Raw genomic sequence first — 288358 nt, 5'->3', positions numbered from 1 at the left:
TTCTAAAATTTATCGAGGACCCCAAAGCACTGTTGTTTATGAGGGCTATTAGCAATTAGCGCTAAGAAAATTTTTAAATATTTATATATTAACTCATTTTAAAATAACTATAATAAGCCAATTATATGTTAACGTAAAAATATTTTTTTATGAAAAGCATCCATTTTTTCAAAAAAAAAAAGGCTTTGTTTTACAGTTTTGAAAATCTCTTCAATGGCTGGCTTAATAGAAAACAGCTCAATTCTCAAGGAAAAAAAGAAGAAATAAATGGAGTCACTATAGTCAAGTTGCTTAATTATTAAAATTAAGTAGGCTGAGGCATGAAAAAATTATTCTACTCTTGATTTAATTAGCCTAGAAACTTAAACTTTTGCACTCTCCAGTTATGCCTGGAGGGGTGTGTGTGTGTGTGTGTGTGTGCACGCACGCGTGTGTATTATTATATAACTCTCTGATCCTGAAGGGCTGAGGAAAGAATATTCACATAACCAGACCACCAGACATCTGGAAGATTATCATCTTGGGCAAATTCAGAAGCTAAAAATACAGAACCGATTCTTCTCAAGAATGTACTTTTTACTACAAGAACTCTTAGCTTTTCTTTCTTCTTCAGAACACTATGGATATTGCCTAGTTCTGTTTATGGTTTGCAAACTCTAAGACCCTTGAATAAATTTTCATCACTTATTTCTAGACAAAAATTCCTAATTCATTTGTGCTTGGTCAACATTCTCATATCTGTCTCTGCTTTCAATGTGTTGCAATATATTGTTTTGGATGAATCATGTGAAGACAATTCAGCATTATAAAGATATGTAGTTAGAAAAGGGAGGAGTATTTTAATAGCCTTTTGTGGATTTTTTTTTTTTGATATCACATCAAAAGTCAAGGAGTGGCAGTTTCTAAAAGGTTAGTTGCAATGTAGAATCTGAAAACATAGCAATGACCGTTACACTAATATCCATTAATTATTCTGTCTTGCACTTTGAGTGAATCTTTTACATGTGCATGATTTTATAATATTATGCATTTGTAATTTGGAAAAGATTGATTGAATTATGAGTCTTCCACATTTTAACATATTCCATTATACAATATCAATAATCACATCTGTTATTATTACTACTAATCTCATCAGAAAAGTCTTTAAGTACTAGTAAAAGAAAAAAACAGTTTTCCTCTCTACTCACAACACTTCTAATGTCAAATGTGTGTTTCCCCTCTCCCATCAACTAATTCTCTGAACACCAACTGGGGTTCTTAAAATTCAATTCTGACACTAACTAATGGAGATAGAGCAGACCTCATAGATTACAGGCTCAGTCCCAGAACTATCCCCCACTTCGGATACTAGCCAGAAGTCCCAGGCTTTCACCTGTATTTCTGACTAACTGGCTACAAATCTGGGGTTCCCATACCTCTTTTCAGGTTGAATAATTTGCCATAATTGCTCACAGAAATCAAAGAAACACTAATATTTACTGCTTTGTAACAAAGGATATAAGAACGAGCCCAAATAAACAACTTAATGCTTCATCTTAAAAAAAAGTAGAAAAGGAAGAACAAATGAAGCCTAAAATCAGCAGAAGGAAATAATCAAAATCAGAGCAGAATTAAAGAAAATTTAAAACAAACAAAAAAATAGAAAAAATAAACAAAACAAAGAGCTGGTTCTTTGAGAAGTTTAATAAAATAGACAAAACCCTGGCTAGACTCACTAAAGAAAAAAGAGAAAGGACACAAATAAACAAAATCAGGGATAAAAGAGGAGAAATACAAAGGATCATACAATAATACTATGAAAAAAGTATACAAACCCAAATTTAACAATCTAGAAGAAATGGACAAGTATTTAGAAAGATACAACCTTCCTAAACTGAATCGAGATGAACTGGAAAATCTAAATTGACCAGATGGCTTCACCAGTGAATTCTACCAAACATTCAAAGAAGATTTAGTACCTATTCTCCTCAAACTCTTCTAAAAAATTGAAGAGGAGGCAATACTTCCTCATTTTATGAGGTCATTATTACCCTGATACCAAAACCTGGAAAAGATAACACAAATAAAAGAAGACTATAGACCAATATCTCTCATGAACATAGATACAAAAATCCTAAATAAGATACTAGCAAGCCGAATGCAGCAACATATTAAACAGATTATACACCATGATCAGGTAGGTGGATTTCACCCCAGGGACACGGGGATGTTTCAACATACACAAATCAATTAATGTGATATACCACAAAAACAAATTAAAAAATAAAAATCATATGATCATATCGATAGATGCAGAAAAAGCCTTCAACAGGACATAGCATCCATTTATTAGCAAAACACTTAACAAAATCAGTATAGAAGGAGAGTACCTTAACATAATAAAGGCTATATATGACAAACCCTCAGCCAAGATTATACCTAATGATGAAAAACTAAAAGCCAGTCCTCTAAGATCAGGAACAAGGCAAGGCTGTCAACTATCACAACTGTTAGTCAATATAACATTGGAGGTCCTAGCCAGGGCAATCAGGCTAGAGAAAAATATAAAAGACATCCGAAAAGGAAATGAAGAAATAAAACTGTCACTATTTGAAGATGACATGATTCTCTATATAGAAAACCTAAAGACTCCACAAGAACGCTACTAGAAACAATAAGCAAATAAAGTAAAGCTTCTGGATACAAAAATCAATGTTCAAAAATCCATAGCACTTCTATACTCTAATAACAATTTGTCAGAAAAAGGGGTGGAGAAAATAATTCCTTTCGTAATCATAGTAAAAAGAATGAAATAGGTAGGAATAAATCTAATGAAACATGTGAAGGACCTATATAGTGAAAACTACAAGGCCCTATTAAAAGAAATTGAAGAAGATACAAAGAAATGGAAAGATATTTTGTGTTCTTGGATTGGAAGAATCAACATAGTTAAAATGACCATATTACCTAAAGCATTATACAGATTTAATGCAATCCCCATCAGAATCCCATTGGCATTTTTTAAAGAAATAGAACAATAAATCATCAGATTTGTATGGAAGCAAAAAAGACCCTGTATTGCTAAAGCCATCCTGAATAAAAAGAACAAGGTTGGAGGCATTGCTCTGCCTGACTTCAAATTATACTACAAAGTGACAATAATCAAAACAGCAAGGTACTGGCAGAAAAACAGACACACAGACCAGTGGAACAGAATCGAGTTCAGAAGTGAACCCATATTTATATGGGCAAATAATTCTTGACAGAAGAGCCAAAACCATACATTGGAGAAAAGAAAGCCTCTTCAATAAATGATTCTGGGAAAGCTAGAAAGCCACCTGCAAAAGAATGAAACTAGACTGTTGTCTAACACCACACACCAAAATTGGATTAAGGACCTAAATATAAGACCTGAAACAATAAACTGCATAGAATAAAACATAAAAACTAAATTCATGGACCTTGGATTTAAAAAGGATTTTATGAATTTGACTTCGAAGGCAAGGGAAGTAAAAGCAAAAATAAATGAATGTGACTACATCAAACTAAAAAGCTTCTGCACTGCAAAAGAAACTATCAACAAGGTAGACAATCATCTGAATGGGAAAATACATTTGCAAGCAATTCCTCCAGTAAGGGCCTAATATCCAAAATATACAAAGAACTCATACAACTCAATAACAACAACAAAAACACACACAGAAATGATCCAATTTAAAAATGGGCAGAGGACCTGAACAGACACTTTTCCCAAGAAGACATACAATGGCCAACAAACATAGGAAAGGATGTTCAACATTGCTAGCTATTAAGGAAATGCAAATCAAAACCACAATGAGACACCATCTCACACCTGTTAGAGAAGCTATTATGAACAGGACAAGTAATAACAAGTTATAGAGAGGATGAGGAAAAAAAGGGACTCTCATAAACTGCTGGTGGGATTGCAAATTTATACAGCCACTATGGAAAACAGTATGGAGGTTCCTCAAAAAAACTAAGAAATGATCTACTATATGATCCAGCAACCCCTTTACTGGCTATTTACCCCAAAGACTTGAAAACATATAATCGAAAAGATATTTGCACACCGATGTTCATAGAAGCATTATTCACAGTGGCCGGGAAATGGAAGCAATTGAAGTATCCTATGATAGATGATTGGCTAAAGAAGCTGTGGTACATATATACTCAATCATAAGAATAGATTGTTGTGGTGTGATCAAATTTAAGACTCACGGAGCCAATTGAGATGAATTGTGAGCCTTTATTAGCCCGCCGGAGGTTAACTCTCTACCACGCAGGGTTAGAGGAGATCAACCTCGAGCCTCCAGAAGGGATAGCTTAAAAAGCCCCAAAATCCCCTCTAGCAAGCAAGCAGATTTATAGAAGCAGAGGCCGACCATTAACATATCTTTACACAGAATAACTACACCCTTAACATTAGCATATCTTTGCACAGAATATCTCCTAGAACTACAGCCTGTTTAACATTAAACAATGGAAGCAGAAGTTGGCCATTTGAAAATTTTCCACCCTTAACAAGATGATATACTGCCATTTGGGAAAACATGGATGGACCTTGAGATAATTGTGCTAAGCAAAATAAGCCAGACAGAATAAGTTGAAAAACGCATAATATCAGTTATATGTGGGATATAAACCTAAAAGCTAGAAACAAACAGGACAAACAGAGACTCATGGACATGGACTGTAGACTAGTGATTACCAGAGGGTGGAGGAAAGTGGGGAGGAGGGAGGTAAATGGGGTAAAGGAGGTCAAATATGTGGTGACAGAAAGAAATCTAACTATGGATGCTGAACACATGATACAATATATATGCCTGCTGTTGAACTGTACACTAGAAACTTACTGAATTTCATTAACCAATGTCACCATAATAAAAAAAAAAAGAAAAGAAAAATAAATATACAAAGGAACAGCCAGATAAGGAGGTATACAGGGCAAGATCTGGAAGGGTCCTGAATGCAGAAGCTTCCATCCCCATAAAGTTGGTGTGTGCCACCTCCCAGCACATGGATATGTCCACCAATCCAGAAGCTCTCTGAACTTCTTTAGTTAGGGATTTTATGAAGGCTTCATTATGTAAGCATAATTGATTAAATCATTGGCTACTGGTGATTAAGTCTATCTCTAGGCCCTCTCCTCTCCCAGAGGAGGGATGTGGAACCAAAAATTTGGTAATGATTGGTTCCTTTGGCAACTAGGTCAGATCCTCCAAGGATCACTCCATTAGCACAAACTCTGATAAGGTCAAAAGGTGCTTATTATGAATAACAAAAGACCCTCCTCTCATCCTATCAGGAATTTCCAAGGATTTTAGTGGCTCAGAAACAGGGAGGAAGATCAAACACATATTTCTTATTATATCACAATATTATAAGTAGGAAGCTGTCAAGCTCACAGTGGTACATACAAGTTTTCCAAAATTCCAACTTTTGCCTGAAAACTCATATTTTACCATAAACAACAAATATGGTCAGTTGTTTTTCATGGAGTGACAGGCTCACTTTATTTATTTTTGAGAAAATGTGTGCCAAATGTCAGAGACTGAATCACCACCGTTCTGTCCATGTAAGAAATGTCCAAACTTGTAGAGAATTTTTATGACTTTAGTTGAGCCAAACTAACAATTGCTGGGAAGCAAAATCTCAATGAATTGAGAAAATGCTCCAAAGAATGACAGTCTCGCAGCTGATTTTACATATTAGAATCAAAGAAGGAGATGTAAGGAGGGTTACATAAAATCCATTGGTGGTAGATTAAGTGGGGGGACTTTCTGAGATTGAATAAAAAATAAAAGGAAAGAGACCCATATTTCTTATACATTGGGGTACAGGATAGTTAATAATTAACACAGCACATAGAGATGGTGTGTGGGAAATAAGATAACAATGAGGGATCTTGTGCTCTGATGGGTGGTCATGCCCTGAGGGGTCTGAGAAAAGGGGATTACTCTGACATTTCAAAGGTATGTTATCTTTGATGCAAAAAGACAACAGACTGGCTCATTTTAAGGTAAAGATTGACCTTTGTCAAGGAAGCTACAGGACTAAGACGTGACTAGCTGCAATGACTCACTTCTGGTTAGGAATTTTTATGTTCAGACCATCCTTTGTGGTTACTTTGGGTCTCTAAGTTTGTAGAGCCTGTCATGCAGGCCTCCCCTGAGCTTCTCAGGTTCAAGATATGGCCCCTTTTTTGTCCACAATTTGTCAGTCTTTCTTTCAAGTAAAAATAGTATTCTATGAAAAAAAGGAGCTAGTTTGGCTGGCAACTCAAAGAATAACAGAGTGCTTTTCCTTGAGACAACACACATCCTTTGGTAAGCGGCAGAAGTATTTCTCCCTTTCTCACACAGAATATTAAAGAAAAAGATGTGTACTACTCAAAGATTGAGATTTAATAAAATTAATACTTTCTACTCTTCCTTCAAGGACATTCAAAAGTAAAACACTTTTTAAATTGCAAATATATGGCAATAAAGAATACAATGACTACCAGTACACTTTGGTGTGTCAGGGAGGAAAATTTATCCTCTACCTACTTAGGTTCAGAATCTGGGGCCTATTGTTGTGGTGTGATCAAATCCAAGACCCACAGAGCCAATAGAGATGAATTATGAGCCTTTAGTAGCTGGCCAGCGACTGACTCTCTACCATGCAGGGTTAGAAGAGATCAGTCCCAAGCTCCCAGAAGAGGCAGTTTATATAGCCACCAGCACATCCCTGAGCAGATCACCACACCCTGGTTAACAGAATCAGAAGTAAATATTTAATACTGGCTTACTGGAAAATTGTCCACCCATAACATTCCCCACTGGTTTTCTAGGGGAATTCAAATCATTGAACAGTAGGTCTAGGCCTCATCTAAAGCCATACAAAGACCCCCTCATTTTAGGACAGAGAGAATCAAGATGGTCCAGACTGGACCCTTGACAGTCTTATTTTAGTGGGTCCTCTGTCCAACCCAGAGTCCATTGTTCTGATGTCTGTGGTGGATGCACAGCCTTGATTCTGGTACGGTGAATCCAATGACGGCGTCCAGCTACCTTGGCCGCTGTGGGTGTTGTGACGATGACAGGAAAAGGTCCGTCCCAGCGAGGCTCAAGAGAAGCAGGCTGTACCTTTCTCACCCAGATCCAATCACCTGGAGCATGGTTGTGTGGCTGGACTGGATGCTGACCAGCTGTTCTGGTGGCAGAGCCTGCAAAGATTTAAGCAGTGAAAAATTATTAATTTCTGTTAGCTTTTCCTCCCCTAACTTGGGGAGGAGAGGTGGGGGTCTTCCAAACATTATTTCATAAGGTGTGAAGCCCTTACAATAGGGTGTGCACCATGCCCTTAAAAGGGCAAAGGGGAGGAGACTCACCCAGTTTTCGCCAGTTTCCAGCTTGAACTTAGTTAAGGTTTCTTTCAAGGTCCTATTCATCCTTTCTACCTATCCTGAACTTTGAGGCCTATAAATTGATCCCTAATGCCTTTGCTAGAAATTGGCTGGTCTGGGCGATGAACACCGGGCCATTGTTGGACCCCAGTGTTATGGGCAGGCCAAATCGAGGCACTATTTCTGAGACTAATTTCTTGGCTACTACCTGAGCGGTCTCCTGCTTTGTAGGGAAGGCTTCAGTCCATCCTGAGTTGGTGTCTATGAACACAAGCAAGTACTTGAATCTGAAGTTTCCCGGGCTGACCTCAGTGAAATCCAACTCCCAATGTTCCCCTGGTGCTTGTCCATGAAGTCTCACCCCTTGTTGGATTTCCTTGAAGGGCCCTGGATTCACTTGTGTGCAGATATGGCACCGGGCTGATATCTGCTTGGCCATTCGTTGCAGCCCCGGAATGTAATAGTCTCTTTTTAACAGTTCAGTTAACTTGGTTCCTCCCAAGTGAGTGCTCTGGTAAACCTGACTCCTTCTGAGACGAAGCTGCTCTCATCCGTAAATAGAGTAGAGTACGGTTTCAGCCAAGGGCTGTCTGTCAGGTCCAGTCTGGTGCAGGTGACATTCTCTAGGACCTCAAGGCAGTCATGGAAGGGTTGGCATCGTCGGGCAGTAGGGTAGCTGGGCTGAGTGTGGTAGTTTTCAGGAATTGTATGTGAGGTGGGTTGAGAAGCATGACCTGATACTGGGTGATTCGAGTGTTGGAAATGCACCGGTCCAGTGGGCTGCGAAGCATTGACTAAACTGCGTGTGGGGCGATAATCTGGAGAGTCTGCCCCAGTGTCAACTTTAGGGCTTCCTTAGAGAGAATAGCAGTGGTAGCAATTGCCCTCAAACAGTTGGGCCATCCTGCTGCCACATGGTCCAATCTTTTGGAGAGGTATGCAACTGGTCGCTTCCAGGGCCCTAGGGTCTGTGTCAGGAGCCCTTTAAAGTTATTCTGGGCTCCCGGGGGCTCATTATGTAAGAGCCCTGACCTCTTCATTCTGCATCCTCGAAAAGGATGAGGAGGGCCTTCTTTTGGGGAGCTTGTCCTTTTTCAGGGCACTCATTCTTCCGATGCCCCTTTTTCTTCCAATATGTGCATTGGTCCTTCTCTAACCTGACTCTCCTGAGTCCATTGTTCACCCTTGGTGCCTGTTTTCGGACTCTGCCTTTACCTGGCATTCCCTTTGGCTAGGCTCCTTGCATGATTGCAAGCAGGACCTTGGTCATCTTCTTAGTCTGCACTATATCTAGCTCATCTCTATTGTTGAATACTCGTTGGGCTATCTCGACCAGCTCAGATAGGTTCTTTCCTTCTTCCATCCTCTGTAATTTCTTTCTAATATCTGGGGCCAACTGACTCACAAAGGCTAAATTCACAGCCCTCCTATTATTAGGGTCCTCCAGGTCAATAGGGGTATATAACCAGTACGACTCTTAAGAGTCATTCCAGGAACGCCGCCGGCGACTCGTCCTTAGTTTGGATGACCTCGCTTACCTTAGATAAGTTAATGGGTCGTTGGCCGGCAGACCGGAGGCCCTGGAGCAGAAGCTGGTGATACCGTTGGAGAGCCTCCTTACCTTGGTTGGTGTTGGGGTCCCAAGGCCGACGGGTGTTCGGGAGAACATGTCGGATGCGGGTCAGGTCAGTGGAAGGCTGCCCATTGGGCTCTAATATCGCCTTCGAAGCCTCCCTCTGGATCCACTCCCGCTCCTCTGAGGTAAACAGGACCTGGAGGAGTTGCTGACAGTCGTCCCAGGTTGGCTAGTGGGTAAAGAAAATAGTCTCTAGGAGAGAGGTTAATCCCTGGGGTTTCCCTGAGAATGAGGGGTTCTGGTGTTTCCAATTGTACAGATTGCTGGTGGAGAAAGGGACATAGACCATGAATGGCCTCTGAGTTTCTCCCCCAACTAGGGGAGCCAATCGCCGGAGTGGGGCCAGGACTGCTGTCCAGTTCAACAAGTCAGGGACAGTATCAGGGTATTGTCGGGGTTGGTACACAACCCCAGTGTGGGTGTGGGGAGGACTCAGGAGGGGTTCTGCCTCCCTGTTAGATGGAGATAGGACCGGGTCATAAGGGGCGTAAGGGCGAGGATTAGTGATCTCAGTGTCCTTAGGGGGCGCCTGTAAGACGGGGTAAAGAGGGTTAGGTCTTTGTCTGGACGGTTTCTCTTTTTGCTCCTTTGGTGTAGAGAGAAGGACAGACTTGGTAGTTATCTTTGATTCTTTTCCGCTGTGGCAGTCCTTCAAATACTTGGGGGCATCAGAAACAATATCGATCCACACATTGATATATGGAGCCTGATCAGGGTGGCCAGGATTTCGGTAGATAATATTCCACACCTGAAAGACTGTTTGCAGGTCAAGTGACCCCTCTGGTGGCTACCCTGTTCCAAATGTGGGCCAATCTAACTGGCAGAACCTCTGGAGGTCAAAGGGAGTGACACAGGCTCCATATGCGTGGGCTCGTCTCCTGAAATCCTTAAAATGATTAAGGAAGCACTGAAGGGGGGTAGGATGATTCGAGGAAGAAGCTTGAGTCATGTTAATAAAAACAGGCAAGACCCCCACAAAAGCCAGGGCTAGGATCAGCTTCTGACCTAGCGTCCAATCAGATGGGGCCACAGAGGCCAGATCTAAGGAAAGAATTAAAATACCACACATCAATACATGGAGTATGCTTATGAAAGCCAAGGCAATAAGAAGGTAACAGTGCATTTAGATCAGTCCGGACAGACAGACACAATACAGACAGACAAAACAGACTACAAGTAACACAAAATGCTAGCATATCAGGCAGGTACTGGGTCAGGATCTGACATCTCAGACCTGACCGTACTAGGGAAGTTGTGTTGCGTCCAGCCTTCCACTAGTTCTTAGGGCCCACAGACAGGAACAGGTCTAAGCGAGGCTTAGATGAACTCTAGGGCTTACCAGCAGACAGGCCTAAGCCGAAACTTAGATGTACCCTAGGGTTCACAGACAGACAGATACTCAGAAACCTGAATACCTGTAGTTCCAGAAGTCAAGTCTGACGTCTCAGACCTTGACCGAACTAGGGAAGTATTGCTGCGTCCAGCCTTCCACTAGTTCCCCGACAGATACCCAGAAACCTGGATACCTGTAGTGCAGTCTGACTCACCGGTGAAGCTGCTCCAGATGGCTCATGCCCAATTGTTACAGAATTGTACCTTTTGTCCACCTGTCCTCCTGGGCAAGTCCTCCTGGCGTCTGGGGCTGAGGAACGTCTCTCAGCGGCCGGCCTCTAGACGGGGCAGGTCCTCGCCCAAGGTGGCCGGGGTCGTGGGTCTTAGAAGATCTCCCCCTTTGGAGATATCTCACTGGGGCCTCCAAATGTTGTGGTGCAATCAAATCCAAGACCCACAGAGCCAATCGAGATGAATTGTGAGCCTTTATTAGCTGGCCAGCAACTGATTCTCTACCACACAGGGTTAGAAGAGATCAGCCCGGAGCTCCCAGAAGAGGCAGTTTATACAGCCACCAGCACATCCCTGAGCAGGTCACCACGCCCTGGTTAACAGTTGGCCATTAGGATATCCTTGATCAAATTACCCTGGTTAACAGCATCTCCTTGATCAGATTACCACACCCTGGTTAACAATCAGAAGTAAATATTTAATACTGGCTTACTGGAAAATTGTCCACCCATAACACTATGAATTAAACTAGACAGATTAATAGGAGAAAAGGCAAAGAATTTTTATTAATATTTACATGTATGGTAGTTCGTAGAAAAAAAGTGAAACAAAGAAGCGGTAAGACTTGGGAGCTTATATACCATTCTAACAAAGAAAAGGGGGTTTGGGCTTCAAGGGACATTAAACTGTGAGAAAGCAGCTAGGAAATAGATGAGGGAACTAATGGAAGATAAGGGCAATTTTAATAGGATCTGTCTATGCAGACTCATCTTGATGTCTACTTTCCATCTCCAGCTATAAGAATTGCTCTTACCTTCCTAGAACTGGTAGAAACACCTTCACGAAGAGATATTGATGCCCTGCTTTTAGGAGCTAAAGGAAAGACAAAGAACTCTTCCTTCGTCTGTTGATTCTCAGTTGCCTTCAGGTCAAAATAGTCCTTGTGCCAAAGTGGCATGTTTTTTTTTTTTTTTTGCAGGGTTGGGGGGACTATACTAATCCCTTCAGGTGCCACTGCCTTAACTGTGTTAAGGCATTAACAGTTTTATCCATCATTGCTTCTGAGTGATCACTCAAATGATAACATAATGAAAACAGCAAATAATGTCTTAAAATTACTATGGTTATGGGTGGACAATTTTCCAGTAAGCCAGTATTAAATATTTACTTCTGATTCTGTTAACCAGGGTATGGAAATCTGATCAAGGAGATGCTAACGGCCAACTGTTAACCAGGATGTGGTGATCTGCTCAGGGATGTGCTGGTGGCTATATAAACTGCCTCTTCTGGGAGCTTGGGACTGATCTCTTCTAACCCTGCATGGTAGAGAGTCAGTCGCTGGCCAGCTAATAAAGGCTCATAATTCATCTCTATTGGCTCTGTGGGTCTTGGATTTGATCGCACCAACATTATGAAATTAATTTTGACCTTGTAGATCTCCTGAAAGGATCTTGGAGACCTCCAGGATCCATGGACCAGACTTTGAGAACATTGCCCTTCTGTATTGTGTTCCTCGTTTATTTACCTTTACCAACAAAGATATACTTTTTAAGTCTTTATTCCGTGGCTCCTACTGCCAGAGATAAGTGCAAAGTCCTTGACATAAGATCCAAAGCCCCATGTGACTGGCCTTTGCCTCCCAGCCTCCTCCAGATCCTCACCCCATATCAGAACACCAGCCACACTAAGGGAGTTACTTGGAATCGCCAGAAAGTATTGGCATGTGTTGCTTTCCTCCTGTCCATCTCCATTTTCTCCAAAGCATTCTTTAAGCCTAGCCTAGCCCTACAATCATCTTCCCTGACTGCCCCCAAGCAAGGCTGGTGCCACAGAGCTCAGCGAATGGCTATAGATGCCCAAGTGGGGTCAGATAGAGTGAGATCAGTCAAGCATTTTCCTGGGCCTAGGCGGTCATAGGATCTCTGGTGTCAAATCTGAAAATCTGGGCAGGGCAATGTGGCAGGTGCAGAGGAGAGGTGAAGCCTGTTGGAAACTCTGGAGTGTACCACAGAGGAAAATCACTCCTTTCTGTTGCCAAGGTCATGGCTCTCTCTGTGCTTTAGGGAGTGGGTGTTGGGGGATGGTCCTTGTGAGAAAGCACAGGTGATCTGAGTGGGACTGGCCTAGTAGAGCCAGATTAAATACAGAATGTCCAGTTAAAACTGAGTTTTAGATAAACAGTAAACTTTTTGTATAAGGATATCCCAAATATTGTATGGAACATACTTATGCTAAAACGTTTATTCAGTGTTTATCTGAAATTCAAATTTAACTGGAAGTCCTGTATTTTTATTTGCTAAATCTGGCAACACTAGGCAGACCATTACTATTCAGTGCCCCAAGCAAGGTAAGCTCCTTTTTATATACTATATTACCTCTGTCTTTCCCCCACCCAGTGTTTGCTGCCTCCAAGGGAAGGGAAGCTTAAAAATCTTACTGAATTGAATCCTTTCGGTCCCAAAGCTGCCTAGAACCAGGAGACAGAGGCAAACTGGGCTGGAATAGATACTAGGGGTAAGGCTATGCCTTTGGATAACTATTCTTGATAAAGGGGTCTCCCCCTTACACTTGAGCCTTCTCGGGGTACCTACGGGGACACAACCTCCTTCCTTAACCCAATTCTCCACCCTCCCCCCAAGTCCTCTCTCTAACCTTCCAGGACTGGTGGCTCTGCAAATTCTTCCTGACAGGACTGGCTACCACTCCCCAAAGAGCATTGAGACCCAGTTTTAGCTTCTCTGAGGGCCCCCTGGGTACCCGGCATCCTCTAGTGAAGTGGACTCTAATCTGAATTTGAGAGGGGATGGGGCCTTCCTCCTCAGCTGGTCACTCTACCAGCCACAGCTGTCTCCGGTTTTTGCCTTTTAAGGATCTGAAGCAAACTCTCCCCACTATAGGAAGACCCTCCCTTCCAAAGATCTGGGGTGGAAGGTACCCCCACAGCTTGCTTGAGGCCCTGATTTTCCTCTGATTAACATGACCTTGACCCTCTTCTCTCTGGAGAGAACAAGCCCACAATATTATGCTGAAGTTGTCTTTCCTTCCTTCCTGCCTAGCATTCCCAGCATTCTCACAGGAACTGAAAATACCTCTTGATAAACCATCTGATCAAATAGTGTAAATCTGCCCTCTCCTCCAACACAGGGTCCCCTCTGAGAAGGTCACAGCAGGAGAGGTCTGGCTGGGGCAGCCCCAGCCATGGGCCAGTGCCTAGGAGAGGCTGCATAGAAACAGGCCCAAGACAGGTTAAATGCCCCAGGCTGTGAAAGTCAGGTGCAAGGAGCATCCCCTGTTGCTGGGTACTGATCTGGAGAAGTAGCCCTGGTCAGAACCGGCACAGGTTTGCCCACATGGAGGCAGGGATGGTGTGTTCTGGAAGGGTGATGTGTTCTTCTAGGGAAGGTAACAGGAGAGGTGAGGTTGGTGTGGGGCCATATGGTCATTAGTGCTAAGTATAGAGGAGCGAGCAGAGGTTTTAGAGCCAGCCCCAGACCCAAATTTTTGATTCACAGCTGAAGAATGAGTGAAGTCCAGAAGACAGATGAGTTGCCCAAGATGACACAGTGACTGAGTCAGGCCTAAAACCCAAGGGTTTGGCCTCCCAGTCAGGATAGGAGGCCTCATGACCATGTGGCACTCTCCCTCTCCTCCTGGAAAGAAGGCTTCCTGGTGAGTCCTGTGCCAGAAAGAACTCCAGGGGGCCAATTCAACATGCCTCTCCTTTGAGGCCCCTACCCTCAGTGCTGCTGTTGCATTTACAAGGTCAGTACTCAGAGATTGGCTATGGGATCTGGCTAAATGCCTGCTGGTTTAAACAGACTGGTTTCCCACAGGTGTGAGCACCTAGATCAGAGGGACCTGGGAAGCACCAGACTGCTATTTCCTTATCAGGTGCCGGCCTGGAGTCCATCTGAAGGCTGTTCCCCACGGCCGGCACCCCATCTCTCCTATGACATATTGTATATTTCAAAGCAATATATCCCAGTCCCTGTGCTCTTCTTACAATGTACTTTGACACTTGTCCCACCTACAGATGGAGCCCATGTGCCCTGCCCTCTCATGTGACAGCCTATGACTATAGTAGAAATGATGCTATATGATTTCTGCCTGATTCTTTTTGGGGCTCTTGCCCTTGGTCCTCAGCCGCCATGTGATGAGAACACCCAGGCCTATGCCAGTATAGGTAGAGGTGCTCCGCCCACAGCCAGCGCCCGAGTGAGCAACTGTTGGATTGATTTTCACGCCAGCCACCATCTGACTGACACCATATGAGACCGCAAAAGAGGACCATCCAGCTGAACCTGGTCAAACTCCAGAACTGTGAGAGATAATAAAACAATTGTTCTTGTTTTATGCCACTAAGTTTTGGAGTGGTTTGTTACACAATAGTAACAAACTGGAACGTATCCTATCATGGGTTTCATCCTCACCATGAGCGGCCTCCGGTATGGGCATCCCAGAAGGTCTGTCCAAACTCTCTATACTCTCCCCATGTCCTCCTACACAAACAGCCCCCATTAGCCACCCCTTGGGCCTAGAAGTACATGTCCTTGCTGCCCTTGAGAAGCCAAGGTGGGGCAGAGGTCAGCTCAGGTCTGGAAAGTGGGCTTGGGGCCTTATAGGCAGAGGACGCAAAATGTAGTCTAGAAGGGAGTATGGCTCCAAATGGGTTCTGCTGTTGGTCCCAGAGGAGAGGGTAGCAGACAGGGTAGGACCAGAGTGAGCCTCTCTAAAGCATAGAACCCAGGCGCTGCTGTGTTCAGGGCAGTACGAGCCAAGTACTTTCTACCTACCATCCCTTGATCCTCCATCAGCCCTGCCCGCTGAGCTCATTGTCTTCACAAAGAAAGTAAGTCACAGGGCACAGGCATGTCATCTGCAGCCAAGGCCAGCTCCTCTCCATTATTACACAGTGCTTCCAAGGCCTTGGCTCAGAGACACTTGATTGAGCATTTCTTAGAAATATAGTCTATATACCTTTGTTTTAAAACAGAACACAATTGTAACAGCTTTAGACTAAAAGGGAACCTGAAATAGAAGGACCCAGCCTTGACCCTGGGAGATGAAGCCAGAACTCAGCAGGCTGGAGGCATCCAGCTACTGTCTAGCCGGGAGCCCATTCCCACTGGAGGTCACCAAACCAGCTGGCAGAGACCCATTTATTTCTTTAGCTCCCCACCAAGGGATCTCTTTATGGGCAGCCCAGTTCTTAACGTGTCTTTTAAAACACGTTGGCCTTGAGAGAGGTGGTCTGCTCCTTATCTCTGTTTTGTTCTGTGTCAGTTTCCTAACCAGTTGTCAGGAGAGCCTTTGGTTTCTCTGTCTCCTGTTATCTCCCTGCTGGGTTTCAAAGCCACTTTCTCAGCAGCTCTTGGCCTGAGCTGGTTCCTGACCCTGCAGAGACCAGATAGCTAGAGAGAGGAGACTTCCTTCCAGCTGGGGTCCCCTGCGTGTAGATATCAAACTCCTAGAATTGCCTGCCCCTTGCCCACCAGCCTCGGCTCTCATTAAGGCTGGATGGATGTCACCTGTGGCTTCTCCAGAAACAGACATATGGACATCAAAAGGAAGAGCTCCATGGAGCCTAGATTTAGGGAGTTTACAGAGTAGTCACTATTTTTTTTTTTAATTAGGAAAAACAACATAGCCTTCTCACTTCACTTTTTTATGTTTATTTATTTGTCAAATACATTACCAAAAAACCCAACTAATTTCTTAAGAAAGAAAGGACAGTTATACTCCCAACAAGTAACAAGGCTATAATGTCTGAATTAAATGACTGTGTCGCCCTACTCTGAGCATCCCCCCCAACTCCCAGCCCCACTCCCTGCCAAGAAAGGACATCCAGCAGCTTCATGTGATCCCTGGGAAAACCTTATCTAGGCTGCATCTACCCCTGCACAGGTATTAAGACCCAGATCTGAAGAAACTAGGCTCTGGGAATTTCACAGGGATGCTGGGTCCAGAGCTGGCTTCAACGCATTTCTCTTGCTTTGGGACTAAGACAATCAATCATTCCTGCCCTCTTGCTCTCCTGAACAGTGGCTAAAGGCCCTGACCAAAGCCAAATAGAAATCTATTTTCCTGACCCAGACCCCAAACGAATGTATTTTGTTTTTCCCAAAGGTATTCTGCCATTTTCTAGAGCAGTTAAACATCCATTTTCTAGCACATTTTAACATCCTCAGCTATCCAGAACTGGGTGGGGTGGAGTTGGGCTGAGAGCCAAAATCGACTAAAGAGGACTGGAGATTCTACTTGGTCATGAGAGACTCAAACTGGGTCCCAGGTATGAGGAACTGATGAGTGACAGGCAGTCTACACTCTCGTATGTGTGCGGGCAGGGGAAGCAGCAAGTGCTGAGGCTAGATTTTATGGGAGCAAGGAAAGGAAGAGTATGACTTATACCAGTTTGGCTGAATCCACCATGCAATCTCCTTTAATTTATCCATCCATCCATCCATCCGTCCATCCATCTATCCACCCATTCATTCATTCATCCATTCATACAGAGGACGTGTTACATGTGAGGAAGACTGACAGGTCCTAATCTTTTTGATGCTTAGATTCCAATCCTCTTTGGAATAAAGCAGAGTCTATAAATATTATGGGGGCAACATGCCATTGGTGCTCACCTGGCTCCCTGCACTGAATAGAGGTTCCACAGAAACACCACCTGAGCTTCTGCTATCTTTAATGGCAGCCTTTCTCTTGCTCTGGGACACAGACCCAAGTCCAGAAGCTGGGTCAGGGCCAGTGGTTATCTGAATGTGCAACAGGCTACATTGTGCTGTGTCCTGAACTTCCCTGAAAGTGCCACAGGTCCCTCTCTCCTTCCTCAGCTGAGTTCTCACTCAATAGGCTCTGGGCCCCATCTGATCAGTCTCTAGTGGAGGCCAGACCTGCAGCCACCAGATCTGTTTTGCCTGCCCTGGAGGCCTGGGAGGTAAAATGGGCTGTGGAACACGCTCTGGGTACCCAGCTCTGGGCTCAGTTACCCTGAAGAGTTTGTATCCAGTCCCAGCAAGGAAGGGCCCTGGTCTACCTTCTAGAACTCTAGTTTCTGCTATGGGCACCCAAGAAAGAGTTGTTAAAGGAGTGAATGACCAGGCCCAGGCAGACTCTAACTTCTGGGCCAGATGATCAGTGCTGAGCTGGTCAGAGGCAGAAGTCAGAGGAGTGTAGAAGGGACTGAAAATAAAACATTTCTATACTCTCAATTCAAGAAAGAAAAGACTTCTGAGCCCAAGTCCTAAGCCATGAGCAAGTCACACTACACATCCATTTTAAACTTAGCCCAGGTAATCACTGGCAGCTTTACTTTAGTACTTTGAGAGCCAGCCAATTAGTGGCAGCCTCACTCCAGTGACCGTGCTTCTGAGAGCCAGCCAATCAGCAACAATACCGCTCCCCAGCAATACTGCTTCTGAAAGTCAGCCAGTCCTTAAACTCCAAGGCTGAAAGTCAGCCAATCTGCACAATCCAGCTTCTAAAAGCCAGCCTATTGCTGAACAGCATGCTTGGGTTGCATAGTTTCTGTGCTTTCTTTGCAGGTAGTTTTTTGGATTTTTACCCCTGCAATTAGTGAATTCAGCTTCATTGTTTCAGATAAATATCCCAGAGAAGGGGAACTTGCACTCAGAACACATGTCCCAGCTGCCCCTGGGGGATCTGTGGCATCATTCTCCACATACACACTAAGGCTGAGGCAAGCTCCCTGGGACCCTTACTGGTAGTTTCAAGGTCTCCTGGCCACTTTTCTAAAATCTTGCCCTCTTCTCTCTCTCTTGAGAACCCAAGAAGGAAGGGGTAGCTGAGGGGTTGGGGGTGTTGGAGATATCTTTTGTTGGGCCCCACAGGCCAAGGAAGAGGCTCATCCTAAGGGGGATCCACTGAGGGGGAGACAGCCCTGCTCTCTCAGGGCTGGTCTGAGAGGGACACTGACGGATGAGGGGACATCCACGTCATCATCTCTGATTGGGATAACATGGTCTGATGAGGGAGACAGGACGACTAAGAGCACTCAGCAAAACAACTCCAGAGCTCCCAGGCCACGTAGTCAGGCCCCTCATGCACCAAGTGCTGGGGTGGGACTGGGGGAGTGGTGAGTCAAGGAAGGCTTCCCATTGGAAGTAAGGCTCGGGGACCAGATGCCTCACCCAGTTGTGCTCACATTACTCCCCAGCACTTTGGGTCAGGGAAATGAAAAGGACAACACAGCAACCCCCTCTCCATCTTCTCCCAATCCCAGCTCCCGATATCCTACAGGCTAAGCCTCTGATGGGGTGAGACCAAGGCAGGAAACTCTTTTAGAAGGGAGCTGCTGCAAGCTTCAAGGAAGAGAGGCCTGGGTTGGCCTGGAAGGAGGGCTGATTACAGCACTTGGATAGCTGGTGTAATAAGCAAAACCAGCCTCTGTGAAGACTCCATCTCATCTGCCTGCTTTGCCTCACTCCTCCCAACAAACACCTGTCTCTGAAGCTCCCCTTCCTATCAGAGTCTCAGATTTCCCGGTGCAATGGGAGCAGCACCTACTCCTGCAGTCTGTCTACTGGTGCTTCATCCCTCAGTCTCCTAACCCCCATCCCCAAGCAAACCTCCAAGAGGCTGATTTGTATTACATTTCACCTGTTTGTCTGGTGGCCCTTTTCTTCCTTTGGAGCCAGAGGGGGAACACTTGGGTTCTGAATTCCAAGAATCTCTACTCCTCCATGCCTGCCTTTGGGAGGACTAAGTTCGTCAACCCTTCTGCCTTTTTCTTTTTTTTAATATAAAAGGAATTTATTTTTGTTCTTTGAAAAACTTAACAGATGAATAGCAAAACATGTTTTGTTAGTTTTCAATCATAAGGCAAGAAAGGAGTTCATACTCTATTCTACAGAGGAAGTTTGCAGAGGACACAAACGAAAGCTTCTGGAGATCAGGCTGGAACCAAGGTAAGGCCACAAGGTATCTCTGGCAAAAAAAAAAAAAAAAAAAAAAAAAAAAGAATGAGGCACTTACTCTCAGGTGCCAACCCTGCACTTGCAAGACCCTGAGGTGAGTGACTCCTTAAATTTTACCCTCTAGGTGCCCCACTTGCCTTACCTGAGCCCCTGCTGGGAATGTCTGGCCTCTGGGGTTTGAAATCAAATCTCATCTAATATGCCCTAGAAACTGTGAGCTCTGAGTCTGTCCGTGAGCTGACTTAGGAGCCCCCTGCCCTGGCCTCCCACGTTTCTTAGAGGGAAAATTAGAAGGGGTAAGAACATCTGAGGTGGTTAGGACTGTAAGGATCAAGGATCAGAGGGGAACCCCCCTCACGTCCACCCACCTAGGAACTGAAAACTATAGCGAAGGAACTTCAGAGTGACCAGCCACAGAGGGAACAAAGCAGGCCAGGCTGTGATCACGAATGCTGATGTGAGTCCCAGAACCCTGAGCTAAGCTGGACCCTACCACGGCCTATCCTGACTCCTTCCCAGAGAAGCCTGGAGGAGTCTGGAAAAGGCCAGGCTGAAGCAGGGGGTTTAAACCCCAGGTCTCTGATATGTGAAAGGGGACTGTTGTGAGACTAGGATTGAAAAGGCAGTAAAGGACCCTGCCTGCATGTGTATGAGCATGGTGGTATTCGGTGGGCATGTGTCCCCCATCTCCATACTTAAACCTCAGTACCTGGTCATGCACTGGGGGGACTGTCCCCCTCTCAGCCATGCCAATACTTCACTCTGCAGATAGCTTTATCATGCTTGACCACTTGGATGTCAGTCTTGCTTCTAAAGCTCATCTCAAGCTTGAAAACCCCTCTGTGCCTGGTCATCATCGTCTGTGGCTTAGGGAAGTGTTTTCTTGAGTCTGGCTGAAGGAGTACATGCCCTGCTCACTGGCCTCTTCTAGTGTTTAGGTGTCTACAGGCCCATGAGGGAAGGACAGGGGTAAACAAAGGCAGACTGAGCATCTTCCTGTGTCTGGGGAGGTGCTGAGCCAGAGCTGGGGTGTGTACATTTGTGTGGAGGGAGGCGATCCCAGATTATTCCAAGCTGAGCCTTCTGCACTTCCTGTGTGTCTGGGAGGCCTGAGCTCATCGGCCAAAAGCCATCAGGGCTGCTGGCAGGCAGGACATTGTTTCAGGAGGTGTTTCCTCACTTCCCTTTGGGAAAAGTGCAAACAATAATTTAGTTGGCTGGTGGTTCTGAGCCTTGCTTCCCAGCCTGTGAAGTAATCCCGAACTCCCTGCTTCTCCTATTTCTTCTCCCATCTCCTTCAGAGCTCAGGAACCCCTAGGAGGATCTAGACCCAGTTATCACTTGACACCTATGAGGCCTCTAGCCTTGGCTTGTATCCCTCCAGTGACAGGGAGCTCATTTGCCCCCCAGAGAGTGAGGTAATAAAAAACCAGAACCAACTTTGGAGATGGGCTGAGAGGCTGAGAGCCTAAGGAGGGTGGGTGGACCTAATCATAAACCAGAACTGGCAAGGGAGATCCCACACCATTGGCCCCACAGCTCTGACAGTGAGAGGAAGCAGAAGACGCCATCCCAGAATGTGCCACTTTGGTATGTGGATTATTTCAAGCTGAAGACAACTGGAGCCCAACAGACTCAGGAAGAGCTTTTTACCTCCCCCTTAACTGCCTAAAAGAAATTAGGTAGGTTGTCTGTACCAGGAAGAGTGCTATTAGCAGAGACAACTTTTTTTTTTTTAATTGGAAGTACTTATCTGCAAGTAGGGCAAACATTTGTTTACCAAACGTTTGCTCTACTCATATTGTTGTAAATTGTCTTCATCCCCTTCGAACCCTCAGACCCTTACACCCTTCTTAGCATAGAATGGTATTAAGCCTCAATTATCTGCTTGTGAAATTGTCATATTTTTATGAGGCTCCCATACATACAAAACTTGTTTTTCTCCTGTTATCTGTCTTGTGTCAGTTTAATTATTAGGCCAGCCAAAGAACCTAGAAGGGAGGAAGGGAAAAGTTTTCCACCACTACAATGGTGTCTGGGGCTGTGCTGGCCAATGGGATGAGTTCCAACTTAAAAGGAAGAAAGACCTCTCAGCAGAGCTGGTGGCCAGTGCTCAGGCATTTGGGAGCTAATGAGCTTTCTGTCAGTGAGGGAGTGCAAGTTGAGAGTAACCCATTGGTGGGGTTGTGAGGGTTTCCAGAAGGGACTCCCAGAGGGGCCTCCGCTGATTGACAAGATCCTACTCTGGGAGGATACCCAGCAAGGGTATCTCTTCCCCAAATCCTTGCTGGCCTATCTGAGAGAGGGCTTTGGGCTAGAAGGATGAGGCAGCAAGCCTGGGCCTTGCCCGGACAGCCTGCTCTCAGCACAGGCTTCTCCTCTGCACGTCAGTAGTTGGCCCTTGGATTACCCTCTCCACACCCCCACAGCTCTATTTCTATCCCATCTTCTGTATCCTGACTCATTCTCACACCCAGATGAAGGCAGGACTGGCACCTACGTTCCCCTCGGATTCATTAGGAGTGGGCCTCACCTCCTTCTAGTGTCTCTTGGACCCAAGTGAGTGAAGATCCTCCCAGACCTGCTGCTCTGGTGAAGTGTCTGGGGTCTGACCAACAGACCTTGCCTCTCTTGTGCTGCTGGCCTCACAGCCAAGCTCCAGAAGAGCAAGGCTGCTTCATGGACAGGTACTGCACAGAGAGGTTGTGGGGGCCAGAAGGAAAATTCCATAGTCCTAGGATAACTATCGGTGGGCCTGCTCCGGGTGGGAGGCAGCAGGGGCCTCTTCAAATGAGTTGCAAATCAACCCTGAGTGCCCCAGTTCCCAGACTTTCTTCCCCTTCCTCCTGACTGACTGTTCCAGAGAAGCCAAGCTGGGTCTGAGCAGTGACCAAGGAGGCTCTGAGTTCGGTCATGCTCCTGCCCTCAGCTTCACCCCCAGGAGAGGTTCCTTCCCTCTTGCAACTTGTTTCCCCCCTTGAACCATCTCTAAGAGCTTGTCTCAAGTGAAGCAATGGGCCACGCCTAGGGGCGGGGTGCAATTGGGGGTGGGGAGGTCTTGGAAGCCAGAAAAAAACAGGAAATGGTCCAGCCCTGGAGCCTCACATCCCAGCCATACGGTGGCCACCTTCTGGCTCTAGGGTGACAGGTAATGGGCCTGGCGTGGTCATGAGGGTGGGGACAGGTTATGCTACTGGCATATAAAGGTCAGGATAGTGGGAGCTATATACCCCAAGTTCAGGCAGTAAAGGGGACATTGTATGCAGAAGATTTTAAAATAATAATTAAACAGAATAAAATCTATCTGCCTTTTATTCTCACCATGCGGTGGCAGTTATAAACCATGTCAGTGATAAAATACTCCTCTCTGAAAGTCTTTTTATCAGTCAAAGTTTTAAACAACTGCTACAAGAATGATTTGATTTTTTTCTGTTGAATTTTTATAATAAATAAAATAAACCTGAGATTAGCATCTTTTACTGCTTGTTCATTAATAAATATTGTATTCTACATGAAAGTTCATTCAGAGAATCCCTGTTATACGCATGCAGATGGAGCTAGAAGCGTGGGTTTCATTTGTGGTTCCTAACCATCCCTCTTGCACTCTTTTTCATTTTTATTTTTAATTTTCGATTCCTCCTGGGTTTTTGATGCCATTCTTGTCTCCAGTCCCTGTGGCATATAGTCCTATGCTTAAAAAGTGGGTTCTAAGTAAGTAAGGATAGCACAGTGATTGTAAAGACAAAGAAATAGAGCGTGAATGCCTTCAGTTCTGCCACTCTGTGTGACAGCTTCAAGGTTTTAAAGTGCTTAAATAGTGTAAAATAGAAGGTGTAATATTTTTGTTTGATAAATGCAAAATTTACTCCAGTGTGGAATATATATGTTTCATTTGATGATCTTTATGGTATAATCCTGTAGGGGAAGGAAGTGTGAGAGAATGGTGCACTATGAGAATCAAATGTGCTCCATGTGACACTGGCTGTGCAGCTCTGCAGAAGGGGACCCAGCCAGTTCTCCACCCTAGGGGACCTGGTGGGGAGGGCAGGGAAAGTAGTCAGCCTCCTCAGACAGAGGAATGGTCTGGGTGGACCTTTGCAGCCCATCATTAGCCTTCCTCCCTCCACACACACACACACTATCCCAGCTTTATTCTCCTGTGGATAAAGTTCCCCAGTATAGCCTGCAGCCACCGCATTGCAGAGGCTGGGGAGAGGCTTGGGTGGGAAGATGGAATGGCTCTAGCTTAGCCTTGAGCAAACTCTGATAAGGAGCAGAGGCCCTCGAGTGCCCCAACCTCAGCCAGGGAGGGCAGCCTGGAAGGTGTCTAGAAAACGGACAACTGCCCTCCAGCCTGGGCCTGCGTCACTCATCCTACCCCCCCCCCCTTAATGATTGGAGAGGTACAAAATATACCACTATGTCATAAGGATTATTTTGAGCTGGAGGTATTTGAGAATCAACAGATGCAGGAAGAGGCTTTTTTTCTGAATTTCCCCTTATCTGCCTAAAAGGGGAGCCTCTCAAAAGAATTCAAACATCATAAATCCCCTCCTCTGGTAGTTTTGCAACCAGAGACGACTGAGTCCCTTCATTTGAGTCCAGGATAAGAAATCACCTAAACAGACATTGTTGCAAAACCAACGTATCTGTCATCTATTCTCCTGAGGGCCCTTTATCTTTCCTAAAAGTCACTTGTTTTCCCATCAGTGCCCTTTCTCCCTTCCTGTTCCCTTATAGTATATAATATTTGATAAAGTGTTAACATTCAAAATATGTAAAGAACTCATACAACTCAATGACAAAAACAAAACAGAACAACAAAAAAAAAATCCAATTTTGAAAATAGGCAGAAGAACTAAAAAAAACATTTTTCCAAAGAAGACATACAGGTAGCCAACAGGCACATGAGAAGGTGCTTGGCTATTACTAATCATCAGGAAAATGCAAATCAAAACCACAAGGTGACCACCTCACGCCTGTCAGAATGGCTGTCATCAAAAAGACAAGAGATAATAAGTGTTGCAAGGAGGCGGAGGCAAAGAAATCCTTGAGCATTGTTGGTGGGGGTATAAATTGGTGCAGCCACCATGAAAAACAATATGGAGCTTCCTCAAAAAATTTAAAATACAACTACCGTATGATGCAGCAATCTCTCTGCAGGGTATATATTCAAAGGAAATGAAATAGATATCAAATAGATATCTGCACCCCCAGGTTCATTTTAGAAGCGCTATTCGTAGTACCTAAGACATGGAAACAACCTAAATGTCCATCAATGGATGAATCCATAAAGAAGTGGTATTTCTACACTGGAAAAGCATGAAAAAGAAAAAAATTCTGCCATTTGTGACAACATAGAGGGTCCTTGAGGGCATTATGCTAAGCAAAATAAGTCAGACAGTGGGAGACAAAAACTATATAGCATCTCTTATATGTGGAATCTAAAAAGCCAAACTCATAGAAACAGAGAGTAGAATGGTGGCTACTAGGGGCTGGGAGGATGGGGGAAATGGGCAGATGTTGGTCAAATGGTATAAATTTCTGGTTATAAAATAAGTAAGTTCTGCTAAGCAGGGTTGGGCCTGGTTAGTACTTGGATGGGAGACCACCTAGGAAGACCAGGTGCTGTAGGCAAAAAAATAAAAAAATAAGAGATTGTAAGATGACAAGGTCCTTGCAATCTGTGAGGTCAACCAAGGGTTGCCTCATCTAAAAATAAATAAATAAATAAATTTTTAAAAATTAAAAAGAAAAAGATAAGTTCTGGGGATGTAATGTATATTACAGTGATTATAGTTAACAATTCTGCATTATATGCTTGAAAGTTACAAAATAAAAAGTTGCTAAGAGAGTAAATCTTAAGTGTTCCCACCACAAATATCCATATATAAGCAGATCAAATCAACACATTGTACATCATAAACTTACATGGTGTTGTACGTTGATTATATCTCAATAAAGCTGGAAAACAAATAAGATGGTATATAAACACCAAATTCTAACTGCTTGTTTGAGTCACATTTTCTGTGAGCTCTTGCATTGGTATGTGAAACTGTCTTTTCTCCTGTTAATCTGCCTTTTGTCAATTTAATTCACAGGCACCTAATCACTAAATCGAAGGGGGTAGAAGAAAAGTAACCCCACTATAAATCAAGGAGCATCTGCGTGTGTGTGCGTGTGTGTATATATTCCTAGCACAGAGCTCCTAAAACCCTTTAAATTTCCTAAGTGATGGGAATGTCTTGTTATTCATGACAAATTACTTTGACTATACCTGATTTTATACTAATGAGGTCACTCAGGGTAGAACCCCTACAGTTTCAGGATGGGAGCTGGTCACCAGAATGACCAAATAGGTGATTAGAGGGTGGGAGTTTTCAGCTCCATCTTTCACCCCATTTCTGACCTGTAGGGAAGGGAGTGGGGACCTGGAGATTGGACTATAAAAGCTCTTAAACAATGGGATTCAGAGACCTTCCAAGCTGGTAAATACATCAAGGTACTGGGAGGCCGGGGCACCTGGAGAGGGCATGGAAACGCCAAACCTGACCCCACCATAGCTTGCCCTGTACATCTCTTCCATTAGGCTGCTTATATTTATCCTTTATAATAAACCAGTAATAAACCAGTCAATATAAGTAAAGTGTTTGCCTTAGTTCTGTAAGTCATTCTAGCAAATTATTGAACCTGGGGGAGGGGGTGTGAGAACCCCTGAATTTGTAGTCAGCCCAGCAGGAGTGTGGGTAGCCCTAGACACCACATTTGCAACTAGCATCTGATGTGGGGGCAGTCTTGTGGGACTAAGCCCTTTAACTTGTTGGATCTGACACTAACTCCAGGTAGTGTCAGAATTGGATTAAGTTGTTAGACACCTAGTTAGTGTTGAAGAATTGTTTGTTGATGTGGAAAAAATGCCCAGGAACTAATTACAAATAGAGTTCCCCATGGCAGAGTGTAAGAACACTGAGCTTTCTCAGCAACATGCACAAAAAAGTTTGAAAGAAAGGGCAAATCTGTGGCAGGACGCTCTGAGCACTGCTATTTAGAGCTTCAGCCCAAATCTGAAGCAGAATAACATTCTAGGGAGCACCACTGTAGGCAAGAGAGAGCACTCACACCAGCAAAGTGAATCACTCTGGCATCTACCTACAGCTTAAGGTACTGTGGTCCTTTTACTCCTGCCCCAAAGAAATGTGAAGGTATGATGTCCTGTTAACAGACTGTTATCTAAATGGATAGGATAATTCTATACAGGATCTTTTATATTGAAAATTCTGTAATAAATATGAATAATTTATTATTCATATTATCCTGGGTCCTCTGAAAAAGAGCTTGATGCAAGAATGGAAGTGCTAATACAGTATGCCCCCATTATCTGTGGTTTCACTTTGCACATTTCCAGTTATCCTCAGTCAACCAAGTTCCAAAAATATTAAATGAAAAAGTCCAGAAATAGACAATTCATAAGTTTTAAATTACATACAGCTCTGAAGAGCGTGATGAAATCTCGAGCTATCCCACTCCATTCCACCCCGGATATAAATCATCCCTTTGTCCAGTGTATCCACACTGTATACACTACCCAACCGTTAGTCACTTTGTAGCTGTCTCTGTTATCAAATCGACTATCTTGGTATCACAATGCTCACTTACTTAATAGTAGCCCTAAAGTGCAAGAGTATGATGCTGGCAATTCGGCTATACCAAAGAGAAAGTATAAAGTGCTTCCTTTAAGTGAAAAGGTGAATATAGTACAGTGAGGTATTTTGAGAGAGACAGACCATGTACATATAACTTTCATTACAATATATTGTTATAATTGTTCTATTTCATTATTGTTGCTGTTAATCTCTTATTCTGCCTAATTTATAAATTAAACTTATAGGTATGTACATATAGGAAAAACATAGTACATGTAGAATTTGGTACTATCCACGGCATTTTCAGGCATCCACTTGGAATGTATCACCCTCTGGTAAGGGGAGACTGCTGTACTTTCTTTAGGAGGAGCAAGCCCAGGGCAATGAGGGGGAAGAAAAGGAAAGTAAGGCCAGAAAAGGTAGGATGCAATGCGTGATGGGTCAGTGCGCTGGCTACAGCTTCACAAGCCTCGGTGAGACCCAGCAGGTCATTCAGCACTCTCTGACTGTGTCCAGAGGGCTCTGCAAGAAGGAACAGTCCAAAGAGATGGGAAGCCCATGTTTCGCACTGGGCAAGATTTACCCTGGGAAACAAATGTATCCATGCTTTGGGGTTCACCACCGAGCTCCTTGGTGGCTGGATCCATGTCTTGTGGTATTTTATCCAATTCTAAAAAGTTGAGAGTGGCCCAATGCTGGAGGTGCGTAGGCCAAGAGCAATAAAGCAGATCGCTGAGGGTAGCAAAGGTTTGCACCCTCAGAAGCTTTTCTGGTTGCATTCCAAAATTACTCTGAAGCCGGTAAAATTAATGTAATGCATTCACTGCAGGTTAACACACTGTTTCTCCATGTGTGAAATGAGGGAGCTTACTGAGGATACCCCTCCCCCCTCAAGGCCCCCTACCCCGGTTCTAACTGTTTCTTGGGGAGGAAGGCAGCAGTTCACTCACACCTTCATCTTCTCCTGCCTGTGGCCACATTCCCACAAGCCATTCTCACAATGCAGCACAGCCTAGGCCCAAAAGTTTAATTTACATTCCCCAGTACCATCTACTGTGCACCAGGGACCCAGCAGTGAATCAGACCTTGTCTGTCCTATTTGATTGACAATGATAATAATAATAATAGCTAACTCTATTACTATCTTTTATTGTAGCAGCGGCTTTGTGTCTGACATATAAACATAAACATACAGCCATGCATTTTGTTTAATCCTGACCACAACCCTGAAGATATGCATCACTTTCCCATTTGACAGATGGAGAAACTGAGCTTGGATATGCTCTCAAACTTGGCCAAGAGCACCAAAGAGGAGGAGGGGCTTGGTTTAGACTCAAAACACCTTACGATTTCAGTATTTATGAGTAAGCCAATTAAAGAATATGCCAGAGGGATGCCCATTGTTCCTTAATCATGCAGGTTTTCTCAATCTGCTATAAAGTGGTTTGTGGCCATTTAACCCACGTACACTTCATGCTTCCTGTCTGGATATTTCTGTGTGAAGGAAGTGCTCATCTGGAACAGCGAGGTCCACTTTCCCTGCAACCACTGGCCATCTTTCCCTTGATTGGAAGCAAGATGGCCCCTTCAGCAGGGCGACTTGGACAGGGCAAGCCTCTCTCCACTCATAGCCAGGTGCTGAGCATACTGGCTCGGAGACCAGGTCATAGGTTGGGTCTGCAGGTCTGTGGAAGTGTAAGATGCCTGATTCAACTTCCTGTGGCATTTGTCTGGTGGCTGGAGAGAGGGACAATCTGGTAGTCAGCGGGCCCCCATATGCGCTTGCCAAATCTTGGGGCTTGCCCACCCCCATCTGTGAGGGTCGGCACTTGCCCTGTGAGTATCCTCATGCTGGAAGAAGTGTGACATTAAATAAATGAAAAGAACATTATGATGGATTGAGACGGAAATCGTAGAAAAAAGAAAAAAGGTTTCCCCTCCTTCTTGGACAAGGGACCCTGCGATTTTATTTTGCACTAGGCCTGGCAAATTATGTAGCCAATCCTGTCTCCAGTGTTGTGCTGAGCTATCTCACTGGCTCCTGATTCCACATTCAGTTATGTCCTGTTTGAAGCTAGAAAGGGCCATGGCAATAATATAAACAACACAGAAATCAGGCAGATACTACAAAACAGGACTCTTAAAGAGCCGGTTGTTAAACATTTACCAGCACATTATTGTACAGAGCACTCAATAATGCTGAAAACTTCTTACTCTTATTTTTATTGGCTAAACTGGGCAGGCCCAAACTTCTAGGGGTACAGTCTAAAGCCATGGAAGGAAGACTAGGGAAGAAAACAGTTACTAAGTACCAAACATTGACCCAAACCATGTCATTGCCATTTCAGAGATGAGGGAGCCAGCTCAGTGAGGTAACCCGACTCACCCAAGACCACAGAGCAAGACAGATGCTGGGCTCACATTTGGACTCAAAGTCCTAGTTCTTAGGGGAGGCTCTTTAGAACTCCATATCTTGTCCCTGCCCAGTGCCAAGCACAGGGTTCTGAACTTCAGGAAAAAACTGGAATGAGGGATTTCAGGAGGATTAGGCAGGAGGGGAGTTAGGGGAAGGACCCAGAAGTCCCAGCCCTGCACTTTGTCCTCTTCCAGGATCTTTACAGCCTGAGGCAGAAGCCTGGAAGCCTGAAAGGGCCATGAGAAGCAGGACAGAACATTCTAGCAGCCATTGACTAAACCAGAGGCACAAATATTTGCTAGATATGCTGGCAGGGTTGGGGGTGGAGCAAGCGCATGGGGCCTCTCCCTCTGGGGCCAGTGAATCCAAGGGAGGGAGACACCGCTCAGAGAGGTCTTGCCTGACACCATTCTCTTTGTCACATTTGTATATGAGCCCCTCACACATTTCAAGCATGTAAAGCCCAGTCACAAAGCATCTTTTCAGTCATGAGCAGAACAGGGTGCTGACCCCATTTTGTGGATGAGGAAACTGAGGCCCAGAGAGGGAAGAAAACACATCCAAGAGCTGAGAAATGGGAGAACCTGAAGTGGAGGCAGAATCAGAAAGTTTAGCCCCAGAACCAACAGTATTCCATCCTGCATCTGGTCTGCCATCACTACTCAAGAATTTCCCTTGACCCTCACCGACCTGGACTAGTTGCTAGTCCCCAATTGACCCCAGACCCTCATCTTTGGCCAGACTTCTAGTACCCTTGCTTCTTACAGCTCTACCAGGCTGTTTTCTTCCCAGGATACCTGCCTATCTTCTTCCCAGCTCAGGGAGCCCCTCCCACTCTACACTCTCTCCAAAAACAGACCCTTCTGCCTTGCCTAGCTCAGACCTGGCCTCCACTTGCTCCTGTTCACAGGGCTCTGTCTGGCCTCTCAGGAGCGGGAGCATGACAGACTGGGAAGCAGGGGTCTGGGTCCTAATTGCAGCTCTGTCACCAACTCACTGGGTGACCTGGGGCTACCCTCTGACTCTTAGATCTCTCATCTGGACTCCACTCACCTGCCTCACCAGGGCATTGAGAGTCTGGGAGATAGAACACTGGCAGTGGGCATAGGGCACAGCTGCTGGGGTTCTTGCTGGCATCAGCAGTGCCCCAACCTTGGGCTCCATTTGGACCCATTGTCATCCAGCCACACTCTGTCTTGACTTCTGCCTCTCCTTTGGGGGTCGAAGGCCTGTGTCTGGCCTGCGAGCTCAGCTAAGGTGTATGCTGTGAGTGCAGGCACTCCTCTCCTTCACTGGCCCTAGTAGGCCAGGCCTGGGCATGGAGGGGGCTGAGAGGGGATACAGTTAGAGAGTTTGGAGGCCACATTAAGTCTCAGCCCCTTGGCAATTCTGCCCTTTAACCCTCCAGGGTGTTAACAACATTTTCTAATCAAGAGCAAACTCTCCACGCAAGCAAATTAAGAAGGGCCCCTATAAAACGCTGGAGTTTTTCCCCCTGAGGTAGACTTTTGGAGAGCCTAGAATCAGACAGTGTCATGTCAACGTGCTCCGCATCACACAGAGAAGGAAATCGAGACTAGAGAGATGTGAGGACTTGCCACCACTGCAGGGCAGACGCTGGTACGTTCAGATCCAAGAGCCCTTGTCTTAAAGCTGAGCGGGCACGGCAAGCTCCAGCTTTTTATTTGGTTTGAAGGTTATTTTGAGTTGCTTTAGGGCTCAGGCCCTTTCAGAGTCACCCCTTGGCACTGCCACTGCTCTAGATCTTAGGCTGAAACAGGACCAATCCCCGCGGGAGCCGAGAGACCCACTGGGGTTCTGTAACTAGGATCAAGACCCTTGGATTCCCCGGAGGACCTTATAGCGCACCCAGAACTAGGGGTGGGAAGCTCCGGGGGCCGGGGCGGGGCAGCTGGGGCTACACTCCCTTCACCTCCAGCTGCAGTAAACAGGCGGCAGCAGCCCTGGGGGTTTCTCCTGCAAGCCAGGTGCCGAGTTACATCAGGGTTCCCGGGAGCTTCCCGTCCCTGGCGGTCCTTGCCTGCCGCTGTGGCCAAGGAGCAGAGGGCTGGCGAGGCGCCTCCTTCCCCGGGCTGCCGGACAGGAAGGCCTCCAAGTTTTCTCTGGAGGATTCTGGGACTTGGTTGAAACCCGGTTGGGATCGAGAGTGGGGGTTCTGCAGTGACCCCGTAGGAATTACGCCTCGGTTTGTGAAACCAGGGTGCTGTGTTAGGTTTCTGTGCCTCCCAGTTGGGGAAGTCGAGATCCGCTCTGAGCCCGGGCAGGGGCGGCAGGGGTGGCAGGGGTGGCGGGGAGAAGGGCTGGGACTCCAGATACCGTGATTCAGCACCTGCGCAGTAGGATAAAGTTAACCACATGTGGCCATTGGGCACTTGAAATGTGATGTGAGGAACCCCTCGGAATTCCAGGGTTGGCATGAGATTATTTTAAGATGAAGACATTTGAGATGCAACAGATGTAGAAAAAGTCTCTTGGGATCTTCTCTTATCTGACTAAAAGCAGCAACTTCTGGGAAATGAGGCTGCCATGAATCCCCTCTCCGGTTTTACTGCCCTGAAGAAGATGAGAGACCATTCATACTTATAGACAAATATTATTACAAACCTTATCTTCCATCTGTTTAAAAAGTCATTTGTCCTCCTAAAGAAATCTATTTGTTTTCCCATAGAAGCCATTTCTCCCCACTCTTTTTCTATCTTTAATCATTTAACAAGGCAGCTACTTTCTTTGCTCCTATGTACATATGAAATACACTTTTTCCCTCTGTTAATCTGTCTTTTGTCAGTTTAATTTGCAGTTCCCAGTAACTGAACCTAAAACGAAAAGTTTCTTCCTCCCCTACAGTGGCTAGTCCTCACTGATATGTGCAAGACGTATATAATACACACAGGATTTCAAAGACTTTGCATGAAATGAAAGACATTAATAACTTCATATATTGATTACGTGTGAAATAATATTTTTGATAAATTGTATTAAATAAAATATATTAAAATTAATTTCACCTTTTTCTCTTTACTTTTTTGTGTCTACTAGAAAATTTTTAAAAACCATGTGGCTGGTATTATATTTCTATTGGATAGCTGTCAGCTGATCTTGTATCTTCAGGTTTGCTTTTACCAGGCAACATCAACACAGCTTTATTAACTGAATGCTCTGTGCCAGGTTCTGACCAGCTTGGGCAGTCAGGAATGGAGAAGGAGGAGGCACTGTGCCAGTTCTTGGGAAGCTGCCAAGCCCCTCTTGGCTCCCAGCTCAGCCTGGCTGGCTCTTCCTGCAGTCTTCCCCTCCTCCACAGGACACTCAGGCCAGCAGAAGGCTGGGCAGAGGGTTCTGGAGCCTGTCAGCACTCTGGGAACTCAGGGAAGGAGCTCCATGCAGGCCATGCAGTTCAGAAGACAGTGCGGCCAATGGTTAGGAACTCTGGCTGGCCCTGGAGAGCTGTTCCCATGGTCAAGACCACAGACGAGGCTTTCAGTTGCTCAGTTCCGGGCCTCACTGCCCAGCACCTCCTAAGTAGCAGCAGGGCCCTCTACCAGCCCTGCCAGCACCACCTGGCTGTGATGAAACAGGCTTCTCACCTCCTTCATCCTCTTTGCCATCTCCCGCTCCCCAGGCTCCACTTGATTAAATGATGTTCCTGATAATCATTCAGGGATATGGGCTGGTGTCTGAGAAACAAAGATATCTCAGACTCAAAACCAAAACCAAACAACAAAAAACTTCCATAGCTGGTATTTCTGATTAATAGCCCACACCTGGAAATTTGGAAGGACTGTCCTGGTTGGTATGACCCAGGTTTAACCCATGCAGCTGATATAAAAGTGACAGCTTTACAGCCCTGTAAAGCTAACCAGATCTGTACATAGTTAAACAACCTTATCTAGTGTTCCTTTTTCTTCTCTACATAAACTTGCTCATAATATCTAACACTCTTATCATGCATATTGTATGCCAGACACTGTGCTAGTAGCTTATATATATATTAATTCATTTAATTTGAATTCAATTAGCTTTCAGCCACAACAACCCTGTGAAGAAGTACTATTATTATCCACTGTTCATGGGTGAAGAAATGGAGGCACAGAGAAGTTAAGTAAACTTGTTCACGGTCACACAGCTAGAAAGGAGCAAAACTGGAATTGAAACCAGGTAGCCCACCTTTAGTGTTTGTGCTCCAAATCACTTTATTACACAGCTCCTGCCATGATTCTGGAGGAAGCTAATGTGTTTTGTTTTCCTTGACTAGTTCCTTTGCTAACCAGTTTATGGTAAACCTGTGACATGTGCTCACAATCTAAAATGTGTCTTATGTTGTCTTTAACAGATTAAAAATCACGAGATGAGAATGTGACCATACCCATGGAGAAGAAAAAAATAATAATCCCGGAAGAGTAAATCTATTATTCTTTTTCCGTTTCTCTATGTGGTGGGCAAGGGGACACGGTCTAAGAGTGGGTGCAACTTGTTAAAAGATACACTGCAGCTGAAGGTTGTTGTGGTTTGAGTTGATAGGTGCCCTAGCATACCAAGCTGCCTGGGTGGGCTCAGAAATGTAGAGACACATCTGGTTTGCAGGGGTAGGGGTGGAAGGCTAAATTGCTACAAATGAGAATGGGAGAACAAGCATTTCAGACAAGGGTGAGGAGTGGAACCCAAGAAGAAGTTGTCAGCAAGCTGCGACCTGAATGGGGTATGGCAGGACAGGAAACAGATGATGGGTTTTAAAATAAGACAGCCAGCATTTGATTGGTCTGTGTTGCTAGTGCTTAGCTAGGATGTTGTTTTTCTCCTTCATCCTGACCTTAGGCCAAAGCCTATTACTGATGCTACTCTGTGCCAGTCCACTGAGGAGCTAAAGGGCTGGGGACTGGGAAGGTACGGGGAGTTCCAGCTTTGGAGAGTGGGCATGGAGGCCATGGGCACAGGGCGAGCTGCTGAGTGTGAAGTCTACCTGAAGAAACATAAGCCACTCAGCAATCTTCAGAGTTACCTGGGAAGTCACTGGTTTCCTGCCAGTTGCAGGCTGGGCAATGCACTATGGTATCCAGCCAAAATGGCATCTAGTTCCCGAAACCTAGCACATGCTCCGGCACTCTGGCACAAAGCTCTATGTACCCAGAGTGGTGCCTTTTCCCAATCTGTTGTGGCACCATCAGTTCTAAGACCCATGGAGCCAATTGAGATGAATTATGAGCCTTTATTAGCTGGCCTGCAACTGACTCTCTACCATGCAGGGTTACAGGAGATCAGCCCCGAGCTCCCAAAAGAGGCAGTTTATAAAGCCTAGAACCACACCCTGGTTAACATCAAACAAGCAAGCAGATTAACCACACCCTGGTTAATATCAAACAAGCAAGCAGATTACAGAAACAGAAGTTGGCCTTTAGCTTATCTTTGCCTAGAACCACATCCTTAACAAGTCCATGTAAACTGGCAGCTACTCTGCGTGGAGCCTCTGCTGAATGATAGAAAGCTGAAGAGTTGAAACCCTTCAGGCAGCAACCACTTGGGGCCCACCCACTCTCAGGCCTGAGCTATTGCTCTAGATTCTCCTGAGTCAGGGAACCCTCATCAGGCCTCTTCAGGCCTCATCCTGACTCCTAACGCAGCCTCCCACCTCTGTCTTGGGCAGCCTGCCTCCGCAAATGTGTCTAGTATGTGGGACCTCAAAGACACAGATAAGGGGCCCACGATGGGAGTACTGAGTGACATAATATTAGAAGTAGAGGATGTGAGTTTGCGAATTAGGGTTTTTAAAAAAGAAGTTAGAGCAGACTCAAGGGTTTGTTCATTTACTTATCCCTTCATTCCTATTGTTTACATTGACACATACACCAGAGATATTGGTTTTCTAATTTAGCCTCACAGCATACTGTTGATGTTAAGAACATCCAAACCTGTAGAAAATGTTTATGAGAATTTAACTGAGTTTATTTGAACCAAGCTGATGACGTGCTGGGAAACAAGTTCTCAAATGCTCCAGCAATGATAGTGTTGCAGTTCTTTGTATACATTTGAAGGTAAGGAGGGACCAAAAGGAAGATTACCTGAAAGTGGGAGAAAGGAGGCAGGGAAATCTCTATGATTGGATTACAGGATAGTTAACGAGATTATGTGCTCCCTTGAGGGTGGTTATGCCTGCCTTCAAGTGGTCTGAAAAAGAGGATTACTCCGGGCATTTCAAAGGTGTATTAACCTAGAATGCACAAGGACAATGGATAGGGCTGGCTTAAGGCAAAGATAAACCTTTTAAAGGCCTCGGGTGTGACTACCCACCATGACTTGCCAGTTAGGAATTTATGATCAGATCACCCTTTGAGGTTATGTTCTGTTACTAACTTTATAGGATTTATTACAGAGTACCTTGTTCATTCACAATAACTTTAGGTACTTTTATTCCCAAATTACTGATGAGGAAACTGAAGCAAGGGGTGGCTGGGACTCCACCCCCTGGATTGTTCTGGTCTTCCAGTTTGGTAGGGATGGGGTGGTAGCAGCCTAGGCTCCAATGCTGAAGTAGAGGAGGGGATAAAGAGAACTGGGTGCCCACCCCTGTGGGTTATACCCAGCAGAAGAAGGAATTTTGAAAGAGAAAGCAGGCAGGGCTCGAACAAAGATGGGAAATAGGGAAGGAGGAGACAAGATGCCCTCAGTGCCTTGCAGAAGCAGGTGGAGGCTAGATAGGGTGGGACAGCAGGAGAGTGGGAGGTATCCAGCAGAAATCATCCTGCAGAAGTCCCCCTGCAAAATTTTATGGGACCACCTTGAGGGTGGGGTGGAGCAGGGAGGGAATCCAGCTGGGTGACCTAGGTATTCATTCATTCCTAGAGCTGTCCAGGGTGGCTGTTCGGAGTGGAGGGCCAGTGCATTCCTGGCAGGTGGGAATGGGTGAGAAAGTGAGGACTATGTCATTGCTTTTCATTCAAGATTTTTTTCCTCCCCTACACAATAAGAAGAAAGGCATAACAGCCCCCATTTTAGAGATGAGAAAATGGGTCAGCCGTGTCCAGTGATTTGCCTGATGTCACCAAGTTAAGCTGGGTGCAGCCGGGATGCAAACCTACCCTTTGCTTGTCTGGTGGAGGAACCTGGTATAAACCCCAAAGCAGTGGATGCTAGGGACAGGACTAAGGATGAGGGGACAAAGTTGGAGGGGGTATTGGCGACTGAACACCCCCACCCCAACATATACCCTCCTACCACCTCCTGATTCTGGTCCAGGAGGGAGAGGCTAGGGTCTTTTAGGGCCCTCCTGCCTTAGGTAACTAGTTAGTGGGTCCTGTGGGCACACGCCGAGGTCACGTACTCCTTGGCATAATAGGCCTGGAAGAACAAAACACAATGTGAAAGAAAGAACAAGTGAGTGAGTAAATGAATGAATGGAGGAAAGAGTGAATGAAGAGCCCTATTTGTAGGTCTGGGTCTGCCCCAGCGTGGGTGTGTTTCTGCATGGACACAGCCTTGTTCTCCTCTTGGGTCTTCTAAGCTCCTGGGCATCCGGTCTGGCTGGGAGGGCTCCATCGGGGCCTGTCAGCTGGAATACTGGGCTGGGAGTGAGAAACTCTAGGCTTCTTTGACTCCTGGATCTGCTGTTTCCTGGTGGTGAGACCTTGAGCAAGTCACTTCACCTGCCTTCCTCCTCTGCACAACGGCCTGCTCAGAAGACTGCTGTCTCCTGCAGTCCACTAAGCTTCATGAATTGTCAGGCTCTGGACTGATATTATCCTTGTCACAAGAGTAAACAGCCCTGGACAGAGTTCATAGGAGGGGGCTGGACAGGAGATTGAACAGGGAGTGGGGAGGGTAGAGGAGAAAAGGCTTCAGGCTGAGTGAGGGCTGGGGTGGCATATAACGGGGAGGCTCTTGGTTGTCCCAGGCCAGACAGTTCCTGGCACGCACTGCCCCTGTGCACCCTGGCCGCACAGCCCAGCTCCTGCTGGGTTCCTCATATTCACAGCTTCACTTAGTCTGCTTAATTGTCCCATGAGGTAGGTAGCAATTATCTTAATTTTATACCTGTGTAAACTGTGCTTCAGGAAGGTGAAATGACTGCCTACGGTAACAGAGCTTAGAAATAGCGGAAGCTGGATCTTTGCTGAGGACCGGGCATCAGTCTTCCCCAGCCCCTCTAGCACAGAGTGTGGGCCCCCTGCCCTCCAATCCCCTGGCTCCAAGAGCACATCCTCAGTCTCAGGGAAGGCCCTCATTCTGCTCTGTGAGGCCTATCTTGACTTGTCACAGCGTGGGGAGCCTGGCATCCTGGTGGAAGCATATCAGGTCACAGTGACAGTCGTGACTCCCCAGGGACTAGCTCCCAGCCACAGCCCTGGGGAGTGGGTAGCACTCTACCCCTACTGACCTCTGGAGCACAAGGACAACCAATCAGGGAGCCCCTCAAAGTCCACAGGTGTGCTGGGGAAGAGAAGGGTTGATGGGGTAGATGAGAGATGGCCCCTCTCATTCTGGGCAGGCCCTGACTGAGAAATAAAAAGGGCTGTTCATGGACAGAAGACATGGCATGTGGACAGGTAGGTCCCAGGAAGCTGGGCAGACCTTTCATTTCCAAACCCAGATCCACTTCTTGGGTTTGCTAGCATTCTCTACCACCTCTCACAGCACCATAGCCAGCTGAGCAATGGGTACAGTCTTCCCAGTTGCCCCCAAATGCCTTCACAAACCCTTTGTCCCCAAGGGCTTCATGCTGCCCCTTCTGGGAACAAACAAGGACCATGGATGCAGCCCACAGCATCCACGGTGTGGGTCATAGGAAGCCCCTGTGGACTTCTGAAGGGTGCCACTCAGAGGATCATCGTGGGCCAGGCAGGCCATGCTGGGATAGCAGGAGCCCCTCTAATTGCCCACTGGAGATAAGGAGCCATGGAGTTTGAGTTCCTTTCCCTTAATCAAACAAACCCATCTCAAGAAGGTTTTTTTGTCCCTAATATCAGGATTGTCTTGGCACATTTCCTGGTTATTGCCTAGAAATCAGGATAGGACTGAGAACTGAGAGGTAAACTGGACTGGGCTGGGCTTGGGATAGCTAAGGGAAGGCTGGGAGCCAGAGGCATGAAAATAGGAGATGTTATTGGAAGGAATTGCCTGCCCCTCCCCTCCAGCATTGACCTTTTAGAGGGAGGAGAGATGGGGGATGTGGTTTTGGCTTTCTGAGATTTCTACCTTGACTCGCAGAACTCTTCCAGAGCAAGTAAAGCAGAGTTCGATTCAGCACTTTCTCAGGGTCCCAAGAGCTTCTGAGGAAGGAGAAAGAACACAGGCTCCCTGAGTGCTTACTGCCTGCCAGGCCCATTCAAGTGTGTGGGAACACTAGGCATTTGACCCTCACCATGAACTTGGGCCAGGATTATCGTCCCACTTGGGGTTCAGAGAGGTGAAGGGCCTTGCCTGAGGTCTCACAGCCATGAGTGGCAGCTTGTGGTCCGAGCCTGGATTAAGTGGTTGGTACCTTTTTTCACCAGAGCATCCCTAAGAAGGCAATGCTCATCTTAAGGAAGGAGGCACTAACAGGGTGTTTCAGTGCCAGGACAGTGAGGCAGCACTGGGACTTTTCTGGACTGAACTGGAGACTCACCCGAGAAGCAGGCCCTCCCCTAGCCAAGCCTCTCCCCAGCTGCAGGCTATTTGTCTCTTCTGCAGCTGGGCTTGAGTTTCATGAGTGACCACAGCCTCAGGTTGCCTCAGTCTTCAGGCCTCAGTTGGGGAGGTTGAATTCCTGCCTGTCTGGGTCTCCTGTGCCATTCACACTTGTTACCAAGGCCTGACATGCTCACCCTCTCCCCAAGTCTGAGCAGACTTTGGTGGGACCTTCACTCCCCATCAAGACCTCTGAGCCAGTTCAGATCTGAGTCAGGGGAAGGAAGGCAAGAGGTGTCTTCTCTTGATGCTCACCTCCTGGCCTGGGCACCACTGCCACCAGCCTCCCACCCCCATAGCACTGTTGCTTACCCCACATCCTGCTTCTTATTACCTCTCTAGAACCTGGGGGTCGTTACTATTATTGTCCTAATGTTAAAGGTGAGGAAACTGAGCTTAGTTAGGGGACATGTTGGCCTGCCCCTGACTCTAGAGCCACTCTGCTGTGCTGTGGCCCCACACGCTCTCTGTCAGTGCCTCATATCTGGTAGGGGCCTTCTCTGCCCCTACCAGCCACAAGCCACCCCTACCCCACTCTACCCTCAGTGACCTGATCTGACCCCAGCTGGTTTTACCTCCTTTCCTAGGGGACCTTGGGGACTTGGCTGTCCTCCTACCCTTCCCCTGCCCTGCCCATCTCCCTGATATCCCAGCCAACCAGGGGTCCCCAAATAAGCAGGGCTGCTGAGGAGGTGTGTGAGCGTGCTGAGAGATTGCTTGGAGAAGCCCTGTCCTGAGTGGGGCTTCTCTGCCTTCCAGTCCCTGAGGAGTTCCTCAGGTGGTGTCATTACCCTATGCTGGGGAATCCACATCAGTGAATGCTGAGGGGCACCCATGGGTGCAGGGAGACCGACAGGGGCCTTGTAGACTGGCCCCTTGGCCTGCCTGGATTTGTCTCAGCCCTAAGCTCTGATGTCATGGAGATCTCCAGAAACCCCTTCCCAGGGGAGCTGTGCAAAGGCAGACAGGCTTGATGAGGTGCTAATTACTGAGCTAATTGGAGCTAAGCGAGCTACAGATGGCCTGGTTGACAGGAGGTGGGGACTACACAAGCAGGAGACGCTGCCGTCAGAGAGTAAGTAGTGAGGCCCAGGCCTAGGTCCAGAGTAAAGTGTTTATTTACTAGGCTAATTTACTAGGGCTGACCAGCTGCCTTAAAATGCATTCTGGTCTGCTCCACACCATGGCCCCGGTCCTGACCCAAAAGGACTTATGTTCTGAGGCCACACTTGTTGGAAGCATTCATGGAGCACATGAGGGGCAGAATGCTCTGCTCTGGGGGAGCATCAAGGAAGAGGGAGGCCCACTGCCCTATCCTGAGGCCTCCAGGCCTACTGTAGCCAAGGTAGACATGGGCTGGGTACCATTAGAAGCAGCCTGTGAGAACAGAGGCGACGTCACTGAGCTGGACCATTTTGGAGGGGTCTGGGGCTACCCCATGCCAACTCTAGTCAGAGCCTTGGTCTGGGCTCTGTCCCTCTGAGTACAGGCCTGGGTGGCCTCCCAAAGGTGCTGGAGAGCCCAGGGAGATGGACTTGTAGCAAAGGCCTCACAGATAGGGGATGAGACTGACCTCCAGACAGAGGGCAGGAAAATTAGTGAGCTCCACTTTGCTACCACCAAAAAAGAAACAGGTAGAGCACCCTCTTCCCTCCATATTCCCCTCTTCACAGCCTAAGGCCATACCCCAGGCCTCATCGGGGTATGGAGTGGCTATCAGTCACATTGGCCTAGGTGTCTCAGCTCACCCCAATTCTGGTCCTATTGGCTGCCTGTGGCTTCTAATGGCATTCTGAACTCTTTAGTCTCTAGGCCTTTATTTAGGCCATTCCCCCCACCAAGCATGTTCTGCTCCTTTCTGTCTAATTAGGTCCTCTCCATTCTGTGGCCTCTGGTTCTGTCTGCAGCCCAGACTGCTCCTTGACCTTCTGCCTGATGTCCACTAGCACCCATAACCCCTGATCCTGCTCCTCCACATCCCTCATGGGGCCCAGGACCCAGACACAGGTCATTAAGAGAGAAAGCTGGGAAGCTAAACACCTCCCCCAACTCAATGCTTGTTCCCACTCTCCTCCTTTCCAGGATGCTTTCAGAACTAGATGAGTTTATGGGTATGAAAGGTCTTTGGTAGTAACACTGGTTTAATAACATGATGAAGGTCTTTGGTAGTAACACTGGTTTAATAACATGATAATAACTGTTCCAATTTTATGAGTCCCCACTTCTGAGGTAGGTACTTTTCATATGTATTTCTCTCAGCAACCCTCTAGGGCTGGAGTTTTTATGATCTCTATTTTTCAATGAGGAAACAGAGACTCAGAGAAGCCAAGCAACTAATCCAAAGTTACACAGCAATTAAGTGACAGTCTGGGGACTCCCAAGTCATTACCCTCACACTGGGAGGAAGGTTGTTATTATTTTTTTTGCCAACCTTTTTCTTTCCTCTTTTTTCCTCCCTCCCTGCCTGTTATCCTCTGCCTGGTGAACTTGCATCATTACTAGGGCCCAGGGGTCCAATTAGAGATCCTTCCCAGAGGAACTGACTGAGGCAACCCCAGCCCCAAGGGGCCCTCCCCAAGCAGAAGTTTTAATTAGCCATCACTGCTCTTCCTAAAACTCTGACCCGCCTGTGGGCTACACCAGCCCAGCCTGGCTTTCAGGCAAGACGTAGGACTAGTGCCCAATCTAGCAGCACAGCTGAAGCCACCCCAGCATGGGAGAGAGGTGTGCCTAGGCCCCTGTCCCATCACAACTCCCTGGGTCCACCTCGGCACTACTTTATTTAATACATTAAATGGATTAATAAAATAAATGAGTTAAGTGACTTAATTATTTAAATGAATTTTATAAATTAAATGCATTAATATTTGTAAAGCATTTAAAACAGTACCTGGTACACAGTAAAGGCTATATGAGTTTTAAATTTTTTTAAAAAATCAAGTCAGCAGGCATTGAGGGAGAAAAAGGCAGAATGGGGCACAAAGATACCCTTGGACATGAAGATAGCATGTTCCTGGGTCACCTGGCAATGCTGAGTGGCCCGTGTGGGGACTGTCAGCATCTGTTAAGTTTATAATCCTGCCCCTCGCAATGTGGGAAGTCTGGGGCCAAGTACACAGCAAGGCTTGGAAGAAGTAAATGAACTAGTGTGCACTGCCTTAGAGGACAGCGGTTATCATCCCATTCTACAGATGAGGCAACCAAGGCTCAGACAGGCAATCATCATGTCCAGGGTCGCACAACAATTGAGAGGCAGAGTAGGATTTAAACCCAAAGCCTGAGCCCTATGTACTGGAAATCATACTCCTCATGGTCCACACCTCAGGCCACAGGGTGACGATCAGTAAGGCCACAGAGCCACAGAGCCCAATCCCTAAAGAGGGGAAAATGTCCCTCTGTGCTCCTACTCAGTCTTCTGGAAATCTGAGGGCTCTGAGCGCGGGTGTTTGTGTGGAGGACCCTGGAGTCTCCTTTACTGGGGCAGATATGAGTCTAAGCTGAGATAATGACAAGGAGTATCTGAGGCTACAGAGTTGAGGCAGTGCCCCCACTCCTCCCTGGAGCTTCCCTACTGTGACCCTGGCCTCAGCCAGCCTTGCTCTACACCTCCCCCATCATCAGCAGCCACTGTGCCAGCCACAAGCCAGAGCCAAGTCCTCCAACGCCGTTGCCTGGTAACCAGCCCTAAGTGACAAAACCCCAGAGGTCTGCTAACAAGGGGGAAGAGCCAACCACCTGGACCAGACCCCACTGCCCCAGCCAGCCTTAGGAAGGCTTCTATGGACAGTCCACCCAGCCTGCCCATGGTAGGAGGGGAGGGTACTACAGCATTAGGGAAAGGGGGCCCCACAAGGCCAGGAGGAGCTGCATTATCAGGCCCCCCAAGACCTTTGAACTGGGGAGCTGAAGGAACATAATTCCTGATGGTAGCCAAAGGCCTAGAGAGGCGGACACTAGGCAGAACTCAGAGTTGTGGGTACAGGCCACCCAGGCCCAAACCACCATCCTGGGAACAGCTGTGCTGCTGGCCCAGGGCACAGAAGCTGGGGGAGGGGATCCCCAGAGAGAGGCTCTAGGTGGGAAAAGAAAAGGAGGTGATTAGAGAGGCTGGCAGAATTCCAGGTTCCGGGTAGGGGGAGCAGCCTGCTGCAACATTTAGGGGGAAATGCATCAGCCTCTCCCCATTTCTTGGGGGCTCCCCCTCCTCTTCTCACACCCCCAGCCCCAGGCTGGGGGCCTCCAAGGATGGGTTTGCAGGCAGCATGAGGCATGCAGGTGGAGCTCAGCCAGGTGTTTTTCCATCCTGAGCCTGGGGGGTGGGATGGGGAGGGAGAGGCAGTGTCAGAGGTGCTGCCAGCCCCTGGGCATGTGGCTGCCCCTGTCTGAGCTTCAGTTTTCCCACATCGAAATGGGGGCTGGCCTGAGTTTTGGTGTTGTGGATCCTGAGGGGCTGAGAGGGCAAGTGCAGGAGCTGTAAGGAAGCTTTTGGAAGCTGAGGCTCCTTTTAGGCCCTTATTACTGGGCCCGGGGAGGGTTTTCTTTCTTTCTTCCCTTTCATATATACAGCGTCCTCCTTCACCATGAACCCTGCACTCCATAACCATGGCCTGACTCAGTCCTGTGCTGGGCACTGGAGTCACTGCGCTCAGGAAGACGCAGGTCCTGCCCTGGAGGAGATCCCTTCACAGTCTAGTAGGGGAACCAGGATTGTAATCAGGCAATTTTAACACAGGGAGCTGCAGCTAGCACCAAGATGCGTTTGGAATACTATGAAGCCTCAGAAGACGTGATCAAACCCAGCCTGGAGCTCTGAAGCCTTCTTGGAGGAAAGGATCTAAGCTGAATCTTGAAGGCAGTCTGGAGCAAAGAAACAGCCGGAAAAGCAGCTGAGGCTAAAGAGAGCATATGCCAAAGCATGGAGGTGTGACCCAGCAAGGAAATTTGGCTGGCTCTGGGGAGGAGCCACAGGAGGCTCCAAGCTGGGGGTGACAGGGTCAGAAGTGTGCTTTGGAAAGACCTCTCTGGAGGTAGGGAGGGGCTGTTTCCCACTGTTTCCAGTACCAGAGCAGACCTCCCAGTGGCTGGGCTCTGGCACAGCCAGAATGGGGGACCCTCCCCTGAGTCAAGGTCCAGCCCCTATTCCTCAGACCTCTCTCAGGCCATAGCAGTCACATCCCCACACGAGCACATCTCACACTGGAGAGCCATGGGCTGTTTTCCGTCTGTCTCTCTCACTGCACTGGGAAACAGCTCCTGGGCTCTCTCACTGCCAGCATAAGGCCTGGGCATCCGCAATATTTGATGGAAGGAAAAATGGGAAGGACAATCAACCCACCCTGGCTGTAAATTAATCAGAGAGCTCCCCCTTTCCTTGTAGGAAGGTCCCAAGGTCCCAAAATTATTATGTGTGGGCTCTTTTCTCTCCTCTCCTCTCCTCTCCTCTCCTCTCCTCTCCTTCCCTCCCTCCCTTCCTTTCTTCTTTCCTTTCTTTTTTTTGATAGCCAGTAGGCTAGCAGACTTAGTTCTCAAAAGGGGCCCATTCTCCTTTCTCGGTCTTTGGGATCCTCCTCTGAGAGGCTGATTTCCTCTGGAGGTGGGGTGGGGCTCCCCTAGAGTTTGGGGCTCCCCACTCCCAGCTCACCATGGCAGGACAACAAGTTTACTGTCTCCCAGGCCCTCCCTGCAGAGGGAAGCTCTAGTTTGCCAGTATAACTTGGGGAAGTGGCTCACCTCACTCCAATCAGATCCCATGACCTTGCCCTGCCCCAAGCCCTCATCCAACATGGGCACTCGGAGCCCATGCTGCCAGCCACTGGTACAGCTCAACCCTCAGGCTCTGAGTGGTTGGGTGGCAGGGGGCTCCTGACCACCCCTGTGCCTGAGCCTTCCCTCAAGAGTTTGTAGGCTGGTGGGGGGGAAGGGGGGGGTCTCAGCTCCTCCATTTCTTGGCTATGTGGGCAAGCACTTCCCTCCTCCTCCTCTAGAGCTACCATTAGTTGAGGGCTTACTATGAAGGAAGCTGTGAACTCGGATACATACAACTCCTGGGACATGTTCTAATCTTGCCCATTTGACTAAGGAGAAAATTGAGAGGTCAATGGGCTTGTCTAAGGTCACACAGCTCAGTAGGTTAAACCTCAGTTGACTTGTTATTCAAAGTCCTGCCTTTACGGTTTAAGAATTAATTGACATAATGTCTATCAAGCGATTGGCAGAGGGCCACGCTCCAAGTAGGAACTCCTTACCTTCCTTACCTACCAACACTGAGATATTCCTCTGCTGGGTGGCAGTAGGGGAGGGCTAAGGAAGTAGAGAGGGCAGAGAGTGCTATAATAGCAGTCCGGGGCTTCTCCAGAGGAAGCCATGTCTATAGCTGGGAAGGACTGGGGAGAACACTGCTGTGTGTCTTGGGAAAAAGTGCCACACTTCTCTGTTTCTCTGCCTGTAGGGTGGTTGCCAGCACCACATCTCCCTCCTCTGGGGTAAGAAGGAGCTTCTTCAAGGAAAGAAAGAGATTTGTAAATAGCAGGTGTGGCCTCATTAGAGGGAGCCACATTGTTATTAATAACCTTGTAGGTAATGAGCTGAGGTTCAGGGAGCCGACCTTTTACCTTGCCTTTCCAGAGAGCCACGAGGAGTAATCAGTGTATGAGATGGGGAGGAGGAGGAGTGGCCCGTGAAGCCTGTATAGACCTCCTGGTGGTGAGAATAAAATCTCCCTTCCAGGTTCTTCTATGCTACTTTGTTAACTCTGCCCAGGAAGCCCACAGAAGGACAGACTGTTCCTTCAGACCCTAATATCATTTCTCCTCTCCCAGACCACAACCTAATAAACAGGTGGAGGCTCCCAGGGGAGTCACCTTGTATTGATTACCTTCCTTCATCCAACAAAGGCTTAATAGTCACCTCTCTCCACAAGTTCTACACATGACCGTTTGGGTAGAGAAGGGCAAGGGCAAGGCCTCTAGGAACTTACAGTCCGCTGATACCGTACAGAGCTTTTTACAGTTTATAAGCAATTTCCCACACCAATTTTTTTGAACATGCACCTCAGTGGTTTCCATTTACCAGATGAGGAAGTTGAGGCTCAGACTTTCAAAGTGGCTGCCAAGTCCCCTATCCTGCACCCTTTCTTTTATATTTCAAGGTGTTTGAGTGATGCTGAAAGGAATGGACAAGACACTGATTAAGGAAACTGCTGTCTTTTTGAAATGCCCCTGCATTAAGACAAGACTCAGTGGGATAGAAGAATCTTAACTGGCCCCTAAAGTCTTATCAGGCTCATCCTAGCCTGGGTGGGCCTCTCTCAGGCTCAGAAAGATTGGAGAGAGCACCCGGCCACCTGAGCACACAACCTGAGAGTTCTAGACCCTAAGAGTTGAGAACACTGCCCTCCTCCCACCCCGCAATAGCAGTGTGGAGGTGTTGGAGGAGGTGGAAGAGAAGGGAGGGCACAGTTGGTGACGAGCAAGAGTAAAGAACAAACAGCCTGTGACCGGAGGCTTGGTCATGACCCTTAGTTATCAGCACACGGATGTGCTTTCCTGATGCTAAGGTATGACAGCAGGAGGATCCCCAGACTGGGAGCCTGAAGATCCCAGCCTGCTGTGCCAAAGGATCCCAGCCTGCTGTGCGGCCTTGGGAAAGCTCCACCTGTCTCTGGGTCTCTGCTCCCCAGATCTCTTCAGACTATTTCTAAGGACCCTCCAGCTCCCAACTAAGTGATATGCCCTCCCTGCCCCTCAGGTGGCCTCCCTTCCTCTTCCTATTCCTACCTGCAGTGTCCAGCCCCTCCTCCTCAGCTCCAGCTGCTCCAGCTGCTTCCGGACTCTTGGAACCTGAGGCCTCATGCCTGTGCTGCCTTCTGACTCAGGCAGCTCTGACCTTTGGGATCTGAGCAGGTGCCTGGATGGTTTTGCCCCATGAACTTCCACTGCACACACCTGTCCCCAGTTCTTGGAAAGCCCAGGAACTGTGAGGGACCAGGTTTCTTCAGAGAAGGTAGCAGCATCAAGGGCTTATCCCAAATCAGGTGGCCCAGAGAGTCAGGGAAAATGGGGACAGCTCTTCCACATCACCAGACCCTCTCTTCTCAACATACTGAAGAGGAAATTTGAGGAATTTTAATTAAGAACTAATCAGCCATTTGTTCTGCTTCTGTAAATATGCTTGCTGCATGCAAGAACTCACTTGCAGAGCTCACTTGCACTTTGCTAGACCTAAGTAACAAATGTAACTGCTTATGCCCCCCAGCAGCTCCTGCCTCTTGTAGCTTTGTACCTTAGCAGCCCCCCTTCCCGTAACAATTTGTAACCATCAGTAACCCATAATAACTCCAGCTCCTTTACCAATGTTATTACTTGCAACCATAACAACTCCTGCCATTTGTAACATCTGAGCTCAAATTAACCAATCAGCTTGTGTAGAAAGCCTGTATATAAGGAATGTTGCACTGCACTCTTGGCTCAGACCTTCAGAGCATTAGCTCCTCTGGGACTGTGTGTAATAAACCGTAATAAACCTGAGTTCTCCTTCTCTCTGAGTTACTACTGTTTGGTTTTTCGCTAATCTGATTTTGGAACTTTTCCCGCAACAATACCATTGCTGGCTGGGGATGCTCACCCCATTCCACCTCCCAGGTTTCATGTGCTCAGGCTTGTCTTATTGAGGGAAATTTGCCAAAAGGATTCAGAGGTACCCAATGAGGCCACTAGCAAAACCCCCAAGCACCCTCATTCCTGGCTCACTACAGGGATGGGGAATTCACCCCTTCCTCAGATAGGTGTGGTGCTGAAGAGAAAATTGGGGGAATTTCTTTAACAACTAATCAGCTTTCTGCTTCTGTAAATATTCTTGCTTTCTGCAAATAAGTTTACTGCATACAGGGCTCCTGCAAAAGCTCCCTGGCACTTCACTGTGCCTTTGCTCCAAGAACGAAGGTAACTGTGTACCCTAGCAGCCTCTGGCTTTTTGTAACAATTTGTATTTGTCAGCATCCCTTGACAACTCCCAGCCTTACTGATGTTACTACCTGTAACCTCCCATCATTTGTAAAAGTTTGAGTTTAAACTGACCAATTAGCTTGTGGGAAAATTCTGGTATATAAGCAATATTTCAACTGCGCCCATTGCCCAGATCTTCAGAGCACTAGCTCATCTGCGACCGCGCTAATAAATTTGAATTCTCCTTCTTTTCAAGTTACTGCTTGGTTTCTTGTTGGACTGGGTTTTGGAGCTTTTGGGATATTTTTTCCACAACAGTGCCCTAACAGGAGTTGAGATACATTTGTCTGGAATTTGTCTTCACTGGGTGCACAGAGATGAGGGAGGGAACAGATTAAGGAGCTTCTCTCCACACCCCTAATGCCACTAGTACAGACCAATGACCTACTGGCGTGCCAGACATTTTAATGCAATCTCTTCTAAGCCTGACAACACCACCACTATGATACAATTCCAGTTTTACTAAAACGAGGAAACTGAAGTTAAACAAGGTCAAGTGGCATGCACAAGGCCACGTAGCTAGAAAGTGGCAATGAATGAATGATCTAACGAAGTGGCTGAAGGCCTGTGATTAGCGCGATCCTTATTGGTTTGTGGAGTGCAGTGAGTACACGCAGTGCACAGCGTCTGCGGCCAGGTCCCGGGAGGGCTGGTCCACGCAGGCCCTCCGCATCGGGGCCCAGGGGAGCACAGGCTCCCAGAGGCACGGCCGGGCTCTGCCCCTACCGCGCCGGCCGCTCCGCCCCCGCTCCGCCCCCAGCCCGCCCAGCCCCGGACCGCAGACGGCGCCCGGCGGCGGCGCGAACGGCAGCGAGGAGGGTGACTCTGGGCTTAGAACTCACTGCGACTTCCCGCCCAGGGCCTGGCCAGACAAGGATCCACGGCCTCAGCGGCGCTGGAGGATGCGTCCGCGGGCCCGGGCGGCGGCAGCGGGCAGCCTGGCGACCTGCGGGTAGGAGCTCTGCGGGCGCCGAAACTTGGGCCGAGTTTGAGCGAGGCGCGTGGGGAAGGGTCGAGCGGCGCTGTCCCAGGGCGCCCCTGCCGGCTGGCCCGGGGATGGAGCGCGCCGAGCCTGGGCCAAGGCGGTGCGGCTCCCGGCTACCGCCAGCCTCCGGCTGACCCGCTGCGGGGTCGAGGTCGCGCCGCTTCTCCGACTCCCCCTGGACTTCGAGGTTCCCAGGGTCAGTAGCGCCCTGGAGCTCCGGCGGGGCCCCGGCGCAGGGCTGGTGGGAAGGAGCGCGGGCCGACCCCTTGGGCCTCACGCGAGGTCCGGCTCACGTGGACTGCCCGGGTAGAGCTAGGGGGTGGCGAGCGCTGAGGCGCCGCGGGGCCCTGGACGCGCCCTGCTGGGACGGGACGGCCCTGCGGTTTCCTCGCTACGGCTTGACTCACCCTCTGGCCGCAGCCCAGGCTGGCGGGATCGCCCCGAGGCGGTGGCTGCCCGGATTCTGCGGCTGGGCCGCCCCCTGCTCCAGGTCTCCCGCCAATCTTAGGGTGTCGGTCGGTGGGCCTCTGTGCGCGGGCCTGCCTGAGTGCACACGTGTGCCGGGGCCCGAGCGAGGGGAGAACGCAGTTCTAAAGGGGCATGTGTGCAGATGTGGGCCATGTACATACTTGCAGGCACGGGTTTGTATGCGTGGCAGCGGCCTGTATATCAACCTGCTGGGGTGCACGTGCGCCCCAGTACCGCCGGACAGGGCTTGAGGACACCCGGAAAGCCCAAAGCCAGGTCGGCTGAGAGCCGCAGGCACCAGAGATATAGGCGGGGCAGGTAGAAGAAAGCGAGTGGACACCAGTTACGCGACCCTTTTCCCTCCACTGTAGCGTGGGCTGCCCAGGTTTGGTTGGAGCGATAGCAGGGCCCAGAACCTCAGATGGGGGAGGTGTAAGTACACGGGGTGGGGTTGGGGGAGGGTGATTCAATGCTCTGAGAGAGGCCAGGCGCTGGCCACAGCTGGACAGGATCACTCACTTCCTGGTCTTTCCTAACGTCTATCCGGAGACCCCCTAGAGGTGGAAGAGGGAATTGGGCCACGGAGCTCTTTGCCTCCCTGCTTCTTAGGGACAGGATGGCACAGAGGTGGTGGGCTCTTCTGGACCCTGCCCTGGGCCCTGGCTGAGGTTGGTCCTCCCAGCCCAGCTCCAAGCTCAGCATGATGGCCCAAAAGGTGATGTGATCCTGCTCCCTGGGGTCCAACCCTTCTCCAAGCAGTTGCTTGCCTCTTCAGTAGGTGTGTGTCAGGGGAAAAGGAACCTACTTTGGGCTACTGTCTTGAGTGGGAAGGGACCTCACTTGAGGGAGTGTATACTGGACTCTCCTCCTACTGGTAGGAGGTAAGGTCACCTCCATATCCTCATAGTCCTTTGACAGCTCCCTGGAGCAACCATCTCGTAAAGACTCCTGAGGGTCCCAAGTGGCCTTACCTCTTTTGGCTGGGTCCTGGGAGGATGGGAGGTGGGGTGTCTTAGGAAGTCTCTAGGGCAAAGGGCACACAATGGGCAAAGACCAAGAGAGAAGGACTCCTGTTACTGGGGGTGGGTATGGATGAGGCCCCAAAAAACATGTGAGGGTGGTAACACCAGAGCCAGTATTTAATTATTCCAGAGCTCCTGGAGGGAGTGCTCAGCACCCACAACCATACAATCCCTTCTCGCAAAGCTGCATCCCCCTAGGATACAGGTCCCTGTCACAGGGCACTGCTGTTGGTACTGTGGTCCTGACGTCCCCTCTTGTCTTCTCTGGAGCATCCCTTCTCTAGGCTGGTCTGCAGTGTCAGTTTCTGGCCAGGAGATGAGCCAGCTTTCTGAGAATCCCACCTAGCTTCTTTTGTGCAGTTAGGCTGAGATGAGAATGGGCATTGGCCCCCATATCACCTTTGTCTTTTCCTGTCCCCCAAATATGCTAGTCTAATTCTGAGCCTGTGGCTGTCATTGGAGAGGACTGGAAGAGGGGGCTGGTCTTGGCTTATTAGTGGTGGAAACCTGTGACACTTGTCCCATGGGCTAATCGCAGCAAGATTGAGCTGATTCACCCTTCCTAAGCAACCTGAAGATTTTAGGGAACAGGATGCTGGGGATGTGTGGCCCTAGTTGACTAGCCTCATGACCCTTCGTGCCTTGAGAAAACCCATGCTCCACCTCTCTGGGCCTGGGTCCCAGTCCTTTCTCGGCTTTGCCTCAGGGCCTTAGCCTTTCTCTGGCACTCAGTTTTAACATCAGTACAAGGCGGGTAGTTGCCACCCAGCACTCTGGGCCATGGAGGCTCCCTCCCTGAACATTCACATCCTCCCAGCTCCCCACCTGCTTGTCCTGGTGCTGTGCTGCCCCATGTGCCTTGGAACAGCCCACTGCAGCTTAGAGACTGGGATGGACACAGGTTCTCCTTCCTCCCCTATAATTTTGGCACCTTCCTGCTGGTGCCACAGCACCATCTACAGGACAGCCTTGGCTCTCCTGCTGGGGTTGGGGCTAGAGTCAGAGGGGTGTGGCTTCTACAAGGTGATGCACCTGGCCACCTCTCCTGGGGGACCACCCTCTGGAACCAAGCCCAGTATCTGTGTCACTCTGGGCCTAGACACCTGGATTCCAGGCCTGCTTTCTGCCATTTTTTGATAAGATTGGCTGGTCAGTTCTTGTGTGGAACAAAGCGACTCCATCTTAAAGCTAATCTACCATCTTGACATCTGAGTGAACCCAGACCCTTGACCCCTTTGCCTTCCCCTGCGTGAGCTTTGGAATATGTGCACAGAGCTCTGGGCTGATCACAGGATTCCCATTAGTTCTCTCTTCGGCGTGAGTTGCCCTTGATGTTATCTATTTCTTAACTTGCTCTGGCACCAGAGCCTCCCGGCACCTGATCCCTTTGATCATCTATACATTCTCACTGCTTAGCAGATAAGCACGTGGTCTGGGAGTGGAAGGTGCCAGGATTCATTTTGTCTTGCTCTTGCCCAGGACTGCGTTTCCATACTTCAGTTCCCTACTTAAACTCATTAACCAACAAGCTGGACTTGTCTGCCTTGTTCTTTGGTCTCTTGGCTCCCTCAGCATTTGGGAGCCACTTTGCACATATAGTCAGTCCTCTTTTGAAACATCTAAAGAATGTCACAGGAGATGTGAATTTGTAGACAATGCCCAATTCTACATCGTGGCTGCAGTGGGCATCTTGAGATAGCAATGGCATCTTGGAAAAAGCTTGTGGGAGCTAGGAAGTCTGCCTCTTGACCCATCTCTTTCATCAGTTACTTTGGGTTGAATGGGTCTCCTCATCTGTTTATGGGGGAGGGGAGTTGCCCATGAAGTGATCCTCAGACTGCCCTGCAAGATCTGAAAGCTCGAGGAAGGGGTCTTGGGAATCATGTGGAGAAAAACGGTTGAGTGGCTCCTGGAGTCGAGGTTGGTGGAGTATATGTAGGGCTGCTGTATAAGAATTTATTAACGAAGGGTTCTGCAGCTGAGGAAATTAAGTTGGGAACCTCTGCATTATATGGGTCATGCATACATTGATTCATACAGCCTTTATTGAGCATCTACTAAGTTCCAAGTTATTAGGCATGGCAATGAGCCAGTGAGAGCAGCAGCCCTCTATTGCTTGCCTATAGCCTCTTCTGACAACCCATGCCTCTCTCCCTCTGTCTCCCAGGTCAGCAGTTGAGTAGCTGGGGCCCTGGAGGGCTTGAAGCCTTCACAGTGATGTCGGAGAAGCGGCCACTGGGCACCCTGGAGCCTGTGATGTATGGCAAGCTGCCCCGCCTAGAGACTGACTCCAGACCCAGGCACAGCTTGCCTCCTTCTGCTGGTAACCAAGACCCCTGCAACTACAAGGGTGCCTACTTCTCCTGCCCCATGGGGGGTGCTCCCAAAGCAGGGTCTGAGCGGTTGGCATCCTGGACCCCGTACCCACCCTTGTATCCTACCAGCATGGCAAGACCCCCACTTCGGGCAGACAACCTCTTGACCAGCTGCCTGCTCTACCGCCCACCAGCAGAATGCTCAGAGAAGGTGCAGGACTCTGGTCCTGTTGAGCTCCTGCCCTTCAGTCCCCAGGCTCATTCCTACCCAGGCCCACCGCTGGCAGCACCCAAACCTGTCTATCGCAGCCCTCTGTGTTACGGGCTCTCAACTTGTCTGGGGGACGGGGCAGCGAAGAGGTCGCTGGATGTTGACTGGACACTGGTGACTGGGTCCCTAATACCCCCAGCTGACCCACCTTGTTCTCTGACCCTGGCTTCTGGCAAAGGCCAGTCCCTGGATGGCACCTTCTTGCGTGGGGTGCCAGCTGGGGGATCTGGCAGAGACTCCTCAGGGAGCTTTTCCCCATGCCAGGCATTCCTGGACAAGTATCGGACCATCCGCGGCACGGGCTTTCTGGCTTCTAAGTACGTTGGTCCTTACTCTGGGGACCCCAAGCAGGCATTGTCAGAGGGATCCCCCAGTCCTTGGACCCAACTGGCCCAGCCTCTGGGGCCAGCCTACCAGGATACAGTACCCTCCCACTATCCACTGCCCCACCCTCCACAGGCCCTGTCTTGCCCTCCAGCCTGTCACCACCCAGAGAAGCAGAGCAACTATAGCTCTGTGCCCCCACTGCAACCTCTGGGGGCCCACAAGGAGGTTGGGTACCCAGTTGTTGGGCTGAACAGCCCCTATCTGAGGCAGCAGGCAGCCCAGACACCCTGTATGCCCCCAGTGGGGATGGACACTTATTCCTACACCTCTGCCCCGCTCCCAGCACCCTCACCAGGCCTTAAGCTGGAGCCACCTATTGCTCCACGGTGCCCACTGGACTTTGCCCCCCAAACACTGGGCTTTCCTTATGCCCAGGATGACTCCTCTCTCTGTGGAGCATCCCCAGGGCTCAGAGGAACACCTCCTTCCCAGGCTATGCCACAGCTCAGTTCCTTTCAGCGGGCATGCCAGCCTTCATCTTCCAGCCAGCCATGCCCAGAGCCTGTGAGGGCTCCAGAGAAGCCGGTTCAGGGAGCCAAGGAGATGATGTGGCTGCCCAGCTGCAGGAAAGAGCAGCTCCAGCCCCAGCTCAGTGAGCACCCCAGAGCACCCATTGTTATAGGAGACAGTCCAGTTCCCCACACCCCACCAGCACTCCCACCCTGTGCCCGGGAGCACCGGTCTCTTCCACAGAATGAGAGCATGCTGCCGCCTGGCTCTCCACCCATGCCCATCATCGACAATGTCTTCAGCCTGGCCCCCTACCGTGACTATCTGGATGTTCAGGCACCTGAGGCCACAGCTGAGCTTGATCCAGTCACAGCCCCTGCCCCCAAGGACAGCTATGATCAAGACTCCAGGGGGACCCCACCTGCTCAGGAGGCACCTTCAAGGGTGCACTGCTCACTGAGGGAGGAGGTAGCACTGGACTTGAGTGTGAAAAAGCCTGTGGCAGAGGCTCCTATCAAGGTGCCTAGTCCTGCAGTGCCCACCAAGCCTCCTGCAGCTGTGGATGTGCCAGGTGTGGGGGGCACAGTCTCTGGGGAGCCAGTGACCACAGAGGACACCCCAAAGACCAACTTCCACAGCTCCGTGGCCTTTATGTTCCGAAAATTCAAGATTCTCCGGCCAGCACCCTTGCCTGCAGCCGTGGTCCCATCCGTGCCCACCTCAGCCCCTGCCTCTGCCCAGCCTGCACCCACCTCTACATCTGTGCCCATTGGACTGCAGCTTCTTACCCAGCCATTGCCCATGGCCTGCTTTGACCTGGCACTGCCCAGTCCTCCAGCTGTAGCTGTGGCCACCCCAGCCCCTACTCCCACTCCATCGCCTGCTCCAGCCCGGGCTCCAACTCCAGTTTCTACCCCTGTCACAGCAGATTCCCCAGAGCAACACTTCGCAGGACTGCATGAGTCCCTGTGTGATGCCATCTCAGGCTCAGTGGCCCACTCCCCACCTGAGAAGCTGCGTGAATGGCTTGAGATGGCTGGGCCTTGGGGCCAAGCAGCGTGGCAGGACTGCCAGGGTGTGCAAGGGCTGTTGGGCAAGCTGCTGTCCCAGCTGCAGCGCTTTGTGTGCACTCAGCAGTGCCCCTTCCCCCATGTGGTGCGGGCTGGGGCCATTTTCGTGCCCATCCACCTGGTGAAAGAGCGGCTCTTCCCAAGGCTGCCACCCGCTTCTGTGGACCATGTGCTGCAGGAGCATCGTGTGGAGCTTCGGCCCACCACGCTATCGGAGGAGCGGGCACTGCGGGAACGAGCCCTGCGTGGCTGCACCTCACGCATGCTGAAGTTGCTGGCACTGCGCCAGCTGCCTGACATCTACCCTGACCTGCTGGGCCTGCAGTGGCATGACTGCATACGCCGCCAGCTGGGTGAGCATGGGACAGCCCCAGTTGCCACCGGAGCTGTGTGAACGGGTGACAGGTGTGTGGAATGTGTGAGTGCTCACAGCCAGAGGCTGAGGGATTCCTGGGCCTCTGGAAAGGGCAGGGAGGCCCTAGAACTCGGGCCAGGGGAGGGGGCTGGATTTCCTGGGTTAGCTCTACCCTTCACCTTTAGCATCAGTGAGAGCCTCCATAGCCTCTGAACATACCATCTACTCTGCATGGAAATACTTTCTTGTCTATCCTGGCACTGTGCCCTCCCAGATGTGTCCCTCTCCTCTACTGTGCCTTCTCTGTGTTTGCGCGAAGCTTCCCTAAGCTCTGGGGCTCTGCCCGGGCCCTGTTTTCTATCTGAGGTCATTTCCCCCCTGTGTCTGTGTCCAATCCAGCTTCCCCTCTTCTGAGCTCCAGCCTCAAATAGCTGACTGAATGCTAAACTTCTCCACCTGGTGCCCGTAACCCTTAACTCCTCCCAAACCACACTCCCGAGCTGGTCCCTGAGCTCATTTCACACCTCAGTGAACTGGCACCTCCATTTTCCCAGCGCCTCATTCCTGAAACCTGACAGGGGTCTTCCCTCCCTCCCAACACTGTTGCCTTCTGAATGTGCAGTCTTCAATCTTCCTAGGTATTTGCATTCATGGAAGTTTTCCAATAAGTCAGGGTCTTGTTTCGTGGTTTGCTTTTCCCGACTAAATGATTGTTCTCCAGCTTGCTCCGTGTATGTCTTGGAGCATCATCTGATCAGTTCAGGTAGCTCAGCCTGGGAACTGCTGCAGTGTTGCATGGTGTGTACCATCTCACTTCTTCGGCCAGGACTCTGGTGATGATGGTACCCGTTGATCTCCCTTGATGCCTCCCCTGACGGCATCAGGAGCCCCGGCATCAAGGCCTGCTGTCTCTCCCTGCTTCCCTGCCTTACCCACCACCAAAACTCTATCTAGACTGTCTCTGTAGAACTGTTCCTTGTCTCCTCCTCATTCTGGCAGCCTTGCCCTGGTCTCTTACCTGGTCCAGGCACCAGGTCAGGTGGAAAAAGGGGTCTGAGGCAATGAGGGCAGATGTGGAGCTTGGGGCCTGTAAGCCTGGGGCCTGGTGAGAAAATGATGGGCTCAGCTTCCTCCCTTTCTGACCTCTGGGTCCTTCTCCATATCTTTGGGAGGGTGGTATTCTTAGACAGTACTCCCTTGGCAGCCTCTCTTCCATAGGCAGCATTTGGTCATGAGCTCCCTGCCATCCTTTCCACTGCTCTCTCCACCTGCCTCTGGACATTGCTTTCAGAGCAGTCCTTGCCTGGGCTCTGGCTCCAGCTGCAGCTCTGGAGGGGGGTAGGGGTGGCAGAAAGGTGATGGCAGTTTGTATGGCACAGCCCTCTCTCCATGTATTATTTTCCCCACCTGTACAGCAGTCCTTGTACTAAGGCAGTGGTTCCTGGCCTCTTGGGTCCCTTTCCTCTTGTGCTTGCACCCAAACAGCTTCTGAGTAGCACTCATCAGATAAGAGCTCTGTCATCACCTGGGGAGAAGCACACCCTCTCAGCTTAATGGTCCGTCCTTTGGGCACATGTAAGGAAGAAGAGTTGTGATATCTATGACCCTTTTGAAGCCATCCTGGCCTGGAACATAGCATAACCACTGGTCTAGATGGTTTTGGAGGCCAGAAGATAGGATCTGACATTGTTGGGGTCTATAGACTGATTGTGTATTTGTTTTCCAGGTGACTTTGACACTGAGGCTACATCTGTGTCCTCAGAACCCATCACGGACAGAGATAAGCCGGAGAGCCTAGCCTTGGCTCAGAAGTCACCTGTCCCCAAGGCCAAGAAGTCTGGGAGGAAGCCACAAACCCCTCACCCAGAGAAGACAGAGGCAACTACTGCGGGAGGGTCCTGCAGTGCCTCGCCTGTCCCTGCTGCCAGCACCAGCCCACCCAGCCCGATGCTGAGGGCCCGCTTTCGCAGCCTGCTGGAAACTGCCTGGCTCAATGGCCTGGCATTGCCCACTTGGGGCCACAAGGCCTCAGGACCAGCTCAGCCTGCACCCCGCCCACAACTGTTGGGTGGCCAGAGCCATCAACTGTAGTGCTGGTGGCTGGTGCTGTTTGGACAGCCACTGCCTGCGGATCACTCTCTTTACCCCCCGCTTCCACTGGCCCAGCTGCCCAGGGCCAGGAGTGGGCATCCCTTTGGAGTTCCTCCAGCTCTCACCCTACCCTACCTTCCCCAGGGCCTTTATTAGATAGGACTACTTCCTATTTCTTCCTTAGAGAAGAGACACAGGCTTTGGAGCCTGACCAGCCTGGGCTTGGATCCTGGCTCCTGTGTTCCTTGCTGTGTAACCAGGCAAGTCACTTCCTCTCTTGAGCCCTCAGTTCACCATTTATAAAACAGGACAACGCAGCCTACCTCACAGGGTTGTTGTGGGGATGATGCCTGACACACCCACTATGGTTTGCTCTCTACTCCCTCCCCAGAACAGGGTCCCAGATCCCAGGTGGAACCTCTCTCCAGAAAGTCTTTATGTCATAGGACTTGATTATCTTGGAGTGGTACAGTGTACAGTTTATATAACTCCCATACTTTTAAAGTCATCCCCCAGGAAAGCCTGGGGCTACAGCCCCAGCGTTTGGAGTTAGGCCCTAAATCCCATTCTAGCTCCCTAAGGGAGCCTGCCCCTCAGAGGTACAGGGATACAGCGTGGGGCTGGCAACCTTTTCTAGGCCTGCTGCTGTCACCCCTGGAAGGTCCAAGGCCTGTCCTGAATTGACACCAGTGACTTCTCTGAGCTGCCAACCCTACTTGGTGCATCATCCCAAGAAAGTTTTGTGTTTCCTAGAAGCCAACCAGCTATAGGGACTAGAAGGGACAGACTGAGTGACCAAAGTCTCTGAAGATATGGACTGAGGACCTTGGAGCTCACCAAGCTGGGGTCCCATCAGCCAGGCCTGCTGTGGGTTACCTCCTTGTGGTGCAAAGCTGGGCCCTTGGCTAGTTACGGTTTATAATAAAGCTGTGGGCCCTTGAGGCAGCCCATTAAAAATTAAAAGCATTTGGGTTGTTTTGGATCTGTGGCCTGGCTGTGTGTTAGGGTGGGGGTGGGGGGGGGGGTGTAGGTTTAATATGTCATCACTAGGAGCCCAGCCCTTTGCTGGAAGTCTGCAGCTGTCCCAGTTCCCAGCCAAGAAGGCTCTTCAGCAACCTTGTCCTAGCTAGCTCTGGTCATGTGGGCCCTTATCACGTGTACTAAGTAGTCACTTCCTGTTCAGGAAAGCTTCCTCTTGAGACTTCTGCTCCTGTTGGTTGCTAGTCTAGCTCACTGCCAGGTAAGAAATGCTGGTCACCAGACCCCAGTACATGATGTGCCCACCAAGGTCTAGGTAGAACAGAACTGTCCCTTCCCATGCTGGTGTCTATCTGCTGAGAGACGGCCCCTCCCCTCCCCCAACACATACTTTGGGCTCTATTCCTGAAGAGGTTTGTTCTCAGAGCTGCTGAGGTACCTTCTTGGACATGGTTTCTACTCTATCTATCCTAGGGGCCAGGCCAGGAGGGCTGGTCAGACCTGCCTGACAGGGACCCTAACTGTGGGTTTCACTCAGCCCAGTTCCTATACACAGCTACATTGGGACTCCTGGCAGCTGGAGCCTGGCCTTGCACCAGGCCGGGGTTTGGAGTGGTAGTATTCCCACCCCCAGTACTGGACAGGCCAAGAGATAGGTAACCCCAACACATTGTGGTCACAGTGACAGCCTAGAGGAAAGGTGCTGTGGAAGCTCAAGAGGGGCCTCCCCTAGCCTGGAAATGAGAAGGTGTCATGGGTCGCAGAAGAGTTGCTGCCTGAAGTGAGCTTTGAAGACCAGTAGGAAGAAGTAGATAAAGGAGGTGTGAAGGTATGGTGTGAGTTGAGCAGCACGTGCAGAGGCCTAGAGGTTCGTTTGGGGAAGGGAACTAGAACTACCCTGTGTGTCTCCGGTACAGGGAAACTCGAGCGTGGAACCAGAAGACATGGCTCCATATCCAACAAAAGCATGTCAACTTGTTCATTCCTGGAACCTGGAGACTAGGGCGTGTGGTGTATGTCCACAGGAAACTAGTGTGGAGACATAGAATCACTTGAGGCTACTCGTGTAGAAGGAAATAGGATTGTGATATAAGTGGAGTCACTCTGGATCTCGGGCCAAAGGCAGCCTCACCCGCCTCACTGCCGGGTCCTTGCTGGATTTGGCTGTTTCTTTATTTTCTTTTTCTTTATGTCTTTTTTCCTGCCTTTCTTCTTCCCTCCCTCCCTCCTTCCTCCCTCATACTTCTTTGCACCCCTGTGGTGCCCCTGCTCCCTGCCAGGCATACATCTTGCTAATGGTTAGCATGGTTACAGGGCAGGGTCTGAGGCCTCAAGAAAGGTGGGGCTGCTCAGCACCTGAGTCCATCTGTCCATTTGTGTCCTAGAGGACCATAATGGTGCAGAGGCTGGGTTAGACTGTGGAGCTGGACCTGACCCGGGGAGGTGGCATTCTCCACAGGACAACCCTGTCCTGGGAGCCCCATTCTTAGGGGAGATACCTAACCCTGCCCTAAGGGCTCTGCTAAGAGGGACTATGGTGGTCTCCAGAGGAGCCCAAGCCTGAGGTGATGGGGTGGGAACAGAACTGCCCAGGATTCCTACCTGAGGGAGGCCATGCTACCCACCCCCTCCCAACCACAAGTTTTCACAAAGCCTCTTCCATCCTTTGGGAAAAGTGTTGATGTCTGAGAGCTGAGGGTAAGGAAGGTGTGTGGGTGGAGCTGAGTGTGCTGGTGCCTTCCACCTCTCAAGTGAATGAGGGGGGTCCACTCCGCCTTGGTTGGAGGTGGCTCTTCTGGCCCACAGTTCCCCTCTGATCATCCAAGTCTTCTGGGTTGTGCTGCACCTGAGCAGGACTACTTAAACTGAATCACCTGGAAAATGGTTTCCAGGGCCCCATCCAGAACTGGCTTAGACAGAGAGCCCAGGACTGTGTTTTAATCGAACTGTTGAGGTGATTCTGAGTCAGGTATTCAGAAATCATTTTGACCCACATGGACCATTCCCTCTAAGTTACAGATGGGGAAACAAAGGTCCAGGAACTTGCTGATGGATCAGTTGCTGATGGTCACATCAAGGCAGGGGTCGTGTCAAGATCCAGAATCAAACCTGAGGGCGCTGGGCGGGCCGGGAGACCGGGAACTAAAACGTCTGCACCTGGCTCTACTCCACCCCGACTGCCCAGAGCTGCCCTGGCTGGGCTTGCCCTCAGCCCCAGGAGCCTTGGTAGGCAATGTGTGCATCTCTTGCCCTGAGGTTACAAAAGGAGGACGGCACTCAAGGCTCCCTCTTGAGTGAGGCCCTGCCTCTCAGCTGCCCCACTTGGCACCCTGGCCCAGTACAAAAGGCTGAGTAAGGGGCCAAACTGGCTAGCTTTGCTGTCAAGAGTTAAGCCTGAAAAGTGAGAGAGAGGAGAGCAGAGCTGTATGTGGAGGTGATTATCATGAACCTTCTCCCCTCAGTAACCTCCAGGTGCTTCCAATCCTGGTGGTTCTCACTGAGGGGTTGAGATATATGAGCCAGGTGTTCCTTAACCCCCTCAGGGGAATGGAGCAGGGCCCAACTTTGACCCAACTGAATGCGCCTCTTAGTTCCCCTGGTAGAGAAGGGAGTGGTACCTCCAGTCCACGGTGTGGCCCTCTCATCCGGACTGCTGCCCCTGAGGCCCGGCCTCAGCTCAGAAAGCCTGAGGCAAGCATGCATGCCAGGAAAGCCATGGGCACACTCCAGCCAGTGGGGCACTGGGCCCTCCTTCTGGCTGTTCTCTGTGTTCTCTAGACTATGTCCCTAGCAGGTAACCCAGTCCCTACTCCTGATGGGGATCCCACGAGGGACTGGGGCAGAGTCCCTCGTGTCTCCTCCTTGGCTGGACACAAGCCCCTAGACTGGACCAGGGATGGCAGGCAGATAGGCACTCCTCAGGTACACTGCTATCTGTAGTGTACCCCCCTATGTAGAGACACTAACCCTGAGCATTCTAGCCACTGCCCACTCAGAGGCTCCTGCATCAGGGAAGGTAATCACCCCATCTTACAACCCCTGTTCTAGCCTCAGTCCTGTCTGCTCACGACTTCCAGCGCTCCTGCCTCTGTCCTGAAGGAACCCAGCTCTCAGACCCCATATCTTTTGGGGCAGTGAGAAAGGGACGGGCTCCTGGGAAGGGGGTACCGAGCCCCTGAGCCCCTGGGGAAGACCTCAAGAGACCCTTCTTTATATTTATGTGCTTCAAAAAATGCTGTCATGATCGAGAATTTATTGGTTGTTTTGAGAATAAGTACACAAACATTTCAAGTTGTATACAATTCTTAACATATGCACCAAAAACCTAAAAAGTCATATAGTTGTGATTTTTTTCTAAATAGTTATTCCAGTGACTTTCCAGGTTAAAACTGGGAGGCCAATTTTCCTCAATAGAATATCAAGTACCAGTATCTTCGAATGTTGATATACTGTTATACAAAGTATCACTAACTCACACTTTAATATCACATACACTATATAATCAAATTTTCAATCTTTCACAGCACGTTAACAAAGTTACTAGGAAAACTACCAACAAAGATGTTTCAGAGTGCACAAAATTCTGACGGAGAGCCAAGATCAAGGAGTAGTTTGCTTTAGGAAACAATTCTACCAAAAACATGGGAATAGAAGTAACTTAAAACGTTCAATACCCATTAAATGCATGACTGACTCCAACTGCCATTTAGTACGCTTCACGTTATAGGATATGAAAACTACCCCCACCTACGGGATGTTAAGCTGACACCCAAGATAATCAAAGCCTTCCATATTCAATAGCCCACTATTTTCTGGTTGCGCCAAAAAATAAACAACCAGCAAATGATTTCACCTTGTAAAAAAGTGTTTACATTTAAAAAATGGGATGCAGCAGAATTCCCTTTCTTAAAAATGTTTCTAGAGCTGCTAAAAGACGCATTTACAAAATAGTTGATGAAAGTATTCTTCCGGATCGTACAAGAAAAAAAGACAGAGACCACTGATAAGACATGGTGTGTGACAATCAAACTTGGCTTCTTTCTCTCTTGCCTCATCAGAGGCTGCACGCCCCTGGTTTTTACTTTCTCCATGTTCTGCTGGTAAATCTTCGGTTTCTTGGTTAGCCGCTTCAGCCTGTTTTTCCCTTTGTTCCCCTTTTCCTTCTTGTTTGCACTTTTTTTGTTTGCAGATTTATCCTTTCCTGCTGCCTTTTTTGACTTCCTTTCCACTTTTTCAGGAGCAGGTTTAGCTGACAACCTCGCTAACCTCCTCTTGGGCTCCTCCTTTGCTGCTTCCTTGGCAGAGCTGACCTTCCTCATGGGCATCATGGCTTCAGAGCAGGGGTTGTAGTGGGTGCCTGTGGGCCGTGGTGCACCAAGAGCCTCTGCAAAGCTGGGCTGCTTGCCAGCTGCTCCTCCTCTTACCCTGAGCTGCTGGGACCCACCAAGAGGCCCCGCTTATGATTGTCGGGCTTTGCAGGGGGTCCCTGCCACTAGATAAAGTCATCTACAGACTCCTTCCTTCTCAGAGCAGGGTGGTGGGGCCATGGCAAGCCCTAACTGTAGTTCAGAGCCTGGGACTCCAGGTGCTTCTCGGACTGGTATCTGTTTCTCTTCAAACCCTACAAACATCTCAGACTCAAGCCCCCCATCAGAAGGATTGGGCCTTCGGCCAGTCTCTCGTCTGCTGAGCTAGGACCTGCCTCCTGAAGTATCCTCAGTGAGGCCTGGGCTCCCATCTGCCTGAGTGGGCCAGAGACTCTGGAGACTGGCCCTACTCAGGAAAGCTTGGGTCCCTCACAGAGCTGGGCCCTGCCTGCCTTTCCGCAATGCTTGGCACCTCCCCTGTGTGGCAGAGCCAAGGTAGTCCTGTCCAGCCTTCCCTGCCACCCCTCAGCTTGCCACCTGCTGGTCCCGAGGACACACTAGGGCCCAGCTTACAGAGGCCAGGTCTTCCCCAGTCCTGCCTACCACTACCCCAGTGTCCTCAAGTCCAGCAGGCGGCAAGGGTCCCCAGCTGCTAAAGGACCGGTCATTATTGGATCTGCCTGGTGCTTCCCCAACACTGCCTTCCAGGCCCACTAGGCATCCCAGGCCCCTAGCTTCTGGGAGTCCAATCCTTTCCAGTTGCTGGCACCTTGGAGCCTTCTTCAAGACCCGTGAGTTAGCTTCCCCTTTGCTGGCCTCATGGGCACCTCTGACCCCAAGCCTCTGGTGGTCTGGTCTCCTCCAGCATTCCTCAGGACTGGTGGGGCGGCCTCTCCTGGCTCAATAGATGCCATTCTCTATACACCAGACTTGCTTTCTATGAAGCTCCAGCAGGTAGCCCTTTTCCATTCTGGCATCCAGGCCCACTCCCTTACAGAGGAAGTGTTGAGGCTTCTGCATTACCTCCTCTAGCACTGATCTCCCAGGGACCCCTCTGGAGCCTAGTGCCATAGATCTCAGGGGGACACAGCCCAATTCCTCTTTCCCCTCACCCATAGGGGCTCTGTGTCCACCACAGCCTCTGACTGCTGGGGGATCCACACCAAGACCTTGAACAAGGCCAGACCCACAGCCCCTCCTTTCCGATTGCTGGCCCTTCCACAGAGTGGACGCTTGAGCTCCTGGGAAGAGGTGTAATGACCTCCCAAATATTCTTCTCAGAGAGGCTGCTTGGCACCAGGCACTGGCTCGCTGGGCTGAGCTGGGCAGCAGGAGTGTTTCCAAGGCCATCTGGGCAAAGGGACTCAGTCCTGAGGAACAAATGTCCGCAACTCCTGCCATGTTCCTGCCTGGTATTCCACCCCGGGGACCCATCACGGTTTCTGGGACCCCTTCCCAAATCACTCAGGTGTCATAGAGACCAGCTCAGGGGACCACAGCCAGCTGGTGCCCTCTTTGACAGGAGGGAACACGGACTCTGGGGACACTACGAGTCCCTTCTTACCTCTCCCTAGGTGGGTGGGCTCTCAGCTCAGGAGTCTGACCAGAAGATGAGACTGCCCTAGTCCAGGCCCAGTTCTATCCTCAAGCAGGGCTCCCCTCTATGCATGCCTTTCCAGTTGGCCACAGGCCCAGAGCCCCAGTGATATCTGGGTAGCCTGTGTCCCATGCCCCCAAGAGGAGTCTGGCTCCAGTCCCGACCTGAAACTTGGATATCTTCAAGCTGGAGGCCACAGCTGACAGGTGGTTCCAGCATGGCCTTCCCATGGCCAGTGCAGGTACCATGGCAGAGGCCCCAGGCCTGACTCCCAGGGCTCCTGCGCTCCTCTCCACTTCCATCTCATGCACGTTACCTGTGTGCAGCTCCTGATGAATCCAGGCTCTGTCTTCTCCTGGCAGCTCAGCCATAAAGTCGGACTGACAGTAAAGAGAGTAGTGCCATCTGAGCTATGGCCAAGTAGGAGAAGCCCTGTTTGGGGGTAGTGAAAGAGGACCTGAGGCAGACTATCATTCTTTCTCCTTGGCCCTCAAAGAAGGCGTTTTCCCCCATGTCTCCTACCCTGCCCCAAGTATGCACGACACTTCCCCTGGTCTTTCCACCCTAGAGCATACCCACCTATCTCCCTGTGAGATATGGGCTTTGTTCTGCCCCAGAGTCCATGTGAAATGCAATTGTCTCTGCTTTCCTCAACAAAGAGGGCCAACTGATATAGAGAAGTGGAACAGTTCCTCCACAGCCCAGCTTTTACTGGCAGTGTGAAGACAAGCCCCTCTCTGAGTGGTCAAGCCCAGTGGATGCCAAGCTTAGAGGCCTCCCTCTTATCAGAATCTTCTCTCCTCAGTTCAAATGCCTGGCTTCTTAGAAATGCAGTTTGTTTGTAGTAAGTCTTCTTGGCTACATGGGTTTAGGTGGGGCTACTAGGCCTAGGGGTTGGGGCCCTGCCCATCTCTCAAGTCTTTTCCAGTCTGTGGGGTGGGTGGCTGGGTCCTCTTCACACCTACTCCCTACAACCAGAGGTCAGGTTGGGTATAGAGCCAGCTGGAGATCTAGAGGCAGATTCTGCCCGCCAGTTCAGACCTCCTGTGCACTGCAGCAGCCGAGGTGTGCTAACGCATGGACACCTACTTCCTGGTAGAGGGACCTGGCCTCGCTGAGTCCCAGTGGTGACTGGGAGGGTGCCTGCTATCTTTGAGAACATGCATACCCCTTAACTGTTCCTGGAAGTCTTTCTGAAGGTGCCTGTTCCCTTAACCCTCTGACTGTCCTGGAGCCCAGCTCAAACCTTCCCTACCTCCAAGAACCTTTTCCTGAAGGGTCATACCCCACCCTCACATCCCTCACATCCCTCACATCAGAGCTTTTGGTGGGGACGCCTATAGGTTGAATCAGCTCTACCGGTCTGGTAGGAAGTGTCCCTAGGGTTGAGTTTTAAGGGGACGGCATATGAAGTTAGTAGTAATTCCCATGGAACAACGCCCTCATCTTCCCCAGCCTAACCTCCTGGGATGGGCCAGAGCCCTGCTTCCTTTGGTCCTGTGCCCGCTGAGAATGTGGTTGCCTTTGCTTACCTAATTTGACTTGCAAGGCAATGTTGACATCCCCATGAGACAGAAGGGAAGACTGAGGCCTAGCATGGGGTTGCCCCAGGTCAGAGTCCCCAGGACCAAGCAGAGCTGGGATTTGGCCCAGGGTAGCCTAGGGGTCCTGTTCAAGCTCCTCCTCAATCACCCTGCAGGGTATTCCCCCGAGCACCTTGGGCCTAAGAAGCTGCCCCATCACCTTGCTGATCCGAGGATCAGCGTCCTGCTCATGATGAAGGCTAACTCAAACCTGCTGAGCAACCCTAAAACAGGTGCAGCTCCTCTGCCTCTCATGGCCTCTGAGTTAGGAAGACATTGTGCCCAGGGGCCCAGGGTACAGGAGCAGAATCCGATCAGAGCCAGCTTCACTGTCCTCAGCAAGCATCTCAAAGCCTTCTAGTTGATGATTGTCTGTGTTGCTTAAAATTAGCCATAAATATTTTTGTTAGCAACCACCAGAATGGCATGACAACTGATAAATACCAAACCGGTAAGTGTATTGATTATAAACAATCTATCACAAAACCACCTAGTGATACTGCATTCTTTGTTCCTTTGTCTTGTCAATCATTAGTACCCAAGTTATACTATTTAAAAAAAAGTACAGTAACAGAAGTCTGTGGTGCAGAATTATCTATGCAGAATCACTGAGTCCTCTGTTTTGCTCCAACCCAATCTTCCTAGAGGTAAATTACCCTATAATAAATTCTGTTATAGTCTAAGGAATTGCCTGCTTTATCTCTTGGTCTGAAGATATCTGTTTGTTATAGGTGCAACCGTGGGGCTGAGCTCTTTCCCTGAACCCCTGAAGATCCCAATGAGTGTCATGGGGGTGGGCCTCAGCATGCTTCCTGGCCGTTAGGCCCTGGGGAACCACTGACACAGTGGCAGCTGGGCTTGCTTGTTTCCTGAACTGCCATCTACCAAAACCAGGGGCTGCATGCCCTGTCCCCGGGGTGTGTGGGGGAATAGTGTTCCCATCCGCCAGGTTCAGAGTCTTATAAAGCCCTCACCATGGGAATGTGTGGTGGTCAAGAAGGCACACTCTGGAGTCAGACAGCTGGGGTCTGAGCCCAGCCCTCACTTTGTGACTTTGGGCGAGTCACCGAACCTCAGTGCTTCCCTTTCCCCAGCTGTAAGTTGGGGATAACAGTACCTGTCTCATAGGTACTTGATGAGTGCAGGTTGTTAGCATAAACTGAGTTCTGGAGGAGGTGGCAGGAGAGTGATCAAGGCAGCACTGCATGTTCATCTCTCTGAGCCTCTGTTTATTCATCTGGAGAGTGGGACTACTCAGCTCTGGGGCTGCTGTGAAAATGAAACGAGTCTGTGTTATGCTGGTGGTGAGAGGTGTGTCCGGTGTGCCCCATTCCGCCCACAGGGAAGATTCCTCAGGAAAGACTCCTCAGCCCACCAGGCCCCTCCACCAGCCTGCAGACTCTGGTGGTGGCCATCAGCCTGGCTGACTCACCTTTCTAGGTGGACCCTTTCTCTTCATGTGTTGCAAGTTCTGCTGCATCACTTCCACAGAGGCCACATGAGGTGCATGCGTTCTTTTCCCTGTACCTCCTCCTAGACTGTGCGCCACCTCCTAAAATCTGCAGCATTTATTGGGTGTGTCTGATCTCTATCTTTGTGCAAGGCATCCATGAGGTTCAACACAGTCTGGGTTGGGTAAGGCCAGGAAACCGAAACCCAAAAGAGGGAGGGGCTCAGCTCACCTGGCCAGCTTCAGCCCTCAGTTTTTGTCCCTGGTCATCCCACCCCCTTCCCTCCCAGGTCACCTCCAACAGCTCCTGTGGTAAAGGAGGTAGCTTGAGAGAACAAGGCTGGCATACCCTTCCTACCTCCTGAAGATGAGAAGCAATAATGGGGAAGTTTTAGGCATCTTCTAGGATTCCCTTCTCCACCCTGGTCTGCCAGAAGTTGTGGGTAGGTGGAGAAGGGGGCTGGCTGAGATATATGCATATATAAGGGTGGAGCCTTAGGGGTGGGGATTAGGGACAGGGGTAGGAATGGCGGTAGCATACTTCAGAAATATAGAGAGACCTGCCACCAGCTACAGTCAACCTCTGCAGGGTGACTTTCCTGCCATCCCTCTTTGGCATCTTGGTACTGGCCACTGTGTTGAGCTGAGACAAGCCTGGCCTGGGCCATGGGCTCCTAGGTCCCCTCACCTGGCCTGCTGGCTCTTCTGCAGGTGGGGGAGACTTTGGAGCAGAACTATACTTGTGTCCCCCTCCCTTTCCGAGTCCCGGTTTCAAAGACCGTTCCCTGAACCGCTGTTGACAAATACCTCCTGCTTCCCAGGGGAACCTAGAGCTGTTAGAGCTTTGAGGGTATGCCCTAGGAGATCGCCAAACCTGCTTTGCCTGCCACAGCGCCCTCATAGGCCCATGAGAGGCCACTGGGTTCAGCCTCAGTCCCAGACCTCCCCAGCCAGGATAGCCTGCTCTCTGAGCTTGGCTAGCCTTTGCCGCCCCGCACTTTCCCTGGCTTAACCCACATACCCAGCGACTCTGGTTTGCTGTGTAGCAGCTAGGCTTTACCTTGGCCACCAGCACCCAAGCCTTCTGGTCGGAGGCTGCCCCCAGCAGCCTCCATTCTCACCCTTGACCCTGTCAGTTTCCTGCCCCCACCTTCTACTCCCATAGATTCTACTCTGGGCCTCTCATGTCCCCTTGGTTCTTCCTCCCCTGACTGCTCCCTCCTCACCCCTGTACCCCAGTGTGAGCACTAGCTGGCATTCCTACCTCCCCAGCGTGGTCCCTGTTACTGCAGGGAGAGAGGGCAACACAAGAGGAAGCAAAGACTGGAGGCCCCTCACCTGGGCCTAGATCCTTGTTCTGTCACTGTCTAGCCGTGTGTGTTGGGAGTGGCTCTTGCCCTCAGTTTCCTCATCTGTAAATGAAGTGGAGAGGTGGGAGGATCATATGAGTGTGTAAAGCACACCCAGTGAACATGGACATGGTAGCGAATGTTTTCCAAGATTTAGCCACCTTGGATGTGGGGAAACTGTGGTTAAAGCATAGCTGGTCTCTCCAGTATGGGTGACAAGGTACTGCTTTCCCCTAACCCACCTCTCTCCTGGCCCTGGGAGTCCAGTCCTTGGGGGTGTGATTACAGAAGAAGCCCCTTTCCTCTGTGACCCCGCTGGTGCCTGCCCTCTCTGGCTGTGGGCTTTGTCTGTGGAAGGCTGGGGCCAGGAGGTTGGAGGAGGAGAGGCTTGGAGTTGGATTTCAGTGGAAGGAGAAGCAGGGTCACCTGAGAGCAGAGAAAAGGGGGCAAAAACCAGGAGTCTGTAATAACTGAATGTGCCCTCGAACAGGGCCGTCTGCCATCCTTCACACCAACCTGGCCCTGCTGTCAAGGGGGAAACTGAGTTGGGGTCACACATGTCCCTACTTCTTCCAGGGCCTGGAGGTGCCACACCCTGGTGCTCATGTGGGGAGAGGTGAGGAAGGCAAGCTCCCCGCTCCCGGGTCTCCACTGCCCTGTCCCATTTTCCCTGGCCACCTGCGGTCCTGAGTTCCGTCTTCGTCAGGCCCCACCCTGCTACCCCAGAATCACTTCTGGAGGTCATGGGAGGGCAGTTGGAAATGGGCTGAGGGTAAGTGGGGCCTGTTTGGAGGATTCTGCTTGACCACTCCTAGGTCACCCTCAACGGCAGAGCTTTAAGCTTTTGGGGCAAATTGACTTCACCACTGAGGTTCTGTCAATACCCTCTGGGAACTGTCTGCTCTAAGGCCTTGGTGGTGGGAGGGCAGACCCTGTCCACAGAGCGAATGCTTCTCGGAGGCAGAGAGGCTTGACCTCATACCTGTTTGGAGATGATCCTTGGGCCTCAGCATGTAGCTACTCAGAGGATGGGGCTTTGGTCCCCCCAAGACTGAACAATCCCAAACAGGCCTTCCACTTCAGCATCTGGGATAGGAAGGGTGGGGTTTCTGGGGTCAGGTCGAGGTCCCTCGCTACAAACTCCTCAGCTCTGGCTGGAGGGCTCAGGTGTAGTAAGTGGTAAAGGGGCAGCTCACCCCTCAGCTTGACTCAGACAATCAAGGCCCAGCCTGTCCCCCAGGAGTCCTGGCCCAGCCAGACACTCACTAGGACAAGGGAGAGGCTGATAAACAGGACAATGACAGCCATGGCCTAGTTGGGGATAGAGGTACCCAGCCAACCTGAGGCTTCAGAGCTGTGGTTACCTAGAGCAGAGCAGGAAGATGATAGCTGGTGTGGGTCCCCATCCTCCCAGACCACAGGCCTCTGAGAAGGCAAAGCCAGGCCTGCAGAGAAGTCCTAGAGGTAGGGTCTTGACCCAGAAGCTGCTCCAGGAACAGAGAGCTGGAGCTGAGGCTGCCTTGGAGGGTTCCCAGGAAAGGGCAGGGCCAGGCCTGGGCCCTGAAGGGCAGTCCGCTAGGGGCTGAGTCCAGGAGAGTGGGAGGGCAGGCAGGGGAGGTGGTCTTGGGAAGCAGGGAAAGCAGCAGCAGGAAGGCAGCCTGAGGCAGGAGGCAGATGGGCAGAGGACACAGACAGAGTAAAGGGACCTGCAGGGAGAGGGGCACTGGCTGAGGTTTGGGACAACCATCTCCTCAGCTTCCTGCAGGTATGCAGACCCTGGAACACACAGTCTTGCGCAAGGGCCTGGACTGGTGCAGCCCTGGAGAGGGTGGCATCCACTATAGCAGTCAGTAGGTGTGGCCTGGCAAGAGAATCATAATGAACAACAGGGGCAGGACAACCTGGCAACGCTCGAGGAGGTCATCTCTTCCAGACTCCTATGCCATCCTCTGAGTCAAGTCCTGATCTCTGGGTAACCCAGAGCTACCATGAACTTACTGGAACTCCTCCACCATGACTTGGTCAAAATTCTACAGAGGTCTGAGGACAGTGGTTGCCTGGCGGGTCAGAAAGACAGAGTGTCACAACTCTACCCAAGCCATGGTAGGTCCCTTCCATGACGTTCCTCCCTCCCCTTCCTCTACCTTTCACTCATCTCATCAGAGGCCCCCAAAGTTGCTGGGACTCAGGGCTAATTTTGTCCTTCAAGGCCTTGATGAAGGGTTAGTCCAGACTCTGCAGCTGCACCTCATACAGCACCAGCTCTGACTTCTCCCCTAGAGCAATGCAGGGCTTAGCATCAGCCTGGACCCCTCTCCGGGAGCCCCGGGATATGACCAGGCTCTAATGCTCTCAACTGCCTATTCTCGTACAGTCTGTGAGTTATTTTTAAATAATTGAAAAACATCAAAAGTAGAATAACATTTTGTGGCACATGAAAATTAAGCGACATACAAACTCCAGGGTCCATCAGGTTGTTGCTGGCACACACAGCCGCACTCACTTGTTTACAAGGTTTCCGTGCTGCCTTCTCACTACAGGAAGGAGCGGGGCTGTTGGGACGAAGACCCTCTGGCCTGCAGAGCTTACAGTATTTCCTCTTTGGACCTCCACACAAAATACTTGCTGACCCCTGCTCTCATCTAACTGATGGAATAATGCCACCTACCCTACTCACACTCAGGGCTGATGTAAGGAGGTCTTGCTGATAATTCAACTTATGCTTTTTTGGTGTTTTGTTTGTTTGTTTGTTTGTTTGTTTGTTTTACCATTCCCTGCACTCTCTGGTCAGGGTCCTGTAGGGACTTGTGGACATAAACAGTGCAGCCCTCCTTAAGAGTGTGGGTGGCCCGGGGGCTTTTGTGTCTACTGACAGGCCCCCTCTGTGCTTTGAAGGTTGAATAGCGATCATGCCCCCTCGCTGGAACCTGGCTTCTTAGGGAGTGGGAGAGACAGTGGTTCCCGCCTGCGGAAGGTGGAGCCCCAAACCAATTCCACTGTACCCTGGGCTGCTGGTAGCCAGGGCAGCTATGTGTGGAGTACAGGGCAGAGCTGGCAGGAGGGCAGTACCGAGTCCCCTGAAGAGGATACAGGGATGGGACACGGTAGGGCCAGGAACCACAGGCACAGTCAGTGGACCAGAACTCTCTGTGGCCGAGAGGGCTCCCAAGAGCAATTCCAGGCTTGTAGCGGAGTAGATTGATTGGACCCAGAGCTCTCCTAACTTGGGTGTTGAACTGATGTCCTTCTGTGTTTCACAAGCTTATATAAATCTTACTATTGGGGGTGACCCCAGGAGGAAAACTTCTGGCATTGGGTATAGAGCTGAGCACTTTCGCCCCTGACTTGATGGGACAGTTTTTGTTCCTTATGTGAGGATTAACTGAGATCCTGGGCAGTAAGAGACTTGATTGGACCATCTTTTCTTTCTGATTTGATCTTCTCATCTCCATCCAGTTCCCCATGAAAGACCCCATATCTGATTCCCCTCTGTGGCCCCAGCACACATTTGTTGTTGAAATGAAATTCTGTCCATTCTCCAGAAGAGGAACACTGAAGCCCAGCAAGATTAAGAGACTGCTGGCCAAAGACACTGGAATTCCAGCCCTGACTCACCCTTGGTTATGATGCTGGATTTCTAGACAGTGGAGTTATGTTTTAGGCTAGGTAATTGGCCAGGCCTTGGAAGTGAATGAGGATGGGGGTCTGAATGTTGTGTTAGGTGTAAACACTCGCCCACTGGTCTGAATTTCTAGGGCAAGTACAAAGGGAGCGTGCAGGGGTCACAGGCTCTGCCAACACTTGTCCCCAGAGGAAGGCATCCAGCCCCACCAGCATTCCCTCAGGCATGGGCTCCCTACCTGCTGAGTCTGAGCTTTACAGGACTAGCTGGAGCTACGTGGGACAAAGTCCTCCCCTGTGTGGCTCCCATGTCCTAGCTTGGAGTCACTAGCTGGAGCTGCCCCCTCTGCCCCAGGACAGCCCCAGGAGAGGAGCACGGCGGGTTGGAGGGAGAACCTGAGCTACCTGAAGAGGAACAGGGGACTTTCCTGAGGGTATACCTTATAGAATCCTGACACCATGGGCATGGCCTGCGGGGAGTCATGGAGGTCGGTGTGGGCATGGGAGCTGTCTCTCCTGAGCCCCATTGTGGGGTGGGGTAGGGACAGGGCTGGGCTAGGTGGGTAAGACGTGACCCCAGGAGTGAGTTCTCCTCACTGGCTCACCCTAGTGCTGCCCCTGGGTAGGGAGGTGTGGTTACAGAGCTTGGCCCTATGCTCCTGAGGACAGAGCTGTCACCTCCTTCAACAACCCCCTCTCCCCGGGCAGGGCATCACTCCTCTAATGGGGGCCCATGTGGCAGGCCTGTGTGCCCTCCATGCCTGCCTTCCCCACAGAGCCATGACTAGGTACTGTCCCCATGGTGTTCCACCCTGCCCTTCACCCCAAGCATGGAGGTCTGCAGTCAAGAAAAATGGAATGAATATCCCAGGCCTCAGAGGGGGAGCAAGAGGCCAGCCACCACACCTGTCAGAGGATCTGCTTTCCCAGCAGGACAGAGGGGGCAGAGCCAGGCACGAGGAGCTAGGGCAGAAACGGCCTCAAGGCTGCGAGGCCAGTGCTGGTGATTGCCCAGGTCAGGTCAGGCAGATTGGACATTGCAGAGCCACAGGGGGTGTTTCAGGAGGCCCCAGGAGCCTCCTCACCCACCACACCTGCTTTGGGGCAAGGGTAGGATGAGGAGGCACTGGGGTCGGAGGTGGGCCAGGATAGAGACTCACCATCAGAGGCAAGGGTGCCCTCATCCAGAAACAGGTTCCCAACACTTGCCCTGTGGCTTTCACATTGCGGTACAGAGTCCAGAGGATTTCACAGGCAGAAGGACCTGGGCCATGGCCCCCAAATACAGGGGGCATTTACAGCTAAAGAGCCAAATCCTCACTGGGGTCCAGTAGGTGCAGGGAGGGCCCTGGGACTGGGTGGGGACCTGGCTGGTGCATGAGTTGGCCAGTGTCCCCAGGGAGGGAAGTCCACTGTGGAAGCCATGGACTACCCAGAAAAGAGCCTCCTTCTGTGACATCACCTGTCTGGGCCTCAACTGCCTCCTCAATAAAATGGGAATGATGGCTCCTTTCCTGGGGAGGGGGTTTATGGGAGGACTAATGGTGTAGCTAGCAGAACAGAAAGCAGGTGCTCAGGGAAAGTAAGTTCCCAACAACCTGGCTCTAAGAGGAACACTGTGACTCCCCAGCTGCAGCTGGCTGTGAGCTATTAGGAAGCTATTCTGGGCAAGACTGAGAAAAATATGCTTGGCTATATCACAAGGAGTAGGGGCTCAGGAGAAAAGGAAGGGACATGCCTGAGGAATCCCTGAAAGTCCATGAGAGGAGGACCAAATGGTCATGTTCTGATGAGATAGCTGGGCCTCGACATGGAGTTGAAGAAGTTTGTGGGGAGAGACCTAGAAACCAGCAGTCTCAGGATCCAGAATCACTTTCCTTCATCCTTCCCTTGAGTTTTGTTCTGTGCCATCCTGGAGTTGGGGAGACAAAACATCTGTTCAGATCCAGGGCAGGGAAGTCATAGAGGGAGATTTCAGTTCATTAAAAGGGGATAGTGAGCTTCCCATCACTGAGAGTAATCGAGCCTTGAAATTCTTACACTGGGAGGGATTTGCCTATAAGACACAAGGTCCACACTGAGCTCACAACTCAAGCGGAGCTCTGAGTACTTGGATCTCTCATGAGATTGCAGGGCTGTTATTCACTGGTGAACCTGGCTTTGGGTCTCCCTAAGCATTCCTAGAGGTTCAGAAACAGAAAGAGTGCCACCCCAGGGGATTTGTATCCATTTACTTGTCATTTAAAGACCCTTGGGCCCAGGGAAGTGCCCTGATGCTCTTGCTGCCCTTGCCTTCCTCCACCACACTCAGACAATGGCTGGCACCCCTGCCCAAATCCTGCAGCCAGAATTGGGGCTCAGAGCAGGCAAGTCACACAGCACAGCCAGTAGTAAAACCAAATATGGGCCTCCTGCCTGCCTGTCCAGGGCTCTTCCTGGACCCCAAGGTGTTCCTGACATGGTAGAGGCTGGGCAGGGCTGGCAGGGCTGGGCAGGCTGGAAAGTGCTCTCATGGTCTCCAAAGGTGCACACCGGGTGGAAGGCAGCAGGTATAGTCTAAGAGACTTGCTGACTCACATGAAGAGCAGGATGCCAAAGCCCTTGAAGCTAGAGAAGACTGTGGATAAATGGGCTGAAGCTGAGCACAGGCGGAGGCATTGGAGGGTCAGCATGCCCCATCCCTGACCTCTCTCAGCATCGGTGCACCCTCACACCACCCTCATTATCTTTGGCCTGGCCCCTGCAATGGCCTCCTCACTGACCACCTGGACTACCTGGGACCATCCAAGCCATTTCCCCCACAGCCACCAGAGATCACCTGCCAACCACCCTCTACTGAAAACTGCAGGTGGCTCCAACTGTCCCCCAAACACACAAACTTCCTAGGCCTTTCCTTCTCTGTCCTTTTCTTGACAATTGTTCTCCAATCCAATCGTCCTACATCCCTAGAGCTGCCACCTTGGCCCAGACCTGGACCTCTCTCACTGGGATGACAGCCCCTCCTCATAACTAGTCTCCCATTCTCCCCTTCTACCCCCTGCCCCATGTGGTTCTCCAAACTGCCCCTGGGCTTCTGCCCACCTTTTCACCTGCACACCATGTTCCCTCTGCCTAGAAAGCCCCTCCCTGTTTCATCTGGCTGCCTTCTCTCTAACCTAGTTAAAATTTCCCTTTCAGGGCTGGAACTTTCTGTCCCACCCCAGACCTCAGGGGAAAGGAAAGGGCTAGAAATTGAGTCAATAGTTTAACTAATCATGCCCAGGCAATAACATTTTTTTTAAATTCCCCTTTCTCAGAAAGGTGTTCTCTGGGCAACCCCCATGCCCTAGATCAGTCTTCTGCTTATTCTGTCTATATTTCTCCTGCATGTAGATTTCCATGATTTCACTTACATCTGGATTTGCTCAATCATTCCTTTGTTTTGTGTCTGTCTTCCCCTCCAGAAGTTCTGGCTCACCTTCACCTGAAGTGAAGGGAGATGTTGGCTTCATGAGGCAGCGGCCAAGCTTGTCTTGCTCACTATTGCTCCACCAGGACTTAGCACAGTGCCTGGTACAGTAGACACTTAGGTAGTTGTATGAGAAAAGGAAGTAGTTGAATGAGTGAACAAATGAACTAATGGTCAGAGACTCAGATAGAGTGCCCCGCTGGATGACAGGCAAGAGGCCAGGGCCCATTTTCTGTCCATGATTCTGAGGCAGGAGACAGGTTTTGTTTGGGAACTCTGGCAGGGCAAGGGGTGAAGGTGGGACGAGTGTTGAGGGCCTGCTGGCCCTGATGGTGCTTCAGGCAGAAAAGAATGCCAGGCCCTGGAATCCCTGATTAGCACCCTGGTGGGCGGGGTCTCGACCGGGGGGGGGGGGGGGGGGGGGCGGGGGGGGAGCCCTCTCTCCACACCATTCCTCAGAAGCATTTCTGTCTAGGCTCTCTCCCTCCCTGCTGGAGCAACTCAAGGGACAGGGTCTCCAATTTCTATGTCTTAGGTTCCCACCCCACATGCTCCTTCCCACTCCCAAAGGAGAGGCACACTTCCAGAGCCCCTGGGTGTATCCATCTCTGTGCCCAGCTGGCCTCAGGGAGGTCATGGTCTTGGGAGGTGAGGGTAGGACAGCCGCCAGAGGGAGAGATGCCGACTGTGGGCCAGGGGGGTCTCAGTCAGCAGTAATGCCTCAAAAGAGGCAAAGCCTTCACCAGGCAGAAAGGGTAGTGGAGGGCGCAAACTGGTCCTGAGTGACAGAACAGCATGCACCAAAACACAGAGGTGTGGCTGGGCCTGGTGTGCTCAGAGAGTGGGCGGGCAGGCTGGGGTCAGCATCCAGAATGGATGGGGAAAGAGGCAGGCATCTCAGGTGCTGTTAGGAAGGCTTCCTTGAAGATTCTGAAGGTCGCAGAGCAAGTCGCATGCCTGGGTACTGGGGAGAAGAAGCCTGAGCCCTTCACTGAGAGGACCTGGCCGGGATAAGGCAAGGAAGAAGAACGGGTAGGGGCAGCTACCCCAGGGGTGCCGGGCAGCCAGAGGGAAGTCGGAGGCACAGCTGAGGGAGAGGATGGCCAAAGGGGCTGGGCTGCCAGGGACCACTGGCTGAAGCTGGGCTGTGCACAGAAGAGTGGCTAGCCCTAGAACCTTCCAGTGTGGCAGGATAAGGGGAGGCTGGAGGCATGAATGAGAAGGTCTGTGGTTGTTGGGGAAAGTTCAGACTCGGAACAATCTGGAGAAGTTCTGGCTCGCCTTCACCTGAAGCGAAGGGAAATGTTGTTGGTGACTGAAATGGTGGTTGTGGTGGTGGTAAGGAAGTTGATGGTGACAGCAACAAAGACAGAAGTGCAGGTGATGGGGATGACAGTGGCAATGATAACTATGAAGAGGGTGTGATCAAGGACGATGGCAACATTAAAGGGCCATTGGGCCCTGGGCCCAGACTGGACACCAGACCATTTCCAGGTGACCCTGAGCCTACTGTGAGGACTTGGGGAGACCACCAACCCAAAGTTTCTAGTCCCTAATATAGACGATATCCAGGCTTTAGGTCTGGTGTACCCGCCCATGAGCCAGGTCAACAGTTGTAGGGATCCAGATGTAGGTGCAGAGCAGGAAGGCAGGGGATACTCCAGTTGGCTGACACGTTGGTCCAGAGGTGACAGATGTCTTCAGAGTTGCAGGGGCAGCAGCATGGACTGTCTCAGACAACCCAGGGAACTCACTGGACTTTGGCCCAACTCTGGGGTACTTTGGGCCAAGAGAAACCTGCAAGGGTAAGGTGGCAGCAATCTCTGGAGATTCAGGGACCAAGTACCCTCTGAAGGTCCAGCCACACAGGATGCTGGCTGGGACTTGGTGGTCCTGTAGGCTGCAGGCTCAGCCACTATTGGTAGAGCTGGTACTGCCAGAGTCCCCAGCAGTTCCAAAAGGGGCATGCTGGTCTGAGTGGGGATGCAAGGCCAGGGGAAAAGCTAGAGGAACGTCCTGGGGAAAAGGCTCCTTTCCCTGTGCCAGGAAGCCTCCTGTCTTCTCAAATGTGGAAGCCACGGGGGTTCACTGAGGAGAACTCCTACACGCCAGGTGAGCCCACAGGGTGTAGGAAATGCCCCCAGGGCCAGCCTGCCCCACCTCCACTTACCAACCAGAATGCTGGCAGTGGGAAGCCGCTGCCCACTCATGCTGAAGCCTCCTGCTTTCATCTCCCCCATTCTCACCACCAGCCTTTTCATAAGCCCCTCCTATCCTACATGTCTGTGACCCCGTCCCCTAGGCCAATCAACCCACTGTGACACTCTCAATTCTGTCTCCCTTGCCTGCTGCATGCCCGTGTCTTACCTGATGGACCTGGTAATACCAGTAAGCCTCTGTTTCCAGAAGTGTTAAGTGCCTCACAGAGGAGACTATGAGCTGTGTCAACCTCTACCCACCCCCACCCAGCCTGCAGGGCCAGGAAGATTTGGTTTCTGATGGCTTCAATCTGAAAGTGAAGGCTGCCCACAGCAGAGGACACTGGGTCCTTGTCTCCTGGACCTTCCAGCTCCCCGCCGGGCCAGGCTGGGCTGATGCCCAAGCTGGGGCAGGGCTCTGACAGACCTAGACCCCTGCTAGAGAGTCTCAGGGCCAACACCTGCCTCAGAGCAATGGGCAAAGCAGGAGCTCCACAGGACGGGGTAAAGGATGTAAACAGGCCTACACTGTGGAAGCCCTGTTCACGTCTGCTGAATTGGGTGCTGCTGAGTGAGAGAGTGGGTAGGGGTCAAGTATAATTTCTATCTAACACAGGTGTATACGTCATGGCTAGGGCAGTGAAGAACAGAAAACTCTAAATGACAGTGGTTTGAATGAGCTAGAAATTTATTTCTCTCTCACACCAAAACAAGTTTGGAGGTAGGCGGTCCATAATTGGTTAGGTACTGTTTGACTTGAAATACAAAATAAAGAAAACCAAGAGTTGCAAGCAGAAGGCTGCAACAAAATATTGTGATCCCTTGCCTTGTTTTCAGACTGAGACAATTGAGACCTAGAGCCCATTAATCGCAGGGGAGGCCTGGTATTCTAAAGAAAAGATCCTGCAACATTACCACAAGTATATTCAATAAATATTACCTCAATCCTTCTCCAAAGGGATATGTGGTCATTTACCAAAGTAACTATACCTAGTGAAAGGGACTACCTGGACCTTTTGAGGTGTATTACTATAGAATTGGAGCTGACAGTGGCACCATGAAACTCACTATGCCATCATGACCCCCCACCAAGAGTGGACATGTGGGGGCTAGATAATAAATGGAGGCCTGGATGAAGTCAGTCTCACAGTGGATCTGGTGCGGGCCTTAGCCCCACCCTGTTGCCATCTCTCTTCTCTCCAAATATGTAATGGAGATAAGTATGCTTACAAGCTAATAGAGCTTGCACATATATTTTTCGACCTGTGGATATAAACCATTGTAGTAAGGGCCAAGTGAACATCTCAGAAACTGCCTCCTCCCCATTGCCAGGAGCCGTCCAATTCCCCAGGCAGAAGTACAGAGATAATTGCCACTCTCAGCAGTAACTGCTACCTCACAACAGTATGCTCCCACTTCCCCCTCCTGTCTGTTGTGCTGCTCTCATCATTTTACTTCTACATTTGTTATAAACCCCACAGTATATTGCTATTACTTTTGCTTTAAACTGTCAATATTCTTAAAGAGGTGAAAAATGAGAAAAATATTGTCTTTTATTATGTATCCTCATATCTATCATTTCAGTGCTCTTTTCTCTTTTTTGTCAATCCGAATTTCCATCTGGTATTTTTCTTCTGACTAAAGAACTTTTTTTAATATTTCTTGTATCTCAGCTTTTGTTTGTGTCAGAGAGTCTTTATTTGCCTTCACTTATAGAAGTTTTTTTTTCTGATTATAGAATTCTAGAAGGATAACATTTTTCTTTTGCACACTACAGATAACAATCAACTAAAATCTTTTAGTTTACATAGTTACTGAGGGGGAGTTTGAGGCAATATTTTCTCCCCTGTGCATAATGGGCCTTCATTCTCCACCTTTGAAGAGATGTTTTTTATCACTTACTTAAATGCAATTTTTAAAAATTATTTTTTAATTTAGTTTCAGGTATATAGTATATTGGTTAGACATCTATGTAGTTCATAAGACAATTCCCCCAATTGCACCCTCCCTCCCCTGACCCTCCACCTAGCCAACATATTAATGTGAACTGCATTTCCTATGTCGTGCTCCCCATCCCTGTGACCATCCATCAGCTAAAATTAGCCCTTCACCCTGTTCTCCCAGGCCTTCAAAGCCCCTCCCCTCTGTCTGACACTAAATTGTCCACTGTATTTGTGAATCTGTTTTTGATTAGTTTGTTCTATTTATTCCTTAGATTCCACATATAAATGAAATCATATAGTGTTTTTCTTTCTCTGTCAGACTTAAATACCTCCTAGGTCCAGCAAAGCAATGTCTTTTACTATCCCTTTCCTTTTCATGTGTAGCGGTCTCGTTTTCTCATCCTTTCAGCCACTCTCTTTGGGTTGGAGCACTTAATTCTTTTCCATTTAAGGTACTTATTGATAGAAAGTAGTCGTTATCATTCTTTATTCCTGTTTTTGATACATGTTTTTTTCTTCTTTAAGAAGTCCCTCCAACATTTCCTGTAATACTGGCTTGGTGGTGATAAACTCCTTTAGCTTATTTTTGTCTGGGAAGCTCTTTATCTGTCCTTCAACTCTAAATGATAGTTTTGCTGGATAAATTATTCTTGGTTGTAGATCCTGGGTCTTCACCCTATCGAATATTTTGTGCCAAGCCCTTCTGTCCTGCATAGCTTCTTTTGAGAAATCAGCTGCCAGTTTTATGGATGCCAGTCTTGCTGCTTTTAATATTCTTTCTTTGTAGTTAATCTTTGGCATTTTAATTATTATGTGTCTTGGTGTGGGCCTTTTGGACCCCTGATTTTTGGAATTCTCTGAGCTTTCTGGGGTTTTTTGTCCATTTCCTTCACCAGGTAAGGGAAGTTTTTTTATCATTATTTTTTCAAACGGCTGTTCAACATCTTGATTTTCTTCAGTTATGCTGATCAGACGAATATTTGGAGCCTTAATAGTGTCCCATATGCTCCTTAAATTATTTTTATAGTCTTGGCATCTTTTTTCTTGCCATTATGATTGAGTGTCCTGATTGGCTTTCCTGTCCTCTAGATAGGGCATGTGATCCTCTTCTTTATTCACTTTGTCCCATTTAATATACTTCTCATCTCAAATAATGTGTTCTTCATTTCAGACTGTTTCCCTCTCATAATTTCCATTTCCATTTTTATGTTTTTTATCTCTTTGTTGAAGTTCTCAGTGAATTTATTTACACTTCCCAAAAGTTCATTGAGCATCTTTATAACCAGTGTTTTGAACTCTGCCTTTGTTAGATTACTTAACTCCATTATATCTGGATCTCTGTTCTGTTCTCTCATATGATTTCTGCTTCTTTGTCTTCCCATTTTGGCTGTCTTTCTGTGTCTGTTTCTATGTACTAATCAAAGTCCCTAAGTCTCCTGGTCTCATTAATGTGGAATTGTGTAGTAGGTGTCTGGTAGCACAGTCCTGAGAGGGGTTCAGCCCAAGCCTCTGCCCCTCCGGGGCGTCTGTTAAGATTCTCAGCAAGCCACCCACAGATGCTGTGCTTACGATTGCCTCAAAAGGCCACACCAGAAACCAAGGCCAGCTGTCTCCAGTGTGAGTCTCAGCAAGGAGCACCTGACTCGCTGAGAATACACCTGGATGTGGCTTGGGCCACGAGTTGGGGGAGGTTGGGGTTTCAGGGCCACGAGTTGGGGGAGGTTGGGGTTTCAGGGATTCCACTGGGCTGAGTGACATCTGTTATCCAATTTGATGATATCACGGCTATGGTGGTGCTGTGTCCAGCGCACTGGGTTGGGGGAGGGCTCAACAAGGAACAATAGATACCAGCGGCGCTTCTGTACCCAGCGAGTCTCGCCTAGGCCTTCACTCCCACAACGTCTCCCAATAAGTCCCTGGTGCCCCCTGCACGCAGCCAAATAGGCACTGGTGCTCAGAGTGAGCGGGTCCATCACCCTGAAAATCCGTTCATGGATGCGGCCTCTTTAAGAGGCTTTTGCTGCTGCCGCTGCAGCTTCCATCTCACTCAGCCACTGGGGATCTGGCAGCCCCACGTCCTCACCCTGGTTATATGGCTTGTTCCTCTAGATCCCAGGTGATTTTTCCTTGCTGCTGCTCCTTGTTTCTGTCACAACTTTGATTTGGATGCCAGAGGGATGAACAGAGCCTCTATCATCTATGCCATTTTTTTTTCTCCTCTAAATGCAAGTTTTTTAAATGATATTCCTCAGTGTCATTTTCTTCTGCTTAGGCTTCTTCGAGGATCTTGGAACTCTGGGATTTCAGTTTTCACCAAATATTGCAATTTTTGGCCATGATTTCTTCAAATGTTTTTCTGTCTCTTCTCTCTTCCTAGGATTCCAATTGCATGTATGTTAGGCAACTTGATATTGTCTCACAGATCACTGATGTTCTTTTCATCTTTTTTCAATCCTTTTTTCTCTCATTTTTGATGGCTTCTAGTGAAGTTCATTGCCTTTGGGATCATTTATTTCCCCATCTGTGATGACTAATCTGCTGTTAATCTCATGCATTGCTGACTTTTTTATCTCTAGATATTTCATTTTATTTTATTTTATATCTTTCATTTATCTCTTTTCATCATGTTTAGGGTTTTCTCTACCTTCTCGAACATATGGAGCATATTTATAACAACTGTTTTTAAATGTTCCTATCTGCTAATTACAGTAGTCCTCCCTTATCCATGGGGGATATGTTCCAAGACACACCCTCCGCTAGTGGATGCCTGAAATTCGGATAATACCGAACCCTATATATACTATGTTTTTCCTATTACATATTGATAATAAAGTTTAATTTATAAATTAGGCATAGTAAGAGATTAACAACAATAGTCAATAATAAAATAAAAAATATAACAATATACTGTAATAGAAGTTACATGAATATGGTCTCTCCCTCAAAATCTTATTGTACTATACTCACCTTTTCTCTTAAAGGAAGCACTTTATGACTTCTGTTTGGCATATCAAAATTGCCAGCATCACTCTTCTTGCATTTTGGGGCCATTATTAAGTAAAATAAGAGTGACTTGAACACAAGCACTTACTGCAATACCGCAACAGTCAGTCTGATAATCTAGACAGCCGCTAAGTGACTAACAGGCAGGGAGTGTATACAGCATGGATGCAGCATGAATACACTGGACAAAGGGATAATTCACAAACACAGATAATTGAAACCACAGGAAGTAAAACAGCAGTAAAGGGGGATCTATTGTACATCATCTCTGTCATTCACGGTCTGTTTCCACTGACTGATTTTTCTCCTTGTTGTAAGTCCTATTCTTTCTTTGCATTCTTCGTAATTTTTGACTGGGTGATAGACATTGTGATTTTTATGTTGTGAATGCTGGATTTTGTCATTTTCTATTAAACAGTTTGGACTCTGTTTCAGCACCATTTCAGTTACTTGAAATAAACTAGATCTATTTAAGACTTGCTTTCAGGCTTTGTTAGGACAGTTTCAGAGCAGCCTTTAGTCTGGTGCTGTTTGAGTCCCACTGCTAATGCAATCCTTTTCTAAGTATTCTTTCCAATGTCCTGTATTAGGAGCTGTTTCTAATCAGACTAATGAAAATAGGAATTATTTCTAGTTTCTTGTGAGCTCTAGAAACTGGTCTTCTGCTTTTTGTGGTTTTTCCCTCAAACTGTGGTTCCCTCTCACAAATGTATATTTTCGCATATATCAGTACTCAGTACTGACTTGAGGATTCTTCTGTAGTTATCCAGAATGCGCTAGTTCATGCTCTCTCTCATTTGAAGTTACCTCACAAATTCGATCTGCCTTGATCTTCCTAAACTTTGATCTCCACCTCCTTAACTCATCAAGACTACTTGGCCTTGTTTAGATTCCCCCTCCCTGTATTGCTGCCTATAAATTGCTTCCTCAGTTTACTGAGGAAACTGTAAGTATAACCTTCTTTTAGTCATCACAATTCTTCTCCACCTATTGTCCAATGTCTGAAAACTGTTGTTTTATATATTTTTGTCCAATTTTTCTAGTTGTTCAGGGGAAGACAAATTTGGTCCCTGTTACTGCATCGTGGTCATAAGTAGAAGTTGTTCCATATAGTTTTAATTTGTATCTTTCTTATTGTCAGTGAGGTTAAACATCTTTACATATGTCAGAATAATTTGTGTTTTTCTTTGAACTTTCATATATCTTTCCCATTTTTCTTAGAATTGTTGATCTTTGTCTCCTCTACTTTTAAAATAAAATAAATAACAGTAGCACTTCTAATTATGACCATGATAGAATATCGTATTGATTATAGCCTACCATTGTAAAACTAAAAAATTGAACAAAATATATGAAGAAACTGTCTTCAGGCATTGAGCATTAGACAGTGCAAGGTTACAATCTTTGAGAGAAGAGGTTCACATGAAATGAATTTCATAAATTTCTACCTGGGAAACATTTCCAAGCCCCAAATGATGACACAAGGAAGTGGAATTCAAGTACGGCATCAACTCTGCTTTTTGGAGGATATAGAAATTGGAATTCAGGAGTGCTAAAATGTGTATAGTAGAATAGCAGAGAGGATAGAGTTACAGAGAAGGACCCCCAAGAATATTATAGAGGTTCTTCTCAGATCCCTGGTCAAATCCTAAACTATGAATGTGCAGACTGAGACTCTGCAAGGCCTAGCAGACAACAGCTGCTGGGAGCTGAAAGATATTTCAGAGGTCACAGAAAACTGGAGAGACATTGGATTTCTAATGCAGCCAGAGTGGAGAGGTCTCAGTGAATATCCGACATTCACATGAGGGCCTCGAAGGGTATGCTTTGGGAATTAGGAAGATTCCCTAGGAAAGAGGGCAAAATAGAAAGACACACATTAACAAAACCTAAAACCATCCTTGACATACATGATCAAGTTAATCCATCAGTAATTTTATTGCCTGTCAAAACATAACTTAATACTATTTAGAATTAAATGACATAATTCAAATCTCTACAATATATGTTCACAATGTTCAGCATGTCAAAAAATATTTACCAGACATGTGAAGAAGAAAATGTATCCCAAAATTAAGAGAAAAACCAGTCAACACAAGCAGACTCATAAACAGTACAGATATTAGAATTAGCAGACAAAGGCTTAAAAAATAACTATGTTAAATACATTAAAGAATTTAGAAAACTAATTTTTTTAGTCTAAGTATGTCCCAAATAAGGCATGGAACAAACTTATACTAAAAAAATTATTTCTTGTTTGTTAGAAATATAAATTTCGCTGGGCATCCTGTATTTTATCTAAAAACCCTGCCCCAGTGCCAAGGAGGAAGAGTGTATAAAACCCGTCTCCTATAGGTGGCCTGGCCTAGAGCAGGGCCTGGTGGTGGTGACTGTTCGTTGAACGAATTAGAGATGCCAAAATTTTTGCCAGATCTGCAGACTATCAAGTATTATTTTTTACTTAATACTTTCACCTAATTTTCCATTTTAAATCATCATAGATTAGAAGAGATTTCAAAGATAGTACAGAGAGGTTCCATGTGCCCTTCACTGCGTTTTCTTCAATGGTGACATTTGATATAAGTACAGTACAATATCAGAACAATGTTAAATGTATAGTTCTACATCATTTTATCATATATGTAATTTGTATATCCACCTATAATCAAGATACAGAACTATTCCATCACCATGAAGAGCTCCTTTGTAATCAGACAGTGGTCAAGGTGTACAGGAATTTGTTTGAGACTGGCTGCCTGGTCCAGCCTGAGGAGCTGACCCTGGGCCCTGGGGCCTATGCCCCAGCCCCTCAGAGTCCCTCAGGCAGGCACTCACCTTTGATATGGGGCTACATGAGTTTAGCAGCAAGCTGCAGGTGAGAGGAAATAAAGCGAGGTGGGCCTTGGGGTTAGAAACCGAAAAATCACATCCTGGCCAAAGGTTGGACTGTGGGACAAAAGGATGAGGTCTTTAGATAGCTCCAGGCTTTCTGGGTTCTGAATGTGGCCCTCCTGTTATGGGTTCAGTAACCTGGGCTGACCCTGCCCCACCTGGGTCTCACCTCCATAGGTGAAATCAGTGCTGGGCTAGGGCTCTTAAAACCTCCTAGCTCTGACCTCTGGTTTTCTCTCAGGTGGGCAGAATGTCAGACAGATGTGGCCTGGGCTCCTCTGCTTGCCTCTGACTCTTTGTGAAGCCTCCCTCTCTTCATTTGTGAGGTGGGTGGGGCTGGAACGAGCTGGTGCTCACCTGTGGGTTTCTGACTCCTCTGCACCAGCTGGGCCTGGAGGTCCTGGTCTACACGCAACGCTCCAGTACACCCCACTGGCCATGTGGCATTCTGTGACTTCTAATTTTTCTTATTTCTTAGATAGACTGTCATCTGCAAATACTAGTTTATTGTTTTGCAACATTTATGCTAACCATTATTATTTGTCCAGACTAGTTTCTCAATAGCAGCACTATTGCCATTTTCCCCTGGATAATTCATTGCTATGGGAGACTGTCCTGTGTACTTTAGGATGTTTAGCATCCCTGGCCTCTGCCCTCTAGATTCTGGCAGTACTCCCTAGTTGTGACAACTAAAGATATCTGTAGACATTGCCAAATATCCCCTGGGAGGCAATATAACCCCCAGTTGAGAACTGCTGGCTTAAGAACCTCTAGAACAATGCTGGATCATAATGGTAGCACATTACTGCTCCTGACTTTAATGCAAACACCCCTAGTATACTAGTGTTTATTTGCTGCTGTCCAGAGCTACTATGCTAGTGTAAAAAAATAATAAACAAAGCCATTTTAAAATAGAGCCAGAGCTGCTGTCCCAGAGGAACTGCCCCGCACAAACCTTTAAAACATTAAAACAGGGTGAAAGGAACTAAAAATTTTCCCCCCTGAATTTGCCTTTTTGAGATATTCATTTTAAGCTGTCTATTAAGAAGCAAGACTCAGAAAGAGCTTTTAATCCTCTGCCCTTTACCACCTAAGAGATTCTGACCAGAAAGCCTGTTTTAGGAAAGGAGCCTTGGCTTAATCACTTTAAGAATCTTCACCCTAGCTTTAGTCAGGAAGACACCAAGCCTGCTAGCTAGATGCCCCTTGTTCCCATTGTTTCTGAGTTGCCAAGCAAGAATTTTCCTGCCTAGTGTGTTCCGCTTTTCCTTAACTACCTATAAATCGCCCATTCCCCCTTTCCCTTTTGTTCAAAAAATGTCTTACGAAACAACGTTGCCTCACTGTCTCTGGAATTTTCATGCTTACGCGAATTTCCCATGCATATGTATTAAAACTGATTTTCTCCTGTTAATCTCTCTCTGCTAATTTGATCATTAGCCCAGCTAGAAGTTAGAAGGTGAGAAGAAAAGTAGTAATTTTTTTTAGCACCCACAAGGGCAAAATAGTAACCTTTGGATTGGGCCTAAAGCAACATTATATCCCAAAGAACTGTTTGCAAGGATTACAAGAAAGCAGATATTATGACTACCAGATTGAAAATTAAAAACATTGTTTAGAATTAGCATATCTATGTCAGCTTATCTGCACTAATAGAAATTCCTTCCATCTATTTATGTAATCTTTCCCTTTCCCTCATAAATACCTCCTGCTTTTGTCTCCTGTTCAGAACACTATTTGGGTTTCTGTTTGAATCGATGATTCTCAAATAACTATTTCTTTTTTTTTTAAGATTTTAATTAAAATCTAGCTAGCATACAATATTATATTAGTTTCAAGTATACACCATAGTTATTCAACATTTATATACCTAAAGAAGTGATTACCATAAGTCTAGCAACCATCTGATACCCTACAATGCTATCACAACATTATTGACTATATTCCCTATGCTGTACGTTATATCCCCATGACATTTGTTTTCTACTCAGTAATTTGAATCTCTTATTCTCCTTCTCCTTCACACTGTCCTTTAAAAAAATTTTCAATTACAGTTGATATTCAATGTATTTTATATTAGTTTCAGGTCTACAGCATAGTGGTTAGACATTTATATAGTTTATGAAGTGATCCCCCTGACTAGTCTAATACCCATCTGACACCATACATAGTTATTATAATATTATTGACTATATTCCTTATGCTTTACTTTACATCCCCATGACTATTTTGCAACTACCAATTTGTACTTCTTAACCCCTTCACCTTTTCCCCCCAAACCTCCAACCCCCTCCCATCTGGCAACCATTAGCTTGTTCCCTGCATCTATGTGTCTGTTTTTGTTTTGTTTGGTCATTTGTCTTGTTCTTCAGATTATACGTCAGTGAGATTATATGGCATTTGTCTTTCTCTGTCTGACTTATTTCACCTAGCATAATACCTTCCAGGTCCATTTATGTTGTCACAAATGATAAGATTTTCTTCTTTTTTATGGTCGAGTAATATTTAATTATACATATGTACCACATCTTCCTTATGTATTCATCTATCAATGGGCACGATTGCCTCCTTATCTTTGCTATTGTAAATAATGCTGCAATGAACACAGGTGTTCATTTGTCTTTTCAAATTAGTGTTTTAGATTAATTCGGATAACTACCCAGAAGAGGGATTGCTGGGTCATATGTTAGTTCTATTTTTAGTTTTTTGAGGAAACTTCATACTGTTTTTCATAGTAGCTGCACCAAGAGTACACAATCAAATAGTTATTCTTATTGATTTCGAATAAATGCTTATTTGCCTCTCACTTTGAAAGGCCTTTTTATTTTTAGGTTAACACTAGTATACTGTATCAAAGTTTAATTTTCTAAAAGTGAAAAACATGACTTTCATACAAATAATGAAGGAATGTGTGTTAAATATTTTATTTACTTAATGAGGGAACACTAAAATGGTAAAGCTGGTTCAAGAAACTGAGAAAAAAATTTAGAGTACACTTAGAAAAGCATTTGAAATATGTGCTGAGTTACAGGCAAAACTCGTTAATGTCCTGTAGGGCAATAAAACTGTAACCTTTGGGGTTATCTTTCCTACTGAACAGTAATCTGTAAGTTAACATTTTCCTACATAGTGGTTTTCAAAGTATAGTCCCGAGCTGGAAGTATCAGTATCGCCTGAAATGTTGGAAATGCAAAATTTTAGGTCCTCACCAGACCTATTTAATTAGAAATTCTGGGGGTGGGGCTCAGTGCTCTGTTTTAACAGCCCTGCAGGTGATTCTGGTGCACTGTAATTTTTGAGCACCACTGCTCTAAATAGTCTAGTAATCTTTATTTGCAAAACAAATATCACACAATGCTCCAGCATGACATTAAAAGGACATGCCACCCACCTTTTTGCCTTATTTCCAAATTTAAATCATTTGACTGTCAGATGTTAAAGTTTGCCCTTTTGTTTCTCAAATATTCTATCAACTTAAGGTAGTTTTCATTTATTCCTAATTTTTCTTTTCACCTTTTTAGTAAATATGGTTTTCCAAGTCTATCAATTTTTTTCGTCTTTAACCTACTGATTATAAAATACAAGCTGAACCATTCTTATATTCTTAAAATAAAAATTTTCTTTGACATCGTGTGGTATTTTAACACACTATTCACTTCAACATGCTAATGTTTATGACTTGCAAAAAGCTCTTTATAAATAAGATCAATTTTAGAATGAATTGGGAAGCTTTCCACCTCTTTCTATTTGTGGAGCAGTTTAATTGTCATGGGCTTTATCTGTCCTTTGAAAACTTGAAAGGCTGTAACAATAAAATCACCTGGGCTTGATGTATGGAGGGAGGGACAGGGCATGTCACTGAAGAGAGATCTCAAACTGTTCAATTTCTTGCTTGATTATATTATTTTATTGTGTATTTCTGTTTTTGTTGCTGGTGTTTTGGTTTTTTACCTCTTCAAGTGAATATTTGAAACAGTTCTCCTAAACCATCTTTTGCTCAAACTCGCCAGTAAGCAAACTAATGCAATTTAAAACAACCTATTTCTCCCATTACGAAAAATTAAAATAAAACGCCTAATGTGTATGAGACCACAGAGATTGTTCATGAGTATGCCAATTGTTACCGCCCTATTTCCTAGGCAACTAAGGGGGTTCATCAAAATGAAAGAAAATAGCCCTGCACTTGAAGATGTCCGGGGTCGTAGTAATATTGTTCCCTTATATGGGTGCCGGTGATATGGAGTGTACAGTTTATAAAATTCATTGAGCTTTGTACTTACACGCACAACTTTCTGCATGTGTATTATATTTCCGTGACGTTTTTAAAATATGGCTTTTGCAACAGCTGTATACATGGACTTTGCTTACCCAATGAGACTATGCACTTCCTAAGGGAATTACTAATGCCAGACCCAGCTCCGGGACTCCTGCTCCCCTCACTCAGACAAATTTAACGGCTTCTGCTCCCTATTTTCTACTGCTTTGGCTTCCTCCGTCAAACTAAGGTTGGCGCCGGTCACCTCCTAGGGAAGAAGGTTTCTGGGGAGACGCAAAAGGGCCTCTGCCATTTTGCCCAGGGTAGCTCCGCGAAGTACGACCTGCCTCCACCCCTGCACGAGGAAGCTCCGCCCCCGCCCTAGGGAGGCCGCGCCCGACGTCACGTGACCGTCGCCTCAGCTGACCCGGTGAGACCGGAAGGAGAAAGATTCGGGCTGGGCTTCCTGGCGCGATGGTGAGGGATGAGGGAGGGGATGCGAGGCATGGGGTGCTGGGTGGGCAGGGCAGGGTCCCCCAGATCTCGTAGCCGTCCCTGCAGAAGGGTGGGGCGCGGGTGCGCGGAAATGGGGAGGCCGCCCCGGCCCCTCGGTGGACTCTATGGGTGCAGTCGTGCGGATCAAGGGCTGGGAGAGCAAAGGCCGTGTCACCCAATGCACAGCCTGGTGGGCAGGATAGGTCGGCAGGCTGGGCCTCCCGGGCTTTTCTTGGGCGGAAAGGAAGGGCCCTGTACCCCGGGGCAGGACCTGAGGCTCGTCCAGAGCGGGAGTCCTTCCAGGTCTTCCCCGGTTCCAAGAGGACCTCTCAAAGATGCCCAGTTCCCAGCCCTCCCGTGGGGACAAGAACTTGCTAGGAATTAGGTTCAGCCTAATTCTTCACTGTTAAGCCCCTTCTCTCTTCCCAGAGCCAGAAAGGAATAGGTTTTGGGTTGGGACTTCCCAACTCAAACGTTCATTCACTCCTTTAACAGATTTTGTGTGCCTGTTCTACACTGTGCACTGTTCCAGGCACGGGGACTTCAGCTGCAGGGAAGAGCAAAGTTGGAGACTTAATTTGGCAGACATAGTTAAGACTTGAGGGGTAGGGACCTAACAGCGTCTTGAGCATAGTGTTAGGAAAGCTTGCTGAGGGCCTGGGGGCAGGGAAGAAAGCTGGCTGGGTGCAGTGCAGTTGTGTACTAGGCGTTAGTAGGCATGGTGGGGTGAAGCTATATCTTTAAACAGAATAGCATGTTCAAAGACTTCACAGGATATGGAGAGCATGATTCTCTAAGAAAGAATGCATATCCTCAGCTGGAAGAGTATAAACTGGAGGTTAGTGAAAGATGAGGCTGGGCAGGTAAAACAAAGACAAAAGCTTACTGGGTCTTGAGAGCCATATAAAGGAGTTTGGACTTCAAGGCTGACTTGTGGAAAGAACATGAGGAGAGTAGAGAGCCCAGGATAGGGCAGCAGAGCCTCAGGAGATGGTGGTGACCTGAGATGGTGGAGAGAGTGGAGATGGAAGTGCGGGTGAGTCAGCAGGGCTCGGGGGGAAATGCATGAGGGAAAAGGAGAGGGAGGTAGTCTGGGCTTGATTCCCAGGTAGTGGTGCTTAGTGGGCTGGGGAGCCCAGCAGGCGGAGCAGGTTTCAGTGGAAGAGCACCAGTTACTTTGATACACTGCCAAGTGAGGTGACTGTGAGCTGCCAGTTAACAGCTGGCTATGAGACAGTCTAGATTTGACAGTCTGGAGCTCAGAAGAATCTACATTGGCAATTGCAAGTTTAGGACCCATCAGTCAAAAGCGATTGTTGAAAATGTGTAACCTGAGTCAGTGAGAATGTGAGTTTGGAAGAGGGGGCTTAGGGCAGAGCCTAGAGAAATGACAGCATTTAAAGAAAGTACTAAGGAACTCCTCGTAAAAAATGTAATAGAGATGGCAGAAACCAGAAAAATACAGAGATGGTAGAAGACTTCTGTGGGTAGAAGCCAGGGGTCCACAAACTTGGGGAAAACCTTACATCTTAATTTGCACTACATTTCAAACTGAAATTTAGTATTTCCTTCAAGTAGGGATGCCAGCCACAAACCCAAGTATTATTAGCAGCATCTCTTACTTTGTCACTAATAGAAATCGGAGGTATTTTCATGTCACGTCACAGATGTTGGCATTGTATGTGTAGTGTTTATGCTCATTTCTAAATTACAAAGGTTGTTAAACTTGAAACATATACCATATCACCAATTTGTTTTAAGATTTTGATAACATTTGTTTCCTTTGCAATCCTATGTATTTTATGCATGTAAAACCATTGTTTGAGAAAGGCCTATAGACTTTACCAGATGTCAGATGAGTCCATGGCACAAAAAAGGTTAAAAACCCTTGAAATAGAGGAAGATGTGCAAGACTGTCCTTAACACTCTATTACCTCACCAGCAGTCACAGTCCATTGCCCTAGAATAAAGGCAGCAGGCAGTCTGCAGAGATCATCTCTGGGGACTGAGGGAAAAGGTGAGCCAGCCAATGAGACCGAGGTCAGGCCAGAGGGAAAAATCTGAAAGAGTATGCGGCTTCAGTATGCATGTCAGATGCTGCTGAGTTAAGGGGAAGACTGGATTTAGTGATAATAATCACATTTGTGACAGTGACTAAAGGACTTTACTGGAGGCCCATGTAGAAGCCCCAATGCATTAGGGTCAGGTATGATCAAGCAGTGTGGCAGGTAAACAAAGAGCAGGAGGGTTGGAGGTGGAAAGGTTGTGGAGCAGGTCTGAAGTGGCTGATAAGGTGAACAGTAGGGCCAAGTAGAGGATGTATAGTTTCCAGGCTCCATTGAGGGCCCAGTAGAATCAGGTGAACCTAGATTTGTGGTATTCTTAGTTTGCTGGGTTTGTTCCCAGCATCAGTAAGCAGCCTAGGTAGAAGTGTGGAAAGATGAACATGTATGTTGCTGTAGGTTAGAGTTTTTCCAGACAAACAGGACAAAGGACAACTGATCAGGGGAATGGAAGATATTGGCAAGACGTGGTAGACAGGGTAGGTTTGCATTCTAACAGAGGAGAAAGATCTTAATAAGATGTTATATATGCCGTGATAACTGCCATGGAGATCAAGAAAGAAACATAAGGAGCTAGGGTATGACAGTAAAGAGCAATTTTTTAAAACTTTATTGAAAACCATGTAAATGTACAGTTCAGTAAGATTTGACATGTATGTGCACATGAAACATTACGAGGACCAAGATCATGAACATATCCCCTGGCCCCTGAAATTTCCTTGTGTGAAGGGTTGACTTAGAAAGTATGGTCAGAGAAGGCCCACTGGACGAAGTGTGGTTTGAGCAGAGACCTGAATGAAGTGAGAGAATAAGCAAGCCACAGGGACAATGGTGAGGGTGTGCCTGGTATAATAAGAACAGCAGAGAGGCCAGTGTGACTGGAACCTGGGAGGAAAAGGAGGAGGTGAGAGATCTTTGGCTGTGAGGTGAGGCCAGGGACTTTGTTTTGTTCTGTGCTGTACCCCAGTACTTAGAGCGAGACCTACCATAGAGAAGGCACCCAATCAATGTTGAGCAGATGAATGCCTGGAATAGGGTTTGGTGGCAGGGTAGGTCAGGGAGAGGGTTCTCTAAACAACCTAGTAATCAAGAAAAAAAATTGACAGAGGGCATCCATCTTGGACAGGGAGCAGGGGTCTCCGAGGAGCAATAATGTAGGAGACACCTGGCCATACCTGAGCCTTCCTTCCAACCTGACCATCTGCCTCATTCCTGTGCAGAGGTTCCGGTTCTGTGGTGATCTGGACTGTCCTGACTGGGTCCTGGCGGAGATCAGCACGCTTGCCAAGATTGTTGAGTGCACAGGGGCTTCTTGGGAGTGGGGGAAGGGAGGGATTGTGAATGGGGACTCTGGGAATGGAGGGTGGTGAGGTCACTCTGGGGTCTGGGCCTCATGGCTCTCAGCCCATTCTAGCATGCTGTGTGACTGATCACGTGGCTAGCCCTCTCTGAGCCAGCCCCGCAGCATGGAGGGCTGAGGTGGGCCAGTCTGGCTGAGGTAAGGCCTTTCTCTCCAGTCCTCGGTGAAGCTGAGGTTGCTGTGCAGCCAGGTGCTGAAGGAGCTTCTGGGACAGGGAATTGACGTGAGTGCCTGGCCCAGCACCCCATTGTCCCATGACCCTATGACCGCCCACTGCTATGAAAGTGTACCAGACCCAGGGAGGTGGGCGATCAGCTTCCTGCCCTCCTGGATACCTCCCATCCTTACCATAGGATCCAGGCTAGGAAGGGTGGGGGCTGGCAAGCAGGGATCTGGCACCCCCTGAGGGCCTTCTCTCCCCACAGTATGAGAAAGTCCTGAAGCTCACTGCTGACGCCAGGTTTGGTGAGTACCCCACTGAGTCCATAGACCTTTGGGCAACTCTAGGTACTCAGCCCATGACCTGGCACAGAGGCCCCTCCCAGCAGGCCACCATGACCCACCTGCTTCAGCAAAGATATCTGAGAAGAAGTTGACAGTTCTGCCCCCAGTGTCTTCTGCCAGCAGTAGCAGTGCTAATGGCTCAAGGAGACCTGGGGGCTCTGAGCTGAAGATATTAGGACAACAAGGAGATGGCTGGAGCCATAGTGACACCCCCTATCCCACCCATGGGTCCCCCCAGAATCGGGCGATGTGAAGGCCACAGTGGCAGTGCTGAGTTTCATCCTCTCCAGTGCGGCCAAGCATAGTGTGGATGGAGAGTCCTTGTCCAGTGAATTGCAGCAGCTTGGGCTGCCTAAAGGTACGGGGACTTGGGCAGGCCAGTCAGTGGGTCAAGAGCTGCAGGGCTGCAGGCTAGGCCGAGAAACCCACGGAGATGCACTCTCCTCTCCCTGGGCCATAAAGCTGAGACCTGCCCCAGCCCCCACCTGCTACCTCAGGGGACCTCCATTCTATCCCCAGAGCATGCGGCTAGTCTGTGTCGCTGTTATGAGGAGAAGCAAAACCCCCTGCAGGAGCACCTGCGGGCCTGCAGCCTGCGTGGTAAGTGTGGAGCGGACCCAGGTGGGGTCTGGGCTCCATTCTAGAAGGTGCATGTAGCATGGAAGGTACTCGTCCTCAGAAAAAAAGTTACCCATGGTCACATGTCATAGCCACAGAGCTGGAACTATTGACTCCAGCCAAATTTCTTTCCTCAGATCTAGTGTGGATAATTTGAGCTCCAAATTGAGCACCTACCCTGGTGCTCAAAGGGATAAGAGCTTCCCCAAGGTCACACGGTCTTGAAGGGTTATGGGCTGCTTGGCCCACCTGCCATGATCCTGAAACCCCCACCCCATCCCACAGTGAATAGGCTGGCAGGTGTGGGCTGGCGGGTGGACCATACCCTGAGCTCCAGCCTGCTGCAGTCTGTGGAAGAGCCTATGGTACACCTGCGCCTGGAGGTAGCAGCTGCACTGGGTGCCCCAGCCCAGCCTGTTGTTATGTCCCTTTCAGCAAACAAGTTCCAGGTCCTTCTGGCAGGTAAGGCTCAGCTGTACTTGGAGGCGTTAAGGCTCCTCCCAAGTCTCACCTGACTGTTGCTCACCTGCCTACCTCTTCCCCTACAGAACTGAAGCAGGCTCAGACCCTGATGAGCTCCGTGGGCTGAGGAGAAGAATCTTTGAGACCCTCATGAAGCTGTCCTACCCATGTTGAGTTGCTGCCCTCTGAACTTCTCTTCAGGACCCTGGGGGCCTGTCCTGTATCTCTGGCTTCCTAAGTACCTACTTGAGAATTCAGCATAGGGATTCCAGCATTGCCTTCCCTCCCCTATGAAAGACACTTGTCAATGGTTTTCCCGAGCAGGAAGAATAAACAGAAGTGTAAAGAAGTGTGTGCTAGGTTTCTTTTTAGGTTCAGATCAAAGGTGTTTGTGAGGGGGACCAAGTGACACATGGACCCATCACTCATTTTCTCTCTTTAACTGCTGATTGAGGCAGGTCAGGGCTGAGGCAGATAGAAGACCAAAATGGAACAACTTATCTGTAGATGGGAAAATCAAGGTTCTAGCTCTCAGTCCTATGATGCTCTTGGCTCTGCCTTCTCTGTGTGGCCTTGTCTTTAGGCTGGCAGCAAGTGGTGCCCTATTACCAGATGCCCCACGTGGAGAAAGGAAAGAACTCTTCACTTCCTGCCATCTTTAGGAAGAGAGGAATGAGGTTATGGGCTGAATGTGTCCCGCACAAATATATATGGTGAAACCCTAACTCCTAATGAGATGTTTTAGGAAGTGGTGCCTTAGGGCAGTAATTAGGTTAAGATGAGGTCAAGAGAGTAGGGCCCTCATGATGGCATTAATTGCCCTTATAAGAGAGAGATCAAGAGACTCTTCACAAGCATGTACCAAGGAAAGTCCGCATGAGAACACAGCAAGAAGACAGCTGTCTACAAGGTAGCAGAGGATTCTCACCAGGAACTGAATCTGCCAGCTCCTTGATCTTGAACTTCCAAGAATCATGGAACTATGAGGAGCCGATGTCTGTTTTTGAAGCCACCCAGTCTATGGTATTAGCCTGAGCAGACTAAGGAGGACTGTCTTAGACCAACCAGGGCTCCTTGTAGAAGACTGATTCTAGGGCTAAGGTAGGGAGAGTACAAGGAGAGTACAAGAATATCTTGGGGTACAGAGAAGCAATCAAGGAATAATGAGTCATGTCAAAGGGAGCCAGTTTGTCCCACTGGCCAAAGACTGGACAATTTAAGGATCAAAAAGATAAGGACTATTTCTGACTTCTGCTTTTAGAAGAATGGGGCAGATGAGCTTTTCCCTATTCCTCCCACTAAGTACAGCTAAAACCCTTGGATATTGCATATAAAACAAACATAAGAAGACTAAAGGGTAGAAGAAGGCAGACTAGCTAGGACCCTCAGGACCTGAAGAACAACATGGCAAAGTATTCCTTAGATCTTCTTTTTGCTTTATGTATCCTGAGCTGGGTGTTGGAGAAGCCAGCAACCTGGAAATACCAACACAGAAACAAAAGCACCAGCAAACGCCTGCTCTCTTACCAAAGAACCAGGAAAGGGTGGTCCAGCAAGACAGAAATCTACGGGCAGGAACCGCTGCACTCCTGCCACACACAGTAAGTGTAGCCCCTCTTCCAGCTGCCAGCAGAGGCCTAGACTCCCATTGGGCTGTAAGCAGGTGGCATCCCCCTTTCCCCACTGGCACTGTGTCAAGAGGAGGCCTGCTAAAAGAGACTATTAAGATCCAAAGTGTTATAAAACCCAAAATGTCAAGGATTCCAAAAAAAAAAAAAAAATCATACCAAGAACCAAGGGAATCTCAATTTGAATGAGAAAAGACAACTGACACCAACACCAAGATGACTCAGATGTTAGAATTCAGTGCCAGAGATTTTAAAGCAGCCATCATGAAAATGCTTCAAATCTCGGCAAAGAAATAGAAGATATAAAGAACCAGATAGAAATGTTAGAACTGAAAGGTACAATAACCATAGTAAAACTTTCAATGGATGGACTTAACAGCAAAGAAACATCAATAGAAATTACCCAATCTGAACAACAGAAAATAGCTTGGAGAACAAACCAAAAAGTCCAAAAAAACAACTTCAGGGACCTGTAGGCCTGTAACTCTGTGTCATCACAGAGTCCCAGAAGATGAAGACAAAGCAGGTGAAACACAGAAAGAATGGCTTACAAACTCCCAAATATGCCAAAAGACATAAACCTATATAATCAAGAAGCAGAATGGACCCCACAAAACAATGCAAATAAAGTAGATTTCTCATTAGAAACCATAGAAGCCAGAAGGAAGAACAACAGCATTTTCAGGCCCTGAAAAAAAAGAATTATCAATCCAGAAATCTATGTTCAGCAAATATTATCTCAAGAATAAAAGGAGAAATCAAGACATTCTCAGATAAAGGGTAACTGATACAATTTGTTATCAGCAGAACTAACCTAAAAATGAAAAGGCAAAAGGAGGATCTCTAAATAGAAAGGAAATAAAAGGATTCTTGGAAAGAGTAAAAATATGGATACAGTAGACTTCTCTCGAACATTTTAAATTACGTTTGACAGTTGGAGCAAAACTTGTAAGAGTTGGACGTGGTTCTCTATGTAGAGGAAATACTTAGGGTTATTATAAACAGAAGAGGTTAAAGGGAGGTAAAGTTTCTACACTCAAAACTGACAAAATGACACCGGTGAACTATGTGTATAATGTAAAACAGTAAGTCCTCTACATTGTTGATAAGCTCTCCAGCTTAAGCGAAATGACATGCAACAAAACCAATTTTATCATAGGCTAACCAATATAAACAAGAGTTAAGTTCCTACAGCATCTCATTGATGTTATAACAAAACCATATTGAATGAAACATTTGAGGACCCTGCTGTACTTAGAGCAGCCCCTTCAAAGGCTCTACAGTGTAACACACTCAAACACAATTTAGTTAAGTCAAATTGGAATTCTGAAAATGTTCCAGTAGCCCACAGGAGGGCAAGAAAAAGAAAACAAAAATGAAAAATGGAATAAACTAAGTGGCAAAGTCACAAGGAAAGTTCTAGGTCTCACCAAATATATAATATTAGCTTCATTTCCCAGGTAGCATACCCACTTCTGTGTTATCATAGAATCCCACAGACAGTTCTCTTGTTGCTGTTGTAACATTGCATTGTAATTTATATTTATTCATTTGCCTCTGTTTACCAGCCTGAGTTTTTTAAAGATGGGAATTATGTTTCTATGGTTGTATAGCCCCAATGCCTTATTACTCTTAAGAATAAATGGGGTGGGGAGAGATATAGGGCTGCAATGGATTTAAAGATGTTGAATGTAAAAAAATCCATGAGTCCATAAAAAAGTCCCTGCCCCGCCCAAACCCCAAATCAATCCTAATTTGTCACCATTGGATGTTGTGATTGCACCAAATTCTTAGTCTGAAAATGGGTCATTAAGGGAAGGAATTCAGAATTTGTCCTGTCTTTTTAGCATTTCATGACAACCAAATAGCTGTAGTCAATGAGGTAAAGCTCTTCTTTTCAGAAAAATTCCAACTAATGTAGAAGGAATGACAGAATTTGAAAATAGCCATTTTGTGACTCCCAATGAAGTACTTGATTGAAGCAAGGATAGTCAAGGATGCTAAAGTCATTAGGTGAAAGGTGAATGTGATGTGAACCCAGGTATTTGTGTAGTGTTAGATAATCACCTCACACAAACCACACAATGCCCCTCAGCCAGTAGTAAGTGGATAAATACTCTGGTACATCCACATAGTGGAATACTACTCAGCAATAAGAAAGAATGAGCTGATAAGCATAACAACCTGGATGGATCTCAAATGCATTATGCTAAGAGAAAGAACCACATCAATGTATGTCAACTATGATTGAAACAATTTAAAAAAAAAAACAGACTCAAAAGGCTACATATTAAGGATTCCATTTATATGATAATATGGAGAAGGCAAAAACTAGAAGGACAGAAAACAGATCAGGGGTTGTCAGGAGGTTGGGTGGATTACAAAGGTGTATGGGAAAACTTTAGGGGGTGATGGAAATGTGTTATCTCTTGGTTGTGATGGTTCCATGAGTGTATGTATTTGTCAAAACTCATACCCTAAAAAGTGTGCATTTTACTCTGTAAATTATATTGTAATTTAAACAAAAAGACCAACAAAAATCACCCCATAGATTATTTAGGAGTCAGAAGTTTTGAAATAGACCTTTACAACGCAGAGGTCTGGCTTTCATAGCCTTACCCATGAGCAAGTTCAGCCTCGCTAAAATGGGATAATCAGACCTTGAGTGCCTTCTAATGTGATGCAATATGCAGTACAGAGCAGCATCTAGGAGGTATCCTTGAATACATATAGCCAAGTCTTTAGATCTGATTCCCAGTGTGCAGAAAAAACTAAGAGGAACAAGTTAACAACATCTGAGAAAACATTCAGACAAGTGCAGAATGTGATAGGGCATCTCAAAGGACAAGTGGCTTGAACTCTTTACAAAGGTTAGTATCATGGAAAGCAGAAAAAAGGGGTGAAGGGGTGGAGCGGTGGGAAGGGTGATTCCATTGAGATTAAAAATGATTATAAAGAGACATAATCTTTGGACTCTGCCTTGAACAAACAGCAATAAAAGACATTTTGGGGACAAGGAAATCTGAATGTGCACTGTGTTAGATTATATTAATTTATTGTTAACTTCACTAAGGATGATAAAGGTAGTATGTAGAAAGTTGCTTTTTAGAGATGCATGCTGAAGTATAAGGGATGAAATGTTATATTTGTCTAATTTACTTTAAAATACATCTTTAGAAATAATTAATAGGTGAAGGGAGAGGAAGAAGTCCTAATATGAAAGGGGTAGATCATGGCTCTGGGGCAGGAACACAGGATGAAATGCAAACTCCTTACAGAATACTGAGACCTGACCTGACTTGGCTTTGCTTGTGTGTCTGTTCTTACCTCCCAGCATTTACCCAGCTACACAGGCAGGCCTTCTTTGAATGGGCCAATTGCTTTCCTTCCTCCAGGCATGTGCGAGGGTCTTCCCTTCCACCTGGCATGCTGTCTTGTCCCCACTCTTTGCCGGCTCTTCCGCGGTATCAGCCTAAATTTCACTGCAGAAATTCACTCCCCTACAGAACCATCTGATGTGGGTTCTGCTTCTAGGGCCCCTGTTTTTTGTTGCTTGGCTGCACTTCCCACACGCAGGTGGTGATGATGTTTGTTTATGTTTCGTCTGTGCGTTGATATTTAGGGCCATCACATGGTCCCCAGGGCCTGCGTTTACTGCGCACCTGCGCACTCTCTGCGTACATCTGCATTGGAATGTGCCTGCTGTTTTCGTGCTCAGAGTGCCGACCGGGTCACTACCCTGGTGATTTCCCCAGCCACAGACAGTTAGTTGCGAAGTGGGACCGCGGACTTGACCCCAGATCCCGCTGGCGCCATCTCCCAGCCCTCTGACTGCCCCAAAGCCTTTCCCACACCTCGGAACCTCCAGCTCGGGGACCTCACCCTGAAGACCTCTGCTCCTGCCTGAGGAACTACACTTTCCAGCGGAAACTGTAGCAGTGACTGCAGCTCCCACTGTGCTCTTCGGCGTGGCTCCGCCCGCGAAAGTAACTCCTAAGTGGCTGAAGTTTGGTGGGCGCGGGGAGCAGGTACCCCGGGGCGGGGCACGGCACCGGCCATGTGTACCGCAGAGCTGAGGGGAGGATGGGATTTGCGGGCCTTGGGGAGGAACGGAGTCAGGGTGTATGAGGGACAGGCAGCGGGGGCGAGTGGTGAGGGTTGGGGGAGCCAGCCACAGAGCGCCTGCTTCTCGCGGAATTAGAAATTTGGACTGTCACCTTTTCCCGCAGAACGGAGTTGGGGGAGGGGAAAGGTGTCTGCTCCGGATAAACTCCCCTTCTGTCCCACAACACCTGCGCCTTTGATCCCTCCGCTTCCGGGGTAGGAGAGGGAAGCCGCAAGGTCTTCAACCGCTCCGAGAGGGCAGGGTTAGGGAAAGGTGGAGTGTGTTCCCCTCCTACCTGAGCAGTGACTGGGTGTGGCTTCATCTGGCTTGGACCTTGGCCTGGAGCTCGTGGAGACTCTTCTGGAGCCTCTGTTCTCCCTCGCAGCCCTGGGGACCTGGCTCCAGCGCAGGCACTTGCATCCCCTCCTCTTGTCCTCGCTCCAGCCCTGACTCAGCCTCACTTCCAGCTGAGTCTCTTTGTGTTAGTTTCCCCAGCTTCCAACTCCCAGGCCGGGTCAGGCTCATCCCCTCAGTGGTTGTGGCAACCACAGATGAAGTTTCTGTGGGGTGATGACCAAGCTGAGCTTCCATTGGGGTGGGAGTGGAGGTAGAGGCAGATAACAGACAATAAGACAATTTCAGATTTGGGAGTGCCATAAAAACAAGAAAACGTGTGTCTGGGGTGGGGGGAGGGCACGCTAACTAGGAAGGGTGGTCAGGGAGGGTGGCTCAAGTGTTCTCAGACTGAGGGGACAGCAGGGGCATAGGCATGAGGATGGAAAGAAGAGCAGTGTGCTTGGGGCACATGAGTGAGGGGGAGCCTGGGAGGAAAGAAGATGGCAGTGTAGGCCCTGGAAGGATCTGGACTTTATTCTGAAAGCAGCAACAGTATGGAAGCCCATGGAAGGTGTTAATGAGCAAGTCAGTCACCCTTTCCTAGCCTGAGCTCCCAGTGCCCTGGGCTTTCCCACCATTTTCAGGCCAGCTGACTTTCCTGCCAATCCCAGCTGCCCATGGTCCCCTATAATCCTCAGGGCCCTCCTCTGTAAAATGTGGGTCATAATTCCTACCTCACAAAGTGCACGCCTGGCCCAATTTGCTGTTATCCTTCCCCAACAGGGCCTGGCCATTCCTCACACAGAATGCCTGAGGGACCTGAGCTGCATCTTGCCAGCCACTTTGTGAACGAGTCATGCAGGGGTCTGGTGTTTGGTGGGTGTGTGGAAAAGTCACCCATCAGCCGCAACCCTGAGGTGCCCTTTGAGAGCAGTGCCTACCACATCTCAGCCTTAGCCCGTGGCAAGGAGCTGCGCCTGACACTGAGCCCCTTGCCTGGGGCTCAGCCCCTACAGGAGCCACTGGCTCTTGTCTTCCGCTTTGGCATGTCCGGCTCCTTCCAGCTAGCCCCCAGTGATGCGCTGCCGCCCCATGCTCATCTGCGCTTTTACACAGCTCCACCTGGGCCCCGACTTGCCCTCTGCTTTGTGGACATCCGCCGCTTCGGCCACTGGGAGCTTGGAGGAAAGTGGCAGCCAGGCCGTGGGCCATGTGTCTTGCTGGAGTACGAACAGTTCAGGTAGGTCAGCACCAGGTGTAATGAACACAGCCCTGGGCTCTGGGCCTGGCTCTATTAGTGCCTCAGTGGCCAATCCCAGCCCCTTCTGAGCCTCAGTCCCTTCCTCTGTACTAAGACAGTGTACTTCCCTGAGGACAGCTCCAAGCTAATGGATGTGGAAACCCAAAACTGACGTAGTAGGATTTGGGGGCAAAATGTGGATGGGTAGGCATGCCCTGAGCACATGACCAGTTAGTGTCAATGCTGAGGTTGGATCAGCACCCCACACTACTTCTTGGTGCCCTTAGGAGGCTAAGAAGAAAGGTAGAGGGCTTTAACATAAAAGGGAGGCTGAGTGGGAAGGAAGCCTCAAGGCAGTGGGGAGGGGACTGCCTGACATGGTTTCTGAATGTGGTCTCCCACATTCTGCCTACCCACTGGTCTGTGTCCTGTGGTCTCCTCTCTGACTGTCTCCTGCCTGTGGGAGAGGTAACAGCCCTACCTGGGATGTGATGCAGGTCACGTAAGATGGCAGTGTCAGCCACTTCCCTTCCTCTAAAGAGAAAATGTGTATGAATCCCCGCTTCATGCAGGCTCTGTTCTAGGTGCTGGGGATACCGCAATGATCAAGATGGATGTGGCCTCTGCTACCAGAGCTGAAGTTCAGGCAGGGCAGGAAGAACAAGGAAAAAAACTAGATAAATTCAAATAGACACATGCCTGAAGAAAAATCCAGAAAGGAGAGAATGACTTTTGGCCAGGATGTAGGGGGCATTAGGAAAGGCCACTCTAGGAGGTGACATTTGAGCTGAGGCCTGCCTGAGAGCCAGACATACAAACCTATAGAGGGAAAGCATTTAAACTGACATAATCTCAACACATAAAGGCCTGGAGCAGATCTGGCAGACCCTCCTTTACTTAAGGACAGCCCACTTTAGGAGAATGGGCTGCCTATTGGGGTGGGTCAGGGTGTCTAGTGTCACAGAAGGCAGTTGACTCCTGGCCTTCCTAGGCATAACCCTAAGTGCACCCCCAGGAAAATATCAGTGGTCCTGAATTCTTCCGTTATCACCTCTCCTGGGGAGTCATGCCACAAGTCGACTCTTTGTCAACCGGCTCTTAAGTTTCTCTCACATGATGAGCATTTTGGTTTTCTTAGTCCTTTAGCTGAGGAGCCTGTGGGGATTTGCACCTCTAAGGGAGCTGGCCAACCAGGCTAAGCTTCCATTCTTTTATCTCAAAACTCTCTTCAGGTCCCCTATTGTATGTGCTTCTCAGGTCCATCGGTCTTGACATGACCCTCTTCCATAAAAAAGTAAGATGTATTTGTTCTTCATGTGGTGAAGAGAGACTCATGGCCTTGAAAGTGGGACGGGGGCTGTTAGGGCTCTCATTTGCCAGGACTTGCCCCCACACACCTGCTACAGAGAGAGTACCAGCCTTCTTGAAATCTTCAGGTCTTGAGAAGAATTGACCCCACCATGTCAACTCCTATCTAACTACCCAGAAGTCCTGGTCAGGGAGCTCCAGACTGCAGGCACTCCTGAGGTCTTGTGTTCACTTTGCTCTTAAAAATGCCTGGAGTCTGAGGTACTCTGGTGGTATACACACAACAGATAGACTCACGTGTGTTCCCATGAACCCGTTGCTTTGGATCAGAAATTTTCACTTTTTGTAATGAATTAAAATCCCATGTTGTTGTTCCCATTTAACAGACAGGAAAACTGAGATTCTCTTGCCAATAGCACTGAGGCTGGGAAAAGGGGAACTGGGACTCTCAATTTCCTTCCCCTTGCACCAGGAACAGGTTCCTCTAGCTCCTCTCCCCAAGCCCATGGCAAGGTGAGGGGATGGGAGGGCAGAATGGCTCTCATGTGCCCAGACTATATCCCTCCAGGGAGAATGTGTTACGAAACCTAGTGGACAAGGCCTTTGATCGGCCCATCTGTGAGGCCCTCTTGGACCAGAGATTCTTCAATGGCATTGGCAACTATCTGCGGGCAGAGATTCTGTACCGGTCAGCAGGCAGGCCATGGGCAAAAGGGCTAGGGGTGGACTGGGTGTGTCCACATTCCACATTGCTTAGGATGGCTCTCTCTCTCCATCCCACTGTAGGCTGAAGATACCCCCCTTCGAGAAGGCCCGCACAGTTCTGGAGGCTCTGCAGCAGCGTAGGCTGGTGAGGATGCAGTGAGGGAGGCATGCACCTATTAGTGAGGACCAGCAAAGGTCCTGGGTCAAGTGTCTCCAGTGTAACTCAAGCAGGTCCTTTCTGGGCTTCAAGCCTGATTCCTCTGCTCTATAATGTGTGTATTAAGGGATGGGGGCAGGGGTGGTGCGGATAACCATCTCTTCAGTCCTGCCAAGCTCAGAGAGGATCTGCTCCCTGGGGGATCAGCTGCCTTCTGAGTGGCCCTGCCTCATGCTGACAGCCAGGCCCTGCCTGTGTCCCTTCTTCAGAGCCCAGAGCTGACCCTGAGCCAGAAGATCAGGTCCAAGCTGCAGAACCCAGACCTACTGGAGCTGTGCCACTTAGTGCCCAAGGAAGTGATCCAGCTGGGTGAGGCTCAAGAGACAAAGATGGCCAACTACCTCTGCTTCGGCATGTCGTGTAACCGTGGGACAGTTGCTCCCGTTCTCTGGCCTTGTTCCTTGCCTGGGGAATGGAAGTTTGTAGACCTAGTTCTTGCTAAATGGACTAGTCCTCCTCAGTTGATAGGCAAGGCAAGGATTCTTAACCCCACTCCAGGATGGGCAAGCCACGGCCCAGAGTTGGGAAGACACAAGCCTTGGCCTCTGATTCATCAGGCTCCTACTCCTAACAGCCTGAGTCTGACCTCTGCCTGGTTTCTCTGTCCACAGGGGGCAAGGGCTATGGTCAGGAGAGTGGAGAGGAGGACTTTGCGGCTTTTCGAGCCTGGCTGCAGTGCTATGGCATGGCAGGCATGAGCTCCCTTCGGGACCGGCACGGCCGCACCATCTGGTTCCAGGTTTGGGCCCTAATGTTCACCCAGGCAAACAGAAACAGGTGTGGTGGAAAGACTTGAGGTCAGAGCCAGGCAGGAGCTAGGGTCTCTGTTTGTGCTCCCAAGGATCACACTGTCCCTGAGGGTCTAAGCCTTCCCTATGTTATGCCCCTCCCATCCTTTGAGTCCCAGGGTCCCAGCTAGTGGAACAGCCCAAGGCAGGGTGGTCTTGATGTTGGTTCTGACCTGGCAGGGAGGGTCAAAGAGGCTTCCTAGGAGAGGAGCTATATTGACCTGGAAGGACAAACACAAATCCTGCCTCTCCAAGGAAAAAATCCCTGCCCCAAACTGGCAGATTTGTGAATTCTCCCCATTCCATTTTAGGGGGATCCTGGACCTCTGGCACCCAAAGGTAAGCTACTCCTAATGTAGTAAGCAAAGAATGCAGAAAGGATGAGTTGCCTGCAAGGGCTGCAGCAGTCTCCAGTCCCCACTCCAACCCTGGGTGTCATCCCAGAATGGGAGAGTGGGAGACTGGAGAAAGGGCCCGAGGCCATAGGACCTTGTAACCCCAGCATCACTGTCCTGCAGGGGGCAGGTCCCACAAAAAGAAATCCAAGGGAGCACAGCAGAGTCCTGAGGACAAAATGGAGGTATGGCTCCCTGCTCCTAACTCCTTCCTGTACTTTCTGCTGCCCTGGCCACACCTCCCAGGCTAGGCTTTGGGGCAGCTGCCTTTCATTCCTCTGAACTGCTTTCTGAGCCCCTAAGGAATCTGTGTCTTCTCCACTCAGGACCCTCCACCCCCTAGCAAGGCCCCTTCCAAGACACGAAGGACACGGAGAGGCCTTCCTGAGCAAACTACAGCCCAGCAGCCCAAGAGGACCAGCCTCCAAAAGGACTCAGAAGTATCCCAAATCACTGAGAAAAGGAAGAGGAGGGGACGACAGGCTTCAGGTGGGCCTTCCTCCTCCTCCTCCTCTGGGGTACCACTAAAAGGTGCTCTCTAGGAGGAAAGGATGGTAGTATGGACAAAGGAGAGAGGAAGGAAAGGAGGCTGTAGGGGCAGTCCTCAGCCTGGGGTCTGAGCTGCCACCTCACCTGTCCTCTTTCCAGGCTTATGCAGACCCCAAAGGATCAAGGCTGACACCTCATCTTTGGAGACGGAGGGAACCTCAGCCTCTTAATAGGATCTCCTTACTTGCATCTACCCCATCCTGCTGCCTTGTCCTGGATCTGGGGGCCTGTGTGTGGCTTCCTAGAAGCAGGAAGTAGTTGAGGAGATTGGATACCTATGGCCCTATTGCTGTTACCTACACAACTATGTTTTTAATTTTACTCCACCTTCCCCATTTTTTAAGCCCATGTAAAAGATGCTGTTTTATTATTATTTTTCATAAATTGATGAACTTCTTGGGCTGGCTGCAGGCCTCAGATGTCCAAGTTAGGAGGGCCTGTTGCCTGGCCCTGAGGACAGGAGGGCTACCTCCTCAGCAAGGGAAACTGAGCCCTAGCCCAGTCCTTAAGGTCCTGGCTCGCAGGGGACAGTCTGCCTCTGCAGAGACAGCCCCTCAGAGGTAGTGCAGAGACCCCAGCCCCAGGCAGCCCAGGCTCCATAGCTCCTCCAGTCTAGGATTCCATCTGGGCCTATGGTTGCTCCTCAGCCTGGCCCTGACTAGTCAGTCAGTGTTCCCCTCCCAGTGAGGGCCAGCTGGAACCTACCCAGCCACTCCGCCCTCTCCGCCACACACACAGGGGAGGAGTTTATCTCATGCTCTTAGTCAACTTGTGATAATCGGTATACCCACTCTAACAGGGGCTGCAACCCAGACCCTGCACACAGATTACCTTAGATTTTGTCCCTGCCCCCAAATGCCTGCGAAAAGAGGATGGGCTGAAAAGGGACAGAAAGAGAGCTACCAGCAGGGTTCCTGAGCCAAGGATTTATTGTTCAGGAGGCTCCTCATTCTTGCTTCGGGCTGGGGAGGCAGAAACTAGTCTTCCAAAATGTAACCCTAGGGAGTATAGGTCGATGGGGGCTGCAGCACAAGCAACAGGGACCGCACTTGGAAGGGAGAAAAGGTGAGCTTCAGGCGGGCATCCCTAAGGGGCAGGTAGCCAGCAGGGTCACGCCTTTCCAGGAGGTCGCAGCTGGAGAACAGGAGGGGCCATGAGGACCCTGCGAGGGCAGGACTCCCACCTCCCACCCAGCACCCCACTCACAGGACAGCCTCCTGAACTGGCAGCGATGTGTGCAGCCAGCAGTCCACATGGCTGCCATGGGCCTCATACAGCCTGAGGACCAGCGTGTGGCGCTGGGGACTAGTCTCTGCCTGCGGAAGGAGGTAGGCGGAAGGAGGTAGGCGGTGGGTGGTGGGCGGGACCCAGGACAGACCCAGCCTGGACCCCGCCCCATTCCGCCCCTTGCCTTCTTGACCGTCTCCAGCACAACCGCAGGGGAGGACACTGAGAAAGCGCTCCAGGAAGTAGATGGCGCCGGGCCCGGGGTGGGCAGCACCAACAGTGGAAAATTGAGGCTGTAGGCTGCACGGATAACGCCAGCGTCCTGGAGGGAGCCTGGGCCGGAAAGGAACACGTAGTGGAAATGGGGGTAGGGGTACCGCGCTGCTGTTTCTCCATTGACCACTGGAGAAACCGAGGCTCAGAAAAGGGCAGCGAAGGGACGCAGCAGCACTCACCCTTGTGTGGCATCAACGCATAGGTGAACTCGTGGCGCCCCATGTCGGCAGTGGCGTCGGGAGCCTTAGGTGCCCGCAAGCTGGCGAGTAGGAGGAATGAGCTGGGCTGGAGTTCTGGCTAGGGAAGACCTGCGCCCCAATGCCAGCCTCCAGACACAGCAGGTACCCTACTCACAGAGAAAGGCTGAGGACATTGCCTCGCACTGATGCGCCATACTTGCAGTCATTGAGCAAGGCCAGCCCAAAGCCGTGCTCTGACAGATCCATCCAGCGGTGAGCCCACACCTGGAGGCAAATGAGGCCCACCTCGTGTCCCCTGCTCCTTTTTATGCTCCTGAGCTCCTCTCACTAGAGTGAGAGCAAGCACCAGGACCCCAGACTGAATTCCAGCTCTCACAATAAGAGTCCCTGGACACACCACCCAAACTTTCTAAGCCTCAGTACCTCATTAGTGAAATGGTAAGAAGAGTACGTACCCCACCAAATGGGCACAAGTATCAAACTAAACATAAAGCATTTAGCACAATGACTGGCACACTTTCGGAACTAGCAAATATTCTTCCTCCTCCTCCTCACCCCAATCCACACAACTAGTCTCTAAGCCTGGGTGGATCCAAACCCCCTACCCTACCCATGTCAGACCTCAAATCGAGCCCAGTCCCAAGAGGTGTTGTAGTGGGTAGGCCTCTGCAGGTGCCCAAACTGGATCTCATAGGTGGCCTGGGGGCTCCGCACACGGGCAGGGAACTCCACCTTCAGGAACTTGTGGGCCTCGTGCCAGTGCACCTGGGGTGGTAGTAAAAGAGTGAGGGGAGGGAAAGACACACAGGCCTGGGGCTGGCCCGTCTTTACCAGCCACCCTACCCTCTGCTACCTCAGTGTGGAAGCGGACATAGGGGCAGCCGACATCCAGTACAACTTCCTGGCTGAGCCGACTGTTGGGGCTGATCTGCAGCAGGAACCAGGCGCTGCCCCGCACACCACCCTCAGTTCCCACTGCCAGGGTCCCTGCCTGTCCCAGCACTGGCTTCCTGTGGATAGGAGTGGGAGGAGCTAAGCCAGGGTCAACTAATTGGGGAGGGGGGGGGAGCAATAGACCAGGACGCCTACCACTACCACCCCAAGTTCCGCCCGCACCGTGTCTCCAGGTGGTAGTCCATTACGTCCCAAGCGTCCCAATATAGGGGAACATCGTCAAACAGCACGAACTGGTTCCCCACAGCACCCTCAGCAATGGTCTCCCTGAAAGGAGATGAAACTATATGACCTTGGTCTCTCCAGCTGCTTGAGGTGGGGTGTAACTAGGGTGAGTAGGCCCAGGGCACAGGGGTCTCCTAGTCCAGCCTACCCTGCTCCATGAGTGGGTACCAGACTAGAGCCAATGGTGGGCTGCTGTGGGCAGTGCTGTGGCTAGGGGTCTGGGAACCATCTGCCAGACACTGGAAGAGGGCAGTGAGGGGTTGGCACCTGCCAGAGGCCACCAGCACCAGGGATGTCAGGCGGCCAGTCGCGTCCAGCCTCACTCGGATGATGCCGTTGTCCAGAGTCACAGAACCATCAGTCTTGGTAGGAAGGGGCCTTGAAACTGAGTCGGCAGGGGCTTCCCACGACCAACAGCCCCCCACCCCAGCCCCAGCCCCGCTTCAAGACTTGCTCCAGACTGGGGAGCTCAGGACCCCCATGTTGTAAAGGATGGTCCAGGACAGCCCCAGCCCCACCTAGGCGTGCCAGCACTCACCTCTTGCACGACAAACACAGGCTGCTGGGGCAGCAGGGGCTGCAGTGAGGTGGGGGCAGGAGCATAGCCCATGCTGGGAACTGTCACCAGGGCTGGGGATGAGGCCTGAGCATCAATGTAGCCTCACAACTTCTAGGAGCCTTGCTTAAAGGTAATGGGGTGGGGATGGATACTACTACTGCTGCTATTCTCCCGCCTGAAGCACCCCAGGGCACAGATTCCCAGGGATTCCTGGACTCTCAGTCCGGCCTTGAACCCTCCTGCAGTAGTAGCAGCCCCTCTCCCCAGCTCATACCTAGGCTGTGGGCTCCACCCGGCCTAGGCAGGGCCAACACTTCAGTGCGGTTCCAGGGCAGTGTGTTGACAATGAGGAGGCCCTCGGGACCTGGCTCCCCAGCACACAGGGCTGCGGCTGCAGCGCTGAGCAGTGTGTTGCCATGGGAACGGATGTCTGAGGAGAAACTGGTTGGTCACAGGTGGGCAATGGGTCTGAGATGACCCAAATATCCCACAGGGGATACTCTAGGCTCAGCCCTGGGTGTTGGAGGGAGCAGTGGGAATATTGTCAGCCTAACCTTCATAGTGGCACATGGCTTCCTCTGCCACCAGCTGAATGCAGCTTCCAGTCACTACATCATGGAACTGGTTCAGGAGCAGGAGCCTGCAGGAGCCAAGGGCAGAGATGGGGAAGGATGGAAGGGTGAGAGGAATGACAGCTGGGAGGGGCTTAAGCCACAGAGGTATCTGGGGTGAGGTCAGGTGGGTGGCAGGGGGCAGAGCCAGGCTGACCTCCAGAGGTCCTGCAGCTGGGCTGCTGGGTATAGGAACAGGACATTGCGGGCCAGAGCCAGGCTGCTGAGCAGCTCCACATCGTGCAGGATGCGCTCACATTCCCGGTTCCCCTTCTTGATCTGAGCCCAGGCCGGTGGGAGGGAGTATCAGAATCTGCTCAAGCATCCCAGAATACCTTCCAAAGCCTTCCCTGGCTCAGAACCCTTGATGGCTCCCTAAGGTCTCCTGGATTAAGCCTTTTGTGGGTGATGTGTCCCAAATGTCTTCCTCCCTCAGTCCAAGCCTCCTTCATGCTCCTGACCTACCCAGCTCTTATATACTTCTCTCCTCTCAGCTCCTCCTTGGAACACAAGTCTCCCCCACCGCCCACCGCAGATCTGGGTGGCTCTGTCTCCTGCTTCCTCCCCTGACCCTCTATAGATCAAGGATACATTCTCCTTGCTCAGTTGAGTGACCAGCTCTTGACCTGGGCGTGGGTGGTATAGGTGCCATTATGCAGCTCCAGGAAGAGCTCCCCGACCCATGTGCACAGCTGCCCCGAGTCACTCTCCAGAGCTGAGAAGAGTCGTGCTGGAGAAGACAGCTGCACCCTGAGGAAGACCACAAGCCTGGCTCACCCTTCCTCCATACCGGAGTAGACAAGAGATCCAGACCCTAAAGAAAGGAGCTGCCCCCACCCGGAATGCTCCCTGTCCAAATAAAGCCAGTTCTGGACACCCCAGGAGAGTTCTCTCTCTGGTGAGATTAAGCCCTTTCCCACCCTTAGCTTTTCCCTTACTCCACCCCCAAGGTGGAAGTTGGGAGAAGGCGATGGTCCAGGATTAGAGCAGGACAGGCCCAGTGGAGGGGTAGGGCCAAATGTTTAAGCAGGAAGAAGGGCTTAAGGCAAGGGCTGTGGACAGGGCTGGGTGAGCAGCTCAGTGAAGGCTGCAGGCAGGCCAGGCCTGACCTGGGCAGCCCATCTGTATTGCACAGTCGGGTCAAACGGTCCACCATGGTCTGAGTGGGGCCACCGCCCCCATCCCCAAAGCCAAAGAGAAAGGCACTGTGGTTGGTCCGCCCTTTGTCCCGGTTTTTGGTCACGGTCTTCAGCACCTAGATAAGCAGGGGTAGGTCAGCATAGGTCAGCCCAGGACAAAACACTCAGCCCTCTCCACCCTTCCCTCCCTTACCCCACGCCTCGACCACTATGTGCTGTCTCACCTCCTCTACACTGCCCTCCATCCCATATGAGTCACCAGGTGGAAAGTGGACCAGCACACGGGAGCCATCCAGCCCCTCCCAGAAAAAGGTATGGTGCTTCAGGCAAGGATACAGAGGTAGAGGAAAGGCCAACATCAGGGTTGAGGCACAGCCAGGCCTTCCAGACCTGCCCTGCCCCTTGTGTGACCCTGAATAGGGGCCGAGTTGTTCGTTCAGGACCCCTGAATAAGCATGGGGAGAGATGAACAGGTCAAGTGGGACTCAGGCACACTCTGACATGATCCCCTGGGGTCTGCTCACCGGGAAGGAGTTCACCAAATTCCAGCTCAGTTTTTGGGTCAGGAAGTGCGTGATGCCACAGCTGCGCATGATCTGGGGGAGCTGTGCTGAGTAGCCAAATGTATCTGGCAGCCAGAACTATAGGAAAAGGGCTTTTGGGGCACAGGAACTGGAGCTCTTGGTGGAGCAGCCCCAGCCTCAGCCCCTGATCACTCAAGGTCAAGCTCTAGCCCTATCTGTCTGCAAGCACATGTAAAAACAACAGCTCCTAGCCTACCTGGGAGCACATCTTCCCAAACTCCTGCAGGAAGAAGTTCTGGCCCTGTAGGAACTGCCTCACCATGGCCTCTCCACTGGGAAGGTTCCCATCCTGGCAGTGAGGGAAGAGGGAGACAGCCAAGGTCAGTTCCAGATGGGGAACGGGCAAGAGCTCAGGCCAACCCCACCCCATCAGGAGAAGCCAGGGCTCTGACCCAGGGGTTACAGCCATCACCCAGGAAGGGTCCATCTCCAGATTTCAGGTCCAACTGTCTATCTGCCAGAGGGAAGCTGGGTGATGCAGACAGCCCATCACAGTACTTGAGACCCTCCTCCCCCTTGGATTTCCAGGACTTGGAATTCCAGGGGCTAATAAGTGCTGCCACAAAAGGGTGTAAAGGGCCTGCAGAAAGTCACAAAGCCAAGGAAGGAAGCCCATGACAGTGGCCTGAGGCTGAGGATGTGCAGACTGCGCTTACCATCTCCACCCAGGTGCCCCCCACAGGCACAAACTGCCCACGGCAGGCGAACTCCTGGAGCCGGGCATGCAGGCCAGGATAGTGGTTCTTCACCCACTGCAGCTGCTGTGCCTGTGAGACAGATGGGGCAGGAGTTGCACCAGGAGTGACAAGGACCCCACCCAAGGTTGAATATCTGGGGCCCAGTGGCCAGCTGAGGGTGGGGAGAAACACTTCCCCCCCAGGCCAGAAAAGCCCTCAGAACCTTGCTCTTAGACGTATGGGGTTCCTGGTGCCCCCAATATGGCTGTCCCTCTGACCTGGGAGCAGGCAAAGATGAACTCAGGGTTCCGCTCCATGAGCTGCACAGCTGTAACCCAGCTCCGGGCACATTTCCGCACGGTCTCCTTGTAGGGCCAGAGCCAGGCTAGGCAGGGTGAGGCATGGAGAGTGGACGGAGAATGGAAAGGCCTCCAACCCCACACAGATCTCCAGCTTCGACCCTGTCTCTCTACATGCTGACCAGGCCCAGCCTGGGCCTCTGGGGTCATCCTAGCCCTCCTCTCGTCCCAGGTCCCTTTCCTTTTGCAGCCCTGTGGCATCCCTCCTGAGCTGTCACTTCAAACCACTCCTACAAGGTGGAAGTACGGGTTGGGGAAAGGAGGCCACCAGGTCAATTTTACAGGTCAGGAAATGGAGGCCCTGTGCACTGGAATAGCCTCTCCCTGACGTTTAGGCACCCCGAGAGGATCCTATAAGCAGCAGCAGGGGTTAACCCTTTCCCTAACACACACTGATGGATATTCCAGGACAGAGGAGACAGCTTCCCAAGATGGACCCTGCCTGGTCAGCCTGCATGAAGTACTACAACTTCTGACCACTAGGCTTCAGCTCCTTCCTTATGAACCCAGAGACCCCACCTTCCACTCCACACCTTGGCATAGCAGAGAAAGCCTTTGCTCTGTGGTCCAGAAACTTTAGTTGTATCGAATTCAATACCTTGGGGAGCTTGTTAAAAAAAATGTGGATTTCCCATAAGCCTCACATACTGCAAACTCATTAGGTTCAAAACTGAACCCTCGATCCTCCCCAGGAAACCTCCAGCGCTTGAGCCCCCATCTCAATTACATCCATATCACTCCTCTCTGACTTGGGCACTTTGCCAAACCCTTATTCATTCTCACTCAGTTCAGTCACTTCCTCCCTAACATGTCTCTTGAATACCCACAACCCAACTAGGTTAAGTGCCTCTTCTGGGCTCTCCAGGCCCGCATACTTCCCTCTATGATGGCACCAAATGTGTCTGCATATTTTGTGATCATCGGTCTCTATAATTCTACCCCCTCGCCCCCTCCCCCCCGGTATTTAGCATGGAGTCACATGAGGCATCAGATTTTGTTAAAAGGATAAATGAAGCCACACCTAGCAAAATCCACAGTCCAGCCCCCTTGCCCCATTTTACAGATGAAGAAAACTGAGGCCCAAGAGGGGTGAGAATGTGCTGAGGATCACACTCAGCTTCCAGGGCACAGCCAGAGCTTCAGGGGCACTCCTGCCTCCCCCAGCCAACCCAAGCAGCTGCCCTGCTACCTGTATCAATGTGGCAGTGCCCCGTGGCATGGATAGTATGTTGGCTGTCCCCTCCACGTTGGCCAAAGAACCTGGAGGCCAGATCCTGGGCCACTGGAAAGGTCTCAGGCTGGGCAGGGTCACACACGTTCACGATCTGATTGGCTGTATACAGGGCCTGGAAGCTGCGCTGGTTGTCCTCCCCGAGGCCCTGCAACAGGGTTCTGCCCCTTAATCCCCATTTCTAGCAAGCAGAGTCTCCAGAACTAGGCCCTGGCTGATCTCCCAAGGGTTCTCAGCAGAGCTCTTCCCTACTTTCAGCTGTTTGCCCCTGCTGATACCCCTGCTCAGTACTGTCTTGCTCCCCACCTTTACCGAGAAATCTTCTCAACACTTGGGCAGGCAGAAACACTCTCCCTACTCTGGATTCCCAGACTCCCAACTATCTGACCCAAGAAACAACCTGCCTGGAGTTCTACTGAGTGAACAGGTGGGGTGGGGGTGTCAAGTACCTTGGCTATGCCCAGCAGCAGCTCCAAATCCACCAAGAGCTTGTAGACATCCCGGTGGAACGTGGCCAACTCGGCCCGGCTCACCTGGAACATCTTCTCTGGGTCAGGGGCTGCGATCATGTTGCCCTTCCCGGCCCCTAGGAGCCCATTGCAGGCTACTTCCACATAGAGGGTCAGGCTACAAATGTGGGGAGGCAGCCTCAGGCCAAGGGATTGGCAGAGACCTCTGGGGGGTTGGGGGAGGAGGATCAAGGAGGCATCCAGATGACCCCTCTACATTCACCTCCAGGATCCACCACCCAAAGGTTCTCATAGTACCTCAGGTGTGTGTGCGAGGAGGCCACAGTAGTAGCAGCCTGGACCCACACTGTGATGGTGAGCTCTGCCACAGTCTGCAAGAATAAGCAGCCCAGTCTGGAACTGTAAATTGTGTTGCTGTCTTTACAAAGCTCTGTCTTGGTCTCAGAACACTCTTTGCATATTAAAAACATGTTTGTATCTCCCAGAACAAAGACCCATCAGCTAACATGGGGCAGGTCATCCTTTGGAGCAGCATAGTGGGTTGTGGTGCTGTTCTACTTAGTCTTCAGAGAGCAAACACAACTTCCTCAGGGCAGCCCTCCATGACCCTCCTCTCACCCCTCTCCTAAATCTGGAATAGAGTTCTCACATTGAGCTCCCAGTGTTTTTTCTCAGAGTCCTCATCAGTTTTATAATTATATATATGAGTCCCCTTGCTGCAGAGGACCACATTACTCACCATCACAGTTCCAGTGTCTGGAGGCATCAGACATACAGTGTTCAATGAATATTATAACGTACAATCATAATGTTTAAGAAATAATTTTTAATGATGTCATAAAATGCCCATGTTATAATATGGAAAGAAAAAAAAATCAGGATACAAAATATCAAAGAAATATAGCCTCAACCAGTAAAAACTGCCTAGAAAAATTCCTGAGATGAATGCTGAGATGAGAATAATGGTTATCTCTAGATGGTAGATAATGGGAGGTATTTATTTATTTGTGCTTTTCTGTATTTACAAGAAGGCAAACGTTATTTATATAGCCAGAAAAGAAGATCCTGCTTTTAAAAAAACAAATTTTGAGATTTGAGGATGGTTATGTTAGAGGTAGACACATATTCAAGATCATTCTCGGCCTCAACTCCTCCTCACCCATTGTTGTCCCCGCCCCCACAGCCCTGGTAAACAAGGACACAGGGACTCACTCACCTCCGGGGGTCTCCTGCCTCTAGCCTGTCAGTCAGGATATAGCTGATCTTCTCCCCCTCTTTGGTCAAACCCTGGTGGGAGTGGAGGAAGAGACCAGGTCTGAGGTTTTTGGACAGTTCAGGAGAAGTATAAGCTGAGGGAGACTGGGCTCCTCCACCCAGTCCCCAGCTCTCACTTCTTTCTTCCAGGCAAGGCGAAGATTGATAAATTGGGGACCCCTGGTACCAGGTTTGGTTTAGCACTAATTATGGCCACTCGTAAGCCATCCATTTAACTTCCCAGTATGAGAGGGACCCATTACATAGGGTCCCATGCAGCAACCTCCTTAGTCCTAAAATGCTGATACTGCCCGGCAAGCAGAGCCACTCAGCTGTGGCTTCTCCAGAGACCAGAGCTGAAATGTGGCCATGCCTATCCCTAGGGCAAGGACTTACCTGGACAGGTTCCCCATCTCGCCATACCAGACCTTCTCCATCACTTTCCCAGCGAAGGTGAACTTCACGACCAACCCATGCCTCCGGGATAGTCAGCTCCACCCGGAACCAACAGGTCCACCATCTGCAAGAGAGCCACTGAGATGGGCTTCAGGATTGAAGCCCTGTCCTTTTTGAAATAGTACTTCCTTGAATTAAGGGTCAGTAGGGGCTTGAGACTTTCCATAAGCATCTGCATCACAAGGTATACAGATTTGATCAACAAGAAAGGAGCCGTGGGGTGTCCAGTAAGGTGAGGAAAAGAGGCAGAGGAGTCAAAGGTCTGGGATCCATCCTCCAATGCCCTTCTTAAGGGGTGTCCGGCGACTGGGAGAAAGGGGAAAATGAATCTCCATGAAATCCGAGGGACCAGGGAACTGTTCCCAGCAGAGGGTGCTGCTCTGCCTCAAATGGCTATCTAGTGCAGAGGGCGGACAATGTAGATATGGCCCTTAGAGATGAGCCAGCCCGGAGTGGGGGATCCCTTTGGTCCGCTGGCCCCACCCACCCACTGGGCATTCGTTACCCACGTGGGTCCGAAGCTGTCGCCGACCTGCGCAGGGCGGAAGTCCTGCTGGACTGCCTCCTGGTAGGGAAGTCTTTCAGGCGTTAGGAAGCTGGAAAGCGCAGCCACCGGACAGCTTTCTCCGAAGAGCCTGGGCGAGAGGGACCAGGGAGCACGCGCTCGAGGCCAGCTTTCCGGCTGTGGACCCACTGTTGGGTGGGACGCGCGATCCCTTGATCGACCTCCGCGATGGTTGCCCCATAGCACAGCCTCCCTGCCTTCTCCCCTCGGTCCCTGCCATGTCCGCAGCAGGCGGGCACTTTGTCCCTCAGCCCGGGTGGTGGCAGCTTGGGTTTCCCCCTGGGAAGGAAGACTGAGGCGCGTGGACGCGACGGCCGGCGCCCTGAGAGAGGGGGCCACACCTGCCGCGGAGATTACAGTCAGTAAAGTAGCGCGGCGACACGAATTTCTCAACCCGTTCTAGTGTAGTGCGCCAGTTCTTCAAGACCGGTGCCGCCGCCATCGCCATTGCTGTGCGCCCAGTCCTCTCCCCGGAAGACCTCGGGCCCTACCGGTGTGGTCCCGTGCGCTGCCCGTGCGTCCCCGCGGCCTGGAAACAAAGGTTCCGGCAGCCGAAGGCGCCTTCCAGCCGCAGGCCGCTGTTCTTGCAACACCGCAGCTCGCGGAAGCCCGGCAGTTCTGAACTTTGAGCGGGGCGCCTAGAGCTGAAAGCAGCACTTCCGGGGCTCTCCTCTATTTCGTCCGGGCCAGTGGGCCACCACTGGGCGAATCCATAAAAAAAAGTTTTTGACGCTTAGGTGCTCCGAAATTCTGGGACAGGGGATCATTAGGCACTACAGACACAATCACCCAGCCTCAGCAGCAGCAAGCAGGTATCCCCTGGTCCTGTAGTCCCAGTCCAACCTCTGGCTTGTTCTGGCTATCTCGAAAATCTGTCTGCTTAACGTAGAAAGAGCCGGGGAATGGACATTGTGTTAAATAAAGGCGGCTCTGCACCCCAGTACCCTCTGCTTCCTCTACTACCTGTTTTATGCATATGGCTGTCGGTCATCACCAGAAATACTGGAAAGATTTTGAGAGGGCATTTTACAGCCATAGCATTGAAGATCCTAATACTGTATTTCACCACACAGGTCTGAAGAGAAGCCATTATAGAGACACCGCCAATTTCATTTTCATGTTATCCTATTAGGCCATTGGCAGCTTTTTTCCTCCTCCTAGGATTGCCAGGGAGCCTGTTTATAAAATAATTAGTAATAAAAATATATACACAACATCAGCCCTGATATTTTAATGGAAATACCAAGTCAAATTGACATTTCAAATACAAATCACACAGAAAGGTGACTGAGAACAGGTTACCAAACATGAATCAGACCAGAGAACTTGCTATGTAATACAGGCTGGGTTCAGAGCTTGGAACTCAGCTGTTAGGAGGCAGGAGGTAAAAAATGCTGCTTGTGAAAACCCTGGTTATAGGTGAAGCTCCCGTCCATCGCCGACCCCTTTTGGTTGCACTGGTGGGTTGGGATTTTCTCCTGAAGTAGCCCTGAAACCCTATCCTGACCTGCAAACAGGTAGGTGCTCTGGATATAACATGTGCAGGGACAGCAACAGTTGGGTCCCCAACAGTTCTCCTGCCATAATTCCAAGTCAACATTATCTTTCTTGAGCAGAGGGGAATAGGTGAGTTATTGCTGGGAAAACCTAAAGCTCTTACCTCCCAATCAGTATCACTCTATCCCCAAGTTAGGCACTGGGCCAACTTTAAATCTCCCACAAGGCTCTTTTGCCATTCTACATTTCTGGGTTCGGCATCCCTTCTATTGTCTCCCCCTGCGCCCCCCCCCCAACAAAAAAGTCTAAAATCAGAAGTCTACTATGTATTTTGATAAGTCCAGAAGCCAAAAATTTGTGGGCTTTTAGTGGTGGTGGTGGTAGTGATTTTTAATTAAAAAGCAACAAAACCACACAAAACACTGTTAAAAATATGACTAGGGTGATGGCTGCTGGAAGAAAATCCACCAGAAGTCCAGGCTGACTACATATAAAAATCCTAATCACTCATATTTGTCTGCTAGTTTAAATTTGTTATTAAAAATATATATATATTCCATTTGCAGTTGCTAATGAAATGCACCAAATCTTCTCCCTCCCAACCCCATTTATGCCATACGCCTTATACACATTTCTTTCAAATACTGGTTTTGTATTTAAGTTGTTCACCTCCATTTCCAATAAGGATAAGTAAAAATATAGAGAAATACGAACTATATAGCTGGACAACTTACCCAAATATAAAATATTTCCAAACAGTTGAAACACGATGGGGGAAAAAACATGCACTAAAAGAATCAAGTAATCTATTTTGAACATCTGAAATATTTTGACTTGAGGCAAGTGCAAGTGACTGATATTTAAAGTAAAATCCTGTTTTATACCGTGGATAAGGAATTGAGCCCAAATCCTTGCTTCGTAATAGTTCTTAGCTGAGGACAAGGGACTTGGGTCGCAAATTTATTCCTTAAGTAAGAACCAAGCTTTATTTATTTACAAAAAAAAAAAAAAAAAAAAAAAAAAATGGGGTAAGGGGGAAGACAAATTTTACACAAAAGTACTACAACGGTAACTCCCTTTGGTAAAAAGTGTAATAAATGTCTTGTACATCTGTTCATAGGTACTAAATCTGAAGCCACATAGAACTATGGTACACAAGAAGCTAGAGCAGTTATGCTAGCACATCAAAGCATATCTTTTAATAAAAAATTGACAGTATGTACATTATTTACAAAAAAGGAAAAACCAAGTTAAAATCGTGTGTGTGTGTGTGTGTGTGTGTGTGTAAGAGAGAGAAGCTGGTGGATGGCACTAGGGTAGACTAATAAAGAAGCAGGTACAAAACAGTTCCACTGGAGCTAAAAAGGACGACTGATTTGAACTTGTTGAGGCTGAGAACCAGAGGAGGGGAGGCAGCAAGGGATTCGTCAGGAATCAAATCCACAAAGTGATCAATCCCAAAGCCAAACTGCAAGTCCCAGATAAAATCTAATGGCTGATCTACATGTGCTCGAGTGGCCAGGAAAAAAAAATCAAATCCAGTTTTTTCCCCTTTCTGTGGGGAGAGAAGAAGAGCAGTGACCATCAGAGTTACAACCCATCTTGAGTGCTGAGTCCTTCCCCAGTTGTTTGTCAACGCACACCCATCCAGTCAAAGTGTGAACAGCACCTGGTTTCCTTATCGAAGGTCAGGTCCCAGGAAACTCCAGTCTTAGCTCTGCTGGTGTGTGCAAGCAAGCTGAGTGTCTCTGTGCTTGCATGGATTTCCTTCCCCTCCGGACAGGATAATATCCAAAACCCCTTGAGGAAAGTTCCAGCTCTGGCTTTATAAGGTACCCATGTTTCTTCCTTGTAGCCCACTTGGTGCCAGGTTGCACCGGCCACACACACATCAGGTGGCCATGTCCCAGAGAGGCCCAGTGAGGCTTGAAAGGCATCTTCCTCATTTCTTCAGTGTGTGAGGACACATGAACCCCACCCCCATCCCACACACAGCTCCCTCAAGTTGTCTTCTCTGGCCTTACAGTTATGGGGCTTTGAACACTGTGCCGTATTTGACACGGTACTTGTTAATGCTCACAAAGTGCAGGGTCTCTGTGTCACAGGTGGTGGTACAGGGCACCAGGCCCTCCAGCCCCTCACCCATGAGCCACTTGCTGGTCTCTGCTGCCATTTCACGGGGCACATGCTCCTTGGTCCATTTATCTACCCAGGCCTGGAACCTCTGATGTAGTCTCTTGCTTACACGCTCATGGGACTGCAAAACAAGAAAAAAACCAAACCAAAACAAACAAAAAACCATGAACTAGGACCAAAACAAAACCAAAACTCTTCAAATATAAAGCCAAATTTTCTCCTAAAGTAGCAAAGGAAGGATGGGGGCTCGAGTCTCTGATACCATTGGTTAAAAAGGGGTGGGGGTGGGGGGCAATAGGAGTCTCTGTTTAAAGAAAATTAAAAATGTTAAGAACATAGAGCATATAAGGAGTCAAAACCCATTAAGCCCCCAAAGAAATGCCAGCACAGGGTCTGGGCAGAACTAGTTCAGTGCTTCTCAATTTTAGCATTCGTACCACCTTGTATACTTGATAAAAATACAGATTTCCTCATTTTCATCAATCTACATTTTACTATCAGCAACCCGGCTGATTCTAATGTACCCCAAGTGAGATATAAGTTGTGACTGTTGCTCATTAATCCACTTCTTTGAAAGATGGTGCAAAACAGCAGAGGGCTTAAACCCCATTCTCCCTTCACAGCATTACCCCCACCCCACCCACCCAGCAGAGTGCCAGACACAGCAGATCTTCAGTGCAGGTTTATGTTCCTACCTATGCATCCTATACACATTTATATGTGCAAGGCAGAGTAGGGGATGAGGATAAATTAGGGGTTGTCAGCTCTCCAAATAATCTGAATCAAAGACATACAAACAACATACAGCATCATGAGAGAAGTACATTAAACTGCTCACCCAACATCTCCCACTTGAATGTTTTATTGTCCTTTCCAAATGTATCCAGTTCAAAACAGAGTGCGTGATCTGCCCCTCAAACCTTGTAACTCCTTCCTATTAACATATGTATGCCTAAATTTCCCATTTACTCAAGCAAAACAAACAAATCCAAACAATAAAAACTGCCAGGCATCATCCTTGATGTTCTCTTCTCCTACGTCAAATATTGATCTGATCATTATCACATCCTGACAATTGTATCTTCAAATTATATCTCCAGTCTTTCTAATTCTCACAATTCCACTGCCACCCTTCTGCTAGCCTGGGTTACCATCAATCTCATTTGGACAAGAGCAGTCTATTGAGTGCTCCCTGCCTCTCCAACTTTATGCCTACACTCAGTCCCATTCTCCTCACAGCAGTCCAAGCCATCTTTGTCAACGATGTCCTAATGTACCTCGAATAAAATCCAAACCATGGCCCATAAGACTAAGCGATGTGGCTTCTGCCCAGCCCTCCAAATTCATGCATCTCACCTTCCTTATGTCTCAAACCACAGTGATGGTTTCATACCAAGTCCTTTTTCCAGTCTTGCACTTGCTTGTTTCCTTTGCCTAGAAAGTCCCAACCCTCAACTCTTCACCAGGCTGGAACCCTGTCATTGTTTAGGCCTTAAGCATCACCTCCTTAGATCTCCCCAACAAAAGCTGGGCCTACGCACCAGTTACCCTTGATTGCTTCACCTAGTTTCTTTCCTTGGTAGTGAGTATCACACTGTCTTATATGCTGTACTTCATGGTTGTAGTCCAGGGCCTGGCACAATATCTGGTACATAAGCGCATCAGGAAGCTTTCACAATTGAGACAGTGTATGAAAACAGTCTTCATACAAACCAACACCACTTGACAATGCATGCAGAGAGTAGCTTCACTGAAAGGTACCATCTGCTGAAATGTGCCCTCCACCTTCAATTCCTATGTTCAAGTCCTCACCCTTAGTACCTTTGAAGATGACCTTATTTGGAAATAAGGCTGTTGCAGATATAATTAGTTAAGGTGAGGTCATACTGTAGTAGGGTGAATCCATAATGTAGTACGACTGGCATCTTTAAAAGGGGGAAATCTGGACACAGACACACAGGGAGGACACCATGCGAAGATGAAGGCAGAGATCTTCTAGCCAAGGAATGCCAAAGACTGCCAGCAAATGATCAGAGCCTAGGAGAGGCATGCAATAGATTCTCCCTGATAGCCCTCAGAAAGTTTGAACCCACTTTGCCTAAACTTCAATCCTGGACTTCCGTCTTCCAAAACACTGAGACAATACATTTCTGTTTAAGTCACACAGTCTGTGGCACTTTATTATGGTTTCCGCATCAACCTAATATAGCTGCTTACTCAACAATTCTCAAATCCAAGTGGCAGTTTTCATAAAGGAAAACACCAGAAGCCTCTGGGGTAGGCTGGTCCTGGTTGGAGGGGGAAGGTTCTCACCTGATGAGCCCGGAGCAGGGCGGTCCTCCGATACATGTAGTCCTCAGACTTGATCACATATACCATCTTGTACGAGTTCAGCTTGAACCTACACTCCAGCTTATCCAGGCTATCCACATTCTCCATGTTCTTCTTACTGTTTCCTTCCTTCCCTTCCTTTTCCTGCTGTTCTCGACCACGCTGACACTTCCGGATCCGCCGCAGGTTCCTACAAAGCAGAAAGCCCTGCAGGTTAAGAGCTCACTCAGATAGACTCTCCCCAAAAGTTATCCTTATTGTATGCCTTCACAGCACTCACCATAATTTTAGCTGCATACATATAAAAAGTGTCTAATGGTATTACTGTAAAATACTTTTTCAACTGCATAGATACATCAAATAAAAAATAGAAATCTTCAACCATCCTCTACCCCCAATTCTTCAAATTCCACTTGCCTTGGCAAAGGTGGTTGGCCATCATTAGCAGTTTTGATTTAAAACCTCCAGGCCTACCAAAATTAAAATATGTAATCGCTCATTATAGTTCTGCTTTTATTGTTTTTACGACTAACCAGATCACGCTATAAATATTATTCTATTATCCTCAACTTTTCACTGAATTTCATGAAGACTTTTTCATTTCACTACACATAGATTTGTCTCATTTCCTTAATGGCTGCAGAGGAATGTACCTAAATTTAACCATACCTTTACAAAAATCAACTAGACTTCCTCATCTGAACAAGAGCACAGAAAATGATTTAAATGTCTATTTTTTCAATTATTCCAAAAACATGATACATAACTAATGCTATTCTACATATATAAGAAAATCATTCCCATCAATGGATGCATTTGGGTATTTAGAGTTTAATTCTCTCCAATAACAGCAGAGAGTGGTTGTTAGCTATACAATTATACTGTTTCCAATACTTTGCTATCAAAAACACTGCTTCAGTGAGTATCCCTGTATACACGTATTTCTGTAGGACAGCAACTCTTTGGTCCAAGGACTACTGGCGGTTCCAAGACCCTTTTCAGGTCTGTTAGATCAAAACTACTTTCATGATACTACTAAAACATTACCTGCCCCCCCCCCCTTTTTTTTTACTGCATTAACATTTGCACTGTAGTGCAAAAGTAATGGTGAATAAAAATGCTGGTGGTGGCACCAAACTGTCCTTAGAAGTCTTTATATTCTTCTCTGGCCATGCACTGGCAATTAAAAAGAAAGCTGGTTTCACAAAAGAATGTCCCTGATGAAGCAAAAACATTTTAAAATTAAATCCCAGGCCCTTAGTTCACATTGTTACAATATGCTATGTGGTAAAACGGGAACTACACATGAAGCACTGTCATGTACTAAAGTATAATGGAATCCTTGAAGTACAATGGAATCCTTGAAGAAAAGCACTTCACCGCTGCTTGAGTTGCAAATGGATCACCAACTTTACCTGAAAGAACAACTGACTAGCCAGCCTGGGGTATATGATCCATTTTTTCTCAAAAATGAACAAGAGAGCATGGCACTTTAAGGAAAACAACTACACATATTTATTACAATAAGATTTAAGCTCACAAGTAAAACTTTTAATTTTGGTAATGAGTACTTGCCACCATGAGCAAAAAGCTTCCCACTATTTAAAGATGTGTTCGAAGAAGTTGATGGAAACATTAATAAATGGATGTTGTAAAATGAAAATGTGTAAACATCTGGTAGGTCTGTATAACTCAGTAAATTAATATTTTCTGAATAACCAACTACATGAAGTTGCATGAAAGAAAGATTTATTCAAAGTACAAGATAAACCAATGGATTTTGATATAACTGTATGAAAAGCTCATTAGTATTTTCACTGATACTGCCACTTAACCTTTAAGAAACTACCACTTTAAGAGTTTATTATCATATCAAATAATATCCACAATTACCTGAAAGGATATGAAAATAATTCTTTTTCTAGCTACATATTTGAGTAAGGCCAGATTTTCTTCACATTTTTCAACCAAACAACACAGTGCGACACATAGAAGCAGATAGAAGAATCCAGTTGCTCTTCTATTAAGCAATGCCATGTAACGCAATGCCATTCTTCACTAATTTTTGTTTTGAAATAGCTTTAATATATTATTTATGATAACATATAATGGGTTTAGTATTGTTACTTTTAAAATGAATTCATAAACATTTTAAACATTTCTCGGTTTTAATTTCCAATGTGGTAAATATTACTAGATATAATCCATATAAGCAAAAGCTTTTGGAGGTACTTAATCTCTAAGAGAAAATGGGTCTCAAGGCCAAAAAGACTGAGAACTTTATAAGGCAGATGATTAGAAACCAAAGTTCTACGGTAAAGGTCCCACACATTAATGGCCCTGACCCCAGAATTATTATATCAATTTATATCTTTCCCCACATAATGTGAAAGTGCCTCCCTTCCCTGCACCGTCTATAACACAGATGACGAATATTTTAAAAACTACCTATCTGGTGAGAAACACGATATATGTTTATTGTACTGTTTCAAAAGCATGGAGATTGTTTTGTTGCACAGCCCTGCACAGAGCAGCTGCCTGACATCTGTTCAATGAATCAAGGAATAGAAGAACCTGGAAAAACCTGGTGGCATAAGGATCTGCTCACACCCCTTTCATGTTCTGATTAGGACTAAGTCTAACAAAACTGGGATAATACCTTTCTGGAAATGTAAGGCATAAGATTTTAATTCCAAACTTTTGGGAAGGAAGAAAGCCACTCTACTACAGCAAAACCAACTTTCTATTCCTGAAACGCTTTTTCAACCTCAGAGGACCAGCATTATAATCTGCCCATATATGCGGATGGGGAAAATTGAAAAGATTCTCTGAAGCGAGTTAATGGAGCAGGCCTAAGACTGTTATCCTTTGGAAGGCCTGCTTATAAGGCTGTCCCCTGGCTGGGTTCTGGGATCTTGAATTTTGGGAGTTTCTACCATTCCCTGAATGATGAGTGGCTCACTGTATGTAAACTATCTGTACAAAATTTATGATTTATGCTGAAAAAATGTGCTCTTCTTCTGGAAGTCTAAAATTTTGGTACACACTAGGATAGAGGGTACCTATATGACTAGCACCTAATAAAAAACCCTGGCACTAAAAGAGTCTCTAATGAACTTCCCTGGTGGACAGTTTTTCAAATGTACTGTCATCATGTATTGCTAGAGGAATTAAGAATGTCCTGTATGACGAGGTCCTGGAAGCTTGTGCCTGGTTTCCCATGATTTTGCCACAGGTGCCTTTTCCCCTTGCTGATTTAGTTAGCTTTCTTTCCTTTCACTCATTCCCATCCAAATAAGGGAAGTTACTATTGATTTTCTAAAACTCTCACTTTCCTGATGCTTTGGCATGAGATCCAGGTAAGTTCCTGGTGTAACAGTGACACAAACCTTGACTGGTGTCCTTAGCAGACAGAACAATGAACAGAGTAAGTGAAAACCAAGAACGTGAGTCATTCAGCTCTCCATTTCTTAACCATGAGCAAGTACATACTGCTGATCTGGACTGGGTTCACTTACCTTGGAAGAAATACTGGCTTCCGTGCCAGATGTTCACGAAGCTCAGGAGAGGTAGTATCAGAATTCATATATCGCTCCACATATTCTGACCAGCGCTAGGATTATAAACAGAAAATAGGGGTGGGAAGAGAGCACAAAAACTGAACTCTATCCTCATCAGGTAGTCTAGCAAATTCTTTGACCAATATGTCTGAAATCTCTAAAATTTCAAGATAAAAAAAATCTCTTTCCATGACATGCTTGTAACTTGGTATCGACACAGTTTAGAAATTGTTAGACAGCAAACCCCAGAGTTTCTCTGAGATACTTAAGTTACCAGAAGTCATGCATGTATAGAATATGGCTCACTGACAAGTTTTAGTTTCCCAGAGCATTTTGTTAAAGAATAAAATGAGTGGCAAATGCTTGAAAATCAGTATCTCTCCCATTAAAATCTGGACTTCTGGTATCTCTTAGAAATATTTGAAGATTTGGCAACCATGAGCCAATATTCCTACAAGATAACAACCTCCCTTCTACCTCATCCCAACTTCATACATGTGGCTTGCATCTCTCATTACCAGTTACACACAGCTAGGATAATCAATTCACTGTCTACTCTGTGAGATTGAGAACTCCTGGCTTCACTTATCCCAATAAAAAGTAAACATGACATAAAGAGCCAAGAAAGATGATATCAGGCAAATGGCACCTCATTCATTGTTTCTTATACTTTAGGATAGAAACAGAAAAGTTGCCAACCATGATATTTCCTCACAGGAGATGGCTTCAGTGAGAGCTGTCATTAACTCTAAATATTTACAAGCAGCCCTTCTATTCAGGCAGAAGATATGGCTGGAATGACCTGTACTTTAAGCATCAGGTCCAGACCCTTAAACAGACCTCAGGCTGGTGGTCTTGGCCTTCTAGAAGACAGTCCATGGGCAGACCCCGAGGACATGACAGCTCTCTCAGCCCAATTTATGCATTATACTTGTCCATACCTCTGCTTCTACAGGGTCATCTGAGTTCTCCTCTTCTGTGTCCAAAAGTTCAATGGTCAGCTGAACCTGGCCTTGGCTCTGAATGAACATAAGCTGCAAATAAGAAACCTGAGTGTAAACAACAGGCCATCTCCAAAGCTATAACCCAGCTTCTCAAAGGTTGGGAGGTGGGGAGACGATGTTATAAAACTCTGCTCCAATGGAACAGATGAAGATAGTCAAAAGCTTAAGAGGTAAGTGATAAAGCCAAAACTTTAATCTTGCTATCAGCAAAATAACATGTTAGAGCAAAAAACACCATTTTATGTTTCATACTTCTTAAATTAGCTAAAACAATAATCGATACCAGTGAAAGTGCTTTTAAAGTAGTTTGTTCATTAGAAAGAAATATAGCAAAGCCAGAACTTTAAAATGTCAATGCCCTTTCACCTGATAATCCCATTTCTAAGATTTAATACAAAGATGTAAACAAGTCTACAACATTTTTCTTTAAAAAAAAAAAAATGGGGTGGGGGGAAGAAAAGGAACCTTCTCAGACCAAAGTGAAGTGGAAAACAACACAACAGAGAGCAGCAACCACATTTCTACCGTAATAAAGACTACCCAAGGTGTCACGCCACGAGGTAAGGAACACACAACATCGACATATTAAGAAGTGATCTGCTGTAATATATTGGACAAATTGAAAGTTTCTGAAATTCTTAGTTCTACTAACATTATTTGTGCAATTTAAAAAAATCATATTTAAAAGCAATATACTGATAGATGCATAGCAAGTCATGTTTTGCACAACAGAGCTATCAAATAGTGATGGCACATGGATTTCTTCTTTCAGAACCCTGGGATTCTCAAAGCCCCTATTCTAAGGGCTTGCTGCAGACAAGATCGGTACTCGAATGACAAGAAAGAAAAGTTTAGAAGGAAAATTGAGAATCATTTATTTCAACCTCCTTGGTTTACACAGGGGAAAATCTAAAATTCATAGAGTTCTGATTACTCAAGGGCACATAGCTAGAGTAAGGGGACCAGAAGCCAGTTATTGTTCTCAGTGTTCCTCTGAAGATTTAAAAATTCCTATCTGCTAGTAAAATTTAAAACATGACAAGAACGTAATACACACAAATGCCAACATAGTTACTTCCAAAATAGATTTGAAAAGAAGTGCCCCTAGAAGTTTGCTAAAATTCCCCTGCCTAGGATAACCGAGAGTTTCTAGATTATTCCTATTGCTCTAAGGAAATCACCCTTCGAAGTGATATTGAGCAGACAGTCTACTCTGTACATACCTAAACCCGAACTCAGTCTCACCCCAACATACGTCTACACCTGTCGACTGTCTTGTTAAGCCGTTTACCATGTGTTCACAAAATTCTCTCACTTCTGTAACTACTCTCCAGTCTTGACTAGCTTCATTAGTAGACTGTCCACATCCATCACCCAAATTTGGTAATTGCCTCCAGTAGTAAACAATAATCTGGTTCCTCCACTCCTCATTAATCAGTGCTACACTAAACTGACCTTTCTAAAATCTAAAATCCAGTGGGATATTTAGTCCCTAATAATGCCTCGCTGCTTACCAACCACTAAAAAATTCAAACCATTTACTACCATTTGGACCCCACCCCCTGCCTTCTACACACCTTCCCCATCAATATCCTGTACTTCATTCTCTCAACCCATAGTTACTGAATGTCCGTTATTTATCAGGCTCCAGGAACACGCTCAGAAGAGAACATGGTTTCTTGTTTGGAGAAGCTCAATTTAGTAAAAGAAAAAGGAATATAAACAGCTATATTTACATTACATTTAAGTAACTACGAAGGTACTATTTTAGTGAGTTGAGAAAGAATTGACTTTACTAAAGTGTCACTCAGCTAGGCACTGAAGGATACAGGGAAAGACAAATCAATTTCAGAGAAATTATGAAAAAGTTTTTTAATAAGTATATAAAAAGTACCACCACCCCCTCAAAAAACAGGAGAAATATATGAATAAGTAATACAAATACGGGGGAAAAGGGAACAGTGGAAGACAGGGAAATGCAAATTTAAATAACATTAATTTTCTAACCATCTAACTGGCAAAAATAAAGAAGTCTGGTAATATCAAATGACTAAAGATGAAGAAATAAATGCTCTTATCAAAATGTACACTGGTATAGCCTAACATTTGAGAGTGAAATGGCCATATCCATCAAAATTAAAAATTCAAAATATGCATACCCTTTGACCAAATAATTTCATTTGTCTCTACCCTAGACAAATACTAACATATGCACACAAGGACAAGAAAATGCTGTTCAATGTAGCACTATCTGAGGTGGTAAAAAATGGAAATAGCGTAAATGTTGACCTATAGGGGAATGATTTTTAAAAAAATATGATACATTCATATTATTAAGTATGACACAGTAGCTGAAAAAAATGAGCTAAATCTATACAAACCTAAATAGAGCAATTCTAAGACATGTTAAGTGAAAAGATGTAGCATATGCAGTCTATTATTATTTCTACATACATATACATATGTATGTAAATGCACAGAAAGGGTCTGAATGGACATAAAGAGAACCAAACATGTCTGATTTTTAAAAAGCAGTGTAGAATGTGCACAGGAAAAATAAAGGGAAAGGAGGCTAGAGCTGGAGAGGTGGTGGGGGATTTGAAGGGATGCTTATGTTTAGCTTAGTGCTAATACTATTAAATTTTATTCTCTATGTAAACATTTTAATGAAGAGGATCACTGTGGTGACACTATTTTCCTAGTTACCACCATTGTTCCTGCTATTCCCTCTGCCAATCTGACAACTATTCTTATCTACGAGTGAGTCTGTCCATTTCTTCAGACTTTACACCCACACAATTTAATACACTGTTAATTCATTGTGGGCAGGGATGGTAATTGTTTACCACTGAAACTAAACACATAGTAGATTCATAATAAACACTTATAGATTTAAAATCCTGAAAAGCTTAGGAGACCTCTGCGGTGGTGAGAAAGTCCTCAGGTAGCAGAACATCAGATCTGAGGACTGAACTAAAAAAACTCATTTCCTGTTTTTTGATTCTAAATTAAGCAAAATTATAGGTGATGGATTAGAAACTAAAGAAACAGTTAAAAGTAGAAGCAGACAACTAAGTGAACAATTTGGGGGTCACATCATTAAAGTACATGGAACATACCCAACAAAGTCGAACTTTCACTTAGCTTTATTTTAGCTTTCTCTGCTTGGCCAACTACAAACCTTATTCTGGGCCACCTGATCCTGCCCTTCCTGTGTAAATACATACAGGTTTTGTTTAACTATACACATTTATTACATAGCTGCAATCATAATATACATACTTTTGTATCCTTTTATTTCAGTATTTTTATAATTTAGAATTAACTTTTAAAGGCAGCAGAATATACCATTTGGTATTCACACAGTAGACTACCATTAACTACTCCTACAATGGGTTGGACATCTAAGTTTTTTCTAATGATATGCTATTACAATGGTGTAAAACTGGAAACAATCTGGATGTGAAACGAGAGGCATAATTCTCTACAAAATGAGGTATCAAATAGTCACAAAAAGATAAAGACTCAGAGGTGTTGCTAATTGAGCAAAATAAGTTACAGAACATGTGGCTAGTATTAACTCTTTCAAAATATATGCAAGTACAGAAAAATCTGAAAATATCAGTGATTAATTCTGGAAGAACTGTAGGTAATTTTTCTTTTCTCTGTATTTCCTATCTTTTCTACAATGATCAAGGATTACACTTAATAAACATTTTTAAATAATAAATTTACAAAGCACTATTCACATAAAAATGTTTGAATAAAGCAAAATACAAAATTGTAAAAATCATATATAACAACTAATGTTTTGAAAAGCAAGGAAGTAACAGGCTGTCATTGGGAGACTTTACTTCTACTTTTCCATGTTCTTGTAGTTCTTCCAATGAGCTCACAGAACTCAAAGGTGTTCCAGGAGTGGAATCACTGGGTCAAAGCAACCAGGTATGGCTTTGACTTCTGGTGAAGACATTTGCAACAACTTAAACTTGTCATCAGCATAGTCCTTGGCTACATGAGTAACTCTCACCTTAAAGCAGTTCTCATCTGACATGAGCTGCTCGGCCTTTCGCTGATATGCTGACTCTAGGAGACTCCTCGAAGTCTGCGTGTTCAGCTGGCCTCCAGTGGCCCCATTATTGTTTTCTGCCAGGTAAAGGTCAGTCACCTGTACACAGATCTCATCACTCACAATGTGCTGCAGCTAAAACCAAGCAAAAGCAAGTTATTAGTGAACCAAGAAACCACTTCTCTCTGTCACACAGTCAACCTTTGTTTGACAGTTCCAGTCAATAAGTTCAAAAGAGGCTTATTTCTAGGTTGGTAATTTTTAAAAATCACACAAAATCACTTTTATTTTCTGGGAGAAAAAACAAGCCAAAATATTCAACTGTTTTAAAAGCAAAACCATAGGCAACTCAGGTTAATATTCTAAGGAACTTAAAATTTTTTTTTACATTAAAGAAAATTTCCATGGCTTCCTATTTTTATAGCACTTCTTTACTATTTACAATTTGCTTTCACACATTTTCTCATTTGATCCACACAACTACTCTGGGAAAAGACTGGAGAGGGGTGTTGTGTTATATGAGACAAACCTACATGTTAAATGAGAAAACTCACTGTGTGCCAAAGTGAGGAGAGGGGCCTTAGAGAACCAGGAAAGTGGGATCGATGTCTGTATTCACAGCCCTAGTACAAAGTCTGAAACTCATTAGGCATTCAAGAAAGTGTTGCTGAAGTAACTGCCCAGGGGCGCTCAGCTGGACTAATATTCAAGCTTCCTGACCCCTAGGCCAATGTCCTACCATATCACCTATTTTCCTACAACTGATATATAGTACTTAAATTGTATGTAATGTTAATTAACTCATTTTCAGTACAGGTCAATCACAACTGATTACAACTATCTTATCAAACTGATGACTAGAAAGTTAAATCAGAATTTCCACTGTCATGGATCATGACAATATTTCTATTGTGAAATAAAAATTCCCACCAATGAAACTTACCATCGAAATGCCAGTGTAAAAAAACAGGCACAAAAAACAAGCAAAAAGTTCATTGTAACTAACATCAATTTGTCTATTTTACTTTGAAATCCTCATAACCACTAAGCCATTCTATTTTTAGAATATACAGTCTTTCCGAAGTGATAGTAACTATGAAAATTATTTACTTTTAATATGTTTAAAAAGTCTTAAATGACAAGTAGATAAATGGACATAATGCAAGGTCAGAGGGTGAGTGATCTGATGGTACTAAGAAGGCAGCAACTGGAGGTGGTTAAATAAATAACTAGTTTAGACAATGGATTCTAATAGATCATTAAAATAATGATTATAACTTGCTAAGGTAGAGAAAAGCTTAAGATACAGTGTTTCAAAGAGAAAAAAAAGTAGTGTAAAGAAAGTATATTCAGAATGTGGTTCCATAGTGTAGCAGTTAGCACATCTGCTTTACATGCAGGTCCTGGGTCCGCGCTCCAGTGGAGCCATGGTCCATGGTTTATGGCCATGCCACCCTGATGTCTGATCTTGGAAGCTAAGCAGGGTTGGGCCTGGTTAGTACTTGGATGGGAGACCACCTAGGACGACCAGGTGTTGTAGGCATAAGTAATATATACATATTATTATTTATATATTTAAATATATATATAAATGTATATATATAATATATACATACATATATAATATACATATATATTTAAAAAAACTAACATCCAAGGCATGGTTTCTACCATACAGATAACTGTGCTTTGTATATTCTTAGTGAAGTAGACCAGGTCACTGACTCACTACCCATACCTTCTTCTTGGACAACTAGCCCCTTCTGGAGTCTTTGGAAAGGGCAGCACTGTAACCCGGGGACAACTATGCAACTCCATCCCCAAGCTTGGCTGGTCAGATTCTTGCTCCTGCTAATTTGAAATGACACAATGAGTGTGTCTGGTAGACAGGAGAGAATCTGGATGAAAAGGTCAGCTGATGTGGGAGCCAGAGGCACTGCCATGGCAAGCCAAAGCCTTGGGAAGTTGGAAAAGCCTTGAGAATGTGCTGGATGTCTGTCTGCATAGTGAAGTATGAAAATGGAGCATATGTCCAGAAGGAAGGCATGCAAACAAGGAAAAAAAAAATGTCCCAGTCCAATCTCTATGTGATCAGGCCATATTTTGGGTTCTGTGAGACCACCTATTATATTTTTAAGATAAATCCCTCAAACTATTCTGGAAATGGTTAAGATAAATGTATGGCTTGATCTTAAATTATATGTTTTACCTCTAGTCAGCAATGAACTCTTGGAAAACACCAACTGAGATAGGCGGAGGAGAAGAGAGATGCCTCCAACTGAGGGGTTCAGAGTGAGAATCATGAACATATGTTTTAAAAAATACTGAATTTGGTTTTCTGGATAAAATCTGTTTCCCTAAAAAAATGACTGGACATTACATCCTATTGACTAAAATCATAACCAGGTGCTTCTAGTAAATGATTATATCTATTGTTTCAAAAACAAACCTCGGTTTATAAAAAGTTAATTTTATTGAATTTATAAAGTTGTTGTGTGGGCAGTATGAAAGATTTTACTTCTAGCTATAGCAGCAGCAAACCTGCAATCAGAAACTAAGCAGACAGCAACTTTCAGGGGATGTTAATAGAGATTAGTCTCTCAAAAATTATGACCACAGCTAATTGTACTCATACAATGATTTCTGTCAGTCACCATACAGATCCTTCAACAAAAGGCCTAATAAACCCTTGAACTTTCAGGAAAAACACTGCCTGACAACCTACATGAAGATGCCAAAATTCAGTTATGTGATGTGTTCTTCCCTGACTGAGTAGGTCCTGTGAAAAGGATACAGAGCCATGCGTCCTTTCAAATTTAAGACAAAAGCATGGGTTCTCTGCAAAGGATTCAATATTTACCTAAGAGAGCTCTGAGTAACAAGCTTTTCTTTCCAGTGTAGACTCTAGAATTAGATTTTTTTCTCTAACAAGTTTTCAATCTAAAGATAGTGCATCAACAACAGATTCCCTTTGGGAATTCAGAACTCAAGGTAAAGAAGTGGAAACTTACTTATTGCATGCTATTTACTATAAAATTATCATTACTGTAGAGAACAAAAGATTCACAAACTCCCAGGGTGCCACAGGAGCAAACCACAAACCAACCACAACCTAACTCAGAGGGAACCTCAGATACTGAGGTGGGCAGTAAAAAAGAAGGTATATAAAACCTCCTATAAAAAGTTCTTCAAATATTAAATGAGGAAAATACACAGAATCATCAATACCTACTAAAGAGAAAATGTTACCCGCTGATACCTCACCCAACAGATGAGGGAAGAGCGAGGCTGGTAGGGCAGAGAGCGGGGTCAGAACCAATGCTGGCTCTAGAAGCAGCCAGTAAGAAAGGAGTAAAATATCAGGTTTGAGGTATGAACATCCAACTGTGAGAGCACACTAAGCAAAGCAGAGGAGTCAACCATGTGGCTGAAATACTGCCACTTTGTTAACATCACATTAACTCCCCCTTCCCCACTCATTCATAAACATTAGTATAAACCTTTTCTCTTGCCTGGTCCATCTTTACAGAAGGACATCTTCCCTGATCAACCCTAGCCCTCACCTGTCTGACAATGCTCTGAATTAGTTTGTCCATGGTGAAGGCAATGTAGGCATGAATGGTGAACATCTCTCGTAGAGAATCTTCGTACTGTGATGAATCTATGTTGCCATCCAGCAGGCTCCGCACCATATCCAGGAAAGCTGGGTAATAATCTTCTACATCAACATCCACTGTGGGAGAGATGGGACAGGTGAGGCTTTACCCTGCTAGGAAAAGATCAGGAGAGCGGGGAAGGCAAGTCCCACAGTTGGTCTAGGCCTAGGTACTCAAAACATACCCATGCAATCTGCTGTAGACACACAAAATCTAACAGGTGGCTATAATCACCAGCGCTGTTTATCAAAGGAGAATGACTTTGCAATTTACCAGCAGCTTCCACTACTCTGACCATGCCAGAAAGACACCTGACAGTTCTGCTGGGCTCTGCATGATGAGAGTAAAATATCCTAGGAAAAAAGTTTCTTCAAAGAGTTGCTGGCTCCTCTGCTGAGAGAGGAACCTGCTCTTCTGGACTGCACAGAGCATTCCTCACATGAGTCACTTATTCACAAAGCTATTTCAATAAAGTATGGAGTGCAGATGAGGAAAAGGCAGACAAGAGTCACACTAGGAAACCTTTTGGGCACAGAAAAACAGGCGTGCAAATTAAATCTTCTATGAATAATGAAGTCACTTGCATTTGTCAGTCCTTCTGTTTAAAAATGGATTCAAACTTGTACTCCACAAACTGCATGAAGTGATATCTGTACCTGTTGTACATAAATCACTTCTGCCACCAGCTAGAATCTTATCAGTTGATATGGAGATGTTGGCAATTAGCAAATGGTGAAAGGACTATACTTTCCACTTACTAAAATAAGACCCATTTACATAAGACTCAAAAACAAGCATATCTGATTTCATTAGCAACCAAAACAGTGGCATGAGGGGGTGAACCTGGAGTACTTGTTATGTTGTTTCTCGACCCAGGTACTGGTCACTTGTAAAAATTCACTGAGTTATACAATTCAGATTTGTGTACTTTTCAGCACATGTGTTGTACTTTTAATAAAAAGTTCATCGAAATGAAAAAGTTACAAAAGGAACTCTGTCACTGACATTTGGTTACCAGTTTGTAAAGTTTGTAGAGTCAAAGAGGCTGAGAGGAAAAGCTGAGTCCATATCTGTTTATTTGAAGTGTGATGGACTTATTCAAGACACAAAAAATAGGACAATTGTTTAAAAGTAGCAATTGGCTTGAATTTCATCACAGAATATCACCTTGTTCAGAGCCACAGCATAGGCATGGTCTGCATAAGTGCTGTGAAAAATTGCTGTTATGCCAGAATAAAGCTGAGTGAAAACCAGACTTGTACACATGCTATGATCAGTGTTGAGGCTGGCATTATCACTCAAGGCCAAACGACGTAACCCTCAAACCAGGGTTAAGTCAGTGGTCAAGCCAGGACTAGGCTGTTTTCTCTCTTATTTCTACCCAAGCAGATGGAATCACCACACTGAGGTCTAAAAGTTGTCTCTCTCAAGCTAGGATTAATAGAGAGAAAGGCTTTTAGAATTAATTCCCAGTGTCATTATCTCTTCAACAGAAGGCTAGGGCCACACATGAGCTTCTTGTATCAGCAACAGTTAAAAAAAAGAAAAAAAAAGATAATTTACTTCAAGAGCACAAAAGAAAGGCTCCATGAAAGTTTTTTTCATGAAAAAACTCAGCTTAAACAACTAATTTAGGAACTGAACAGTTATCTACAAATAAGTGAAATAGAAAACACACGGTTCCTTAACCCTGAATTTTTTCCCTTTCCTGAGTTCTCTATCTTCATTATCGCTCTGCCTATTCTGCTATCTCACACAATCTCTTGGGTTCCAATCTCCTTTCCATAGCCTATTTTATTATGAATAAGCCATGAACCCTGAAGGTTAACGAGATGTTCTGCCCAAACGCATCAGAAAATTCAGATTTTAGGCATGAACACTAGGAATGTATGTTCTGTCATGGAGTGAACCAACTATGCCATTTTTGTACCTCTCTGTCCTTTGAAACATTCTGCAATAACTCAGATATCTGCCACCTGGGAAAAGGATGGTAACTGACGCCCCCTTCCCTGATGTCCATAGTACCAGCCATCGAGTGTCCATGATCCGAGCACTGCACAGGTAGTTTGTATTATTTTCTGCAATTTTCTCAACCACCCCACAAGGTAACAAGTTGCACTTCCATTTTGCAGGTAAACTGGTTCTAAGTAAACCAAATAACCAGCAAGTTTTAGAGCTAGAATTTGAACCCCTCTAAGGCCTGTTTGTGCTCCATTTATAAAAGAAAGCAATCCCGAGTCTACCTAGGTATTGAGGCCCTCAACCCCTCACATTCTGTGAACACACTCTCTGTAAATCAACAGTCTAGGCACTCACTAGGTTCTTTGAGACGTAGCTGGATGGCGGGGCTGTCGCTTTTGTCTCGCTTTATGCCCAGCACTTCCCGTTCCCACTCTCTCTCTCGGTTTTCTTCTTCGATTTGCCGTTCTGCTTGGGAACAAATCCGCAGTAGCCTCAAGCACAGAATCTGGTGCAGCCGCATAAAAATATACCAGTTGTTATTAACATAGAAGAGATTATATACTTCATCCATCCCTCTTAACTTTTGCGCTGTTGTGTTACTGAACAATAGCTTTGATTTAGGGGGACTGCCCCCGACACCATTGTGCTTCTTAGCTGCTCCTGTGGCTTCGTCTACATCCATCTCTTCTTCTTCCTCTTCTTCCACATCCGAGAGATCACCCCTCTGAGCAAAGAGCAGATCTGGAATGAAATGATGCATTATTTGCTTGATTTTATATTTGTCCTCCTTCTGAATGCCCGTCTGCCTCTTCACATGGTGGATAATCAGAGCAGCAGCATCCTCCAGGATCTGTTTGTCTTCATAGGCAAGCGAGAGGTGTGGGCCGACAGGTACAACAGCATTTTCTTCCGTAGCCTGCTCTTGCCTCTAACAGGAGAGACACACAAAGTATTAAGTAATATATCTAGACGAACGATAAACAGACCCATGAGACTAAATCATCAGTACATTCCATTATCAACCATTCTGGCTATTATTTTCTAATCCAAAATTTCAGGGGACAGTAAGGTAATGTGGAAGATGTGGTCTGATCCCAAAATATTGGTAACCTTCTAGACTTTGAAGACTTATAGGGGACAATGGGACAGAATTGGGACCATCTTTTAAAATTGTGAATTAGTATTTATGGAGGATACAATATGAGGTCTAGATTTACTTTAAAGTACTTCTGGGGTAGGCATGCAGAAGATGTTAGATGTGACAACACTGGCAAAATAAAGATGATTATTTACATTTATGTAAGAGCTCATTTTACTATTTCCCCCTCTTTTGTGTATAGTTGACATTTTCACAATAAAAAGTTTAAAATTCAAGATCACACCATTTCTAGAATTGTCACACAGCATTTACGGTTTAATCCATCACCTAAGACTGTAATCTTGAAGAAAACAAGATTAATATCTTATTCATCTCTGTATCCTAGCTCCCATACTAAATATATAATTCTTGTAAGTATGCTCAATAAACAAGGATTAAAAAGTTTGGAGATAAGTGATAAGTGTTTAAGTTGTGGGAAGTTGAGACAGGCTTTACAAACAAATACAAAGTACTGTCTGAGGTAAATATATGGAGGGAGAAGCAGGAGAGGGAGGCACCGGGCGTAAACTGAAACCAGGACGGTAAATTGGGAAACCAGTAAAACAGCTTAGGCATAAAGGTGAGGTTTAGGTTTAAAATGGTAAAATCAGGAATTGAAGTCTATGACAGTTATGTAGCAAGAATCAACAATTCTTAGAGGGTCTCACTTTCATATAACAAAAGTAATTTTCAGGAATTAAAGCTATGCTGAACACACAGATTGGAGTCCTCTTACAGATACAGAAATCTCCAGCTCACCTCATCATAAATACTCTCAATCTCGTTGAGTAAGCTCTTAGACCTCAGGACCTTGGTGTCATTCTGTTTAAAGTTGATGCCCTGGTGGTCCAGAGACTTCAAGTAGTATTTCTCATTTTGCTCTCTCCACACCTTGTTAAAGCCCCTCTGAGCTTCTCGCCATTCTTCTTCTTTCATCTTCAACCTAATGCGGTGTGGAGGAGGGGTGAAAACAACAAGACATGGGAATTATAAGGTGAGGAGTCAAACTCCTTGGACTGCCACACTAGCCACATAAGAATATCTCCTTACCAGTGAAATCAAGATAACAGTGCCTACTCTCCTAAGAGTTTAGAAGTGAGAAATGTTACACTTACTTTATTTCAAAAGTCAAGATATAACAGGCCCATCAAAACTATTGGCAACTTGAGATAAATGTTATTCAAAGCAGTCTTTAACTCTGTTACATGAGGAAAATTATTCATTCAGGACTTATTTTAGGGAAGTAATTTGTCCCAAAGTCAGAAATACTACTTAGTTATTTCTCAAATAGCATTCCACAGAATATCATTGAAAAAGGAGTTTTCTCCCTTGGCCAGCTAAAACAAAATTAAATAAGTTTCTTTGCTACAGGACTAAGAATGTTTACTATACTAATGTAAATGCAAAAGTCCAAGGGCAGAGAAAGTGTACAGTAATGTTCCTTTGAACAGTTTGAAAAATTCTGATGAGAACAACTGATACTAACCCTTTAGAAGAGGAGAGTAAAATCAGGAGAGTAAAATCAAAATCAGCATGAGAACTGACATCTACAAAGCCAAGTTAAATCCCACCGGCACAAAGAGGAATAACCTGTGCCAGCACCTCACAGGAAAACTAGAGAACAATAATAAAATCAGGGCAACTCTGAACTATACAGCAGACAAGAATTCCTTTTCACCAAGTGATACTGAGTGAGGACCCAACTCTTCGCTGAGATTCACAGTGTGGTCCAGAGAGCCATGGATTTGGAGGAACCTGGGGCTCTGTCCTAACTCTGGCCCCTTGATACTTGGCCTTTGGTGGGCACAAAAGCCCCTCTATACCTCAGGTAAGAGAAAGAAGAAAGACATCCTTGGTAGAAACGGCAATCTAAGTTTTTTAAAATTACATACATCAATTTTATAGACCAAGAGCGATCCTTCTTATTAAAAACTAAAGATGTTACAACAGTTAGTACTGAATGGCAGAAACATGGGTTGGTGGTTCTCTTCTTTGTTCTTTTCTATACTTTAAATACAGTCTCCAACACAGAGCATTCCACTATGGATTTTCGAGGGTTGTCCTTTACTGTTGGTTACAAAGAATCGTATCAAGAAACTCAATTACCGTGCTGTTTCAAGAGCACATATATTAAAATTGGAATGATACAGAGAATAGCATGGTCCCTGCAGAAAGATGACATACAAATTCATGAAGCAGTTTTTTATTTTTGTTTTTTGGTTTTTTTTAAAAAAAGAAGCTCCACTATCCCAAGCTGCACCTGATTTTCAGCAACCATAAAGAGAAGTGGAGGTCTCATGAGATAAACAGGTCAAAAATGAGAGTTTTATCTAATGGGACACAGACTCTATCACAAAGTACACGAAAGCATGAAGAGCACATTTGCTCGGATACCTTTTAAGGACAATGGGGACAGCAATAGAGGGGTTCTTCCTCAGACCATCAATGATGTCGGCTGCTTTGTCAGCATATATCCTCTGGAGTGCTTTTCTATGGATGACTTCCGATGTGCCCCCAAGGGTATTGTCCAAGCGAAATTTGGCTTGTTCCTCAGCAGAGAGGCGGGAAAGCTTCTTCTGTATTGCTTCCAGAACCCGGATTGTTGCCAGATTGGTCTCTAAAACTACATCAAGCTAAAGACAAAGACAAAGTGTGCTCAAGAGCCAAACCAGAATAGAATCTTAGGAGTATAAGGTCCAGTCAAACTCCCTGAACTGGAATCCTGGCTCTGCCATACTAGCCATAAAACACTGTTTCCGTATCAGTAAAATAGGGGTAACAGCGCCTAGTCTCATAAGGTTGTTTTCTGGATTAAAGGATATAATCCACATAAAGGGTTTAGCACAAAGCCTGGCATATAACAAATATCATTACATGATGGGTAAGTGGTAGTCATTACTTCTACCACCACTAGTGTCTTTGACTTAGGACTACTGACCCAGACTAACAGGATCTAACAGGAGGCAACCTTACTGACACTTTTCCTTGAATGTTCTTGAATTGCTAAGATCTGTTGCAAACAATAACAATCAAAACCAAAAAACAATCCCCCAAAAATCATTCAAGTCTCATAAGGTTTTTCAGAATAACCTGAAATATTTAAATATTTAATAGCCTTGTTCCACATCTAGTAGTAATAACAGCAGAAACTATCATTCCTTAAGAACATCAATATTATACATATGGAAATCCACGTAAATTCTTACTGAATTCCTGAAGCTATTTTCTGGCAAGGGTCAAGCCTGACCTGGATAAGTATATGATTGGCAGCCTGAGTAAACTTTTTTCCTAGACTTAACACAAGATTCTCTAAATGAGAAACAACAGAAAATGAAGTAAATGAGCAGCCTCAAGGGCCTATGAGCAAAGGCCTGTAAAAGTTTCCCTAAGTTTTCTAGTCTGGGGACTTTAGAAGTAATTTTGTCAAATATTTCTGCCCGCACCCCTTTTCCCCAATTTTGAAGATGGATTGAACTTCCTGGCTCCCTTGTGACTGAATAAGGCCATGTACCTAGTCTGGCAAATGAGTTGTAAACAAGTAAGTCAAAGCAATGTTTACTACTTGTAGGCTACAGTATTTAAGGGTGCAAGACCCTTCTGAGCTTTTATCCTCCAGGGACTGACAATGTTTAAGATGGTGGCATGCTGTCAGTCTGGGTCCCCAAGTAATTCTGATGAGCAGAATTTTCTGCTAAGCATCAATGTACATGTGGCAAGATCAAGGAATAAATGTTTCTTCAAGCCGCTGAGATTTGGGGGTTGCCTGTATTGTAGATCTCTAACCTATCCTTATGTATAAAAGTATACTCTTTCAAACTAGCCCATCCCAGCTAATCCTAAGCATGTACGCACACACCACACTTTTGTCATCTTCACTCCTATAATCACAAATGGAAAATGAAGATGTTGCCTCTCATTTCCAAGAATGCCAGCTGAGAACAGGAACATCCCATTAAAAAAAAGATGCCGATCTCTGCTAACTCATCTAACCTTACTAAACGTAGGTAACAAATAAATGCTTTCTTTAGCCTGAAAAAATTTTCCATGAAAGTTAACATCTGCCATGATTTAACTTTTTGCAAATGATTGAACCTCCTCATAAACTCTGTGGCAGAGATGGCCAATCACCTGCCACTGGCCAAGTAACACGTAGATCTTCATTCAAAATATGTCAGAAACAACTGAAGCAAGTGTGAGGGGGATAACTACCAGAGATAACTATCAATATGGATTAAAAACAGAGCAATATATCACCCAACCAGAGGAATAAACGGGGCCAGTTTTATATAATAATTAAATAGAATACATGTAATTTTAACTCTTTAGATATATTTAACACACACGCCCCCACCTTTTTTTTTTTTGGATATCAGTAAACTAGACACACTGGGGATTCTGATCTTAATTTCAGCATTCTTACTCCAGGTATAAGGGCTCTACCAGCTCTTCCCTTCCCAACTACTTTAAAGTCCCTAATTTAACTTTCTTTCAAGAAGAGCCAAATCAACATCAGAAATATTTAAGAATTCCAGTTCTTATAGGAGAGCTGGTTTGCTAACTACCTAAGAATAACAATACACATTTTAAAATAAACATTTCAAACCGCTTCAAGGAAGCCCAGTAGGCTATATGATAGATACTAAGTTTCTATACCATGTAAAACACAACCTTAAAAATGCTATTAAAAATTCAAAGTGTTAATAAACCATGAATGGATGATTTCAGTTAAAAGGGTTAATGTGGCCTAAGTCACTTTTGCCATAGAAATAATACTAGCACATTTGACGAACTCAAAAAGCAAGGAAGTACAAGCATTTAACACAGAAGAATGTAAGCCTCTGGCTTTTCAATTTTAAAAGCTGACCCTCACAGACAAGCTATCTTATCATTTATCATCTTTGATTTTCCCAAACTTCAAATGATAAAGGAGCTTGTACCTCAAAGCGTTCATCTTCACAACGATAGATATGTTCTTCATACTGAGTTTTCTTAGAACTAACGAAGGTAGAGTCCTCAGACCAAGAAGGGAAGGAAACCCAGGTATCATTTAAAACCTTCGGGTAAAAGAAGAGAAATTGAAATAAAAGTGTAACAAAGCTTTCTGAATATTCTCAATAAAAAACAAAACTCTAGGGGAAGGAAGAAACAGTTGACAAGTTTCACTTTTAGAAAGTTTACAAAAGATATTAAGGAAAAGGTTCTGAACAAGGGTGAAACACCATTGCCATCTTTTTTTAACACAGAAGTATCTTGATTTCCTCACTCATATAACTCTTAATCCTTGGGACCACTCCCTTCTACATAAAGCTGAGGATCTGGGGTTGATCCTTTTGGGAGAGGCCTTACCTCTTTACAGAGAGGAGTCCGTCCTGTACACTTGGGCTGCTGGTAACTCTTTGGGAGGGCTCGGTAGCTGGAACCCAACCGTTTACAAGAGGCATAATCTATCTCCATGGCAATGCCCTCTGTGGCTCGTTCCTTTTGAAAGGTTTCCAGATGTACAGACTCCTTATAGCCCAGAAAGTTTTTAAACCAATTAAACAATTCAGGGAATTTCCTGAAGAATCAAACCAAAAACTGGTGAGCAATTAGAAGCATGATATAGTTATCATGATGTGTGACTGCTACTATCTGGTGTTAGGTCAGAACTCTGCTACCAGGGACATTCCAATAACAATGATTATTTTCTGCCTCAGAAGCATTGCTTCTGAGCATTTGGCTCCTTTTCTGTAAAGTGCTCAGTTAAACTGGTCTTTGAGGAGCTGCACTAAAACTAGACAATAACTAGCCATTCTTCTAATCAAGAATATTGCTTCGGTATTCAGATAATTCTTAGGTTGTCAAATACAGTCAAGATTCTAGAACCCTGGAAGAGATTGGTCTCCATTAACACATTAACATCCAACATTGGGTCAGGATATCAGGAGACCATTAGTCTTGGTTGCTGTCCTTTTTTTTTTTTAAAACTCTAGAGCTGAACTAGGAGACTTCCCAGAGAAGTCTTCTGACATTTTATGAACCAACTGACCCAGCACAATCAAATTAATTTTGCCTATCATATACTCTAGCAAACTAAGTTTTATTTCACTTTCATATCATGCATCAGAGCTAAGCCCCCGCAACTCCACTTACCCCAAGAAAGGAGAGACTAACTGCACAAGTTCAGCCCGAGAGATCACCTCCTGGTTAAAGATAACAAGACAGCGTAGGAAATTTTCATAGGCCTCTGCACTCCGCAGAGCCTTTCGGACCTTATAGAAGCAACCAAAAGAGAAACAGTTAAGTAAGGAATCAAGAGATCCTAGGTTGCTTTTAAATAACTGGGGAAATTTGAAGTTACCCAAAACTAAGGAATTAATGCTAGCTTTTTTATATGTGATAATCATCATGTTTGAAAAAAGGTATTATTTCAAAAGGAAACGTGGTAAAATAATTATGGATGAAATAATATCTGGGATCTGTCTCCAAATAATCTGGGGTAGGTGAGAGTACATATGAAAGAAGCTGCACGGTATGTGCACAAAGAGACATTTTATTATTTAATTTCACATGTTTAAAATTTTCCGTAATAAAAATTTTCAAAATGAGATCCCGTAATAAATAAGACATTTACTTTTCCATATGCATGATTTTCCAAATCAAAATCAGAACTACCCAAGCTTTTGTTTCATCTCTTAACAGATGCTTACATCAAGAACCTTTGTCAATACTGTTTTTCAAACCCTGGAAATCTTGAATAATGATCTTTTTAAATAGATACCTCTGTCCTCTAACCTAACCCCTTTCCTTCCTCCATATAATATTGAGCATTCTAATATCCGAAAACCTAAAAATGTTCAATGACATAAAGTAAAACTAGCCTGGTTAGATGAGCAATCTGTAGTTTCAATTTCAAAAGTAAATATCTAGCATTGTGGTCCTTCCATGGAGATTGCAGACTGTCACCAAACCAAGCGGTTTATCAACAACCCCATCTCCAGGCTCCCATATACTTTTTGTAATTATTCATCAGTAGACACTATATGGAATATGTATGTACCTTCAAAGCCAAAGATGAAAGAACACTGTTTTGTACTATATACCATATTTGTTTTTCTATTAGCTTTTAAACATACAATAAATAGAATAGTTTAATGAACTCCATGTACTCGCCCAGCTTCAACGATCAATATATATAATACATTTTATTTCATCTATACCCATTTCCCTCACCAATGAATTTTAAAATGAATTCCAGACATTTCATCTGTACTTTAGTATGTAATTCTAAAGAAAAAAGTACTCAAAAAACAACAACAACAAAAAACCACTTTAAAAAATGAACTTTTCAGTGCCCACCCAAAACCCTTTCCTTGTCATTTGCTGGTTGTGACCCGGACTTCTACCTTTATCTTAAAAGCATCAAGGGACAGGGCAGCCCTCAAAAATGATTCAAGTCAGAGTCAGGGACTCTTGAGGATTTGCAGAACAGCTCACATAAGCACAGTAGGCTAGAGAGAGATTAGGAGGCACCAATCATGAAGGTGCTAAATCATTTGCCCTTTTGCAAAAATCCAGAGGTGCAAGAAGGTAAATCACCAGCAGATCAATCCAAGCTGGGTCCTGCCAGTGAGAAGTCTGACAGTTGTCAGCTACCCTGATGAAAATAGCTTTCTAATCATCAACTTGATTCTAAGGAGGACATGAAACATAGGAGTCAAACTAACACACCCCACAACACCATTTATACCAGTGATTGCAACTCAGGCTGCTCATTAGAATCACCTGGGGAGCTCTAACAACAAATCAGAATTCTCAGGATCCCAATATGGAGTACTGCAAATAAGCATCACAAACAATTAGAAGACTCCAAGTCATCTTAAGTCCTCAACAACTGATGCATATACTACCCATTGTACAGGACATCTGCAACTGGAAGCACCAAACAACTGGAGAGTATTTAATACCATGCATTTTATTAAAGTTGTCTTTCACCGTGGAAAACGCTATTATTTTGCGGCAGACTTAATTCACAAAACCAAAACAGACAATACTACCATTCCTTCAGCTGTGCTCACAGCTGTGCTCACAGTTCTAGCAGACTGAAAGGATCTACAATATGTTAAATAGTAGAAAGTCCTAACCAGTTTGATGCCTCTAAAGCAAAATCTTCTCGGGGATGGGTTGATGTTCTTTTGGCACTAATAGCCAATGTTAAATCTAATTCATTCATTTACTCACCTTATCGAAAAATAATGATTCAGTTCCTACACCATGCTTACTGGCATCTGCTATAGAAGAATCCTTTAGGCTGAGCAGTTTGGGTTTCTTCTGCAAAGACGGAAAAATACAAACACGTAAGATTCGATGGGTGGATTCCTCTGAATTTTCATCTGTGTTCAATGCTTCCCTCATTAACCATTGCTAATTAATAATTTGCAACAAATGAGGAAATTCAAATTACTAACTCACTTTACACCCTACAAAATTTCCACCCGTCTTCTGTGTTTGTCTGTCAGTTTTTTCCCAGAGGTTCACAAATTATTCTACTCCCCAAATATACTCTCTACAAATGGTCACAGCATTACTGTGATATTAGAATTAATATCCTTACTTTTTCCATGGGCCAAAAGTAACTTTATTTGGAACCTAATGCCACTGCCTTGTCTTCCTAGCTGTGGAGGCAGAAGAGGCCGTTTGTAAAAAGAGCTGGAGTACACAGCCTAGAGTAGACAGAAATCAATCTTTAACCTTTAATTATAGTTCAATTTAAAAATCCATGATAAAAAGCATAGTTTTCCTAACAGGAAAAATAACTGTCTTGTCAATAATATTTACTCAGACCAATTTAAGATTGCTCTTTGAAAGGGAACGAATAGGCCACAATGTAACTTGTCAGGCAAGAATTTACTTTTAAAAGGCCACCTCAACTATCTGGGAAGAAAAGCACAAACTTCGGTAGAAGCAGCACATTTACCTTTACTACCCCAGAGTTCACTTGCTGAGGAGCCATGGCCACTGCTTACACTGCCTGAGGAGAAAATAGGCAGGGAATTCTAATTCCCCAATATAGTCTTTCCACCTGCGTGTAATTAAGTGTGGGAGGAGACCAAATGATGAGCAGATCTGTTGACCCGATTCTTGCTACCCGTATAATACTCTTTACCAAAGTGAATAGAAACTATTATACATTCAACTCATTTTGAAAGGAAAAACCATTACAAACACTAAATAACAGTTCTTCCAAAATGTCAGCACCACCTAACATGTCAGTCTTTGTAGTTATTTGCTTGTTCACCAGTCACCTCATTCTTTTAGAAATTCCTAAAACTAGCTTTTATTAATTTTAATTAAATTCTGCAGACATGCCTCTCTCCTCCATGTTATATACTGCTTTAGAATTCACTAAAGCAATATTCGATACCTACATCTAGTCCTTTCCCTAGGCCAGCTGCAGTACATCAATGAGGGAAGGAGTGGGCTTAGCTTTCCACAGGCAGATCAGCAGCATTTACTATTAACGAGAAGTATCATGAGACAGGTCACTAACAGGAGTTTAGGACCTCCTTCTGCTATATATAGCCCAAAGGTCCTACCTTAGAGATTAAGATCTGGTAACCCAAAAAAGAACTTTGGGAAGGATAGGCCTCTAGACCAAAGAAATCTCACAAAGCACATACATTCTGCTCACAGGAGGACCTCAGAGACCACTGACTTATTTCTAAAACAATTATCAAGCTTAATAACTTTCTTAGTGTAAAGCTAAGGAATCTAACAGGAAAGGAAAAATTAGTAAGGAACCCTTGGCAGAAAACAAACAAAAAAAAAACATGACAGCTAATAGCAAAGCAAGAGAAAATACAGGGGTAAAAAAACTCAAAAAAAGCACAGTGACCTGAGTAATTAGTGGTATTCTAACATTCTTCTGCAAAGCCAGATAAGGTTTGCACTGAGATTCTGTGACATATACCAACTCACTCCAAATATTCAGGATATGATGGCCAATAAACTTAGGATAAGAACACATGACCAACCCTAGAGTACCTGTCCACTAGAACTGCTCCTGAAAGTCAAAGTGAGGAGCTGCTGTTCGTTCTCACCTTCACTGGAGGAGTGGTTCCCGTTCCAGAGTGCCTACGAATCTGGCAGCCATTCTGGCTGGGCCTCTGTGGCTTGTTGTTCAACTGGGGCTTCTTCACAGTGCCTCCATGGTCATTTCTCACAGAATCTACCTTCTCAGCAGTTGTTTTGCTTAAAAGCTAATTAAGACACATGAAAGAGATTAATGCTTTCACCAAAGCAAGTATCATTTAGAAAAAGTCTCCTTCTGATTCCAGCTTCCTAACTTATCTAAGATAATAATTTTAAATAGTATAGTTCTTCTAAATAAAACTTACCACAGAGCTGTTGGCATCTGGTAAGAACTGTCCAAACTCTGACAACAGATCTTCCTGATTTTTAAAAAGACGAGCCACCTGGGCATAAACCTCTTGCTCAGTTAATGCTGGGGTGTAGTTTCCTCCAGCTTCCTTGGCATTTCGCTGCTCTTTCTGATAAATTGCAAATGGAAAGAGATCATATTGGAGGGCATTGTTTTGAATGACTCACTTTTGCACGTTTTATGAAATGTCTGATAGAAGCGCTGCATATTATCTACTTGGACTGCACTTAAGAAGAAAGTCTATATTCTTTGCAATTGTTTTGAATGCAAGTCGATAAAAGAGTGGAAGATGGTGGCTGACGATTCTTTTTAAAACTAGGGCAGTTACTATGTGAATGCTCAGAGGACTACAATCAATTGAGTAAAGAAAACAGAGAAATTTCCCCTTCTACTCTTCCACTGTAGATTAACTATATACTACACAAGTCATCCTCTAAACTTCCCACACAAATAAGCATTAATTTTACAGGGCAAACTTTAAAAATCCTGACTGCCTGCTACAAGGCAATTAAAGCCAAGCAATCAAATACTTTATAAACACGTGCCGGTTTCTAACTGGTTCATTTCCAGTAAGAATTAGTGGACACAGTAATTGTTATTCAACTTCTTCTCAGACTAGATGCCTTTGGAAGGTGACCTGCTTAAGACAGGTTGAAAGGGCAACTGTCTTACCTGATACGTGTGCAAAATCTCCAGGAATGCTTTGTAGATGTCTGGTTGGCCCTGGAACCTGTTCTTGATCTTATTAACATAGTTGATGGCATGATTAAACTCCACAGGCTGATTGTTCTGCAAGGATGGGGCCGTTCCCAATGAGATTGTCACTGGTGTATGTGGTTGGACAGGTGGAGAACGTGGGGATGCATATGGTGGGAGTGGGGGAGTCTGCTGACTGGCTGGAGTATGTGCTTGTAGTTGGGAAGGCTAAAAAAAAAAAAGTCTTTATTCTCCTCAGGAACACAGATGGTTTGACATAGGAAAGAAAGTTCAAACTAAAGAGAAACAAGGTATCTGATCAACTTACATCCTTTATTCACTCTGGCCAGGCCATTTTAGCCCAACTCAAATCACATTGGGCAGGGGCAGGAAGGGTAGAGGGTTCACACGTTCTAATACAAATATTTTAGTCTGAAAATTTCTAAATACAACCTTAAAAGTAGATACAGGGAAGAATTTTTCATATGCAATTTTAAGCTCACTAGCTCAATAGGTGATAACAGAATAGGAAAAAAACCTCATTCTATACAGATCTTTAATATCGAAAAAGACAATTTAATTATTGCAGTAACTTCATATAAAAATCTTCTAAACCAGCTCTGCCCAATAGAACTCTCTGAGATGATGGAAATGTTCTTTATTTACATAGTTCTGTATGTTACCCACTAGCCACATGAGGCTACTGAGCATGTGAAACAAAGCCAGTACAATTGAAAAATTGAATTTATTTTAGGTGACTTAAATTTAAATAGTCATATGTGGCTAGTGGCTTCTGTATCAAACAGTACAATTCTAGACCAAGAACATCCACACTGTCATTACCATCAGCAGCAGCAACAGGATCTTTTGTTGAGCTTGATATGACCTAATCTGGTAAATGGAGTAACTTTTGTAAAACGATGACCATGCAGGCAGTAGCATAATCTGATCACAAGATGACCATTTCTGCCTTTGCTGTCAAAGTACTACTATGCCAAGCTGCCACCTGTTGTGATGCTTGTGGGTTCAATAAGCAGAAGCTGGAGGCAAGAGGTCCTTTCAGGTGGTTGATGTCTTGATTTAAATATCTATCTTAATATGTGTAATGGAAATGTGAACCATTTTATAGGGATGTGACTACTGCATCTTCTTTGATAAAATTATTGTAATAAGTGTATCTAAGGAGAAATGTCAAAGAAGGGCGGGTGCTTTCTAGGGATCCATATTTCATGTGATATAAAGTTTTCCAAGCGCTCACCTTGCTGACTTTGGCAGGTGGGGGCTGAGGAGTTGGCTGGACAGGAGCTGGGGCTGACTGGGCTGAAGGCTGGGAAGGATGTTGGGATGGTGGTTGAGGCTGGGGCTGGATGCCATGGGTGGGGATCTGATGGACCTGGCCAGGAGTTGTCACGTTCACCATGTCATTGGTTTGCACCTCAATCTTGTAGCCAGGAGGCAAGAAGGTATTGAAGCCCATGATCAGGTCAGGGTGGCCTTTGAACAGCTGGGACACACGACTTATCACTCCTGGAGTGTCGATGCTGATAAAAAATGAAAATTAAAAGTGACAAGCTTGACAAATCATCTAGTAAGAAAAAAATTCACATTCCACTAGGTTCTCTAAACAGAATAGATAAAAATCAACCTGTATATTACCAAAAAAAGAAGACACAAAGAACTCTACAATTCTAAAGACATTTAGATTCATATTAAATAAAATACACATTCATGATAACAGCAAATCTAAGACCGCAATTCGATGCAAGATGCAACTTGTGATAAACCAGTATAAATCATCATGTATCTATAGTGTTCAGATGAGTTACTCTCTAGTAATAGTGAATCGTGCCAGAATATCAGCATATCTTAATTTAAAGAACAAGTAACCCAATCATTACCAGTCTACTTCCCTGATTGCGATCACGTTCTAAGAAAAATTTTAATTAAGAAAAATTTACCATAGGGAGAACACAAAGATCTAGGACCTATATAATTTTCGCCGACAAAATACACAAAGAATGACCCTGAAATTTAAACTCTCAAAAGGGGGTATCCTTTATCTTTCCAACATTCCAAGCACAAAGCTTGAGTACAATCATATATAGCTTTTACCTCTGAGATTTAAATTCCTTCATGATGTCAAGGAAATCATTGTAGACCTGTGGCTGACTACCAAACTGCAGTTTCACCTGGTCAAGATAGGACAGCGCATCCTCCACCTGAGGCAGGTCATAAAAAGAAAATAAGCCAAGAATTATGAAAAAACAAAAGATTTATGCCTAAATAAAATTAGCACAGTAAATGAAATAGAAATATATAGTAAATACATATGAAAGCATTAGAAATTAGTATGGATGCCAATAATAAAACTCAAGCTTCAAATAAAAATCAACTCCTAAAGTCTATAGCCTAACCTCAAATAATTTGAGAGAGAAAAACTAGTGAAAAATAATCAAATTACTATATCATTCGCTTATTCATTTCACAAGTCTACTAAAGCCAAAACATGCTACACAGGCCCAACGTGAGGTACTATGGAGTCAGTGACAAAAAGCCACAGTCTCTGCTCTACGGAAATTCATTCACATCTAGCTGGGAATCGTAACGCAGTGGGAAGTGGGTAATCACTGAACACTCAGAGAACACAGGAGAAGGGCACAAAAACTTTCCCAGGAAGTGATGTCTAAGCTGAGTCCTAAGGATGAATACAAATTAGCAAAAGTGAAGACCCATGAAGAAAGTCAGAGGAAGCAAGGCAAAATCCTAGATAGGACACCATCTGGTTCACTTGAAAAAGTGAAATCAATTTAGTTTGGGTGGAGAATTTGTGGTAAAGAGGAGAAATGGTGGTAGAAAGAGCAACAAGAGATGCAACAGGAGAGAAAGCAAGACCTAGATCCTGAAAGTCCTTGTAACTTGTTAGAAAGCAACCGAGATTTTTATCACCTGCATTTTAGTGTACTCAATTTTGCTACAGTGCTGAGAACAAATTGCAAGGGCAGGATAGTTTGAAAAGGGGCAAGAAAACCAGGAAGTTATGCTCTAAGGCTAACTCACATGTGAACAATAGTGACTTGAAATAGTTCTGACCAAAAGAACAGAAAGAACTGGATAGATTCAAAAGCTTTTGAGGAGGTGGCAGTGACAGAGTTTGAGGACTGTCTGAGTATGGGAAATAAGAGAAGGAGCATTCATTAAATTATAAATTACTTGGGAATTCACAAAGAGGAACAGTTTGAAGGGCTAGAAACTTATGAGTCTGATTTAGAACAACTTAATTTTTAGTTACTCAGGAGACATCCAAGGAAATTACCTACTAGGTGTATCCTATATACTCGGGGATTATTTTAAATTATACAAAATATCAAGTTCAGGGAAATTTCAAAAATAAACATTTGACTTGATAAGCTCTACTCCTGTGATAAATATTGTGAAATAGAACATTTATGTTAAAATAAACCATTAAATAAGATTTCAAGAGTTGCCCAAATTTCCACAATGGCCATAGTTTATCAGAATATTCTGGTGTTGCTAAAGCAAAGACTGTATACTTGATCAATACCCACTCATTTGATGGTTGGTTTTTCTGTACTTTACACATAACATGGCAATTTCTGTTGAAATTCAATGAACTAATTTATATGTTCAGAATTTTCTATATCAAAATGTTTCATTAAAGGCAAGCTGATGGAAAATAAAACTCATTAAGTTTGCAGAAGGAACAAACACTTTGGAAGCTATTGAAGAATAGCATTCACAGCCACATGACTAAAGAGGTGTTATCAAAAATAAACACCAAAAACTTAAAATTAAAAAAAATAAACAAGAGCATGCTATGGTATAATATAATTATTACACAGAGAGAAAAAGTGCAAAAACCTGAAGGAAAGAATGATATGTGATGTGTGTATGTCTCGAAGAAAAGGCATAGATCATATAGCAAACCACTATTTATAAAAATGTGTCATAATATAGCACTATGCTTTAAAAAACAACAACAGCTTGATACCCATATTATAAATGAGATGCCTAACATGTAAAAATAGTGAGGAAATCCTCCTCACTTCCTATAGTTCAAAAGCATGTATACAATTCTAGGAACCACAACTTAGAAAACCACTTGGAACTAGTCATTGAGAAGTTACACATTGAAGGAGGTACTAGGGGAGACCCTTAGACACTGCCTATGTATTTTCCTAGCTCACTTCAATAGGCGTTTATTTTTAAGGTCTCTAACCTCCTGAAGTTCATAAACTTGCTGGAGAGACAAAAACAACTGTAAAAAGAACTTGCTAAATATGTGCCAAATATCTATGCTGCTGGCATTCAACAAATAACTAAATTACACCAAACAAGCCTCAAATTATTCAAAAAAGTATAGACAATGTTAATTCTTGATAATCTATGTGTTTTCACTGGACACTTCCTTATTATAGGATATAAATGGTTTACTGAAGTTGATTCAAATGCTTATAGAACATTTTAAGACTGATCCAAAAATGGCAGACAATGTGGGAATACCGAATGAAATTACATGGAGACACAAGAAAGCATTTTATCTCTCATTAGAAAGAAAATGCAACAGATTATTGTGTTCAGGAATCATTTTCAAGAGCTTATAACTAAAAAAAACCAGAACAATAAATGGTAATTCTACCCATGACTCACTCTATAACCCCAACTCCAAAGCCCTTTCTAGCTTCCTTGACAATTTCTGTAAAACAGACAAAACACAATCTTATACCCAAGTGAGGAAGGTGAGTAAAAAAGTGTTGTGCTTTAATAGAGCTGGCTGACAAAAGCTATAGAAATCAATACATTGTTAGTTTAATAGCAAGTTTATAAACTCTTTTGCAACACTAAGGTATTAACTGCTGAATACAGTATTAATATGGAATTAAATAACATCAAACCAACTCTAAAAAAATATTTTCAGAGCTTGGTGATGTGCTAAGTTATAGCAATAACACATTTTGGTACAAAGATATCACTCTACAAGCAGAGAGTAAAAATGCTATAAAGAAAACATCAATATAGCTTATATACATTTTCCCAAAGACAGAGCCCAGAGTGAAGTTTCAGGCCCAAATAATTTGTACCCTTAAAAGACTATGCTTAAATATAGTCAACTCTTAATTACTTAAGCTAATATAGACAAAAGTAAATTTTACAAACTCCCTCTACAAAGCTTAGCTTTTAGTATGTTTTATATTTATGTATCATTTACTTTCCTTAGGTCAATGTTAAACAAGTTCCTAAGAATCCAAACCAAGAAGGACAGGGTCAGAGAGAACTAGACTGAGTAACAAGGAAAACAGAAGACCAAGGTATTTGTTCATTCCTACCTGCAAACTACTTGATACAATTAGGCTGACAGGACCAAATAAAGATCCAACATCGTATCTCTTTATAGTTCTTTAATTTTATATTTCCTGCACCTGAGTTTAAATTTTATGTAAATTAAAATTAGAAAAACTGAAATCTGGAACACTTGCCACAACAATCACATATTTTAAAAAATAACACTCAAGTAAGCAGAGAAAAAAGGTTAGATGAGAACACAAGTTTCACTTTTCTACAGATGCCTCATGAATTTCAAAGCACTGAAAACCAATGGCATATATTCAGTAGAACAGATGAAAACACTAACACTTCATTCAAAATTATAGTCTTCTCTAAACTTCATAAAGGTTCCCCCAAAAGGAGCATGTGTTTCACTAAGGATGGACTTGAAGATGCCAGCCAATTCAAAACAGGACTAAAAAGATTAAACCATAAGATAATACTGGGCCCACTTACTATATAGGACTGTAGCCAACCATGTGTATGCTCAATAAAACCTATACCAAGCTAAGAATTAAGAACTAAGAGTTCGAAAAGAGGCATCCAAAAAATAGACTTTGTTGATTTCATGTGAAAATAGCCCCTCAATCCTGATATAATTGAATGCCATGCATTCATACATTCCAAAAACGTTTCTTGAATATATTTTCTAGATCAGGCTCAGATGACAAATCTTAGTAGGTTTCAAACCAAAAAAAGTAAAACTACTTGTGATTCAACCTCTAGTCTAGTATGTTAAAAGTTGTACCACCACCACTAATAGACAAGCCAAGCCAATACTGCCTGCTATGAGACAAACTTTTTGATGGAAGAAAAGGAGCTGAATACTATACCTTGAGCCTCTGAAATTGCTGCTGTCCCTGCACTGGTGCAACTGGTGGGGCTGGATGAGCATGACTCTGGACCACCTGGCCTCCATGGGGCTGTACAGCTGTTGCGTGATGATGGCTGCTATGAACTGCTGCTATGGTGGGCCCATGACCGCCACCAGAGCCCTGTGGCACAGCAGAAACCTGGAGGGGACAAAACATATATAAGAAAGTTCAAGGCTTGTGCATTCTTCCCCAAATGTGTCTAAAGAACATGCATGTGTATCTTTGCATATACAAAGATATTAATTAGAAACCCAAATTTCCCACAAGTTGGGATTGGTGAAATAAATTATAGTCCACCCATATTATAACAGAATTCTCTGCATTGTTATATATTATATAGCTCAGTACTTCTCAAATTACCTGTGATTAAGCATCAGTTTTATTTTTCTTAAATTCCAATCCATCATGGCCACTACTTTTGCAAATGCAATAAAAATGAATTACTAGGAAAGTGAAATAAAAAATACAAAAGCCCCCAATTTTCATTACTGTTATTTTACAGATATAAAATTGCAATGTCCAGTCACTATAAAGTTTCTAAACACTTTCAATTCTATACTCACCTTATTGTAGGTTAGTAAAAAACTATACACATCAGCTATCTGTGAACCACATTTTGAAAAGCCCTGACAGAGATGTATATATTTTAACATTAAAAAATGTTCACAATCCATAAATTGAATGCATTCGAATGTGGCACATGAATTTAAACTTTTAAATAATTTTTAAAAGCACATTATAAAAACAGTACATATAATATAATAAAAAGATTTTAAATACCAGACAACAAACATACAATAAATACATCAAAATGTTAGCATTTTCTTTTGTGGAAGTGGGGCTGGAAAAGATTTTTATTTTTTGTTTATCCTCATTTACTACTTCTAAAGTAAAACAAAAATTTCTTCCAAATTGTTGGTGGTTTGACCTCAAACATATCTTTGCTATTCTTTCATTCATACTCATTCTCTCTCTCTCTCATCTTCTTATAAGTTCAGGGGTGACATAAAAGCACAAGCTCCTTTCCTCCATTTGCATTGTAAGAAATGTCATATAAAATTTTCCTATTTCAGAACTGTTAATCACTACAGAAGACAACTAAGGACATATTTAACTGATATGCCACACCTCCAAAATAGGGAGAGTAAATAATTTACATTTTCTCTAAACAATGTAAGTTATGTACTACAACTTGAGAGAATACTTTTTTTTTCAAGTCCTCACAAATTTATAAAGATCACCCTGGGCAGAGGGGAGGGTGGGAAATAGAGTAACTACTTACAAATCCACAGAAATAATACAGTACACATTAGGAGTAAAAAGAAACTAGACAATTCTAAAAGCTCTGATATATGTCTCATAAGAAGGGTTATCATTCTGAGCTTCTAATTCCAACATGCCTATGTTGGACAGGTTTTTACAAGACTTAACTGGAGTTTATAATTATTTGAGATGGTTGGTTTTGTACGGGTACATTATAGTTTCCAGTATATGAAAAGATGTAACTTATCCCAAATATAGGAAACAATCATGAACCTGTTCATATAAAAGTAATCACCCAAGGAAAACAAACAATCTTTCTTTCTTCTAAGTCCTAACTTAAAGATTTCATCTGTAGCAGTCCTCTGACAGCTACACCAAACCCCACATGAAGGACCACTATACTGCTTCAAGGGGAACTCCTGAGGAAGACACCTAAGGAATCACCATATCCTACTTTACCTGGTTTGTCTCTTGATTGTTTTCTTATTACTAAATAATTTTACACAAACTACAAAACTGTCTCAAGAAAAATTATACCAATTTATATTCCCAGTACTTGTCATATCTTAAAAGTCACTAAGAAGTTAGATTGAAGAAGACCTCTGCAAACCATTTAAATAAATTATTGTTCAGAATGACCTGGAATGGAATATTATAATGCAGTGATTTTTTAAAAAAGTTATCTGGATCTATACATATATATTCAAGTGGAAAGCTGTCTACTATATGTTAAATGAAAAGAGCAAATAGCAGAATAGTATATACTGTATGATCTAAATTATGCAAAAAGAAGTGTATCTAGGTAGCTAGGTGGGTAAACATACATGTGCTTGTATACGCATTAAAATTTTAGATATCCAAGAAATGCACGAGTGGGATAAGGTCTAAGGGTTCAAAGGAAAAAGTAATCTTCTATTATTTTTTTTTAAATGGTGATATTTACTTTCATAATTAAAAAGGGCAAAAAAATGTAAATTTCTTCCATTTTTACAAAACAGAGTGAACAGACAAATGAATAATCAGTGTTGGGTCTGGATGTGGAACGATAGGAATATACAGTGCTGCTGGAAATATAAACTGATACAACTTTCAAAAACAATTTGACATTAGCTGCAAAGGGGAAGATGTGCACACCCTGTGACCTAGCACTTCCCATATATTGGAGCAACTCTTCTTTATGCGCACTTAAACCTGCTGAGTGGTCTGCAAGAAGAAAAGGAGTATGCACCAGAACGTAAACCAACTACTTCACTAATAACCATCCTGTTTACTTCAGCTGCCCTTTTCCCACCATAGCAAGACTCTTCTTGATAAAAGTAGTGCATTCATTTAAATTCTGGTGAATTTTATTTTGTCATGGATTGCCACTGTGAGTAGCACTGCGCTAAGAACTACCTATGAATGTTCACAGTAGCATCTTTATAATAGCATAGGTCTGGAAACAGACTGTCCATCAACGGAAGAATAAATAAATAAATAGGCTATATTCATATAATTCATAATAGTAAAAAATACCCAGTTACACACAAAAACATGGCTAAGTTTTGAGAACCACAGTGAGTAAAAAAAGTGAGTTAAAGAAGAAAATATGTTTTCATTAATATAAAAGTTCAAAAATACCCAAACTAAATAATTTTCCTGTCTAGAGGTATAAACAAAATGACTTTAAAAAATAAAAAAGTCAAGAAAATGATAAACACAAAGTTCTAATTAGTGGCTACCTCTGAAGGGAGCGGGAAAAGTTCAAGGAATGAGGGAGGAATGCACAGTGAATATCAAAAGTCATGACATTCTTTTTTAAAAAACTTATGTAGTAACCACACAAGCGTAGATTTTTTTCATTATTTTGTATACCTTACACATATCCCATAAATATTTCTTATATCTAACTGAATGCTTAATAAAAATCTTTTAAATGGATGAAACCACCAATGCTCGCCTTTCATGCCTAGTCCATTGGGGAGCTCTAGCTTACCTGATAGCTGGGTGTGACAGAGTACTGAATTCCCGTGGCTGACTGCATTGTCTCGGACACGGCTTCATACACGGGAGGGGCAGGGGCAAGAACCCGGTGCTGGTGAGGAAAAGCCTCTGTACTACCAGGGATCCGACGCTGCTGGGCCGCATACACCGGTGACTCCTGGTCATCCAAACGTCGCTTCATTCTGCGCTCATGCTCAGAGATGCACTACAAACCTGCGGAAACCACGAACAACAATATGCAAACCAATTCATGCTCCAGTAAGTGTGCACATCTTAGGATCAGTTGCCCAAATTTAGTACGAACTCAACTCCCAGAGCCGATTTATCTACTTCATCCTAGAGATGACTACTAGGTAATGTAAAGTGCATTCTTGTGCACACACTCCCCACAGTGGACAGGCTATCATAACTGAAAGGCAAAAGTTTTAAATAACAGTTCAATTTGGTACTGCAAAGTTGAAAAATAACCTCCAATTTAAAAACACACAAATACACCTTTCTTTATTCTCTAGTTTTCTTTCAAATGCCATCGTTCCTAAATATTAATTACATATTCACATGCTACTCAAGTGCTTCCTAATTCCTCTCAAAACCTAGAACTATAATTGTCTAATTTTTTAAATATCAACTGCTTCAGCAATTAAACGGTATCATGGAAAGAGCAATGGGTGAGGAGTAAGAGGACAATGGTTCTACACTTGCCAATTTAAGAAAATGTGTACATTTCAACAAGTTCCTCAAACCATGTGAGTTTATTTCTCCAACTATAAAATTAAAAAGTTGGAATAGGTAATTTCTAAGGTTTCTTCTGACTCTAACATTTTTGAGCACTAAGGAGATTCCAGAATCCTTTAGGTCAATAATCCCTCTGTGGGGGTCACTTTCTTTTCTGCAAGACACAAAAAGTCTAGTAATACTGGCTAAGAATCCAGTTGAGTCTTTTCAGAGGTATTCCAACACAAATACTAACACAAGCACGTCAATAAGAATGTTCCAGCCATCTGAAGACAAAACGGGGCCAAGTCTTACCACCTTTTTAGTCACAAAAAAAAAAATCTTAAAAAAGATACCACTCTTGTGGTAAGATAAAAAATACAGTAACATGAGATCTCACAAGCCATTCCCCCTCCATGTGTGGCAAAGCTCTTTTTGTAAATGGAAAAAAAAAAAAAGGCTTTACCTAATTTCTAAGTCACCCATCCCTCTTCTCTTCATTCCCTGGGAGCATGCAAGCCATGAAGGTGAAGCTGTCCTCACAAGGACTCCCCAAGGCCTCTTCAGCTCTTCTCTGTCCTCATCATCATCCTCACCCTGCCTTGCTCTAATCCTCAGCCTTGAAATAGTGTCTCAGTTTTTCTCATACCTCACAAACCTAAGTGAACCCTGACACAGCAGCACAACTGTTTTCTTTTGCAAGCCGTCCACTTTAATACTTTTTGTAAATTTCAAACCACAGATAACCTCTTTCTGTTGTCCCTAACTTTAGATCAAAGGATTAAGTCTCCCAAATTCACGTGTGACAATTTGTTGAACTCAGTTAACTAGAATTGAAATAGTGCTGACAGCTGCTAAGGGGAAATAATTTCAATGTCTTCAATGGTTGTTTTCTTAGGCTTTTGTAATAAGCAGTATGTTTAGCTAAATATTTCAAAACTTTTCAGACATAGTAAGATGTTGGAAATACAGATTTACCCATGTTATTAGTACTTACAGGCCACCAGTCAATTGACTATGAACATTCAACCTCAACTTATTATTTTGGGATGAGGAAATAGGTCTAATAAATGCACAGAGCAAAAAGTCTTAAAGACCTTTCCGGCTGCCACCTCTATGTACACCGATGATCTAGACCATTGTTTGGTCTTGGTTTCTGCTGGTTTGAAACCCAGATGCTTCAACTCTACCTGAGATTAATCTCTGTAACCAAAAGCCAATACTTCATAAATGGAAAACCAAATTTTGATCAGAAGAGCATAGCATAGGACTATGAAAAAAAGATTAAAGTACCTGTTAAGATCTGGATTCTAGTTCAAACTGACAGGAAGCCATACAACTTTGGTCCTGTTTCCTGATCTGTTAAAAGGATCACTGCTATCAGTTGATATGCTCCTCACAACAGTCCTGTCAGACGGGAAACTGATACTCAAATTAAGTAACTTGAAGGTCACATAGCTGGCTGAAGGAACACAAGGCTAAACTTTCTCATTGGCATACATGACCAATCTGGAGTAGAATAATGGACAAACTATAGAATCCTGCTTGCCGAGAGGTACCGCATAACTCCAGAATATAAAGTATTCAAATACCAAATGATGGAGCCACAAGTCAGACACAAAGCTACTTTCCAGCTCTGCTTCAGCTGACATGATTTTTATGTGCCACTATGGTCTCCAACTGTTTTCAGATTTGGAGCTTACACTGTTAACAGAATTCCTATCTATAAAAACGGATTTTTTTTTTTTAAAGCACTTAGAATTTGAGGGATGGCGACTAGTGAAAAAGACTAATGTGAACAATGTCAGCAGAACACAAAAAAGTCACCTGGCCATGTGTGATAATAAAAAATGGGAACAGCTCCAAATCATCCTGCAAAGGAATCATAATGCCCAAATAAAGCAAGCAGAGCAGAGAAACTCTGATAATGCAGGGGAGTCTTTTGGAATGGGGTAGAACTGGGGAACGAATGTGACAGATTTCAGACAAAAGTTAGAAGATAAAAGCTAACCATGCCAGAGTAAGAAAAATAAAAACCAATTTTCTAATTCCACAACCTAAAATGTCTTTAATAAAGAGTTTGCCTCCTAAAAATCAAAACATTTCTCCACGATTAAAATCCAAATAGAAAATCCAACTTTAAAGAATCTTATGTTTTCATTTAGATTAAATTTCACAAATTGGTTTAAATGGAGACAGAATTATTTCAATCAAGATAAGCTCAAAGAAATAAGTGTACAAAACAAACTACCCTATTCTGGACGCTTTTAGGTATACAATACTGTACTTTCTTTTTGAAATAATTTATGGTTGACCCTTTTGTTCCTCTTGATTTCTGTACTGAAATCATCTTGAATTAGACATATTTTGAAGTTCTTTTATTTATATAATAAAAAAATTCTCTGAAATTATTTTTACTGATGGTCAGCATCATATAAAATCACATAAAATGTGTCCTGATCAGTTTACTTCAATGAATACTCTTGAAAAATGGTAAGTTTCTCTTTAAAAGCTAAATTTTCTTTTTTTAACCAAAGTATTAAGTGAATTTAATTACTTCAACCCACTGCAACTGCCCACCATAGTCTTCTTCAAAACCTGTCCAAAACTCCACTCTGGATCTAACTCTGCTAGAAAATGAAAAGTATTCCAGAATAAGTCAAAAAGGCAATCTAATTTACATTTCCCATATTACATAAAATAATAGTTCAATAAAATTGTCTTCTCTAAACACCACAAGATCTAAAACCCAAGCCTCCCCTAAAATCGGTTTTATATCCTTCTAATGAAGTGGACCTCACCCAGGGAAGATCTTGTGCACCCCCCACACCTGCCCAACCCCGAGGCACATTTGGCAATGTCAGAAGACATTTTTGTCACAATTAGGGGAAAAGGGACGCTACGGGCAGGCATATCATGAATAGAGATCAGGGATGCTGACAAACATCCTACAATGCACAGAACAGTCCCCTACAAGAAAGAACTATTCAGCCCAAAATATTAATAGTGCCAAGGTTGAGAAACCGTGATCTAATACAATGATAAGTCCATTTGGTATATATCTTTTGTGAGCTTTGGTGAAATTATGTGATGCTGTGGTGTGACAAATTTTACCAAGGTGGCTTAGAACAATAATCTTGGTTATGCAAAAGATATCACTGATTTCTTTATGACATATGATTCACCTTTTACCTTCAGTATGCCAAATAAAATCATTATCACTTATCATTTGGGTGAAAAATCTATTAAAAATTTTAGTAAAAATTTAAAGACAAATCCAAATTTTATTATTTCATGTCTTCCTGATTTTGAAGCTATAAATACCTCAAATAGGCAATATCCATTAAAATGCAATTGACTAGTCATTAACTGGGATGCATGAGCTTGGAACATAGTGATTTTATAAATTTTGATTCCAGATTTCAGGTACATCTCTATTAAAATTCTATCTTATTGTTTTTGGGTTTCCTTTCTTCTTTCCTTCCTTTTTTTGGCCTTGTATCATCAAACACAATGGTTTTAAAACTCGGTTCTTAATTTGGTAAAAAAAAAAAAAAAAAAAAAACCAGGACAACCATCTTTTCTCCATAACTGCAAACATTCTCGGTTTTAGACTAATATCAATTGAAATAATCCAATAATTTTATTTCTACATCATGTTTCCTTCCAATCGCCTCTGTACACACTACCTGCGTACACTTAAAACCATACCAATTAAGTTTTGGAACACAAGTATCTTAAAAGATGAAAGAAACTATTGTGCATCCTTTCAGCAAACTGGAATGATTTTGATTCTTGTTGAAAATATTGCATTCTGAAGTGCTCACTGAATGATTACCTGGATGAGTCATTTATGAGGAAATATGAGGACACCATTCTTTATCTTTTCCCTCAACTATATTGTGCACTCATAAATTCTTCAGTTTGAGAAAATTCACCTAGGTTATTGTCATCTGAAGACTCAAAGCCTGTAATTTGGCTTATACAATCACTTTCACCAACATCATTAGTCTAGAGTGCTAGCTACTGCACTACATTCATCTACTAGTTCCTCTAATAATTGTGAAATGTCTTCCTCTCTTAGTTTCCTTCTCTATTATAAGAAAATGAAAAATTATGAATTATCAAATATGTTCAATGAAAGCTCTAAAAAGTTATGATAGTATGAAAAACTGTCATATAATCTTTATCCAGGTTTCCCAAATGTTAACATCTTACATAATATTTAAGATGGTATCTCCCAAATTCTTTTATACTTTCTTGAGAAAGATGCTGTAATGCTTTGGGCAAGGCAGTAAGAAAACTGCAGTGTAACAGTGATGATTTATTTTACTACTGCACCATCCTTCTAGGCAATTCTATCACCCTTCCACCTTCCATTTTCTTATCATTTTAGTCTTTTTTGGCATATAACTAACGAGTAATGATGAAATAATTCCCAGGAAAATGAAATACCAAAATGCTTCAAAATATAGGAAAACTAAGATCATTAAGATTCCATTATTAGCTCAGATGTATAAATAAAATGAGTTTATTCCATTAAAAAGAAAAGAAGTATATTTTCTCCATTCTTTCGAAGCCCTCCAATAAAGAAAAAAGGTCATGAAATAGGAATCTTTACAAGTAGTATTGCTCAAAAAAGAAACTCAAAAACTAAAATTGGATCAAATTGATAAAGATATTATAGGTAGAAAATGAAGAGGAAGCTAGTTCAATTCAAAAGGTATTGTACAAATATTAACTATGACTTAGATCACTGTAGTATGTTAAGATGCATTCGGAAAATCTGGGTGAAGGTTATATAGCAATTCTTTGGATTATTTTTGCAACTTTTCCGAAGTCTAAAGGTATTTCGAAATGAAAAGTTAAAAAATATTTAAGTAATAATCATAGGGGAATAGAAAAGGAGGAAATAATCATGTATCCCTATTCTCAAGGACATTTAACATTTAGTTTGTGGGACAAGATTTCTATAAATTAACTAAGAATAGGAGAACACAAAAGACTAAGTATAATAGAAGATATGCTAGCTAAAAGTACGAAGAAAGCATTATAAAGAACAGGACTCGAGAAGGTTCTTAAGAGGATACGTAGATGTGTCACTCATCTTATACTAACTTTATCCTATTAACCATATTTCTGACCTTACAGACATGGGCACACATGCTTTAACGATCTTTGTATCCTCCACTGTGCTTAGCATATTTGCCTTGTCTGTGGTGGAAACTAAATCATTCATTCATGTATTCATGTATGCAAGCACCCTCTAATATTTATTGAGTACATATTATATACTAGGCATTGTTATGGGAGCTGAGGCTATAGCGGTAAACAAAACAGAAACTATCTCCCTCGTTAAGTTTATATTTTCGTGGGAGAAACAGATAATAAGACGCTAAACAAAGTATTCAGATTATTAGATAGTGACAAGTATTAAGAAGAAAAAACAGAGGCTTTTGAAATTTTAGATAAGAGTGACCAAAGAACACTTTGTTGATAAGGTAACTTTTGAGCAAAGGAAGCAAGGAGTTAGCCATGTGGAAACCAGTAGGGGAAGCCTTACAGGCAAAGGGACAGCAAGCAAATGCAATGACCCTGAGGTACACATTGTGCTTGATATTTTCCAAGAACAAAAAGGTTGGTTAACTGCACCAGAATAGAGTAAAGAAAGACTAGTATTTGTTCTCAGAAGTCATAAGGACCCTCCCTGACTTAATAACTCAGACTGAAATGGGAAGTCACTGACAAAGCAGAGAACTGACACGATTTGACTTAGGTTTTCTAAGAGTCACTTATATTGATTCCTGCATTAAAAAGAGACTGAAGAGGAACAAAAACAAAGCAGAGAGAACAGTTAAAGTGCTACTGAAATGAGTTAGAGATATTAGTGGCACTCACTGCTGTAGCTTGGGGTTGGGAGAATGAAGTGGTCAAATTCTGGATAGTATTTTGAATATAAAACAAATAGGATTTTCTAATAAACCATATATGAAAAAGACAAAGATGCCTAGTAGATATCCAAGAGGAAATATAGAGTGGGCCATTGGACATGTTAGTCTATAGTGCAAGGGAGAGGTCCCCAGTTAGAGATAGAAATTTGAGAACATCATTTGGATTTTAGAAAGGTAATACAGTGCCTATGGTAGCTCTCCAAAATCAAGCATGTTTCTGCACCAAGCCAAGAGTGACGGCTTAGATCAAGTTGTGCCCCTAAATTAGCTGTGAAACCAAACTTACCAACGAACCAATAAACTAAAATTTTTGCATTTCAGATAAGGGACTGTGGATCTGCATATGTATGCTTCAACAGCCTGCAAGTCAGCAAGCCTAGCCCTGGAGGTTACCAGTAGGACTAAGGAAATGTTTACTGCCAAGATGCTGGTAAATATAAATGACATGCAGGCATACAAGCCAGAAGCGGGGTGGGGAGTACAAAAGCAAAAACATGGAGGGGCAAATAAATAAATAGAGAGAGAGAGAGAGAGAGATATTATCAGTTAAAAATTACTACCAATTACTAACTAGGTAACCTCTAGTTAGCAAACTTTAAAATACCATTAGACTTCAATTTGTAAACTATTTATCACCTACTGTATCCCAGCACTGTCCTAAAACTGAGGCTATCAAAAAAGTTAAGTCCCAATCTAGACAGACTGTGCACCACTAGGTGCAGTGCTCCTTGAGAAAAACCAGTAACAGGAAGTTGCCCTGATGTATGAGGACAAAACCCTCTATGCATTTGGCTATAACTGACAACAAATCCCACTGGGCACATCTTTTGAAAAAAGAGACCCAAAAAGAAAGTTACATAATTAAATAAAACCCAAGTTTTGGTTTTTTAATGTGTTGTTAAAAGACCATTAGGTAACTGTGTAAAGACAATTAGAATTCACGCTTTTTAAAAGTGTCAGGAAAACAAAATTCTTTGAAATATGTGGAATGAATATTATTTAATAATGGCAGAACCCTGTCTCATAGACTATCGAAGTATGCTGCTGGATGGGTTTCATTATTTGACCTTAACCTCAACAAAAACATAAATATCCAGAATTATTTACTTAAATTGTAACAAAAACATAAAAATCCTAAGATATTACTTCTACTACACACGTTAAAGAAGCAGAAACATGAACCCATTTTGTAGAAAGTATTAAGAAACAATAGTTGATCATATTAATAATATATCTTGAGCCTGACAGGGTAACAGTAACATATATGCCAACTTCACAATTTCATTATTGTGATTTTTTAACTTCCAAAGCAGTAGAAGCAATCAGGTCTGCAAATTGAAGAGAATGGGATTCACAAATTCTGAAAAATAGACTATAATCCACTTGGCAATTTCAACATGATGCCATCCCTTCTAACATTTCAAAGCACTCTCTGGGGATACTTTGAGTGAGATGTCTAGAAGTCATTTAACAACTTGCCTAAACTGGATCTATGGTTTCAGACTTCACCTTCCTGTTTCTCATTCCATGGCCCCTGTTCCTCCATCCAAAGGTGGTAGTAAAATCATCAGATGTATATTTGTCTCTCCTTTTAACTTCTTGAGGACAGAGATTCTTCCTGTGTCAACCCAGAGCTCTTTAAGGTGGTCAATAAATGGGTGTTGACTCAATCCACCTTTAAAATCTGAGTCCCAATCTTTTCTCTCAAAGCTGCTTTCAAAAACATACTACTGGTTCCTCAAATAAATAAACAAACAAACACAGTACTGCCATATGATCTAGTAATATCACTTCTGGGTAAACATCCAAAAGATTTTGAAGCAGGCACCTGAAGAGATGTTTATACACCCATGTTCAAAGCAGCATTATTCACAATAGCTAAAAGGTAGAAACCCAAATGTCTATCAACATATGAACAGATAAACCAAACTGGTTTGCACACACGATAGAATATTTATCATTAAAAAGGTAATTCTGACACATGCTACAACATGGATAAAACTTGAAAACATTATTCTAAGTGAAATAAACACACAACTGACAAATCCTGTATGATTCCACTTCTATGATGTACTTAGCCACATTCAGAGACAGAAAGTAGAATAGTGGCTGGCAGGGACTGGGGAGAGATTTATATTATTTACACGTCTATAGTTTCTGTTTGGGAAAATGAAAAAGTTCTGGAGATGGAGGGTGGTGACAGCTGCACAACAATTTTAATGTACTTAATGCCACTGAATGGCACACTTAAAATAGTTAAGATGGTGAATTTTGTTTTATACACATATTTTTACCAAAATTAAGAAAAAACATACTGTTCCTTCACTGTTTATTATCCTGAGACCAGAGGTAGCTGAAATGGAGAGTTAAGAGCATGAACTCTGGAACCACAATGCCTGGATTCAGATCCTGGCTTGGCCACTTACCATATATCTAACCTCTCTGTGCCACTCACCTTTAAATCATGGATTTCACAGTATCCACTACACAGGTTGTCATGAGGATTAAATGGGTTAATAAATGTATGGTCCCTAACTCAGTGCCTAGGACATAGTAAGGGCTCAATAAATGCTGAGTTCTGAATGTTCAAGGAGATAGAGGGTGTACTTTGAAAAACCATGTAACTATAACTTTTTAAAAGAACTACAGAAAGTAAAGCTTAACAAACTCTTGGTTGGTAGAGTTAACCAGAAGAATGAGAAAGCCTTTTAAAGCACTGCACTAGATTACTGAACTCCATGAACATAATCTTTTAATTCCAACTAAAATTCACAGGCATTAACATCTGCCTTGCACAGCAATCCAGTATCTTGTCTGTTTGGATTAAAGATGTAAACAGGACTATGCTCTGCCAGGAATCTTATCAAATCACTATACATCTCCTTCCTTTAAAAAAAAAAAATCTTATTCTTTAGGTGAAACCTTAATTACAAAATGCCAATCTATCCAGGGTCTCTAATTTTGACAAAACTATATAATCTGTAATACTGATATCTGAACAGACAAGCATTTATGAAAACTTTCCTAAGACAGTATAACCAGGTTCTTACTTGAATTCTTAAAGTCTCTGTGGAACTTGTGACTCTGTTACACCAATAGGCAAGAGATTCTTTAAGAGCAAGAATTAGGTCTTCCATTTCCCAGCACACCTGTGCTGCAAATGGTGGTGACAACTACATGTGGACCAAACTTTCCTCAATGGTAAATCCTCCACTGTCTTCACTATCTTTGCCAGTATATAGCATCAGGAAAAACACCCAGGTTTTCAGTATCCAGCCCAATTCTATTACAGCCACCATTAAAATAAAAAGATACTGTTGCCACTCCTACTTCCTTAGCTGAGGTGAGACTTACTCTCTTCACATATGTCCAGTACAGGGCACCAAGCTCTCTGTCTCAACCAAGCAAAGCACAATCCAGAATTTAACTTCAGACATTTAGCCAGAGGACTTGCTTGGATGTTAGTGAATAAAAAAACTTATAATTCAATGTTTATTTTCTCTTGAAAAGTTTATTTGTCATAATAGACTATCAAGTCAGAGCAAAGACCTCAATCAAAATGGTTGTCCTAAGGCAATTCTCCAATACAGGTTGGAAGGCAACGTTAGATGTCACATACACAAGGCCACACTAGTTCCCGACTTCACCCCACTTCCTGTAATAAAACAAGGTTAAGACCAGTATACTTGAGAGAATATAAAGTGGTCCGAATGTTCTAACAATAACATAAGACCAGAAGACTTTTCAAGAACACCTGTAGTTACCTAAATTGTAACTTACTTCTTTGTGAAATTAGGTTTATATAGCAGAGCCACCTGTACAATGAAAGCACTAAAAAATGCAAGGGTGGAAGAAATCAGGATATTCAGGGTTTTTTTGCAAATCACCATCTTTTAGAATCAAATCATTTTAACAGTAAAATGTAAATTCAAAACTTCCTCTTTTAAATCTGAGCCCTGTGAAGAGCAGGAATTTCCAAAGCCTTTCATAGCTAACTGGGTTTGAAGTCCTAAGGCACCGAAACAGTGGCCAAATCTAACTAACTACCCACCACCTCATTGGCTCAAAGAAAGCCCCGCCCCATACAGCGACGGTAACTGAACCTCAAGGAACTCCAGGAAAGGTCCTCCGCCACATTTCCAGTCTCTGATAACTCTCCATCCCTCCCCCCACCATCACAGCTGCGGAAGCATGGTCACATAGCGAGCAGCAATCGATCGCACACTTCAACGCAGGGACTTTGAGCACATTGCCCCAATAATTACGAGTGGTGGTGACCATGCTCGCACTCTCCAAGCTGCACAGTGCCATCTCCACTGCAAGGATCAAGGAGGAGACAAAAGCTCCGACACCAGGCCCTCGTGCCCCAAGCAAAAGGCACCGCCGAGTCACAACAGTGCGTCCTGACACCGCCACAGCTCCGGACGACTGGGGCCCCTCCCACTCTCCGAGACATAGGGCGGGGCAGACCTAGGCGCCCCGACTCTCAGCCAGACCGACAGCGGGCTTTCCCGAGTCCCGCCTCACTTGCCAAGGAGGCGGAAACCGCGAGGAGGGGGGAGAGCGGCTAGGAGGCGTGGCATCGCCGCTCCGTATGGCCCCTCCGGCCAACCGGATCCCGAGAAGGCGGAGGAAGGAAGACTTCACTCCCCCTCCCTGCTTCGTCCCGAAGCCACACGAGGGAGACCCCCCGCCCGTCCCCCAACCCAGCAGCAAGCCTGGGCGCAGCAAACCGAGGCCCCACCCACCCCAGGATGGGAGGGGGTCGGCCGCAGACAGCACTCAGCACAGGGCCGGCCCCGCCCCTTTCTCCACAATCGCACGCGCGCGCCGACCCCGCCCCTGAGCGGCAGCGCGAGAGTCCGCCCCCTCCGCGCGCACCGGGACTACGCTCTCCTCCCCCCTCCCGCACGGAGCTACCCTGCTCCGCCCCCCACCCCCCTCACACATCCACACACCTCCCGCCCGGCGCGGCTCTACGGGAAGCCGAGGAGGTCAGCCCCCCCTAAAAATACACACCCTCGGGTCCCGCATTACCCGCCAACAGGCTCCCCACCCCGACCCCGGCCCAGCATGCTCTCACCGCAAAGCTGCTTCGGCCGCTCCTTACTGCGTGTCCCTCTCGGCGTGAGCCTTGGGCTCAGCAGGAAGGCCCCGAGAACGGTAAGGAGCATAGGCCCGCCGAAGCGGACTGGCAGCCTCCTCTCCGCTAACGAAGCAGTCACAGGCCCAGGTGCCCAGACTGGGAAAGAGGGAGGGAGGGAGGGAAACTCCGAGGGGGGAAGGGGAGGGGGGGAAGATGGAGAAACCGTCTCCGCCGCCTCTACCGCCGCGGCCGCTTCTCTGTTACCCGGGAAATCCCGCCCACTCCGCCGGCCCGCCCCGCAGAGGAAAGACTCAACTTCGCTCCGTCACAGGGTGCACTATCCGTCCGTCAAAGGTTTAGCCAATCGTACTGCCTTGCCTGCCGACTGCCCGCCCCTTTCCCCTCTGCTGGGAGGGGAGAGGGAGCCGCTCACCTTCTCCACGCCCCTATTGGCGGGGAGCGTCCCTAACTCAACCCCGCCTATTGGAGATGAATTGCTGAATCCCACCCCCAAGCCGCAACACTATTGGAGGAAACAGGGAAACTATTCACGTTTCATTGGAGGACTCCACATAACCCGCCCTGTGCCTTCTCAGCCACAGGCTCAACAAGTCAGCTCCCGCCCTCACCGGTCATTGCATTGGAAGGCTACCCCTAGCTCGCCCGCTGCCCTAGGAAGGTAAGTAACCGATGTGGGGTAAAATGTCGGTAAGTAAGACAGAAGCCTCCTACCACACTGCCGGCCCATGCCCCGCCCCCAACCATCGGATTGGATACCTCGTGCCCGGTAGAAGCCTCCATTGGCCGGGATGCCCGTCTAGAAAGGGGCTGACTCCGCCCTGCGCGAGGAGGCTGAACCTTAGCAGTCCTTTTGTGGAATGTTTACACTAGAGACAGCGCAGAGTTCCAGGGCCCGAGACAGGAGGAGCCGTGGAGCTCAGCAACCGAGATCCAATCCCTAGTATTTGAAGGAGAGAGGCAGCAGCATTTCCACCCTAGAATGCCCCCTTACTAAAAAAGAAAAAGAGAACCTCATCCTTCCAATGCCGTTCTCTTTTTACAATTTACATTTCCACACTCTGCCTCCTGGTAAACACAAATATCCGGAGCAGCCACAACTCTCTTCAGTAAGTAGAGAACAGAATTAAGGATTGTAACCATTGCTGAAAAATAGCCCCAGGGGATGCCAACTCGCTGGTAAGGTGGCTACACACTTCTAACATTGACACTCCCTAAACCTGAATAAGCAGTCTTAAAGGGCGGAGATAACGAAAATGAAGGCAGGGGCCTAACAGCCACCGCCCTGGCAAGCCTCCGGAAGGCGGAGCATGAAGCGTACGGAAGTCGGCGATCGGCAGGGCAGATCTGGTGGCATCCTCAGACTCTAACAACTGAGAAAGAGTCCGGACAGGCATAATTAAACCACCCCACACTTAAAGGTTAAAAATTTCAGAGTTGAGGACAAAAGATACTAAGAACGACTATTAACCTCCTCGTTGGCAAATGAGTGTTAATGGCAGTCCCTAGGCCCTCTGTAAATTATAGTGCCTCGGACACAAAGTGCTTGCAGTACATAGGTTGCTTTTATTCACCAATAAGGCGGAGAAATAACGCCGTCTTGCTTTGGAGGGCGCTCAAGGAGCGCAAGGAGAGGGCGGGACTAGAGTTTCCCGCTCTTCAGCAAAAAAGGCTACTCCAAGAAAACCCAGTCCACAAGTGGCAGGCACCAGGGGAACTCGGTCCTGTTTTGTCCTCCCTTCGCAATCCAGCGGAGACGGCAAGAAGCGAGAGCTTGCAACAGGTGGGCCGGACTCCAAGGATGACTTCTAGCCGCAAGGACAAGGCAGCCGTGAACCCCATGAGCGGCCGACAAATGGGAACAGCCTCGCCGGAAGCCAAGCCCTGTCCCAGGACGGAGCACTAAATATAAGTAACAATGATGAAAGCGAACCCCAGGCCAAACCCTTAATAGGTTTCGAAGAAGCAGCACTTCTGCAGAGCTGACTGAGGTTTACCTTTAACACTGGGTTGTCCCCACTCCTTGGACTGGGTGCGACAACTGCGCTCCCACCTGACATCAAGAACCACTTCGAACCCAAGCAGGATTTGGCCACCCCACGACTTCTCTGTCGACAGGGGATGAGCTGCCCGAGATTCTGCCTAAGGCATCCAGGCCAATTCTAGGTTTCTTAGTTTTAGATAAACCCTACAACTTAAGGACAACGGCTGCTTTGCGCTGGGAAAACACATGTTCGCAGCGTTCTCGAGCGTAAGCTCAGGGCGATCTTTGGAAGATAAGGGGCGCAAGAATAGCCAACCCGCAGGATCAAACCTTTCTTTAGTACTTGGCCCGAAAAGAGATCCCACTGGCTACAAAACCCCCGAGCTAAGCCCTCCAAATCCATTCCACACCCTCAACCTCTAACTTATTCGCAAAGGCTACCAGATTTCGAGCCTTGAAGGAGTCACTGTATTATTGGTTCTCTCCTCCCCGCCTTGCCAAGGGATCCAAGCCCGCGACTTCCGCGCGGGAGGGCATTTTGAGGAGCAAGGCGGGCCTCACACATGTGCGGAGCGCGCACACAACTCAAGGGAGGGGGCGGAGAACATGGGTCGACTTGCCCCTCCACGCTCGCAACGCCGGAGGCGGGGTTATCCGTCCCACCAATGAGGAGTAGGGGCGGGACCTTGCGCCTCACGTAAACCGCAGGAATCCGCCCTCCGCCCTTCACGGAAAAAAATCCTAGCAACTTAAAACTCCAGCCCGGCCTCCGATAGGCGGAGCTCGGGTGAATGTCAGCCAATCGATAACCGAGAAGGAAAAAAGATAGTCTTGTCCAGCCAGTGGAAGACAAGAGAAGGCGGGCCCTTGGATGAGCCGGAGGTGGGTGGAAGACAGAGGAAAAGGCCCCGCCCCCTAGCTGTCCTCGGCGCCAGTTGCACAAGCCATCGTCCGAGTAGATAGTAAACAGGATAGGTCATGGAGTGGAGGCTAGAATGGCCATGCGCTCTATTGGCCCAGGCCCCTGCGACTTCTCTACCGGCGGCGCTCTGCCCGACCGCAGCGGTTCGCGCCGGCGCCCCGCCTACCAGCTCGCGACCGCCATCCGGCTGACAGGCGCGCCCCCCTGCGCCCCTCCCCGCCCGCTGATGCATTTCCTTTTCCCGAGTCCGAGCGTGTAGACTGTTTCCCCAGTTTCCGACCTTCACTGCCCCTTTCAGGCCATCCCCTCGTGGGCGCGCTCACACGCCCGGCTCCCGCCCCCTCCACCGCCTTGTAGTGGGCGGGGAAGGAGGCAGCTCCTTGTTTGCCGGATCAGCTCTAGCACAGGTCAAATCTGCTGAGTTCCTGGAGGTTTTCCACACCCCCGAGTCGAGTTCCTCGCGGGCTCGCGGCCTGGCTGGTTCCAGTACCGATTGCCGGCTCCACCGCCATGGCCAGGAGTTCCGAGCGCCCACATCGACGCGGGGGGCTCTTTCCGGTGGCCCCTCCGCCCCTGGCCTCCACTCCTGCCAGGCCTGCGTTGCTCCCGCCCCCAGAGTCCATAACAACCTCCTGCCGCGCCTCTCCGGAGCGCGCCCACCACCCCCTCCGACAAGTTTGCGGACATAAACGAAACGCTCGGGGCGGCAGCCGTTCTCGCCCCGCGTGGTTAGCAGGGAAAGCTGCTGGCCCTGCTCGCTCGCGAACTCTAGTCTGGACCCACTCCGGCACCGACAGCTCAGGCCGCCGAGCCCAGCGCCCCAGCCCGGCCCGGCTCCTGTCGGTGTGCAGATCTCCCCCCTTTTTTTTTTCTTTACAATCATTTTTAAGGCATTCCGGGAGCTGGGGGAATCTCCTCCTGCCCGCCCCTTACCTCCACCACCGCAACCTACCGGTGAAATAAACTAGGCAGCACGGCCGGCATACAGGCGACCCCGGGCCGGGCTGGGCCGAACCCCTCCCCACAGATCCCGCCCGGCTGGGAAACACACTGGCGAGCAGGCGGCACCAGGAGCGCTCCTTCCTGGCCTGCCCCTCGCCTCCTTCGGACTCCGAGCCTCCCCTAGCTCTGTCCCGCAGCTTACGGCGCCCGCACCGTGACGGACCAGCCAAAGCTATGGGCCTGCGAACTAGCCCCCCAAATGCCAGAGATTAGGGAGACCAAATTAAAAGCAGCTGTTTAACATACCTTGCGAGCCAGGCGAGGAGTCCTGAATGGGGGGGAACGCCCCCCGCCCTCCATTGGCTCCTAGGCGCTCGCGTCAGTCACCCTCGGTCCGCCTCCTCCCTTCGCCCCACCTCTTCCCTTCATTGAACGCCCCCTCCTCCAAAAATTAATAGAGATAAACTCGCTGCGCGTGGGAGAGACATCTGTGGCATAGGCCCCTATCTCTCCGGCACCGCTGCCTGGAGTTTGAGGCCTTTAGGCTGGAGGGAGACCACCTGGAACTTGATCCATTGGGTGGACTGGGAGGAGGAGCTAGTGGGGTTACCCCCTCCGCCCCCCACAGTACGTTTAGAAGTGGGCAGAGGGAGGCTATAGGGACACCCTAGTGACTGGCTGGAATGTCTAGGCTTCACTGGCTGTGTTACCTAACCGTGTATGGCTCATTCTGTTAGGCGCCTGCCTTAAAAATGAAAGCACTGTATAAGCAGGAAGACCTGCGTTCAGGGCAACAGGCACTTGTCTGAGCACCTACCACGAATGAGGCAGACACATTCATACCGCACCTGCTACTGGGTACAATCACAGAGACTGAATGAGATGCTCACTCTGTACCGCTCACTCTGAACCGAGCTAAGGAGATGCTATAGAGAGCTAAGGCAAGGCAGAAAGGTATGTATATATAAATAGGTATCCATAGTACCTCAGAGCAGGGAGATTATAGCTGAAGAAAACTGAGAAAGTCTTCACGAAGAGGTGGCATTCAAGTTAGGTCTTAATAATTTCATCAGGCAGAAATGGAGGAGCAAGTCATTTTCAACAAAAGGCACAAAAGAGTAAATGCCAAACATTGTTAAGGACCTTCAAGTGTGGCTGTAGTCATGAAAGTTAGGATTGGAAAGATGGAACCAAATGGCAAAAGACTTTAACACTGGTTAAAATTCTTCAACTTGCATTGCAGAATGTGTAAGCAGCATGGTCATGGGACCACAGGCCCAGAACTATGGTTTAAGATACTCAACATGCCAGCAGCTGGATGTATTCTAAGGGCAGGTTGAGTGAGTGTGCCTAAAGGCAGCAAGGTGAAGCACAAAGGCTGTTGTAATACTGGGTTTGGAGACTGCAGAGGCACATCTTTTGGGGAGAGGTATAGGTCGGGGGAGCAGAGAGGTCTCTTTTCTCTCTCCCGGCCACCCAATTCAGAAAGCCTTCAGCAGCCGTCAAGTCAAAGCTCTGACTCAGATTCCTCCTTGAATCATTTGCAATTTTTGTTATAACTTTCAACCAAAAGGAGTTTCTGGGAGACAGAAGCTACCCCACACATCTGTGCTCAACAGAACTGAGCCTGAGGCCAGGGCGTACAATGAGTGAGTAAGAAAGACTTGTTGATTGAGGTCTTCAGGAAAGGCAGTTAGTTTGGATGAGATGGTGAGCACAGAATGTGAAGGGCCTTAAGAATCCTGTGGTCAGAATGGGGGCCTACTACCAGTTAGGCTGTCCCAACAATTCAGGCGAGACATAATAAGGACTTGATCAGGGCTGTAGCAATGGAAAGCAAGGATAAAGAAGTAGAGATGTGTATGAGACTCAAGGGTACTGGGTGACTGATTCAGTGGGGGTAATGGGGGAAAAGGAATCAGTAGCCTGGTATGTGAAGAGAGAGAAGAGCTTGAGGCTAGCGGTTAGGAAATCTGGGTTCTAGATTTAGCATGGCCAGTAACTAACTGATGGTATATCCTCAGGCGAATCCCTTTCTCCCTCTGGGCCTATTCCTCCCTGTGAAATGGGGTTGAAAAATGGAAAGACTGGCTCTAAGGACCCTTCTTTCCTCACTTCGAGCTTATGGAGCTGGAAGGTCAGGCGGGGAGGGAAGCTTGACACTAAGAGGGAAGGGGGGGGGAAATATTGATTTGGAAAGGGCAATGGGTCATATAGGTGCATTGTGGACTAGAATTTTGGTGGTAGCTTGATTGATGGAATCTTGAGGGGTAGGATGTGGATAAAGAAAGGCCAGGAGAGAAGGACTGTGTATTCAGTGGGAAGCCCAGCACCTGATAGGGCCATAGAGGTTGAGGTTTATTCTCAGACTGGAGGCTCCTTAGGGTGAGGACCAAGTTTTACTATATCAGAACAAAGATCCCCTGATATCTGGAGCCCCATCTCAGATTCCTGCTCTATTTCCCAAGCAGCTGTGGCCTAGATGAAGGCATAATAGATACTGTGTGAATGTGAGATGAAGCAGAGTGGTAGAGCAAAAGAAACATTAGTAAGAAGTTGAGTTGCATGGTTCCCACTTAGTCTCTTATCTGTGGATCAGCCTCCTGTCCTGTACAAGAGTTTAGTAACAGCAATCCTTGCTCTGTTATGAAGATCAAATCTAATGATATTTAATACACTTAGTGAGGTTCTCAGCTTCTGTGGAGGCCAAAGGCCCAAGCATTTGACTGTAAGCCTATACAGCACATGGTATACTGTGAATGAAGTTACTTATGGAGTATTTACAACTAGGATAGTTAATCCCACTCAAGAGGACCACTTTGCTGACACACTCTACCTTCCTAAGTGCACCACTCTGGTGAAAATCCCCTCCTGAATACCCTTAGATTGAACTCTTCTAGGATAACCACTCTAATTCACCTGAGCCCCCAAGTGCCTATAGCCCCTTGGAAGAGGTCTAGCAATTGTATCTGACTCAGTATATTGATGTCTACATAGCACAGTGAGTACCAGACTCTCTAGGAAAGTATTTCATTTGGCAACATTGGTCTCCAGCTGCTCTGAAAATTGCATCCACCCTACCTCTTCCTTACCCTATCAGTGAAGACAAACCAGTGAATGAATTTAGGTGAGGGCCTTCTTTGGAGAAGTCACAGTGAGAAACCAGGTTGATGCCCAGGAGGCCTTTTGTATGAGTTAGGGATTACTATCCTGTTTGTAGTTGAGCAAACTGAGGCTCAGAATAGTAGAGTGACTTGCCCAAGTCAAGTAGTCAAGGAAATATGTTTGGGCCCAAAGCCTGCGCTTTATCCAATTCCCAACGTGCTGCCTCTATACACACTAAGGCCTATGATCCAGGTTGGGGCTTCTGGAGAAAAACAGCCTCCCTTCTTGCTCTACCCTCTTTACTTCCCTAACTCCAAGAGGAATCTGTCCCCAGATCATTCTAAAAGATTTCTGGCCCATCCAAAAATATAATCCTCAAAGAAGCAAGATTTGTCTTCCAAGCACACACACACACACACACACACACACACACACACACACACACACACGTTTTCAGCTCACATATACTCAGTAGTGTCATACCTTCAGACACCCTTAAGGGCACACACATGCCTTCCTTCATTTATAGAAAGAACTCACTCACAGTTCTTTAGGATACTTATGGTAGGTGGTGACTAAGCCATTGAAGGCCTGCACTTCAGTAACTGTCAAAAATATGTCAGTGCCAGTGCCCTGACAGAACCTCATCCAGCCAGACCATTCTCGGTTTCCAGGCAGGGGGCATCTGAGGCTTGATCCCCACCCCTAACCAAAATCACCCTATAGGTTCAAGGGGAAAACCCCAAGCTATTGGTTGGAATCCATTTAGCCACTTCGAGCTGGATGACTTTGGCAAGTCATTTATTTATCTCTTTTTATTTTCTTATCTGTAAGCTAAGAATAGGAATACCTTCCGCAGTGGGCTGTTGTAAGATTAGAAATAGAATATGCTTAGCATTTAGTCAAGAGTTCTCAGATCTTTTTCTCCTTAATCCTGTTGCCATGCCCTCTTCACCTGCCTGGCCATTCGAATGCAAGTCACTTTCTGGTGCTGCAGTCAAAGAAGCCAGCATGGGCCCAAAGGACCCAACAACCCCACTGTGTGAAAAAACTCCATTTCTCAAGCAATCAGCTGGCTTAGGGTGTACATATTCCATACTTTGGGTTTCGGGGTGGCTTTGGAGACTTGGAATCTTTTAGTGGATTTTAAGATTGCTACTCACTGCCTTGAAGTGTCTTCCCCTTACTGACCATTAATTTACCCTCTAGCCCACATCTAGAAAACAGACAAAACAATATGTTCCCCAGTTTACTGGACTTTATTTTCAAAGTGTTTCCTTTTGTCTATCAGTTGCTTCTTGATTTTTTAAAGCAGCAAGTTCCATTGTTCAAATGAAATCTTTGAATCAGAGACCTAAGAGAGAAAGGTAGGCCTTGCTTTGGTGAAGTAGGGACAGCCCAAGCATTGTTGTCTCCTCCCTGTCAGCCCATGAAGACCACTAGTGAACTTACATTTCTAAATCCTGTTTGTTCATTCCAGCTACTCCCTACCTCTTACCAGTCTGTGAGAACATAGCCTGGCCTTGTTGGTTTCCTTTATTATTCAAAATCTTTCACAGGCTTTTCTTCCTCCATCCTCTCTTAAATGTTGGTGGCTCCCAAGGGTCTCTTCTCTTATTGTTTTCTTCAACCTTTTCTGTTCTTACCCATTTTCAAGGATCCTAGCTTCTATCTAAACTAATCCCCCAACTGACATCTCTGGCCCAGAATATGCCTTGAACGTTAGACTATATGTTCACTGGCTGTTGGCCATATTATAGGTATCTATTAAAGGTCAAGTAAGTAAAACAGAGACACCACAGATGAACTGGTTGACCTAGGCTCAGCCGTGCATCTGGGCAGTCATGAAGTTTGGACAACTACATTAACTTAGAGAAGCAGCCAGGTTTTGATATGGGAGGAGGGAAAGAAGGAAGTGAATCTGGAGTAGGGGAGGGGCACTGTACCTTTTTTGACTATTTTTTTGGTCTACATCTGTCTTGCTTTCCTACTTTCATCTTCATCTCAGTCCTAACAACTAACAGGAACATATTACCTTAAATTGTTGAAAAATTCAGTTTCCATCCAACACTTCTAGCTAAGATTCTGGTGTAATTAGTCTACCTCGGTCCTTGCCAGAAAAAATATGGGTATTTAAGACTGCAGCATGCAAACTTAGCTTAAACAGAAGGATTTTACAAAAGCTATGGTGACAGATGGAGAGAGGTTAAACATTGCAACAGGTTTCTGAGTGCTAGATTTCTATTTGTGAAGAAGACCCAATCTTCTCTATGGTTAAGAGCAGTATAGTTGAAGACACTTAATACAACTGTCGTGATAACTATGGGGCAGACACCTCCCAAGAGAAAATCTGTTTCTCAGGCTGGTGGGAACTTTAGTTCCTGACCTTGGTACGCTAACAGTGGTCTGTGGGTAGTGACCAACACCTGTGACAAATCTTAAGAACTTGGCTGGGAGCTCTGGGTCCTTAGTCAGTTCATTCCATGTTTCTGAGTCACTGAGGCTTTAAAGCATAAAAGCCTTAAAGGTCTATGGGTTTGTCAGTTGATTATAAGGAAGACTTGACCTGCTTTCCAAGTTGGGGGACAAGTGGGAAGGGAATATAGGAAAGTGACAGCAGCTTGAAAGAGACTTTGAAAACAAGCTAAAACTGGAGATTCCAAGTGGGAGCTGACCCAACTGGAGAAGAGCCTTATGGTTCCTCTGCAGGTGCACTGTCCAACAAAGGACTAGAGGCTTAAAAGTTGGAGGGCCTATAGTATAATCATCTAATGCAGCCCTTTATTTCACAAAAGGAAGTTAGAACTTAGCTTGGGTTGAGTGGTGAGACCTCAAAATTACTGAAGAGCTCAGTCACTCTAAGAAGGCTTTTCTACCTGGTCCATCTCCCTCCAGGTCTGATTTGTGAATTTCCCTATGTGTAACTGATTGTCTCTAGAGAAGGAAAGCCTTTATGGGCAGGAGTCCCATCTTCCTCAAGCTATGATGCTAAAATAGTCCAGTGTCCCAAGAACCAGTCCCATTCTGTCATTTACCTGCAAATGGTGACATGGAGATTGACAATGGTGGGCCTCCTAGGTTGAGGATGCTGGGGAACCAACCCTTCACCTCAAGAGTCCTATCCTAGCTGACAGGGATGGGCAGGATGAGTTGACCAATGCTAGAGGGAGTAAGTTAGGTGAAAAAACAGCAATCAATTTAAAAGTACAAGCCTGTGTTAGCCCACAATGCTCTCTCTCCCCTGAATACTTTTTCTTCATCTTATGTTCTCAACGGTACACTCCAGCATTTGACTGGGTTCTCTTGCTTTGTTCACCAAATACCCTGTGTGAAAGCCTTGACTTCCTGAACAGATTAGGGGCTTCTTCTGTCTTCCCCTTTCTTTACCTCCTTTAACACCTAGCACAGGTAGGCTCACACTGAGTATTGATTATCTTGCCAATGGTAAAAGCTATAAGTAAACTACGGGGGGTGGGGGCAGGAGGGAGAGGGCTATTGATCCTTTTCTCTTAGATTTGTAAGACATCAATTTGCTAACCTTCCTGAATCAGGAACATGGACAAACACAATGCTTCCGAAAGCTAGCTCATTCTGTCACTCACTTAACCACCTACTGTGTAGGATCCTGGAATTTGCATCTTTATGGAGCTCTTATAAGTGATAACCTCAATCAGATGTGCCATGAGGAACTCATGCTTGTAACATCTGAATTTACAGAGCAATGGGTTACAGCCTCTTCAAGTAAATGACAGTTCAAGTCTACCTTGTCCAGATCTTTTACCATTAATCCTGTTTCCTGTGTATTTCTCCAACCCCCTAACCTCTCTGACTTTGCAAATTTCAAGTATCTCTGTACACTTCTTACGCTTGCTTGCCCCCAAGATAATAGAAGCTCATCCAGAGAAAGGACTGGCTTAATCTTTTGCTGTACACTTCAGCTCTTGATTAAGTTAAGAAACTCAAGAAAAACTTGTTGGCAGATCAGGAGATGAATCCTTAGAGGGAGTCTAGTGTAATAGTTAACATTAACAGCAGGAACTTTGGAGTCAGATGGTTTGGGTTCTTGGCAGTGGCAAATTAATTTTCCTGTGCTTCAGTTTTTTTGTTTTGTCAATACCTACCTCAAAAGATTGTTTTGAAAGTGAATGAAATACCTAGAAAGCACTTTAAACAGTACCTAGAACAGAGTTAAGCACTCAGTAAATGTTAGCTGCTATTACTTTTAAGAACACCCCAATATCTGTACCAACTCCAAGCCAGAACAATCCCCCAACTAGGCAGGCTGTCACTGGTAAACAGGGTGCAGCTACATGGCAATGGGGGGTGGTCCTACATGGACAAAGCTTCTGGTTCCATTCTGAGATGCAAATGACTCAAGATCTTCCCATAAAGCCTAGTGTACCCACAGGTATAGTGTTTCCCTGGGAGAAGGACCACTTTGGTACTCTACAGACCTGAAGACCCTACACTCTAGGAGGTCCTTTCTGGGAGAATCAGTCACCAACTCTGTCACCCTTCTAGTCTACTACATGCCTCATGGGCTTCTTAAGATCAATTACTTGGAATTTTAAGAACTGTTTATACTCAAAGAGAGCTACAAAAAAACCCCTCTGGTTTCCAAAGACGCAATTTTATCTTGATCTTGCGAGACAGCAATGCAGTGAAGAGGCCAAAGGCTTTGCTTTCCAAGCAGACCAACTTGGGCTCTAGTTTTAGAGCAAATCACTATAGTCCTCTGCATCTTACCTGCCTCATCTATATAGAAACAGAATGGAGGGAGAATAATTACTCACTGAATTATTATGAGGTCTGAATAAGGTAATGGGGGAAAAGCACCAAGCATAAAGATTGGTACCCAGCAAGCACTTAACTAGTGTTGGTTCCTTATCTCTGCTCAGAGCTAAGGCCATGGCCTACAGAAAATGTGGGTGGCTCTCAGATCTGAAAGTCTCAAATACTGAGGCCTTTGGTCCCTCCCTGCCTCCCCATCCCTTCCAGACTAGATCTGGATACCCTCCTCACTTTCCCAGCCCCACACTGCTACCAAATTAATGAAGCTAATAGGGTTTGATCATGTTGGTATATTTGTATGTAAATACAAAACTGTATCGGTGTAAGATATTGAATATGAACATTTACAATTATGTTCTGAATCTGACTCAGTCCATTGACATTAAATACAAAATGAAAAGATTGTAAAAATAAGAACATATACATTCAAAGAGCTTATTACAGTATAAAATTATTGAGGTCTGATCAGCTAGCTGCCAACCTCATCTGTGATAGGGGAATGTGTATGGGTTCCTGGGATTTTTTTTGTGGGTAATGTGGAGTGCTAGGGACTCTTGATTCCATCCCTGGCATATTAGGCTGGATAGGCTGGGAACAGACAGGGACAGGTTGAGTGAATAGGGGGAAAATAGAAATTTCAGGGGACTGCCTCACCCAGTCAGGAGTTAAGCTTTTTATTAACATAAAACTTGAGCTCCAGGGTCTGGCAGGCTAATAGGCAGAAAAAGATGGGCATCTGAGGCAACAGGGCCAAGATGCATAAGGAAAAGAATCTTCCAGCAAAAGAAAAAGGGGCCACCAACTCATTGTCCCAGGGAGAGCTTCTCGTAGTGGTCTCCTCTCTCTCATACCTGAGCTCCTTTTTTCTTCTAAGACATTGTACCGATTACTTTTGGCTCTGGCTGTTCAGTGAGTTCATCTCTACCCCCAGACCCCAATCCCTAAGGGATAGCGAGAAGAAAGAGAAGGTCTGGAATCACAGTGGAGGTCTATTCACAAAATCAGCAAAGTAAACAAAGGAAAATAATTAAGTAATGGCAACCCATGCTATATTAAACCAGTGTCACCACAAACCAGTATTCTTGGCTCTGACAGGCAGCATCCTGGAGAGAGCTAAGTCATTATGTAAGGATGAGGGCCTGTGGCAGGAGCATGGAGAGTGGATGTGTGTGTGTCCTCTTCCACCACTTTGCAGTCTAACAACAGGAGACGTGATCCAGTCCAGGATAAAAGGGAGGGTCCAAGAAGCAATGACTCCTGAACCAGAACACGGAACCCCAGGAACTTCTACGAAGGAATAACTCTGTGTATATGTATTTATAGAATACGACCATATTATCACATACAATATATATTATAACACACATACATGTGGACCCATACACTTAAGTGCACATACACACACGCACACACACAGAAAGACTGGAATACACGCCCTAGGTATAAACGTGCTTGGCACTCGGGACGCTTTCTAGAATATGTAACTTGGTCAAGCTTTCTGGGAAGGAAGGTAGATGCTCACCAAACCTCCCCATCAAATCCTAGCAAAGGGAAGGAATGAGAAAGAGACCTCGAGAAAGAGAATGGCATTGGGAAAGGGGGGAGTTCCTTCCCCACTTACCTTAGGGCCCCTGGCAAAAATCAATAGCCACAATTTGGTTTTAATAAGGCACAGTTCGATAGCAGGTGCTAGGAATTAAGAACACATTGCTGCGGCCCTTTCTAGTGACAATTTCACCATATCTATCTAGCCAAAGGGAAAGGCTGCCTTGCGTGCACCGGGAAACACAAGAGGTTGGTCCATGGCTTCAGCGTAACTGATGGCAACCTATAGGCTCAGCGATGTCCAGGGTGGTTTAAAGGAAGGCTGGCCAGCATGTAGGAGGCTCATGTAACAGTCATTGACCCTCCGTGGCCAGGAGGTTGTGGCTGGAGGGCACCATGCCCTCCCTCTCTGCGAACTCCAGGATTGCTTTGTAGCAAAAATAGTACTGCTCAGGGGTCTGGATGCTGAAGGCCCTCTGGGTCCTCATGCGGGACACTGTCTGGAACACATTAAGGGTACCAAGCTCCTCCAGCTGTGCCAGGCAGATGTCCAATGAGCAGAAGGTACCTGAAGGAAGGAAGGAAGGAAGTGGTCATACCTAATCTACCTCCCCTCTCCCCTCCCTCTCTACCAAATAACCCAGGGAGGACTGGATGACTGAATTCAAAGGCAAGGGACCTCCGGCCTTAAAAGACTTGAGGAGGAGTGCACAGTGAGTGCTGGAGTCCAGAGAAATGAGAAGGCCTTTTGTCTCTCAGGATGTATATGGAGGTAACAGGAACGGCAGGTGGGAAGGTGACAATCCTAGACAGAACAACAGCACTCCCACACTGGGCTCTAATTTTCAGAGACTCTATAACTTCTCCATAGAGATCTAATAACATAAATGTATTCTCCAAAAGGAACCTCTAACTAGAAAGGCCAGTGGTCCTTGAAGTGCACTTCTCCTTAAGGTGAAAGCTGCTAACTGGCTCCTGAATGGAGAGCACAGAACAGGGTGGAGATCTCCCCAAGGAGGGGGATGGGAAGGAGGCGAAAGCCCATCTGAACATTCTGGGACACCCAGGTAACGTGATTGGTTCAGAAAAAAATCATGCTGATGGGATGTATAAAGCATCCCCCAGAGGATATAGCTTATGAAGTGTATATTCTGGCCAGCACACTTAGCACTGGGAATACCAAAAAGACATTAAAGAAGAATTTTTCATGGCAATTCAGCACCAATGGATTAAATTTTCCCAATCTGGCAACAAAGAGCTTGTTATCTCTCCTTCACTGTTACTGCCTCTAGAGGCTCCGAGAGCTGCACCAGGTGCATTACCTGTCCTGCCAATGCCTGCACTGCAATGGACCACAATGGGTGGCTCAGGGCACTGCCCTTTGGAACGCATTCCCATACTGCTGACAGCCAGCCGCTGCTGGCTCCTGACCGCTCTCAAGAAGTCAATGAGGGAAGCTGCTGAGGAGGGGACACCATAATCTGGCCAGCTCAGGAACTGAAAGTGGGTCACCTGACGTTTCTGCCGCTCCTTGGACAGAAAAAGAAGCAAAAGTTAGTGAGGTCACTTCTGCTAACTACCTTAGGCTTTTCTAGTTCTCAATCCCCTGGGATCTCTACTATCAAGGTTCCTGCCTACTACCCTCAACTTTTTCTACAACTGCTTCTCTACAAACTTGAAGAAAAGGTTAAAGGTCTGGAGAAGGCAGAATTCCTATTTGTAGGACCCAGATTTCTTCTAAGTTTTATGCCACTGTGGTGTTGAAGTAATATGGCTATATTGGCTTTGATTTGACTACCCTGATCCTGTTCCTAGAATAATGGAAGCAACTTTTAAGATCCCTGGAATCCTGCCTATTCTCTTTAGAGATTTTCTTTATAGTAAAGAGTCTTCCCTAGCTTCAAAAAAGAGAAAATAGAAACCTGGATTTACCTCTGTGTTATGAATTTCTAGTGTTGTTTTCTTGTAATGGTTCATGTTCTCCACGCCTAGATTGGTCACTGTGAGAAAGCCAAATCGGATCCGAGAGTCTTTTTCTAAAGGCCAGTACTGGCCACACTTCCTCCTGCCGCCCTCCTCAAAGCTGAAGACACATAGAGCAAGGTAAGTATTCCATCCTTCCTCTCTCTCCACAGCACTAACCCTGCCCTCCCCAGGACCTGCTATACCCCTAGGCAGCAACATCATCTCTTGAATTCCTCTTGTCTAATAATGCCTTTGCTTCTTGAACGAAAGGAAAGGAAACCTTCATTCTAAACAACAGCTAAAGTTTCTGCATGTACTCATTTAGCAGACATTTACTGAGCACCTGCTATATCATTTGGCCTGTTTCCTGATACCTCTTGGTACTCCTCACACACCTAAGGTAAAGACAAGGTGGACAAAGAAAGAGTGTAGAGAAAATGGGGTGGGCCAGATTGAACTCTCTGCCGTGTATCTCAGTCACTGTTCGTTCTCTTCCCGAATAAGGGCCCTTGGTTGATAGAGGAGTACGAAAGGCACAGCTCCTGGGATACCAGCAGGTTTGTGTAAAGGCCTAAAGTCTACCTCACTAGTTTTCAGTGGCTCCAAAGTACTCCAAGGTGGTACTTCTTCCACGACCTTTCTCCAAATCAAAGATGGCTATAACAGTGCCATGAGAAAGGGAACTGAGCTAACACTCTCGTTAATTTATTTTTCCTCATCTGATGATGAGGACAATAGTAATACTAATGAAATAGTAATTTCTGAAGTTTTGGCAGATGTGTGACAAAATTTTCAAAAATATTCCTTTTAATAAGAGCTTCCTGTCTAAATGAGAAGAAAATGCTCTAAAGTAACAGGGAAAGGAAGAGCAAAGAGGAACTGGTGATTCAGACACCAGGAAGACAGCTGCCCTTTGCATGTATGGACCAGATTAAAAGTGAATTGCCCATGTTTCCTAATACTTCCTTAAGTGGATGAGGCCAGGACCTAAGAATAGGCTGCAACTGGAATAGGGTCACCAGAGCACCATGAATTAATTGACAAGTTAGGTCTATCAATCTCCACCATACCCTGGCTGTGTTAACTTTGAGTCCGCTAAGAAAAAGCAAAGACATTCCAAACTGTTTGCCATGGCCTTCCTAACCCTCATTATTTCTAAAAGCTAAACTCTACTCTTTTGAATCACCCATGCTTAGGGACAGGGTAGGAGCAGAGGGTGAGAAGAAGAGAGATAAACTCACCGAGTAGTCATGACAATCACCAAGACTTTTTGCTCCCATACCATAAGCCAGAAATCACGATAGGTATTCTCCAAAGGTCCTGGAATGAAAGGAGAAGACAAGGTACATGACCCTGGGAATTACTTTTCTTTTTAGTCTCTTCAGTTTTTCTCCCAAGTACTATCTCCAAAGCACAGAAACTGGCTCTCTGCTCTTCTCGCTATATCATTGCTATTCAGCATGGCCCCTTGAACCACTAGCAGCAGCATCATATGTGAGAGTATTAGAAATGCACATCTGCATTTTAACAAGATCCTCAAGTGACATTGTAGGTAGGTTAAAGTTTGAGAAGCACTGTTAGAGATAATCTCTCAAAGCCTTAAAATTAGGGCATTAGCTATCACTTCCAGACTGTCAATGGTGTACACATCTCTAGCTTTTTTCATCTCATCTAAGCCTTATAATATACCAGTTGCCTACCGAACCATTCCCCTTCTGTGTCCCATCATCTTCTCAGATCCAACATGTTTGCAATTCAGTCTCCTCCTTCAAGACTAGCTTGCTTTCTCTACTTTCCCAACTCTGTTAATAGTACTGGCATTCTTCAATCATTCAGTGTTAAAGAGTTGTCAGTCAATTCTGACTTTCCCATTTTCTTTATCTTGTAGAATCAGTTACCAAGTCCCAGAGATTTTTTGCCTTTGAATATTTTTGGTTTTTATCCTTTTGCCCCCATCCTGATCTCCCTGCCCAATTTCACTGCCATGAGGACGATATCAGCTTTTGTCTGAGCTACTGTGCTACCATTTTGGTTTACTTTTCTAAACAAAGCTCTCTCTTCCAATCTATTCTGGATACCCTAGCTAGTTTAATCTTTCCAAAAAATTGGTTCATCTACTTCTATTCCTTTGCTAAAGCATCTCTCTCACCTCTAAGGCTGTTCACTTTCTACCCATTTTCAAGTGCTGCCTCTTTCTTGAAGCTTTCTTTGACTACCACATTCCTTGTGGATCTTCCTCTCCTCTCAGATCTTGATGGCACAGCTAGATGAAAACACCTTAACCATTTACTATATATGGCCTTACATCAGTCATTTTACTTTGTGAGAATTACTCATGTCTCAGCAAACATGGGGCTGAGGGCAAAGGCCATGTCATCGAGTTCTCCATCTGTGTTAGAACCTGCACAGGGCTGGGCACTCAGCAGGAACTTTGAAGATACTTGTAAGCCAACCAAGGGAGTAACAACTCAGGATAATTCCTTGTACTTTTCCAGTGCTTTTTCCTCCTCTGGTTTCAGGGAAGTAGTAATAAGGGTTGACTTTGTCCCAGAAGTCTGCTGGTTTCACTACCTTTTTTGCTAAAGCTTTTTTAGCACATACTAACATTTTATAATACTAGAATTTCCTCTTTGCATAAGTGGACACTACTAAAAGCATGTGAGGTATTGGAAACAAGCTAAACGTCTAACAAAAGAATAAATTATGGCATACCGCTAATTTAAACAGTCCATAAGGTGATATTATAAAAGCTGTATTTTTGCCATCGAAAGGTATTCACAGGATACTATCAAATAAAAAAAAAGAGATAATGTATACAAAGCCTATTTTGCTAGATATTTTCTATGTCTATATTTTTACACATAGAAAAAGGTTTAGAAAGAGACACAAAATGTTAACATTATCTCTGGGTCTTAGGGTTATGGATGATTTTCATCTTTGTTTTCTAAATTTTTTCTTAACAGCTATGCATCACCATAGTACATACATTAAGAAGACAATAAGAACATGCTTTGTCCATCTCTGACTCCCAACCTTATCCATATCCCACTATCCTGTACCACAGCAGTTCTCATATACTTTACTTTGCACATTCAAACCACTGACAGATTGGTGTTGCCTATCAGAGGACCTGATAACCCAGATACCACTCAGGCTCAGGCTGGGCAGAGAAGGGTCATAATTTTCCTCAAAGGCATGAGAGATTTGGAAGGAAAAGTTGTACTCCCTAGATTAGACTCTTTAACAGTAGATTTTTCTGAAGAAATAAAGTCACCAGTTTGTGCTGACATGGGTAAAACAATCCACTGACTTAGCTTACTCCAACTTTTGACCCAAATAGACATGCATTCAAATTCTACCTCTGTCACTTGCTAGCTGTGTGATCCAAGGTCACCTAAACTTTCTAGGCTTCAGTTTGTTCATGGATTAATAAAACTTCCTTGCAGAGTCCATAATAATTAGATGGAGATTATATACCTGATACATAATATATATTCTCAAGAGATGACAGGTATTATTAGTAGAAATATTATTATAATTAAGAATCAGAATACTAAATATAGCCAAGAAGGTTAACCAGGCAAATCAAATTAGCCTTCTCAGCATCACAAGACCCCTATATTCTAGTGCTGAGTATTGATACTCTCTAAAGGTGATCAGTGTTTGACTCAAGAAATCTTCTGACCCATACTCTGGAGGGGTCTCTTCTGGACAGGGCCTCCAGAGCCAGCCTAAAGGACTCGATCCCTGCATAATTCGCAACACTAAGCAGTGCCCTTGCCTTCTAAACCTCAGAAAGGAGCATTCTGAGCCCTCTAAAGCCAATCCTTACCCTCCGTAAGCCCAACCATGCCAAAGCCATCCTCCTCAACAAAGCCTCTAGGCTCAGGCAGATCACATGACATCCTATACCTGCCAAAAATCTTTCCTGATAGTTCTCTTATTTCTTCTTACGATCTTGAAAGGACTCCTTTTGGAGGGAGTGGTCCCTCCTAGGGGAAAAAAATAAATCTGTGACCATAAGACCAATTAACAATGTGCCAAGAATCTAAAGGCCCTTTTCCTTTTGCTTCTTCCTCAGCTTTTATTTTGAAAAATGTTAAAACTACAAAAAGTTGAAAGAATAGTATGGTGTACCCAGACATTCTTTAGCTCAAAAGCTATCATTTTTAGCTATCACTTTGCAACATTTGCTTTCACTATTCAGTAGTCCTCCCTGATTTGTGGTGGATATGTTCCCCAGTGAATGCCTGAAACCATGGATAGTGCCAAACTTTTTTTTTCTTTATACATATATAACCATGATAAAGTTTACTTTATAAATGAGGCACAATAAGAGATTAACTACAATAATAAGATAGAATAATTAGGTAACTGTAGTCTCTCTCAAAATATCTTTACTATACTCACCCTTTTTTTGTGATGATGTGAGATGATACAATGTCTACGTAATAAGATAAAGTGAGGTGAATGACATAGGCACTATGACACAGCGTTAGGCTACTGTAAGTTTTTCTTGAACACAAGCACTGTGATACTGCTACAGTCAATCTGGTAACTGAGATGGTTTCTAACTGACTAATGGGCAGGTAGCATATACAATGTGGATACACTGGACAAAGGGTTCATTCAGGTCCCAGGTGGGATGGAGCACTAGATTTATTTCATCATGCTACTCAGAATGGTGTGCAATTTGAAACTTATGAATTATTTATGGAATTTTCCATTTAATATTTTCAGATCATGGTTGACTGTGGGTAACTAAAACTGCAGAAAGCAAAACCAAAGATAAGGGGGGAACTATTATATACATGTATTTTCTTTTTTACTGAACTATTTAAAAATGAGTTTCAGACATTATGACATTTCATTCCTAAATTACTCAAACAAATATTTAGAAGAACAAGGGCATTCTCCTACAGAAAAAATACCATTATTACACTTAAGCAATTAAATATTGATACAATAATATTATCTAAAATTATCTAGCAATATTATCTAGTCTCCAATTGTCCTAATAGTTTGTCCTTAACAGTTTTTACCTTCTAACTGAGGTTCCAATCATGGATCACACAGTACCCTTGGTTATCATGTCTCTTTAGTCTCCTTTAATCTAGAACAGTTTCCTGGCTTTTTTGTTTGTTTGTTTTTATGGCATTAACTATGAAGAATCTAGACCAGTTTTCTTATTGTATGTCCCAGAATTTGGATTTGTCTGGTTTTTCGTGATTAGATTCGGATTTAAAAACTGGAAACATACAACATAGGTTATGTGGTAAAGCGAGCATAGATTTGTTTGTCCATTATTGGCGACACTTAGTTTGATCACTTGGTTAAGGAAGTATCCATCAGATCTTTTGCTGGCTATGTTTTGCAATGATTGAAAGGCCTTAAGCCCACTGAGTGGCCGGTTATGTCCTCCTGTGTTGTGATTTTTTGCCACCCTCTTAGAAGGCAACCTGATATTCTCCTTGAGATAGCAGAGACCAGGTCAGGAGGAGTACTAGGCCCACAGAAGCATTTATAAAAGCTCTATCTGAAATACTCCTAGAGCCCAGGACTTCACTGTCAGACCTAACACAGACTATTCATGTCAGAAGAGTGCTGGGGTTCTCTGTGATCATACAGTGACAAAAGAAGGCTCTTAGGACAGCAACACCCATTCATAGATTGGACTCAATTTCTGGGAAGTCCCACTGGCACTTCTGGCCTCCTACTGGCCATAAAGAGAATCTCACTGGCCAGTGAGTTCTGATGTCCCATTCCCTTGGGTTGGCAATCTTAAGACACAGTCCAAAATCTTATACTGGTGTTGTGTGTTCAATCTCCAGTTTATCGCTATACAGTGGGTTTCCAGGCTCATCTGATACAGAAACTCTGTATCTCTCATCTGCCTTCCTCAATAACCCCCAATCTTTTTAAAAAATAACTCTGATCTTTACGAAAGGCCAGGATTTAATGGCCACAATATCACCTCGAGTAACCATTTTCTTTAAAAATAATGCTGTCATCTGGTGTAAGGAATCACAGGTAGATGACTCAAAACCAACTCATTAGGGGCAGACCAACTTACCTTGTGTACCAATATAAGCATTCTTCTGCTTGTAGCCATCCATGAAACTGGCATTGATGTAATCTGTCTAATGATAAAAAGAAAATATCACTGCATCTGCATGGAACACACAATTTGGGTGGGAAAATGATGTACTAGTAGGTAAATAAAACCCAAGGTGTGGATATTCTCCTGTCAGGAAAAAAATGAGAAGCGAAAGGGCCAATTCAAAATCTCATTTCACAAATGTTGCTGGAACAAGTGGATGTTCACATGCAGAAAAAAGGGGTGGGGAGGAGGAATCAAGCTGATCCTTTCCTTACACCATACACAAAAACTAACTCAAAATGGATCACAAATCTAATACATAAGAGCTAAAACTATAAAACTAAGAATATTTAGGATTAAATCTTTTTGACATTGGATTAGACAAAGCCTTCTTAGATGACACCAAAAGCGCAAGCAACAAAAAATATATAAATTCAACTACATTAAAATTGAAAATTGCTTCAAAGGATACCATCAAGAAAGTGAGAAAAAAAAAAGCCCCACAGAATGTACATATTTGATAAGAGACTTGTATCTAAAATATACAAAGAACTCTTACAACTCAGTAGTAAAAAGATAATCCAATTTTAAAATGGGCAAAGTAGCCCATTTCTTCAGTGATACACAAATGGCAAAAAGCACATTAAAAGATACTCAACATCATTAGCCATAAAGGAAATGCAAAGCAAAACCACAGTAAGATACCATTTCACAACCACTAGGATGGCTATAGCCTATGGGTAAGAGATAGACAACAAATGTTGGCAAAGATGTGGAGAAACTGGAACCCTCATTCGCTGCTACTACTAGTGTAAAATGGCGAAGTCACTCTGGAAACAGTCTAACAGTTCCTCAAAATGTTAAATACAGTTAACATGTGACCCAGCAATTCTAATCCTGAAAAAAATGAAAACATATATCCATAGAAAAACTTACACACAAATATTCATAGCAGCATTATTCATAATAGTAGCACTATTCAAAATAGAAAGAAATGGTATCAATTGATGAATGGATAAATATTGTGTGTGTGTTTATCTCCATACAATGGAATATTTAGCAATAAAAAGGAGTGAAGTACTGATACATACTACAATGTGGATGAACCTTGAAAACATGCTAAGTGAACAAAGCCAGACATAAAAGGCCAAATATTGTATGATTACATTTATATACAATGTCCAGAATAGGGAAATCTATAGAAACAGAAAGTAGTTGGGTTGGGAGTAACTGAGCTTCTTTTTCAGGTGATAAAAATGTCCTAGAGTTGATTGCTGGTGATGTTTGTACAACTCTGTGAATACATTTAAAAAACCATTGAATTATATACTTTAAATGGGTAAATTGTATGGTATGTGAATTGTATTTTAAAGAAGCTGTATTTACAAAAAAACAGAGTCCATTAAGATTTGTGGTATCACAGCTCAGAATCAAAAGGGAGGCAAGCCAAGCAACCTGAACAAACATCCTGTCAATGCTGCCACACTGTAACTAAGAAGGAAGAAAACTGTAGCTCATATCTAGAACCATCAACAACATGGGCCACATACACAAGCTCTATTACTACCTTAATATTCAAAAGAAACTATGACTAATGGCTTTATAATTCCAGGAGCAAATCTGGTAAACAATTACTAATAAACCTGAATCTTCCATTTACTGTGGAAACAAAGCCTCTGCCAATGTTGGCAGTAATGAGAGGGATTAAAACTCAAATGATGATTTTCAGATTAATTACAGGATGACTAAAATAGTCTCCTGGTGCACTGGGATTCACTTATTCCTACACAAATAATTTACTAAATGTCTGATATGTACTAGACACTGTTCTAAATATTGAAAATAGAGCAGTCAGCAAGACAGATAAATACAGATATATCTGACTCCAGAGCCTCAACTTAACCATCATACTCCACCTGATCATAGCATATACCATGACAATTTCAATAATACTGATGAATTTTCCCTCAGTCTTCCAAGCTCTTAGCTAATGTGATGCTAAGGGTCCTGGACAGGGATAGGATTTCAGTTTATGAGATTGAAATATTATGGTCAAAAGAGAATGAAATCATGATCCTTAGGATCCTGACCCTTGTACCATATACAAGGCAATGATTTTCCAAAAAATCACCCTCCAGAAAAAAAGAGAGGGGATATAACAAGTGCCTATAATGTGTATCATCACCTCAAGTAATTAAATTCCTTTAATTTAAACAGCAGCCATAATTAATACTGTTTATGATGCATATGGAGGTCATCAAACAAAAGTGGTATATCAGAAGGAAAAAGGAAAATGTGTAATAACTATTTAGTCATGGACCTCAAAATTCTAAGTGTTGCATATCGTTGCAAACAAGTTATATTAAGGAGGACTTTAAAAAGGAATAAGTGAATGATTATTCAATAGAGGATGCATGATATATAGGATAAATGAAAAGAAAAAACTGTGCTGATGTTATTCTAATAGATTTTTCTGGTTTAGTATAAGCTTTTCAGTGACATACGTGTGCACGTTATAGGAAATAAAAACTGCTCAGGAAAACTGCTAGACTGACTTAAAAAGTAGATCAGAGGATGGGGAAAAATGGCATAGATGATATAGAGGCTTTGTTCATCTCTCTTGCAACCAAATCAAAGTTGTGACAGAAAAACAGTGCAAACAGCAAACGAAGTTACCTAGGATCCAGATGAATAGAAGCACTACAACAAGGGAGAGAAACAAGAAATCACCCTGTAACTAGAAGGTAGCAGGGGGCGAGGATGCCCTGTCCTGACCAGCTAAGTGGGACAGAAGCTGTGGCAGCTATAGCAGGTGACTGCAAATGCCTCATCAGAGGCCAGGTTTGTGAGTGAATTTTTGCAGTGACTGACTTGCTCATTCTGAGCACCAGCACCAGGTCGGCTGCTCAAGGGGCACCAGGGACATACAGGGAGATACTGAGTTGTCAGAGTGAGGGCCAGAGATGAGGCTCTCTCTTGGGTAGGAGTGCTGTTGGTATCCATCGTTCCTCTGTTGAGCCTTCCCCCCTCCCAGCGTGAGGACTCAGCACCATCATAGCCCAGAGGATTCCCTGAAACTCCATCTCCCCCAACCAACATCCAGGTGTGTCCTTGGCGAGTCCAGGGCTCCTTGCTGAGATAGCTCCAAGACTCACACTGGTGGCAGCTGATCACAGTTTCTGGCGTGGCCTCACGAGGCAACTATAAGCACAGCATCTGTGGATTGCTTGCTGAATCTTAACAGGTGGCTCCAGAAGGGCATAGCCTGGGGCTAAAGTTGGCCTGCAGGTGAACCTCTCTCAGGACTGTGCCACTGGACACCTACTACACAAAGTCATGCTAATAAGACTGGGAGACTTAGGAGCTTTACTTAGTACATAGAAACAGACACAGAAAGGCAGCCAAAATGGGAAGACAAACAAGCAAAAACCTTATGAGAGAACAAAACAGAAATCTAGAAATAATGGAGTCAAGCAATCTAACAGATGCAGAGTTCAAAATACTGGTTATAAAGATGCTCAATGAATTTAGGGAAAGAGTAGATGAACTCAGTAAGAACTTTAACAAAGAGATTTAAAAAACCCATAAAAATGGAAATGGAAATTATAAAAGGGAACCAGGCAGAAATGAAGAGCGCATTATCTAAGATGAGAAGTATATTAATGGAATAAACAGAGTGAATAAAGAAGAAGATCAAATGACCTATATAGAGGATGGGAAAGCCAAGGAACTCAATCAGAATGGCAAGAAGAAAGACGCTAAGACTATAAAAGTAATTGAAGGAGCCTATGGAGCACCATTAAAAGTAAAAATATCCATGTCGTCGGGGTACCTGAAGGAAAACAAGATGTCGAACAGCTATTTGAAGAAATAATGATGGAAAACTTCCCTCCTCTGGTGAAGGAAATAGACCCACAATCCCAGGAAGCTCAGAGAGTCCCAAAGAAGATGAACCCAAAGAGGCCCACACCAAGACATATCATAATTAAAATGCCAAAGGTTAAATACAAAGAGAGACTCTTAAAAGCAACAAGAGAAAAGCAGTTAGTTATCTACAAGGGAGCACCCAGAAGACTGGCAGCTGACTTCTCAAAAGAAACTTTGCAGGACAGAAGGGCTTGGCACAAAATATTCGATGTGATGAAAACCTAGGATCTACAACCAAGAATACTTTATCCAGCAAAGCTATCATTTAGAGTCGAAGAACAGATAAAGAGCTTCCCAGACAAAAATAAGCTAAAGGAATTTATCAACACCAAGCCAGTATTACAGGAAGTGTTGGAGGGACTTCTTTAAGAAGAAAATATATGTATAAAAATATGAATAAAGTATGGTAATAAGTACACTCCTATCATCAAGTATCTCAAATGAAAAAGAATTAGGTGCTTCAACAACCAAAAGATTGTGTGGAAGAAAACAAGACCCCTACATATGCTGCCTATAAGAGACTCACTTCAGCTCAAAAGACACACACAGACTAAAAGGAAGGGGATAGAAAAAGATATTGCCTTGATGGACCCAGAGGGTATTGCACTAAATGAAAAAAGTCAGATAGAGAAAGATAAATATCACATGATTTCATGTACATGTGGAATCTAAAGAACAAAATAACAAACGACAACAAAAATGAAAATAAACTCATAGAGATGGAGAATATTTTGAGGTATACTAGATGGGAAGGGGGTTAGGGGAGATGGTGAAAAAGGGTACAGGGATTAAGAAGTACAAATGGATCTTTAAAAAATAGACATGGAGATATAAAGTGTAGCATAAAGAAAATAGTTAATAATGTAATAAATATGTAAAGGAGGAAAAGGAGTACTAGATTTAGTGGGGTGATCTCTTTGAGTTATATAGATTTCTAATCACTATGCTATAGAACTAAAACTAATATATTATTGTATGTCAACTATATTTGAAAAAAAATTCATAGAATTTTACAATGTAAATACGAGCAACTAATTGTCTATTACATTTCAATAAAGCTGGGGAAAAAAGGCCAAGTTACAGAGAAAAAAAAAAGTAGATCAAATGAGGGGAAAAAAAGCAATGACGTTAAATGTCTGATTAACATTTTCACTGAATATCTATACTAATATATGTGATTCTTAATATAGTTATGATCAAATATATTAAATTATAAAATCATTTAATAATTTCATCTCTATTTCTAGATATTTATGTATACACTACTTTTTAATTTTTTTCAGATCTTCTAAATGGAAAAATCAGAGGTCACTTATAATCAGAGTTGCCTTGTATTGAATGCACATACACTTACCAATACAATGAATGATATGACTATGACTTTACCGCTGAGGAGTTAAAGGAGAAATAACTGAACATAAATCAGGCACCTACAATATATCAGACCTTGTGCTATCAGCATTTACAGAAAGTATTTCAATTAATCGCCATTTAGTACTGTGAGATGGGCATATCCTTAAGGACTAGCCTATGGTGAAAAGCTAGTATGTAGCATAATTAAAACTCAAACCTTATCTTTTTGGCTTAGAATCCATGTTCATTCTACTATAGTATTAGCAAGCTTCACTTTATAAGAGGCTTAAACTTCCCTCAGTGCTCCTGAAAAGATGGCATTTGTCTATCTACCTGAGTGTGGCCACTTCGTTTTGTCAGCTTCACTCTGGTTTGGTCCAGGCAGGGTACATCCCCATAGCGATTCTTCTCTAGGTTTCCTGGAGACCTGAAGAAAATGAAACAAAGAAGTTAAAACAAAGAAAAAGTGGGAGCAGTATGTATGTTACGTATAAAGTCTGACAGTGCAAAGGTAGATGTCAGTTACTATTGTGAGTGGGTATTAGAGCTTTTCATTATTTAGTCTGTGTAATTCTATATCATTTAATATTTTTAATGATAAGTACATATTACTATAGAAATAAATATATTTCCATTCAAAAGAGAAAAAGAGAAAGGTACAGCACCAAAAAAAATCTAGCTGCAAATAAAATTTTCTACTACTCATTTACCAACAGGTGTTCAAAATCTCTTAAGTTCCAGTTTAACATGATTGGTTGACAACATGTTTGATGCCACTCCATCCAGCAGTCTCATTAAAATCAATAAAGGAAATATCAGTATAAATACAAAAAGTGACAGCAGAGACATAAGTAGACAAAGAGATTTATACCCACTTTGGCAGAGGGAAAACAGATGGCAGGATTTGGGCTAACTTGGTCAACTACAGAAAGCTAGAACCCACAGAGGTATCTACAAAGAGACACAAAGACTCACCCTCAGAACTCTCACACCCTGGAAGGCAAGGTGGGGCACAGGGCTAAAAACAGAGGAATACAAGAAAATCTGAATGACAGTTAGAATCTCCTGGTCTCTTCTCCCTGTCCTATCCTGTCTTATACTCATATTCAGGGGTATCTTGCCCTACCAGGCAAAATAGTGGAGACTCCTCTCTAGAGAAAGTGAATAGCCGTACATAAAAGAATTCTATCATTTGGAGAACATCAATAACAAGCTAGCTGATCATTTTAATATGAAGCTCACCCATGCTAATCTTGCTTCCAAGCAACTTTTAAGAACCCCATTCCTAAATGTAAACTAACAGCCAAAGATCTCCAGAAAAGTAAGGAAAGCCTGTAACACAAAACAGAATCAATAAGAGAAAATGAGTTTAAAAAAGCCTATAATAACCTGCACATGTGGAAAAAGAATAGGATGCTGTGAAAAAAGAATAGAATGCTATGAAAAAGGAAGAGAAGAAAAGCTCTTGGAAATATAAAATAATATCTAAAGTACGAATTTTGATAGAAAAGACGAGAACATTGAGGAAATTTCCAGACTATAAAACAAAAAGTCAAAGTGATGAAAAATATGAAAAATTTAAGAAAATAAGAGAATCATTCTAGACAAGGGTCAGCAAACTTCAGCTTGGCTATGTGTTTTTATAAATAAAAGTTTTATTTTAACACAGCCAAGCCCATCAGTTTAGTACTGTCTGTGGCTGCTTTCACACCATAACGGCAGAGTTGAGTACTTACGACAAAGACTATAAAGCCCCACATGCCTAAAATATTTATTAGCTTGCCCTTCTTAAAGTTTGTCAATCCTGCTCTAGGAGATCTAACCAAAATAATAGGACTGTCCCAGAGAAAGAAATGACATAATACAAGGAAAGAAAAAAAGAATGTAAAAAAGTCCTAGAACTAAAGAGTACAACCCTTCAAAGTAAAAGAACCAACCTATCGAGCACCTGATATAATTAATGATAAAAAGGACCCATACCAAGGCACATCATTGTGAAATTTTAAAATCCTCAAAGAAAAAAACATCATTTACAAAGATTTGAGAAGGAATAAGAATAGCATCAAAGTTGTAGCATTGCTAGTAATTAGAAAATCATTGCTTGAAAAATTCTTAGGTAAAACTATTTCCAACCTAGAATTCTATCTTCTAACAAAATAGAATATACATAAAGAAGATAGGGGGTCCAGGAAACAAGAGCCAATAAAGGAAAATGGTGAGGGGAAACTGCAGGGCAAAAGCTGAGAAGCAAGTCTAGACAACAACCAACCACAGTTTAGACCGGGGCAAGAATCCGAAAAGTTCCAGAGTGAAGTCTACAGGGAAAAAAAATAAAACCTGCTGATTATCTGATATATTTGACCATTTGGAAAATGACAGTGTAAAATAAATCTGACTAAACATAGAAAAAAAAATAAGCTTAGGTAAATAGATAACTAAAAACAAATTTAAACAATGAGGTCACTAACTCCTGAACAAAAAAATGGAATTGATAAGATTTAAAATATTTCATTATTTCACAGAAGCCCACTTAGCTCTGCAGTAAAAACATTTACAGGCTTAATAATGTAAACACTGACTATTAATTAATAAAAAATTGTGACATATTGGAAAAACAGTCAAAAGGGAACTGGAAATAGAGTATAAGAGCTAAATGCTTACCTATCATAAAAATCAACAAAAGTATTATAAACATTTTATTGAGACATACAGAAGAAATACCAAAAGAAAGCTACAAGAGTTGAAAACAGATATGGAACTGAGGTTTTAGGCAAGAGATTGCTGTTTATTTTGTCATTGCTTTTTTCTTTGGTAGTACTTAGTTTTGAAAAGTTTATTTGCAAGCTAAACAGGGTGGGGCCTGGTTAGCACTTGGATGGGAGACCGCCTAGGAAGACCAGGTGCTGTAGGCTAAAAAAAAAGAAGAAAGAAAAATTTATTTGCATACATATTGATTAAAAGCAAAAAAAAATTACAAAGACCACCGACATAAAATAATATTCTATATTGTTCATGGGTACAAATGTATATGTAACAGTATAAACAAAATGGACTGGAAAGAAATATGCCTTATTCAGACTAGTGGGTGCTTATGGGAGTGAGAATTAGGAGTGAGGATTAGAAGGCATTTCAACTTTATAAGAAATTCTTTCTTTCATATAATATGAAGCAAATACGACAAAATATTGAGCATTGTCAGTATCAATTCTGGTGATGGGAACATAGTTGTCTGTCATGTTTTATACTATGTACTTTTCCATATTTAAAAAAGTCCCTCTTTCAACACAAACAAACCCAGCTAACATTTTACAAAGTTTGATGGAGGAAAGATACTCTTTTCAACAAATGGTACTGGAACAATTACATATCCATAGACAAAACACAAAAACAAAATGAAACAAACACAAACTAAAAATACCACCTTATACAAAAATTAACTGATCGCAGACTTAAATGTAAAACATAAAACTATAAAACTTTTAAAAAGAAAAACCAGGAGAAAGTCTTTGAAATCTAGAGTTAGGCAAAGTGTTCTCAGACTTGACACCAAGGGTATGATCCATAAAAGGAAAAAAACTGAGTAAATGGACTTCATCAAAATAAAAATTTTTGCTCTGCAAGAGACGCTGTTAAGAGGATGAAAAGACAAGCTATAGATTGGAAGAAAATATTCACAAACCATGTATCCAACAAAGAATCAATAGCTAGACTCTCAATAGTTTTTTAAAAATCCAAATAAAAAATAGGCAGAAGATACGAAAAGACATTTTACAAAGCGGACATACAGATGGCAAATAAGCTCATTAAAAGATGTTCAACATCATTAGCAATTAGGGAAATGTACATTAAAAATGTAAATTAAAACATAATGGGATCTCATTACACAACTACCAGAAAAGCTAAAATAAAAACCTGTGACATTGAATGCTGGTGAGGTTGCAAAAAAAATGGGTCACTCATACATTGTTAGCGGATAAGTAGAATGGTACAAACACTCTGGAAAACAGCTGGGCAGTTTCTCATAAAATTAACATACAATTACCACATGACCTAGCAGTTGCACACTTGGACGTTCATCTCAGAAAAATGTAAACTTGTGTTCACACAAAACCTAGACACAAACATTCATAGCAGCTTTACTTATAATAGAAACTGGAAACACAGATGTCCTTCAACAGGTGAATGGCTAAACACACAAAATACTACTCAGCAATAAAAAGGAATGAATTCTTGAAAAATGTGACAACTTAGGTGAATCTCTAGTGAATTATAGTGAGTGAAAAAAAGGCAATCTCAAAGGTTATATATAGTATGATTCCATTTATATAATACCATTCTTAAAATGACAAAATTATAGTAATGAAGAATGGATTAGTGGTTGTAGCAGTTAAGGATAAGGAAGGTGGGATGGAGGTATGTGGTAATGGAATTCTCTATCTTTTCCTGTGGTGATGAATACACAAACCTAAGTATATGATAAAAATTGCATAGAACTAAATACACACACACACTGGCAGATTGTATCAATATCAAGATCTGGTTGTGATATATTGTTATACTTTTAGAAATGTTACCATGGGAAAACTGTGGAAAGGGTACAGGTGATCTCTCTGTATTATTTCTAACTGCATGCGAATCTACAATTATAATAAAAAGTTAAATTAAAAAAAATCTTTTTAAAAAATGGTATAGGGAGAATAAAGGGAGAGAAAGTCTCTTGGTTCAAGGGCATCCTGTAAAACAGTGAGTACTTTGATATCTATTTCATAAGCTTAATAAGGTAGAATTCTAAGGGAGTTTTTTCTGTATAAGTAATTCTAAGATAGAAGTCTGGAGCTGATGAGGATCTGAGTTCTAGCTCCTGAAGTGGCTCGTTCATTCAATAAAGAGGGAAGATTAGGAAGTCCTTCCATAGGACTAGAATGTGTTCTCTAATTATAACATGATAGCTGGTTTGGGTGATGCCAAGAGAACAATCGAAATCTGCTTTTTTAATGGGAGAAGAGGGGGGGCATGGTAGAAATGACATCTCAAGGATCGCACAGCAGAAGCACATAGAGCAAGTCAGGAAACCCAAAGATAAGTGTACATCCTCTTGGAGCAGTCCCGAGCACCTCCCTGCTCCATAATCCTTCATTGATTCAAAACTACAGGGGTAAAAAACTGGGAGAAATAATGGATGCATATAGGTGTCTTAAGTTGGGAGAGAAGAAACAAGGCTGTGTGGGAGAAAAGGATATTCTCCCCAATTCATGGTCTGCTCATTTTCTTTTCTGACTTTCCTTTGCATTCTTCATCTGCTTATTGATATTTTTTTCAGTTGTTTCTCTCTCACTTCCCTTTCCTGGTTCCTAACTCATTTCCCTCTTTCCTTTTGCTAAAAGGTTCTCTCCCTGCATCTTCTTTACAGCACACTGAATTAGCTGGACAGAAATTACAAGAGGGAAGAGGTACTCACAGAATCATGAATTCCTAAAACATTTAAGCTACAGAAAAAAGGTATCAGAGTCTAACATCACAGGGAAAACTGAGGTGCAGAGAAGGAACTTAACTTGTGTAAGTCACAGAGGGGATTTTTGGATAAGGTGGAACTTGAGCCTGGGACCCACTGGGACAGCTTCCCTAATTTTCAACAGACAGAGCTCAACTTGGAGAGAAAGAATTGTCTGCTGCTGCGAATGAAAGCATAGTAATATAAATCAGAGCAGCAGTAAGAGAAATATCTACACTCTATTGCCAACAATAGTTATCAAGTAGCTATGAACCAGTTATAAACTAACCAGGTGGTTTCGTGATACAATTTAGGTCCAATGAAAATCCCATGAGGCTAATCCCTAAGAGGCACCTTTTCTCTCTTACTATGAATTACTTTGAAAGTACTGGCACCCCTTCCTCAGAAAATAATGTTATATTATAAATGCTTGAGAGAGAAACTGTCCAAATGAAAAGACCACAGATCACAAGGACAGGAATAGAAAGCCTACATTTTTGTTTTTTCTTAAAACACCTGCATTTCAGGAAAACGTCAAAAAATGTGTCCATTATTATAGGGTTCCCTTTTTGGTACCAAAGACTGTCAGAAATTTCAGAGTATAGGATATTGGCAAAAAGCACCAACGCAGGAGGTACCTCTTTCTGGAGGACAGAAACCAGTATCTAAGTGAGAGTGGTGTTCCCTAACATAGAGTCTCTGTTAAAGAGGTGAAGTGTGGAAGGAGCTGTTACCAGCATATGCCAGAAGCACCTTGGTTGGCCCAAACTTCCTACTTACATGGAACAGTGGAAAGTGCCAACAGGGTTCTCACGACGGATGTCTTCATACTCCTCATATATCCCCTGCTTCTGCCTGGTGCTAACATAATTCATCAATTCTTGAATGGTCATGGCCTGGGGACCTGGAACATGCACTGAGTCCCAGTCTAAGGCAGGAGGGAGGGAGAACAGGATGATCTCATCGAAGGGATCCGGGTGGCCGTTCACCTGGGGTAGGAACTGGAAATTCCAAGTGGCGAGGTCAATTTTGACGTACCCACCCAGGTTTTCTGGAAGGCACTCCCTGGGCAGGTGCTGAGTGACCTCAGATGTCTTTAATATCTGAATCTGGAAGGCCAAAAAGAATCATGTGAGTATGCAGGGGGAAAAAAGGCAAAGAGTAAAGATAAAGAACAAATGTGCTTATGTTGGGTTTGGAGAAGGGGATGAGATTTGCATGAAATACTTGGTATACTTGTAAAAGTAGACTGTACTTCCTCAGCCTGGGGTTGACATCCTATGAATTTCCAGACAAAGGTCTGACTTTGTGTATCAAATTCACTCCTAGAAGTAGGGGCTTTGTTATATACCTTCTGAAAGGAAGGTATAGTGAACAAAGGTTTCATACTGTTAATAAGGCTTCCCAGTACTATTTGACACACGTATTTGCTTTGTGACTACCAAGAATGTGAAGGTAGTGGTTATTTTTGTTAACTAAGCCTGTGCTTTACTCATACCTTGGTATGGGTGTTCTCAAAGATAGGTTTCTATGAAAGTAAGACAAGACCGGGCACTCAAACCAGGGTAGCCCAGGAAGAATGCTAGAGAAGTCATTGTAGTACCAAATTCTGCTCTCTGCTGAGCCACAGCCAATACTGAACCAAATTAGTCTAGTTGGTTGTCCTTGGAATCTATGTGGAAGGAGGATGCTGATCTCTCTTGCTGTTGCCTCTTCTTGGAATGCCCTTTTTTCCTCTTCAAGGACAGCTTATAGTTCATGAAATCTGTCTGCCAGAGGCTATGTTCTCGCCCGTCCTCCTGCAGAGCCACAGTCCTCTGCACTTGTTTGTGTCTGTGTCTCCTATCAGGACTGAGACTTCCTCCAGAGTAAGGATGGTCTCACTTAACTTTTCATTCCCAGGGCTCAGAGCATGAACTATAAAGGTGTTCAATATATTTTGAATGTACACACTCATATATAAAAGTGCAAGAGTTTGCCTAAGGAGTCCTCTCAAAGAGTTACCTTGGGAAAGATCTCTTCGACTGAGTCACCATATCCCTCAGTAGTTCCACAGAACCACACATCTTCAGTTTTCCCTCTCCAACCCAAGTCACTTCAGCTATAAAGACCTGCATTGTTATTATTCATATAACCTCATAATCCTATACCACAAAAATCTCTGATAATATTTCACAACTTTATTATTTTATCCTAATATGTCAATGTTTTATATGCCCTTTCTTTCAAGGATGAGAATGAATGGGTGAATGAGTGAAATCATAATCTTTCAGTCTTGGAACACTCAGGGGATGACAATAGAATTAAGATAATTTTAGACAACACTTCTGTGTTGTAAGGAAGTTAGGAAGCAATGAGCTGTTTTAAAAGAAAACACCAGGAATATAAGCAGAAAAATAGTGAGAGATTCTCTTCTGCCACCCTGGTGGTTGAAGGGACTGAATGGTATTTCCAGTTAAACAAATTCAAATACCAGTTCAACTAATGCAGTTTTATATTAGCCATTGTTAAATATTAAAGGCCTGTATAGAACTAGGCTAAATTTTGGAACAGTAGCCATTGCTAAGTTACCCATGGGACACAATCCTTTAGTACTATCATTATGCAAAGTGCCATGGAGGGGGAGTGCCAGATATAAACTACATCCAGTTCCTAACTTCAAGAAACTTGTAGTACAGTGGGAGAGGCACCTTGTACTGAGCTAAGAAAAGAATAAAGCAGAGACCACAAGTGAATATACTAACAAAAGCAGAAAGTGTTCTAGGAGATAAGACAGGTAAAAAATTAATTGACAGGTTTCAACAGTATGGGAATCTATCCACCTCCAAATAAAATAAAGCTAGGTTGCCTTACCCTCTCTCGAACTTTGTCCTTCAGGAGGAGGCTGATGATGGAATAGGGCACTCGGAACCATATGGGTGCTCCCACAATCAGCACTTTCTTCAAACGAGCTGGAAATGCTCCCTGTGGAGAATAGATATGAGGATTTCAAGATACCAGATAGTAACCTACAAGGGAGAACCCAGAAGACTGGCAGCTGATTTCTCAAAAGTAACTATGCAGGACAGAAGGGCTTGGCACAAAATAATTCGACATGACAAAAATCCAGGATCTACAACCAAGAATACTTTATCCAGCAAAGCTATCGTTTAGAGTTGAAGGACAGATAAAATTGTTTCCCAGACAAAAATAAGCTAAAGGAATTTATCAACATCAAACCAGTATTATAGGAAATGTTGGAGGGACTTCTTTAAGAAGAAAAAACATGTATCAAAAACAAGAATAAAGAATGGTAACAGCTACATTCCTATCAACAAGAATCTCAAATGGAAAAGAATTAAATGCTCCAACCAAAAGATAGAATGGCTGAATGGATAAGAAAACAAGATCCCTGAATATGCTGCCTATAAGAGACTCACTTCAACTCAAAAGACACACACAAACTAAAAGGAAGGGGATGGAAAAAGATATTGCCTTGATAGACCTAGAGGGTATTGCACTAAATGAAAAAAAATCAGACAGAGAAAGACAAATATCACATAATTTCATGTACATGAGGAATCTAAAGAACAAAATAAACAACAACAAAAGCAGAAATAAACTCATAGATACAGAGAATATTTAGAAGGTATTAGATGGGAAGGGGGTTGGAGGGTGAGGGTGGGGAAGCAAAGGCATTAAGAGGTACGAATGGAGAGTTGCAGAACAGACATGGAAATGTAGAGTGTAGCATGGGGAAGAAGGTTAATAATGTAATAAATATGTAAGGGAAAAGGAGGGTACTAGATTTAGTGGGGTTAACTGCTTTGCAAGTTATGTGGATATCTGATTACTAGGTTGTACAACTGAAACTGGTATATTATTGTATGCCAACTATAATTGGAAAAAAACTCATTGAATTATACAATGTAAATCTGAACAACTAATTGTCTATTATATTTCAATAAAGCCGGGAAAAAGTTTTGAAAAATAATCATAAAAATGTGCTAAAGCTCATTCATAATTTAAAAAACACCAAATAAAAACATAAATATGATTAAAATCCAAAAATCATGTAGATGAGGCTGGTAAAAAATATGTTTATAGGAGTGTAAATTTGAACTAAGTTTTTAAAAGGTAATTTGGCAATATTTATCAAAATTTTAAATGTATGTATGTACTTTTTGACCCTACAAATTTGCTTACAGAAATTTACTCTGAGGAAGAGATTGGTCAAATATACAAGAATATATGTAAAATGATGCTCACTGAAGTCTTTATAAATGACAAAAAAAATGGCATGTACCTACCTCATTTTTTCTGCTTTGTATAGACATAAAAAGGAATACTCTGTAGCCATTAAAAAATGTGAGGAAAAAAATAAGAGCTATATGTATTGACATAGAAAGATGACAAAGATACACTGTTAAGTAAAAACTAGCAAGTTACAACCACTGGATATAAGTCCATATTTGTAAGGAAAAATATCATAAATTATCCTCATCCTGTATATGTGTATACATACATATATACATTTTAAAAGCCTGAACACATGTACCCCAAGCTCTTTATAATGATAATCTCCAAGGGAGAGAATTATAAGTAATATCTTAATTCTGTCACTTAATATTACCTTTGTTAGTTTTTAAGTTCTCCAGGCCTAAGTTTCTAGATTTGTAAAATGGAGATAGTAATAGTAACAACCATCATATCTCACGGTAATGATGTCAGGATTAAATGTTTTTTAAAGTAGTGGTCCCCAACCTTTTTGGCACCAGGGACTGGTGCTCCTAGGAGAATCTGACACCTGATGATCTGAAGTGGAGCTGAGGCAGTGATGCTAGTGCTGGGTGGAGAATGGGGAGGCTTCGCTCTTTTGCCCAGCCTGCCGCTCACCTCCTGCTGTATGGCCCAGTTCCTAACAGGCCAAGGACCTGTACCTGTCCGTGACCTGGGGATTAGAATCCCCTGTTTTAAAGCATGAAAAGCATTCAGTAAGTATTAATAATTATTACATTATAAGTGTCTGGATTAATGAATTTTTTAAAATCTATGTGTTTTAGCTATGTGTTTCAGCCATGCATTTCCTAATCAGAATATAAATAAAGATTCACCTTTCAGGGGGTGAATTCCACATTGTCTGGTTTAAATGGTTCATCTAAATACTTATACAGTTAAGAATCCATATGATGGCAACTAAAATACAGGTTATGACATTTCAAAATTTTAAACCAGAATTTAATCCTAAGATATTTACCAAGATGGGGAAAATCTACTCAGAGCAATTTAAGAAGTCAAAGATTACTGTTTTTATTCCAGTGAAATATTTTGATCCAAATCCTCATCACACTTACTGCTGGAAATTAATTCATACTAAGTAGATATCTGAAGTGTGAAACCATGAATTAAAGATAAATTTCTATTTACAATTTTCATGAGAATGAGGTTGGTAGAAGTTTATATTTAAAGTTTTATCTGTTTCCAGCAGCTAAGTCAATAATAAGATGATGATATAGGTTCTAAAGCAACAGGACTTCATTTCAGCCTTTTTGAATTCATATAGTAAAAACAAAACATTTATAGTACTTCATTATTGTGAACCAAATAAAGGACACACAAAAAACATAAGAACATTTGAAAAAAATATACAACTTTGTTAAAGGAGTTTGAAGGAACAAACAAACAAAAAAGGAGGTATCATTTTAGAATTTCTAAATTCAAAAGCAGAGAAAAATTATATAGAGTGCAGTATTGGGATGATTCAAAGAAATAGATACTTGGTAACAATGTAAATTTTTTTCCCACTTTTATGAAGGGTAACTTAGTAATGTATAAGAGAGATATAAGAATATTTATAATCTTTATCCAAATAATCTTTATCCAATTCTCAATGGGGAAGTCTTAGAAGTATCTTCTTAAAAAGAGGAAAAGCTAAAATGATCACGACAACATTATTTAAATCTAAAAACCTGACTAATACAGAAGGACGGTTAGATGGTTAATTAAATTGTCTATAATATTTTACCTTACCAAGTTATTGTGACTTTGTCAAAATTGATAGTCTAAATTGTGGAAAGGAGAAACGATTTAATATGTAAAACTGAAAAAAAAAATCGCTAATCTGAGTGGGGGAAAAAAGTTAGGTTCCTACATCTCATACCATACTTGAAAATCAAATCAAGATGGATTAAAGTCTTAAACAAGAAAAACAAAAATTTAAACTTATAAAAGAAAATAGCTCCTCAGAAAGTTAAATGTAGAATTACAAAATTCAATAATTCCACTTCTAATACTATGCAAAAGAACTGAAAGCAAGTACTCAAACAGATGCCTGTAAACAATGTTCATAGCAGCACTGTTCACAACAGTCAAAAGGTAAAAACAACCCAAATATCCATCAATGGATGCCTAGATAAACAAAATGTTGTATATATATACAATAGAATATTATTCAGCCTTAAAAGAGAATGAAATTCTGATACATGCTACAATATAGATAACTACTGAAAAAATTATGCTAAGTAAAATAAAACAGACACCAAAGGACAAATATTGTATGATTCCATTTAAATGAAGACCTACAAAAGGCAAATTATCAGAGGCTAGAGGAGGAGGGTATGGGGAAATACTGTTTAAGGGTAGAGTTTCCGATTAGGATGACAAAATAGGTTTGAAAATGGATAGTGGTGATGGTTATGTTGTGAATGTATTTAATGCCAGTGAACTGCACACTTAAAAATAGTTAAAATGGTAAATTTTGTTATGTATATTTTACCACAGAAAAAAAAGTAAAAAAAAATTAACACACACAGAATCAGTGATAATATAGTAAAAAAACACAATCTATTTTTTCTGACTTTGGAATAAGGAAGGATATAAGATGTAAACACATTAACCAGAAAGATACATTTAACCATTTTAAAATTAAGAACTTCTGTTAGTCAAAAGGAGTTTATAAAAAGTGAAAGAACAAGACATAAACTAAGACAGTACATATTAATACATATGTAAGTGAACTAGTATCAATAATATATGAAAACTATATAAATGGACAAATCAATAGGAAAATGAGTAAAGGCCATAAACAGGCATTTTGCAGAAGAAGAAAGCATATGGCCAATAATATATATGAAGAGAGAATCTCAACAAGAGAAATGTAAGTCATACCACAAGATACCATTTTATACCCACTTGATTAGGAAAAAAATTTAAAAATCTGACATTAGGATGTGGATCAAAGGAAATTTTACACATGGCAGGGGAATACAACTGCTTTGGAAAATAATTTTATGACACTGTTTTATGAAGTTGAATCTTCATAGACCTTATGACCCAGTAATTCTACTTGTACATGTATACTCTAGAGCATGCATTCTCATTGGGGAAGATACCACTCCCAAGGGGGTGAAATTAGTTTTCAGGAGAGTGGGAAATGGGGGAAAAAAATCATACTCTTTTTATATATAAAACACAGATATACATTCACTACATAATGATATATACAGTATAGCTGTGATATTAGAATTTCTTTAGAAGAAGAACTGGGAAGAGGGAGGATGTCTAAAAAAGACTCATTAGTGAGGCAATAATGAAAAAATGGTCGAGAAACACTGCCCTAGAGATACTATTGAACACATGCACTAAAGACAAGTATAAGAATATTCATAGCAGCACTGTTAGTAATAGCAAAAGTCAGGAAACAACCCAAGGAGCCATCAATAAAACAGTGGATGAATAAACTGGTACATTTAATGGATGAGGAATTAAAAGGTAACAATTCTTCTACCATCAATAAAAAGGAATGATTCACATTATATGCCACAAGAGGAATTTTAGTAATACAATGAGTGAAAAATTCAAGTCCTAGAAAACATCAGGCAGTATAATACCTTCTTTATATTTTTTCTGCTGTGAAGCTATAATAATAAACACCTCTAGAAATCTAGTTCCATAGTACTCCCAAGTGAGGTCTTAGAACAAAAACTGAACAGACTCCTAAATGAATGTTTTTCAAACTGCAGGCTGTCACTCAGTAAGTCCTGAAATTAATTTAATAGGTCATGACTAAAATTTAAAAATATGAAATAAAAGAGAATAATTAAAGTTATTGCACATACTAAGAGGATAGCTTATTTTGTGAAACATTTTTGTTTTATAAATATGTACACACAGATATACATACCCCTATCCATGGATTCTGAAATCTAAGCAACTCTGAAAACCTCAAGTTTCTACTGTAAGATTGGTGCAAAAATTCACGGGGCAGCAAACTTTAACCTGAAAAGCCCTAAACTATTTCTAACCTTTATTCTTCTCCACTCATTATGAATAATACATTTTACTGCAGAAACATTAAATGTGTTGGATTATAGAGTACCATACATACTGTATTATCTTTTAAAATTCAAAATATTAAAAAATATCACTGTACCTGAGCTTTGGATAAGAGATTAAGAACTTTGTCTATATACATAACTCTATGTATATCTGTAAGTTTACATGTGTGTACTAAGGTGAAATGTAAAGCATACTTCTGACCAGAATGAGTTAAAAAAAAGTCTGAAAGCCATTAGCTAGTTGACATGGTTTACGAACACTAGCCATATCTAGGCCTTCATTAACTCTTATTCTACATAACTCCAGGAAAAGGATATCCCACCTTTATGATTCAGAATATTCCTATGAATTTCTTATTTTAATTTTTCCACTTCAAAGACCATTTCTTATTCTGAGGAAGTAGACATTAGCCATCATTTAAAGGTGACCTTTAAACAGAACATAATGTTCTAATTTACATTATTCCTATATCTCCCAAAGAATAAAGTGTCCTAACCATTGAAGGAGAGTTGAGAAGGCCTTCTCACAGCCTTACCTTCAGCAGGTTCAAGACTTTCTTGCCAAGATCCAGTTCAAAGTTGGCATAATTAGAACCACACATGTCATAGATAAACACCAGTCCATTCCTCTGAGTTTCAAAGCTGTAAACCAACCATTGAACAAAAACATTTAATAAGATAGATGAGACAGGATGAAAGCCTGGGGCAAAAACAAAAGTGTGGGGACACATGTGAGACCAAAATAATCACCTCCCTGAACACTGGTCTTACAAAAAGATGATCTACCTTTGGTATCTTCTGATATTGTGATTTGTAATAATATATTTGACTCTGTTCCTGGCACAGAGTTCCTAAACCTCTTAGATTTCCTAAGTGAAGAGATCAGTACAGGTGATAATGAGGTCACCTGAAGATAGGAGCTGGTTGCCAGAGGAACAAACCACGTGTTTAGAGGGTTGGAACTTTCAGCCTCACCCTGCCCCCCTTACAAATTGAGTTCAATTACCCAGAGCAAATGATGTAATCGATCATGCCTAAGTAATTAGGCTTCCATATAAACTCAAAGGGATGGTGTTCAGAGAACTGCCAGATTGGTGAACATGTTGAGGTGTTGGGAGAGTAGCCCTCTTGGAGAGGGCATGGACGCTCCATGCTCTTTGCTCACACTTTGCCCTATGCATCCCTTCCACCTGGCTATTCCTGAGTTATAATATCCTTTTACTATAAACCGGTAATCTAGTAATGTGATGTTTGAGTTCTATGAACTACTAAACCCAAAGAGAGGGGTGTTGGAATTTCTGGTCTACAAACTGATGATCTAAAGCACACAGGTGACAATTACGACTTGCCACTGGCATCGGAAGAGGGTGGGAGGGGGCAGTCTTGTAGGACTGAAAACCTTCAACCTGTGGAATCTGATGCTATCTTCAGGTGGATAGTATCAGATTAGGTACTAATCTAATTGTGGAACACTGAGCTGGTGCTGAAGAAATGCTTGGTGGTGTGGAGAAAAAGCCTCACATGTTGGAACTGGAACTGGAATTATACTCACTGATGCATATTTATCCAGATTTATCAAATGCCATACTCCTAAGCTGAGAATGTTCTAGAGGTTATCAAAATTTGAACTGTTACTTTCCATGTCTCTGAATCTGCCTATCCAAATACTATAACATTCCATGTTCAACTCAAAAGTTTCCTCTTCCATGAAGATCTCCCTGATAGCTGTAATCAAATGTAATATCATCCTTAACCCTCTTAAAGGCCCATAAATCTTCACGTGGATCTTTACTGAGGCTCTTAAAGCACTCCAGCTTTGTGATGCTATCTGATTCTCTCCTAGAGTGTGAAAACGTATTCACCTCATTATCCCCAAAAGTCCCTAGCACAATCCTTACAAACAGGTCCATAATATATTGCTGAACTGTAATCCAGTGGATTGGAAGCCATTACCAAGAAATCACTTTAGACCTGTGGGAAACTGTAAACAAAATTCTATAATTTAATGATTGTGAATTTGTCCCTTAGGACTTGGAGGAAGAGAATGCACAAGTGGTCTTTGGAAAGCATCAGAGGTGGTGGGCCTATTCCCAGATTGAGGTTAGGAATACGTGAAGATATGAAAAGTATTCCTCTGTGCATCTCAACGTCTAAAGACTTCTCAAAGTTACACTCTTTCACCAAGCCAGATCTTTAGTTGCTTCTCATTTGTACACAGAAGAAATTATTTGATTGGACTATTCACAGATAATAGCAACAAGCTTTCACTTTTAAAATTGAGAAAAATTCTACGGTCATGCCTCCCTGAATAAGCCCAATCCCATCTGATCTCGAAATCTAAGCAGTGTCGGGCCTGGTTAGTACTTGGATGGGAGACCACCTAGGAAGATGCTGTAGGCATAAAATATAAAAAAATAAGGGATTGTAAGCTGACAAGGTCCTTGCAATCTGTGAGGTCAACCAAGGGTTGCCTTGCCTAAAACAAACAAACAAACAAAATTGAGAAAAATTTTTAGCATAAAACAATCCCGAAATCAGGGGTCTCAGTTATTTTGTATCCTAATTTTTTTTTTGCATGACCTCCTGGAAGCCTCTATACATTCATCCTTTCAACAAAATCCAAGACAGAAGCACCCACTCATGAAGTAGCATTTCAAAAATCTCTAAATTGTGAGGCTGCCCCAAGTTTCTCCAGCAGAGTTAGTTTCATATGGCCCCTAATGTGTTTGTGCTCAATCTTGACTTTTTTTTTTATGACCCCAGAGACTATGATTCACCAAAATCAAAGATGCTGTTAAACAAATGGCACAATTACTGAGTAGACTATTCAGGTCTAGAGACTTCCCATTTCTCCATAAGCTCACCAAGGGCCAAATTCAAAGAATTACAGATTTTCCCCTCATAGCTCCAGCTTGTGGCAGAGGGCTGAAACAAAAACAAGTCAGTGTCAGGTGAAATAGAATTTAATTAAGAAAAAAAAAAAAACATCGTGTTTAACGATGCAGGTTCTATATTCTTGAAAATTGCTCATCCTGTAAAAGCATATGAAATAAACACAAATGCAACAGGATTTTTACTTTTCTGGGTATAGAATATAAGGTTTATAATAATAGCTAATTCCCTACTAATAATTTCCCCCTCCTGAATTTGATTCCTGAGCTGGATGCTCTGGAATACTTTGTGGGAACTCAAGATTAAAACACAGTCCCTGACATTTATTTCAAAATAATCAAGGGTAGAAGGTAGGTGAGGGGCTATTAATAAAAAAAAAAGACTGGTTACAGATCGCTTTGAAGAAGATGGATGATGAGTATGTGGAAGTTTATTATACCATATCCTCTCCACCTAGGGAGTTTTGGGAATTTTCCATTAATTAATGTTAAAAAAGAAGGTCCCCTGCCCTTATGAAGTTAATGACCTAGTGGCAGATAACAAAAACAACAGTATAAGATATATATTATCATAATGCTGTGTATAATTAAAAACAAAATGATCAGTATGGGTAATAACAGCTATTAAAGTCAGACTAAAAAGAGTTTTATTTATGACAGGTTGGAGTGGTAAGAGAGCCAGTTATAGAAGCTGAGCCTTAAAAATTGCAAGATTTAGTAAAGAGAGGGCTTTCCTTTTCTCTTGGCTTAAGGTAACATGGGAAAACAAGAATTTCTATTCACTACTGAGAATATTTTGCTTGGAGAAAAAGCATTCACATTTATCTTATATGCACCCTCTGAATAATGAGGACTCACTGAGAGTTTTTGAGAAAAAAAAAATGGACATCATAAAAACAAAGTTTTAATTATGTTTATCTGTGTGGTGCTCCTGTGGGATCCAATACTCATACTGGAAAGAGCAAGCTTTAGCTACTGCCATGCCTATACGAGAGCTCTGACTGTCTAAGTTGCATAAGGAGGAAGGCCACTACTAAATTTCCTGGTAAAAGAACATTTCATTCATTCCCCTGAGCTAAAGTAGCATTTCAAAGGAACCTATATTCTGGAAATTATGCCCGAAGACCAATCACAGGAAATAAGAACTGAGACATTCCATACTTCTGATTGGGCAGTACTGGACTCTTAAGACCACTGGCTTCTTTCCTTAGTAACTTTTCTTTTTCAGACTAATGCTGAGTGTGGTTGATATATGTCTCCCACTGAGCATCAAAAGCAGAAGCCTAGTACTATGAAAGTAACATTAACAAGGCGGTAATGAGTAAATTAGACAGAGAGTCTCACCTCAGACAATCCTCTGGCTATTTCCGCCCCCTAAGTCCACAGTATGACTAAAGTTGTGTACAGCTGTCTATCATCACCTCAGGTCTTAGCCCTCGATATATCACTCCAGAGGACCAGTCAATGACACCCAGAGCAATAACAAATTGTAAATGGCAAGCACTAGGAAAAAAGTAAATGTGGCAGAAAGACAAAATAGTATGGTACAAAAAGCTCTGGCCAAGAGTGAAAAACCTAGGATCTTAGACTTAGTTGGGCCAGTATGTGATGACAGTAAGAGTAACATAATATCTTGGGGCTTCAGTTTGTCTGTAGAACACTAAAAATATCATTTACCTTAGAGAGGGAGAAATAGGACCTGAGCTAGTCCTTTTTATTTATGCAGCTATTGATAAAGATGATTTTGCTCAATTTTATACTTTTGGACAGTTCTCTCCTGTATGTTGATTCTTAAAATTCTCTGTACTAAAACGTATTATTCCTATTTTAAAAAGAAACTGGGGCCTCAGAGGGTTTTGAAAATCAACATTCAGGGAAGAATGAGCAAAAAGAACCCGCACAGGTCATCTCCCCATCACTGTCTTTCAGTTAAGTAATTCTGAATACACTGAGGTCTGCTATTTAATTGGCTTTATCATCTTCTATTATCCTGAAAATAGCCAAGTAGGTAAAGATACAGAACACTCACTATCTTGATAGCACCCGGAAACATGCCAAGCCCTTAAAGACATGGAATATTTTCTATACATAGCACTGCCCATGGCACATCCAAGGAGCATAGTAAAGGCCCTGCTATCTTTAATCAAATCGAGGACTGTCACTTTCCCATCTGGATGTAGACCGGCTAGAAGATAAGCTCTATGCTCACCTATCCACAGCTCTGTCTAGTAAGTAAAACAGAGCCTGAAGTACCACATGTTGGACTGACTTGTGGGGATGATGCAATCTGGCAGTGAAGAGGGCGATGGAGGCTCCTGTGGGGTCTCGAACATTCTAGAGCAAATAAAATGAGAAACATTTAGAAATCAAATAGAAAATTCCAATCGTCACTAAGGCTTCTTATATCCTGGACACAGCTTTCATATAGAGAACAGATACTGGCAATACTTCTCTGACTTGCATCAATTACTCCAGAAAGGGAAGAAAGTTTAAACCATCCCATGGCTGATTCTCAGCATCCCCCTGGACCATTTTTCTGTGGCAGGAAAAAAAACACATTATCTTAATTCTTCAACTGCAGAGAAATTAAAGGATAGTCTACATTGGCTGATTAGATAGCTAATTTTCCAGGCAGAATGCCGAAAGAAATAAGCAGCAAGGGAAAACCACAGAATCTAGCCTTTGTATACTTACCTGAAAGGCTGGGGTCTCTAAGTAGAGAGGGTATGCATTCAATAAGGGAGGATGGGCCTCAACTAACTGTAATGGCCCAATGAAGAAACTTTTCTACTGTACAACTGATTCTAAAAAATTTCAATTATTACTAGAATAATTTTATGCTAAAATGCACAACTGCTTCACATCTGTTCCCAACTGTTAAGACTCTCTAGTTCAGGATAAGGTATCCAGCAACGAAATTCTAACAGGACAACAGCTACCAAAAGAAATAATGAGATACTACAAGAGGGGTCCATGAAGACTCACTAAGATGGTGAATTTTCCACTAAGGATCTCAGAACGGAGAGGTTCCTCATGAGGTTTCAGTTTCACAATGCCTTCCTTCCTTCGTGTTTCCTAAAAATAAAGCACACAACATGAATTAACATAAAAATACTGTATATCCAGGATAGCTTTAGGTAACCACCAAATTTCAGAGATAAGGGACTTTACAAGTCGACTGACTGAATCATAAGTTCCTTTGTAACCCCCCTTCTAGGCCGACTGAGTGTTATCAGAATTCCTGTCAGGATGCCACCTTAGGTAGCATATGTTGCTTTGAATTAGAATCTTAACCCCGAAGAACCACCAATAGGTATCATTAGCTTGCAGGATCGAAGTTCTTAAACATGCAACAGCACAGATAGATACTGTACTGGGATATTAAAATATGAATCCTGAAACTGTGTGAAAGCAGACATCCTCACACATCTTCTAAGCTTAGGCCTCTACTATCTTAAATAGGAGCCACCCCTCCCCTTGATATCCTCTCCAGCAACAGCTCCCATGACATCATTTTTCTCATCTCCATGGCCAGACTTTTTTTTCACCTTATATTTTAATTCTAAAAAATTTTCAAATATATCAAGATGATGATAGGCTAGTTCAGTAAACACTGTTAGATATATAATCTAGATATAATAATTGCTCACACTTTGGAATATTTCTTTACTCCCCCACCCCTTCCCTTTCCTCCCTCCTTCTATACTGAATCCATTTGAAAGTAAATTCACATGGCCAGCCTCTTTAAATTCACCCTCAGCTCCCACACGCTCAGGTCTACTGCAATCTCATTTCCTCTCAGTCTAACTTAAAGGACATCCCTGTCACTAAATCCAGTATCCAGTGAGCATTTTCAGTCCCCCTTTACATGACAAGGTTGACCATTCATCATCCCTTCTTTCTGAGACAATCTCTATCTTTGATAAAGAATACTCTCTTGGGTTTACTATTTCTTCAATTACTCCTTCTAAGTCTTTTTTTTGTGGGCTTTTAAAAATTCATTTACTCACTCAATTCATTCACTGACTCATTCATTCATTTTGCAAGTATTTGTAGAGCAACTATTATGTGGCAGGCACCAAGCTAAGTGCCAGCAAAATGTTGGTAAATAAAACATACCAGGTCTTTGTTTATAATCTTCACCAATCCATCCCTAAAATCAAATTCGAATGCTTTTAGTGACAAGGTAGCAAATGAAAGACAGTGTCAGCGCTGGGATCACAGGAGAGTATATGTACTGCCTAAAGCATTCAAATTCAACTTTTAAAACAATACTCAACCAAAGAAAGCAAAAAGTCTGAGGTGAGATTCTGCCTTACTTGTGTTCTTATTCCTCACACTCTCGCAGGATAACCCCACCCATTCTCATGGCTCCTATATTCACCTCTACTTTAGTCACTTCCAAAATCTCTACTTATAGCCCAGATTTATTTTCTGAGCCCCAGATTCATAGCCCAGCTGCTTAGAATACATGTCTATTTTGGATACCCCAATAGTACTTCAAACGTAATATGGCCAAACTAAACAGATAACTACACTCACATTAGCGTGTCCTATGCTAGTGAATGCCCCTACCATTCACTTTGCCACTCAAGGCAGAGACCCAGAACCTTTGGCTCTTCTTTCTTCACACACCAGTTTAAGCAACCCTGTCCTGGCAATTATACTTCTAGAATCTGCCCACTTTTTATCTCTCTCCCCTTGACACTATGCTTAAAGACACCACAATCATCTCTTTCCCAACAAGAGCCTTTTAATTGGCCTATCTCTACTAGAGCTCTTCTGATCCATTCTCTAAAGTACAGTGAGAAAAATCTATCCAGAATGCACATCTGATCAAGTCGTTCTGCTGTTTACACCTTCAATGAATTTCTCTGCCCTTAAGAAAAAGCAGATAGATACTCTCTTATCTGGCCTTGTTTACACCACTGCTGCTCAATTTCTTGCCATGCACCCACTCCCACTCAGCATTTCTCAATTTAGAAGTCATTTCCTTCAGGAAGGCTTCCTTGACCCTCCTAATTAAATGTGTTTCCACAGAATCCAATACTGCCCTATCATAACTTGAATATTGATCCACTTTTTGTATGGGAGTGGGGAGAACACTCAGAACCACTGTGTGTGTAGAGTATGGCAGAGAGAACATAGAGAGCCCAGCTGCCACAGGTATGGTCCGCCCCTGAACTACGTACCCTGTAGGAGTGGAACAACTCTATGGCGCGAAGCACATCAAACTTCCGGGCCATGAGGAACTTTACAGCCACATTCCAAGAGAGAGGAGAAACGTTGTACTGAACTGTCCACCTGTTGATCTCTTCGAGAAACTGCTTGGTGGCCTGTTTGACAAAGAAAGTAAGAATAATTAATAAGTAGAGAACATATTTACTGAAACAAAAAACAAACAAGAAAGAAAAAAATACCGCCCTTTCCCCCAAGCAAGTCTGAACCTGAAGTTTACAACATGGAGCAGGAAAAGGCAAAAGTTGGAAAGATGTCTGAAACCAGAAATAGTGAAAATTTCTACAACTCAGTGAGGCCAGATAAGGGAAGAGATGAAGGCTCGCAAATGCGATGCAAACTACTGGCCCCAAAGCAAAAAAACAAGTTTGTTTTTTTATTTTTGTCTTTAAGGTTAAAAAAAACAACAACAAAAACAAATGTAGACGGGCCCTCTGAAGGTTTATTACATGAGGTACAGTATAGTTACAGTAGTCTCGGCTGCTGCTGTGGTCCCACAAGCCAACTGGATACAGCAAAGCCATCAAAAAATGGTTTTGGCTTTGGAATGAGCAGTACTACTGAGAGTAGCAAAACTATTAGGAAGAATTTAACAAATCAAAATGGCAACTGTTTTGCGCTGACTGACCCCACAAGACTTCTTCATGCTTCACATGGAAGCCCAAAAACTGGACACTAGTGCCCAGAGAGTCATTAGTAGTCCCTCTGAATAGTGTTTTATGGAGGAATGGTGGTAACAAGGAGCCTAGTATTGGGGGAAGGGAGGGAAATTTTCATTTTCACTGTCTGATCCTGAGTTGCCGAGATGATGTTTGTTCCTCTCTCTTGACTAATCCAAGTTCTTTTATCCTCTTACCCTATTTCTCCTTACATTTATAACCAGTTTCCACTCTAGTAAAACTACCTTTCCATTTCTTAAGATTAGGATTTACATGGGGATTTTTTGCACACATATTCTAAATTGTTAAACATTTTCTGCATGGCTATTCAGTTCCTTCCATCCAGAAACCTATCTTGCAAGTTGGTCCAAAATATGAACAACTTGATGAGAATTCTAAAATTTAATTGATCAACCAATCAACCCATAGTTAAGATGTATTAAACTATTATGTATGTATTAACTATTTGTTAAAGCTCTGCTAAGAAGTATAAGGAATACAAAAATGAGGTTTTCTTCAAAAGGAGTAAGACCAACCTACTACGTGACCATGGACAAGGTAGCTCTCCTCTAAATTTCCTATTGAAAAACAAGGAGGAAAAAAGTAACAGCAAGTCTTGCCAACAAGTCCTAACTTGCAAATACAATCTACATTGCTACATATGTGTTTAAACAAGTAGCAAAGTAGAGTCCCATGAGAGTTAGCAATACCTCACAACAGAGTACCTGATTCATCCCCCAATTTCTAGGAAAGGAAAAAGGTGCTTTATAAACCAGAGTAAAATCTAGGGGCCTGAGGCCATATTTGAACTTTAGAACCTTCCAACTGAAGCAACATAACTTACAATATGGGAAAAGGAGAGAACCAACAAAACTAATCAGGCAAAGTGCATAAAAAGAGCCAAGAAATAAAGGCCATGAAGAAAAGCTTTTAGAAGATCACTTTGGCCCAGAACCAGCTGAAGTCAGACCAGAGAAATAAGCCCCAGAGAAGACAACAGGATAAACTTAGAATGCTCCACCAGAAAACAGTTTGAGTTGCTTCTGTTGGGTGAGTGGCCAGCATTGGAATGAGGAAAGACTGAAGGGGAAAAAAAAGTGGGTATAGAAAGATCCCAGAAACAAAACTTCAGCCAGTCAGAAAGCTCCCAGGAGATTTTGTAAAGGGTATTTGCTTTTTTAAATCATCTTTTAAATCCATCCCTCTCATGGGTGTTTCTGAAAGTGCTTGGAGAATAAACACCAGATTATTAGAAGAACATATTTTCCCATTTTTTTCTAACGAAAACAATAAACAGACAAACCAATATGCAGGCAGGAGGGGAAAATATAGTTAGACCAGGAGGTTAATATGAACTCATCATGTATCCAATTGTTATGATGATTTTTCATTTTTCATAAATAAGCCATGCCCCAATAAAGACATGTAGGTTTCACACACTTGCTTCAAAGTACATATTGTCTTCCTTCTTATTAAACTCAGTTCCTTCAAGGTTCTTAATGTCCTGTAGCTCCCAAGAGCTGTTGCCTTGAGCTGACCTCTGTCCCCTGCTGGTCAGGATGTTATTCTTGGCTTTAAGCAAGGGAACAATTCCTTCTGATTTGGCCTGACTAGGTCTTGCATGAAGACAGTCCAGTGTACTGTAAATAGTGATGTGATATTTACAGATACACACACACAAACATACACACACACATGACACCTGCTATGTTCAGCCTCTGATTCACCCTGCATATCTTCCTCTGGTGGAAGAGATGAACTTCTGAAAGAAGTCAGAAAGGATGGCCCTTCTCTAGACAGTTAATCAGATCTCTCCCTTTGTTTGAACATGGATTTGGCACAACCACTGAGTACGGACCAATTTGTGGTCCTGCTGGTTACCAGAAAAAAAGTCCCAGATATTATTTTAATGAACCACTCTTCAGAAGGCATAATCAAAATTCATGAAATCAATATTCAGTGTATTTCCTGGTGAAAGAAAGAATGAGCCAAAAGATGAGCCATAGCTTGCAAAATATTTCAACTCAAGGTCAATGGTTTGGACCTATTCAGGCTTCTGAGCAACCACAGTTGTTAACACTTCGAAGCAAAGGAGTGGTCATAATTCAAACAGCTTTGGTCTTCCTTTAGGAAAAGGTCTGAACTGATGTACAGAAAAACTAACATTACCACTTACAACCCTCCTCAACCAGCTTTTCAGGTACAGGTAAGATTGTTTCAGCATAGTCAAAAGCTTACTGTAATTAAATACTTCTCCCACAATCATGTTTAAATAGATAAAACAAGTTTCTAGACTATGAACATGATGAAAAAGATACTAGAGAATCTGCTATAAAATGGCTGAGAAATTTGTCAATTAAGTGGATTACATCCTGGACACCATCCACACTAGTGTTGAAATATGGGATAAGAGGGAATAAAACCAACAATTTAACAGTCTTCCTGTCACATCGAACTCCTAGGAGCAGCTACAATTTTTGTGATGAGCTTTAGGCAAGGGACTAGACACCCAAAAGGTCAAGAAAAATGTCCTGGCACACTCAGTTCCACAGTTAGTACCTTCAATCTTGTATTCTCAGTTCAACAGCTAGGACATTAAATCCTATATTCCAAGACAATGTGCAAGAAGAGTGAAAGAGCCAGACCCATAAAAAATCTGTTCTTAAAGTAAACTCCTAGGATATCAGCCACCTAACAACCAAGGAACAAGTCTAGTAGTCTAGTGGGTTTGGGAGTCAGAAAGAAACCATGCTCTCACTCAATGCTATGTGATACCTGGGCAAGTCATTTAACCTCTCTGAACCTCAATTTCCTCCTCTGAAAAGACTTGAAAGAGACAAAGGAGAGAAGAGCATCCACTACTGGCATGTGATAGGCAGTGTCTGAGTGGATGTTCATTTTTTCCTTTAATCTAGTCATTTCACACTGAAACTTCTTGTGATTGAGAGTTCAATATCAAGTGACCTCTGTTGTATATTGTTAGCCTATAGCAACTCAATCTCTTTAATATATTTAATCCAAAAGAATTTATTTAAATCAGAAATTTCAAATATGTGTTAAATTGCAAAACGACAGTCTCTAAGGGAACAGCTCCTCCTCATTCAGGACTCTGTGACAATATAGAAGCTGGCTCCAGAAATATTTATACCACTGCTCCCATCTCTAAATCCTTTTGTCCCTACTTTTAGACTACATTGGCAGCTCTGGGGATTAACACTGCCATCCCAAGCACAAGTCTTTTTCAACAACATCAAAATGACTGGAGACTATTTCTCATTATAAAAAACAACTTTGTGCAGGACAAACATCATGTAAAAAATGGAGTCAGTCACCCCGAACTGAAACTGAAAACCTAAATAAGGAAAGTTTAAAAAAAATTTTTTAATTAGCTTCAAGTATACAATACAATGGTTAGATCTATATAGTTCATAAAATGGTCCCTCCCCAATTGCTCCCTCCCTCCTCTGACCATCCACCTAGTCAATGTATTCATTCTAATTGCATTCCCTATGCTGTGCCTCCCATCCCCATGTCTATCCATCAGCTACTTCTTTGATTCTTCACTCCATTCTCCCAGCCCCCCAAACTTCCCTCCCCTCTGTCCATCACAAAATTGTCCACTATACTTGTGCGTCTGTTTTTGATCAGTTTGTACTTTTTATTCCTTAGATTCTGCATATAAATGAAATCATATAGTGTTTATCTTTCACTGTCTGATTTAAATACCTTCTAGGTCCAGCAAAGCAATATCTTTTTCTATGCCTTTCCTTTTCATATGTAGGGGTCTTGTTTTCTTATCCTTTCAGGCACTCTATCTTTTGGATGGAGCACTTAATTCCTTTCCATTTAAGGTACTTATCGATAGGAATGTAGTTGTTATCATTCTTTATTCCTGTTTTGGATATATGTTTTTTTCTTCTTAAAGAAGTCCCTCCAACATTTCCTGTAATACTGGCTTGGTGATGATAAATTCCTTTAGCTTTTTTTTTTGTCTGGGAAGCTCTTTACCTGTCCTTCAACTCTAAATGATGGCCTTGCTGGGTAAATTATTCTTGGTTCTAGATCCTGGGTCTTCATCCTGTTGATATTTTGTGCCAAGCCCTTCTGTCCTACATAGTTTCTTTTGAAAAATCAGCTGCCAGTCTTCTTGGTGTTCCCTTATAAGTAACCATCTGCTTTTCTCTTGCTGCTTTTAATATTCTTTGCATTTAACCTTTGGCATTTTAATTATGATGTGTCTTAGTGTGGGGCTCTTCAGTTCTCTGATTTTTGGAATTCTCTGAGCTTCCTGAGGTTTTACGTCCATTTCCTTCACCAGGTGAGAAAAGTTTTCTATCATTATCTTTTCAAACAGCTGTTCGACATCTTGATTTTCTTCAGTTATACTAATCAGACAGATATTTGGACCCTTAACAGTGTGCCATATGCTCCTTAAATTATTTTTATAGTCTTGGTATCTTATCTCTTGCCATTCTGATTGAGTGTCTTTGGCTTTCCCATCCTCTAGATAGGGCATTAGATCCTTTTCTTTATTCACATTGTTTATTCCTTTGTTTATTCCATTTAACATACTTCTCATCTCAAATAATGTGTTCTTCCTTTAAGACTGGTTGCTTTTTATATTTTCATTTCCATTTTTAATCTCTTTGTTGAAGTTCTCACTGAATTTAACCAAAAGTTAATTGAGCATCTTTACAATCAGTGTTTTGAACTCTACATCTGTTAGATCACTTCACTCCATTATATCTTGATCTCTATTCTGTTCTCTCATATGATTTCTGTTTCTTTGTCTTCTCATTTTGGCTGCATTTCCATGTCTGTTTCTCTGTACTAAGCAAAGCTCCCAAGTCTCCTGGTCTTATTAGTGTGGATTTGTAAAGTAGGTGTTCAGTGGCACAGTCCTGAGAGGGGTTCAGCCCAAGCCTCTACATCTCCAGGGCCACCTGTTAAGATTCAGCAAGCAATCCACAGATGCTGTGCTAACAGTTGCCTCAAAAGGCCACACCAGAAACCGAAACCAGCTGCCTTCAGTGTGAGTCTAGGCACTGCTCAGTAAAGAGAACCTGACTTGCTAAAGATAAACCAACCTGGATGTGGCTTGGGTGGGGCCACGAGTTGGGGGAGGTGGGGTTTCTGGGAGGAGTGACCTCTGTTATACAGTTTGATGACTTCACAGCAATGGAGGTGCTGTGTCCATGTACTAGGGGGAGGGTTTAACAGGGAACAATGGATACCACTGGCACTTTTGTACCCAGCAAGTCTCGCCTTGACCCTCAATCCAACAACATCTCCCTTTAAGTCCCTGGTGCCCCCTGTGAGCAGCCGAATCTTCACTGGTGCTCAGAGTGAGCAGGTCTGTCACTGTGAAAATCTGCTTGCTGACATGGCCCCTTTAAGAGGCTTCTGCTGCTGCTGCAGCTGCCGCAGCCTCAGTCTCACTCAGCTGCTAGAGACCAGGAAGCCTCATGTCCTCGCCCTGTCCTATCTTCTGCCATTGTAGAGTGCTTTCTTGGATTTCTCCCTAGTTGTATGGCTTGTTCATCAAGATCCCTGGCAATTTTTCCTTGCTGCTGCTCCTTGTTTCCATCACAACTTTGATTTGGTCGCCAGAGGGATGAACAGAGACTCTATCATCTATGCCATTTTGGTTCACAAGTCCCGGAAAGTTTTCAATTAGCAACAATCCGCCTTGGATAAACCTCATTGGCTATGATACTCTGATTCACTATAAAAACTTAGCATCTGGCTTTTACCAAATTTGGGGTTACCTCTGTATTTCAGTAAATATGCCATTTCTCCATTAATTTCATGGAGAAATGCATTAGTAAACTACCTTCCTCATATGCCTCTTTCCCATCTTTTCTTCATTGTGAATTGGTGCCTTTTTTACGTCTATTAATCCCTAAAGTTTAGTCCACCACATTAGGAAACGAAATCCAAACTAAGATACACTAGCTTGCTAAAATGCAGCAAGGTGAGGTTGGTTGAATTTTCAAACTAAAAACTACAATATTTCCATTAGCTCATCATTATTGTGCCAACTATGGAAACAAACCTAGTCCCGTTGAACTACTATTTACTGGTCTATCATGAGTATTTTCATTTTATCGTGAAAATTTTGCCTTTTCTTGAAATGTGATTTTAAAAGATCCAATGCTTTCTTAAATAGGGTTTTAAGAGAAATTTCTAATTTTATCATGTTATGAAACAATAAAGGGAATTTGTAAAAAGGAAAAGATCACCCATAATTCCCTCATCCTATGCAGCTGTTTTTATATTTTTAATAATTTAAAAATGAAAGTCAACAGGAAAATACTAATTATACAATTTTCTAAGTAGATATCTCCATAACTACCACCAAGAAAAAAAGAATCTTGGGAGGAGAGGAGACAGACTGTTCAAGTATGTATTGTTCTAGTTCAGAGAATCATTTCCTCTCTGGCAACCTTCCATGACTAGCAGCAGTAGTATTCCCCTTCAAGGCAAGAGAACAGCAGAGCTCTTTCAGGCATCTAGTCAAGCATTCACAACAAGTATCTGTTAAGGGCCTACTGGGTGCTTAAGCTTATAGTAGCTGCAAAAGAGACAATTTAGAGAGATAGAGACCCTATTCTAAGGCGTTTACAGTCATTTTAATAAGGAGACAGATGTATAAATAGGTCATCATCATGTAATTTGGTTAAGTTCTGGGGCAGATCTGTGAGCAGAATGCTATGGGATTTGAACTCTCTGGGAGAATAAAAAATAAAGTCTTTTTAGGGGAGTGTCTTGAAGGACCAGGAGGAATTTGCCAGCAAAAACTAGCATTCTAGCTAAAGAAAAGAAAATGCGTAAAGGCAGAGTCACAGGGATTATTGTGGACACAGTAGCTGGTGTGTCCAATATGACAAAGAATAGTAAAGGATGAGCTGACATGGAAGCTGAACTACACTTGGAAGGCCCTTATATACTGTGCTCCAGATTCCAGACATGACCCCATAGACATGAAGGAATCAACAGAGATCTTTAAGTAAAGGGACAAGAATGTAAGTTTGGTTCTCCTCTTCCACCTAAAAATGACTCTGTTAGCAGTAAAGAAGCCAGACTGGAAGGTAAAAAATCTAGCAGCAAGGATAGAAGTTCCATAAAGGTAGGGCTCATGTCTGTTTTATTCAACTAGTTCCTATCACTGTGCTTAGCACAAATAGATATCTCTTATAATATCTCCTAATAAATATGTGTGACGAGTGAATAATGAATAACAGAGCTCTGAAGTACATTAATTTAGAAGGCAGACAAAGGAGAAAGGACCAAAGATTTACTTTTAAGATTTACTTTTAGAAATACTAGTTACCACTGAGTATCAAAGAAATATAAATGAAAAAACAAGATTTGTCAAATATCCTCTACAAAAAAAAAATAATAATACCAACAGGCTCAGATGATTTTTATGCTATATTCTATTAAAACTTCATGGTACAGATAATGGTCATAATAAGAAAAAGCAGTATATTAGAGGAAATATACATTATAATTAAAGAAGACTTATTCCAGGAATGAAAAGACAGTTTACTATGAGAAGATCTATCGAAGCAATTTTCCATATTAACAGATACTAAGGGAGAAAAGGTATACATACATAACCTTTTCAACAGATGCTAAAAATGCATTGAATAAAATTGAACACCCATCATGATTTTTTTAAAAATTAGCAAACTAGAAACAGAAAGAACTACCTTAATTTGGTAAGGATTATCTAATAGAAACCTAAGCAAATCATACTAAATGGTAAAATATTAAAAGTACTTTTTTCTATTAAAGATGGGAAGGCCAAGAGGCCTTCCATTACCACTATGTAACATTATACTGAAGGTCATATAATGCAACAACAAAAAAGCCTAATACAGAAAGACAAGAATTTTAAAGAGAAAATCCAGATATAATCCTATGTATATACAGATTTTTTTTTTGTATACAACCCTTTGTGTGTGTGTATGTGGCATGCCAATTAATAGGAAGTGTATTATATGAATTTATTCATATATGCATGAAATACTTGTAGACTATATATGTGGGTATACGTGTATATGTATGTATATATATTAAATTATACTATAATTACTACTGCCACTAAAAACTTACTAAAAGTGAAAAGAAAGTCCCTCCAATGGGCAGCCCTCCAAATTTCTAACAAAAAAAAAAAGTTAGAAGTGAAAACCAAAATCTGTGCAGCCATTTCTAATGGTAAATGGTTCTGATTTTAAAGGATATAACTAACTTTTTCATTTATTTTTAATTAAAAAAATAATTTTTCATGAAAAGATCACAGCAACACATCAATTAACTAAGTAAAAAACTTAACATTTCAGTGTTTAATCATCTGCATTCCTAGTCTACCTCCAGCTGGGGTCAGTTCCTGGATCATTCATATAGCAGCTGAAAATACACACAAGGAAGGCAGTGGAGGAAGGCCTGCAATCGGTCTTGCCTCACTTTATTTTTTAAAAAGTATTTAGTGTGCTCAAGTCTAACTGATTCCTACTCTTCTTCATTATTTGCTCTATTTCCATGGACCAAACAGTTTTAAAAATTAGTTTCACTTTCTTTTGTTTTTGACTTATAATGCTTTCCTTCAGAAAGTCACATAAATTATAGGGTATTTTAATGTGTCTAAATTTTTTTCTGATTCCTTGTTCAGGCCTTAGCTGTAAGAAATTCTATATTTCATACTTCCTAATAAATAAAACATGACATACAATTCCTAAGTCCACATATTCAAATGCATAAGACATTTCTGCCTTCCACTGATTCCCCCATTGTCTTCTCTACCAATATACTAAAATAGCAAGTCCCTTCAGAGAAGATACAGTAAATGTAATTTGTTTATGAAAGATAAATCATTAATAAAACTACTCCCAGCAATATGGATAACAATATTTTGGGAAGTTACAAAGAACTGCTTAAAATAACATCCAGCACAGAACCCTACACAGTAGGTATTCAAAAATGTTCCTACTTTCAGAGATCTACCCCCATTATCAGGTCTCTTTATTGCGGTATCCAGGTGTTACAGGATATAAAATCTTTCACCCATGAAGAGCCAAAGTGAACTCAAAGTCCTACAAATCCCATCAAAAACGTTAATGCCAGATAACCATGAAGAATGGCCTAACATAGGGTAAAGGGAGTCAAATATAGGAGGTTAGGGGGAGAGTGAAGTGGTTAAAGGGGATCAAATACATGGTAACTGAAGGAAACTGGACTTTGGGTGGTAAACACACAATAAAATATACAGATGTTAAATTATAATGTACATCTGAAAATTATATAATTGTATTAACCAATGTTACCCCAATAAACTTAATTTTAAAAAAAGAAAGAAAAAAGAAAGGCCTTACACCAACCTCTTGATGAAACCAAATGGGAATGGTTCTAAAATTCCAGACTCTTCTCTCTATTATATCATCGTATAGTGCAAGAACCAAGAAGAAAAAAGCTAATTGCTATTAACGGATTAACATCACACTGGGCTGACCAAGTGAAGCTTCCTGTAAGAGTCCAAAACTTCAGGCAACACTGAAGGGCCAGAGTTAACTGAGCTATAGAACATGAAAAGCTCCTCAGAGTTAATGACTTCCTACTAGAGGAAGTGAAGGCTAGGGTTTATCAGCACTCCACCAGCCAAGTGTGAAAGTCCCAGACCAGAAATAGCTCCAATACCTGACCAATAAAAAATGTTCTATTCCTTTCAAAGTGCTATTTGTGTCTCTCTTGGCTTATGGTTCCCTTCCATATGTAAGAGAACACTGGCACATATTACAGTAAAGAAGGCGATCCGTTCACTTGTTAGAGTAAGACTTCTCCCCTCCCAGCTCACTTTGGTCAAAGAATGTGATCCAGCAAGAAATAACAATGGTAGCAACCAACTGTGAAGCATTTAACATGTGCCAAAGAAGGAACTATACATACATTATACTCGATAGCTTTGGCAAGCTAAGTTTTATTAATCACATAAAAAAAAAAATCAAAGCTCAGAGATCCTGGACAAGCTGCCCAAGGTCACTCAACTAATAAATGGCACGGCTGAGGTTTCAAGGTTTGACCCCAAGTCTTTCCATTTCACAAGTGGCCTTGAGAAACACAAGACATGTAACATTCATCTTATCAGATAATCTACAAGTCATGTGTTTGTCTATGCACAAAATTACTCTGGAAGGATATACAAGAAACTGGTAGCACTGTCTCAGAAGAGAACTAGATAGCTAAGAGACATGGCAAGAGGGAGAATATTTACCAGATTCTCTTCTGCATCTTTTTAAGTTTAAATCCTATGATGATATTATCTCCTCAAAAAATAAAATATATTGATTTTATAGTCTTTAATATATATAAATGAGGATATCTGAACATAATGCTTTAAAAGTAGTATTTTAAACTATGCCACTGAATAATATAGGTTTGTTGACAGTCTTCATATCAGGGTCAGAGGGAACAAGGTAGGGACCTCTACAAAGGGGTAAAGGTTTACAGCTGCTTTTAGGAACCCCTAACCCTAACCAAGGGATGCTCGTAGGCGCTGGCATCGTTTTTCTCAGGCTTAAAAACTACTCTACAGACAAAGGTTATCAAAGAGGATGAAAAATTCCCAGAAACAAGAGTGAAAATAATTCGACAAGAAAACAGGGAAGTAAACATTTATAAATTGTCATGGGAGAAAATTCATGTCAAGAGGCTTAGGGGTAAAAGAATATAACACAGAAGAGATACATAGGGAAAAAAAAAAAAACTGTGGAGAATAAACAGGAAGCTCCTTACCATCGGCAAGAGCAAAGTCCTTCAGATTCCCAGAAGGAGAAGAGGGGGAGGGGAGCATCACTCTCCATAATGAAGAACCTGAAGGCAGCTTGCCAACTGGTTAATGAGGGGTGAGCCACACCACCAGAAAAGGCTTGAAGTCTTTCTAGAGGAAAAAAAAACTAAAGGACTTGGAGAAACTAGGAGGTGGGGGAGGCCTTTAGTAATAATATTGATCTCTTTCAATTGATAGCTGAGACTTGAAAAGGAGAAATGTGAATGGCTGTCAATAAACTGGAAGTTGACTTTCCAGATCATGCTGGAACACTTCTCCTTCCCCTGCTTCCAAACCTGATTTACTCCTAATTCACCCTATAGGTGTCAGTCTCAATCCCACTTATTCATCCTGTAAGTTTTCACTGCCTTCCAGCCAGGCACACAGTATTATAAAAGCTTATGTCTACCTGCTCCCATCAGACTATAAGCTTGGAGAAGTGCAAGAGCCAAGTCTTCCATGCTTACAACTGCACACTCAATATGAAACACAGTGCTTGGCAGCATTCTGATGAGTAAATGTATGAATGATGATGGGCTCTCAGCCTGCTGAGAGTGATGTTCACAGGGAGAAGGAAGAACATGTTTGTCTGAACACCTGCCAATCTGATTAAGAAAGAGAGTTTAAAACTGAAAATAGAGAAAGAGAAAAATTCCTGGATAAAACTGGGAAACAATGTTAAGGAATGACATGAGAAGAACAGCAATGACAGAGGTGACTATTAAGTCACAAAATATCTGAGAATTAAGTTGTCAATATCTTCACTTCTGACATCTACTATAATAAAGAGATCCAAGATAAATTTTAAATGTATGAATTTTATAACAAATTAAGACATGATCAATACCCATGAAAATCTGGATTTGTGAATGCAGGACAGTATACCAATGGATGGGTGAATCTCATTCAAAGCTTAAAGGGGGAAGTAGGATGGCAGTGTGTCCCAAAATGATATTGCCAGTAGAAATCCACAAACCATACCAGATAATTTCTGAATGAGGAAAAGAGACTAATGGATATGATACAGATGCTGAGGTACCCTCAGCCTGTTCAATAATAGAGAATTTTTTTTACTCAGATCCCAAAACTGGCATGCTGATAATGATGTTAGAGAAAAGGAGCTTCAAGTACCTTGTCATACGCTGGACATCACATTTATCTTAAAAAGGGGGAGAGGGAAGAAAATCTAATAAATTCTTGCTGAGGGTTTCATCCTAAAAGGATGCGGGAACCACTTTACTGAACTTAATCCAGACCAAAAAGATAGAGTAGTTGAAAACTGAAAGGGTCTCAAAGAAAAAATAACTTTGAAAGTATGATAACGGCTAAGTGTTATTAGAAAGAGGCAGTTAAGAGAGCAAGTTCTAGATATGGCCCCAGTAATCCTAGATTAAAGACCCAGTTCTACCACAGCCCTATGCCCTCAGGCCAGTCACAACTCTTCATGCCATAGTTTCCTTTTCCCAAAAAGGATAATGCCTGCCCATCTCACAAGATCAAATAATTGACTACCTGTAAAAGCATATGTAAACCTTACTATACTTAATTAGCTATATCATGCTAAATGAAATAAGTCAAAGACAAATACCATGATTTCACTTACATATGGAATCCAAAAAACAAAATAAACAAACAAAACAGAAACAAACTCATAGATACAGAGAACAGATGGGAGAGTGGTGGGAATGGGTGAAAAAGGGGAAGAGGGAGAGGGGAGGCAGATGGGGAAGAAAAAAATTTAAATCATTTCTTTAATTAAAATAAATAAATAATAAAAAACAAGTTAAAAACAAAGAAAAAGGGAAAGAGATTAAGAAGTACAAACTGGTAGTTCCAAATTAGTCATGCAGATATACAGTAGTACTGCATAGGAAATACTATGCAGTACTTGATTTATAAGGGTGATCACTTTATAAGTTTTATAAATGTCTAATCACTATGCTGTACATCTCAAACTAATAAAATGTTGTATGTCAACTATAATTGAAAAATAAAAAATTATTTAAAAGACTAAAGAAGCTATTAACATTAGCTAACATTTATTGTGTATCGAGTTGTAAGCACCAGTCAGATGCTGAGTTTTACAAGGGTTATCAAGTCCTCTCAGTGGCCCTAGGAGGTTGATATTCTTATCTCTACATCCTAGATGAGAAAACTAAGATGTCCCACTGTTAAGTAATTGCCCAATGTCCCAAAACAAGGAAAATAGTGGAGCCTGAATCAGAACCCAGGTTTTCTGAGTCTGGAAAGCCCACATTTTTATCCATTGTGTTACAGTGCTTTCAAAATGTAGATTTCATAAAATTAAAATCTCACAATCTAAAATTCTAAAGAAAAAATGGATGCTGGTATTTTTTAAAGAAATTCTTAAAGGTGAGATTCTGACCATCAATTATGCAATTAATTATAAATTAAAGCCATTCAAAATTTTTAAAGGAAACAATGTGAAGAGACTACTATGGTTGCATAACATTCTTCAAACAGATAGATGTTAAAATGATACTCACAAACACAAACATGTACAAAGGAAGAGGTAACAGTTAAAAAAAAAAAAAAAAGGATAATAGAGCGATGATTCTGATATAAAGAAAAAGTGCCAGGGAAGTCATAGCTCAAAATGAGCCAAGGCTTGTTAATAAAGCTAAGGATAACAAAAAGGGCTTTGTGAGAACTGTCTAGATCAAATCCTACTTCTTCAGTTTCTCTATCAACAAGTACAACCTTCAACTTGAAGAAGGGAAGAATAAGCCTGTGGTAAGCAAGAACTGAAGCTCAAAATAGTACAGCCCCTAATTATTCCAAACCAGTTCAAGCCTCCAGCTCTGCAAAACATGACAATCCTGAGAGATTCAGGATAGCCTGATGAGCATCGCTGTAGACCTTTAAGGATGAGCAAGCTGTCAAAGCATGAGGAGCAAACAGTCTAATTTTCAAAGAGAGGGCATCTACCAAGGGCTACAAAAGTTACCAGTCCCTGGCAACCTTGACATTAATCCTGGGTAAACTGCCCAACTGATCTTGTTTTCACATACATACACACCTGGCTCTGGCCAATGGATTCTTATTAAAAACGTGGGCTTTAAGCTTCTAGAAAGGAGACTAGGGATCACCAGGTATGATTTAATGAAAATATGTCTTTCATAAGAGATACAATTGGACTGAAACATAAAGGAATATAATACATAGCAGTGCTATTCAAAGTGAATTCTGGAGTTTGTTCCACTGGCATCACCTACGAGTTTGTCACACTGCAGACTCAGGCTCCACCACAAACCTGTTGAATTGGAATCTGCATTTTAACAAGACTCCCAGGTAATTCTTGTGCATGATCAAGTTTGAAAATAACTTATCTACATTTTAGCAAGGCATTTGATGAACGTTTCATAATATCTTTGTGGACAGTAAGATTTCCTTCTATTAATTTGTTATACGTTTGCCAGGCAAAATATTAAGCAGTTGACACACTATCTTATTTTTCATAACCTACAAAGTAGGCATTATCATCTCTAATTTATAGATATATTAGGAAAGATTAAATAGCACTCACTACCTGCCAACCACTGTTCCAAGGGCTTCATACATATTAATTTATTTAATCCTCATAACAGTTCTTTATGATAGGTCCTGCTATCACCTACATTTTATGTATGATGAAACTGAGGCAAAAAGAGGTTAAGCAACTCACTTATAATTACACAGAAATTTGTGGTTCGGTTCTTAACCACTACTTTCTATGGCCAAGTGTGCTCCCACAGTGGGGCATATGATAACCCTTATGGGACAAAATAAGCAATCACATCCTAAAGAGTCAATTAAAAAAAAAAAAAACCTGATAGGATCTGCAGGGGAGGATTTTAAAGGATATAAAGAATAAAAAGATTTTAAAGGCAGTTTCTGGAAGGAAAGTGACAAATAGACTAATGTTTATTTAGAGTCTGAGGCCATGAGTCAAGCAAGCACTTTGCATCCATGTTTTATTCACCCTTTCCAACAGGCCCATTTGTAGGTATTAAGACATTTATAAATAAGGAAATGAAGACTAGACAAGTTAAGGACATTACCAAGTCACAATACTTGTGATGATATGCCCAAGATTTCAAAACCAAGTCTGACTCTAAAGCCTATACTCATTCCCTTTATTTGCTATGTATCTCTCCCTGGGCTGCTCCCACTGCTGTGAATGACTTAGACAGGACAATTGGTTCTGAGTGTTAAACTTTAGAAGGTCACTGGCAAATGAGAGTACGTCTAGGAAAAGATCAGAAAGTAAGAAGCCTTGAAAACATAGTAACTAGTTCCTTCTTGGTTCTATATTCTCTACACTTCGCACTACTGAAGCTACCCGACAACTGCTTCTATTCCCTAATAATACCTCCTCCATCTTCATCTCCGCCGCTATACACCCCTCAAATTCAATTTTGCCAATGTCACATGGATCTGACAGGAGTGACTTCATGACTTCTGGTCCAAAACTCTAGGATATAACAAGTCAGACCTGCTGCTTAATCTGGCCCTGGCCTGCAGATTAGACCTGCTGCTATTAATCTAATCTGCATCAAATTTCACTGGCACCTTGCTTTCTTCCTGAGACTGAGCCCCACAACTTGTGCCCTAGGTAACTGAATCCTGAGTCTTTGTTACGTTCTCAAGAAACTGAGACTCTCCCTAAATGTCTCCATGACCCACAGCCCCATTACTTCTTCAGAGGGATACAGTTGGCCAGGAGACTACAATTAGGCAATATTACTCATCTCAGACCTCAGCTGTTTCAAAATCAGATAAACTCAGTGACAAATCTATTTATGCTCATAAAACAGTACAAGCAGATCAGTTATTGTACCTAAGAGGTCATTTGCAAACCTACAAGAATGAAGTCCAGAAAAGCTGCCTGAAATCTGGTCATACTTATGGCAGAGCCCCATTTTCAACTCCAATTAGAACTGAGTCTGACTCCCTGGAAGGACCTAGACAGGAAAATCTGGTAACTCCTAGGTCCAGATTCTCAGGGCAACTGACAGTGGAGTAACATGACTATGGAATAGCTTTGTCAGTTTTCCTAGCTAAATCAGAAGCACCTGTCTCCTTTCATTCACTACTCCTCCCTTGGAAGCCAAGAATCTCTCTAGGGAACGCCATCTACAATGGACGTCGGGTATCTCAATATCCTGTTTTCAACCATGCTAACATCATGGTTCTGTTTCTACTTCGCAAGTTGATAGAGGTTCTGCTTTCTTTGGATGAGAAAAACCATGATAAATGCTAGTCTTTAAGAACTTTGCCTTACTATTCCTCTCCTTTAGAACAACACAGTTCTAGCTCAGAACTAGATGATTCCTGGAGTTTTAATCTAGTTCAGACTAGTTCTATACCTAGAGTTCCCAAGCCAGTTTGTAAATCCAGGCCTTCTCTTCCTGAAGTGAGCCTGAATGTCTAAACTCATGCTGAGATGGTTCTCGGACTAACACAACACAGCACTCTGGTTATTCTCTGGATCACTAGTTCTCAAATTTGAATGTGCATTTGGAGGCCTGTTAAAATACAAATTATTGGGCCTCACTCTTAGAGTTTCTGATTCAGTAGGTCTAAGGTAGGACCTGAATATTTGAATTTTTAACAAGCTCCCAGGGCATGCTCCTTTCGCTGGTTGCTGGTGTGGAGAGACTATATTTTGAGAACCACTGCTCTATATCAATAGTATTTCAAGTCATTCCCAGGACTATACTGGGAAGGGGGAGAGGAGGATGCTATATGGGTCCTTTTGCATCATAATATTCATGCTTTGTCCTACAAAGAAAACTGGATTCTCCTAAAGAGTAGACCTCAACTGGATCTCACAGGTGAAATTTTCAGGAGTTTAAAACAGATAACAATTCATTCTAACAAATCATGAAAATAGGTAGATTCTGTAACCAAGAAATGGTACCTATTTTTGAAATTCTAGGTTCGAGCAGCCAAACTAGACGTAACACTTATTTTCTTTCCTTTGCCTCACCAACTATGTTATTCACTGAGGGAATTAAAACCTGTAAAGTGCTTAGAATAATAGTTAGACATTATTATTGTTTTTCTTTACTTTGGTAAAATATACATAATACTTACCATAAGTATTCAGTCACAATGTTGGGTAACCATCACCACTATCTCTATATAAAACGTTTTCATCACTCCATGACAGTTATTGTTTAAAAGACCCATTAAACAATAATTCCTCCTTGCCGTACCCCCTCAGCCCCTGGTATTCTACTTTCTGTCTCTATGAATTTGCCTATTCTAGGTACCTCACATAAGTGGAATTGTACCCCTTTTTTTCTGTGTCTGGCTTATTTCTGTAAGCATGTTCAAGATCCATCCATATTGCAGCATATATCAAAATTCCATTCTTTTTAAAGACTGAATAATATTCCATTGTATGTATGTATACACCACATTTGTTTATCTATTCACCTTTCATGGACACAGGTTGCTTCTACATTTTGGCTACCGCAAATAACATTGCTATTACATACATATATGTACAAGTATCTGAATGCCTATTTCCAATTCTTTTAGATATACACCTAGGAGTGCAACTGCTTGGTGATGTGGTAGTCCTATGTTTAATCTTTTCGGAAACTGCCAAACTGTTTTCCACAGTGTCTACACTATTTTACATTCCCATCTCCAACAGCAATGGCAATGCTTGTTCTTTTATTTTGTTTTTAATTATAGCCATTCTAGTAAGGTAGTACTTAGCCACTATTACTATTATAAGGTTTTTTAATTAATTAATTTATTTTAATTAGTTTCAAGTATACGGTACATAGGTTAGACATTTATATAGTTTGTAAAACGATCCTCCTAATTCTCCCTCCCTTCCCTGACTCTCCACCTAGCCAATGTATTAATGCTAACTGCATCCACTATCCCATGCTCCCCAACCCGATGACCATGCATCAGCTACTAATTTATACTTCTTTAACCCTTCACCCCATTCTCCCAGCCCTCCAAACTCCCCTCCCCTCTGTCCATCACAAAATTGTCAACTATACTTGTGTTTGTTTTTGATTAGTTTGTTCTTTTTATTCCTTAAGTTCCTCATATAAGTGTAATCATAGAGTGTTCATCTTTCTCTATTGGACTTAAATACCTTCTAGGTCCAAGGAAGCAATGTCTTTTTCCATCCCTTTCCTTTTCATATGTAGGGGTCTTTTCTTATCCATTTAGCCACTCTATCTTTTGGATGGAGCACTTAATTCCTTTCCATTTAAGGTACTTATCGATAGGAATGTAGTTGTTATCATTCTTTATTCCTGTTTTGGATACATGTTTTTTTCTTCTTAAAGAAGTCCCTCCAACATTTCCTGTAATACTGGCTTGGTGGTGATAAATTCCTTTAGCTTTTTTTTTGTCTGGGAAGCTCTTTATCTGTCCTTCAACTCTAAATGATGGCCTTGCCGGGTAAATTATTCTTGGTTCTAGATCCTGGGTCTTCATCCTGTTGATATTTTGTGCCAAGCCCTTCTGTCCTACATGGTTTCTTTTGAAAAATCAGCTGCCAGTCTTCTTGGTGTTCCCTTATAAGTAACCATCTGCTTTTCTCTTGCTGCTTTTAATATTCTTTGCATTTAACCTTTGGCATTTTAATTATGATGTGTCTTGGTGTGGGGCTCTTCGGATCTCTGATTTTTGGAATTCTCTGAGCTTCCTGAGGTTTTACGTCCATTTCCTTCACCAGGTGAGAAAAGTTTTCTATCATTATCTTTTCAAACAGCTGTTCGACATCTTGATTTTCTTCAGTTATACTAATCAGACAGATATTTGGACCCTTAACAGTGTGCCATATGCTCCTTAAATTATTTTTATAGTCTTGGTATCTTATCTCTTGCCATTCTGATTGAGTGTCTTTGGCTTTCCCATCCTCTAGATAGGGCATTAGATCCTTTTCTTTATTCACATTGTTTATTCCTTTGTTTATTCCATTTAACATACTTCTCATCTCAAATAATGTGTTCTTCCTTTAAGACTGGTTGCTTTTTATATTTTCATTTCCATTTTTAATCTCTTTGTTGAAGTTCTCACTGAATTTAACCAAAAGTTAATTGAGCATCTTTATAATCAGTGTTTTGAACTCTACATCTGTTAGATCACTTCACTCCATTATATCTTGATCTCTATTCTGTTCTCTCATATGATTTCTGTTTCTTTGTCTTCTCATTTTGGCTGCATTTCCATGTCTGTTTCTCTGTACTAAGCAAAGCTCCCAAGTCTCTGCTGTGCTAACAATTGCCTCAAAAGGCCACACCAGAAACCAAAACCAGCTGCCTTCAGTGTGAGTCTAGGTGCTGCTCAGCAAGGAGCACCTGACTAGCTGAGGATATCCCTGGATGTGGCTTGCGTGCGGCCCGGAGCTGGGGGAGGTGGAGTTTTAGGGAATCCTTTGGGCAGAGCAACCTCTGTTATCCAATTTGATGACTGCACAGCTATGGTGGCACCGTCTGGCACACCTGTGGGAGGGAGAGCTCAACAGAGGAACAATGGATACCAACGGCACTTCTTTACAGAGAGAATCTCAGCTCGGCCCTCACACCGACAACTCGGTGTCCCTCTGTAAGTCTCTGGGCAGCCAAAGCAGCACTGGTACTCAGAGTGAGCAGGTCCGCCACAATAAAAATCTGCTCATGGACACGGCCCCTTGCAGAGGCATCTGCAGCTTCCACAGCCTTCATCTCACTTAGCTGCTCGGGACCAGGCAGTCACACATCCTCGCCCCATCCTACCTTCTGCTGTGCATGCTGATTTCTTAGGTTCCTCCCTAGTTGTATGGCTTGTTCATCTAGATCCCAGGTGATTTTTCCTTGCTGTTTGTTCCTTGTTTCTGTCACAACTTTGATTTGGTTGCCAGAGGGATGAGCAGAGCCTCTATTATTGATGCCATTTTTTTCTTCCCCACCCCACCTCGAACAACTCTTTTAATCTTTCTAGCTATATCACTTTTAAGTCTCTTACCTAGCTAGAATTACCATGTTTACTTCACTTCTGGGATTTTCCAGGTATGGAAGAGCTAATGTCTCAGTAAGACAAATGGCCTTTCCCAAATAAAAAACTTTTTTCTTGTGCCCATGTACTATGTTAAAAGTGTCAGGCTTTTCAGTAACTCTTTTCTTCCTTTACAAATCTAAAAACCATAAAATTTGAAAGTATATAAAGACAAGGAGAAAAACCTTTTTTTGGAAAAGTTTTCCTCAACATTTACACTTGGCAAGAGAAAAGATAATCTAGTAGTAGCTTAAGAATGGACAAGAACAAAGCAAAGGTATCATGGGAAAAACAACTTAAAAAACTGTACTTAAAAAAAAAGAAAAAAGAGAAAAAAGAAAAAAGAAAATAAAGAGAAAAAGAAAAAAATGAAGAAAAAAATTTTTAAAAAGCTGTATTTATCCTAGTTATTGGTACGATATACCATATATACTTCCCCATTATGCTGTAACATTTGAAATATTAAGTTCCACATATAAAAAATGAAACACTGGTTTTATAAAGGCAAAGAGGAGACCTACAACATTTTGAGAGGTATATCCAGATACCTACATGAACCCTCAAGTTCACTAACCCCATTAAAGCACTTAATTTTTCAATAAATGTACAATAAGCAACTAGAAACAATGTAGCCACATCTCTGTGGGAAAACTTAGAAATAACTAAAACCAGGAATGTTCACCCACAAATGCCAAGAGAGCTATTTCTGGTTTATATGTATATAGGTATGTCATACATAGAAACACATGGTTAAGACAGATGAAGCTTACTAGAGAGAGCACTGCATTTAATCAGAAGAGTCTGAGTCCAGTACTACCTCAGTAAATCTCTGAAGCCTCTGAACATCATCCCTGTATCATAAATATAAGCATCCTAAGCAAAACAATATACATTTCATGGCTTGAGTGAGGAATAAATAATTTCAATATAGTTTCACTCATTCTTTAGCAAACATATTTTGAAGTCTCACAATGTGCACTAAAGATGCAGAGATCAAGTCCCTGATCTCACTGTGCATAAGACATCCTTCTCCTTTGTAGGTACCCCACAGTTCAAGAAATGCTTAGAATGGAGAGGAATTCCTCAAGGAGAGAGAACTCCATGCTGAACAAGAACCTGGCACACAGCAAGACAACAGATGATTGCTAAATGAATGAAAAAAATTGTATTTCTGTTTATGATCTGTAAAACCTTCCTTTCAGTCCACATTAACCTTAAAGGAAAAAGGATTCATACATAACGATCACTTCACTCACTGGAGGAACACAGATACTTCATAGCAACACTCAGATACATTTGGAGGGGAAAGCAAAAATGATACTTGATATTAACATTCCATGACAGGATTCAGTAGTATTCTGCTTGTCATATAAAATTCCCCCATTTATGAAAACCCCTGCAAAGGCTGTGGAAATGGCTCCTTTTTATCCTCTGTGATGGTTTGCCGCAAAATAATTAAGTTTTAGACTACAGTTTTTCAGTATGTAAAGTCGATTACTAAAAGCAGTATTTGAGAACACATATCTGAATACTAAATGTATTAACCAAAGACCTATATTTAACTAAAAAGTAGGAACTTATTGTAACTTTCTAAGAACCACAAAACTCTTCAGATATAAACCAAGGTTTCTCAACCTTGGCACTACTGACATTTTGGGCCAAATTCTTGATTGTGGGCCGTCCTGTACATTACAGGATGTTTGGCAGCATTCTTGATCTCTACTCATTAGATGCTGGTAGTAATCCCCGCCCCCCATTACAAAAATCAAATGTATCTCTAGATACATTTGACAAATATTGGGGCAAGGAGGTTAAAATCGCCCTGGTTGAGAGTCACTGAGATAAATAATGGAATAAGAATTTTTTCACAAAGACTGTTTAAGAGATGGAAGATGATATAAACTGTCATTCTTTGCACTATTTTTAGATCAGATGACTTTTTAAAATTCTGGGGGAAAAAAAAAAAAAAGAAGACAATGACCAGTGCCCCTAAAGGTAATCTAGAATAAACAAATCGATGAACCAATGGATGGTGCAAAAAGGGTTTACAGCATTAAATAGCAAACAAGTAGCCTCCTACCTACATTCTAGATACATTGCTCATGCATGGTAACTGTTAGAAGACTTAAGCTATCTTGAAATCTTCCATTTCATTGCTGCAAAGTCAGATTCTTAAATTTCTTCCTATTCTTATCTGAAAAAAAATTGTTTCCTATAGTGCAGAAGATAAGAATAATACTATATCACAACTATTTACTGAGCATTTTGTACCTGTAAGGGATTTTACCTATTTAAATTTATTGCTCTCCTATAAGCTCCTTAAGCAAAAAAAAGACAAAACAGACTCAAAATTATCAAATAAAACACCTGGAGCCACGAAATATTTCCTGAAGTTTACCTAAGATTCATTGCCATCACCTTCCAAAAGGCCCTGGTTTCACTGGTAAATAGTTCCATTAGGAAAAACAGCCAGATTTGCATTAATCTTAAATACTGGTATCTCAGCACTTCACAACATAATCCTAAACCTATATAGAGTATGCAAGACGTTTTACAAAATGTTATTGGTTTTAATTATCAAAAAACATATGGTATTAGAATCTACAAAACCTATTTTTAAAAAGACTGATTTTAGTAATGATGTATATCATGTAACAATGATGTAAATAAAAGCAAATGCAAAGGTAAAGATTAGACAGTTGTTTAAGCAATGAACAAGTAATTAATGGATTATTGTCCCTAGATACTTCACTATTAAAGTCAAAGATGTCTCTCTTTAGAATATGCCCATCAATTCTGAGAAAAATTTCTGAGCTCATAATAATTCTATAAACATAGTCAAATCTGTGTCACCTGTACTGCATAAAAAGACAAGAACTGTGTATGTGTGTTTTAGATGGGTTTGGTATTTCAGAAGAAACCAGTACATATAACATAAACTGTCTTTCCCAGAGAAAAAAGGAAATGCTTTTCTCAGAAGCAAAAACTAAAGAAAAAGTCATCTCTAATTTACTGTTTTGGCCTCATCATTTTATAGTCTGGACCTGAGAGGTATCCAATCCTTAACAAAAAACAACTCTTTCCATGGGCTCAGGAGCTTCTTGGTCTCTAACTACAGCCCCCCAACCCCATGTCATCTCTGGTTCTCAAGAGATGTCTTCAAAATGAGATATGAAGATGCTCATACCAGTAGGTACAGGCCCTCCAATACTGAAGCATACAGGCTAAACCATCTAAGAACAGCAGCCCTTACTCCAGAGGGGGAATAAAAAAGTGACTTATTCCAGTGGCCAGAAAGGGCAACCAAGGAGTTCTTGAGTGGAGGTGTGTTTGGGGGTGGGGGTGGGAGAAAAGGAATGCAATAGTGATTGGTTTGGAAAAAGAAAGTACTCCCAACTGTCTGAGACAGCAAGGCAGGATGGTAGAAGAGGTGTGGGTGGCTGAAATTGAACTGGAGAGTCTTAGTAGCTGAACAAATAATCAGTTGGGGGCTATACCCTCTAATCTTGACACTGCAGTGGATCAGCCATTCTGCTATAAAATGGTGCTTAATATTTAGAAAATGAAGTAGGAATATCCAAGTATTACTATGTCTTTTCCAATACAATAAAGGTATACAAGTCAGAAAATGAGACTCAAATATACTTACCTACAATGAGTTTTAACTGTAACCTCCACAAAATAGCTCAGCTCCATTCTAAAGTAGGATCTATCTGAAGGTTAAGATCCTTCAAGAAAACCTCGAGGTTCCTTAACATTCACAAAACTAAAGTCCAAGACCCTTAATATGCTCAGACATTTTAACAGAGTAAAATTCTCACATTCAAATGAGATGTTTACCTAATTGCTAATTACAATATCATTAGTTACTGGCAATAACAAAAATAATGAGAATCTTTCGCCTTTCCCTCCTCTCTTTTCCTTCTCTGGAAGGCCTCAACATAACATTATAAATCACTTGGGCCTTGACATATAGCTACTTCCAGAGGGACAGATGACATTTAGCACAGGACATGTGAGGCTGCAGTAAAAAGGAAGTTCTTGGCCGCAAGAACCAGGACCTAACCCCTACCCTTGGGAAAAATGCCAAAAATCTAAGTCTTCTGCAAGGCAATTAAATTTTTAGCTTTAGAAGATTCTATTATAAGAATAGAAACTAGAGCACATAATTACAGTAGGCATTTGAAAACTCACTATAAAGTTACAAGATAACTATTTTCTGACATTCATAAGAATCCAAGCTAAATGATGGTCCCAGGGTGAATATGAATATTTTCCCCCCTTGGGATTGGTTTAAAGCTAACCTGACCTCTAAAATCTTTAACTTCTGTAAGACAGAGGATATCATGATGATGGCCACCTTTACTGAGTGTTTACTATGTAAGCATGAGGCTAAGTGCTCTACATGCATTAGCTTATTAATCATTCCAACAATGCGAGAAGCTCTAAGCAACATGAACTCTAAATAAGAATTTTCTTGTAGAGGCTTTGAAAATAAAAATTAGTTTATTTGTTACAGCAACTTTAAAGAACTCATGACTTAATTTAATGTAAGAGAAGCACTATATGTGTTATTAAAACCATCTTTGGTGTAAAATGAAAATACGAATAAAAGCATAAGTCCTTTAACTGTATATTTTAAACTAATTAAAATAAATAAATTTAAAAAAAAATTTAAAGCATAAGTACTTTAGAAAACTACCCCACCCTATCAATCACTATTTGGGAAATCCATGCAAAACCAAAAGACCCTAAAAGGCTATAACTGCTGAATTTAAATAGCCTCAGCATCCTCGTAAGAGTCTTTATTTTATGGTTTATTACAAAGAGAGAGTTCTCCTCACAAATTATGCCCAAACAGATGAAACCCAAGGAGTCTCACTTAATTTCGTGAACATAAGAACATAAGACACATAACATACTTTTAACTATCCTTTGTGGTCATTAATCATAATTTAGCAAATACAATAAAATTTCATGTCGAGTCACAAATGTGAACATGTACTTTGAAACAATAAAATTAAGACAATAATATAGTAAGAATAACTATTAATACTGATATGTAAAAATTACCCATTACACTACCAAATTTACAGCTTTGCCAGCACATTAAGAAAAGCTTTTATATTTAAGCATAAATATATCAAAAAAGAATGTATTCCTGACACAAAAACATCTTGGTTTTTATAGTTTGGAGAGAAAATATTTGGCTCCAAGAATAGTTATTTCTCTTGTACAAAAGGAAAAAATATAAAAAATTAAATTTTTATTGTGACTACACCTCAAAATGGAGAGCTGAAACTCTATCTTAAGGAACAAATTATTCCCCAAGAGTAATTTCATCACAATTTCTTGCAGAGACTGTATGTTTCTGCTGGCAACATATAGGTCTGACAAAAGGTTTTCCAATTTTTTTCCTCTGTATTTTTTAAACCATATTTTAAGCATCATCATCAAAACCAAACACATATATCTATATCAAAACCCACAAAATTAACTATTATATACCTATGTAGGCATATTAGTAAATTGGCTAATTGCTTCATGAAAAGTTATACTGTATATAATACAGGGAATATTTGCAGTGGAGGCAGAATAACCTAGATCTGGGTGGACGGCATGGCTCCATCACTTGTTAGCTATGTGGCCTTGGGCATTTTCTTTCTCTCAGTTTGAGTTTTCTTGTTTGCAAAATGAGGTAATAATTCTAAACTTATGAGGATTACTGTATGTGGAATGCCCAGTACAGAGCCTGACTCAAAGCAGAAGTTTAGGAAACAGTTACTGTTATTACTCTGTTGTAATTCCTGTAAACTCTTTAAAGACAAAGCATACATTGTCCTGTAATTCAGCTGTAGGCTCTGTAATTGATAACTGAAAAAACAAAAGGCAAAAAACATGAGTTACAAATGAGAATTTGGCATATCTGTTCAACACATGCCTAGATAGGAAATGAGACTATGAAGTAATAATGATGACCTTCAACACATTTCAAAATGAACAATGTCCTTATTTTTAAAAGCCATTCTAAAAAGAGATGTCTGTGTACAAATTATATACAGAACAACTTCCATTCATTCTACAAGTATTTCCTGAATGTCCATTAAATGCCAGTCATTATGCTAGGCAATATGTATATGATGGTAAGCAAAAGCAGACACAGTTCCAACAACCATCAGGGAGCTTTTGCTAATGTAAGCACACAAATACTGTGAACTTGTGATAAGTGAAATAAAGAACAGTACATGGTACTCTGAGAATCAACAAAAGAGATCTAACCTAACTGGGGAGATCAAGGAAGGCCTTCCAGAAAAAGTGAAAGCTAAGAGCTAAACAATGAAGAGTTAACAGTGGAGGGTGTTTCCAGACAGAGGACAGCAACTACTGCAGACATGTACATACATATGCAGCCCAGGAGGAAACTGGCAAGAATGCAGAACCAAAAGGCCAGTGTGCCAGGAGTAAAGATGAGGTGTGGGAATTAACTAGGGTTCTACACCACTCAAGAGGGACTGAGGCAGTGTAGACTGTATTTAAGAGCTACAATGATCCCAAAAGCAATGAAAAGCCACTGAAGAAGCAAGGAAGCTGAAGGGAAGATGCAATCGGATCTGCAATTTGCCTTTGGCTTCTGGAATAAGAGCTAAGAAATGCAGATGGGTAAGATAGAAAACAAAAGTTCTGTCAGAATATGACAGTGGCTTGGAGACTAGGATGATGAAAGTGGTGGTGGTGGTGGTGAAAGAAGTCGATGAATTCAAGAGATATTCAGGAAAACCTAAAGATATATATAGATATATATATATATATATATATATATATATATATATATATATATTATACAGGGGCTGAGGGAGACCAGTGTCCAAGAAAACTTTTGGGTTTCTGATTTTCACGACTATTTAGGAGATACCATTCAGAAGTGATCTGCTCCGGAAACATCTTTAAGGCAATTTTCACGCCCCGAAAAGGGCATAAATGCATTTTACTTTTGCCTCACCTATGTTAACTCAGTTTGAGCCCCTACTTTATTTATGAGATAGGGTTCCAAAAAGATTTTTCACTATTTCCAAACATCAAATTGACTCTGGAAAGTACAAGGATTTCCCAGCATTGGAGATATTTCAAAGATTCTGCCACAGCTTTGAAATCAATTCCAAATGAGTTCAAAAATGGTTTGATCAGTATTGCAGCCATGCCAATCCTGAATGCACCTGATCTTGGAAGCTAAGCAGGGTTGGGCCTGGTTAGTACTTGGATGGGAGACCACCTAGGAATACCAGGTGCAGTAGGCATTAAAAAAAATAAAATAAAATGGTTTGATCAGTAGGGTAGCATTATGATATGAATGTGTCATTTCCCATGTTGACTACTTTGATAAGACTTACACAAATTTGCTATTTAATTTAAAAATTTTAAAGAAATCTTAACGGTTAAGAGTCTATGGCTATGCCACCCATGCCCAATCTCATCTGATCTTAGAAGGTAAGCAGGGTCAGGCCTAGTTAGTACATGGATGGGAGACAATCTAGAAATACTGGGTGCTATAGGTTTTAAAAAAAAAAAAAAAAAAAAGAGTACTCTTAAGAGATATTAAAGTAAAATATGAAATTTCATCAGGCATTATTAGAATAATCAAAACTATGATGCTTTTATGTTTGTTTCAACATTTTGAAATTCCTGTAGAAAACGGTATTTTGTAGGAAAAGGCATGGTTATAAAAAGAAACACATAACTTCTTGATCTTAATATACAAATATTTTATTGTTTCCATCCAGTCTTTGTTAATGCTGAGCACATTGATTCAATATAAGATTTTTACTAACCACACTTGTGTGTGTGTGTGTGTGTGTGTGTGTGTGTGTATAACTATACACAGGGAAAAGCCAATACTTTATCAATACTAATAATACTCTAATATTTACTTTCCTTTGTTTTAATTTTTTAATTTGCAACCTAATGCCATTTCACTATGGAATATTAATGCTATTAAGTGTTAAAAATATAAAAACTTCAAATCTGACTTATGTAAGAAAAAGTGAAGAAAGAGCTCTGCCCCTTTAAAATCAATCTAACACATCACACTTTAATACTAAAGTATTTCTCTAATGCAAGCCGATGGGTTCCTTGGCCACCTGCTTGCACTAGGCCCTGACTTGCATTTCATTAACTCAACTGCAGTTATCAGAATGTTACCACTGCTTGTACAGAGCAGAATTCTTTTTTTCCTCATGCTGATTTTATCTCAAAGCACCAAAAGGCAGGACTCTGGTCTTGAGGCCAAATATGAAAAAATCTCATCTCCAGAAATAAGGCGAAAAGTCAAGGGCTTTTTAACAATCAGGTCTTAAACAAGCCCATTAACCAGTATTAGTTTGTAAAACCAGATTGTGTCTCCACACTGGACACTACGTTACCAAATGTGGTCCTTGGGAACAACGGATGTAGAGCTTGAAATGGGTGACCAACACAGTTCGTGTTTACTTATTTCAGATTTTTTCTTTAACAAATGGAATCAGACTATGGCTGTACTTGAGCACTGCTAAGACCCGGTATGGGCTGTGCCAAGGAAGAGACAGCGAAAAGCCTTTAGGGTTCCAGTCTCAGCCAGCATTTGCCTATCTTCTTCAGGAGTGGTCCACGTCTCCCCCGCAGGAATGGGCAAGAGGAAAAGTTATAAGGGCCCTGGCTTTTCCCTTACTCAAGCCCCAAAAATGATACCGTAAAACACTTCCTTCTGAGAACTGAAGGTCGTAAGAGTTAAGGGACAATGGAACTCAAGTAGGCTTCGGAAAGATGGAGACAGTGTGACGAGATGGGGGTAGGGAAGTGGGAGTCGCGGATGCGCCCAGTCTGGGAGAGCAGAATAGAGCGGTCAAGACCAGGCACTTCGGGAACGTGCGAAGGCCTGGATCTTCCATACTCTGTCCACGTAGGCCTGCCACGGTCCTCTGAGAAGCCCGAGGACTCATCTGAAAAACTAGGGCATCTATGTACTAAGTGCCCACCGCCACTCTCCTCGGGAGGAGAGACAGTCCCCCCAGGAGCCCTGCTCACCAAAATGTGGCTTTTCCTGCCCTAAAAAAAAGCGCAAGCCCGCACGGAAAGGAGCAAAAACATTTACAGGGTTGAAAGGCCGAAGGCACGGTGTTCCGCAAACGGTGGGGGCGTTGGTGGATGGAAAGGGAGGCCCCCCAGGTTGACGAACTTCAATCAACTCTGGATTGGGGGGAGGGGCAATACGAGGCCCAGAGCCTCCAGGACCCAAGGAGACAGAAGAGGTCGGAGCCGGAGCGGCCTCCGGAGGCGCCTCGTTTAGGGGATGACGGCCGGGGGCGCGGCCACCAGGGGGAGGCCACCCGCGGCCCTGGGCGCGAGGAGCGCGGCCCGGCAGGCAAAGGCCGGCGTAGGCCCCAGGAGTGCGACACGCCCACCACCGAGGCCCTGCTTACCTGCTCCTCCTCCGGTGTCAGCTCCGGCGCCATGTCGGCCTGGGGCGCGGTCGCAGGCTCCATCCCGCCGCCGCCACCCGCAAACAGAACCGGCCCGGGAGCGCTGGAGCCCACGCTGTGGCCTTGGTGTCCTCGTGCCCGCGCTCAGCAGCCCGGGGCAGGCTCGCGCATGGTGGGCCGGCGGGCCCGCGCCCGCGGCGGCCGCGCCAACGCCGCCGCTGTTTGCTCACGAAGGGCTCTCCGAGCTGTCGCTCTCGTCTGAGCGGAAATCCTTGTTTATTTTCTCTGCTCCTTTCCTCACATTCCCCCTCCTCTCCCGAAAAAAAAAAAAAAAAAGTGCAGGCGGGGAGCTGATATTTAATCGAGGGAAAAAAGGAAATATGAAATCAAGAACGTTCTAGGCCCAGAGCGAAGGCCGCCGGCCTCCCGGGCGTGCGGCCTCCTCTGCGGCGCTCCCGCACCTCCGGAGGGGACGAGGAGTCCTCCGGCTGTGGGCCCCAGCGACCCGCGCGGCTGCCTCTCAGCGCCGTTCCTCAAAAGCCAAGGAGGCCAGAGGGAGGGAGGCCAGAGGGAGGAGACAGGACAACGCGCCCCTCTCCCTGCTCACCGCCAACCCTGCGGCCGCCCGGGTCCCCCGCGGCTCCATTGAGAAACTGAGCGTCTCATTCACAAATGGGCGGGCGGCGAGGAGCGCCGACTGAGCGAGGACGCTGTCCGGGAGGGGGCAACAGAGAGGAGCCGGGGGAGGTGCGTGGGGAGAGGAGCCGGAGGAGGTGGAAGCGGGGCGTGGAAGGGAGAAAGTAGCTCGTACAGGGGGGGAGCAGAGGGGAGCGAGGGAAGGGGAGCTCGAGGAGGGGGTGGGAGGCGGGCGAGGGACGGCAACGACTCCGGACTACGGAGAACCAGAGAAATGTAAGCGAGAGTGTTAGTTTGATGAGGTTAAGTTCCATGGAGGAGGAAGAGAATACTGTTGTTTGAAAACTAGCTACCGACGGGCACCTCGCCTGGGATTACTTTCCGCTATCACCTCCATGTGAGGAACCCACAATCCTCATCGATTTCCATGTCACTTGCTGACAAAGCCCCTGTTAAGGTTGCCTGCGAAGTCCAAGATGCTCAGGTGGAAGAATAGAGCCTGCTCATTTCAGCCCTAGCTCTCGCTCTTTGCCGACTGTATCCTGTAATTCATCGTCAATGTAGCTAATTTTAGTCCCTCGGAAAAACAGCATCCAATTTCGAAATCCTGTACAAAAATCATGCAGCTTTTGCAAGCCTTTGATTTTCACTCAAGCGTATAGCAGAGCTTGGGGGTCTTACAGGATACAGTCGTGGAATAAGTTCCGGAGCCATAGGTAAGGCAGGGCTGGGTCTGGTATGTTTTTACATTATTCCAGACAATAAATAAATATTCTAAAAGGGGCCTAGCTAACAAGCGAGTGCCACAGCTAGTACCAAAGGCTGACGCCCTGGAGAACTTGGGGGAGACCCAAGGGAAGGGCCTTAAGACAACTGAGGAAATGCTCCTAGGACTGTTAAAGCAACCTCTGACCTCATTTCTGCATCATTCCAACAGGCTGCCCTTGGTTGGAGTAGACACCCCTGGTACTCAGGTAAGTTATTTTATCCTTTGCACCAACAGGGCTGACTCTGGATTGAGTTCATAACCCTATACAGGAGTTACAGTTTCAGTATTGCATCTAAACGCTCCTCTGGAAGACATGCTACTTATTTAACAAGTATACTTACATGCCAGGTACTGGGCTATGCATTGGAGTTACAACTATGAACAACAGTGGTGTCCCACATGTTAGCATATGGAATAATCCTTGAGCTATATTATGAAGTGAAAAAATCAAAACAAACTGTGTGGATAATATGTTGCCATTTGTATAAAGAAAAAAATGAACATACAGTTGTAAACTTGTTTATATATACCAAAGCTTTGGGAGGATACACAAGAAAAGTGTCAGCGGTTGTCTCTTGGGAAGGGAACCAAAAGTCTGGGGAACAGAAAGGACAGGAGGACTGTTCCCTACATGGTCTTTTGTGCATTTTAAGTTAGTTTTATTTTTTTAATTTTTAAGTATAATATACATATGGAAGAGATGAAATATAAGTATACAGCATGCTAATCTTCCATAAACTCAATATACTCATGTAACCAGGACATATTCAAGAAATAGAACATTCTCAATTTGCCAAAACCCCCTTAGTCACTACCCCCAAGTAACTACTCTCAAGTAGTTACCAACAGCATGTGTGTGTGTAAGTTTTGCATGTGGATGTATATTTTTTTCAAAAAGTTTTAATTTAAATAGTAACAAATACAGTTTACTCTTGAACATAGGTCTGAAGTGTGCAAGTCCACTTATACATGGAAATTATTGTATAGTTTTTCTCCTTAAGCAAGCAAATGGCTATAGGACTAAACTGGAGGAAGAAATGGCAGGACCCAAGTAGTATAAATCCTGAGTAGGCACAGGAGAGGATGGAGTTTCTCAACCCACTATTTAGTTTTATATTTGTTTTGCCAGTGATCCTTAGGACACCGAGAGTGTCCAGTCACGCAGCTAATTATTATTGAACTAGGACTTGAACCCAGGCATTCTAACTCCTAGTGCAGATATCGGGTGAGGAAAATTAATAAAGGGAGTTTATTTTTTATTTATTATTAATTTTTTTTATTAACACCTACAGCACCTGGTCTTCCTAGGTGATCTCCCAACCAAGTACTAACCAGGTCCAACCCTGCTTATCTTCCAAGATCAGACAACATCAGGCACATTCAGGATGGCATGGCCATAGACAAGGGAGAAGTTTAACAGAATGAGCTAGGACAGAGAATATAGCAGTGTTTTCAGCTAGGAGTGTGGGGGAGTGTAGGTGTGTAAGGAAACAGTTTATGAAATTGTTGCCTATCACAGTCCTTATAGCACAATATTTGTGAGTTTCTGAGTAGAGATGTGCTCAAAATATGCCAAGCGCAAGGCAGCTGGCTGAATTTGCTTTGAGTGGTAAATCTTAGGATAATGAGAATACAAAGGCTTGCCTATAACTGTAGGCTCAAACCAAGGAAATCGAATATGGTATTGTTATCCTGCTCAATCAAATCTTAGAGATGCAAAATGGTTTGTAATAGCAAAAGGATAGAAACATAATGGCCTATCAATAGGAAACACAGTAAATAAATTATAGTACACACATCCACTGAAAAAGTAAGTTCACACTTATTGTGTCCTTATATGCCAGACACTGTTCTAAATGACTTTCATTCATCTCATCTCACCATCATAGTATGAGATAGCCAAAATTATGATCCGCATTTTACAAAAAAATATATATATAAGGTAGATACATATGTACTGGCATAGCCTCTTTGCACTTTTAAATGCTTGGCTGCAGGGCCTCTGAAGGAAGGCTAGGGTAGGGTTGGGAGAACGTGACAAAAACATGTTTATTAAATTAACATCAGGGTGGAGGAAAGAGAAATAGGGCAAACAGGATCATACACAAGGTGACAGAAGACTAGACTTCAGGTGGTCAGCACACAGTATACAGATGTAATATAAATTTGTATACCTGAAATTTGTTATTAATCATTACCTCAATAAATTTAAACATGAACTGAAATATGAAAGTGGAAAATAAATTATAAAGAGGGAACCTTAGGGGAAGGGGTGACATAGCTTGTATTTTTGTTTTTTGCTTTTAAAGCATAGGTTTCAGGTCTCTGTCTAGAAACCTTATCCTCCTGTCCTCCCACCTTGCTCAAAAGACAAATGTAACTCATCCTCGAGGTCGCAGCTCAAAAGTCACATCCTTAGCAAAATCTTCTGTGGCTATTTCCTAAACTGAATTAGATTCCTTCACAGCACCCTCTTATTTTTTATCAGCGAGCTAATCAATATTTGCAATTATGTACTCGTTCATTAGCCTAGTATCCACCTGCTCTCTGAGACTGTAAGCTCCAGGAAAGCAGGAACCACATTTGTCTTGTTAGACCCTGGATCCTTAGTAACTAGAGCCTAGTATCTAGTAGGCAGTCACTTCACAAATGTATGCTGAATAACTAAATCAATGAAGATAGTCATCTTGACTCTGAGGCCTCTATCTTACCATTTTCTCCTGCCCTGTTTGTTCTTGTCTAAGAACAAAGATACTTTCAAAGTTGTGACTAGAATTTTATAACCTTTCCCCCCAAACAACTTTACTTCTAAAATCCAAAGCTTTTCTCAAAACATTACTCAAAATATCTACTGCCTGTGAGAGAGACATGTGTTGTGCTACAGACATGCTTTGGAGGTAAGAGATCCAAAAACGTCCTTGTTGCCGTTTTTCCAAAAAACAAACGGATAAACAGATCATACTGCTAACCAATGTCTAGAGTGAAAATTTTTTCTCATTTACTCATAGGCTACGTTTATAATAACTAGGATGGCTAAAGGTGACCTCTGTAAGGAAGGTGAAAAATCTTATCCCATATAGATTACATCTGGAACATTACTATAGGGACTGGTCCTTACCACTGCTATCCTGTTTTGTTTTTATTAAAATATGATCTGCCTCTTTCCTCACACAATTTTCTCATCTAACACCCCTACTTAACCACTCCTAGATCACAGGTTTATCACTATACGATGTTACTTTTATATTTGATACTTGTTTAGAGTTTACCCAACACTGAATTATAATTATTTACTTCCTTGTTAGTTTCTTCCACTAGACCATGAGCTCCTTGAGGGCAGGGACAATGTCTTATTAATGACTAAGAACCTAGCACAATGTACAGCACACAGTAGGTGGTGCTCCATCAATGTTTGCTGAAACAATAGGTTTGTCTTTTTCTAGTGGACAAGGTCTAATTCTTGCCAAATACCAAACAGCTCTGATTACCTTGGATACTTAGTTGCTTGTGAGAAACATTTAATATGAGAGGTAGCAACAGAATTACACTGCATTGCTTTCACTCACTTTGACTTCTGTGTTAATGGGGAAGCCAAGCAAAATGGATAAATTAAGGCCACAAATATAACTTCATTGGAGCCAGTTTCAACTTCCTCTCTTATAAAAACTTTAGTTAAAATTGCCAATGAGAAGCAGAACTGACAGATTTGAGTTCCATCTTTTATTTCCTCAGTCTGATTGCAGAGAATATCTGAAGGGCAAAAACAGAGGGAGAGGCAGGCCTGAAGGACTGCTAGTCCACTGGGAGGAAGTTAGTTTGCTAGAGATGCTAATGGTCTGTTTCAAGTCCTAGACAGACCAGATCTCTACATTTTGAAATTTGCCTCTTCCGGTCCCATACTGTCCCTTAAGATAGGGAGAATGTCTCTGCGCTAGGCCCAATAGTGAGCCCCACCTCCCAGTTTCCCAGGCTGCTCTGGCCACTTTTCTGCCTCCTCAAAACAAATAAAAATTCAACTTTTCAAAAGAACCCCCCTCATTTAGAATGGATGTGAGAAACAATCGCACACATCCCACGTTAGGGGACTTTTCCCTCAGATATTTGCTGCCTGAGGCCATTCTTAATTCACCTTCACTATTGCCAGCCTCCCAGCTCTCTCCCAGGTCCTCTCCACCTCCTTCTGCCTTATCATTGGATGGGAGACCCTCTGGGGAGGTGAGTCACAATCAAATCAAGACCCCAAACCAAATCTCTCAGCACTTAGAGAAACTTTCAAACTTAATTTGGTGCTTCTTTGATGTAATGATCAGGTATAATCACAGAATCCCAAGACAGGTTGGTATTCAAAAACCATTCATCTTACCAAAGCAAGCAGGCAAACTCCAGTTAGAATCACAAGGCACTGTCTACTTTTATTTCCCTATTATGTATCAGAAGACATAAAACAAAAGACATATATGCTTAAAAAAAAAGATCGTGGGGTTTTTGCTCACCCCCTTATTAGAAAGGAAGTCTGTAGCTAGGAAGATTCTTTCTTTCCCTCCTCCAATGTACACAGTAAGAAGTTTTTAGGCTATACTTTCAAGCATATCTACAAAACTAAACATAGTTCTTGTTATTAGAAGTCTGCAGTATATATCCAACCACCTGTTAGCCACCAGCCTTTTCCCTCTAGGGTCACTCCTCAGCAGTGGAGGGGGGAGGGGCTCTCCTCCATACTGCCTGCTCCTTCCAGTTCATCATTACATTTATTCGACCAACATTTATTGATACAAGTGCCGGGCATTATGCCAGGCACTGGAGATCTAAAAATAAATAGGACCAGATACCTGACCTTAAGGAGCTTACAATCTAATAGAGGAAGTGTGCAGTAAAGAATTTAACCTTGCCCAAAGAGAGGTTGGCTTTTGCCTTTGGCTTCTGGAAAGTAACCTCAAAGCCCTTGGAATGTCCTGCCTAATAGAAATGTCTGTTTACCTGGGGGGTCTCTGACCACCCTAGAAGTCTAGCAATGTGACTAAGGGGAAGGGGACTTTGAATCACATGTTTTCAGCTAGACCCCTGGAGGGGCTAGAAACTGCGGTCTGCTAACCAGGTCTACATGAGCAAGCCCCCATAAAAACTTGAGACACCAAGGTTCAAGTGAGAGTCCCTGGTTGGCAATACTCTGTGAGTACTGCCATACATGTTTACCAAGAAAATGTAATGCTCTCCATGACTCCACTAGGAAAGGACAACTGAAAGATCCCCATTTGCAACTTTCCTGAACTCTGCCCCATGCATTTCTTCCCTTGCTTGACTTTGTTTCCTTTCACTGTGATAAACTGTAACCGTGAGTATAACAGTCTTCAGTGAGTCTTATGAATCCTTCTGGTGAATTATGAAACCTGAGCTATCTTGGGGGCTATCTTTAATTTGCAATTGTGTCAGAATTAGAGTGGTCTCCCCGATCATCCTCAACTTTGGTTGACAGTTATGTAGTGGGATTGGGAGGGCACAAAGATGAGAATAGCTAATTCTACCTGCAGAGGTAAAGGTTTAGATAGGTATCTGTTGAATGGAGTTTTTCAAAGATGAGTAGGTATATTCACCAGGTGAATGCAATCAGAGCAAGGAGGCATGGCGTTATGTGTGAGGGAGGGGAGTATGAAACAACGTATGTTTCGATAAAGCAGGATCACTGGAGGGGAGGCAGCAAAGGGGTCAAGGCAATTAATAAGGCTAGACAGATACACTAAGGCCAGGTCATGAGGAAACTTCCATGGCATGCTAAGAAGCTCCACATATACCTTGTAGGCAATGGGAAGTCCCTGAAGTAACAGGATTAGATTTGCATTTTTAGTAACAGATCTCTTTGCCAGTTGTTGTGGCGAGGACAGATTAGAGGGGGCAGGGGTGGGGAAAGACTGGTGACAATGAAAATAAGAGACTCTGGCAGAACTCCAGGAGATAAAAGATGAAGGCTTGAATTAATGCATTGGGTTGTAGAGGAAATGGAGAGAGGTGGGATTTAAAAGACATGGTGGGTGATTCACTAGCTGTTGAAGAAATGGATAGGAATCATCAGAATGATTCCTAGGCTCTAAGCTTTGGTGACTAAATGCTATTAACAAGGACAAGGATCTCAGAAAGAGCATGACTGAGGGGTAAAGATAATGAGTTCAGTTTTGGACATGCTAAATTTGAGGTGACTGGGAAGTCACTGATAAGTAGCTATATACACAGGGCTGGAGATTATAGAGGGCAACAGCATATACATGGCAGGTGAAGTCAGGTAAGAAAACCTGGAAAATGTCCCTTAGATTCAGAAAATAGGAGACCACTGGTCCCTTGGTGAGAGGACTTGATGTAGTAAGAACACAAGTCAGATTTCAGTGGGTTGAGACATGAGTGAGAAGTGAGCTAGTATAGAAACAGTGGAGAATAAATCACTGCCAAAGTGGATTTGTTTGACACCAATTCTTTCAGGCAGTCATTAGAAACTGGCATGGCTTTTCTGAGCTAACATTAAAATAGCCAAGACTATTATTTTACGTGGTCTTTTCTAGGTGCATGGGTTCCAGTGGCACTTGAGATGAAACAGGTGATCTCAACTAGTAGTCTCTTGCTAACTCATGCTAAGCTAGTCCTCCAGTCAAAGCAAGCAGAGTAGGCTACACTGGGCAATAGTATCAGGATTTTTTAGTTGCAAGCCCAGAAATCAGCTTTAACTACTTTAAATAAGATGGGATTTACTGGATGTTCAAAGGTTTTATAGCAAGAAAAGAAACAACCCCTGCCCCTCTCTGGACAAAATAAACGAATTTCTACTGATTCACTCCCTTTGTTCTCTGTTTGAGACATAGATTCTTGGTGAAGAGCATGTGATTGGCCCATCTTGAATCATGAGCCTGATGCTTGGCTAATGTAGGACAGTTCTTCCAAATTATAGTCCGAGACCATATTGCATGGGGAAGAGATAATTCCACAAAAAATAAACTGGAAATTGTTCAGAAGGATAGCTGCCAGAAAACTAATATGCAATCACAGCAACCTATGGCAAACCATCTTTGAAATAGGTGGCATTTCACAAAAAAGTATGACCAGGAGAAACATTATATTCAGTAATTGATAATACTGGCTCCTCAGTTAAAAATATAGGGGGCACTCCTCTGAGATACATCCATCCAGCTACCATTCAACAATATCAAGTTATGCATGATGTTTGGCTAATATGTTCTTTGACTCATGCATCTGTCCCGAGTGTCCTTTGGGGAAGGAGTTCTTCCAGACCCGATTATTTCTGAACAGAGCCCAGCCAAGTCCCACTGATACTAGCATGCACTGTTCCTGAAATGATGCAGTTGGCTGCTGAGTACAGACTAGAGCATTCGGAAGGTCATTAGAGATGAAACATTTAGGCAACCAACAGCATGCTTCTTGGCAAGAGGAACACAATGTTCCTACTGCGGAACTGACCTTATTGGAATTCAGGAAAGAGCTTATTGATGTAGGCATGCTGAAATCTGAAGCCAGCAGAAACATCATTAGGTGTGGGGGCTATGTACTTCTCTGATTTTACAGAGAGTCAGCTTGAGCAGCTCTCAACACTGAGGCTAGGTCCACTATGGTATGCTGATTTTGTGTAATCAAGCTGCGCTTAACCACAACTCTGGCCCGGATTTGTTTCCAGAATTAATCAACACAAAGGAACAACTGCATGTCACACATCTAACCTGGATCCCTGTGAAATTTTTTTCCAAAGGACACTAGTGCTGCTGGAGTGGAATAGTGAAGTCCTTTTGTCCAATAAGAGAAGTCCAAGAAAGGTAGAAAGCAATATGAGAAGCAGAATGCAGCCATGGGAAATGCCACACATTTCATGAACAGAGTAGACACCATCTTCCTTCCACTCCCACAGCTGCCAAAGAGCTCTAGTTCACAAATCTGAATGGATCTTGCCTGCTCAAAGCTCTTCAGTGGCTCCCTTGTATACAGACATAAAATCCAAAACCTTTGCATAACATAATCTAGCCCATCTCTCTCTTCAGTTTCCTCTTCCAGAACCCTCCAATCCTACATTGATCCATGCTGAACTGACTTGAGGTCCCAGAGCAAGTCCTGCCCTGCTCTGGAGGGGTGCAACTGCGTACCCTCCTGCCTCTGTGGGAAACTTCTCCCCCCCTAATCTGCAGAGCTCATTTCTGTCCCTCTGAGCCTTGGCTCAGCTCTGACCTTCTCTGTGAAACCTCCCTCTGCTCTTCCTACTCCCCAAGGTTCTATGTGCCTTTCGGCACTAGAGCAATCATCTCACCATCTTGACACACCCTATATGCTGGTAGACTTATTTTCTCATCAGATCATGAGCTCCTCAAGGGCAAAGATCTAGTCCTGTCCATCTCCGTAACCCACTCTATATCACAGGGGCCTACCACTGGGCTTATCTTCTGGAAGGCACTCAAACATTTGTTGAAGTAGTGAATGAACCCATTTCATCTCCGGCAATGTCTAAACCAAAGAAAATCACACTTGTTTTCTCAGAAGAGGGTACATATTCAAATACTAAGAACTGCAGTTCCTGGTAAGACCTTTTAGAAAATGACGTTAGCAACAGCAGCAACTGGAAACTCAGTAGAATGCTTAAGTGCTAAAAACAGAGTGAAATGGGACAAGACTTGAACAGTCATGGTTTAGATAGCCTGGGCGGGGGGGTGAGGGGGGGTGGCGGGGGGGTGCGTAGCTGGGGGAGATTCATAATTGTCTTAAGTTTAAGAATCACAAGTTCGTTCTTAAGAATTACACATATTTACATTGTGGATCTAAGATACACTTTTTATGAGTTGCTGCTCTCATCTGAAGACCATCTAATTTAGGAACTTCCCCTGTTTGAGCCAGCATTTCAGATAGGAGATAAGCTGTTTCTAGATGGAGTATCTTTGGCAAGTCCACTCTAAAATAAGACACCTGTTGTTGTCACTGTCCTCCTCCCCAACCTTCCTTCTGGGACCAGGCACCACCCTGTGACTCCCAAAGGAGGCCGCCTTCTTTAGTTCTCCATGAGGCTCCCAGGGTGGTCCAGGCTGTGGGGAGGGCTCTTCGGCTTAGGGGTAGACAGGTGCTCCAGCTCATAGTGTCCGTTGTCAGAGACATTGTGTGTGAGTTTCTCCTTCACGCCCTCCTTCTGGTTCCTCTTGTGCTCAATAATCTGCTGGAGCTGGTGTCCAGCATATTCTGGCTTGGTGGTCAGTGGACCAGCCGGCACAGCCATACCAAGAACATCTGACACCATGTATGGGCGTAGCCAGCCCACCAGAGGAGTGCTTCCAGGACTATAGTGGGTCTGCTTGTGATAGAAGAGAAGTCCATCTACCTATAAGAGCAGATACCAGTGATCGAAATGACTTCTGGAGCTACGTGTTTCCAGGAGAACCTACATACATAGGGGTAGCTCTTGTGGTCTAATTCCTTTTTCTGGGTCACTGCCAGAGGAAAAGAAGTTGTTTTTCATATATGCAATTTCTCTAAATAAAGAAATGGCCTTGAAAACTAAATTCTAGAAAATAAAAACATAAATAACACTTTCTTGTTTACAGAGTGCTTTCCTACCCACTATTTCACTTTTTTACCTACCATAAGGATTTGAGAGATTGGACTGCTCAGAGTTCTGGGGGCCTCTTTAGAAACACATAGTGGAACAGAAATTCAACTTGAACCTCGATCTTCTCTCCCAAATCCCAAGCAATTCCACTACCCAAAGGTCTCACAGTAGGGTATGTGCTCCACACAGGGAACAAAGCATGAGAATTGGAAGAGCCCCTTTGACATGCTGGAATGCTGAGCACAGAGAAACAGGCTGTTAAGAAGTCCTGCTCTCCAAGGCACAATTGGCTGCCTAACCCTCCCCCTAAATGGTTTGCAAGCTATGTTCTGGGAAACTTAGTTGTTCTCAATGGGAAGACCTCCTACAGTTCCAGATTTTCTTTTCCTGTTAGTCAGTGACTCATCTCTGAAAGGCATTTATTGTTATTGGGGCATAAGAGCTATTAAGATGGTATCTTACCGCCTTCTTAATTTACTCATGGAAATGAACACAAGTCAGTCTTCGCCATTTCCTCAAGTGGGAAAGCTATTATCCTTCTGGCAAAATTATATCCAGTTTACACAAAGACTTGTAGGTACCTAGGCAGAATTTTAAAGGGTGTAATGGGCAAAAAAGAGCTTGCTTATTGAGCCTGGAGAAGGTAACCACAGGTTCTAAGGATGACAAAAGACTCTCCCAAGACTGAGGAGCTTCTGGGGATGTGAGACTTTCAGCAATAAGACCGGGAAAGTCCAGGCAAACTAGGAAAAGTTGGTCATCCTGCCCCATGTCACTGCTCAGCAAGCACTACCATCCTCAGGGACCATTTGCTCTTCAGAGGAAGGAAAGATTAGTTGTACACACTCCTGTGGTCTGTCAGTCACAGAAGTCGAACAAAGGGCCTCAATCTCAGGTTTGTAACAGGAAGAGGCACACCAAGAAGGACCTAGGAATAAAAGCCTCACCAGATGCATTGTCCTTTCAGGGCCCTTCTAGCTCTGGCATTCTGACTTATCTAGTAGGGTAGAGCTGAGGCTCTGAAGGGCAGTGAGCACATCCTTCCCAGGAATCAGCTTTCAGCCTTTTCTCTGATGTTTTGACACAGTATAGTCAGAGGATATCTTAAGACTCTACGTAACCAAGTTTTCCTGTGTCCTGCAATCATAGTAGAGCAGTAATGATAATGCTTTTGTTACCTCAAAAGGGAAATCCATAGACAGCACCTTATGCAGGCTCTCAGGGGTACAAGGAAAATTCTTTAGCCCCACAAATTTAAACTAAAAGATAAATTTAGAACAAAGAATTAGTATATATTACAAATACTATTGATTCCAGCAATTGCAAAGCTTTATCAAGAAAGAGTTTTCAGTCTCTTCCTTCCCAACACCCTTCCCTCCACCTACCCACTGAATTACTAGGTCAGTGGTTCTCGACCTTGCTTTATATATGAAACTCATTTGGGGAACTCTTAAAAATTAATGGTGCCTTGGCCCTACCCGAGATTCTGACTGAATTAGTCTGGGGAAAGGCTTAGGCACCTCTTTAAGCTCTCTAGTTGACTTTAACATGCAGTCAGGGCTGAGAACCACCATCCTGTGCTACGTTTAGGAATTATATCTTATCCTTCCAGCCCTCTGACAGTTGCCCCTAATGAAGGACTAGTGAAGACCCTTTCAGATCAATAAGGATTTTTAGACTGAAGCAGTATAACAAAGTGATTAGGACTACAAATTCTAAAGCCAGATCGCCTGGGTTTGACTCCCAACTCTGCCAATCACTTAATCTCTATACGCCTCCATTTTTCCCAACTGTAAAAAGGGATAATAAAAGTATCTACTTCGTAGGGTTGTTTTGTGGATTCAATGAGATACTACATGTAGAGTACTTAGAACAGTATATCAGAGAGAACAGCACCCATGTTCTCCTTCCTCAATTCATGTTTTTCCAGGACCTCATTGATAACATCACTGTAAGTAATGACCCTATTTATTGTCCTGTAACTGTTATCCATTTCCTTTAAAATGTTGTAAGCAATTCAAGCAAATGCCAATAGGCAGGGCTTAACTAATAAAATGCCCTGAAAATAGCTGTCACATATTTAATCATTGAGCAGATAGCAAAGAGATTTTTGGGCTATCATCTAGGTACCTTGAGGAAGACAGTCCTCTCTCTGAGCCTATATTCTCATCTCTAAAATGAGGGAATTGACCAAATGATGTCACTCTCAGCTCAGATGTAAGAGCAGAGGTTACCAAAATGTGGTTCATGACCAGCAGTATCATCATCACTGGAGAACTTGTTAGAAATACATATTCTCAGGCTTCACCTTAGACCTACTGAATCAGAAACTCTAGGGATGAGGCCCAGGAGTGTCTATTTTACTAGCACTCCAGGTGCTGCTGATGCATGCTATAGTTTGAGAACCACTATACTAGAATTCTAAATACTTTTTAATAAAAGCAGTTACTAGCATTTTATATCAACCACTACTTATTGAGTGTCTACTGTAAGCACTATACTAGAAGGACTTGCATATTTATATCATTTGGTTCTTAGAACAACCCTATAGAGTGTTATTAATCGTATTATAAACATGAAGAAATTAAGGCCAAGTGAGGTTATTAACTTAACCTAATAATTGTTAAAGCCAAAACCAGAATCAGATCTGGATGACTATTAAACCTATACTCTTCCCATTATGCCATGCTGCCTCAAAAAAAGATAATTTCATTCATAATTAAATTTAGATAATAGACCAATTCAAACCAATCCCCATAAAGAACTCTGTGATCCTAACCCCAGGCCTTACAGGATTGAGCTTGGTATTCTCTCCCAGTCCTTCTTCTTCTGGTAACTTTGAATGCATCCAATAGAATCGGAAATCAGTCTGCCACAGAGAAAAAGAAAGATGAAATACTGCTTATCTCAAACTATAACATAAGCAAAAAACACCCCATTCTAAATGGCCATGTGATTATAAAGACCTAAGCCCTTCTATCATTATCCTCATTTTAAGGGTAAAACTCTGCCATGTGATGAGGAAGATGTTTATAAGTCTTTGAAGATTTTTTTTTCTTAAAATTCAGTAGGATTACAAATAGCAGTTGAGCCAACATTTATCACTGAAGTCCTATCAGGCTCCATGCTAAGGACTTTACATACATAATCTTATTAATCCTCAATCACCCTGTGACAGTTGTATTATCATTATCTCCATTACAGGTAAGGACTCTTGAGGCTCAGAGAGATTATGTCACTTACCCAGGTGTACACAGAAATACTATGGGACCCAGGACTCTCCAACTCCAAAGCACATTAGTTTGACCTTTGTTTTAATACTGAGGATTAGAAACTACTATGTGATTATAACTTCTCATGAACTATTCTCTGAATCACTGATTACCCTTCTGTAGTTATTTAGGGCCTTTTCTTTCCTTATATGATTTTGCTTTTGGAAATTAAAAAAAAAAAAAAACACATATGCACAGTCTTTATAAATGGAAAAAGAATAATTCTTTTACAGCTCTCTTAATTTTTTTCCCCCATGTACATCAGTGTATCTGGATTATCTATATCTGAGTTGGTTATGAGAAACAAAATATTTCTATTACATTTTTATTTCACATGTATTTTATTTGCATAGAGTTGAGAAAAGTAGTGGAAAAAGGCACAAAATTGTTTAAAGTTATTTTTGCAAACTGTATTAGGTTTTTCTTTGTGGCTAGTCATCATAACAATTCTTATTTTATGTATTTGTGCTTTCTCCTTTTTTCCATATTGGGTTAAATAGAACTTCTTAAATTTCATTGAATATTAAAAAGAACTATCTTATATATTGATTTATTTGAGTTAGTTTTTTTCTATTACATTAATGTCTTATCAATTCTGTTTTTATTAATTTATCTTATTCATTTTTTTGCATTGATCTATATTATTCCATGTGCTTAATACTTTCATTTTTAGTAACAATGAAAATTCGGACTATGATTTATTTTTGAATTGAACTTTAGTTCTATCACATTGTTATTCCCATTAACATTGTTTAAATATTTTCCTTTTGGAGAGAAGAATACACTTTTAAAATTTTGATATCAATTCTTGTTTATTCATTCATCTATGCAAAGATATCTTGTTTGCTTCCAAAATTCAATAATTAGGAAAACTGATATAAACATTAAAAAAAAGTTTTTTCTTTATATTATAAAAACAGGTGATTTTAGTTGCCAAATTCATAGGTTATAAATGTGTATTTGGAAATATCCTTTAATAGAATTAAAGAAAAACATGTTCTGGAATGGATTTTTTTTTTCCATTTTTCTTTCAAATTTTTTTTAGTTTATTTTTTAATATGGTGACATTGGTTAACAAAATTCAGTAAGTTTCAGGTGTACAATTCAACAGTAGGGCATATATATATTACATTGTATGTTCCCCACCCATACTTTGATTTCTTTCTGTCACCACATATTTGATGGAATGAATTTATGAGTTCTGACTTCTAAGTTTGGCTCTGCACTTGGACAAGGTATTTAACATCTGTGGCTCTCAACATCTGTGGAGTTGGAGAGTCCTTAGCTCATATAGTTGTTGTAAGGCATTCAATGAGATAATGCTCACAAAGTGGTTAGCAATGTAAGTCTTGGCTATTATTGTTAGAATGAGGTGCATGCTAGAATTCTGAAGTACCATCACCTAGCGTTATTTGGAAACCTAGCTTTGGGTAATGGCTATGAAAAGCAGCCGCCTATAGTGATAACCCATGATTCTTACACTTGAACCTGTATGAGGATCACCTGGAGGCTTGTTAAAACATAAATAACCCTCGCAGTTACTGATTCACTGAGTATTTACATTTCTAACAACACTGAGAATCACTATGATAAACTAATTGACAGGGAGCACAAAAAATCACCAATATAAAACTGGGACGATGATGGGGGACTGTTGGGAACAGACCCACTTCACCCTGATGACAGCTACTGTCACTTACAAGAAGCACCAATCTGAGAACAATATTGGAGAAAGGTGAAACTTGAGGGGAAAATATTGGGGCCTCTCCTCACTTGGAAAATCTCCTTCTAGAACTAGGCCCTCAGAGATGTGAGGCTTTGTGTCATACCAAGGAGGCCCTGCCATCTTCAGAGTCAGTATGTTGGTGAAGGAGTGGAGGTAGCAGGAGTCTATTTGATGATGCTTTACATTCCACCTTCTCTTCCTTACACAAGGTGGCATCCTCTTTACCCACAATCTTCCCTGCCAGCAATCCTCCTACACTCTGGAGAGAGGAGGGGGTGGCTGCAATTTCTACAAAGTCTAAGCCTGTCCCTCTGGTCTGTTTCTCTCTTTCTTCCCCTCAAGAATTTGCTATACTTCCTTTAGTTCCTCTTACTTCTTTTTTAAAAATGAAGCTAATTTAAATACACTCACAGATGCAAGGAACATTAGATAATGTTCTTGATATACCACATCCTGTACACACTAAGAAGTTGGTCTCGTACCAGACCCACATGCTGAGCCATTTTCCCGGGAGGAGAGGAGAAAACAGAAGACACAAGAGGTGTATCGATCCTTACCTGGCAGTCATAGAAAGGGTGTCCTCGCCAGCACATCACATCCAGAACATAGTAAGTCTGCTTCACCTCACTGTAAATGCAGTCCAGAATGGTGTAGTCTGGGACACAATGCAGAAAGTCGGTACTTGGTTCCCCTCCAATCAAGGTCCCCTCCACCACAATCCAGGGAGCTCCATCTTAGAGCTTGGGAACTGAATCCAATAATGCTCAGTGCTTTCAGCAAGCACCAACACTAAGGAAAAACGGTTCAGTGGGGAGAGAGTTCTTCGAAATGCAGCTGAAGGGTGACCTGAGGTAGGACAGTACAAGAGGGATCAAGGCAACCCTTAAGCCAGTGGGAATTTGGATATTTTAGATAAACTGGGATATTTACTTACCCTAGAGAAGCTCAGGTTTGAAAACAAATAATCTTCCATTTGCTTACAACTACATTTTGAGCCCCTATCATGGGCGCTGTGTTCTGTGGGAATATTAACTATAAGTAGTCCTTGCCTTTAAAAAAGTTACACTCCAGTTAAGGAGATAATTATCACAAAGGACAGAACAAAGAGCTGAACTGTATAGCACAAACTAAGAGCAATAGGAATTCCAGAAAAAAAAAAAAGGATTGGAGCAGCAGGAAATGCTTCATGGAAGAGATTTAATCAGAGGATTAGAACAACAGGGCAGAGGGCAGGTGGGAGGGCATTTCAAGCCAGAGTACTGAAGTGACATGAGCAAAGGCCAAGAGGTATAATGAACTGGGTACGTGTGAGGAGCAAGAAGGTAAGCCAGCTGAACAGAGCTAAGGAGAGTAAAGATAGAAGGATATGGAGAGCAGGGAAAAGATACAAGGATGGCTGGGCCAAAGCCCACACGTAAGGGGCTCTAAAAGCCAACAGAGAAGTCTGGCCTCAGTACCAAGGACACGAGGAATACCAAGAGAGCCCAAGCAGATAGACATAAGAGCAGAGTTCAGGCCAGCTCTGCCACTTCCTCGCTGAATGACTGTGGGCAAGTTATTTAACCTCTATGATCTTAGTCTCCTCAGCTAGGCTGAGTTGAGAGGGAAAAGCTAAGGTTAGGACAGTGATAAAAGAGGAGAGGGAATATGGCAGCAAAGCCCGAGCAACAGCTTACTATACGTTACACTCGGCATTCCGAAGGACCTTTCCCCCAACAAATTGCAGCTGTCACCTTGTGATGGCAATCCATGGAAAAGGCATGTTGACTAATTCAGGGATTTGTTGCCCACCAGACTTCACCAAGTTGAGTCTATTTTGCAAATGAGGAGGCCTGACCTTGAAAGAGACAGCCTGAGTCTAGTGGGCAGGATGGTTTTTATGCAGTTTCAAAGGCATGCTTTCAAAGTGGACCTTTAAAACAACTAACTAAAGAACTTACACTGTCTTTTACTGATTAGAAAACTCAGACAATTTTATGTAGGTACCTTTTGCTGTTGTTGAGTTTCGTCTGTTGCCTCCCGGCAGAAGAGAAGAAAACCTGTTGACACAGTAACCACTCTTGGTGTAGGCACTGGTAGAACCCTGTGAGGAAAGAAAGGTACCATTCTCATTAGGCATCAAGGTCTCCTCACCCTATTGCTTCCACATTCTGCAGGGGTGTCATCAGCTCAAAGATGGTTCTCAACAAATCCTTTCTGTAGAAAAGCGTTTCAGTCCCCATGCCAGGCACAGTTGCTGTGGCAAAGAATGTGAAGTGCACAGAATCCCTCCTGACACAGACCAGGCATGCTGGCGTATGGAGAGGAGGCAGCTACTCACCCTAGAGGCTACGATAAGCGCTCTTTTTCCAACAGGACACACGACTACAATCCATTCCTGCCCCAAATCTGAAGGGACATCAATTAACCATTCAGAAAGCATCAACTGGAAACACAAAACATGGTGTTAAAAATCAACAGAGATGTTCTGTTCCACTCTTTACAATGACAAAGAATTCACAGCCTATTATCTATAATGAAAATACAAGTAAAAGAATGAGGGCAGAGAAGACTGATAGTAGTACCTCCACCTTACTTGCTCTTAGCAGTCAACTTGTCTCCTGTTCAACTGACAGGGTAGACGCCACTCACTGTAAACTTCAACTTTTCTCCTCACCTTTATTACCTGCATCTGTACCCATTCTTACTACCTCACCTCCTGTATCTAGGTAATAGGACCTTTTCCCTTTCCTTACTTTGTCCACCTACCTACTACTATCATAACTATAATATTCCAGGGTCTAAACTTCAGAGGAATAAGGTCCCTGACCTGGAGATGCTCTTAAGTTAGATCACCATTTCCCAAACTGGGGACATAAACACTGTACTAAAAGGGAGTTAGGAAATCTGCCTTTAAAAAAAGGGGGCGAGGGAGCTGTGGTGAAATTAATTTGAAAAGGTTAACTCTTCCACTCATCACTCACCTATCAATTAATCCCTCCCACTGAATGTTTCATCTCTCCTTTCCCTTAGCCCACAAAATATTCAACCCCTAATCTTCAAAGACAAAACAAAAATGAAAACCTTTTATCACTCTGCATTTCTGTTAAGCTATTCCACTTTTTCTTTTTTTAAAAAAACTACTTCATATTTCTTGATGCTGGCTTCCCTCCCACTGACACCTTCAATCCAAATTTGCTACCCCATAGCCCTGCTAAAGGCCAACGGTGACCTCCTTGCTGCCAAGTCTCTCTTCTCTCACCTCTCCCTTTCCTCCCCCTTTCACTCCCCATGTGATGCTGCCAGTCACATCCTCCTCCTTGACACATGTTCCCTTGTCCCTGTGGCATTCTATTGTTTTTTCCTTCAAACTTTCCTCCATACACTCCCCAAAAACATGTCCCTGTGGGGGTGGATCTCATCTACCTCAGTAGCTTCACTTGTCACTTCTAAGAGGATGCCTTCCAATTCACCTTCTTTTACCTCTCCAGACTTTTTTCCTTTCCTTCAGACATATATATCCAGCTGGCCACCTGGTATCTCTTTCTCTGCTTATCCTCTCTGTACCTTAAACTCAGTATATCCAAAACAAAATTCACTGCCCAAGTACTTCCCATCCCTGAAACATCCACCCTTCCCCTTCTGTATTCTGTAGCCCTACTAATTGTATAACCACTTACTCTGCTACTGAATCTTAAACCCAAGGCATAATCGACAATCCCTTAAAGAAAAGTAGTAATACAACACTAAAAGCATAAGTGACAAAACAAAAATTAGACTACACAAAATTTAAAGCTTTTGTGCTGCCAACGATACCATCAAGAAAGTGAAAAGACAACACACAGCATGAGAAAAAATATTTGCAAATCATGTATCCGATAAGAGACTCATGTCCAGAATACATAAAGATGTCTTAAAACTCAATAATAAAAGGCACACAAATAATGCAATTAAAAAATGAACAAAGGATTTGAATATATTTCTTCAAAGAAGATATACAAATGGCTAATAAGGACATGAAAAGATGCTCAATATCATTAGTTATTAGGAAGATGTATATCAAAACCATAAAATACCACTTCACATCTACTAGGATGGCTACACTTAAAAAGATAGGTAATAAAGAGTATTGATAAATATGGGGAGAAACTGGAATTCTCATATATCGCTGGTAAGAATGTAAAATGGTGTAGTCACTTTGGAAAACAATCTGGCAGTCTTCGAAAGGTTAAACATAAAGTTTTTATATGACCTAGTAATTCCACTCCCAGGAATATATACCCAAGAGAAATGAAAACATGTGACCATAAAAAAACTTGTAAGTAAATGTTCATAACAGCATTATTCATAATAGTTAAAAAGTAGAAACAACTCAAATGGCCATCAACTGATGAATGGATAAACAAAATCTGGTATATCTATAAAAGAGAATATTATTTGGCAATAAAAATGAACATGTGACAACACAGATGAACTTTAAAAACTTTACGCTGAGTGTAAGAAGCCAGACACAAAAGGATATACCCTATATGATTCTATTTATATGAAATGTCCAGAATAGATAAATGCATAGAGGCATTAGTGATCGCTAGGCAGTGGAGGAAAGGAGAAATAGAGATTGCTTAATGGGAACGTGGTTTTTTGGGGGGATGATAAAAATGGTTTGGAATTAGCGGTGATGGTTGCATAACCCTATAAAAATACTAAAAAACAGTGACTCATACACTGCAAATATATGAATTGTATGGTATATGAATCATATCTCATTATGGCTGTTTAAAAAAAAGAGTAGCAGTTAATACTTCTGGGGCATTTATTATGGGTTCTGGGCTAAGTGTTTAAGGTATACTTTATTTCATTTAATCTAATAATCCTATGAGATAGTTTTTACTATCCCCCATTTTACAAATAAGAAACCTGAGACAGACTGGTTAAGTAACTTGCTCAAGGTCAATAAAGAACCTGGCTTTAAGGTCAGGTCTCTGTGACCTCAGAGTTTAAACCCTTAACGACTTCTCACCGTGCTTCTTCTATCCAATCTATTGCTAAATTCTGTCCATTCTACCTGGAGACATTTCTCATGCTCATGACCTTGTTTCCTTCCCACCTTTACCACCTATCATCAGATTGTTTTTAGCAAACCTAAGCTTCCTACCACAGTCTCTCTCTTCCAGGCCCTTTTACACATGGATGTGTCATCACATGAAGTCTCAACTCCATCCTTGGCCCAAAAATTCTCAGTAGTTCTCCACAATCTAAAACAGTCTAAACTCCTACACATATTTCCACTGCATTCCTTCCCCCAACTTTATGCTGCTCTGTCCTCACTGGGTTGTACACTGCTTCTCAACACACCATATACTCGTCTCCCTCCTCTGGGCTCTTGCTTAGCCTATTCCTGCAGCCTGGAATGCCCTGCACCTGCTTGTCAATGACCTACCCATGCTTCAAAGCCTCCTCATTTTTTATTTACTCTTCTTGATTTCACAACCCTGCTTCCTTCCCTTTTGGAAGTTAATCTCACTTGCTAACGGCAAAAACCATAATCTACACTTATTCTAGGAGTACAAGGTCCCTATCTGGCCCCATCTATCTTCCCCACAGTGCAACTTAGCTTAACCCAGAGAAAGGACTTCAACACCACTTGCTGAACAGAACCAAATTATACCATCATGAAGGATGTTATCTGCTCTATTTGGGGGCAGAGAAGATAGGAGTATGTGTACCCAGGAACCATATTCTAAAGGTGAGAGAAGATTCTGAGATGACAAGACACTTGGGTTACAAAAAAAGTATACAATGGCAAGGTACAGCCCTGCTCCTACTAAGATGCATACCCTGCCTTATGGAATACCTGGACTGCCGAGAGTATCGGACAATCACCACAAGCCACAAGCCACATTGGTTCCTCTCTGGAACCAACAAGGCACTTAGTCAAGTTTGTTACAGTGATCTGTTGTCTCATGGCCTCAGCCCCATGTAGGCCAAATGGCTGGCCTGGGGTGGCAGGGCAGATTTCCTTATATTCAAGGGCAGTTGTAGTTCCTATCTTCCACCATGTAAAAGATCCAAGATTGACATCTTAGTCCACTGCTTGGGAAAGACTACCAATCTGGGAGGTGGGCTGGGGGCAGTGGTAGGCTAGGCAGGCCCAAACCAGAACAGCTATGCAATGACTACTAAAAAAGTGACAAGTGCATGGAGTCCTTTAGTATATTTGTAGCTCAGGGGCTTTCTGCAGCAAGCTGGCAGGCAGCCTTTGGCTATAGCCTGGGGTAATGGTTCCCAAACTCACTATTCAGTCTCCATCAGTGATCCTCAGTTAGCACATGGCACTGTAAGCCATCTCTTCTCTTCATCCATAAACTTTCCAAATAGCATTTTCTTTGCAATTCCCATTCCTTTTTCCTGCTTCTTCCTCCTCTTTTATGGAAACATTTATTTCAGTAGGGTTTGACAGCATAGTAAAGGGAGTAGAACTAGATGTGCCTAATTTCCGGAACACTCACTTGATTAGCATAGCGTTTTGGTAACTTCTTGCCAGTGTCAATATCCATTTCTTCATCATCTTTCTTATCTCCTTCTTCCTCACTCTCCATCCCTGTCCAGTCATCTTCAGCCAGTCTTCTGGCATGATTCACATAATCCAGCCGCTTGCTGGGCAAAGAAAAGGCATAAAAACACTCTAAAATGTGACAGATTTAATTAATTCAAAGGTTCCAAATTCAGGAGCAACTTGGGGATTCTGATGGGAGTAAGAGATAACCGAATTTCCTTTGTAAGGCTAAACTAGTGACCTCCTCCTCACAGATCCTAAATCAGAAACCCACTCTGAACACACTCAGCCTTCCTTTAAAGGAATTTTCAAGGTTCACTAGCTGGAAAGGCTGACCCCACTCCCACCCACCCTACCCCAGACTCCCACCTTTATCCCAGGTGAGAGTTGACATTTCTCTGCCTGGTAGACATCTAATCCAAAGTTCCCCAGGGACTGAAAAGAGGGATCATTGAGATGAATTTTAAAACAAGGACAGCTTCTGGGGCTTTCCACTTTATATAGTTTTCTAAGTAACAGCCAGGCCTTTCTTCAGCTCCTGTTGAACTTTCAAAAAAGACCATGTAACTTATCATTAAATATCTTTTGTTTCCTTTTATCATTATCTTCCTCTTTTTTAAAAACTACATATTATAGAAAGTTTGGGAAATTGAGCAAGAAGAAAAAGAACCTTTGGGAACCTAATTGTTCCAAAGTGATTTGTAGATATTACACAATCTCCTAGGCTTTGTTTCCTCAATGCTAAGGCCAAAAGATCAACCACTAAGGCAGTGAGACCAACTTAGCTGGCTTCTTCTTAAACACAGCCAGGTGTTCACGCACATTCACATGAAGATCCACACCAGGGAGAATATATGCAAGCACAATGGTCTTTTATTTCAAGAATAAAGGAGAGCTGGTGTACTTGCATATGTGCAAAAGGATAAATATTTGCGGTTATTTCCTAGACATTGTAAGCTCAAGAGAAGGAAACTACCCACATACCCATCGGTAGGGGACTGGTTAGATTACATTGTGAACTATCCATTCAATGGGATACATGGCACTTTATGAACTGATACAAAATCTCTGCAAAAACAACAACAAACACCCAAAACTGTTAAATAAATGTGCAGAATAGTATATTTTACACTGCTACTTCTGTTAAAAAAAGTTGTATACACAGGCAAACACAACTTGCTCATATATGCACAGAATATCTTTAGAAGGATATACAAGAAACTAATAATATGGAAGAGGAACTGGGTGGCTAGGGAACAGTATTGGGAGGGAGACTTTTTACCAATTGTTTTGAAATAGGTAATACATTTATTGCATGTATTCACAGTTTAAAATTCAAAACATATAAATTATAATTTTTTTAAAACAGAGTATAGGGGTGATCTGAGAATGTAAACTGCCAGCAACCCAGAGGCCACAGGAAACCATTTCTGCGAAATACATCCAGTAATGCAGCACTGGGCAAAATGGAGGCAGTGTAGAAACTGTGTAGCTGTTAATAGTTTCTCCTAATTTTCAATTTCTTACTTTATTACCCAGAAGAGGCCCATGTTGCATTGAGAATAAAAGGACAGGCCCTGCCTTCAGAGCAACCCAGCCTCAAACACTCCTATCCTGCTCTCTTTCCCTGTGTGCCATCCTGGCACTGAGAACTATGTGTATGGAAGACATTTCCTCAGGTTCCCTGTGGAATTATTTGTCTGGAACTCCCAATGGCTCCACAGAAACATCTGGGCTGCAGTCAGACAGGAAGACCACACCAATGCCAGGATTCAGAGTGCAGGAGAAGCCACACAGAGAATGTAAGGCGTGGAAGTCTGGGCGTGCCTTTACAAGTCCCTCAGCTGCAAAGCTCAGTACTGCTGCCAGGAAAAAAAGAAAAATTTAACCAAATAACTGAACTTTTACTTTTAAACTTTAGTCTCTCCCTACTTCAGCTTTTCCTTTCCCTAAGTTCTGGGTAAAGGATGTATATCTCTGCCAGGATTTACCCCTCCCAACGTCAACCTACAAAGGGTCTACTTTGAAAGGGGTTCTGTAAAGGCAAGCCTGGAACCTTCTGAATAGTTCACAGTTACCAGCCTGGAGAAAGAAGCCAAGAGTTAAAGCATCCCTTACGATTTCTGCAGTTCCAATAACTGGCGGCGCCGCTCACTCTGTTCCAAGGAACTGTACTTGGACTTGTACTGAGATAGGCGGGGGTGTGGGGCAGCTGTGCTATTCAGATCCTGAGACACAGAAAATCTACTAGCCAGGGCTTGACTCAGCTCTTCCATCTTCCCTACAAAGGAAAATATAAGAAAATGGTTCATTCATTTCATATTATTTCCTGTGTAAAGACAGTTATAACATTATAACTACTTTCCTAAAATACCTCAATCCCAAATCACAACTTTGTTTCCATAGGAAAAACGGAAGTTAAAGGGTAAATGAGTTACAGATGAGCAATTATGTTATTTCCTGAAGATATTTCAACAATGATCATTTCAATAGCTCTGAGTGTATAAATATAAACATTAATCACTAAGCAAATTCACCTTGTGACTAAATCTAAATTTTGCTCTTTGTCATCCATCACCAGGGGTCCTATCATTAATTCCTTCTTACCATCATGGATAGCCAGTGATGTGATCAAGTTCTAATTTTTTTCCAGGATAGTTCTAAAAAACCATTATTCAATAACTAATGTAACTTTCTTATGCAAATTTTATCCAATTGGTTGTTGAATTTTTTAATAACTGCCTACTCGTATTAAGAAAATTTAACTCCATAAGAAATCCAGGTTCTGGGGCCTCTGGAGGAATATAAGAGAAGCCAAAACCCAAACTTGGCAGTTACTTTGTTTGATAGTTTGTTTTCTTTGAGGTGGGCAGAAGGAAGGCTTCAGGACTATGTATGTAGGGCTCACTTGGAAAATCATAGCTAGAATGTAGCTACAATGTGGAAGGCTACCAGTTAATATCAGGTGCTCCAGGAGTGGGAAGGACCTGACATGCGATATTTGGAAGACAGGGAGAGACTATCCAGATAAGCCCTAAAGAATGGGAATGGAGAGAAGAGATGAATTTATACTTCATTCACTCTCTTGTTAATGAAGTTTTGAGATGACACAGGAGCTTACCCAAGGGTTAAAGATGTGCCTAAAGACTGTAAGAAAACAGGTACATTTGAGAGAAATTTGACACAAAGATGGGCTGGCCTAAACCGTTAGTTCTAGTGTAAACCAGAGGGCACAGAAGTGCTTAAACTCCACCTGGAGCCAGGTCCCACTGCTCTGAGCACCAAAACCAACAGGTTCATTCCAAAGCCTCTACGGTTAAAAATACAACTCTATGGGTCTCTACATGGCAAGTTACTTTGCATTGCACCTTGAAGTAAGAGTTTTTAAATTTGCAGCATTAGATTTTTTAATTTGAACAGAGTCCTTTCTCAAATCCTGCGGTTACAAACTGACATAAAATTTACCATCTTAAATATTTTTTAGTATACAGTTTAGTGTTGAGTACATCCACATTGTTCAACAATTTCCAGAACTCTTTAACTCTTTTCATCTTGCAAAACTGAACCTCTGTACTCATTAAACGTGAAAGGTTTTTTTTTTTTTTTTTTTTTTTTTTTTTTTTACAATTAACAGTATGAATCGAAGCATGTCTTAACATATGCAATGCACCAGAGGATGCCATTTGTGGTTGAGGCCAGGTGATGAGTACTTGGGATCTATAATGGTAGATTATTTTCTGTATTTTTCTGTACCTTTGTCTAATTCTGAACACTTCCATAAGGCTTTTTAAAAATTGTCTTTGGCTTACCAATGACCAAAACTGAAATACATTTATTAGGCCTTATCATGCTTTATCTCAGTGTGCGCAGCCTTGGATACTTGGGAGTGGGGAGCGGGGTCCTCTGGACCTTCCCTTATGGCTGTTCTTGGCTGGCTCCTACTCTTTCAATCTATTCCTCAGTGGTGCAGCCTCCAAAGGTTCTCACCTTAGCACGGGTGTCTCATCCTGAACCCGCATCTGGCCTCTACTCCCAAATTTCCAACAGGCCCAGGCCCCTGCCCTACCTCCAACCTCCTGCGCGTCCAAAGCACAAACTCCTAGGCCCCAGCCCAGTATCGAAGCCTCCTCGGCGTCTCTCACCAGGCTTCTATCTGCTCCAAGCGGCCATACTACCTGCCACGGCCCTGCACTGCCTTTCTCTAGGAACGGGAACATTTAGGGATTGCAGGATTGGCCTCTGCCCGAAAAAAAGTCCCTGAGGGATCCGGGACCGACCGCGTGGACCAGAGAAGCGGAAGAACGCTCAGGGGGAGGCCCCTGCCTGGCTCAGCGCCTCTGGGGACGTCTCGGGGGGCCGGGGTTGCCGAGTCGTCCACGGGGAATCACAGGCAGGCGCCGAGGAGCAGTTGAAACCGGTGGGGCTCTGGCTAGAACCCAGGACTCACCTGGACTAGGTTACAATTCCACGCGCCGGCACCGCCTCCACTGCCACACCACAGCCGACCAATAGCTGCCTCGGAAGAGAGGGCCCGCCCCCGGGCCCGCCCCCGCCGCCGCCGCCGCGGCACCCACGAGCCCTGCGTCCAGTTTCCGGCTCCTCCAGGCTTCGCGACTTCCGGAAATCCTTCCGCGGTGTGGTCTCTGCTAGACGTTACTACCGCCTCCAACGGCTGGATCCTTTCTCGTCGGCCCGGAACCTCTCCTGTAAGGTGACTTGGCCTGGCCGCGCCCTCGCTCTTGGGCACAAGCTCCTCAGGGCTCCTAGTGCGGATAGAGGGAGCCCTGGTCTCGTCCCAGAGTTCTAGATCCTCTAGGCCCTGGGTCCTGTCGCTCTCTCAGGTCCGCCCAGAGAGTAGGGTGCCGCCAACAGCCCACCTGTCTCCTTTGCCTGTGATTTCGACGGTCGGTGTCGGTTCCCTGATTGACTACCCCGCACCTCTCACACCCCCAAGTCTCAATTAGACGATCCCTCTGCTTTCGCCTGCGCAATATTGGAAACGTACCTGATTACACCTATTTGCTCTATTTGGAGGTTCTCTTTCCTACTTGGTGGGCTTGGCAAAGGCAGGAAAGGCTGATTCCTACTTAAGTAGACAACGTCCAGCACAAAGCAGTAGACTCTGGTGAAGAAATGCTTGAATTTCTACAAGAAGTAGGGGAAGCAGCCCAGATGCAGAAGAGCTAATCACACTACAGTACAGCCTCTGCGGGGGAAGGCTGATGAGATGCAAAATAAAAATAAGAATAGCCATTTCTTGAATGCTTACATTTAGGCAGATACTCCCTCACATGCATTATTTTATTTAATCTGCAAGTAAGACCAGGAAGTAGACTGAAGCCAACTTTTGAGCCAAATATTTGAATTTGCTGAATGTTCGAGTTTTAAATTGGATAGTACTATACTACAGAAACAAAATATACAAAGTTAGGCACATTTTGAGTTCAAGGAATATCAATATGTGGACTCGTTGCATATTTTATGTAGAGTACATGAAATCATCCGTTCAGACTAAAAAGAACAAGAGATCAGATTGAAACAGTAGATAAAGGGTGCTTGGGGCCCCGGAAGACCAATTTTTTGGACCTCAGAATTTATGTAAGCTCTTTTTCAACGGTTACACAGCAACTCTGTGTACTAGGTTATTTATTTGGTGCATCCACAAGTAAAAGCTCATGTTTGCCTGATTTATGAGACTGACAAAAACCCAAGTTACCATACTGCTAAGGAACTTTGACACCCAGATATTAAGTATTTTGTATCCCAGAACTATCGTTCTCTATCCATGGCCATGGAGATCACATATAGTGGTGAAAACTGCAAAGGCCCTACATATGAGAGGAAAATAGACTGAGATTGACAAAGAGCCCCTCAAATTCATACACTGAGGTCCAGGAAATATATTCCAGTCCTTTATTCATACTCAGCCGAATAACTTCCCATATCACTAAAGTAAAAAAAACTGAATAGAGGGTAGCTCCATAGTGTAGTGGTTAGCACATCTGCTTTACATACAGAAGATCCTGAGTTCATGCCCCAGGTAGAGCCACGGACCATTCCCCAGGTGCACCAGGCTCTGGGTGAGCCAGGTCCTGGGTGCTCCAGTCCTGGGTGCTCCCTGCAAGCCTGTGAGAGGAGGTGCCCCACCTTTAGAGATACAGTTCTTAAGGGGAAACGGCAACATCCATAGGTCAGGGATGGAAGTGGGGGATGGGGGAATTAAAAGAGTAGAAAAAAAAAGTAAAGAAATACTTATAAAAAAATAAACTAACTAACTAAATAGCTCTTGGCCCAGGGGCTTATTTAAAGCCAATTAAGTTTCCATAAGGGGCTGCTCTGCCTGAACCAGTGGTTCCCCAACTATAGCCATTCACACCCTAACTTCACAATGTGGCCACAAACACATATACTTGTGTTTAATGTATTTGAATCAATTTTCTTTTTTAAAAAAAGCTTAAACTCATTTATTTAAAAGAGGAACACCATAGCATTACCTTAAATCACTTACCACTTCAATAGAAGGTATCTGTAAAACATATACAGTGAAAATAGTATAATGTTATAACCTACTTAGATATCTGCAGAAAACTGTAAGACTGAAGATTGTAAAAATTAGAGGTTAGCAAATGTTGGAGAAGTTATAAGTAGTAACATTAATAGAATATTTATTTTTCATAATTGAAAAACTTCAAAAAGAACAAAAGAGGGAATATCTACTTTCTCACTCTATGATTCAATGGTTATAGTGGAATCTGGGCACCCTCTAAAATCTGGTAAGCACCCATGATGGAGAAGAGACAGGGAACTCTACCTAGAAGAGATTGAGAGCAGGAAGGTGTCCAGCCTTTTCCAAATGAGGAAGCTCTCACCAGGAGAAGCCCTGAGTGCCATTCTGTCAGTCTATTAACAAATATATGTTTAATGCCTACTGTTGGTCAGGCACTGTGCCAGCCTAGAAGATATCAAAATAACTAAGCTCCTCTAGGAGCTTATAGCCCAGTTGTGGTAGGGAAAGAAAAGATAGATGCCATACCTGAGTGCAGACCAGTGCCAAGGAGCTCTGGTGGCTGGGTGGCAAGTGAATGGGGTGGTGCTGCTGGGGTACAGTGTTCTGGCAATTCCTCTCTGACATTTGAGTTGAAGCCTGAATGATGAGAAAGCTGCCAGCCATGAGGGCAGGGAGACCTGCATTTCTAGCAGAAGGCACAGTAGATGCAAAGAGAGGCTTCGTTTGATGTGTAAACAAGCGGCCAGGAGGAAGAAGCAGACACACAGGTGGGCATTGTAGGTCATACCGGGGAATTTGGATTTTACCTCTATTGCAGATGAAGGTCTTTAAACAATTATGAGATAACCAAATTTGAGCTTTAAAGAGTTCACACTGGCTGTTTGTGGAGAACTGAAGCAAGTGTGGAGGTCAGAAGGCCAGTGAACAGGGCTTGCACTAACACTATGGCAGTGGATATTACAAGAAGGGCTAGATCTGGGATATAGTCAGTCTGGAAAGAAAACTAAGAGGGTTTATCATTCTTATAGAGGGGAGTTAGCAAGAATTTTACATGTGTACAAGTCTAACCTCCAGACAAGACTTTCACCTTGAAGTTATTGGAACTAAAAGAGAATTAGAAAAGGAACAGCTTTCTGCTATGTAAATCAATATTATTTTAAGTCTAGGCCCTGCACCATCTAAGCCATCTTGAGGCCCAGTGCTTCTCACTGCCCACTTAGAGATACCCTATAGGAGACATCTTCTTTAGCCAATTATGGTAGGAGAGAGACTCTGACTTGAGAAGGTGGCAAACTCATGGGGTCCTGTGAACCAGGATGCAGAAACTGCAGCCACAGGAGACCTTAAAGTTCCAAGGGGCCAAACCTTGTCTCCATACCCACAAAGTCCCTGGGGCCCAGCTCTGGGTGACAGGAAGCATGTCACAGTGGTCAAGGTCTTGAGCTCCAGAGTTAGATGGCTTGGGTCCAAATCCAGAATTAGCTATCTGCTGGCTCTATGACCTGGGTGAGTTATTTCACCTCCTTATGCCTCAGTTTCCCCTCTGTAAAATGTGGCTAATACTAGCACCTACCTCTTAGAAGAAAACATAAGGGAAAATCTTCATGACATTGGATTTGTCAATAATTTCTTGGGTAAGTGAACAAAAAAAGGGGTTCTATAGAAAGTAACCTCACAAGGTGACCAGTACATAAATTCCTAACTGGGCAGGTCCTGGTGGGTAGTCAAGTCCCAGGCATATAACTTTTTTAGTAAAAGATTTATCTTTGCTTTAAGCAAGCCCTGTTCATTGTTCTTGCGCATCTAGGTGAACATACCTTTGAAATGCCAGAATAATCCTCTTTTTTAGACCCCTTGGAGGCCTAACCACCTTTAGGGAGCACATAATCTTGTTAGGTATCCTGTAATCCAATCCCCACCTTGCTTTCTCTCACTTTCATTTAAATTTTCTTACTTTCAAAGGTATAAAAGAAACTTCAAACTGTCATTCTCCAAAGCATTTGATCTTGCTTCCTGGTAATTGTTATCAGTTTGACTCATAAAAATTCTCTACAGTTTTTTTCCCCCTCTTTAATTCCCTACCCCACCATGCCCACTTCCACCCCTGACCCATGGATGCTGCTGTTTCCCCCCAAGAACTGGATCTCTGGATGGCAAGTGAGTGGGGTGGTGCTGCTGAGGCCACAGTGTTCTGGCAATTCCTCTCTCACATTTGAGTTGAAGCCTGAATGATGACAAAGCTGCCATCTAGAAGGACAGGGAGACCTTCTCAGGTGACCCACCACACACTCGCTCGCTGTGCACCCCTGGGGGCAGAGGTCAGGAGCCAGGCATACCCGGGGCTAGGTGCACCCAGGGTATGGTCCATGGCCCCACCTGGGGCTTGAACCCAGGACCCTTTGTGTGCAAAGCAGACACGCAAACCACTGCACTATGCAGCCACTCCACTCTACAGTTTTTTATGTCAACACAATAAATCCTCACTTAATTTATACGATAGGTTCTGAACACCACCAGGGTTAGGGACACTGACACCTGCCCCATTATCCCCCCATTCCCGCTGTTATGCCCCGGCTCATATCTCCACGAACCACCAAGAAGCCGACACCGATGCAAGAGCAAGAGGGAGTTTATTTCAGACTCGAGCCCGGACCGCGGTCCGCACACAGACACAGCAGTGAGTAGGAGGCGGTCCTGAACATGGGGCTTCAGGGGTATTTGAAGGGAAAAATCGTAAGCATGGGGAGCGATGTCTTGGCGTTACAGGATCGGTACAGAGAGCTTGTCGCTTAGCAAGATTGGCTGGGTGATGGCGCCAAGGAACAAGGCAGGGAATTTGGAGAGTTACTTTCCATAGTTGCTCTGATTGGCTGAGTCTAGGGTGGGGTGATCCTCTCGCTATCTGCGGCTTTTCCGGAAACTGGCCTGTGCTTAAAATGGAGTCTTATACCTAAGATGGAGTCACTTTGGTTGTTCACCGCAAGCCTCATATTATTTAAGTGAGCCCTCTGAATCTGAGGATTCCTAACCATGAATCAAAAATACTATTTCGTATCCACAAAATTGTTGAATCCATGATGGTATATATATATATATTTTAAATCTCTGTATAAGTAGACATGAACTAATTGATATAAACGTGAATTAAATTCCTGTAGCAACTTATCAATGTCACAATGATATTGAACAACACAATGTATATACACAAAAGACTTAAAAGCAGGGACTCATTTGTACATATGTGTTCATAGCAGTATTATTCATCTTAAGCAGATATTACTAGGTTTTTGTTATGGGGAAATATGTTGGCACATCTGCTATAGCTTCAATGTCTTCATTCTGTAAATTGTATAATTTCACTATTCTTAAATACCGTTACTGCACAATTAAATCCAAAGGCATCAAGGCAATTTGTCTTGCCTTCTTCCTCAGACATGAGTGTGTGACTAAAAGATTAACATCCTTAAAGCTTTTCCGTAGGCAGTTTCCTTTTAAAATAAACAAGTAGAAAGGAAAGCAATATGATTTAAAGAAAATTATTAAGAAAATAATAATAGTTATGAGAGTTTAGCCAACTGCAAAGTTAAAGCATACTGTCCTCATTTTGAACAACATCTGCAAGTTCAGGGGGTTCCGCAAACTACCCTCAGGTTTGGCAATTCACTAGAAAGATTCCCTAAACTCACTGAAAGCTGTTATACTCATGGTTATGGGAAAGGGAAAGGATACAAATTAAAGTCACCTAAGGGAAGAAGCATACAGCGCTCAGAGCTTCCACTGTCTTCACAGAGTCAGGACAGAGTTCCTCTCTCAGCTTTGATGTGTGACAATATGCGTGAAGCACTGCCACCCAGAGAAACTCACCTTGGTGTCCCGAGCCTTTATTGGGGTTCCATCGCATAGAAACAGTTAACTGCTCCTGAGGCTGATCTCAGTCTCTAGCCTGTCAAGAAGTCCAGTTATAAGATCCAAAGCTCCCAGCCTTACATCACATTGTTGATGTGCCTCAGAGCTCCTGCCCTGTCATAACTGCTCTCTGACTGGTTTCAGGAGCCCAGGCAAAGAGTTTTCTATCAGGCATGACATTCTGTGAAGGAAATGATGTAGGACAGGGAGTTTCCCTAAATCGTAGGGGAGGGAGACCAAGCCTTGCACAGAGAGAAGAGGATTCTTGGCAGTGAGTGTAGAAAGAATTCAACACACATGCCAAAGTTAGAGTCAAAAGGAAAGTTTATTAGAAAAGAGGTAACACTCCACAGAGTATGGTCTCCTCTCAGAGGCAGAGAATGAGAGGGACAGTGAGAGAGAGTCAAGGCACTGAGAGGGACCCTGAGCGATAGGGGAATTCAGTTTACATATCATTATTTAGTTCTGTGAGTTATAGCTTTGAAAACGTTGTTAGACCATTTCCTTTGATATGGACATACAGTGGGGAAGGGTAAGAGTATGTAGAGTGAAAAGGTAAGACTAGGTAGAGTGAAAGACCTGCTGGGAGTTCCCAGCCTTTAATCCATAGGTTTGCCATGGTTTTAGCCATAAGGTATAACTCTTGGTTCCTGTTTCCCTTTCACCGGTGTGGAGAATGGATTCTTAGTAATCCAGCAGAACTCTTCCTTTGTTCTGAAGGTGTCCTCCTGGCCTGGCTGCAGGACTGATCAGCATATTGCAGTCTCTGAAGGTGGCTTCATTAACACTTTTAATTCTCTTGCCTCCTCCCTACTTTAGAAAGACTGTTTCATGATGTGCCTGCTGCCTGACTGCTGCCATATCCTTGTGCTAGATCTAGTTAGATCCTGGGCAGAACAGGGATTGCTTCCTGTAAATCTCCTCAGACTGTCCAACCACTCCTCTATGGCAAATGTACTGATTCCTGAAATAGGCCACTGCCCTTCCCCAGGCAAGGATATAAGGTGTTTTCGCCCTTATTTGGGGTGGGTTACACCTCAGTTCCCCTATTCATCCTGCCCTGTCCTATATAACCCCATAGAGCCTGCTCCACCCAAGATGAGACTTGTTTGTAAATTCCCTTAAACCGATAATGTAATGCTGGAGTTGTCAGTCTCCTGCTCCAGTCTCTTGGCCCCAAGAAATTTCACGGAACACATTCCAAGGACCTAGGAATTACCTCCCAGAAGCTAGGGCAATGACCTATTTTGGGGCAAGGTTAAATTCTTTACCACAAAACAATACATGTGGGAAGCGGCCATGGCCAACAGCGAGATATGGTTCAGAATGACCAGACTGGGAAACACAGGATGAAGCCTGGCTGGGTGGCTGAGCTTAGCCTTCTGGAAGTCCTGGTGTGAGAATGAGGGAGAACTCAGAGATGATTAATTTGTAGGCTGCTGGCCACTGCAGTCTCTACCCTCTCAGGACAGGGATCATGCCTTCTCTGTGGGGATGCTGGAGAGGGCCCATGAGACAGATTACCTCATTGGTGTTGACCAAAAAATTCCAGACTGGTTATTTCTGAGAGAGGTTGGAATAGCAATTAGGTCAGGTATTAAATCTAGATTTGATAAGGTATCTACTTATAAATTATGTTTTGTTACTTAACAACCAGATGAGAATTTCAGACTTCTTCTTTTTAGAAATTTCATCTGAAAAATAGTGTGTTACAAATGTGGATAGTATTCTCACCTCCAATAAATGAAAAGCAAATTATAAAGAAAAATCTAGGTTTAGTGTCATGGGCTTTAGCACTAGTGATATGTTTGGGGCCTGTGGTTTTCTCTTTGGCACTATAGACTGAAGCCTGAGCTCTCTTCCTCCCTTCTGCTGGCTACTCCTCTGGCTTGCTCAGCCCCAAACCCTCGGCTGCTGGTAACTACTCTGGTCAGAGATTTTTACCTTGATATAGCTCACATGCAAAATCCCTGTGGAGGTCAGGGAGGGAGGGAGCTGGCCTCAGGCAGGATGGCAACCCACTTTCATCTAAGAGGCTCCTAGGTCTAATTGGTCCTATAATTTTGCTTCTCCAGATCCTGCCAGAGTCACCTGGATCTTACTAGACAATGAGTCCATTTACCTATATACGCTCATTAGAGGACTTCCTAATATCAATGTAGGCACCTTCGCTTTCATTGAGCAGGTATTGAATGTCTTGAACAACTGGGCAGAGGGAGGGAGATGTGCTTGTCACCTGCCTCAGAATTCACCTCCTCCTCTGTATTAGGTGATGTTCCCTGAGGCAGGAACTGGAGAACAAGTGATTTATCAAAGATGTGCCCCTCAGGAAAAATCTTCAAAGAGGGGAGGAAGCAGGATAGAGAAGAGGAAAGAACAGAGAGATAGAATATAGATTCCAGTAAGGTCTAGGCTCTGTTTGACCCACAGGGACTCTGGGTTGACCTGCCTTGATGCCAGGGGCTTTGACCCCTTGTTCCTCAAAAAGGATGGTAGCAAAAGGCATAACCTCCCAGGTGAGAAGGCTCAAGTCAGCAGAGGCAATTCCCCAGAAAAGGAAGGCAGCCAACACTCGCAGCACCTGGAGGATGGGTACCCTGGCTAGATAAAGTGTATTTAGGCGGGGTGCCAAGAATATGCACTACATCCTCCAAAACAGATTGCAAATCCAACTACTTCTCCCTGGCCCTACAACCAATACTCTGATTCATGCCATTGCTTCTCACCTGTAAGACTCAGATGCCTTCTCACTGCTATCCATCCATCCATGCAGGCAGATCCATATCTAATAGTCTTTACACAATAGCCAAAGTGGTCCTCTAGTCACTCCCAGTTTAAAACCCCTAAGCACCTGTACCTTATAATGAGAATAAAATTCAAAATCCTTGCCAGACTTACAGGATTTGGCTATTACTTACCTTGGGTCATTGGTCCCCTGGTTACTGTTCTCTAGCCGCACACTGGCTTTTTCTGTTTCTGGATTCCTTATATCTCTCCTACCTTACGGCTTTTGTACATTCTGTTTTTTTTTCTGGTTGGTGTGTTCTCCCTACATTCTGCTTGATTCATGTTTATCCTCAAGTCTTAAATTTTACATTCTCCAGGTTTGCCCTGACCTCTGAATCTCTGCTTAATCTATCAGATATCATTTCAAATTTTAGTCTTAGCTACAGTAGATCCACCCTACATGCTCATACCACTCTGAATTTCACTTCTGTAGCTTTTATCATAACTTATATTTCTATTTATGTGACACTTTCTTAAAGTCTCACTTTCTTGACTGTAAGTTACAAGAGGTCCAAAACCATGTCTGTTTTACTCACTGCTGTGTGTCAAGCACCAGGCATATGGTAAGCAATAAACACCAGGTTAATGAAAGAATAAATGAACCAGGCACCCCACAAATCCCAAAGAGTCAGCTGTGATTTCTTGGGCACCGGTAGCCTTTGGAGTGAAGCAGATAGTCACTGTTCCCCAAGACATGTTTTATAAAGGTAGCATGCAGAAGATGACACATTGTAGAATAAGAAAGATTTCACAGAAGAGGGGCAGGGAGGGGAGGTTGGGGAATACCAGAGCTGAAGTTTGCCCGATGACAAAGCACAGGAAGACAATCCAGGCTGGGAGATGAAGGGAAATGCGGATGGAGTGAAGGTAGCTAGAGATCAAGTATGGTATGGCCAGGATCCAGGAGGCCGTGGAATGTCACACTGAGGAGTCAGGGCTCCACCATTTGAGCTCTATTTCCTAAAGCATGCTCACAAGGTTTGGTTTTGATTTCAATAAACACTTATTGAACATTTTGTGAGTTAAAATGTGCTGCCAAGTTTTTGTGTACTAATGTGGTCTCATTTACTCTTTACATTTTTCCCATTTCACAAATGAGCCAGCAGGTTCTAAGGTAGGAGGTAGCTTATTTGAGGTCAGTTAATAAAAAGATGGAGCCAATGTTTGAACTCAACAACTGAAAACAGTGATTTCTTAAATATTCCAAGTTAAAATGCTCACTTAACTTGAAAAAGGCTGAAGTGTCATCAAGGACATTTTTTCAAACTTTAACTTTCAAACTTCAGCAAAAAGATTGACCATTAGTAGACTGTGAAATTTTTAGTGGGTTGGGACCAGCATTAAAAAAAATAATAAAATAAAATAAGAGAAATAGAAAACACCAGGGGGCATCAGTTTCGTAAAACTCTTGTTTCAGTTATCTATAGACCTTTAACCCTTCTGGGAAGCTGGCCTATGTTAGGGATGGCACACCAGGCTTCCAGAGGCCGAGGAAAGCTGACCTTTCTTTGACTTCCTGAATTTGGCAAAGAAATTATTCTGAGATCACTGAGCTCTTTGTCTGAGCCTCTTTCTGAGGGCAGTCAGTTTAATCTCAATATTTTTCTCTTTTAGTGACTCCATTTCAAGTGTTCTTTGATTAGGGACACTGCTTTTTAAAGCTAAGTGTTTCATTTCCATAAACTTGCCACATGTGTAAGCCTCAGCTTGAGATCATACAAAACTACATTTCTTATTGTAATGTACTGTCTTCATGGAAAAGTTGGAAAATACTGAAAAACAAGGAGGAAAAAAGGAACACTCCCGGTATTACTATGTGTACATTTGTCTCTTAGAAAAATGGGATACTACTGGTATTTTATGTTGTGTGTTAACTTTGAGTCCTTAAATATCTTGCTTAAATAATTTTTAATGTTTGTGTTTCATCCTAGGGATATCCAATAATTTAACCAGTCCCCTTGGGACACATTTTCAATTTTTCCCTACTATACTCTATTATAAATACTGGGATGAAGATCTCTGTAGTTCATTTTTTGAAAATACCCATAATTTACTTATGCTAAATTCTTGAGTGGCATTTCTATGTCAGAGGGTATATAATGTATGTTTTTAAGGCTCTTTACACAAATTGTAAAATTGCTCTCTTGAGAGATTGTACCAATTTTCTTTCTTGCTGTGTATACATAATTTTTAATCCATTAATTAGGCTCTTTTTGTTCTAATGGCTTAGGGAAGGAAGAGAGGCGCTAAGCTTTAAATTCTTACCACATACCAGGAACTCTCCTAAACACTTTGTAGGAATTAAGTCATTTAATCCTCTCTATATTTTTTAATGTCAGTACTATTAATATGCTCCCTTTTTTGACTTTTAAAAAATTGTGGTAAAATATAACATAAAACTTGCCATCTTAGCTAATCACATTCACAATGTTGTATTCACAACCTTCACCACTATTTCCAAAGGTTTTCATCGGCCCAGATATTCTGTA

At 43.6% G+C, this 288358-nt stretch overlaps 6 protein-coding genes, 1 non-coding gene and 2 pseudogenes across 30 annotated transcripts; 4 read left to right on the top strand and 5 right to left on the bottom strand.

Annotated features, from left to right (window-relative positions):
- The first annotated feature begins 49059 nt into the window (after positions 1-49059).
- CUNH15orf39 (chromosome unknown C15orf39 homolog) lies at positions 49060-58666 on the top strand. 2 transcript variants are annotated; one of them, XM_016144106.2, is made up of 3 exons: positions 49060-49222; positions 52913-55591; positions 57320-58666. In XM_016144106.2, the coding sequence occupies exons 2-3, from the start codon at positions 52963-52965 to the stop codon at positions 57682-57684; spliced, it is 2994 nt and encodes a 997-aa protein (XP_015999592.2). In that variant the 5' UTR covers positions 49060-49222; positions 52913-52962; the 3' UTR covers positions 57685-58666. The 2 variants fall into 2 exon arrangements, with proteins under 2 accessions (XP_015999592.2, XP_015999593.2); XM_016144107.2 differs by having other exon boundaries at positions 52913-55643; positions 57320-57451.
- Positions 58667-59391: 725 nt separating this feature from the next.
- LOC118615086 lies at positions 59392-62987 on the bottom strand (annotated as a pseudogene).
- A 27768-nt stretch (positions 62988-90755) lies between these two features.
- COMMD4 (COMM domain containing 4) lies at positions 90756-96219 on the top strand. 4 transcript variants are annotated; one of them, XM_016144122.2, is made up of 8 exons: positions 90756-90845; positions 94147-94218; positions 94444-94509; positions 94712-94751; positions 95029-95148; positions 95310-95390; positions 95694-95870; positions 95957-96219. In XM_016144122.2, the coding sequence occupies exons 1-8, from the start codon at positions 90843-90845 to the stop codon at positions 95995-95997; spliced, it is 600 nt and encodes a 199-aa protein (XP_015999608.1). In that variant the 5' UTR covers positions 90756-90842; the 3' UTR covers positions 95998-96219. The 4 variants fall into 4 exon arrangements, with proteins under 4 accessions (XP_015999608.1, XP_036074019.1, XP_036074018.1 ...); XM_036218125.1 differs by lacking the exon at positions 90756-90845 and adding an exon at positions 90940-91701; XM_016144121.2 differs by lacking the exon at positions 90756-90845 and adding an exon at positions 91716-91899.
- Positions 96220-101130: 4911 nt separating this feature from the next.
- On the top strand, positions 101131-107538 carry NEIL1 (nei like DNA glycosylase 1). 3 transcript variants are annotated; one of them, XM_016144116.2, is made up of 10 exons: positions 101131-101484; positions 102723-103179; positions 105056-105175; positions 105274-105337; positions 105619-105718; positions 106021-106148; positions 106509-106536; positions 106716-106777; positions 106919-107081; positions 107241-107538. In XM_016144116.2, the coding sequence occupies exons 2-10, from the start codon at positions 102746-102748 to the stop codon at positions 107309-107311; spliced, it is 1170 nt and encodes a 389-aa protein (XP_015999602.2). In that variant the 5' UTR covers positions 101131-101484; positions 102723-102745; the 3' UTR covers positions 107312-107538. The 3 variants fall into 3 exon arrangements, with proteins under 3 accessions (XP_015999602.2, XP_015999601.2, XP_015999603.2); XM_016144115.2 differs by having other exon boundaries at positions 101131-101526; XM_016144117.2 differs by lacking the exon at positions 105056-105175 and having other exon boundaries at positions 101131-103179.
- A 514-nt stretch (positions 107539-108052) lies between these two features.
- On the bottom strand, positions 108053-118547 carry MAN2C1 (mannosidase alpha class 2C member 1). 18 transcript variants are annotated; one of them, XM_036218114.1, is made up of 26 exons: positions 118270-118528; positions 117873-117998; positions 117304-117427; positions 116870-116940; positions 115633-115810; positions 115142-115331; positions 113573-113683; positions 113309-113370; positions 113113-113205; positions 112857-112973; positions 112557-112652; positions 112303-112448; positions 111820-111943; positions 111351-111472; positions 111137-111222; positions 110857-111012; positions 110562-110653; positions 110291-110385; positions 109961-110065; positions 109698-109854; positions 109466-109609; positions 108999-109108; positions 108824-108903; positions 108553-108701; positions 108348-108457; positions 108053-108275 (listed from the first exon to the last, which is right to left on the bottom strand). In XM_036218114.1, the coding sequence occupies exons 1-26, from the start codon at positions 118374-118376 to the stop codon at positions 108140-108142; spliced, it is 3087 nt and encodes a 1028-aa protein (XP_036074007.1). In that variant the 5' UTR covers positions 118377-118528; the 3' UTR covers positions 108053-108139. The 18 variants fall into 18 exon arrangements, 17 of the variants coding, with proteins under 17 accessions (XP_036074007.1, XP_015999591.1, XP_015999586.1 ...); XM_016144105.2 differs by lacking the exon at positions 113309-113370 and adding an exon at positions 113872-113978 and having other exon boundaries at positions 110291-110423; positions 110562-110666; positions 118270-118527; XM_016144100.2 differs by lacking the exon at positions 113309-113370 and adding an exon at positions 113872-113978 and having other exon boundaries at positions 118270-118522.
- A 597-nt stretch (positions 118548-119144) lies between these two features.
- SIN3A (SIN3 transcription regulator family member A) lies at positions 119145-171828 on the bottom strand. Its single transcript, XM_016144098.2, has 21 exons — positions 171610-171828; positions 159854-160074; positions 156574-156753; positions 152510-152616; positions 151656-151938; positions 150374-150625; positions 149658-149810; positions 149361-149519; positions 147502-147591; positions 145414-145532; positions 144628-144838; positions 144219-144335; positions 141676-141914; positions 140041-140224; positions 138498-139071; positions 136089-136258; positions 132487-132660; positions 128394-128486; positions 127411-127505; positions 123875-124082; positions 119145-121682 (listed from the first exon to the last, which is right to left on the bottom strand). Exons 2-21 carry the CDS (start codon positions 160040-160042, stop codon positions 121452-121454), a joined length of 3828 nt encoding a protein of 1275 aa, XP_015999584.1. The 5' UTR covers positions 160043-160074; positions 171610-171828; the 3' UTR covers positions 119145-121451.
- On the top strand, positions 141389-141491 carry LOC118601073. Its single transcript, XR_004950176.1, has one exon. It is a non-coding gene; the product is annotated as a U6 spliceosomal RNA (small nuclear RNA).
- Positions 171829-183644: 11816 nt separating the features above from the next.
- PTPN9 (protein tyrosine phosphatase non-receptor type 9) lies at positions 183645-250380 on the bottom strand. The gene is made up of 13 exons (XM_016144108.2): positions 250154-250380; positions 220154-220297; positions 217947-218036; positions 217171-217295; positions 212607-212712; positions 206609-206719; positions 204536-204864; positions 198598-198691; positions 192958-193024; positions 188126-188204; positions 186852-187002; positions 186242-186449; positions 183645-185487 (listed from the first exon to the last, which is right to left on the bottom strand). The coding sequence occupies exons 1-13, from the start codon at positions 250214-250216 to the stop codon at positions 185273-185275; spliced, it is 1782 nt and encodes a 593-aa protein (XP_015999594.1). The 5' UTR covers positions 250217-250380; the 3' UTR covers positions 183645-185272.
- A 2461-nt stretch (positions 250381-252841) lies between these two features.
- LOC118600768 lies at positions 252842-252960 on the bottom strand (annotated as a pseudogene).
- Positions 252961-288358: the final 35398 nt, after the last annotated feature.

Source organism: Rousettus aegyptiacus, unplaced genomic scaffold, assembly GCF_014176215.1.
Source record: "Rousettus aegyptiacus isolate mRouAeg1 unplaced genomic scaffold, mRouAeg1.p scaffold_m13_p_3, whole genome shotgun sequence".
Taxonomy (NCBI): domain Eukaryota; kingdom Metazoa; phylum Chordata; class Mammalia; order Chiroptera; family Pteropodidae; genus Rousettus; species Rousettus aegyptiacus.
The sequence above is the reverse complement of the archived record's forward strand: the minus strand, read 5'-3'. Positions and strand labels throughout refer to the sequence as shown.

Bases quoted from the DNA above. Each gene is read 5' to 3' on its own strand.
- CUNH15orf39 (XM_016144106.2), top strand. From the start codon at position 52,963: ATGTCGGAGAAGCGGCCACTGGGCACCCTGGAGCCTGTGATGTATGGC. The intron at 55,592-57,319 runs GTGAGCATGGGA...TTTGTTTTCCAG, and splicing joins CTGCATACGCCGCCAGCTGG to GTGACTTTGACACTGAGGCT.
- COMMD4 (XM_036218125.1), top strand. From the start codon at position 91,618: ATGTTCAAAGACTTCACAGGATATGGAGAGCATGATTCTCTAAGAAAG. The intron at 94,219-94,443 runs GTTGAGTGCACA...CTTTCTCTCCAG, and splicing joins TCAGCACGCTTGCCAAGATT to TCCTCGGTGAAGCTGAGGTT. The intron at 95,391-95,693 runs GTAAGTGTGGAG...CCCATCCCACAG, and splicing joins GCGGGCCTGCAGCCTGCGTG to TGAATAGGCTGGCAGGTGTG.
- NEIL1 (XM_016144116.2), top strand. From the start codon at position 102,746: ATGCCTGAGGGACCTGAGCTGCATCTTGCCAGCCACTTTGTGAACGAG. The intron at 106,537-106,715 runs GTAAGCTACTCC...ACTGTCCTGCAG, and splicing joins TGGACCTCTGGCACCCAAAG to GGGGCAGGTCCCACAAAAAG. The intron at 106,778-106,918 runs GTATGGCTCCCT...TTCTCCACTCAG, and splicing joins GTCCTGAGGACAAAATGGAG to GACCCTCCACCCCCTAGCAA.
- MAN2C1 (XM_036218111.1), bottom strand. From the start codon at position 118,376: ATGGCGATGGCGGCGGCACCGGTCTTGAAGAACTGGCGCACTACACTA. The intron at 111,223-111,350 runs GTCAGCCTGGCT...TGGCTCCTGCAG, and splicing joins CAGCTGCAGGACCTCTGGAG to GCTCCTGCTCCTGAACCAGT. The intron at 109,610-109,697 runs GTAGCAGAGGGT...CTACCACCCCAG, and splicing joins ATGTCCGCTTCCACACTGAG to GTGCACTGGCACGAGGCCCA.
- SIN3A (XM_016144098.2), bottom strand. From the start codon at position 160,042: ATGAAGCGACGTTTGGATGACCAGGAGTCACCGGTGTATGCGGCCCAG. The intron at 140,225-141,675 runs GTATCCGAGCAA...ACACCGCATTAG, and splicing joins GTCCCCATTGTCCTTAAAAG to GTTGAAGATGAAAGAAGAAG. The intron at 124,083-127,410 runs GTAAGTGAACCC...TCTGCTTTGTAG, and splicing joins AAGCCAGTATTTCTTCCAAG to GAACCTGCGGCGGATCCGGA.
- PTPN9 (XM_016144108.2), bottom strand. From the start codon at position 250,216: ATGGAGCCTGCGACCGCGCCCCAGGCCGACATGGCGCCGGAGCTGACA. The intron at 212,713-217,170 runs GTGAGCATAGAG...GTTGGTTTACAG, and splicing joins CTAGACAGAGCTGTGGATAG to CTTTGAAACTCAGAGGAATG. The intron at 193,025-198,597 runs GTAGATAGACAA...TTTTATCATTAG, and splicing joins AACGAAGTGGCCACACTCAG to ACAGATTACATCAATGCCAG.